This window comes from Oryx dammah, unplaced genomic scaffold (genome assembly GCF_014754425.2).
Source record: "Oryx dammah isolate SB20612 unplaced genomic scaffold, SCBI_Odam_1.1 HiC_scaffold_12, whole genome shotgun sequence".
In the NCBI taxonomy this organism is placed as follows: Eukaryota; Metazoa; Chordata; class Mammalia; order Artiodactyla; family Bovidae; genus Oryx; species Oryx dammah.
In genome coordinates, this window is record NW_024070196.1 from 57,441,261 (window position 1) to 57,729,618 (window position 288,358).

At 46.0% G+C, this 288,358-nt stretch overlaps 4 protein-coding genes across 5 annotated transcripts in view; 2 read left to right on the plus strand and 2 right to left on the minus strand.

Annotated features, from left to right (window-relative positions):
• FBXW8 (F-box and WD repeat domain containing 8) overlaps nt 1–35,888 on the minus strand; it is a 118,373-nt gene extending 82,485 nt beyond the window's left edge. The window contains exons 1-3 of the mRNA XM_040251629.1: nt 35,477–35,888; nt 18,660–18,764; nt 3,883–4,047 (exon numbers count right to left, since the gene is read on the minus strand). Coding sequence (XP_040107563.1) covers nt 3,883–4,047; nt 18,660–18,764; nt 35,477–35,797 — 591 coding nt within the window. The 5' untranslated portion in view covers nt 35,798–35,888. The remainder of the gene's footprint in view (nt 1–3,882; nt 4,048–18,659; nt 18,765–35,476) is intronic.
• Nucleotides 35,889–55,776: 19,888 nt separating this feature from the next.
• Nucleotides 55,777–76,501, plus strand: HRK (harakiri, BCL2 interacting protein). Its single transcript, XM_040251633.1, has 2 exons — nt 55,777–56,108; nt 75,186–76,501. The coding sequence occupies exon 1, from the start codon at nt 55,777–55,779 to the stop codon at nt 56,050–56,052; it is 276 nt and encodes a 91-aa protein (XP_040107567.1). The 3' UTR covers nt 56,053–56,108; nt 75,186–76,501.
• Nucleotides 76,502–81,518: 5,017 nt separating this feature from the next.
• Nucleotides 81,519–148,361, minus strand: RNFT2 (ring finger protein, transmembrane 2). The gene is made up of 11 exons (XM_040251632.1): nt 148,201–148,361; nt 144,926–145,083; nt 144,376–144,434; nt 138,343–138,824; nt 135,419–135,495; nt 131,823–131,923; nt 128,517–128,670; nt 90,763–90,912; nt 89,200–89,265; nt 88,958–89,059; nt 81,519–84,846 (listed from the first exon to the last, which is right to left on the minus strand). The coding sequence occupies exons 2-11, from the start codon at nt 144,947–144,949 to the stop codon at nt 84,712–84,714; spliced, it is 1,350 nt and encodes a 449-aa protein (XP_040107566.1). The 5' UTR covers nt 144,950–145,083; nt 148,201–148,361; the 3' UTR covers nt 81,519–84,711.
• A 139-nt stretch (nt 148,362–148,500) lies between these two features.
• Nucleotides 148,501–164,019, plus strand: SPRING1 (SREBF pathway regulator in golgi 1). 2 transcript variants are annotated; one of them, XM_040251634.1, is made up of 5 exons: nt 148,501–148,756; nt 158,064–158,220; nt 160,821–160,972; nt 161,356–161,469; nt 163,519–164,019. In XM_040251634.1, exons 1-5 carry the CDS (start codon nt 148,646–148,648, stop codon nt 163,600–163,602), a joined length of 618 nt encoding a protein of 205 aa, XP_040107568.1. In that variant the 5' UTR covers nt 148,501–148,645; the 3' UTR covers nt 163,603–164,019. The 2 variants fall into 2 exon arrangements, with proteins under 2 accessions (XP_040107568.1, XP_040107569.1); XM_040251635.1 differs by having other exon boundaries at nt 148,507–148,692.
• Nucleotides 164,020–288,358: the final 124,339 nt, after the last annotated feature.

Here is a 288,358-nt window from a genome sequence, read left to right on the forward strand (position 1 = left end):
GACAACCAATATGTTAAGCTACTAGCACTTCCGAGCTGCACACACTGAATGGAACTAGACTGTGAGACACTGGCCTACCCCCTCAGGGCTTACAGGACATAAACTACTTCACTCTGCAGAGGCTGCCGGTGAAGAAACACATAGAGTGTATTTAAAAAGTCCAGTTTGGCAGAGATAAAGTAGTTAATGATATTTTACCTGCTAACAGCTCTTGTAAGTGCTCTGAGAATAAAATTAAAACACATATACAACAAAATAAAAATCAGGGTGGGGGGGAAAGGAGAGAAGACTTTATTTCTCATTGAGAGGTCAGAGGTTCATGGAAATTGTTTATAAAGGAAACCCTAAAACCCTTAACACAGTAGCTCCTGAGGTAGGTGAAGAGAGGCAAAAGGAAGATATATTTTCCAGTATATGCCCTTTGATGACTTTTGATTTATTTTATCATGATTATTTATTGATTCAAAATATACACAAATAACTATTTTTAAAATAAAGGGAATCTGGAGGTCTAGAAAGTATTTACATGTGGGATGTTGGGAAGGGTGGGACAGTTATGCAAGCATGCATAAAGGTATTCAAGAATATCGAGCCATCAGAAAATATGAAAACATAACTGAGTCACCTTGCTATACACCTGAAACACAACACTGTAGGTCAACAATACTACAATTAGAAAAAGAATACCAAGCCATCTCTAACTTCACCTTTGCTGTACCAGCACAAGGATCAGAAATAGTAGAAGTGCCAAGGACAGTTCTTTGCACACAAGTTTCCAATAAATGGTAGCTACTATTACTATCTACATTATTATTAGGAGAAAGATGACGACATCCATCCCATTAAAACCAATATTTATTAAGCAGCTGAACTCCAGACGCTGTGCCAGATGATCCGCTCGGTGATCACACTGAACTCGAGAAATGAGCCCAAGGCTGAGGGACACAACTGGACACATCCAGGTGGGGCTGTCCTGCTGGTGTGAGACATGGGGGGGACGGTAAAGTCATCCGTGCAAGGACCAAGGCCAAAGTGACAAGAACAGCTCTTTTGAGACCAGGCAGAGAAAACAAAGGAGAGGGTCTATGCGCTCATGGCCTCCACTAAGTTCTGTCACGTGGCTTCCTCTTCGTCCTGGGCTCCAGCCCCACACTGGTATTCTGGATTAAGAGACCTTAGCACTCCACTGTGAAACAAGTGCGTGCAAACACCAGGGAAAGGAACACCGTTTCACCCTTGCTCTAAAGTCCAGGTAAGTTTGTACATTCACAGGTCACCCTCTATGTGAAGTACTGAGAACCCTGGGGTCCCTGCTGAGCTTCCCCAGACACTGACCTAGGAGATTTCAAACCAAATCACCTTCCCAACCCATCCAGAGGATGACCAGGGATAGCACCAAACCACAGCATCTGTGTCCCAAAGTCAAGGCTAACTGAGCTGCATACACAGGCCAAGCCCTGGGGGAGGAGCGTTAGATACCACTAGACAGTCCTCTTGACTGCAGCCTGGAGAGCGCAGCTACTCTCAGCTCCACATTAGAGATGGGAAAGCAGAGGCACCCACAGGGAAGGCATCCTGCTCTCTGCTCCCTTCTGTGTTTTCATAAGGATTCCTTTCATTCCAGAATCACCACTGTTAATGCAAGAGCCATCACTTGACACTTGACCTCTGCAGACCTTATAGGTAACAGTGTGGGATGTGGGCCCAAGATGCTCCAAAGAGAAGCCTCCCTCCAGTCTGACTGCAGTTCATTCAAGCAACAACCTCTTATTGAGCACTTACCAAACACATGGCTTTGTGCTTGTTAGAGAAAAACAATAAACAGATGTTCAGTTAAACTGTATGCAATCTGTACACAGGCATGAAGTTCCAGATGCTATGAGGCAGGCCGTTAAACAGCTTCACTTCTGCCCCCTCAGCCTGGATGAGGAGGGCATACCTGCTTCCCCCTTCATTCTCTCTGGTGTATGTAGGTGTGTGCGCTCAGTTTTGTCCAACTCTTCTGCAACCCCATGGACTGTAGCCCACCAGGCTCCTCTGTCCATGGAATTCTCCTGACAAGAAGACTGGAGGGGGTTGTCATTTCCTTCTCCAGGGGATCTTTCCAACCCAGGAACTGAACCTGTGTCTCCTGCACTGGCAGGTGGAGTCTGCAGGTTACCAACTGCACCACCTGGGAAGTGTCCATTGTCTCTGGAGCAAACAAAGAACTCAGCTGCTGTGTTCTCCCTTAGGATCTGACATTTATGAACTTGAGCCATGGTACATGGAGTACCTCCAGCTCTTGTGCTCACAACTCTCCAAAGCATCCCTCCTTCCGGGACAGAACGCCCTCTTCTCCAGCGTTCCTTAAATTATGGCCCCTCCTGCCAGGGTTGGAGAAGGTAATGGCACCCCACTCCAGTACTCTTGCCTGGAAAATCCCATGGATGGAGGATCCTGGTGGGCTGCAGTCCATGGGGTCACGAAGAGTCGGATACAACTGAGTGACTTCCCTTTCACTTTTCACTTTCACGCATTGGAGAAGGCAATGGCAATGCACTCCAGTGTTCTTGCCTGGAGAATCCCAGGGATGGGGGAGCCTGGTGGGCTGCTGTCTATGGGGTCACACAGAGTCAGACATGACTGAAGCGACTTAGCAGCAGCAGCAGCAGCCAGGGTTAGACCCTTCACTTTCCTATCTCCAGCCTGTCTCAGCAGGTTTGCTCTCACTTATGTCCTTCACACAGACCGAACCAAGCAAAAGGGAAAGAAGGGGCCTCCAGCTGGTCTGGATGCACATGGTGGGGCAGCAGGACTTTTATTTAGTGGAGGTGTCCTTGTGGTCTAAGGACAGCTGTGCCAATTCTCTTTGGAAGGGTGGCTCTCAACCAGGGGTGATGCTGGGGGAAGGAGGGGAATGCTTCCTGGCCTGTACTGGGGAGAGGCTGAAGATGCCGCAGAAGCAGAAGGTCCTGCAACGCTCAGCACAGCCCTCACTAAAAAGGACCTGGCCCCAGATGGCGCCAGCGCCGGGGCTGAGAAGCGCCAAGTTAAAGGAACACTGCTCTCATTGACTTTGCTAGGAACTGTGACAGTACCCAGATCTAGAATACGGTCGCTAATCAGGTTGTGAGGTGACTGAGGACAGACGTGCACATAGGCAGTACGTCCCCATCAGTAATGATCAAAAGCTTGTTCATCTCAAAGTCTACTGGGATTGACTTTTACAGGAGGGGAACAGAGAATCCAGTTCCATCCCTTCCCTCCACCTGAATATCCAGCCACCCAGGTGGGAAGAAACGGCCACCAGGCTGGCGTCTCCTCATGCCTCAGACAGCTCCATGTAACACTGCTCGTGACAGTGATTTCTACAGAAACACTTCACTGGGTAAATGCGTAGCTGTGATCTAATATTTCTGTAGAGATTTTGAAGTGATAAATGTTATGGAAGCGAGCCAATAGGTTATGTGAGGGAAGGGAAGACAGTACTTGGAGACGCTTTCCTTCTTACATTGACCGGAAAGAGCACTTTCAGGCCCTCTTTTGCAATCAGGTGATGCTTTCTTGGTCCATCCAGGGAAGAGGGCACAGTGAAAGCGGGCTGCGTGGAGCACCACTCCAAACACCCCAACCATCAGAGGGAGGTGACTGGCACCTCAAGCTCACCTCCTCTCCTGGAGGACAAAGGACGCTCCCAAATAGGTGGCTGGAAATGAGGGCAGATACTCCAATGGTCAACAAGTCACTGTCAGCTGCAGGGACACTCACCACACCCTTCTCTCTGATTTCAGCAGTGAACCTCAGGCTGAAACTGGAAGGACTCAGGTTTCATCCCAGGCTTGGAATCCTGGGTCCCTGCAGGCAATTCCCCCGCAGGTAATGGTGCTGGCCACTGCCTACCTTCCAGTTGGTTCTCAACATGTGCTCCTTGGCTCGGCACTCTTGGAAGACAAGCTTCCAGCAAGAATAATCGGAGATGCTGCTCCCGGGAAGGTGGCCTTCCTGCTGGCACAGCCTGTACCACAGCACCTCGTCTTCCGCAATCACCTTCCACGTCTTGCTCACCTACAATAGCCCAAGTGACACAAACGTCAAGTTCTGCAATTAGAGACATCCCTTTTCATCCAAAAATCAATCAACACCTTTCTTTATCACTGCCCTGGGTTTATGGCAGTATAAAATGTCTCATTAACAAAATCCTCTGAGGTGAAAAAAATACAAGCAAATGTTTCCAGTTTTATCTTTCAAGATTTCAAAATTGCTGTACTACCAACCTAATGCCACATTTTAGACTACTTGGTTAAATTATTTTATACATACACATGTAAATACAAGATATAAACAAAAATACACAAACATGTAACAGACAAAAAATACACACTAGCATGTTAACAGATACAAAATCACACACAACTTTTCAGAACAGAATCTCTGCTTTTTACTAATAGGCACTTGTATTTCCATCTTATAGAGCTAGACATTGATGACCTCTAAAGTAAAAAGCTGTGATAAAATTAATATCCATAACCCAAACTTCTGGTCATGTGAGAAAGTCAAATTCATTTTATGCATGAAAACTCAGATTTTAAGTGTGTAAATAAAAAATATTCAACAGAAAAGGCAAGCTATTAACTAGGATGATAAGATCTGATAGAGAGAAATGAACATTATATCTGGACTGGATTTCAAATCCCAACCGTATCCAGAGGAAAGGGTCGTTTTAGCCGTTAAGAGCCTTGTCCTCCAAGCCTAACTTTGGGAAATGACGGATTTTCTTCATTATGAGATTTACTGTACAAAGTCGGGCAGGTTGTAAAGGATGGACTCCGCTGGCAAAATGAGACACTGATGCAGCAGAGCCACATGGTCTGAGGCCTGAAACACATTCTGCTTGCTGCCCCCCCAAAGGCTGAGCCTCACTTCTAATAGAGGCATGACCAGTGGTCCTCAGTAACCTGCGCTCCGTAACACTCCCTGGGGCTCCTCCAAGACATCTAATACTCGGATGAGAAGGAAGAGCCCGAGACACCGTGAGGGAGGGCACACAGTGTGTGCCTGGCAGACTCTCATTACACAAGGGTGCCTCAGTTGATGAAGTGCTGCTAGAGTTAACTTCCTAACTAGAGTGAAGATTGCTGAAAATCTGCTCCTCAAAAGAAGCAATAAGGATACTGCCAAACATTGTCAAAAATCAACTTTTCCAGAGCTCCAGAAATTAACTACAAGCTCGTAACATTCTGAGGAGCATTTATTCAAGGAAAACGGCTGACCCTTAGTAAGAACAGCAGCCTCTGTGTTGCTTTCACCTGCATTAATCCCATCCTCGTCCCCCAGCTCCTCCAACTACAGTAGCTGTACTAACCAGAGGTCTAACAACTCCCAAGGAGGCCAAATGGGTTTACAGCTCTCCAAAAGCATCATCCCCAGAAAACGGTCACTCTTTGGCCTGTCTGGCAGCTTGCTAGAAAGCTCTGTTCTCAAGGCTTGTCTTCATCCAATCTGACTTAGATCTAACTCTGTCCTATACCCAGGGCATTTGTCAGAAAAAATAAGGGACTACTGTTTAACACTGCAGCTGCCTGACATGGCGCTACCAACGTGGGCTAAAAGGAAGCTGATCGAAAGACTTAAAAGGAAAACCTGGAGAGTGGAACACCCTATTATAAATATGTTCAAAACACTAAAGGAAAGCATATCTAAAGAAATAAACATATACACACAATGCCTCAGAAAGTACAGAATATTGATAAAGAGATAGAAATTATTTTTTAAGAACCAAATAGAAGTTTTATAGTTGAAAAGTATAATAACTGAAACAAACAAAAAAATCACTAAAGTGGCTTAACAATAGATTTGAGCTAGAAGAAGAATCAGAAAATTTAAGGTCAATTAAGATTTTCCATACTGAGAAAGAAAAAGATCAAAAAACAAAAAATTAACAAAATTAACAGAGCCTCAGAGAACCATGAGACATCATCTGAGTGGACCAATATCGGCATTCTAGGCGTCCCAGATGGGAAAGGAAAGAGAAAAAGTAGAAAGGACACCTGAAGAAATTAAGGCCAAAAACTCTCCCAAATTAGAGGGAAAACATTTATCTGCATAGCAAAGAAGCTCAGCAAACACCATGAAGAATAAACTCAAAGAGACTCACACCTAGACACAGTTAAACTGTAGAAAGCTGGAGAGAGAATCTTGAAAGGATCTAGAGAAAAAAGACTCACGCACAAGGTACTCCGTACTCCTCAGAAATCATGGAACTCAGAAAGCAGTGGCATGCAGCCTATTCAAACCGCTGAAAAGAGACTGCCAATCAACAAGTCTAGAGCCAGCAAAATGATCCTTCAAAAATAAAAGGAGAAATTAAGATATCCCCAGATAAACAGAAAATAAGAAAATTCATCTGGAGCATATCTGCCCTGCAAGAAATACTAAATACAATATTTTGACTGCTAAAGGCAGTCCTTCAGGCTGAATTGAAAGGAAATATACTTTATTTTCCAAGTAAACATCACTATAAAGGTAAATATAAAAGAGTATAAATGTATGTTTACTTGCATCCCTTTTCTTCCATCTGATTTAAAAGACACAGCCTAAAACTGCTGATGGGCTTATAAAGATTGTACTATTATTGTGTACAAATTTTAAGAAAGGAGAGAGAACATAGTTATTCTGGAGCACTTTGGTTGTACAATCTGAATTAAGTTGGTATTAGTCAAAACTAGATTTTATGAGGCTCACTGTAACCCCTAGGGCAACCATTAAGAAAATAACTCCAAAATATGGTACAAGAAACAAGAGAATTAGAATGGTATACTAGAAAAATATCTAACACAAAAGAAGATAATAGTATCAGAAAAGAGGAACAAAAACGATATACTAACAGTTCTTTAAGTGACTGAGGGCAGCCATCACGTTTACCCTTAGTCATTTCTTCACTGGTCTAAACGCTACACATTTCCTTCAACTGTCACAGAACTAGCTCCCATATTCATCACCTCTGAAATGTACCCTCCTGTTTATACGTCTGCACTGTCCCTCTTCAAATGTGGTACTCAGAACTAAACAATACCCCAGATACACAACTTCCAACTGCCATGAACAGAAGGATTTTATCAGATACTAATTTGCTACTTCACTTAAAGACACAATGCAGAACCCATAGTCCAGAGCTTCTGGAGTCCATTTATTTCAACAAATATTTAAGGCAGACAGAGTGATATGTTACAAACACCCATGGACACACCACCCTGCTTAAGAAGTGTTACCAATAAGCTTAAAGCTCCTGTGTATCTCTCCGAGCCCACATCCTTTTCTCCCCAGCAGTAATCTCAATTTGGTATTTATCAATCTTCAGTCTTCTTAAACATTAACTGTAATCAAAGAAAAAAAAGCCCCCATTTCTTACTCTCACACTATCATGTTTTAAATTCTTAGCTTTCTAAACTTTCTATTCATTTTAAATCCCAGCTCATCACACATGCCCACTCCCAGCATTTTACATCATCTTTCATTTCAATTCTGTCATCCGTTATATGCATGCTACTTTTCCTTTACATAAGTCATCCTCAAAATGCAGTCTGTGGGCCTTCATGTCTTAATTATTTTTAAAAAACTAACCAGGGTGGGGCTGAGTACAGAGCCCGTGGCAAAGCACTAGAGCCCTCCTCCCAGGCTGACAGGAATCCATTAAGCAGCCCACCCTGGGCATGGCCACAGCATCAGTTACAAATCCACGTAACCACACTGTCATTCCACACCTCTCCATCTCAGCCATAAGGGCATCGGGGAAACAAACCCTCATCTGATCACAAGTGGTCAGGCAATAAAGAATAGGATAATGATTCAATAACACTGGAGTCCCAGTTCTGACTAGCGAGAGCACCACGGTTTTATTTCTGGCATGTCTGCTCCACAGCTGAGCCTGTCCATGACACTGGGTGGGATCTGTCCATCTGTCTGTGCCAAAGGGAGTCTCAGCACTAGTCAATCAAGCAGAACAGACAGGGACAGACCAACATCCACTGTGATGAAGGTAGGCAACAACTCAAATAGCTCCAGAGCACAGTATTTCTCCCACAGGCTCCTGGAATTCAGGGTTAAAGTATAAGACAAGGGTGAACACACAGACACCCTCATGGTTTCTCAAAGGCACAGGGAGCTAACTAAACTGAACACGCAGCAGTTTACTCTGATCCGTGGGATACGTCAGTCCTTTTTTTTTTTGGTAAAAATTATAAAAGGTAAAACTTTGCAGAAATTATGAAATGTAACTACCAGATGAGAGATTCACAGTAACTAAGTCATTAATTTCACTACACACTACACAGCACTTGCCAAAGCACAGTCAGCAGAACAGCAGCTCCCCAGCTTTAGAAAAGGATTCTCAGGACTCCCCTACGGTCCAGTGGTTAAAAATCTGCCTTGCAATGCAGAGGACATGGGTTCAATCCCTGGTCAGGAAACTAAGATCCCACACGCCAAGGGGCAACTAAGGTTTCACGCTGCAGCTAGAGAAACCCATACTCCACAACCAGAGACAAGTCCATGTGATGCAATGAAGACCCAGCACAGCTAAAGTAACAAATAAGTAAAAATAAAAAGGACTGCATGGTCACACAAGTTTGGAGAAGACTGGTTTAAGAAAAACTAAGCAGGACTCTTCACTGTGGGAACTTCTCAGAGCTTTTAATAGACTGACATGTGCTGCCTATACCTAAGGAGGAGACATAGGAAGCTGTGTTTCTCAAACATATCTGGCTCCTGAACTTTTCTAACAAGGAGTATATCGAAAGTCTAGTGCCCTCCAGAAGGCACCTTAGAGAATGCTGATATGTGTTATTGGTCAATAGATTAAAACACATGTTGGACGCTCATCACACAGTAGGCACTAAGGCCAGCAATTCTCATCCACTTTCCACCTTAACCTGCTTAACTGACACCTTTTGCAGGTAGGCAACACTCCAGAGATGTGCCCAGACTGGGGGCCACCTCCCCATGGCTGGGGAAGCTAGAAAGAAAAGTTCCAGTCTCTGCCCTCAGAGTTAGGCTGGACCACAAGACTAGCCCTGAACGGGGGGTAATCTTTGTAATTCCGGAGTTTAAAAATTAGCCACAAGGCTGCACTTTGTTAGATGGAGCCAGTGAATCATCGGCATCTCCGAAGAATCCAAATTCAGCACTCACTGATTACAAACTAGAATATCCCAATTAAACTCAACATTCTAGATGAGGTTCTACCAGTACTAAACTGTACAAAGATCAGCCACTTTAAAACGGAGAAACTTTTCAGAGACTTTCAAGAGCTCTCGAATATGTCAGACTTTGTAAAAGTTGGGAGCTGAAAACTTTTTTTAATATGTATCAGCTTCAAAGAAAATGCCAAGTAGTCTTAAACAACACAATCTGAAATCTGTACAACAGGGTTATGGGAGGAAAACCCAAGAATAAAAAGTTGATGTTTCGGGGCATCATTCCACCACTAACCCCCAAACCACAGGGCTTCTTTTATAGAAAATAATATTCAGGATAAAGTTTAAACCCTGGATAACAAACAGTAAAGCTCTTTGAGGGATTTATAAAAGATTAGAGGTGAGAATAACTTCCAAAAAGGGATCAGGATTGTACTTACAATTAGGTATTAAACACAGAAACATGCCAACAATTTCTTTAGCAAACTGTAAAGGGGGGGTTGCCTTTTTATTCTTCTTTAAAGGAGAACAAAAATGACAGGCTTTAAGAATTTCTTTTAAGCCTGAAAGGGGAAAAAAATCAACAAGAAAAAGACCTAGCTAAACTTTCACAGTAAATTTTAGAGTATCACCAAAAGGAAATCTAATTGTTTTGATTTCTTAAGTTACATTAAATCTAGAAAGTTTACAAGTCTGCATTTTCCAAAGGCCTAATGGTCTTTCTCTAATACACTGAGATTGGGCTGGCCCTGCCCAGTAAAAGTCCCACTGAGTGAGCCTCAGCTGCAAGAATTTGCTAATAAAAGTGTCTCCAGCATTTTGCTTTATAGCACCACTATGAATTGTAGCATTAAAAAAAAAAAAAGCCCTTGGCTCAAAAACTAGCTTATTAACTCTGCCTGGATTAAGGTTACCAGTGGGGTCCACAACAGGGGAAAGTGTCATTGTTCCAGTCAAGCAATGATGTACGAAGTCCACCTGGGGAGAACACTGCTGATGTCCAGCTACTAAATCCAGGAGTCACTTCAGTCCTCCTCTCGGCTGACTCACAGTACCACTCATTACGTTGGATCACCTTCACCTCCTTGTAAAATTCTCTTCCTTGGTTCAGAACCTATGCATGCTGGGTTTTCTTCCCACCTCACAGGTACTAGCTTCTTTGTCTGCTTATCATCTAATCACTGTGGTGTACCAGGCTCAGTCCCCCAATCTCCTCCTCCATCTACACTTGTGTCCCTGATGAGCTAGTTTCCTGGCTTTAAATATCATCCATGTGCTGACAGCTTCCAGATTTACATCTTCAGTCCTGAGTGCAACCCAGAACTCACCTGCAGCTTTACATCCAAGCACTGATCTTTGCTCATCCCACCACTTTCCCCTCCATCAGTAATGGCAATCTCACCCTTCGTTGCTCAGGCCAAACACCCTGGAGAGCTACGAGTCTTTTTTCTCTCCCTACATCCAACACATAAGCAGCCCTGGTTCTGTCCACTTCCACCAGCCAGTCCTGATCCAAATCATCATGGGCTCTTGTGTGTGTGTGTGTGTACATGTGTGCTCAGTTGTGTCCAACTCTTTGGAACCCCACAGACTAGCTCCTCCATCTGTGAAATTTTCCAGGCAAGAGTATGGAAGCAAGTTGCCATTTCTTACTTCAGGCCATCTTCCCAACCCAAGGATCGAACCAGAGACTCTGGCGTCTCCTGCACCGGCAGGCAGATTCTTTACTACTAGCACCACCTGGGAAGCCCCACTGTGTGCTCCTGGCAGCCTTCAAAATGATTTCCTTGCTGCAGGTCTTGTCCCCCAGTGTATTCTCCACACAGCAATCCAAATGATCCATTTTAACACACAGGTCAGACCTATCACTCCTTGGATTAAAATGCTTCAGTGGCTTCCCATCTCATTCAGAACCCAAGTTCAAATTCCTTTTATTCAAGTTCCACAGATTAAGTGCCTTTCCAGTTGGGACCATCTCAGCTTCTCTTCCCTGGAGAAGGAAATGGCAACCCACTCCAGTACCCTTGCCTGGAAAATCCCATGGACAGAGGAGCCTGGTAGGCTACAGTCCATGGGGTTGCAAAGAGTCGGACATGACTGAGTGAGTTCACTTTCTTTCTTTCTTTCAGCTTCTCTTAGCCCTGTCCACTCACTGTATTAGTCCTGTATTAGTTTCCTACTAAACAACAGAATGGGAAAGACTAGAGATCTCTTCAAGAAAATCAGAGATACCAAGGGAACATTTCATGCAAAGATGGGCTCGATGAAGGACAGAAATGGTATGGACCTAACAGAAGCAGAAGATATTAAGAAGAGGTGGCAAGAATACACAGAAGAACTGTACAAAAAAGATCTTTACGACCAAGATAATCACGATGGTGTGATCACTCACCTAGAGCCAGACATCCTGGAATGTGAAGTCAGGTGGGCCTTAGAAAGCATCACTGTGAACAAAGCTAGTGGAGGTGATGGAATTCCAGTGGAGCTGTTTCAAATCCTGAAAGATGATGCTGTGAAAGTGCTGCACTCAATATGCCAGCAAATTTGGAAAACTCAGCAGTGGCCACAGGACTGGAAAAGGTCAGTTTTCATTCCAATCTCAAAGAAAGGCAATGCCAAAGAATATTCAAACTACCGCACAATTGCACTCATCTCACACGCTAGTAAAGTAACGCTCAAAATTCTCCAAGCCAAGCTTCAGCATTACGTGAACTATGAACTTCCTGATGTTCAAGCTGGTTTTAGAAAAGGCAGAGGAACCGGAGATCAAATTGCCAATATCCACTGGATCATGGAAAAAACAAAAGAGTTCTAGAAAAACATTATTTCTGCTTTATTGACTGTGCCAAAGCCTTTGACTGTGTGGATCACAATAACTGTGGAAAATTCTGGAAGAGATGGGAATACCAGACCACCTGACCTCCCTCTTGAGAAATCTGTATGCAGGTCAGGAAGCAACAGGTAGAACTGGACATGGAACAACAGACTGGTTCCAAATATACGTCAAGGCTGTATATTGTCACCCTGCTTATTTAACTTCTATGCAGAGTACATCATGAGAAACGCTGGGCTGGAAGAAACACAATCTGGAATCAAGATTGCCGGGAGAAATATCAATAACCTCAGATAAGCAGATGACACCACCCTTATGGCAGAAAGTGAAGAGGAACTAAAAAGCCTCTTGATGAAAGTGAAAGAGGAGGGTGAAAAAGTTGGCTTAAAGCTCAACATTCAGAAAACGAAGATCATGGCATCTGGTCCCATCACTTCAAGGGAAATAGATGGGGAAACAGTATCAGTCTTTATTTTGGGGGGCTCCAAAATCACTGCAGATGGTGATTGCAGCCATGAAATGAAAAGACGCTTACTCCTTGGAAGGAAAGTTATGACCAACCTAGAGAGCATATTCAAAAGCAGAGACATTACTTTGCCAACAAAGGTCCATCTAATCAAGGCTATGGTTTTTCCAGTGGTCATGTATGGATATGAGAGTTGGACTGTGAAGAAAGCTGAGCACCAAAGAACTGATGCTTTTGAACTGTGGTGTTGGAGAAGACTCTTGAGAGTCCCTTGGACTGCAAGGAGATCCAACCAGTCCATCCTAAAGGAGATCAGTCCTGGGTGTTGTTTGGAAGGACTGATGCTAAAGCTGAAACTCCAATACTTTGGCCACCTCATGCGAAGAGTTGACTCATTGGAAAAAGACTCTGATGCTAGGAGGGACTGGGGGGAGGAGGAGAAGGGGACGACAGAGGATGAGATGGCTGGATGGCATCACCGACTCGATGGACATGAGTTTGGGTGAACTCCAGGAGTTGGTAATGGACAGGAAGGCCTGGCATGCTGCAATTCATGGGGTCGCAAAGAGTCGGACATGACTGAGCGACTGAACTGATCTTCTAACAACTTATCACACTTATGGCTTAAAATAACACACATTTATTCTGACAGTTCTGGAGGCCAAAAGTCTAAAATCAAGGTGCTGGGGAAATTCCCTGGTTGTCCCTCCATGCCTCCACTGCAGGGGGCAGGGTTTCAATCCCTGGTCAGGGAACTAAGACCCCACAGGATGCATGGCCCAGTCCAAAAATAAACAAGTAAAAAATAAAAGTGTGGGCAGCCAGGTAGCATTCCTTCTGGAGGTTTCAAGCGATAACCTGTTTCTTTACCTCTTCCAGGTTTGAGAGGCCACATACATTCCTTGGCTTGTGGCCCCTTCCTCCGTTTTCAAAGCCAGAAACATGGCATCTCCTCTTCTCACTGACCTCCTGCCTCCCGCTATGGAGCTTTGCAATTACACTGAACTCACCTGGATAATCCAAGACCACTCCATGCCAAGACGCTTAACATACATCTGCCAGGGTCCCTTCCCACAAAAGGTAGCACATTCACATCCCAGGTCTGAGGACAAGCACATGCACATCTCTGGGAGGCCAACACTCAGTTACCACAGTCTAGCCAGCTCTGACCTTCCTGCTGTCCTCAAGCACAACAGCTGCACTCACCTCCAGGCCTGTGCACCTGTGATTCGCCTCCGCCAGAGACCTGTCCAGCTTCCTGCTTCCCTCCTTTCAGTCTCTGCAGAAAGGCCACCTTCTCTGTGACATCTTCGCCAGTCACTTAGAAGTGTAAGCCCAACATCGTCTCTGCTGGTCTCTTTTCTCCACAGCACTTACCACCACCCGATATACTCTATATTCAATCCTGTATTTACTGCACATAATTGTAAAGCTTTCTAAAAGGTGGGGGGAATGGGGTTTCTGTTTTGGTCACTGCTGTACTCACTGTCTAGAACGGTACATACATGCCACACAGCAGGCCCTGCGTAAAAGACTGAATGAGAAGAATAAGTCCAACACTGTTTAACGCTTAAAAAAACTGCATTGTTTTTATTTTCAAAGGTCAGCTCCTGGCATGTGCTGTCCTCGGAAGGCTCTGACTTTCTTATTCTAGCATAATCTCTTGCTTTTTGATTTCTTTTCTCGTTTAAATTTTAATATGGAAAATGTCCACCACACAAAAGTAGAGTGAACAGTATAAACAACTATCAAGCCCCCCCAACTCTGTTCAAATGATTATCAGCACTTCACTGTCCCTGTTTCATCGAGCTCCCCATCTTCTTTCTGGAGCTGCTCTGCTTTTCCTTAACCCCATTTAGAGGGAGCAGCCACCGCAACCTGGCAAATTAAAAGAAAACGCCTGGAGGTGCTTGGGTGTCAGATGTGCACGAGCCTCCCTGAGAGGAGTCTGGGGGCAAAGGTGAAGTTAAGGACTGAGGAAACTCTGCCAGCAACCGCAAGTCCTCAGCATCATTTCTGCTCTGAAAAAATCAACCCAGAGTGCTTGGCTCTGAATCCCCAACTTTTAAACATGTCATTAAGATCTGCAGCTAGAAAAAGTCTGGTTTCAGTTTCTCCTATTTGGATATCTGGGAAGATCATAAGATCACATTTTCCTTGAAACTTGAAATATCATAATCTAATAGACTAGGCTTTAGTTCCAGAAGTACTTCTTTATTTTGGTAACACCTACCTCTTGCTTGCCAATTTTTATCATAAATCTTAAGTTTTTAACCTCTCTATCTTCCCTCTTTTTCTTGATTACATTCTTTAAGGACATTTTTCTATGTTTTACTTGAAAAGCATGACCTTTTTGCCTTTGCAGCTCTACTGCTAAAATTACACATTAGGAAATACACATAACTAAAATATATGTTAAAACTGAAAATGAAAAAATAAAATTACAGGCCTTCCCTGGTGGCTCCATGATAAAGAATCCACCTGCCGATGCAGGAGACATGGGTTTGATCCCTGGTCCAGGAAGACCCCACGTGCCATGAAGCAACTAAGCCCATGTGCCACAACTACTGAGACGGAGCACCCCAGAATTTCTGCTGCACAGCCAGAGACACCACTGCGGCAAGAAGCCTGTGCAACTCGAGAGCAGCCCCCGCCTCATCGCCAAGAGAGAAAAACCCGTGCAGCAACAAAGACCCACTGCAGCTAAAAATAAACAAAAACTTTAAAAATGAAATCTCTAAAAAATTGTTTAAATAAAATAAAATTACAGAGATGGAGAATAACTTCAAGGTTTCCAGGGTTAGTGAAGGGGAAGGCTGTGGCTATAAAAGAGTAGCAGGAATTCTTGTGATGAAAGTTCTGTATCTTGACTGTGTGGTCACTCAAATCTACACACAAGATAAAACCACACAGAACCAAATACACACAAATAAGCGTGTGTTAAACTGGTGAGATCTGACTAAGCTCCGTGAACTTCACAAATGTCAATCCCTGGTTTTGATACCGTGGGACAATTTTCCAAGACAGACAATGGAGGAACTGGGGGAAGGGTACACAGAACTTCTTTGCATTGTATTTTGCAACTTCCTATCAATTTAAAATGACTTTTAAAGTGTTTTAAATGAACACCGGCACATACTTAAAAACCTTTACTTCTTAGAATTATCCAGTAATATAACAGCACACTTAACTTTTTTCTCATAAAAAACGAACAATTCTGAAATCAACAATTTTGTCATTGTTACCCACTGTAAAATACTACATTGGAAACACTGGAAATCCTGTGGACATACACACACACACACCAAAAACATAAAATTATAAGTAGCAAAATGATAAACTGCTCAATGAGCTGTCCCACGCATAACACCTTACTAAAAGCACACTGTTTGAGACATCTCAGCGTGAGACTCTCCCACAGAGATATAAACCCCTTGAGGGCCAGGTACGGACAGCGACAGGCTAGGGAGGCCAGTATCCAAAGTCCACAGGGTCACAGACTAACGTGGGGGGACTTAAGTTCTGAAGCATCAAGCCTCACAAAGCAGAAAGGAGACGAAGTCAGAGCCAAATCAATTCTCCAAGTCTGTGGCATAATGAAATCTCAGAAGTCCTCCCCAACTAGGGTTCCTTACTGTGAGTCAGTTACCAATTTGGCATAAAGATCTAAGCAGACAGGTTTTCTCCAAGGGTACACATATAGTTCATGGTGCCAATTCCCCATAACTGGCCCAACCAATTTCACTCAAATCCCAAGGTGGCTAGATTAAAAGAGAACCAGAGGAAAACAGCAAGACGGAGAGTGCTAGCCCCCTCTGAAATAAAATCATAAAGCAGCAGGATGTTCCACTGAACAGAAGGCCCTTTCCCCTGTTTCAAAAATAAAAACACCGTGAGAAACAAATGAAAATGCTACTTATTTTTATTAGCTTGGTGTTTTATTTTAATGCTTGAAAAAAAAAAAGCCAAGTCTACAAACTACTGGCCATCCATTGTCCTCTTTGTGCAAAAGCTCAGAAAACAAACAAACAAAAAAAAAAAACCCTGGCTTTGCAGATCACAGCCACCTCAGGGATTCTGGTTAGAGATATTTTCTATTCTTACACATGTGCTTTAAAAATTAGGTTCAACAACAACAAAAATCCAAATCCAACTGGCCCAAGAGGGAAGAATTCTGGTGGACAATTGGACTACTGTGTTGCAAATTAAACTGTTCACACCTGCAGAATAATCTCACCAGCATAACCAATCTACCCTGGAATGCAGCCCCACTGTACCAAAAGGGGGATCTCTTCTTCCACCAGATCCTATCTTTCCACTGATAAACTCTCTGGATGAGAAAACCAGCAGCAGATGTGAAAGCCACATGGCCCTCTACAAAGCGGGAGAGCAAAAACCAATGTTAAAAGAAATGATTCCTTAAACAGCAGCTCCTATCAAGAATGAAGATTTTATCACCGAATGCTGACTTTGTGGAAAGCAAGCTATTAGACCCTGTTCTAAGGGTTCGGCTAACGGAATCCAGCTGAAATCCAGGAGCTGGGCTCACTTAGCTACGCCCTTGTTTTCAATTCTTGGGATAGGGCCAATATGTAAAGTTAGAAAATAACAAATCCAATTGCCAAGGGAAAGAAGACAATGTAGGTACTCTTACTGAATGCAATCGATAGGCTCTGAGCACAGTTTATACTGTAAAGATTATTTTGTGAATTTTACCCTTTGAATAATTTCTTTCTAAAGATTTCCACACTTTCCATTAAAAAATATTAGCCAACATCCCCTTTTAACTGATACTGTGGCAATCAAAAATCCTGAAAACTTCCTCAAATTCATATTTAAGTAGAAAAACATTCTGATTAAGCAAACTGCTTCATAACAGGGGAAAATCATAATAGGGAAATAGAGTAAAACCAGAAACTCTCTAAATTGTCTTGCATTCTGTTGTCATTTCACTGCACTGCCATGGGGTCAGCCAGCTCTAGAGTCTAAGTTTGAGCACAGTTTTCACCACTCTCAAACTGCCTTAATATTTTTAATTTCACATTCATGGCAGTGTTTTGGATTTTTAATGTACAGTTTTCCTACCACTTAATGTCTTTTTTTTTTTTTTTTTTGGCCACATTGCCCAACATGTAGAATCTGAGTTCCCTGATCAAGGATTGAATCCCACACCCCTTAGAGTGGAAGTGTGGAGTCTTAACTGCTAGACCTCCAAGGAAGTCCCTCCTACCACCCACTTTCACCAAACTCTTTCTCCTAAAGGTATAGAGACTTGTGTCAAACACATTATAGGATCTAGAGATGGGAAATGGTAACCACTAAACAGATTACTTCTTTGGCTAATATGGGCCATGGATGCTCCAGTGTCTTCTGGGAAACACAGCTGTCCATGAAATCCCAAACGATCAGCAATCACATTCACTCTTCACCAAGAAGAGAATACAAGACTAACTCTAAGTGCATAAAGGCCTGCTTCTTAAAGCACAGCCAGAGCCACACTGGCTTCAGCTGGCAGAAATGCAGACTAGTGGGGGCCACACCCCAGACCTCCTGAATCTGACACTGCGTTTTATCCAGACCCTCTGTGGTTCATGCACACAATACAGTCTGGCCTAAACTATCTGCCACTACCCCACTCCACTAGCATGTGGCCCAGAGCAGGCACAAGATGGGGGACGCTGATCTGCAATTCCCTCAGTGGGTCTCAGTTCTCACATGCCTCTCACCTCACTGCATGGAATTCGGGTGTCTGAAGGGTAATTTGGACTGTACAGTGGAACATGATGTCACTGTTTTGTCCCCAGGCTGACCCTCAGCTCCCAACCTAACAGCTGGCTTGATTGAACCAAGGCCTCACACCTTTGCATCAGAAACAGTGAGGACATTAACAGCTCTGGCGAGCTCAGAAAGGCGAACACAGTGCTGTCAGCCTTGAGCACACTGCCACGGGTCAGCCATAACTCAGACTGCAGGAAGAACACAGCGCTGGGGCAGTCGGTCACGAAAAGATCACCACCACGTGGGGATATGGAACATGATCGTTTAAGCTCAAGGTTGCTTTCCTTCAAGTAAAGCTGCTACCCCATTTGTTACCTCTGTGGAGTCTGTCATTGTGTAAAGTACACTTCTGTTATGGAGGAGCTTCCCACACTTGAATTACACGTGTAAGCAAATCCTGACAGCTTACCTGTGCGCACCTTCCTAGTTCTCTCCTGTTCAGATACTGAAATATATTGATTGCCAACTCATAAGGCAGTTGGATATCAAAGAAGGGAACATCATCCATTTCATTCTGAGGAGGGAAAAAAAGAAAAGAAATATTAAAATTCTGAAACATGAAAATGTAGGCCCTTTAAATGATCAGCAATAGCCCTAGGTGGTGACAAGAGAGAGAACTGTGATACCGAGGAGAAGCAAAACGTTCTCACTATTCCACAGAGCACAGTTATAGAACTCATTCAGAGCCTTATAGTCACTCTCAAATCTCTGACTCCCCACATTCATACGAGGTCTCCTCACATGCACTTAGAAACTCCACAAGACCATCTCACAAAACGATTCAGAAAGGAGAAGCAGGGGTGCCATCTCACAAACTGAGGGGTGCCACGGGAGTCAGTGCAAAGGTCCGTGGAAAGCCCCTCAACGTCTCAGGAAAGATGAGTGGCAGGAAGCCAAGAAAGAGCTTGAAACCAGGGAGGGAGGCCACTGGAACTTCCAGGACAACTGCTCCTATTCCCCAACCTGGACTGGAGTGCGTGTCCATAGCAGAGAAACGCTGACCTAGGTCACTGCAGTGTTTTCTCCAAGAAGAGGGGGACAGGGCTGTGAACGTGAGCAGAAAGTACATAAACGAGGCGCTGCTCCTGAGTAAGGTGAGCACTCCCTCCTCGGCCACAGGAGAAGCACAAGGCTTCCTGATGCACTCGGGGGCTTGCGCTGGTTAACCGAGTGAGCCAGTGCAAACAAAGCAGTTTCTTCTTCGGTGTAATTTATTAATGCGAAGAAATTAGAGCTCGCCTGCCTTTGGATAAGCAATTAGGGATGAGGTAACAGGCTTTATTTGAGAGATAAGGCTGTCATGACGATCCTGGTAGCACAAAGAAATATGAGCATGAAACAGAAAAAAAGGCCAAGTGTGCACATGTATCCCTCTGCCTGTTCCCGAATCCGCCTGCCAAAGCTTGCTTTGGAGTAGGCTCCTGTGAAGCTGGGGAAAGTGGTGCTATTCGTCCCAACAGAGCTTGCTTAATAAAATTCACTTCTAGTAAGCTTTGACTGACATCAGCGACTTACTGGATACAAACAAAAGTATTAATTCACCACTCAAATACAACAGTTGTATACTGCAAGGCTGCATGGAAAGAGTCTCGGCGTGCTAAGGCACCAAGAATCAGGGTGAAGATTTTTCTGGAACTGTGTTTCCATTCATCTAGGACTCTCAGGGCTAAGAGTATCCAGGGCATAAGGAGGTAATGTATTCAACTGCAAAAACAGTGCAAGGCTAATAAGCATGAAGGCCAAGAAGGCTCTCTAGAGGGAAAGGGGGGAAGGGCTTACAGTTCTCGGCGGGTAAAGAAGGAACAGAATGTTAAGTCAGGACAGAAGTGCTGGCTGTACCGAAAACAACAGGAAAAAAAAAATCTGCAAGTGTAACTGAAAGACAAAAAGGATCCCTGCCTAAAAAAATAAAGGAAAGTCATTGGTCAGGCTAGGTCCCCTCCTACAGCTAATCGACTTTACCCATCAAGAAAAAGAGGCCTCACTTTCTCTCTGCCCAGATTCAACTTCAGATGCCTTACTGTAACGGTGGACGGAGTCAATGAAAGCAGCACACATTACAAGACTATCACTCACAGCCCTGGACTTCCTTTTGCTTTCTCTTTTGGATTATTTGACTACAGTGAGGTGGAGAAGTCTACCTTAAACATTCAGTAGAGAAACAAGAGGAAAAAATGTTCCCTGTCCTATACAAACAGAATAAAGGCAAAGTCTGCATTCATGCAAACTGAACTCATAATTAGCTTTTTCTTTTTTTATCTACTGCCAGCAATGTGCCAGGCATTGTTTTCTTCAGTCATCCCTTCGGAACTCCCTATAAACTGGTGTCTGGATCTGACATGATTGGGATGAAGGATGAGAAATCATCTCTATTTTTTAGTTTTGTTGGTCACACTTCTGGTGGCAGGTGCCTTCTCCCTTTTGCCTATTCAGCTGGCCAGTTCTCTCTTCTCCTCCTAGAAAATAAGGCCTCTGCCTTAGCATGCTCCAGACTCTGCCACCATCCATCCTGACACCAGTGACCTCTGGGATGCAGTGCCATGTCGGGGTCAGAGCACAGATTCCAACTGGTCATCCGGCTCTGCCATCTCACTAGCCATGAGACCAGGCTACACGCAACTGATTCTCAGCTTCCTCATCTGTGAAACAGATGTCAGCATACCTACTGTGTTATTCACAGGGCAGTTATAAGGATAAGATGAAATAATTCATGGAAAGGACTTGGCACAAGTGCCCAAGGCTAAGCATGCAATCATCGATTGTTAAAATTACTGTTTTCTTTCCTTGAATGGTACATCCCAGGCCCCTTTTTTTCCTTCAACAAGTATTTGTTGATTAGGTCCACATTCCATTTTGCCCCCACATAGGCTCGTTGTTTACACAGTAAGTTGTCTCCCCTTGTTACATGATAAGCAGATGACGGTCAACAACTGTGGAAAGGGAACGGCAGAGGCTGTCATTCAGGAGTCTGAACGCTGAAAGTATCCACACAACAAGATCTCTTCCAAAATGGCTTTCAAAAAAGAATTGTCAGGGCTTCCCTGGTGGCTCAGGGTAAGGAATCTGCCTGCCAACGCAGGAGACACGAGTTCAACCCTTGGTCCAGGAAGATCCCACCGGTCACGGAGCAACTAGGTCCATGTGCTACAGCTATGGAGTCCAGGCTCCACAATGAGAAAAGACAGCACCACAACCAGAGAGGAGCCCCCACTCGCAGCTACTAGAGAAAAGTCCGTGCAACAACAAAGATCCAGTACGACCAAAAATAAAGAAAAATTTTAAAAACAGAATCATCAATTCTAGACAGTTATACCACAGTAATAACTACAGAAGGATCTGCTCTAGCGCACACTGGATAAAAATGAGGCGGCCAGCAGGGTGTGAACCACCAGTCGGGGGTGTTAGGGCTCCCACAGCAACAAACAATCAGAGACGCCATACTGGTCTCACTCTTGACACACAGTTGTGATGGCTCTTGATCACTTACAAGTTCTAGAGGGTAACAACTGCTTCGAAGCACTGATTATAATTATGTAAACACCAATAGCACAAAGCCATTTTTTTTTTTAAATCACTGTGTTCTGAGAATTATTATCTAAACTTCAAAATGATGGTCAATCCCAAACAGATCAAGTCCCAGACTCTTATGTAAACGAACTTCACTGTTGCTACCACTGGCTGGGAACGGAAGGAAAAAGCATAAAAGAAACCGATATATTAAAGAGAGGTCCACATCCCCACATCTTAAGAAATATGTAGACCCACAAGGTCAGGAGACCAAAGACTGCAGTTTCCTGTTGCACACTTAGAATCTTTGTGGCAAGACATTCTCTCACTGGCTCTTGAAACGGAGGCTGTGAGGGGTCACTCAGTTTCCCTGTCTGGGTCCACCACACTTATCCCCCCAGAGGCCCAGGATGCTGCCTGCCAGTGGCTCATAGCTGCGTTCCTTCCCAGGCGCGCCCTGGGGCAAACAAGCTGCCTCATTCCAGGTCACACTCCCTCTTCAAGGGCAGTGTGCAGCCAATGACCGCTCAACAGCAGAGTAAAAAGGCCTCAATATGGGACCCCCTCAGCAAGGCCAACCCAGGAAACCACCTGCACGCAAACCTCTATCTCAGAGTCTGTTTCACAGTTAATCCTACCTTTACTCCCAAGCGGCCCTGTATTCAACACATTCCCAAGGGTTCTTATGCATAATTCCAGTGTCATTAAACTAGGCAACCTACTTCACTTTCCACTACAGAGGCAACAGAAATGCAAGTTAGAGTGACATTATTATGTCAAAAACCAAAAAACTACAGAGGAGCTTCAAGGTTAAGTAAATCACTCATAAATTTCACTTTGTTATTACTAGTAACATATCACTTGCAAAACACCTTACAAAAGACTGAGAGTTATGAGCATGTTTGATCCCATGGCTGAAAATGCAGTCCTTTTACAGGTACAGCATGACTGGACAAGGAGACAGAGCCACACCCTGTACTGAGGCTGCAATCCAGTAATCACGCATAAATTAACCGAGGCAGCAGGAAGGTCCTAAGCGCTCTCATTTGGTACTTCCCACAGTTCATAATAAGTAAAAACGATAATAATAATACTTGCTACTAGTGTGTACAGAACTACCTTGTAACCTAAAAGGTGCCATCACAGACTTCTACCTAGACTATTTTGAAGCATGTGCCATCGTGCTCAGTTGCTTCAGTCATATTCGACTCTTTGCAGCTCCACTGCACCCCGCCAGGCTCCACTATCCATGGAATTTTCCAGGCAAGAATACTGGAGCAGGTTGCCATTTCCTACTTGACCCAAGGATCAAACCTGCATCTCTATGTCTCCTGCACTGGGAGGCAGGTTCTTTAACACTAGCGCCAACATACCGCTACCCCAAAAGTTATTGGCCACATTAACCAACTATATCTGTACTAACTTAAATATGGCAATGGACAAGTTGTCATTTCAGAAACTAAGATATCCTAAGAAGAAAACAGACAAAGGGTTTCCCTGACGGTCCAGTGGTGAAGAATCCGCCTTGTGATGCAGATGACATGGGTTCGATCCCTGGTCAGGGAAGATTTCACATGCTGTGAAGCAACTAAGTTTGTGCACCACAAGTACTAACCCAGAGCTCTAAAGCCCAAGAGCCACAACTACTGAACCCACACACTGCAACTACTGAAGCCCATGCACTCTGGAGCCCATGCTCTACAATGAGAAGCCTGCACACCGCAATGAGGAGCAGCCCCTGCCTGCTGCAACCAGAGAAAGCCTGCCCAGAGCAACAAAGACCCAGAGCAGCCAAACGTAACATAAATAAAGCTTAAAAAAAAGACACTTGAAATATGACAGGAAACTCTGTCATACTATCCAAGTGTTAGTATGACTACAAAGTTTAGAGAATAATTTGGAATGGCCAAATCTATGGTACAGAAGACCATTCGGAAGACCAATAAATTTAAAGTATTAATATTAATGTATACATGCTTGATCCTGTTTGATTCTTTGCGACCCCATGGATTGTAGTCCGCCAGGCTCCTCTATCCATGGAATTTTTCAGGCAAGAATACTGGAGTGAGTTGCCATCCACCAGGGGATCCTCCCAACCAGGGATTGAACACTTACTTACTGCATCTCCTGCACTGCAGGCAGATTCTTAACCCACTGAGCCAGCAGGGAAGCCCCACAAAGCATTAACATTTCTTCAAATTTAAAGAAAAACATCCTTTTGACAGCATACAATTTGGCTTTTAATTTTTTTTAATGATTCATATATTGACTCCCTATCTACTACTGGTGACCGCTGTCCTGTACCAAACATCAGAATCATCTTTGGGGTTGTCTGGGTGTGTGTGTTTTAAACCTAAATCCCAGGGCCTCACTCAGACCTCCTGTCCCAAATTCTCAGGGGTGGGGCTCAGGCATCTACTCTTTAGGAATTCCCATGCAAACCAAACGTTGAGAAACACAACCCTAACTTATCGACAGATATAAAAATCAATCCTTTACCAATCAAGTAAAAAAAAAAAAAAAAGAAAAGAAAGCCACCACAGAGAGGTTATGTTACTTTGTTAATTCAAAGTCAGTGAATACTTGATTTTCCCAAAGTCTACTGGACTTACTCCAGTAAATGCTAAAAGAAATTGCAAACAGATCCATCCCCAGGGAGGCCGATTTGTACTCTCATGTACTAATGTAAGACTAATTCTGCAAATGGATTGGTTTTGTGCCTTACTGTTAGAAATTTAATCTGTCTTCTCTTGTTTAGTAGAAGAAGGGATAATCACTAAGCGCCAAATCAGTAAAGAGTGAAGAAACGGACCTAAGGTTTGTTCCCAGCATACATCTCTAGGGCAAACAGAACACGAAAGCTCTCTCTCTAGATGGTGTCTTAAGAAACTGAGACAAGAACCTCGAGTTTAGACAATAGATGCGCAACGTTTCTGCGAAATCTGCCCCTGAAAGGAGATTGTTTTCTACAGGAATTTATCTCAACTGTTCACATACTGCTGAAGAGTAGAGCATACCCACACAATCTCCATCAGAAGGAGTGGATGGGTTCCAGTTTCACCTGTATTTTCTTTAAAAAAAAATAAAATTGGTCGATTAGGGGGGAAAAGGTCTGAAATACTGTCAAGATAAACAGGTATTAATTTACGTTCCTAAATGTGTCTCAAAACACATAATTACTATGTGATGTTTTCACAAAGAAACACATTTGTAAAATAAGGTAAAATGTTTTACGTCCAAAACACTATCTGAATTGAAGACCATGCCAAGTGCTGGGGGGAGGGGAGGTACTATGACTGGGTGTATAAGAAATGATGTCAACACTCAGAACTAAAATTTTTTATAGAGATATATCATTGTCACATAAAATGGGATAAAAACTGGAGTCTACAAAAAGCAATAGAGACAGTCCCTCAAGGTATTCCCAAGTTCATTAGGAAGCCAGCTATTTAGAACTTGGAAATCATTTCTCTGAAGCAACAATGCTATAAAGGGTGGTTAAACTCCCAAACAGTCCACAAAAGGCCAGTTTCTCATTTAACACTTAACATAATCCCTTGCGTGTCACTATGAGAAAGAGCAAAGGGAATTCAGTGCATTTAGGCTGATCACGCACGTGGCTGATGTGAACTGCAACACCATGCTATCTACCAGGTACGCACACAGCAGCTGCACACTCAACATCCATGGTACTTGTTTTCTAATGGGCTTGCCAACTTCAAAAGCCACTGTCATTCACCACCTACTGGTATGATTCCCCCAGGCGCTGACAAGGGATGGACACAAAATGGTTTAGCAACTGGGGTAGTGAGAGCTGGGGCAATCCCAGGAGGCTGGGCAGTGGGGGAAGCTAGGAAGGCAGAAGAGGCTGGATCTCTGCTTTCAAAGCCCCCCTTTCATCTACAATGGGATGCAATTTCTCTCTCCAGGAGGAAGAGAAGTCAGGAGGAGAAGAGGGAGCCCCCTGTCAAAAGCTTCAGGTCCCAGAGGAGCCGGTGTGGGTATGGTTGGTTTGTAGAGTTCCCTGTCAAGGGTCCCAAACTCTCCAAACACATTCATACCATCAAGGCTAGCTGTATAATTTGTGCAGCCCAGAGAAAAGCAGAAGTGTAGGGCCCCTTGTTTAATATTAAGATTTCAAGATGGTAACAAGAGGGCATTAAACTAAGCAGTGTATGCTGCTGAGCCTGGGGCCCTAGGTGACCACACAGGTCACACAGACCCACGAGGCCAGCTGGCCCTGGCCACCACAGAACCTTTGCACTTGCCGTCCTCTGCCTAGAATCCCCTCCCATGAATCTCTCCCCGCTTCTGGAAGTGTGACCTTCCCAAGAAGGCTTTCTTGGATACACCAATCCCCAACACATACACACTCTTATCCCTTCTACCCGGTGTATTTTTCTCCAGAGCATCTACTACCCAACCATTATTTGTTCATTGTCCACGTCCCTCTTGCCCAAAATGTGGACTTTATAAGAGCATGGATTTTTCTGTCTTGTTCACTGCTGTAGCCTCAGTGCCAAGAAGACAGCCTGGTAGGTACCAAGGAGCCCTCTCTCTAGTGCACGCGTGTGCATGCCTGCTCAGTTGTGTCCAACTCTTTGCGACCCCATCAACTGTAACCTGCCAGCCTCACCAAGAAGCTGCCTAATGAGTTATCTGAGGAGTTATCTGCTCCATGAAGCAGAACCTTCCAACAAACAGATGCCCTGAGTTACCAATTGTTCTGGTGCACACACAGAGACCGTTTCAAAACATGCCCAAGTAGACACTTGCTCATTCACAACAGGAAAAAATGAATGGCACTGACAGGAGAACATTTTAGTTTGGGTAAGGGAGAAGGCAGCGAACCCTGGGCTGGAGGAATCAGGAGAGAGTAAACAGAGGAACAGAGGGACAAGAATCAAGTGAAGCCTTAAAAGGAAAGCAAAGAACAGAAGGAAGGCAAGTCTCACCAGGTAGGCCAACACATGAGTTTACATTTGACTCAGTTGCGTTCTCATTTTGTATTAGTGTTTCCCCACTTGTTTCTAAGTTTAACAAAAAGAGGAAAGTCATCAAACTGACCTTGCTGACAACATAGATATAGGCTCTGACAAAATAAGTGACAAAGTGAGCAATAAATACTGGCCAACAGTATTAAAATTTTTTAATCAGGCCTGAAAACCCCAATCTTAACGCTCCGAACGGTCACCAGGGTTCTAACCACCACAGGTCCTCCTTATGAGATTGCTGTTGGAAGCAGCAATCCCTGTTATTTCTACTCCACAAATGCAGGCGGGGCCCCTACTACACTCAGCACCATAGGTGGGGGTACAGGAGGACAACAGACCTGCCCTTCAGGGATTCCAATCCAAGGGGGGTGGATGCTGAAGCAAGAGGCTTACCAGGAGTAACGCTTAGCAAAGAGGAAGTGAGATGGCATAATAAACTCTTCTGCAAAACCACTGATAATAATAGTGCTAGCTTTAACTTACTGGCTACTTACTGTAAGCCAGGCTTGGTGCTAAGAATGTCCCATGCCTCCATACAAGATGATACTAGCATCGACCTTTTTTGATAAGGTAGGATAAGTGAAACTGCCCAAGGTCAAACAGCTAGGCAGCAGCAGAGACCAAATGTGAACTCGAGTTTGCCTGATTCCAGAGGATGGACTTGTAACCAGGGCCAACCTGACCCATTAATGTCACCCTTTCAGTTTAAAAAAAAAAGCAAGACTGTAGGCTTCTGAGGGCTGTGACTGTGCCCATTCTGTTTACTGCTGATTCCCCAGAACCTGACTGATCCATAAATACATGTTGGATGAACAGAAAACACCTACATTCCTGCAAACACTTTGAACAATGACTCCCTTAAAGCAGTCATCTGTTGTTTCTGCCCAATATCCATTTGCTCTTTTCTCTTAGGAAATCATACCATTCTTAGGCAACATGGGTTAGGTGAGGCTGACCCCACTCATCTGCAGAAGACAGTGGATATGAGCCTGGCCAATTTGCATCAGTGACTGGTTCGAGGATGGACCAATGAGAATTAAAGTTCATGACTCTGGGAGCAGAAAACATGCTCTTTTTCATCCTCAGTTGCTTAGCCGCTAGCATAGAAAACTGAACTGGCCGGCAGCCACTTTATCCCAAATTGGAGAGCACCTGTCTATGAATAAAGCCAACAAAAGGAAAGCAGGACCAAGAAATGAAGAGATTTCTATTAGGAAAAAAAAAAAAAAAAAAAAACTTTGCTAACTAGGAGGTAAAGGATGTTAACCAAACTTACTACAATCATTCTGTAATATATAGCTATGTCAAGTCATCATGCTGTACCTCTTAAATTTATAGTGTTCTACATCAATTATCCAAGTAATCTAAGTCTATGCCCCAATCTAAGTAATGCTGAAGCTGAAATTGAACAGTTCCATGAAGACCTATAAGACCTTCTAGAACTAACACCAAAAAAACAAAAAAAAAAGTCCTTTTCATTATAGGGGACTGGAATGCAAAAGTAGGAAGTCAAGAGACACCTGGAGTAACAGGCAAATTTGGCCTTGGAGTACAAAATGAAGCAGGGCAAAGGCTAACAGAGTTCTGCCAAGAGAACGCACTGGTCATAGCAAACACCCTCTTCCAACAACACAAGAGAAGACTCTACACATGGACATCACCACATGGTCAAAACTGAAATCTGACTAACTATATTCTTTGCAGCCAAAGATGGAGAAGCTCTACAGTCAGCTAACACAAGACTGGGAGCTGACTGTGGCTCAGATCATGAACTCCTTATTGCCAAATTCAGACTTAAACTGAAGAAAGTAGGGAAGACCACTAGACCATTCAGGTATGACCTAAATCAAACCCTTTATGATTATACAGTGGAAGTGACAAGTAGATTCAAGAGATTAGATCTGATAGACAAGAGTGCCTGAAGAACTATGGATGGAGGTTTGTGACATTATACAGAAGGCAGTGATCAAGACCAGCCCCAAGAAAAAGAAATGCAAAAAGGCAAAATAGTTGTCTGAGGAGCCCTTAAAAATAGCTGAGAAAAGAAGAGAAGTGAAAGGCAAAGGAGAAAAGGAAAGATATACCCATCTGAATGCAGAATTCCAAAGAATAGCAAGGAGAGATAAGAAAGCCCTCCTCAGTGATCACTGCAAAGAAATAGAGAACAACAGAATGGGAAAGACTGGAGACCTCTTCAAGAAAATTAGAGATACCAAGCGAACATTTCATGCAAAGATGGGCACAATAAAGGATAGAAATGGTACGGACCTAACAGAAGCAGAAGATATTAAGAGGAGGTGGCAAGAATACACAGAAGAACTATGCAAAAAAAGATCTTTAAGACCCAGATAACCACGATGGTGTGATCACTCACCTAGAGCCAGACATTCTGGAATGTGAAGTCAAGTGGGCCTTAGGAAGCATCACTACAAACAAAGCTGGTGGAGGTGATGGAATTTCAGTTGAACTGTTTCAAATCATAAAAGATGATCCTGTTATAAAGTGCTTCACTCCATATGCCCGGAAATTTTGAAAACGCAGCAGTGGCCACAGGACTGGAAAAGGTCAGTTTTCATTGCAATCCCAAAGAAAGGCAATGCCAAACAATGCTCAAACTACTGCACAATTGCACTCATCTCACACACCAGCAAAGTAATGCTCAAAATTCTCCAAGCAAGGCTTCAACAACACATGAACCGTGAACTTCCAGATGTTCAAGCTGGATTTAGGAAAGGCAGAGGAACCAGGGATCAAATTGCCAACATCCGGTGGATCATCAAAAAAGCAAGAGAGTTCCAGAAAAACATTTATTTCTGCTTTATTGACTATGCCAAAGCCTTTGACTGTGTGAATCACAACAAACTGTGGAAAATCCTGAAAGAGATGGGAATACCAGACCACCTGATATGCCTCCTGAGAAATCTGCATGCAGGTCAAGAAGCAACAGTTAGAACTAGACATGGAACAACAGACTAGTTTCAAATCGGGAAAGGAATACATCAAGGCTGTATATTGTCACCCTGCTTATTTAACTTATATGCACAGTACATCATGTGAAATGCTGGGCTGGAAGAAACACAAGCTGGAATCAAGATTGCCAGGAGAAACATCAATAACCTCAGATATACAGATGACACCACTCTTATGGAAGAAAGCAAAGAACAACTTAAGAGCCTCTTAATGAAAGTGAAAGAGGACACTGAAAAAGTTGGCTTAGAACTCAACATTCAAAAAATGAAGATCATGGCATCCGGTCCCATCACTTCATGGCAAACAAATGGGGAAACAATGGAAACACTGACAGACTTTATGTTTTGGGGCTCCAAAATCACTGCAGATGGTGACTGCAGCCATGAAATTAAAAGACACTTTCTCCCTGGAAGAAAAGCTATGACCAACCTAGACAGCATATTAAAAAGCAGAGGCATTACTTTGCCAACAAAGGTCCATCTAGTCAAAGCTATGGTTTTTCCAGTAGTCATGTATGGATATGAGAGTTAGACTATAAAGAAAGATGAGTGCCAAAGAATTGATACTTTTGAACCGTGGTGTTGGAGAAGACTGTTGAGAGCCCCTTGGACTGCAAGGAGATCAAACCAGTCAATCCTAAAGGAAATCAGTCCTGCATATTCATTGGAAGGACTGATGCTGAAGCTGAAACTCCAATACTTTGGCCACCTGATACGAAGAGCTAACTAACTGGAAAAGACCCTGATGCTGGAAAAGATTGAAGGCATGAGAAGAGGATGACAGAGAAAGAGATAGCTGGATGGCATCACCAACTCAATGGACATGAGTTTGAGCCAGCTCCGGGAGTTGGTGATGGACAGGGAAGCCTAGCGTGTTGCAGTCCATGGGGCTGCAGAGTCAGACACGACTGACAGACTGAACTGACTGATGTCAATTATAGCTCAGTAAAACTGGAGTGGGGGAGGATAAAAAGAGAGAGATGGAAAGATTTCTAGTTACATTATAAAAGCACCCAGAACAAGAACCAGCACCTCAAATTCTCAATTATGTGAATCAACAGATTCCAGCTTGGTTTTTTAAACCAATTTGAGTTGGGTGCTGATTGCTTAATGCCCAGAGTCCTGATACACCACCTAAAGAGAAATGAGACTGAGCAACTGGATTTCATGACCACCACAGTGAAGAACGCAGCAATATGCTTGCAATTATACTCATGCGGCTCCACTACCTATGGGAAACCCTGAGTTTACTGAAAAGGGGGAAAAGGACAAAAAAGGCAATGCCTCCAAAATTCTATCCAGGGCCCTATCATTTCTTTCACAAATTCAACCGTATACCAAGAAGACAATTTAGGTGTCCCTAACTCACCACCTACAACAGATGGTCTCTAAGCACTGTTATCAAAAGCTTCATAAGAGAAGGCTCATGAGCAATCATTTCCAAGTTTTCATTTCAGCTGGGCTCATCCATCAAAGGTCTGGCCTGTACCTGACTGTGTAACACTATAACACTACCCCTTCAGAGGCAATTTCACTCCTGACTGCTAGCTTACTAGTTGTTCTTGCTTCAGTGTTCATATTGAAGACTGCAGTGAAAGAGACTGCACCAAGAAAGAAGACATGGCAGTGTAACAGAGCACCAAAGATGGGGAGAGGAGGGGAGAGGGGATGTTTGGACGTGGTACTAACTTTTTATTTCCTTTTCAGGTCAAATGGATGAGACTGTCAAGAGGGTTTTTTTTCGCGGGGAGGGGGGGGCATACCAAATAGAACTCAATCTTCCTTTTCAGGAGTCACCCACAGATCCTAAACTCATGGCCCAAGGCAGATCTAGCCCACAGAGAGGTGTTACGGAGAACTAGAGGAGGGAAGAGTTCTTGTGGCAGGTGGCTGTATTAACTAGTCCTGACTTGTATGTGATTCTCTGTACTCAAGCATTTGGGTAGCTCCAATTCTGCATGTGGCCATATGAATCGCTCCGGTCAATGAGACAATAACAAACACACAGACTTCAAAAGCACTCGTGGGTTAGGACTTGCCCTCCTGCCACTCTCGTAACTCTGATAAGGTCCACCCAGGGCTAACCTGCTGGATGATGAGACAGCACACACACACATACACACAGCCACACAGCAAGAGCTGTTTCACTGTTTCCGTGACAGAAGCTAACTTCAGACAGGTACATGAGCCCACCCAGGCCCAGCCCAAACTGCCACCCTGAAAGACACTGAGCTAAATAAATTCTTGTTGTCTTAAGCCAAAATTTTGGGGGTTTTTTTTTGTTGCAAAAAATCCTTGATAAAAGTTGGACTTCCCTGGTGGTCCAAGTGATTAAGAATCCACCTGCGGCTGCCGGAGACACAGGTTAAATTGGGAAGACCCCACATGCTGTGGGGCAACTAAGCCTGTGCACCATAACTAATGAGCCTGTGTGCAGCAACTACTAAAGCTTGTGCGCCTAGAGACTGTGCTCCGCAACAAGAGGATACCACAATGAGGCCCACACACCACAATGCAGAGTGGCCTCCACTCACTGCAATCAGAGGGAGCTCACGCACAACAGCAAAGACCCGGCAGAGTCAAAATAAATAAATAAAATTATTTTAAAAATGAAAAAGAAACTGATGAGAGTCCACATAAAAACACAAATCATAATTTGGGGGGGGGGGGAACCTAAAGTCTCTACAACACCAGGACCACATTCTTACATGGCAACAACCAGCTAATCTGGGTCAAGACTCCCACGTTTAGCCCAGCCATAGCATACATTCCCCAATTTGTCACTATCATCTCATCCATATTAGGGTCAAGTTCATTGCCACGTCATCTCAGTTAGGTGGGAGTATATTTATGGCAAAGAAAAAAGTGAAACACCATATTCCACATATTCCAGTTACTATGAAAGTGAAAAAGTTAGTACAATTACTTTGGAAAACGGTCAGTATCTACCAAGGGTGAACATATGCCTACCCTGTAACCCAGCCATTCTACTCCTAAGCAGATACCCAAGAAACGTGTTCATATGTTCCGGAAGATCTAAAAAATGTTCGTAGCAGCACTTTTCCAGACAGGCCGAAACTGGTGATTAACAAACTAGTTATCAGTAATGCCCATCAACAATAGAATAGTAAGATGTGGCATATTCCTAGGGATAAATCTCATACATAATGTATGCACAAGAACCCAGACACAAAAGTGCATGCTATATGATTCTACTGATACAATTTAAAAAATCAGATAAAATTTAAGGTGTTAGAAGTCAGGTGAGAGATTACCCTTGGGTGGAATGGCACAAGTAAAGGGACTGAAAAGCTAGTAATGCTGTTCTGTAACCTGGACGCTGTTTACATAGCTATATACACTCTTGGAAACACATTAAGATGTACAATTATGCTTTGTACAATTCAATACAGAGGTTTTTTTTTAAAAAAATGGGGAAACAAGACCAAGAGGAGGGCTGTGCATCAAGAAAAATGGTTAAGTATTTTTCTTTAGTGATATCATGAGGACAATTTCTACACCGTTATGATGTTTACTATTTAATGTGACAAAAAGAATGGTAGTTGTTATGAAACAAATTACAAAAGTATGGCTGGAATCTGTGCTCAACATAAACATCTGATGAACTAGGAAAAAAGGATCAAATGAGTAACAGCCTACTTCACTCACCTGCATTCCTGCCTGCCCTCTGTGGGCTCTGGGACTTACAAGCCCTGAAATACAAATCCAGATCTTTTTTATAAAAGCTGCCATCGGTTTTCTGACTGAAGATACTGGGTGGGTCCCTTAAGTCAATTACTTTCCTAAACCTCATTTGCCAAATGGGTCTAATGCTAGCCACTGGAGAGGGTCACTGGGAGAACTGGAAATCACATTTCTAAACCCTGACAACACAAAGGAGACAACAAGTAAGCACACAATGGTTTTATTAGTTTATTTTTTATTTATAGCCATGTTACTGATGATTGCTAAGTACAGAAAACAAAAGAAAACCACTGGCGATGCCCCAAAGGTTGGATGCTGCTGATGGTAGTGTAGAGACTGAGATTCTAAAGTCCCTTGGATCCTCCAGAAGGCAAGCTGCTTCCATTTTTAGGATACTTAAGTGAGGGCTCCTCTCTTTTTGGAAGGGACACCGTGTCTCAGGAGTGTTAGGTCTGGAAAACCCCAAGCGAGCATCAGGACCCCAAACCAAGAGGCGGTACAGCTGAGAACAATATCTCAAACTCACCTGATCATTCCAATCACCAGGTCTCTGGGCCCCTCCTCTGGAAACTAATGCAACAAGTTTAAGGAACTCCTAGCTGGTGAAATTTAAAGTCCAACAGATCTGGACCCAAATTCAATCCAAAGAACTTGTCAGATGGGTAATCCTAAACAAGTTACAGAAAACCTGCATTTCCTCATTTGTAAAAGGAGACCAATAATACCTACCTCCCAGGATTGCTGTGACTCCTAAAGACAATGCCATATTCAGTAGGGAGGATTACTGGTCCTAATAATCCCCATTCCTGTTTCTCTTCACCCCCCATGCACTGATCTTGCCTTTGCCTACATGTCTGTGAGAATAACTTCTGTGTAGATCTGGCCTGGCCTGGGCAACTTATCAGAGGATAAGCCACCTCATCAAGGCATTAAAATTTTTACATCTGTCAGACTTCAGTGGTCAAACACTTCTTACAGAAGCAGGCCTGATGCCAGAATGAATTTTCACACATGTAAGAATTGACACGTTAAATGAGAATGTTTAACAAACACAAAGACCAAAAAAAACAACAACAACAAAAACAGAGATAGGCAGAGCATAGAACCAGAAACTTTGTGAAAACTTACAGCTACTAATGTTATTTGAATATAACTATGTATTATATTAAGTAATCCATTTCTTCTAGAAACAGCTTGGCAATTACATAATTACTTCCAACTGGGAAGCCACAGAAACTGCCTTTGAGCCCAATTTAAATCAAGCCATTGAACCCACTGCCTTACCCCAACTCTTAACCATGACTGTGTTTCTGGTGACCTTGATTGTGCCAATCTCCTGAAAAGGATTAAAAAAAAAAAAAAAAGTCCCCGGCTTTCTCCAGATTCTGGAAGATATTCATGTCCCATAAAATGGTCACTATCAGTAGCATGAAAGTTCTTATCAAAATATTCTTTTTGTGTGTTTTAATTGAAGTAACACATGCGGAGTCAGAAAAAACCTGAATTGTCCAAACACTATATGCTGCTGCTGCTGCTAAGTCGCTTCAGTCGTGTCCGACTCTGTGCTAAGTTAAAATTCCTTCCTATCCGCATGGTGGGTTTGCCTCCCCCAAGTTTAGGGGCCCTTCCAGACCAGGATTTCCTCGATCTGGACCAAGTAATTTCTTGTGGGTGCTGTCCTGTGCACCTCTGGCCTCTACCCACGAGATACTTGCAGCTACCAGCCACCCCACACTGCCCCGCCCCAGTTGTGGCATCCAAAAATGTCTCCAGACACTACCAAAACGGGGGACAAAACCGCCCCCAGTTCGGAACCACACTTCCAAAGATACTCAAAGCACCCACAAACACAGGGTTGTGCTGTTGCTTAGTCGCTAAGTCGTGTCCCACTCCTGGCGACCCCGTAGACTGTAGCCCGCCAAACTCACCTCTATTCATTTCCCTACCCCCACCCCGCCACCGGTGGCCCACAGTCACTTTCCAACTCATCAGGCGGTCTGTATCGGAGCGGGGGCCTGCCCGTGCCTTGGTGGGAGGCGACAGTCACTCACCAGGTCCCGTATGAGCTGGTCCACCAGCTGCTCTCTGCCCCCGGCAGCGTCGCGGGCCGGAGGGGAGCGGGAACGGCTCGCTGCCTCCTGCCTCTCGGCCCGGGTCGCCCGCGCCGCCGGGGGCCGCCCCGCGCCCTCCAGAAGACCCTGGGCCAGCGCCAGGTACCCCGAGGCCTGCTGTTCGCCGCGCCCGGACACCACCTCGGGCCGCCGCGGCCGCCGCTCGGCAGCCTCGGGCCGCCGCCGCTTCCTCAGCGCCTGGGCCTGAGCCAGCTCCTCCTGCCAGCGCCGGCGGAACTCGTCCAGACTGTGGTCGTCCATCGCCGACGCTCCCTGCCTGCCTCGGCCCACCAGGTGCCACGGGACGGTCCCTCCGCGGGAAGTGTCCGCCTCCGCGGGAAGTGTCCGCCGCCGCCGGAAACCGCCGCTTTCCCGGCTCTCCGGTTCCGGGAGGGCGGCCCCGCCCCCGGCGCGCCCCCTCGGGATGTGCAGGGCTGGTGAGGCTTGCGGCGGAGCTCAGGGTCCGGGTCTGTGCCCACGCCCCCAGCTTCTCAGCTTCCCCGCTTGTGGCTTTTACCAAGTGCACACTGCGGCAAGCCGTTTTTTTTGTTTTGTTTTGTTTTGTTTTCAAACGTGCATTGAGCAACTATTGTATGCCAGGCGCTGAGAATTCAACATTTAAATCTGCAGCAACAAAAATAATTCCTTCCCTCTTGGGGTTTGGATTTAAGTAAGGGGGTGGGGGGAGAAAGAGACTTTCGACAAATAAATATGAATGTCTGATCCGTGGGAGGTGTTATGAAGAAGCTGCTGCTGCTAAGTCGCTTCAGTCGTGTCCGACTCTGTACTACAGCAAGGTAATAAAATAAGGCGAATGACGGGGATGGGAGGATTACCTTTAGAAGGATGATCCCGAGAATGGACCGTCTGACATGGCATGTGAACTAAAAGCTAGATGAGAAGACAAACCAACTATGGAATGATCAGATCTCAGAAGAGATCTTTCCAGAAAGAACTACAAGCGAGAGGGCTGTGAGACTAGAAAGAAAAAAGACAATCGCATACCAACTTCCAATGGCTTTGTATCAATTGTTATTACAAGGAATTTTTCTCCCCACCTGGACCTGATTAACTCCTCCACAGCTTTTCATGTCTCAGCTCATCTCCCAAACCCTGCCCACACAAATCAGATCTCCCTGTTATTCATCCTTATAGCATCCCATACTTACAGCACAGAACACAATTTGTAATCTTTTATTTGTGTAATGGCTTACTAACATTTCCCTTCCCTACTGGACTGTCAATTCTTAGCTTGTAGGTCAGTGATAAGTAGGAGCTCAATAAATATTTACTTAGTAACAACCCTTAAAGTAAGAACTAATGTCTCCACTGTATTGACAAACAGCCACAAATCACACAGCCGGTAATTTGCAGACCCAGGATTCTAAGCCTCTTTCTTACTCCATGTGCTTAGTGGCTCAGTCATTTCTGACTCTTTGCGACCCCATGGACTGTAGCCCACCAGGCTCCTCTGTCCATGGCAAGAATATTGGAGTGGGTTGCCATGCCCACCTCCAAGGATCAAACCCAGATCTCCCGCATTGTGGGCAGATTCTTTATCGTCTGAGCCACCAGGGAAGCCCAAGAATACTGGACTAGGTAACCTATCCCTTCTCCAGGGGAACTTAGCAACCTAGGGATTGAACCAGGGTCTCCTGCATTGCAGGTGGATTCTTTACCAGCTGAGCTACCAGGGAAGCCTTCTTACTCCATACCTGACCTGCTAATTGTCAAAATCATAGAGTCCACACATCTGAAACAGCTAGGAACCATTTGACTGCACCTCTGGTTACCATGCATGTGAGCATATATGTTTTCAAATTCAGTGATATCATCAGCACAGTTATTGACAGCCTGGGTGCCAGAGTTAGGAATTCCAGCACCTTCATTTACTCACATCCTCTTTCTTCCAGCAATTCCCCTTCTAGGAATTTATCCAAGAGAAGAAAATTGAGTGAGGAGTCCAAAGAATGCCTTTAAGAATGTTCTCTGAAGCACTGTTTATAGTATTGAAAATCAGAAGCAATCTAAGTAGTTGAGCAAAGGGCATTGGTTAACTAAGTTATACCGAATCAGAACACGGGAAAGATCCTAACTGGATAGTCAGCTTCATGAGAGCAGAGACCTGATCTGTTTGTTCATGGCTATGTCTTCAGTGCTCAGTACAGTGTCTGGCACATAGTATTACACATGACAAGTGAGTAAATGAAAAACTGTGTGGCTATTCAATTACATTGGAGAAGAAAACCATAGGAAAATATTCACAATAGAGCAAGTCAGGATACATAGGCATATGTATGGCAAAATCTCTTCAAGTGTAAGCATTACAAAAAATACATACCCAAATCTTACCAAAAGATCTCTAGAGAGAACAGAATTATAGGGTGATTTACTGTCTTTATCTGTCTTTTCTAATTTTCTACAATAAATGTTGTCCTCGCCTGAGTTCTCCCAGAAAGCTGAGCTTGAGACCCCAGGCTTTCAGGCAGCTGGTTATTTGTAGGAATGATTCTAGAGAATAAGCATGGGAGACCAAGAAGCAGGGAAGAAGGGAAAGCTAATCCAAAGAGCATTCTTGGCTTGGTCCTGCTGGGGACCACTCAGTCTCACTGGGACCTTCTAAGGAGCCTCAAAGATTGTTCTCCCAAGAAATAAGAGCTCGAAGGGAATATTTCTGCATTGACTCATCCTCCATTAGAGAAAGGTTAAACCACGGGTTTTTCATAATCTGTCACTTCCAAGGTGAATATAAGAAAACAGATTCCCATGGATGTCCCACACCAGGGCAGTAAAGATACCCTGGGGCAGAAAGCAAGAGATACTCTGTGCAGTTAACCTGACCGTCAGGTTACCCATGCGTGAAGCCAGCCACAACTAAAGGCAACAACAAATCAAGAGGATTTGGTGTAGGGCATTAGAAGCACTCAATAAAGTATTTTTTGTAATAAAGATAAAATGAGCTATTTCCCCCTAAACATTTAGCTACCATCTTCCTTCATTCTAGATGTTTTCCATATGATTTCCAAAGGTCAAACTTGTTTTTATTTATCTGCCTGTAGGTCAAAAGCCAAATAAGTCTCTTCTGATCTCTCTAGGATACTTGGAGCACCTAATACTTGAAAAGCAGGCTGGAAAAAATTTTAAATACCTAATTTTGATGGTCAAAAAAAATCAGTTTATTTTTGTCCCTTTAAAATAATTTTAAAGGGCAGTGGGGACAGGCTAATGGGGCCATTAGTCACCCAGGGAAAATGAAAAAAGGGGGAGAAATATGCTAAGAGGAAGGAAACTACTGTCCTTTTCTCAATATTACCTACCATTCACTAATAATATTATGTTGATTTTATGTATTTCCAATAAAATAGCAAATTCCTGGACCTCTGTATCATCAAATGAAAAATAAATGGAAAGATATCTTCTCTTTAGAATGACTATAAGGCTGGTAGGATGCCACAAAATTCCTAGCATCCATAAGGCATATAGCAGGCATCCTATGCGTGATCATTAAGATCCACACTGCTATGGTCTTGGCAGTTAGAGATTATGTCTAACTTATCCTCCGTACCTCTGGTGCTCCAGGAGCCCCACCCTTTCCCCTATCGAGAGTGCTCCTTGCAAGTTCAATCCATTAGAGATCTTTGGTTGCAAGCAACAGATACCAGAAATTGATACCTTAAGCATAAAGTAGTTGAACTTGGAGAGATAAAAGAGGAGTAACTAGACCCTGGGAATGCCTAGAACCAGATCAGATTCAGAGATGTCACTTAGGAAGTCATGAACCATCTGTTTCGGTTGCACTCACCACTACTCTTCTGGCATTCAAAATCCCAAAGCAGGAGTTCTTAGAGGGTGGCCCCTGGACCAGCATCACCAGGGAACTCGTCAGGCATGGAAGCTCTCAGGCCAGACTACTGAATCAGAAACCCTGGGTGTGCAACCCCCGCAATCTGTGTTTTAACAATCCCTCCAAGTGACTCTGAGATCCCCTACCCCCAGAGGATCACCTGAGTGGCCTGGCTTGAGTCACATCCCAGACCTTGACTGGGGAGCAGGGACTATAGTGGGTGAATTTCCAGGACCAGATCAAGTAGGGAAGTAGGGCTTCCCAAAACAGAGGAAGGGGGAAGGTATACTGCTCCAGACTAAAACACCTATATGGCTATCTATCATAGGAGGGAGACTCTGAGAAGTCAGTCTTAGTGCTTCCCATGCCTGCACATCCCCTCAGCCCACTGTTGAGGTGCTATGCACTCGCCACTGAACCCCAACTCTGCTGGAGCCCCAGAAAAATAGCTGAAAATGGCCAACACCCTTCCCCAAGTACTTACTGCCTCACTCCCCTCCTCAGTCACACACTGGCCTACTGGGGTTCAAGAACTTCACTGAAGAATTACGTAGGTCTCAAAAAAGTAGTTAAAGCTGGGGACAGGAGCAGAGATCATTAATGTTCTCTCATGTACAAGGTAAGAGGGTGTATCAATTTCCCGTGGCTGCAGGAACAAATTAATAACACAGGAAAAAACCAACTGACTTAAAAATGACACGCTATTGTTCTCTTACTGTTCAAGAGCCCAGAAGTCCAAAATCCATTGCACTGGGCTGAAACCAAGGTGCTGACAGGGCCCTGCTTCCTCCAAGGCTTGAGAGGAGACTGTCTTCTCGCCTTTTCCGGCTTCTAGAATGTGCAGTCCTTGCATTCCTTGTCTGTAGCTTTTTCCCCCATCTTCAAAGCTGGCAGCAGAGTCTTCCTTCTGTCATCACACTGCCTTCTGTCTCTGTGTTCAAGTATCCCTCTCCCTTGCTCTAAGGGTACCTGTGATTACATAAGGCCCACCTGGGTAACCCAGGCTCCTCTCTCCATCTCAAGATCCGTAGTTTACTCTTTTATTTTGGCCACACTGCACAGCATGTAGGATCTTAGTTCCCCAACCAAAGATCAAACCCATCCTCCTCATAGTGGAAGCACAGAGTCTCAGTCACTGTTCTGCCAGGGAAGACCCTCAAGGTCCTTAATTCCATCATATCAGCAAAACCCTTTTTGCCATCCAAGGTAACATTCCCAGGTGCCAGAGACTCGGACTTGGATCTTTTGGGAGGTCATGGTTCAGCCTGGTGAAGAAGGCCTTCAGTGACCACAGAGTCAAATGCCTTCAGGTGGCTCTGCAAAATGCAAATGAGGCAAGTAGACCAGGTGTGGACCCTGGCAAATGAAGCTCCAGTTCAGCTCAGCTCAGTCGCTCAGTCGTCTCCGACTCTGCGACCCCATGAATCGCAGCACGCCAGGCCTCCCTGGCCATCACCAACTCCTGGAGTCCACCCAAGCTCATGTCCATCGAGTCGGTGATGCCATCCAGCCATCTCATCCTCGGTCGTCCCCTTCTCCTCCTGCCCCCAATCCCTCCCAGCATCAGGGTCTTTTCCAATGAGTCAACTCTTCACATCAGGTGGCCAAAGTACTGAAGTTTCAGCTTCACCATCAGTCCTTCCAATGAACACCCAGGACTGGTCTCCTTTAGGATGGGCTGGTTGGATCTCCCTGCAGTCCAAGGGACTCTCAAGAGTCTTCTCCAACACCACAGTTCAAAAGCATCAATTCTTCAGTACTCAGCTTTCTTCACAGTCCAGCTCTCACATCCATACATGACCACTGGAAAAACCATAGCCTTGACTAGATGGACCTTTGTTGGCAAAGTAATGTCTCTGCTTTTGAATATACTATCTAGGTTGGTCAAAACTTTCCTTCCAAGGAGTAAGCGTCTTTTAATTTCATGGCTGCAATCACCATCTGCAGGGATTTTGGAGCCCCCAAAAATAAAGTCTGACACTGTTTCCACTGTTTGCCCATCTATTTCCCATGAAGTGATGGGACCAGATGCCATGGTCTTAGTTTTCTGAATGCATAGATGCCCATCTAGAGAGAAAAAACAAAACTCTGCTCCACTCTGCTTCTACAAACCAGTATCTTGATTTTTAATTACTAGCAACAATTTCTGACTTTTAAAAAATAAATTTTTATTAGAACTGTAAGTTGCATTCAGTAGCCCCAAAACCTAACAGTAGTTCATTCTTGAGCAATCCATGAATTAGGACAAAACTCCCTTCCACTTAGTTGGAAACAACTGAGCTACTGAGAATGCACGCCCTTCCGCTTAACACTGAGACACCGCCTTAGCTCTTGTGAGCAAGATTGAGGAATCACACCTCATTTGGAACCACTAATGAGTGAAAAACACCAGGAGACTAACCTGAAGCTAATAGAAGGAAATGATGTGATTTCACATGTTTAGAAACATTAGCATAAACTTTGGAATTTTACAAGCAGCTATCTCAAATATCAACATGAGTCTGATATATTTTTCACCATAGGTATTATTGCCCTTTGTTGCTATTTTATGCCTTCAAGATTAAAAAAAAAATTAATTCCTTGGCATGCTAACTAAATTGCTTCATTCATGTCCGACTCTTTGCGACCCTATGGAACGTAGCCTGCCAGGCACCTCTGTCCATGGAGATTCTTCAGGCAAGGATACTGGAGTGGGTTGCCATGCTCTCCTCCAGGGGATCTTTCTGACCCAGGGATCAAACCCGCGTCTCCTGTGTCTCCCACATTGGCAGGTGGGCACTTTACCACTTGTGCCTCCTGGGAAGCCCATGAATTCCTTGGGTGTAGGGACAACTTTGGTCTTAAAAACCACCTGTAACAAGAAGAGAAAGATTTGCTTGTACTTGAGAATTCTCCCATCAATAGTTTCATTTTTTTAAAGGCTGCACAGACAGGATTCAGTGTCAGCTGCTAGTTACAAACTTAATCATTCAAAAGGAGGTTGTCCCACAAGGACACCACTCCCCTGATCTTCCCCTTTCCTCAGTCTCCTCTTGCTTCTTCTTCTTCTTCTTTTTTTTTTTTTTTTTTTTTTTTGCTGTCCCGCATCTTCACTGCAGGATGTGGGATTCAGTGCACAGACCAGGGATGGAACTGCATTGGGAGCACAGAGTTCTGCGGAGGTGCTTTGCACATACTTCCATCGTCCTACAATACTCTTTCCATTTCTCTGTGCAGCTAAGACCCATCCACTCTTTGCTATGCTGTGCTTCGTGGCTCAGTCACGTCTGACTCTTTGTGACCTCATGGTCTGTAGTCCCCCGGGCTACTCTGTCCGTGGGGATTCTGCAGGCAAGAATACTGGAGTGAGTTGCCATGCCCTCCTCCAGGGGATCTTCCCAACCCAGAGACTGAACTCAGGTCTCTCGCATTGCAGGCAGATTCTTTACCATCTGAGCCACCAGGGAAACCCAAGAATACTGGAGTGGTTAGCCTACCTTTCTCCAGAGGATCTTCCTGACCCAGGAATCAAACCAGGGTCTCTGGCATTGCAGGCGGATTCTTTACCAGCTGAGCTACCAGGGAAGACCCATCCACCCTTTAGCCCAGCTTATATGTGATCTCCTCAGAAAAACCATCCCTACGTGCCTCATCTGAGGCATCGATACACAACTGTTTGTCACTGAAATCCACTCTTACTGTAATAAGTTGTTTTCTTTGTTATTCACTTGTTTGTCATCTCCTCCATTAGAATGTAGGCTCCATAGGAACCATCTATATCTTGTTCATCCTTGTGCTCTCTTCTCAGTTTTGTTCCTAGGATTTGTTGAAAAATGGTTGGTTGGTTGCTTGGTTGGTTGGCTGGTTGGTTGGTTGGTTGGATGAATGACTGAATGAATCCATGGGTGATGAAGCTAAGAGAAAGCAGAAGGTATTTCGGAGGGTTTTGACCACGCATAGTAGATGCTCAATAAATGTGTTACTGAGAAGTCTACAATAAAGAAATGCACAACTACACACACCCTCACACAAAGCTTAAGAGAAAGATGAATTCACTCCTTTAAGAAAGAAGTGAGGGGCCTCACTATAAGTCTCGTAAATCTCAAAACAAGTGCTCATATAGGAGATGGAAAGGGTTTCTTGGTCTATTCCATTTTACAGACTGCTGAAAACATGTGTCTCTATTTTATAGAAAAATCACCCTGAGCACTTTGGTGTACAGAGCACTTTGGAACTCTAATTACAGGTGACACACAAATGGAAAGAAAAATAGGAAATCAAACAATTGAGCCAGTAAGTTGCAATTTATATGGGCACTTAATAGCAGCAAAGTGCCCTAAGCCACTCAGAATTTCGTCGAAACACTTTGCAGATGGAGCTGTTGTGAGGATGAAGTCAAGAATGTCTATAATAAGGCTGAGTTCCTTGGTGACATCTCAGTGCTGTGAATCTTAATGTCCATTTTCACAGTATTTCTGCAAGGTAAATGCCATGTAAGATCTCCTGAAATCTGACTCTAGCTCACCTCTGTAGTCTGATTTCTCAACACTTTTCTCAGTCACTAAGCTCTAATCATCTCAGTCTCATATAGCTTCTCCTCCATGCTCTCATCCCCTCTCACCTGCATCTGCCTAACTCCTTGTTGCTGTTGTTGTTTAGTCCCTAAGTCATGTCCAACTCTTTGTGACCCCATGGACTGCAGCATACCAGGCTCCTCTGTCCTTCACTGTCTCCTGGAGTTTGCTCAAATTCATTGAGTAGGTGATGCAATCTAACCATCTCATCCTCTGCTGCCCTCTTCTTCATTTGTCTTCAATCTTTCCCAGCATCAGGGTTTTTTCAAACGAGTTGGCTCTTCACAACAGGTGGCCAAAGTATTGGCACTTCAGCTTCAGCATCAGTCCTTCCAATGAATATTCAAGGTTGATTTCCTTTAGAATTGACTGGTTTGGTCTCCTTGCAGTCCAACGGACTCTCAAGAGTCTTCTCCAACACCATGGTTCAAAAGCATCAATTCTTCGGCGCTCAGCCTTTTTTATGGTCCAACTCTTACATCTGTACATAATTACTGGAAAAATAATAGCCTTGACTATACAGACCTTTATCTGCAAAGTGATGTCTCTGCTTTTTAATATGCTGTCGAAGTTTGTCATAGCTTTCCTTCCAAGGAACAAGTGTCTTCTAATTTCATGACTGCAGTCACTGTCTGCAGTGATTTTGGAGCCCAGGAAAATAAAATCTGTCACTGCTTCCACAATTTTTCCTTCTGTTTGCCATGAAGTGATGGGACCAGATGCCATTATCTTAGTTTTCTGAACGTTGAGTTTTGCCAGCTTTTTCACTCTCCTCTTTCATACTCATCAAGAGGCTCTGTAGTTCCTCCTAACTCCTACCAGATTTCATTTTAGAGGTAACCTCCTCCAAGAAGCCTTCTTTCCTTCTTCCTTCTCCGGACTGACTTAGATTCTGTTTTACTTAAGATTCTTAGGTTGACTTTTGATTCTGCATTTAAGGAGCTTGGAAGCCTCCACTCTGTCATAACAAGTAAAAAGCTGAATAGACTGAAAAATCTTCCACTCTTCTTGTATCCATAAGAGAGGATACAAGGAGGAAACCATTTTGCCCTAGACTGCTGAAACGTGGACTTCCCTGGTGGTCCAGTGGTTTAAAATCGGCCTGCCAATGCAGGGGACACAGATTTGATCCCTGGTCTGGGAAGATCCCACATGCTGTGGAGCAGCTAAGCCCGTGGGCCACAACTACTGAGGCTGTGGCCACATGGGCCACGACTGGCAACTACTGAAGCCCGAGAGCCTAGAACCTGTGCTCTGGAACAAGAGACATCCACTGCAACCAGACAAAGCACACTTGCAGCAACAGACACAGTGCAGCCATAAATAAATAAGTAATTTTTTAAAAAGACTGATGAAACTGGTGAATACAGGGAGTCTAGCTTACTGAAGCAGAGGCTCACAAGCAGAACAGTGCCAGGATAGGAAAACCTGAGCTATAATGGATGCACAGCCTGAGGTTTAGTGTGGACACGTCTGAGAGATTAAAGCTCCAGGGGGACCCAGTCACAGGAGCCCCACTCTTTTGTGAGTTTTTCCTCCAGAAGTTTGACCAAGTTCTTACCACAAGTATCAGAGAAAAGTTCTCTCACAGTTCCAGTGGGGACAGGGTAAATGAACCATTTTGAAATATACCAGAGTATTCTGTTTAGCCAGGCTTGCCCTCAGGAGAAACTATTAATAGTTAACCAGAGCACAACTTGATGGGATATTATCAGAGTCTAAGTGACCTGGGGGTAAGGGAAATGTCCTAATTCAATCAGCTCCAGCCTCCAAATGGGAGGAGGGGAAGAAAGAGAAAGGATGTAAATTACTAGTATCGGAAATGAAAGAGGAGATATCACTACAGACTCTATCGACAGTAAAAGGATAATAAAAAGAGTATTATGAATAACTTTATGCCTACCAATTTGATAACCTGGATGAGAACCCAGACAAGAAGAAATAGATGATCTGATTAAGCTTATATTAAAGAAATTGAATCAATAGTAAATAATCTTCTAAAATAACACCATGCCCAGATGTGTTTACTGGTGACTTCTATCAAGCATTTAAAAAATAAGTTATGTAAATTCTCCACAATCTATTTCAGAGGATAGAAGCAGAGGGAATACTTCCCAATTCATTCAATGAGGCCAGAATTCCCCTAATACTCTTATTATCAGAAAAGAAAACAACAGACTAATATCTCTCATGAACACACATGCAAATAGTCTCAATAATATATTAGCAAGTCAAATCCAGCAATGAATAAAAAGAATTATAGGGACTTCCTGGGTGGTCTGGTAGTTAAGACTCTGCTCAGGGAACTAAGATCTCGTACACTGTGAGGTGTGGCCAAAAACAGAACAAGAAAAGGATGATACACCATGACTGTGATATTGTGATTTTTAAAGAAAGATACGGGGATTGATGGGAATGCAAACTAGTTCAGCCACTATGGAGAATGGTATGGTGTGATTCCTTAAGAAACTGGGAATAGAACTGCCATACAACCCAGCAATCCCACTGCTGGGCATACACACCGAGGAAACCAGAATTGAAAGAGACACATGTACCCCAATGTTCACTGAAGCACTATTTACAATAGCTAGGACATGGAAGCAACCAAGATGTCCATCGGCTGACGAATGAATAAGGAAGTTGTGGTACATATACACAATGGAATATTACTCAGCTATAAAAAAGAATGCATTTGAGCCAGTTCTAATGAGATGGATGAAACTGGAGCCTATTATACAGAGTGAAATAAGTCAGAAAGAGAAACACAAATGCTGTATATTAACACATATGTATGAAATTCAGAAAGACAGTAACAATGATCCTATATGCAAGGCAGCAAAAGAGACACAGATGTAAAGAACAGACTTTTGGACTCTGTGGAAGAAGGTGAGGGTGGGATGATTTGAGAGAATAGCATTGAAATGTGTATATTACCATATGTGAAAAAGATGACCAGTGCAAGTTTGATGTGTGAAGCATGGCACCCAAAGCCAGTGCTCTGGGACAACCCAGAGGGATGGGGGGGCGCATTCAGGATGGGGGGACACGTGTACCTGTGGCTTGTTCATGGTGATGTATGGCAAAAAAAATCAAAAATTATAAAGTAAACATCCTATAACTAAAATAAAATAATAATTTTTTAAAAAGTAAAATATGGGACCTTCCCTGGAAGTCTAGTGATAAAGACTCCATGCTTCCACTTCACGGGTGGGGGTATGATCCCAGATCTGGGAACTAGATCTCACAAACCACAGCTGAGCATGCATCCTGCATGCTGCAAAAAAGCCCTCAGCACAGCCAATAAATAAATATAAATATATATATATATTAAACTGTGTGGATAAGGAAAGAAAAAGTTTAAGAAAGATAGATAAAAGGTCTTTAGACTTGGAATCATGATTGGATGAGGGTTTTTGTTGCTGTTGATTTTTTTTAACTTAAACCATTTTTGTTTTTGGCTGTGCCACACCACTTTGATCCCTACCAGGGATCAAACCCAGGCCCCAGCCATAAGACCCCTGAATCCTAACCACTGGACCACTAGGGAATCCCCTCCCATCTTCATCATTTTTAAGTGTACAATTTAGTTGCGTTAAGTACATTTACATTGTAGTAACCATGACCACCATCCCTCTTCAGAACTTTTTCATTAACCCCAAGTGAAACTCTAAACCCACTAAGTGCTAAATATCCACCTCCTGCCCACAGCCCCTCACAACCACCATTCTGTCTGTCTCTATGGGTTTGACTTATCTAGAAACCTCACAGAAGTGGAATCATACAATATTTGTCCTTTTGTGTCTGATTTATTTCACTTAGCATGTTTTCAAAATTCATTCACATTGTAAAGTGTGTCAGAATTTCCTTCTTTTTCAAGGCTGTATACTAGTCCCTTGTACGGCTAGACTTCATTTTGTTTACCCATTCAACCATCTGTAATATGGTTATCTTTTGACCAAAGTATCAGAACTTTCACTTCAACAAAGGTGGAAGGTCTAACATGGTTATTGTAAGGTTTCTCAATAAGTCAATCTGAGATGGAGATTAGCATATAGTGATTTGTTAAGGACACCCTTGGGGTCCAAAATCACTGTGGATGGTAACTGCAGCCATGAAACTAAAAGACGCTTGCTCCTTGGAAGAATAGCTATGACAAACCTAGACAGTGTTTTAAAAAAGCAGAGACATCACTTTGCCGACAAAGGTCCTTATAGTCAAAGCTATGTTTTTTTCCAGGAGTCATGTATGGATGTGAGAGTTGGACCATAAAGAAGGTTGAGGGCCGAAGAATTAACACTTTTGAACTGGGGCACTGGAGAAGACTCTTGAGAGTCCCTTGGACAGCAAAGAGTCAAACCATTCCATCCTAAAGGAAATCATCCCTGAATGTTCATTGGAAGGACTGATGCTGAAGCTGAAGCACCAATACTTTGGCCACCTAATATGAAGAGGTGACTCATGGGAAAAGACCCTGATGCTGGGAAAAATTGAGGGCAAGAGGAGAAGCGGGTGACAGAGGATGAGATGGTTGGATGACATCACTGATTCAATGGACATGAATTTGAGCAAACTTAGGGAGATATAGAGAAGCCTGGAGGGCTGCAGGTCATGGGGTCACAAAAAGTCGAACATGACTTAGCAGCTGAACAACGACAAGGGACCCCCTTGGGATCACTACCTAGGGAAGGGAGGAGAAAGAAGCAGGACTGGGCACAGGGAGATGCTGAGTTTTGATGTGGCCCCCATGAAAGGTAGTTCTGTACCTTAGTCGTTTTCCCTCTGTGTATGTCTAAGTCCAAATTTCCCTCCTCTTATAAGGATATCAGTCATTAGATTAGGACATACCCTAATCCTATATGACCTCATCTTAACTTGCTTATGTATGTAAAGACTCTATCCTCAAGTAAGGCTATATGCACAGCTTCCAGATGGAGACAAACATTGAAGGACACTATTCATTCCAGTACACATGTGATATCTGGAGCTGTGGCAGCCATCCTACAGCCATGAGACAATAAGCCTGAGGACCAAAACCAGAATACCGGGGACTCTGGAGTAGAAGTAAAGGCATAGCCTGATTCTTAAAGAAATAGTTGTACCACAAACCCAATCCTGGGCTTGTCTTCTTCCAGATCAGTGGTTGACACACTTTTTCTCTGAAGGGCAAGATAGTAATATTTTATCCTTTGCAGGGTATGCAGTTTCTGTTGCAATTATTCAACTCTACTGTTGCAGCAGAAAGAATTACAGAAATAATACATAAATGAATGAGCAATGCTGCGTTCCAATAAAATTTTTATAAAAACAGGCAGCAGACCGATTGGCTCACTTACCATAGTTTGCCAATCCCTGCTCTGGACTGGTTGTCAAGAAAATAATAAAAACCCTTATGTTTTAAGTCTCTACCAAATGCATGCTGCTGCTGCTGCTGTTTAGTCACTTCAATCATGTTCGACTCAGTGCAACCCTACAGACTGCAGCCCGCCAGGCTCCTCCATCCATGGGCTTCTCTAGGCAAGAGTACTGGAGTGGGTTGCCATGCCCTCCTCCAGGGGATCTTCCCAACCCAGGGACTGAACCTGGGTCTCCTGCACTGAGCCACCAGGAAAGCCCCTACCAAATGCATATCAACTGTATGTCTAGAACAAGGTTTCTCACACAAGGTTTTGACATTTGGGGTCAGATAATTCTCTGCTGTCTGTGCACTATGGGATGTTTTGCAGCATCCCAAGCTTCTACCCATGAGATGCCAGTAGCACCCTTCAGTTTTGACAACCAGAAACCATCTCCAGACTTTGCCAAATATCTCCTGGAGAGCAAAATTGTCCTTAGTTGGGAACCACTGATCTAAGAGTAAATAGCTAGAAACGGAATCACCAGATCATAGGGTATATGAATTTCCGATTTTTCCAGGTCTGCCAAAGTGTTCTCTAGTATTTATCCTCATTTACCCTCTCATGAGTATAATTTCATGTCTAGCGATTCACATGTTTAAGCTCAGTTGCCTCCAATAAAGTGATTATTGCCTGAGCAAGGGACAATACGTCTGAATTTTCACAGCAGGAGTGCAAGTTTAATCAACCCTATCTCTTGTGACTCCAGTAATCAAGGCATTAGGTTTTATTTAAGTGAGCTTTACCCTTTACACTTAAAGTATTGATGAGACTATAATTATGCGCTGGTTAAGCTTTCCTCTCCTGCTGTGGACATTCGTCTGCTGTTCTCTCTTCATTTGCAACAGAAACATCCTTAAGGGAGAAGTAGCAAATGAATACTTAGGAAGTCTCTGGAGGAGTTACCCCATCGTTCCTGGTATCAGGGGGTTAAACAGGATAAATGTGAGAGATGAGTGCTGTCTTGCTCTGGGTCTACTGAACGCAGGGGACTTTCCTAGGAATAACTGTGATGTCATTGAATACTGGACTCACTGAAATATGAATCCTCTTGTTTTCCCAGTGGGTTTGGGTTGGGGTCCCTGTTCTTGTTTCTTAAGTGGATGCTTAATAATCCTGATACATCAACAAGGATCATAACAATTATTTATTGAGTGCCAAGCACTTAGCTAAACATGTGATAAAGTCTTCCTTTTAATCCTCACAACAACTCAATGAGGTAGGTGCTTTGATTATTATTTCCATTTTACAGATGGGAAAGTGGAGGCTCAGAGAGATGAAAAATATGCCCAAGGAAGGGCCCTAGATTGCATGGTAGGGCTAGGGTTCAAACCTAGGTTTCTCTGGCACAGGGTGTCCAATCACTGTGGGATAACTCTGATTTTGATTCAAGAACTCTGTTGTTCATCAGGCTGACTCCTGGCATCAAATATGCCCCTGGCACTAATATATGGCTTCAGAAAACACAGCTGTTTGGAGGCAGCAACAGCTGTTCATTCATTTACCACTTCACCAAGTCACAAAAATTAAGACACCATAAGGTAAGGCTCAGTTGGTCTCAAACACCAGGATAGGTAATTATATTTTTTAATTAAAGAAGAGAAATACCACCACCACCCTCCTCCTCATACACACACACTCCCTGCTCAAAATACTTGAGTTTTGGTTTCTGTAGGAGGTAAGGGAATGATTTGCAGTAAGAATTTATGTTATTGATGGTAGCAATTCTATGTACATCACTGTGTATATCTGAAAGTGAGAAAGACAAATCAGGATGCTTACCATTCATTCTTTCTTTCTTTCCCTCCCTCTTTGTTTCTTTCTTTCTTCCTCACCACAAATATTTACTGAACACCTGCCAGTTGCAGCATACGGGGTCTTTAATTGCAACATGCAAAGTCTTAGTTGCCTCCCATGGGATCTGATTCCCTGACCAGGGATCAAACCCAGGCCCCCTCCATTGGGAGTGAGGAGTCTTAGCCACTGGACCACCAAGGAAGTCCCACTGAACCCAGTTTGAGTACCTGTGTGCTATAGGAAGTTTTCATGGACTAGAAAAATCTATCATTTCTTTATGAGAGAGAAGCTATGCATTGTGGCAATTGGTAGGGGAAGTTTTCTCTGAATAAATGTATCAACTGGATTTCACAAACTATTTCTCAAAATAATCCACTAAAACAACTTCTCCCTTAAATGTTTCCAACAGGACATGAAGGAGGAAGAAGGAAACACATGAACAGTCCTAGAAAAATGTCCAAGCACGTGGCCAGCAGGAAAAGTGGGCGCAGTCTGGTGAATATCTGCTTCTACCTTTCTTTTTAGGACAGGTCCCCCCACCCCTACACACACACTCCTTTTGTATTAGGGCTGCCCTAACAGGGTGCTACTGCAGAAGGCAGTGGCCCCCCACTCCAGTACTCTTGCCTGGAGAATCCCATGGACGGAGGAGCCTGGTGGGCTGCAGTCCATGGCGTCGCTAAGAGTCGGACACGGCTGAGCGACTTCCCTTTCACTTTTCACTTTCATGCACTGGAGAAGGAAATGGCAACCCACTCCAGTGTTTTTGCCTGGAGAATCCCAGGGACGGGGGAGCCTGGTGGGTTGCCATCAATGGGGTCGCACAGAGTCGGATACAACTGAAGCGACTTAGCAGCAGTAGCAGCAGCAACAGGGTGCTACAGACTTGGGGGCTTAAACATCAAAAAGTTATTTTCTCATAGTTCTGGACCAAGATCAAGGTGTCAGCATGGTGAGTTTCTTCTGAGGCCTCTCTCCTCGACTTTCAGATGACCACCTTCTTGAACCTGTGGTGTCTCTCCCTCCTCTTATACGGAGACTAGTCATATTGGTTGGGACTCTCCTCTAATGACCTCATTTTAACTTAAAGACCTTGTTTCTGGGACTTCTCTGACTTCTCTTCCAATCCAGGGGGTGTGGGTTCGATCCCTAACTGGAGAACTAAGATCCCATGTGCAATGTGGTCAAAATAAATAAATAAAATGACCCAGTTTCCAAATACAGCCATATTCCAAGGTACTGGTGCTTAGGACTTCCACACGGGAAGTTAGGGGGACATAGTTCAGCCCATAACAACCTCTCTTCTTCCCTCCCTCTTCCAAGTCCCCAGTGATGACATAATGCTAAAGAGTATTAACTCTGGGGCCAGACAGCGGTATGACCTTGGACAAATTAAATGCTCCTCCTCAGTGTGCTCATCCATAATAAAGGACTAAGAATCGTACCTGACTCTTTGTGACCCCATGGACTATAGCCCACCAGGCTCCTCTGTCCATGGCATTCCCCAGGCGAACATACTGGACTGGGTGGCCATTCCTTTCACCAGGAGATCTTCCAGACCCAGGGATCAAACCTGGGTCTCCTGCTTTGCAGGCAGATTCTTTACGATCTGAGCCACCAGGGAAGCCCATCCTATTACACAGGGTCATTAAACGAGTTAATACATCTAAGGCACTTAGAAAAGTGTCTGGCACAGGGTTAGCACCATGTAAGTGTTTACTAAATTAAATGTTAACATCAAAAACTCATTTTTACTAAGGTATTAGGAGAGTTTTACATGTCAATCTCCCAAACACTTTGCTCTTTCTAGATAACACTCATCATCAGTGACTGAACGGTCAGTTCACAATAGGGGACCTGTAGATACTGGGTTTACCAAAAAGTTCATTCGGGTTTTTCATCACATCTTATGGAAACCTTTTTGCCAACCCAAAATATTTGAAGGTGTGGGCCCTCCAACCTTCTTCAAAGCACATTTTTTCACAAATACATGATTTACCTTAAAATAGCAACATTAGCCAACATTTATTAAGTGCTCACAGTGTGCTGGGCACCATGCTCAGGGCTTCCCAGTATGATCTTATTGAACTCTGTAACGTAGGTACTATTATTATTCCCAGTTTACAGTTGAGGAAACAGAGGCTCCAAAAAGCCTCATCTCAAGGCCATGTTCCCCAGTAAGTGAATGATAGGCCTACTCAAAAGTGAGACAGTTAGGGACTGACTGTCACCTGCAGAGTGTCGGAGGAGAGAAGGACGTCTTCCCTTTTCCCCCTCTTTTCCATCACCCCTTTTGCTGGACAACACGTCCACCGTCCCCATGGCCAAGACTGCACTCTCTCTACTACAGAAAACATCCAAGCTGCTGGGACTCGACCCAGCGCCACCTCACGAGCCCAGCATTTTGAGGGGCACGCTTCCAAACAGGGTAATAATCGTCCCATTAAAATTAATGTCCATGAAGTGAGCCGTTAAAAGCTTGCAGATTAAAAAGGGGGAGGAGGAGGGAATTGTCCAATTTAAATCCAAAGGGCTTTTTAAATAGACAATGTATCTTCATTCTTGGAATGCTACATTGGGCAAGGATCCGATCCCCTCTGCAAAGTCTAGCGGGGATTAAGGAGGTGAGTCCCGGGAGAATGGGGAAGTGGTTCTGGCCAGAAGCGAAAGGAACCAAGGTTTATCCAGGGCCCGCTGCCTGCCAGGTGCTTGGCACACATTTCTCTCATTTAATCTCTGCCCCACTCCTGGGAGGGAGGTATTATTATTCCTAGATTACAGGGGGCAGTATAAAACCATGGTTAAGAGCTTAGAGCCTGCAGAAGACTGCCTTCATTTAGATCCAGGTTTATTCGTCACCAACTCTGTGATCTCCTGGCAAGAGCCTTTACCTCCCTGTGCCTCAGTTACCTCATCTGTAAAAAAGGATAGTAATACCACATTCTCACCACCCTAGAATTGGGAAACTAACTTTAGGCAGTGTAGACAGGGACCCAGTAACCTACAACAGAAGGCACTCAGTAAGTGTTGACTATTATTAAGGGTAGGAGAATTGGGACCTAGTGGATCCAAAAATGAGCTCATTCATGTCCGACTCTTTGCAACCCCATGGACTGTAGACTGCCAGGCTCCTCTGTCTATGAGATTTTTCAGGCAAGAATACTGTAGCCATTCCCTTTCTCAGCGGATCTTCCTGACCCAGGGATGGAACCCAGGTCTTCTGATTGCAGGCAGATTCTCTACCCTCTGAACCACCAGAGAAGCAGCTAGGACATAAAGAGGCACCAAGATCACACAGCAGAGATGGGGTCTCAGCCCTGACCATGCTACAGACCAAGGGGAAAACTCTCCATGATAAATCCAGACCCAAACTAAGTTCATAGTCTTGAAGAATCTTTTTCAAGTGACCAAAGGACTTGTCAGGCCTTAGCAACACTCTGCTCCTGGGGAAAAGACAATGGAGCTGCCTCATCAGGACCTAGAAGGCTAGCTTGGAGCCCTCTCCAGGCTCCCCCAGTTTTCTGAATCCCCAGTGGATTCAAGGTAGGTCAGAGTCTCATTCTCCCCCAAAGAAACCCCCGAGGGCCCTCTCGCCCATCTGTACCCTCACTAGCATACACAGATCCAGATTTTCCAGTCTGGAGGGGCACAGGGGCAACTCTAGGATTGGAAAAAAAAAAAAAGAACCTGAAGTTTGCGGCGCCACCGCCCCATCCCCAATCCCTTAGAGTCTCTATTGCACATTAAAAGGAGATCACTGCTACAGACTAACCCGGGCAGGAAAGTTATACTGAAAAAAGAAACACGAAAATAAGTTTCCTCCTGGAAAACCCCTACTGAGGGTCTTTCTCGGGTGGAGATGCGGTGCGCTGCAAACTGCCAAGGCTAAAGGCCAATCCCAGCCCTCCCAAGGTTTCCAGCGGCCCTGGGGGCGCTTTAGGGTCCCGCGGCGTATCTCTGATAGGGGTGGGGGTGGGGGTTGTCGGATGTGTTTGTATCCGCAGCCTACAGGTGCGGAGTCAGACCCCAAAGTAGGCAAGCTGGGTTGAATCTGGCCCTCTCAGGAGATTCTGAACCGACCCACCTCTCCCGTTCAAAACAACAGCTTCGGAACATTTTTTTTTTTTTTAACGCAGCCGAATTCGGCATCAGCTTCATCCAAATGGGCAAACAAGCCTGTGCCCATCGCTAAATTGGAATCGGAGCTTAATTCGGGAAAAAGAGAAGGAGAAAACCTCCCCCGGCGCTCCATGCTTCCTTGAGGGTCTCCTGCGACCCATCCAGCCCGAGACCCCAGCGGTGCTTTCAGGCGTCCCAGCGCCCCGCGCTCCTCCTCTCCCAAGCCATGCGTCCCCTCGCGGCCGGCGCAGTTAGGGTTAAAAGTTACCTCTCGGTTTCTTCTGCCTGCAGCCCCCCCCCACCCTCGGGGCCGGATGATGTAACCCCCCTCCCCGCGCCCTCCCCGCCCCCCTCCACCATGTGACACTTTAATTAATAATAGCGCCGTCAGCACAACAAACGCACAGCACAAGGAGAAACTTGGTGTCCAGGGGAGGCCCCCGGCGACTGGAGCGCGGCGGAGGCAGGCGCGGAGGCCGGAGGGAGAGGAGGCGAGGGGCGACCGGACGCGGGGAGGGAGCGAGGCGAGCGGTCATGTGCCCGTGCCCCCTGCACCGCGGCCGTGGGCCCCCGGCCGTGTGCGCCTGCAGCGCCGGCCGTCTGGGTCTGCGCTCGTCCGCCGCGCAGCTCACGGCCGCCCGGCTCAAGGCGCTCGGCGACGAGCTGCACCAGCGCACCATGTGGCGGCGCCGCGCGCGGAGCCGGAGGGCGCCGGCTCCCGGCGCGCTCCCTACCTACTGGCCCTGGCTGTGCGCGGCCGCGCAGGTGGCGGCGCTGGCGGCCTGGCTGCTCGGCAGGCGGAACTTGTAGGAACGCGGGGCTTCTTGGTGGGGCCGGAGCCGAGACCCAGCCGGAGCGAGCAACAGGTACGCGAGCTAGCGCCAGGGCGCGGCGGCTGGGGGCTGGAGACGTGAGGCTGGCTTGGGAGCCGGAGAGCCGCAAGTTTGCGGCTTCCCGTCTTCTCTGCTCCATTCTCTCGCAGGGATCTTCTTCCCCTTCTTAGACAGTCCCCCTCTCTCCTTCCACGTACCAGGTCCACCGTTCTGTCTCCAACTCCTCTTAAGCGCACTCTGCCACTCCCTCCATCGAGGGGCTTTGGGAGGACTTTAGCCTCCGTAAGTCCCACCAACCCTTCAAGCAAACACACAGTGCAAGTAAAAAAGTGTGCTTGCTCAGAGAACAGAGTTACAAGCCACGCCAAAGAATTATCTATCGCGGTTTCAAGACGAGTCCTCAGTCCTCTTCCTGCGGCCTGCCGTTCCTAAGAGCCACCGTCTCCATCACCTCCGCCCCAAACCCTGTTCTCCTTCAGTGTCCCTTCTCCAGTTTCTGTAGCCCATCCTCCGGTGCCCGGACCGCATCTCGCGACTTCCTCCCCCTCCAGGTTTCAGCCCGGCTCCCTCTTTCTCCCTAAAACTTTGCACTTTTCCTCCGCTCTGCCAACTTCTCTCCTTCTCCAGTGAGGTGTACCATCCAAGGAGCTCGGCCTCCTCGTCACCAAACGGAGGGAGTTGAGATGAAGGCGATGTCCCCAAATGAGCGGGAATCTGAGGCTCTTAGGGAAACTCCAGGGGGAAGGCCTTAATGAAAGAGCATTCATTGAGCTCTTTCTGGATGCTAGGCCTTGTAGTTGAAGGGAATGTTTGAGAGCCTGCGGTATGCTAGGCACTGGATGGTGATGGGTAGTAAGTAGTGAGCGCCTAGCATGTTTGGTACCAGTGGAAGAAAGGTACTGGGCATCTACTGTGCGCTAAGTCCTTGGGTTGGGGAATTGCTGGGCACCAGCTGTGTGCCTGGCACTGTGCTAGGCACTTGAAGGGAGAGAGCAGGTCAGGACTGTCTTTTCAGGTTCTGGAATAGAGAGGTGAGCTGCAGAGAATGGGGGTGGAGAGAATCAGGCTGAGCCCACCACAGGTGGGTCTAGGGCCGGAAAGTGAGAAAGCCAACCCCGAAGTCACGGCCCGCAGACGCCCAGCGCTCGGGTCGCGGCCGAGCCCCGCGGTGCGCCAACACCCTGGGAAGCTGGCGCGGCGCCTGCAGGGAGAGGCGGCAGCCGGAGCGTGGGGGGTGGCAACGCTCGGGGAGCTGCGGGGGTGCGCGGGGTGTGAGCCGGGAGCGCGGGTGACAGATGTCGCGTGGGCCGGCGCAGCCCCGGTGCTGGCTAAAAGAAGGGCGCGCTTCGGGGCGCCCTCTGCACGGCTTTCGGAGGTCCCATTCGCTTCTCCCTCTCGCGAGAGACAAGGGGCTACCCTCGGCTGCAAGGGACCGGGCGGAGGCTGCCGGATCCTGGGGGCAGGAAAAAAAATTTTGGATGGGGCACGGGGAGGCCGGGCAGAAAAAGGAGCCAAGAAAGAGACGCGAAGCCCAAAGTGTGTAATTTAGGGAAAGGCGGAAAGAAGGTGGGAGAGGAGGCAGAGACCAAAAAAAAAAAAAAAAAAAAAAACGGCGGCGAGACGAGGAAAGTCGAAGAAGCTGGAGAAAAAAAAGGGGGACTTCCTGGAGAACAAGACAGTGGGAACGTGGATGAGAAAGATGGGAAGCGAGAGGAACCCAGTGGAAATGGGGAGGAAGGTTAGGACATCGTTTCCACCAGTCTTGGGGTCCGGGCGAGGTTCGAGAAGCGCTCCAGTCTCAGGATTGGACGGTGCGGGATGCTGGGCGTCCCATTCCCCGGGACCGAGGGCGCTCAGCCAGAGCCCGACTGTGTGTTCACTTCGGGGCCGGGGGGTGCTCCGGGGTCCTCAGGAGAAGGCTGCCGCCGGGGAGGTGCCCGAGACCTCCGCGAGGGCGCGCGGGGCGGACGGAGCGCGCCGCTCTGGGCTCGGGCGCGCGGGAGGACCCTTGCCGCCCGGAAGGGGGACTGGGAGGAGTTTGGGAGGAGTTTCGCTGGGGTGGTGTCGGCTAAGCGTCGTCTCCGCGGGGTTGATTTCCCCCTCCTCACCCTGTTTCTGCCGCAGAGTCTCTTGCTGCGTCCCGACTCCAGGCCAGCTCCTCAGCACATCCCTGGGTTCTCCTCCCGCCTGTGCGGCCCTGCCGGGCGTCCCCAGCAGTCACACCCTTCTAGGGTCCTTTCTCCTTGGGTACCCTGACCCTAGGATGCCTGGAACCCTCTCAGATCGCCTACAGAATGGTAGAGTGTATACCACTACCATCCCGGGGTTCGCTGCGCTGGGTCTTCTAGGCGTGGCTCCCATACCAAGGACTTGGCTTCTCTCCCTGCTGTCCACCACTCGGGCCTTTCTTGTGCTTTTGGCTTAACTGGGGGAAACCCATCTTTGGTCTGGTAAGTTAGGAAGAAGTGAAAGGAAATCCCCTGGGGAAAGTCAGTTTTTTGAGTTCTGTGTGTGGTCCTCTCTACATTTCCTACCCTGGAGGAGAAATGGAAACGCTCACAGGGTACCTTAGGGGTTTCAGGGAGGCCTGAATCCGCCATCCACGGCAGACCATTCTCTTAGGTATTAAAGGCAAGCTTAGCTATATGTAGGACAGCAGTTTCAACAAAGTGGTCTGGAGCTTCTACTGCGAGCCACCAATACTTTTCTCAGAAGTCATCATTAAACAAAGAGCCAACCTCCCCTCCAAGACTCAGTTTTCCCATATGTAATGTGGGGACAATAACAGTACTTAAATGCATAGGTACTGTCAAGAGGGTAAAATGAGGTCATATACAGAAAGCTCTAAAACAGCGCCTTGTGCATCAAGAAGGGATTGTGCATTTCATACCTGTGTTTGACTATGATTGTGCATTTAATACCTTTTTTCCTGAAAGTAGACAACATTTTGCCATTGTCCTTGCTGGTGGTTCCACACTATTTCTGCTTGGCATTTTGGGGAATCGGGGCCACATAGGCCAGGATAGTATATTGGTGAAGAGCATGGGTTTAGGGATCAGATGAAAACTGGATTTAAGTCCCAGCCCAAGAACTTTCTGGCAGTGTGACCTTGGGTAAGAACCACAACTTCTCTGAGCCTTTATCTGTAAACCTCAGCTGTATCTGTCAGGATTGCTGGGAGGTCAATAAGAGGTCATCCATTTCAAATGCCCAGTGCAGTGCTTGACACTTATTTCAATCCTTAGAGGATGCTATAAAATGGTTAATGTCATTCTTATTGTTTCAAAGGGGAAACTGAGGCAGAGAAAATCCACCTGAGTTGTCTTGAAGGATCAGGGGCAAAGTCAGAACTCACATTGGAGGGTCTGTCTTTGGGGACCTGCACCTAGCTGCCCCTCAGATGATTTGAGGGGTGCAGGGGAGGAGAAGATAGTGAGCAGCAAGCAGAGGGGGTGGTGAGCCTCAAATTCCTGCACTAGAGAGATTCCCTTTTTGAGAGAGCCTCGGGGGAGTGGGCAAGGGAGAGGCTCCCTGGAGGCTGGGGAGGCCCGGAGGAGAATGGGTGTGTTTTAACCAGTCACTGCTCGAAAGATACAGGAGAGGGAACAAAAGATGCTTTATGGTAAGCGCTGGCTGGCGGAGGCGTGCTAGGGAGAAGTGCGTGCCGTGGGAGGGGGAGGGGAGGGGAAGAGAAGGAGGAGGATTCTGGCAGGGGGAGGGGGCTCGGGGAGGACAGAATCTTGCCTTAGGACTAAGGAGAAGTGGAGAAAGGGGGACTCTGCGCGCCCAAGAGGCGACGTGGTCAGCGGCAAGGAAGATAATGGGCCAGCAGGAGCCGGCTTTAATGAATTAATGACAGTCTGGCCTGCCCGCCAGACATGCTAACTGGTTCTTGGCAGGTACTTTGGGGATTAAGTGGTTAAACCTGGAGGCGCATCCCTCAGGCTTCCCTCTCAGCCTGCTGCACCCCTGCCAGAATGACTTTTAGAGCTTGAAAGCCTCGGCAGGGAGAGGAAAAGGAGGGAACAGAAGGGGTGGAGACAGCTGTTGGGGAGGACCACCCCCAACCCCTAGGAAGGGGCCAGATGTGTGGGACTGTGGCAGCCCTCCTGCCACATGGTCCCTGTCTGGAGTCACTCGCTTGCCTGCTGAGAGGCCAGGACACAAGTGACTGAGCTGTGGATGTAAACACAGCCACACCCGGGATAATTAAATACACCCCCAGATGTGGGCTGGGTGGATTTGGCAACCGCACCTCTGTGCTGGGAGTAGGGAGGATGCAGAATAGAGGGCCTCGGTTTCCCTACTGGTCATCACTCTTGTGTGGTAGGATTTCACCGGAGCAAGGAGCTGCCCCACACTGCCCCTAGCTCATGGCAACTTGCTTGTGGCATAGTAGATACAAAATAACTATGACGAACACAGTACATGAGTCATTCAAAAACTGTGTCAGATGAGTATCACTGTTTCCCAAATTAAGCTTTTTCCACTCATTCACCTATTAATTCTTGAGTTCCTGCTGTGTGCAGGGCATGATGGACACAGAAGGACCAAGACATTAGAAGCCCCTGCCTCTCATGGAGCCTACATTTTAGGGGAAGAGTACAGATGATCAATCACTAAAGACTGTTCCGGTTACAACTGCTGTGTAACCAATGACTCCAAAACTTAGTGGCTTCAAATGACTATTTGAGGGCCCTCCCAGGTGGTCCAGTGGTTAAGAATTTGCCTTACAATGCCTGGGATGCAGGTTCAATCCCTGGTCTGGGAAGATCCCACATGCCAGAGAAACTAAACCTGAGCACCACAACTAGAGAGTCCGTGTGCTGCAATGAAAGAGCCTACACAACGCAATTAAGACCCCGTGTTCTGCAACTATGACTCGACACAGCCAAATAAATCTTTAAATAAATACTCTAAACTATTATATATTTAATTGATATTTAAATATTATATATTTAAATTGATAATACTATATATTTAAATAAATGTTTAAATATTAAATATTTAAATAAACATTAAAAAAAAACCCACAACGATTTGATTAGGCTCAAACATTCTAAGGGTCAGAAATCCAAACAAGGCATAGCAAGGGTGACTTGTGTCTGCTCCAGGTTGACTGGGGGACTGGAGTCGTGGGAGGGGGATCTTCATTTATATAAAGGTCTGGCTGTTGAAGCTGGCTGTCGGCTGGGACTGCCAATCAGAGCATTTATACTCAGTCTCCTCTTGTGGCCTGGGCTTCCGCACAGCACGGCAGCCTCATGATAGACAGATTCTGACCTGGTGTCTTAGAACTCCAAAGGCAGACGTCTCAGAGGGCCAAATGGAAGCTGCTTTGTCTTTTTTGACCCAGCTTCAGAAATCATTTTGGTCAAAGGACTTCCCTGGTGGTCCAATGGCTAACACTCCTCACTTCCAGGGCATGGGGCCCGGATTCGATCCCTGGTCAGGCAACTAGATCCTGCATGCCTCAACTAAGACCCTACACAGCCAAATAAATATTTTAAAAAGAAAGAAATCACTTTGGTCAAAAGCAAGTCACAAGTCAGCCTAGACTTAGAGGAGAGTGGAATTAGATCCCACCCCATGGGTGGCAAGGTTGTAGAATAGCAAATAGGAGAGAAGATATTGTGGCCATCTTTGGATTATGCAGTCTAAACACAGAATTTCAGAAAGTGCTGTGGGCTCTGAAGGTAACACACAAAGATAATGTACAGGCAGGCCTCAGAGATACTGTGGTTTGGCTCCAGACCACTGCAATAAGGCAGGTCATGAATTTTTTTGGTTTCCCCATGCATGTAAGAGTTACATTTACATTACACTGTAGTCTATTAAGTGTGCAGTAGGGTGATGTCTTTAAAAACAACGTATACACCTCAATTAAAAAATACTTTATTGCTAAAAAATGCTGCTGACCATCATTTGAGCCTTCTATAAGTCATAATGTTTTTGAAATAATCGCATCAAAGATCACGGATCACAGATCCCCATAACAAATATAATAATGATGAAAGAGTTTGAAATATTGCAAGAATTACCCAAATGTGACACAGAGTCATGAAGTGAGCAAATACTGTTGGAAAAATTGCATCAATAGACTTGCTCAAGGTGGGGATGCCACAGACCTTCCATTTGTAAAAAACAAAAACAACTGTGACTACTCTGAGGTATGCCTGTCGTAGCAGAAGCCTGGTGCATTCCTACCTGCAATGGACGGTGATGGCCGCTCAAGGGGAGACCAGGGGAGTGACTTGAGTGATGAGGAGTCAGCCATGTGGGTGTCTGGAAGAAAGGTGTTCTGGGGAGGTGACATTCTGCACTGTATGTTTGAGGAAGAGAAAAGTGAGCAGTGGGCTAAGACCACGTGAACTAGGGGGAGAGAAAGTCAGATGGAAGACGGGCTAGCTCAGGCCGTGGTAGAGAGGGTGCGTGTTGCTGTAAAGCGAGTGACACGTGCCGACAGCACAGGAAGGGGTGCTTTATAAGTGGAGATTAGACGTGGTGCAAGGGACAGAACTGGGCTTCCTGGCAGCTCAGTGGTAAAGAATCTGCCTTCCAGTGCAGGAGACCTGGGTTTGATCCCTGGGTCGGGAAGATCCCCTGGAGAAGGAAATGGCAACACACTCCAGTATTCTTGCCTGGGAAATTCTATCAGAGGAGCCTGGTGGGCTGCAGTCCGTGGGATTGCAAAGAGCAGCTGAGCCCACACACAGACATCAATAGTGTGTGTATGTCAATCCCAATCGTCCAATTCATCCCAGTCTGCCCTTTCCCCTTGGATATCTATACATTTGTTCTCTACATCTGTGTTTCTATTTCTGCCTTGTAAATGAGATGGTCTATGCTAATTTTCTCAGATTCCTCATTTATGCAGTAATATATGATGTTTGTTTTTCTCTTTCTGACTTCATGCTATATGACAGTCTCTAGGTCCAGCCATGTCTCTTACCAATGACCCAATTTCTTTCCCTTTTATGGTTGAGTAATATTCCCTTGTGTATATGTACATATACATGTATATGTATACACATGTGTATACACACGCGTATATGTACATATACATGTATGCATACATATATATGTATATATCTATATAAACCACATCTTCTTTATCCATTCCTCTGTTGATGAATATTTAGGTTGTTTAAGGTCTGAGAGATTCTGGTCCCTGTACCGGCTCTCTGATGACCAACCCTCAGTGCCCTTAGAGACTGTGGATACAGGCTGGATTTCCATCACCTGAGAACTTTCACCATTCAATTCCGTATTGTCTTCCCTCCCTCCTTCCTGCCCTAAACTAGTACCCCTGCTATTGGGTGGGGATCTCTGTTTTAGGCCAGGTCAGTGAGATGTGACCTTCCAGTAGCACTGTACACCAGGAAAACAGAAGGCTCCTTTACCTGCCCTGTGGAGAGAAAATTGACTACTCCACAGAGTATCGCCATGTCTAAACTTTTGCTCCACAGGCCGCGGGCTTGGGCAAGATGGAATTAAATAGCTTTGGGAAACTTTATATTGGAGAAGGCAATGGCAACCCACTCCAGTGTTCTTGCCTGGAGAATCCCAGGGATGAGGGAGCCTGGTGGGCTGCCGTCTATGGGGTCGTGCAGAGTCAGACACGACTGAAGCGACTTAGCAGCAGCAGCAGCAGCAGCAGGGAAACTTTATATCATAAAGTTTATTACCTTTTTAGAAAAGAAAATAGCTTTTTTCTTGATTATGAAAAGTATTACAAGCTCATTATCAAATACTTGGAAAATACTGAATAAAAGAAGATTTTAGTCGATTGTTTTTTATCTCACTACCCATTGTTAAGATTTTGATAGATTTCTTTCCATTAAAAAAAAAAATGCACTGAGGGGACTTCCCTGGCCATCCAATGATCAAGTTCCCATGCTTCCACTGCAAGGGGCATGCGTTTGACCCCTGGTTTGGGAACTAAGATCCCACATGTTACATGGTGTGGCTGAAAAAAAATGCGCTGAGAAGTAGTTTAACAAATGGAATCCCTGTAAATACATTTTCTGTAATCTGACTTTGTCATTATATCATGGACATTTCTCCATGTGTTATGGTATTTTCCGTGACACACTTCTTGGAGGTTACTTAGGATTTCTCTGTTTGGCTCTTCCATCATCTGCCTTCTCACTCGGCTATCATTGGAGGTTTGGATTGTTTACACTTGTGATACAGAACGCCCTTGGGTGTCATTCTTCGGGTACATCACAGAGATTTTCTAAGGAACTTTGGTATCAAAAATGTATGTAAACATTCTTTTATTATAAACGATGTCTAAAGAGTATAAAATCTTGTGGGTTCTAGATAAACTCTGCCATTTGTTCCCATTTTTCATTTATGTCACCGGCCACTATCCATAATGTGGTTATTGCTTGACTCTGGAGCTGGCTGTTGCCATCCTCAGCTAAATCTGTGTTGTGTTTTTATGGAATATTCTCTGTAGACCACACCTCTAGCCATTGTTGGAGTGCGTAAGTGCGATGACTGCTGGCAAGCCCATCCCAGCTTCAGGAAAAGGCTCCAAGTCATGGCAGCGTCACTAAGTTTGAAGGACTTCTCTGCCTGCCTGGCTGTACTTGTCATTATGGCACCATGTTCTTGGATTTGGAGTCTGTGAATGGCAGCTCCTGAGGTGTGGGACCGGGTCTGTGAGCCAGGCTCACTGCCTGCAGTTCAGTTCAGTTCAGTTCAGTCGCTCAGTCGTGTCCGACTCTTTGCGACCCCATGAATCGCAGCACGCCAGGCCTCGCTGTCCATCACCAACTCCCGGAGTTCACTCAGACTCATGTCCATTGAGTCCATGATGCCATCCAGCCATCTCATCCTCGGTCGTCCCCTTCTCTTCCTGCCCTCAATCTCTCCCAGCATCAGAGTCTTTTCCAATGAGTCAACTCTTCGCGTGAGGTGTCCAAAGTACTGGAGCTTCAGCTTTAGCATCATTCCTTCCAAAGAAATCCCAGGGCTGATCTCCTTCAGAATGGACTGGTTGGATCTCCTTGCAGTCCAAGGGACTCTCAAGAGTCTTCTCCAACACCACAGTTCAAACGCATCAATTCTTCGGCGCTCAGCCTTCTTCACAGTCCAACTCTCACATCCATACATGACCACAGGAAAAACCATAGCCTTGACTAGGCGGACCTTAGTCGGCAAAGTAATGTCTCTGCTTTTGAATATACTATCTAGGTTGGTCATAACTTTTCTTCCAAGGAGTAAGCGTCTTTTAGTTTCATGGCTGCAGTCACCATCTGCAGTGATTTTGGAGCCCCCAAAAATAAAGTCTGACACTGTTTCCACTGTTTCCCCATCTATTTCCCATGAAGTGATGGGACCAGATGCCATGATCTTTGTTTTCTGAATGTTGAGCTTTAAGCCAACTTTTTCACTGTCCTCTTTCACTTTCATCAAGAGGCTCTTTAGCTCCTCTTCACTTTCACTGCCTGCAGTGCATCAGTATACATAGTTTCATCGTTCCCTTCCCAAAAGCGCCACTGCCCTGCCTAGGAATGATCAGCACCTTTGCTTGCCTAATAAAGTTGAATTCCTTACTGTGGCATCTGGATATTCTTGGATTTGGCACATGGTACTTAATAAATACTGCAGGATGCTAACATCCTGATAGCGGGGAATCTTAGACAAAGTGATTTTGGAGGGGTCTTCTGAGGGTGGGAATTTGCCGGGGGCCATGAGATAGATTTAAGAAGAGGTACCATTTTCATAGGTTTCCAAGGTGGTGCTAGTGATAAAGAACCCCCCTGCCAGTGCAGGAGACATAAGAGACATGGGTTCGATCCCTGGGTTGGGAAGATCCCCTGGAAGAAGGCATGGCAACCCACTCCAGTATTCTTGCCTGGAGAATCTCCACGGACAGAGGAGCTTGGCGGGCTACAGTCCATTCGGTCACAGAGTTGGACACAACTAAAGCGATTTAGCAATCAGCACACACCATTTTCAAAGACAGCCCAGATTGAAAATGTTTTAGCCTGTTAGCGCATTGTGGAGCCTCACTCTTGATTCAGAAAATTGAACTGCTGGTAACTGTTTATCTAACTCACCCAGATTTTTTGCCAGTGTAGGACAGCTTGGTGGAAAGTGACATGAACTTTCAAGTCAGGCTGACTCTCAGGTCAGGTCCTAATCTGCCATTTCCCACTTGTGTGATCGTAGGCATGCCTCTCTACCTTCTGAGCAGTATAATGCGTGTCACTGATGTTCAGAAAATGGTAGAAAATGGTAAATGATAGTGCAGGATATATGTTCTTGTTTGGTGTAAATTTCAGTCCATGGAGCTCTTAAGGGACTTCTCTGAGCCTTCTGCACAAAGGAGTTGCCAATTCTGCCTCCTCAACCCTGTGGATCACCAACAGCCTTCTTAAGTCACTGCACCAGGGCAGGGGGAACCTCCAGACCACCACTCCCCAACTGTCCTAGGGGACAGGACTCCCTATGGTTCTGGGGGACACTAGCCCTGGGGTCCCCAGGGGACCCCAATTCATCACTTATCCCAGCGCCTGGCATGGTGACTGGTACAGAGTAAGCATTCACTAACTACTGAATGGATGGATGGATGAGTAAATGAGTGAATGAGTTGGGGAGAGGCCTAGAAAATTTGGGACCCCCCCCAGAAATGAGACATACAATTGGCTGATTCATACTCCTTTATTCCTCTCCCCCACTTCAGAGAGAAATCATAGCTCTGATCTGAGTCTCAAGAAATCTAGGACCCCAAGAGATCACTGTTCTAGAAGCATAGCCAGAGCTAGACAGGGCTTTGGAAACCACCAAACCCACTCCTCACGTTATAGATGATGAAGCCGAGGCTCAGAGAGCTTCTGAGGGTTAAAAGGAGGTGGGCTTACATGCCAGCTGTCCTTGTCTAAGAATACCTTCGTGTCTAGGCAAAGATGGTGGTTTCCTGGCTGAAACTGGCCTTCTGTTGAGTTTTATTTGACTTGCATGCTTTCTCCCCAACACTTACAAACCAGGCACTTTCATATAGAAGCCCACATTTTCAGTTTTTTCTTGAAAAAATGGAAAGATCTGACAACACCAAGTCCCATGTGGCAGTGAGAGGCTGCAGATGAGCATCAGAAACCTCTTTAGATGGGACACAAACTCTCCAATGACTGTGGCCCCTGCTGCACTGGATCTGATGCGTTTAAATTGACAACCTCTGATTTTGGACACCACCCCACCAGAGGTCCCTTGATGCATAGACACACCCACACATGCGTCCTATTTTAAATAAATGAGATCATTCTGGTCCTGCTGTTTGTAATCTGCTTTTTCCCCAATAAAAAATAGGTTGCTGAGATGTTCCCATGTCAACAGAGGTTTTCATCATCTCTTTTTATGGCTGCATGGTGTTCTGTTGCTTGGATGGACCACGATTTCCTTATTTGGTCATTTCCCCAGGGATATTTACACTGTTGCCATTTTCTGATAGTTCATAAGTGAGGTTTGGTAAACATTCTTGTTTGAACAACTTTGCAAAAAAAAGTGAAGTTCCTAGAGGTGAAGTTGTTGGGTGAAAAAACGAGCATGTGAGAACGTGATACGCGTGGTGAGATTGCTGTAAGAAGGATCTGCCCGTTTGATCTGGCGTCAGTTCTGTGCTCTGCTACTCTCCGCCTCCCCAGCTTCTCAGTGCTTACCCTTCTGGACATCGAGTGAACTTGGTATTCAAGGCCCACCTGCCAGAACTTCATAGTGGGTGGGCTCTCTCCACAGACTTTATGTGATCAGTAACTATTCACTGGACTTCCCTGGTGGTCCAGTGCTTAAGAATCCGCGTGCCAGTGCAAGAGACACAGCTTCAAATCCCTGGTCCAGGAAGATTCCATACGCCGAGGGGCAACTAACCCCGAGCACTGCAACTCCTGAGCCTGTGCTCTAGAGCCTGTGCTATGCAATAAGAGAAGCTGCCGCAATGAGAAACCCGTGCACCACAACAAAGAATAGCCCCCACTCGCCACAACTGGAGAAAATCCTGCATGGCAACGAAGACCCAGCACAGGCAAAAAATAAATACAGCAATTAATTAAAAAACACTATTCGCTGATAGAATTGATAACTATTCACAGATAACAGGGGCAGCAGACAGATAGGCAGAGAGAAGCAAACACTTCTTCTAAGAGCTGCCAAATAAATGGCCACTTCCTTTCTCGTACACCCTAAACCTAGCCTTCTGCTCTGTTAGTCCCCTCTCCTCAGAGCCCAGTGTTCCTAACTGGCCAGCATGAGCTACACGGGTGGAGATTTAAATGATAACAAGGACCAGAGCATCTTCCCTCTAGGAGGATTCCACTTGAAGAACTTTGTACCCATGATTCTTAGACATTAGGACCTACCACTGGTACCATTTGAACCCCATGGTCAAAATAAACTTGTTGAAACCAAAGATGAAAGAGTGGGTGCTAAGGACTATTGTAAAGAACAGGGAACTCTACTCAATACTCTGTAATGACTCATATGGGTATAGGGTCTAAAAAAGAGTGGATATAGGTACATGTATAACTGATTAAAAAGCAGAGCATCACAGCAAAACATCACTGTGCTGACAAAGGTCCATAGATGGACAGAGGAGCCTGGCAGGCCACAGTCCATGGATCTCAAGATTTGGACACGACTTAGCAATTAAACCACCACCACCATGGTTTTTCCAGGAGTCATGTATGGATGTGAGAGTTGGATCATAAAGAAGGCTGAGTGCTGAATAATTGATGCTTTTGAACTGTGGTGCTGGAGAAGACTCTTGAGATTCCCTTGGACTACAAGGAGATCCAACCAGTCCATCCTAAAGGAAATCAACCCTGAATATTCATTGGAAGGACTGATGCTGAAGCTGAAGCTCCAATACTTTGGCCACCTGAGGTGAAGAGCCAATTCACTGGAAAAGACCCTGACGCTGGAAAAGATTGAGAACAGGAGGAGAAGGGGGCAACAGAGGATGAGATGGTTGGAGAGCATCACCAACTCAATGGACATGAGACTGAACAAGCTCCAGGAGACAGTGAAAGACAGGGAAGCCTGGTGTGCTGCGGTCCACGGGGATCACAGAGAGTCAGACACGACTTAACGACTGAAAAACAACAATAATAACTGATTCACTTTGCTGTACAGCAGAAACTAACACAACATTGCAAGTCAACTATACTCCAGTAAAAATCAGTTTTAAAGATTAAAAAAAAATCCCCAAAGATGGAAAAGTTGGGAAGTTACTACCATTATTCATGTGCTCAGTTAGCCACTGTCACTCAACAGGTTGAATTGAGCACCTACTGTGTGCCGGGCATGCTGCTGGGCTCTGAGGAAACAGGATGGATCAAGGGAGAGACTCGGTGTGTACATGCACAGAAGGTGTCCTGGGTGGCTCGGGGGTGGAGGTGAAGGCGGCTTTCAGTTTATTTGTATATCCTTCTCTGCTACTTGGAACTTCGGCTGGATGGCATCACTGACTCGATGCATGTGAGTCTGAGTGAACTCTGGGAGTTGGTGATGGACAGGGAGGCCTGGCGTGCTGCGATTCATGGGGTCGCAAAGAGTCGGACACAACTGAGTGACTGAACTGAACTGAACTTACCACATATGCAAACAGAAAGAACAAAAAAGTGTTTTGTTTTTTTTTTAATTTAAAACTGGGACCCCTTAGGAGGGAACCCAAGAGTCCTAACTCTTCTCTGATGTAGGGAAAAGGGCGTGAGACTTCTGTCCGATCTAACGCTGCATGGGGACTCACAGCTCCCTGCCTGCCGTATCTCAGCCCAGGCAGGTGGGGTCTCCAGGCTTCCTGTCCCCACCTCCACCCCAGCCCCGCCCCTCCACTCTGTGCGTGCAAAGTGGAAACAGGGACATTGAAAAACAGAAGTTTCATGAATCTCCCCAGTTGTGAGCTTCGGTTGTGAGTCACATTTGAGAAAATGCTTTATGAGCCAAGTTTGAGGAAGAATATCCCAGGGGCAGGACAACTGGGCTCATAGGGGGAGGTGGATTTTATGTTTTTAAACTAATTTTAAATTGTATAATGACTCCTTGCTCCTTGCAAAAAAAAAAAAAGAAAAAAAGAAAAGTGACATAAACAATATGGAAGTACAGTATATAGAGAACTGTAGTGTTCTTTTACTCAGCCCCTAAAGCTACACCCCTGGTGTAACTTTCAGTCTGGATGTATATTTAACAACAGTAACAATCAGAATAACAAATGCGTCGCTGCTTTCAGTCCTTACATCAACACAATGAGATTCAACATACTGCCCCACTCCTTTTCCATATAAGGAAACTGAGGCCCAGAGAGGTTAATAACTGGCCCAGAGTCACACAGCTTTTAAGTGTCTGAATCAGGATTCCAACTCAGGCGTCAAGCTCCAGAGACTGGGCTCTTAACCATTAGACTCTTTTGCCTTTCTGCAATACTTTTTATATGGATATATACATAGGTATAAATGTCTATGTATACACATATACAAATACACATATTCATTAAAAGAAAGAAAAAGACCTGGGCTATTTGCTCTTTTCAGTTAAAAATCATAGCCAACTTTCTATCTCAATACATTAAAATTTTTTTTAATTTTGTATTGGGGTATGGCCAATTAACAATGCTGTGATAGTTTCAGGTGAACAGTGAAAGGACTCATCCATACATGTATCAGTGAGAAGACTCAGCCATACATATTCATGTACCCATTCTCCCCCAAATCCCCTCTCATCCAGGCTGCCACATAACACTGAGCAGAGTTCCCTGTGCTATACAGTACATGCTTGTTATCCATTGTGATCCCTTTTAAATATAGCAGTGTGTACATATCCATCCCAAACTCAACTGTTCCTTCCCTCCATCCTTCCTTCATCTCCTGGCAACCACAAGTTCGTTCTCTAAGCCTGTGAGTCTGTTTCTGTTTTGTAAGTAAGTTCATTTGTATCATTTCTTTTTACATTCCACAAATGAGGGATGTCATATGATAATTCTCCTCCTCTGTCTATCTAATTTAGATTTACCTCTTTCTAATTTCCATGAGGCTTGTTAATCCAGTCTCCTGTCAGTAAACACAAAGGGGACTTCCCTGATGGTCCCGTCGTTAAATCCGCCCGTCGATGCAGGGGACACCATTTTGATCCCTGGACCAGGAACTAAGATCCTACATGCCTTGGCACAATTAAGCCTGTGCGCTGCAATAAGAGAAGCCACCTCAATGAGAAGCCCACTTGCCACAATGAGAGAAAGCTTGTCTGCAGCAATGAAGACCCAGCACAGCCAAAAAAAATAAACAAAGAAAAATAAACACATGGGTTGTTTCTAAATTCCAGATTTGTAATAAATTGCGAATTTGTTACAAATAAAGCTGGAGGGGACATCCTTATGTACACTTATGTAACTACTTCTGTGGGCTAGTGTAGGGTGTCCAATTTAAAATCCCCTAGAAGTGTACACACAGGCCCACCCACTGATTGTGGGACGTGGTGACGTGGCGATGTGTCCACTGGTTTTTCCATGCAGTGCAGAGAGGTGCTTCTGATGTTCATCCTTCACTGTGGACACCAACCTGTAATCAGGATGCCAACTGGTACAGGAATTTGTCCATTTAGCAGCCCTGGGAGAGCCTTATTGGCTCAATGATTTATAGGTAGGAAAAGTGAAAATCAGTTGCTGGTTCTAGTTTTGCAAGAAAACAATACCGTTTCTTGCCTGCTGCCACCTTTTTTTCCCTTCATCATCTCTACTCAATTCAAGTATCAACACAATCTCAGTTGTCACAACTCTCTGATGCAGTTCCCTGCTCATCAGGGTCTCCTGTTTGAGCCATACCTGTCACTGTCCTTGAGCCTTGCTCAGCCTCTTCCCCACCTAAACCATCTTCCCTTCTTCCAAATATAGGAAAAAAACTTCCCGTGTATTTTCAAGACCCAGATGAAATCCTGCTTCCTCTCTGAAACTTTCCTGGTGATATAACCGCATCCCGATTTCTAGGCTGTAAACACACCTGCAGACAATGGTCTTCTGCAGTCCTGACCTCTGGTATTTCATGTCGTCCCCAGTAAGACTGGAGGCCAGTTGAGGGCAGAAACTGAGCTTTTTCTAGAGCAGGGAACAATGCTTATTAGTAAAAACTCAGCACAATTGATAGCCCACGGTAGGTGCATTCTCTCTTTACTTTCTTTTTAAAAAAAATACTTATTTTTTTATTTGGCTGTGCCAGGTCTTAGCATGTGGGATCTAGTTCCCTGACCGGGGTTTGAACCCAGGCCCTCTGCATTGAGCGTGTGGAGTCCTAGCTGCTGGACCACCAAGGAAGTCCCCCCATCCTTCCTTTTTTGTACTGGTATTTAAGGCAGCATAATTGCCTTAGGCTAATATTGCAGGGTTCCACTGACTTTGGCTCCGCAGATCAGTATGACTAGGCACCAACAAAGTATGATTTTTAGGAGTTACAGAAGCTGGTTTCCATGAACTAAATCAAGCGTGTTTCTCAGTTGAGTTGACAGTGACTCTGAATCTGTATTCCATGAAAACACACAGCGGCTAAATAGAACGCCTTCTGCACTTGTGCCCTGATGAGACAGGAGGGGAACGGGGTTGGGGTGGTGGTTGGCAGGCTGCAGGGATCTTCTTCTACCTGAGCCAGTCAAAAGCAAAAGGTTTGAAGTTGCTGGTTCAGATCCTTGTGACCCTCTGATGCGGATGCATTGGGTTGGCCAAAAAGTTCATGGAAAAACCTGAACCGACTTTTTGGTCATTCGAATAGCTTGTGGGGTCCACATGATTGTGACTCCCCTCTTTCATACAGTTGTATGTCTTGACCAGGGTCCAAGTAAGAGGCAGAGATCACCCCCAAACTGAGTTATCAGAGGAGAGTTTAGTAAAGGTTCGATGGCAACATGTGGGCAGGATTTAGGAAATCTGTGGGGGTGCCTGCAGTCCCATCTCCACCACCACGCCCCCACCCCTCCCTGGCAGACTGGCCTAAAGGTGAGGACAGGAGCCTGGAGCTATGGCAGAGAGCTTCCTGGCAGGCGCTCCGGCCGATCTGTGGCCCTATTTGTGGCCCCATGACTGCCTTCTGAGAACTAGACCCTGCGGGAGGCCATAGGCCCAAGTGAGCCTGTTGGTGCAGTTCGGACAGGTCAAAATCCCAGACTGCTGCCTACCTGAAGGTCATCAAGTGATCATTCTCCTACCCCATGTGGTTTGTAACAGGCACAAGGCAGTTTCCCTACCATCTGCTGTAGAGGAATGTGTGAATTGTTTTTGTCTCCTCTGCTAACTCTCCAGCCTCATCCCTCCCATGGCCCCGTGGCCCAGTCTTCACTTGAGCCTCATCACGCTCCCCGACCTTGTCATGCTATGTCATTCCTCTGGGTCCTGCTTCTTCTCCCTTCCTCCTCCTCCCTCCCTAAAGCCCCCTCCCCCTTCCTCTACTCCCTCTCCCCCTCCTTAGAGCCTTTTAAAGTGCACAAGTTGGGACTTCCCTGGTGGTCCAGTGGCAAAGACTCCGCATTCCCAATGCAGAGGGCCCCGGATTCGATCCCTGGTCAGGGAACTAGATCTTGCATGCTGCAACTAAGATCTGGCACAGCTAAATAAATATATAAATGAGTAAATATTAAAAATAAACTAGCAATCTGGTGGCTCAGACGATAACCTGGTTATCTGGTGGCTCCCTGGGTTGGGAAGATTCCCTGGAGAAGGGAATGGTAACCCACTCCAGTATTCTTGCCTGCAGAATCCCATGGACAGAGGAGTCTGGCAGGCTACAGTCTATGGGGTTGCAAAGAGTCAGACATGACAGCAACCAACACAGACACACAGCAATCTTTTAAAAAATAAAGTGTACCTATCAGTGGTGTTTCGTATATTTCCAGAGTTGTATGGCCATCCCCCCAGTCAAATTTAGAGCATTTTATTTCCCCAGCAGAAGCCCTGGACCCATTAGCATTTACCCCCGCAGCTGTTTACATTTCCTGCCAGCCCTGGGTGACCATGAATCTGCTTTTTGTTTCTATAGATTTTCTTGTTCTAGACATTTCCTATACATGGAATCATACATTTGTCCCTTCCATGTCTGGCTTCTTTCATTAGCATCATGTCTTCAAGGTTGATCTGTACTGTAGTGTGTATCAGTGTTTCTTTCCTCTTTATGGCCAAATAATATTCCACTGTATGGAGATACCCCACTTTATTTATGCATTCATCAGGTGATGGGCATTTGTGTTGTGTCCACTTTGAGCCCATTAATAGATAATGTTGCTCTGGACATTTGTGTACAAGTTTTTCTGTGGATGTATAGCTTCCACCCTGTTGGGTTTGTACTATTTTTTCAGCCCTGCCCAGAATACCTTACCTTAACTTGGCTAATTCACTGGTATCATTCAGTACTCAACAGGGGTCTGTTTGTTTTTTCTCTGAGGACTTTTCTCAGACCCCTCCTCCTCCCTCACAAGCTACCTCTCTTCTGGTCCCTCATAGCCCACGCTTACCCAGATTGCAGGCTCTTCCTATGACACTGTCATAATTGATTTTATCCCATCTTCCCTTTGTTGGCCTCTGAGCCCCTGAAGGGTAAGAACTGTATCACTGGATGTTTAACACCTTAGCCTGTGCTTGGCATGTTCATCAATGAACAAATGGATGGATGGATGGGTGGGTGAGTGGATGGATGGATGGATGGATGAAAGTAGAGACTGTCCTACAAGTCTGCCTTGAAGATGGACCTATGAAATGAATAGATGAAGGTCCTGTTTCCTGACATGGAGGAGCAAAAAAGTAGTGTCTTTACATTGTCTTTTTTAATCACAGAAGATGCCTATGTAAATCCATCTAGGTCTGAAAGCAGAGACAGGTATGTGTGTGTGTACTCACAAATGCATGTTTAGAGAAGGCTGCTACGTGGACAGGGCTTTGTGGGGAGGGGCAGCACCAATACCACCTTTGGGGGCACCTTTCCTCCCAAATCAGAGCTCTGGTATCTAGCAGCTCTCACCCCTCCCCCTCCCTGACACACAGGGCTGGCTGCGCAGCAGTCCAAGGCGCTGACATCATCCCCAGCAGCTGCTGCACGTGGCTACTGACTGAAATACAAATCTTTATTTCTGCAGGTTGGTGAAAACCCTGTGTCCTGGAGAAAGCTGGTTCCTGTTTTCCCAAGGGGGAGCCCAGAGCTTGAAAGGCCACAGTTGGCACTTCGAGAAGGAAGTGGAGAAAAAATACAGCGCCTGGAGCAATAGTAGCAACGAGGAACGGGACTGGGGAAGCCCTCTGGATGTCCAGCTGCAGAAACAAGACAACCCAACACTATTTACATACAGCTCTCTATATATAAAAAAAAAGAAAATATGAATATTACTATTCAGTGCATGCCTTGTCGAGGACGTGGTCCCCTCCCTTTTCTGCACCTTCCGATGTGAACTCTGATGCTCTTTCATGTCTGGGGGCACTGGAAGAGAGATGCTTACTGTGTACCTAGAAAATTTGCAAAGACTGGTGGGAGTTAGCCTCAGAGGCAACCAACTGCCTGGGAAGGGATGCTGGTGGAGGAAGAGGTGAAATGGCAAAAGGCAAAATAGAAAAAAAAAGTGAGGAGGACCTGGGGCCAATGTCGTAGGGGCAGAGCCCGGGGATACCTCCATTTCTGTCTTCACAAATCCTAGCCTCTCTGTCCACCTAGATAGATGGCTAGTCCCGCTGTCACATCAAGACAAAAGGCATTTTTTTTCTCCCGACCAATCTGGTATCTCTGGTGCTTCACTTAAATCTTGCTGGTGCTAAGCGTGTTCTTGCTGGTGCTGCAATGGTGTTCTGTTGCCAGACCTGCAAGGCCAGGGAACGAGAGAGATGTCTATTTTGCTGTTTCGGATTCTCTTTTAAAAGGGATCAGTCACAAAAGTGCCACTTGAGAGTCTTTTCTCTTTCTTTGCGTGGGGATGAATATCCAGAGGTGTTGTGGAGCAAACCTTGGGGTCTAGGAGGGAGGAGGTGGATGCTGATGGCACCGAGTGGCTTGCTGGTCACGAGGTAGAAAGCTGACCTCACATGCGGCTTGTTTGCTGTCTCTTCCACCCCCACAAAAAGTATCCTGGGAGTTCAGTCCACAGCCTCCCCCACACCTCAAGGGGATTTCAGGGCTTAGGTTTTATGGATTAAAGAGCCAAGAAACGGCTAAGTTCTGGTCAAGGGTGATTTATAAGCCAGGGACGTTGGGGGAGGGAGCGGGGTCATTTAAATGAAATGCACCAGCATCTCACTGACTGAAGGTCTGATGTGTTTTGTTTTGTTTTGTTTTTCCTCCAGGATAAGCTACTATTTTCAGAAGTTTCTAGAAGGGCTAAAAAAAAAAATGTGTGCTGGACTGAGACTTGGCTGCAAAGACTCTTCAGGGAGCGATGATTATTTTTTGCTTTCATTAAAAAAAAAATCCAACAACAACAGGTATTATTCCTCTGTGCAGGGTACACCCTACGGGTTTTAAAGCTGAGGTGGTGAGGCACCAGACTGTAGGTCCAGACAGTCATTCTACAAGGCTGGGTTTGCAGGTCACCACTCAGTACCTGTGGACAGCGGGTGTCCTGGACTGTTCTGCAGACACCCTTCCAAGAAGCCAGCAGAGGGATCATCTGTTTTAAGGGCTGAAACAACAGTTCTCTCCCATGGGCTTTGCTGAAAATTACCAGGTCCTTTAGAATGCAGGAGCTTTCAGTGCCTCTGCAAGCTGGGAGCTGTCTCTTTCTTTGAAAAATAAGTAAGTCCATGCCTTATGTTTTCCTAAATAGCCCTTTAAAGAAACGTGCAACCCAGAACTGCTGAAGATGAGGGCAGCTTCCCCTCTCCTCCCGGACAGCTTGGAACTCAGTAGAGCCAAAAGGAAAGCTTGTTTATAGACTATTTGTTTCCCTCGTGGCTGGAGCCCTTCCTGCAGTTCTGTTTACAGGAGATGGGTGTGTAGGCACAGTCGTCAGAGAGCGGCAGGTGACATCCCCACCAAGCCGTGAACTCAGAGAAGGCAAATTCACTAGAATGAAATGAAATACAGCCTCTGCTTTGTCAGTCACTTTCCTAGGCAGACGCTAGACTTTCCAGCTGACCCCATTTTCTGGGGAGGGGGTTTTCATCACCGTAGTTGTACTTGATCACAGCTCTCTGCTGCTTTAAGGCTGCACCTTCAAGACCACAGCGGGGATGTGCTGACCACCTGGACACAGGTTAAAGGTCAGAGAGTCCCCTTTTTCGACCCTGACTAGCTTATGACATTTCCACTGGAAGATACACACTCTAAGCGCTGGGGTTTGGGACAATTTTTATTTCAATGAAGTCACTGCTGAGAGAACTGGGCATCCAGCACCCTCCTGATGGAGCTTTACAGCCAAGTCCCTTGTACATATTCTCTTGTATTGTTAGAAACTGTGTATTTATCTAACCCTGGCTTTTTCTTGCACATCATTAATTTGAGTGCATTTCTCCACTGCCCCGATTTTTGACAAGGGGTTGTTTTTAATGCTTGTTTTTATATGAGATTTGACTTCTTGATGGACATTTGTATTAGGAAATTGAAGCATGATATATATGTATATATTGTCTCCACCGTCTCCCTCGTTGCATTACTTGGATTGCATGAGATAGTGGGGTGGTGGGTTTTTTTTAAAAATATTTCCACAGCATGCAAAGTGCTGGCACCATCCCTCCCTCTCCCCCTTCCCCACCCCCTTGCTTTTCTCTGGCTGCCAAGGAGTCATTGATTTTGATTAGCTTCACTGCAGAGCGTCTGTGAAGAGAGAGGGAGGGAGGGAGGCTTTGAAATAAATTTTAAAAAAGACCTCATATCAGGTTTCAGCAGACAGCAGTGAGAGAGAGTGTGTGTGTGTGTGTGTCTGTGTGTGTGTGTCCGTGCAAAGCAGAGGGAGGCCTCTGAGATCATCGTTTAGGTAGCTTGCTGCATAATGAGGTGAGGAGCAAACAGAAGGGCCTCCTTCTTTCTGGTTGCTCTCAGAAGGCAGGGATCAAGGAGCCACAAGGATTGAATCCTCTTGGGACTTCCACATTCCAGATTAGATCCATTCCCTTCTGGAAGCTTCTCTCCCTTACCCCAACTCCGAGCAGAGAAGATCTCTTCTCCCTTTTTAAAATTTGGGGTTCCCTTTCCTATTCCCTTGGACATAGATACAGCTTGAGTAATAGATTTCTTTGGGGAGCCCTGTGCCTCTCTGGCTGCTGTCCATGGTTCTAGACAGTGCATTTCCTAGAACCCAATTCCCATTTTGTTCCTCTTTCACTGGGATCCTGGAGACTTTTCCCCCACTTCTTCCAGTGGTCTCATTTTAAAGTTCTTTTCTAGTCTGGTGAGGGGAAAAGGGTGATTTGAACAGTACTGTCACAAAACAATGGACCTGTGACAATTCATGTATCTGATTTCATGAACTCCTACCTTTATTTTCATGTTCCTGACAAAATATCACTTCCCCTCTTGCTTGGGAAATTAAGAAAGTCCTCTTTGATGCTATACAGATGTCTTTTGGGGACACTGGTTTGCCACTGTGGAACTGCTGAGTGTCCACCTGGTATTAGAGGCTGCAGTGATCAGAATACAGGTTTTCTTTTTCTATGTTGATACCATTTCCTTTTCTGAATGTCCCATTAAGTCCACCTGGGCCAATCACAGGGTCAGAAGCTGGTTTAGGGGATGAAGAGGGCAGGCTAGACACTTTAGCCTAGTCCCATGGGAACTGATGGAGTAAGCTGATGTCAAAAGTGTCATTTTAAAGTGTAAACCGAAAGTTTATTTTTAAAAGTTTAATTAATTCATTCAACACCTATTTATTGAGCACCTACAACATGCCAGGTTGTGGAATGTTCTCTGGGAAGAGATTTATGTATTGATATTGGAGGGGTAGACCCGCTTAGAACCAGACGATACTCAATGTCTCTTTCCAGTCTGGTTCATGGTCTTTAACAGATTTGTCAGGTCATCGCTGTGACCCCAAGCCTTGCTGGCAGATTGTTCTACAGAATTTATATTTACTAAGAGCTACACTCTCATGAAGGCAATTCAAAAGCCGATGACCTCAACTCATTCCCAGCACGAAGAGGCTGGTTCTTGTTGCTTCACACAGCAAAGAAGCTGTGCTAAGCGCTTTCTGCGTTTACCCCTTAGCTATTCCTTATGCCATCGTTGGAAGACAGTGCTGGTATTATTCCCAGTTGAGGAAGCTGAGGCTCAGAGAGGTTATGCAACTTAGCTAAAGTTGCATGCAAAGAGTGAGGTGACTGAGCCAAGGTCTGGACTCAGGCTTCTGTGACCACGCTCCCCTCTGCTGCCCCGGTTCCCACTTTCCTCCAAGCCCGTGAGCTAACTGTCCTGCTCCACTGAGCTCCTTCCACATCACTAGTTCAAAGGCAAGCACATGCCTGGGGCCCAGCAAGCAGCAGGGGAGCCCCACTTAGGCTGCATTTGGGGGCACTCCAGGACAGGCGGGATGGCTTAGTTGGGGATTCTGTACCTTCCTGGCCCTCTGTGTTTCGGGTTTCTGTAACTTCCCTGGGACAAGTATCTCATTTGCAAACAAGGTCTGTTTGACTTACTTCCTAGGACACGGGAAGTTTCTCTCCCCTCCTTGTGTCCTCCCCAACTCAAACCCCCAATTTCCTCCCCTCAAGGTCTTTTGCACTATAAGCGCCCAGGAACCCCGTGTGTGGTGGGGATAGCTGTGGGGCTGCTTGGATCCTCAGTGAGGCCTCTGACTCAGCTGGAGGGGCAATAAGCTTGGAGACATTCCGTTCCGGGTTCTACCCTTGCTGGTTCATTGTGCTCTTTTGTAAGAGGAATTTCATACCTTGGAGACGCTTTGTACATATTTGTAATGGCTTTATTAAAAAACAAACAAACTAGTTGTGTGGTTCCAGCCAAAGGCCTTTGCGTGTTCATTTCCTCTTGGAAGGTTGGTCCCCAAGGACTATGGAAGGATCTGGCCGCACATGCCACCCTTCCCTGGGACAGAAGGCCACACACTTACCTCCTGTCTGTCAGATTCCTGGGAACACCTCAAGGGGAGGACTGGCCTAAGCAGTACCCTTGGGTTGAGCAACAGATTGGGGGAACGTGTCCAACAGTCCAAGGTCAGTGCACAAAAGCATCATTTATGCATGACATCATGTAGATAAGCAAGTGAGCCTACAGACTCATGTCTTCAGCTAAGGATGAATGAACCGCTCTGGGTAGGGTACTTTGACCTGCATTTATCTGGTCTGAGTCGTACCAAGAGATTAAGTTCTAGTTTCTTCCTAAGAATGGTAGGTTGAGGACAAGTTGTTTTTCTAGCTAATAGGTTCTCTCTTCTTTGGGGACCCACTGCTTCCCCACTCTCAGTCCATAAGATTTGGAGGGATGGACTTCCTTTCCCACCGAACTCTGTTCTGACATCCAGAGCACAACACCCAATACAAGCTTGTTCAGCGCTCTGAGTCCCCAGAGCGAAAATGATTGGTTTGGGAACAAACTAATGAGAATAAGGCTCAAGACTCCTGCTGGAGCTTCGGGAAAGCAGGGGCTCTTCGCTGAGTTGTGAAGCTGGTAGAACGCAAGCACAGAGCTTCAGGGTGCCCTCTTCCCAACACATGGGATCTGACAGCCTGAAAACTGACGCATCTCAAAGGAAAACAGAACTGAGGGATGGAAAGACGTGATTCTAATGTCCCTGGAGCCCCTGAATCCAGCTCTACCTGAAGCCCATGCTGTTACATGAACCAAATAGAGTCTTTTTATTCAAGACATAGCTGACTTGGTTTACCAATAATTGGGACCAAAAGGTTCTGCCTGATGATGCTTGTCTGGCTGGCTTCCTAATGCTGACCTGAAAGGCACCAGTTGTCACTACTGCTATTTATATTTTAAATACCCATCATCATGTGGGGTCTGGGAAAAGCCTTCTTGAATCAGCCCATGCACCTGGTGTCATTCAGCCTATAGTGAAGGCTGCAGGGGGCACTGTAGATGCCGCACCGAGATCCTGCTGACCCCTCTTCCCGGTTCTTGGTGCCATCTTGTACCTTTGTGAGTTCTGTGGCACCTGACACACTCAGAGGCTTGGGGCCTCCTCAGTGGAGTGCCTGAGAGTTCCTCCCACCTCCTGCATGAGCCCACGGCTGGGAGCACAGAAACCTCAGGGTGGGACCAACCCTGAGATGCAGCTGATGCTCCAGAGCTCCCCGTGGGACCAAGCTGAGCTGGGACTCCTCTGAAAGTCGCCCTCTCGTTGGGCTCATTCCCTTACTGGTTTCTCCTGGGAGCACTTCCTTAATAAATCACATGCAACTCGATGGCATCCATGCTGGGGAAAAATTGCCATCAGAGAACCACCCCCTGCACAAAACATCTCTTCAAAATTGTCCAAAAACAGGTCCACCTGGCTTCAAGAGGCAAATGGAGACTCAAAACCCGGATGTAACTTTTATCAACATATCATATTTATTGGCAGACTGCAACTTAAGGGGACGTTAAACACACCAAAGGCGGCTCTGTTTGGCCCAGAGCAAACATACTAAAAGATTCCAGGACTCACTTTACATTTCCTATTTCCAACCCCAAGTCTTGGCAGCTTGGAAGTCTTCCCATACCTCTCACATGCTCCCCTTAGGAAGATAATGAACCTATGACATTCAGGTCCAAAGCTTGTGGGTTTTTTTTTTTTTTCTTTTTCATCTCATATTTATTACACTCAAGATCTTTTACATTAGGAGAGCCATTTCCAAGGACTCTGTGGAACTTCAGCCAGTGAATCATAAAATATTAAGAGCAGGACTCTCCCACCTGACACTCAATTAACCCTGCCTCTAACAAATGAGTTTGCAGAGCCGAGGTGGATAAAAGACAGTGGCATTGTTCTTCCTTTCCAATGGTGACTGTTGGCTGCTTTTACTAAAATCTCCTGTTAGGGGAAAACATGCAGCTTGATGTCTGGAAACCTCTGCCCCTGGCCACTGTTTCTCCACCTTGAGCAGAAGTTAAATCTTCCCACCCCAAAAGGAAACCTCCAGAATGTGACTTTCCACCAGAGGGTGGGATAAATAAAATCTAAACTAAATCATCCCACCTGTCCACCCCCCGCCCGAATGTCCCCCGCATGTGACACTTTTTATAGTGTCTGAGACATGGCTCATTATTTGCAGAATGTTCAATATTTTTTTTTGGTGGCATGAGTGTAATTGACAAAATGGTTGGGGTATTCATCAGTAATCTACATTGCTGGTTTCCCTGGTACCTGTAGATAGTGCACTAGGCTTTGTCACCCTGGAGATGGCTACGGGGAGGTAAAGTGACTTCCCAAAGCCATGTGGAGTCTGAAATCAGAATTCCAGGCCTGACTCCCAGCAGACTGCTCTGTCTGCTCCCTCACACGCTGGCACATTAATAAGTCTTCTTCAGTGGCATTTTCTCATGCTTCTTTGATGGCATCTGCAGGCAGGATGATCCTTCTGATAAAAATCAGATGTAGAAGCTCCTGGTGTGTCCCTTCAGTTCTTCCTCAAAGTGGCAGGGTTGTGGGGGGAGAGGGGGGGAGGGGGCAGAGCAGCCAAATCCCCCTGGCCCCACTTCCCCTTCCAACTTGATTATCCAGGCAAGTGGGATTGTTAACATCATGGCCATTGCCATAGTAACAGAGCTTGAAAGATGCCACGCTGCCCTGGAAGGGATGTCTTGCTGGGTACCAGGAAAGAGCCAGCGATGTCAGGCAAAGGAAAGGTCCTGACTTGATAGCACAAAGTGGGTGAGTGCCCTGAGTCTCCTGGAAATGGGATGGGCATGGGAATCCTGGCTGAGGGTGAGGTGGCAGCAACGCCCCCACCATTTCCCTCAGGGCTTTCTTGCTAATCTGCTCAGTAGCCACCCAGATTGCTCTCTCTCGAATGCTGTTCGCACTGACCTGTGGTGCTGAGGTTGACAGTGAGAGAACAGCGCTGGGAGGGTGGGTAGGCCAGGCAAGATTCCAGTGGCTTCCAAGGGACCACTTGTGCCTTCTCCTTCCAGACTTCAGAGCAGGGAGGGTCTCGTGGGTGGAGAGCTTGTGTTACAGAGATTAGGAAATCTGGTAGAGACATTCCAGGAAACGCTGATCGCTGCTGTGCTCTCTACCAGCATACTGGCTTGTGGAAAAAAAAACCCGTTATCAAGGATCTTGCCTTTTGCTCTGAAGGCTTCCAGAGGAGAAGGCAATGGCCACAGGAGCTGTTGACAAGCCTGAGACTTAAATGAGGGACAGGACAAAAGGAGAAGAGAAGTAAAGACGGGAGGGGACACCCAGTAACACCTGCATCTGGGCCAGAGCTGGCCTTTCTATTTTTTCACTTTCAGGTCACGTTCCACGGCATGTGGGATCTCAGTGCCCTGAGCAGGGAGCAAACCCAGGGCCCCGCACTGGGGGCAGAGTCTTAGCCACTGCCTCCGGGGAGGTCTCGGGAACTGGCCTTTCTTGACGTGCCATGTGCTGTGCTCAATCAATCGCGTCTGACTCTGAGACCCCGTGGACTGTAGCCCTTCAGGCTCCCCTGTCCATGGGGTTTCCCAGGCAAGAATACTGGAGGGGGTTGCCATTTCCTCCTCCAGGGGACCTTCTCAACCCAGGGATCGAACCCATGTCTCCTGCATTGGCAGATGGATTCTCTACCACTGCGCCACTTGGAAGATACCCAATCACAACTGAGCATCCTGGCAGGAATCCAGCTAAATAGCAACTTTAAGGACCAAAATTTTCTGTGAACCCAATCACGACTAGATTTTCAGAGCTGGCATTCATTATTAGCATCCTCAACGCAGTCCAAATGAAACACACTACATACTTGAGTCACGAATGACGTCAGAATCACCTCCTGTGCTTTGAAAAACAAACAAAAAACATGACTGAGGGGCCCCAAGCCTGCAGTGTCTGAGCAGCACATCAGTGTGTGGATAAGAGGCAGGCTCCAAAGCCAGACAGGCCAGGGTTGGAAACTTGGTCCATCACTGCTCACCGGGTGACCTGGGAATGTTTCCACATGGAGCTCTGAGCTCAGTTTCTTCATCTGTGAAACAGAGGAGACAGCAGTACCCTCACCTTGGGGCAGTTGTGAGCATTACAGGAGGTCATCTGGGCCGAAAGTTCGAGACTGTGCCTGGTCACTCTGAGGGTTCTGATACACGAAGTTCCTGCAGGTATGAGGTGGGCCCAGCATTTGCATTTGAAAAGTACTTCACAGTGATTCTCATCTGCAGACCTGGGGCCCTGGCGGGAAGGCAGCATTGAAAGGCCGCTCTCCAGTCTGCAGTATCAGGTGTCAGGTCACCACGGGTTATGATCACCAACAGGTAGAACCTGGTCCACTATCGGTTCTTTGACTTGGAGGGAGGAGGGAGACTGACCTCGGTGGAGACCAAGCGTGAGCGAGAAGGCGTCCCTATGTGGAGGCGAAGAAAGCGCATACCGTCAACAGCACAAGAGAGGAAGGTGAGGGCGGGGGTTGGGTGGGGGACGGAGGCTGGATGGAGGACAGTTGGGGACCGAGGGCTGTTTTCCAGGAAGCTCCCAGAGGTGGTCCCGACACAGCTGACCCTCCATCATCTCCCTGGTGTGCCTGCGAGCCCCGGGGCCACAGTCTTCAGCCCTAGTACACCTGGAAGTGTGCCGAAGTGGCCCCGTCCTTCCAGCAGCGCAGGGTATCCACGGCAACCGAGCGGCAGAGCGGGCAGGTGCGCTCACGGTCCAGCCAGAGGCAGAGGCACTCCTCACAGAACACGTGCTGCGGGGACAGCAATCAGGACCACTGGGCTCGCTTCCCCCAGCATCCACCCCATGCCCACCTTGGTCCTAGGAGCTGAGACCCAGCAGTGAACAAGATGGAAGATTTCTGCCCTGTGTAGTCAGGGCCGCTTCCTGGAGGTGGGGTGATACTTGTGTTGAAGTTGAAGGATGTTTAGGGGTTAACTGGGGGAAGAGAAGGGGTGGGGCTAGAGCATTCCAGGCTGAAGGGAACAGCTGTGCAAACCTCCTGAGATGGGAAGGTGTTTGAGAATCTCGAGATGCTCAAAGTGGCTACAGGGAGTAGGGTAGTGGGGGAGAGCAGGTGAGGAGGCCAGGCAGAATCTTGAAGGCCGTGCCCAGATTCTCACCATGGTCTGAAGTGCAGGATCCAGGGGTCAGCAGGCCCAGCAGCTCCACGAGGACAGTGACTGCTGCTGCTGTAGCCCCACTGCCTAGCCCCGGCCTGCACTCTGACAAATGAATGCCCTCCCATGCAGGTTAGGTGGAAGATTCTAGAGATACCAGGATGATGAAGACCTGGTCCCTGGCCTCCAGGAGCTCACGGTCTCCTCCTCAGAGAATCAGACAGGACAGAATCTAGTGCCAAATTAAGAGATTCAAAGCACATAGGATCCCAGGGGCCAGTCTGGAGGAGTTCATGACCTAGGACTGCCTCCTACATCTAGAGAAACAAAGGTGTGTCTACAGAGGGAGAGGGCAGAGGGGTCCTTCCAGGCTGGGATGTGTAGCATCAGGTCAGTTTGTGGTTGGTGGGGGATCGCAGGCGGGGCTGGATGGTTATGTCTCCTGGAATGTGGACTTGGGAGAGATATCCTGGGGTGGGGGTGCACCACCCTGCCCTCAGGAGGTGCTCTATCCATCTTATCTGTCCCATCCACCCATCCATCCATCCATCTCTCCAACCATCCCATTCCTTCCATCCAGCCAATGTTTACTGAGTCAGTACTGTGGTTACACTACTAAGACGTGGCCACCACTCCCAAGTGGCTTACAATCTGGCAAAGAGGAGACAGACCTTATCTAGCCAGTTGCCCAATTAGCCATCTAGCTGACAACTGGGATAAGAGCTCTTAAGGAAAAGCAGGATCTGGAGCCTGCATAGCTAGGGGTGCTGACTAGTCTGGGGAAACAGAATCAGGGAAGCCTTTAATGAGGATTAACACGTGACTCATTCATCCATTTGCTCATTCATTCGGTGCATTTAGGAATTACTAGGGCCCTTTTCCCAGTGGAAGGCATCTTTGTCCTTGTCCTTCTAAGCCCAGCTCACAGGAGCAGAGCAAGACTGAGGCGTGTACTGGGCCCGGCCAGGTATGTGGGCTTCAACCAGCACTGGGTGTGGCCACTGCTCCTAGCTCTGGGATGGGGGTGTCTTGTCCAACCCCTCCCACCAATTCTAATCCAGTGATGGAGATACATAGTGGTACCGGGAGAAGAATGGGAGACAGACACACAGACTAAGGCTTGGAGAGACTGCCATCAAGGAAGAAGAAAAACTTTCACCTTGACTTCATGCTCAAATAATCACTGCTACCGAGAAGGAAATACAGATGGCTCTGAAGCATATGAGAAGATGCTCATCTGCTCTCATAATTAGGCAAATGCAAATGAAAACTGTACCAAGATAGCGTTTGTCACCTGTCAGACTGGCGAGGCTCAGGAAAGGCTTGATAATGTGGTGTGTTGGTGATGAGGGCGAAGCAAGAGGGCACGTCACACTCCTCATGGGAGTGCAAACAGATATACTCCTTTATGGAAGGCGATTTAGCAGTATCTGTCAGACCGCATACCCTCTGACCCAGTAATTCCACTACTAGGAATGTATCCTACTAAGAGCTTGCACACGTGTGAAATGGAATATGTGCCAATGAGAGCTAATGTTTACGGAACCCTGACCATGTGCCAGGTGTAGTTCAAGATGCATCACCTGAATTAACTCATTTAATCAACACAATGAGTCCAGGTAGGTGCTACAGATCTCCCTATCCCTGATCCCTCCTGACAACCATATTTGTGGTAACAAAAGATTATGAACCACCAAAGGCCCGTCAACGGGAGGATGGTTGAACAAAGATGGTCAATCCATAAAATGGGATGTTCTGCAAATAAGGAGCAATCTCTTCAGGCAGAGTTTCAAATCAAAAAGAAATGATGCAGAATGCAGCTTGGACAGAGTGGGCCACAAGTTAGGTCTTTTTGGAAATGATATGTTCATGGTGTGTGTTGTGTATTTAAACTTTTCAGAGCATCTCTGGAAAGATATGAAGGGAACTGGCAATAGTGGTTGCCTGTGTGGGTATTTAGGGGCCTAGGGAGCTAGGGACAAGTGAAGGAGCCCTGTCATCACTTCCCTTTTTGTATCTTTAGAATATCTTTTTAACGAACTTTTTATTTTGAAATAATCTTGTACTGTGCTGTGCTTAGTCGCTCAGTCGTGTCCAACTCTTTGTGACCCCATGGACTGCAGCACAGCAGGTGCCCCTGTTTGGGGATTCTCTAGGCATGAATAATGGAGTGGGTTGCCATGCCTTCCTCCAGGGGATCTTCCCAACTCAGGGATCAAACCCACGTCTCCTGCATTGCAGGTGGATTCTTCACTGAGCCACCAGGGACGCCCAAGAATACTGGAGTGGGTAGCCTATCCATTCTCCAGGGGGTCTTTCTGACGCAGGAACCAAACCAGGGTCTCCTGCATTGCAGGCGGTAGCTGAGCTACCAGGGAAGTCTGCAAAGGTAGCATGGAAAGTTCCTGGATACCCCTCCCCCAGTTCCAGTCTCCCCCAGTACCATCCTCTTGCATCACCATGGTGGATCTGTCAAAGCCAAGAAAGAAACCCACACAGAGGCATGGCCATGGACTAAACTCTAGCCTTGCTGCGGATTTTAAGGCACTAGTTTTTCTCTCCTGTCCTCTCTCTGTATCAGGTCCCACACTGCATTTAATCATCATGACTTCTTCATCTCCTTTTTGAATGTTTGAGTCACACAAATTTATTCTCGATTTAAAAAATAAATACAATTAAAAATTTAAAATGAACCTCTTAAACATCCCCAAACAGCAAAAACAAAAAAATTTTGTTGGTGCCATAAATGGCCCCCATATCTTGTACTCCTACCCCTGGGTGGTGGGGGCAAGAGGACAGGGGGAGAGCCGTATGCTCTCCCATTCATTCCAGTCTGCAGGCTATGCCTCCCCTAAAGCATTCTCAACCTCCAACTCATCGCGTTCTGGCCCGGTCCCCTGGGACACTGCATGAATCTCTCTTACACAGCACTTATCACTGCCTGCCTTGTTTCATAGTTATTTATGTATGTGTCTGTTTCCCCAGGGTGACTGTGCTTCTAGGGAAGGGGACAGGGCCTGTGTGCCCCTTGCCTCCCCTCCCCGGTATCTGATAGGATGCTTTGACTCATACACATTTGCTGAATTGACATCTTAGTCCACTCCCATGTCAGGAAGGGGAGGAGGAAGGGTTGGGGGAAGAGGAGAAGGGATAAGTTTAGGCAGCTAAAAGTAACAGACCAGTACTATGAGTTGGTGACCCACAACTAATAATGAAAACAAGTGGTAGTAAGAATTATAACGATACTAATAACTGTAATAGTATAAAGTTTTAGGGCTGAATATTTCCAATTTAGCTCTTCCCAGGGATGATTTCATTTGATCATAAGAATAGCTCTTATGATTAAATAAAGTAGGCACTATTATGACACCGGTTTTATAAATGAACACAACCAAGGTTTGGAGAGATGGACTGAGCCACTTGGGGTCCACACACCTGCTGAGATCCACGTGCAGAACATTCTGACACTGTACCATACCCAAATGTGCATTTTCTGCATTTTACTGGTGAAACCGAGGCTCAGAGTGGTGAAGTAGCCTGCCCCAGGGCAGCCAGCTGGGAAAAGGCAGAGCAGAGTTTTATACTTGGGTCTGAGAGACTCCGGGCTTCACCACACTTTTCCCAGAAACCCAGCCCAGAGCCCCGAGGTTTGGCCAGAGGACAGGCACCTGGGACTCCTGCATGGGGCAGGGCCCTGTGGCCCCGGGGCGCCCACCTCCAGTGGTCCCGCCTGGCCCTGCTCACCTGGCACATGAGGACCAGAGGCTCTCGGAACTCAGCCTGGCAGATGGCACAGATGTCACCAGCTTCTGTGCACTGCTGACCCGTGGCCCGGACTCCGTAATTCTGCTTGACAGAAGGGAGGGAGAAAGACACAAACACAGCTGTGGCCCCTTGCTGGGGAGGTACCCTCAGAAGCACAGTGTGGTCTGTTCCCAGCTCCCGGTTCCTATGAGCTCAGTGAGGCCCATCAGAAGCCAACTCACCTGAGAGGTGCAGAGAAGCTTCAGGGCCTTCCTGACTCCGCCCACGCGGCCACAGATGTCGAAGGACTGAAAGGAGAGTGAGTGGATGGCTACAAACTATCCAAGGATGGTTGAGGATCTTTCTCACCATGGGCCTCATCTTTGACTCTGAACATCTGCAGGGTACATCCTCCCATTTGAAACTCCCTATTCCCACCAGTTTTACTTGGCTTTTGTCTTGCTACCCATCAGCAGTCTCCTCTGCCAGTGGGGCCAGAATGGCGAATATATGGCATGCCTACTGCCTCTTCCCCCACCATAAGCCCAGGGCAGGCGTTGCTAATCGATCACTCTTCTTCTGAGCCAGGCTGTGATCATCCTTCTCCATCTCCTGTCAGCCACAGCCAGCAGATCAGAATCAGCAGCCAAGACAAGCCCCAGTGGTTGACTCTACATGGACTGCCTGGCTAGTCCTGCTTTAAGGAAAGGGAACACGTGATTCTTCCAGGATTCTCTAAAGCCAGAAATAAATACGGAAAAAGAAAGAGGAGGATGTGTTTATTGTTGGGGAGTGGGGAATCTGACTTTGCACTAACGATGAAAAGAGGAGTGCTCTATACTGATTTGCAGAGTTGAGGGTGTGCAGTTTAAGAGGAAGAGAAAACAAATTCCATGGCCATGCTGTTGGTGGGTTGAGATCTCCAGACTCTGGAGGCAGCCTGCCTGGGTTTGATGCTCGTTCTGTGATCTCCAGCTGAGTGATGCTGGACAAGGTACTTCTCCCTGGACCTCAGTACACTTCCCATAATATTGACATGATAATGGAATGTATCTGGAAGGGTTGTTGTGAAGAAGACAACGAGAAAGGATGGCATATAGTGAGTTTTATGGGCAAGAAATTAGGATGGCTGTACCCATTAATGCAGGAAAGTACTGACATATGGTATAATGTGGAGGAACCTCAGAAATGACCCTAAGTGAAAGAAACTAGACACTAAAGATCACAGAGTGTATGACTGCATTTACATGAAAATGCCCAGAAAAGGTAAATCCAGAGAGTCTTCAGAAAGAAGACCTGTGGTGGCCAGTGGCTGATACAAGAATGAAGAGTGATGCTTCATAAGTTGCTGCTGTTGTTGTTCAGCTCTTTGCGACTTCATGGACTGTGATCCACCAGGTTCTTCTGTCCAAGGGATTTCCCAGACAAGAAGACCGGAGAAGATTGCCATTTCCTTTTCCAGAGGACCTTCCTGACCCAGGGATCGAACCTGTGTCTCTTGCACGGGCAGGAAGGTTCTTTACTACTGAGCCACCTTTCTCTGTGGACATTTCTTTGTGAAATGTCCTGGAACTAGACAGTGGTGGTAGTGACCCAACATTGAGAATCTTCTAAATGCCACTGAACTGTTCACTATAAAATGGTAAAATAATTTTGTATTGTGTGAATTTTCGTTTTCAGTTAAACAGAAAGAGATGAGGGTGTTTATCCAGGTTCCTCACTTCCCACCCCCCCCCCCACATGCCAGGTTCAGCTGGTGAATGGGTCGTCCTTAGGCCAGCCCTCTAGCCCCCAGGGCACCTCACCTTGCAAAGGCTGTAGAGGACGATCAGGACCCCTCCCAGGAAGTAGCTGTTGGAGGAATCATCACCCATGATGTATTTATACCACAGCTGGATGGGAACGAGGGATCGGAACAACTGGCTCAGCTCCTCGATGACCAGATAGAACTTTCCCTGCAACCACACAGAAAGCATCAATTATTATCAGGAGTAAAGACCCAAAGGACCCAGCTGAGGGGCCCTCCAGCCCAGGGAGTAATGACATTCCAGGTCACAGCCAGCCCATTAATCAGCTCTGGAAAGCACTCAGGCCTGCTCCTAATGGGCCTGAGATGTGACAAGGCCCTTGCCCGCTGCCCACCAGCCCAGGAGATCAACGCTCTGAGGACCGCCTTTGAGGGAGGCAGAAACTGGATACCTTTAGTAGAAGGTTGGAGTGGGGGTCAATCCCTGGTGCCTGCTGTGGCTTTGAGGGCTCCAAGCCAATCATGGGGCAACAGTAACTGGCCCTTCACACAGATCACGCTCATCTCTAGGGGGCTGGCTCCAGCTTCGCGGGCAACTGCCCGCAGTGGCAGGGGCAGGGTGGACCACGGGATGCAGAGAAGGATAGGCAGAGAGGAGGAGGGGAGAAGATGACCCAGCCCCGCTGCCTACTGTCTCCAACGAGGCAGGATCGTATGTGGGGAAAGAACGTGGACTCAGGGGTCTCAGGCTTGGGGGACTCAGAACCTCAACTTGCTACATATCCACGAGCCTCACTGTCGTCATATACAGAATGGGAATTGCAACTGCTACCTTCTGGGTGGCTCTGAAGATTAAAGGAAATAAACGGGAAAAGTATCTAGGATTCTCTTTCTCTTCCTCTCTCGGCTTTTATTCAAGTCCCTCAGCTTTCTGGGGCCTGAGCTATAAAATGGACATGAAAATAACCTGCCGTGTTCAATGAAGTTAAACAGACACCTCTTTAGGACCCAGCATTCCACTCCCGTTGTGCACCCAAGAGAAAGGAAAATATATGTCCATTCACAGGTAAATGTTCATAGCAGCTTTACTCATAATATCCCCAAACTGGAAACAGCCCAAATGTCTATCTATGGAAGAATGGATAAACAAATTGTGGTATATATATACAACAGGGTATCACTCGGCAATAAAAAAGGAACAAATGTTTGTGATACACAACAGCCTGGACGAGTCTCACACATTCTAGCCAACCAAAGGAGACAGACACAAAAGAGTACATATTGTGTCATTGTGATTTACATGAAGCTCTAGAATAGGCCATGGTAACCTGCAATGATGGAAACAAGATCAGTGCTTACCTGGGGCGAGATGGGGGAGGACGGACTGTAAGGGGGCATCAGGGAATTGGGGGGAATGAAAGAAATTTCAGATTGTCTGTATGGAATTTTATATTGTATATAGTGATGGGGTGGTGGTTGTTCGTGTGCATACATTTGCTAAAACTCACTGAAATGTGTGCTTCAAATCTATGTGTTTTGTTGTACAGATATGTTCTACACCTCAATAAAGTCGACTGAAAGAAACAAACAGAAACAAACAGCCCTGCCCCAGGCATGCACAGCCTTAAAAATATGAATAGGGACTTTCCTGGTGGTCCAGTGGTTAAGGTCCTGCATTCCCAATGCAGGGCACCCTGGTCTGATACCTGGTCAGGGAGCTATTAATAGATCCCACATGTCACAACTAAGAGTTCTCAACAAAAGATTCCTCATGCCACAATGAAGACCAAAGATCCCAACGAAGACCCCATGCAGCCAAATAAATAAATACATAAATAAATGGTTTTTAAAAAGTGAACAATTTTTGTTCCAGCAATTCTACTTCTAGGAGTTTATCCTAATACATCAGGGATTTGAGTTAATAGATATGTCAGTTGCTGCTGCTGCTGCTAAGTTGCTTCAGTCATGTCCGACTCTGTGTGACCCCACAGACAGCAGCCCATGAGGCTCCCCCATCCCTGGGATTCTCCAGGCAAGAACACTGGAGTGGGTTGCCATTTCCTTCTCCAGTGCATGAAAGTGAAAAGTGAAAGTGAAGTCGCTCAGTCGTGTCTGACTCTTAGTGACCCCATGGACTACGGCCTACCAGGCTCCTCTGTCCATGGGATTTTCCAGGCAAGAGTGCTGGAGTGGGGTGCCATTGCCTTCTCCAAGATATGTCAGTAGGAATGGCCAGTGCAGCATTCATTGTAACAGAGCAAAAAAAAAAAAAAAAAAACAGGTGACAAAGTAAATGTGTATAAAGAGGGTCTGGTTATGATAGAGATCAATAATGCAAAGCCATACAGCCAGCCAAATACCATCCTGAAAATGAGTGACTTTGCAGTGAAGAAATCCAGCACATACTGCCTTCACCAATGTTAATTAAGCTTAACACCCCTAGTAATAATAAATCACTGAAGCCTAAACCCCTGATAGGATGCACTGAGAAGAACACAGTATCACTCTTGTGTATTCTGGTCAAACTTACAACCTCGACTGAATCATGAGAAAACAAGAGACAAACCCAAACTGAGGAACATTCTACAAAATAACTATCCAGCATTCTTCAAAAGCATGACATTCACGAAAGGCCAAGAAAAGACCAAGGAATTGTTAGATTGGAAAAGAAGGTAAGTGAAAGTTGCTCAGTCATGTACGACTCTTTGTGACCCCATGGACCGTAGCCTGCCAGGCTCCTCTGTCCACGGAATGCTTCAAGAGTGAGTAGCCATTTCCTTTTCCAGGGGATCTTACTAACTCAGGGACTGAATCTGCGTCTCCTGCACTGCAGGCAGATTCTTTACCATCTAAGCCAAGGCTGGGGAGACATGACTAATGCAATGTGGAATCTTAGATTTGGTCCTTAGATCAGGAAAAAGACATCTGTGGGACAATGAGCAAAATGTGACAAGGTCTGCAGTTTAGCTACTAGTAAGGGAACTGATCTTAATTTCTTGGCTTTGCTAACTGAACTATGATTATATTAAATGTAACATTAGGGGAAGCTAGGCGACGGGTACATGGGAACCCTGCACTATTTTTGCAACTTTGCTCTGAGTTGAAAATTATTCCAAAATAAAAAATTTAAAAAGAAATAATCCTGGCAAAAGATATCAATTGATTCAGGGAAATGCTCATATTATAGTTCCAAGTGGAAAAGCCACAGAATGCAGAAACTCCTCATTTTCGTTGTGGTTTTCTGTCTTTTCCAATTTTTTCGGCACTGAACATATGATGAGTTTAAATTAGAGGGAGAAAAAGGTTATGAAAACATGTTGTATATCCACAAATGGATGATGTAAAAGGCTATGGATAGAGACTTTATATCCATGTTGCTATATTCTGTCTTGATGGCCTGGGAATAGGTCACTCGCAAGGGGACCCCTTGAAGAGGATGTACCCACATCTGCTAAGGACCAAGGACGGGCATCCAGTCATCCGTTCACTCCCGTGTCTGACCTTGCAGAATCAGAACCTCACTCCAGACCTGCTGAAGCCCAGAACCATCTGTGATTTAACAAGCTTCCTAGGTGACGGGTGTGCACGTTTAAGTTTGAGAAGCTCTCTTTCAGTGGATAAGTGGAAGAAGGATCATGCAGTAATGTGGGCACTATGAGGGAAGGTGTTGCAGAAGCCCAGAGGTGACAGAAAAGGTGGTCAGTCTTTTCCTGTTCTGTCCACCTGGCCCCATGATGGGTGAGGATATGACCACCTGATGAAAGGTCCTATGTCCCTGTGTCTCTGGGAACCCCTACCTGCTCATCTGGCTGGCTCTGGGGGACAGACCCTCCTGTCCCCTCTCAGGCTGATCCTGTACCACCAGTCCGGCTTGGTGGGTAGGAGTGCAGCCTCAGGAACCACACAGCCTGGACTCAGATCCTATTGTCAGCTACCTTGCTATTTCTGTTCCCTTGTCATTGTCTTTGGATCCCCCCAGTTCTCAGGCCCCACTGGCGGAGAGCTGGTCCCCTGGCCCAGACCCCACACTGGCCTAATGAGTGAATCCAGAACAAAGGTCAGCGACTTTTTTCTTCTGCCACGGGCCAGATAGTGACTACTTTGGCTTTGAGGTCACACAGCCTCTGTCACCACTATACCCCTCAGCTACTGACAACAGACAAACAAATAGGCAAGGCTGTAAAATTTTATCTACCAAAACAGGTGTCGGAGCATATCTGAATGCAGTTTGTGGTTTACTGACCCCTGATCTACACATAAGAAGCTAGATCAATCAAGTCTGGGGGCTCCCAACATATCCCAGAATTTCAGGGCAGATTCAGAGAAGAGCTTTGGGGCCCTTCTTTCAGGTGCTTTGCTATGAAGACCAAGCTCCTTCTCTGCAGATGGATGTTTGGTCCCATACTCTTTGCCGAGCTAACACTTGAATATCTTCTGTGTCTCAGCTAGCTGTCACCTACTATGAGGACTCTTCCCCAACTACTTAATTAGGTGCTCCTGTTACACCCTTTAAATCACTCTTTTAGATCACCCCTCACAATATTTAAAAAGTTATCTCTCTCTTCGTCTGGACTGTAAAGCCCATCAGCATGAAGATAATTGGGCTCCTGATCATATCACCAGCACGCAGCACAAAGTGGGCGCTTACTTAAGAGCCAGACACTTTGGAAGTACAAGATTCCCACCTTTATTACTCAGGTCAACGTCTAGAGTTTGCTGACGGAGAAACAGAACTGGAACATGGAAGAGAGTACTTTTCTTTATAAGCAAGCCCTGATGTCACAGAAAATAAAATAAAGGCAGAGAGAGCGCTAAAGGTAGCAATTAGCTGCTGGCGGGGTGGGGGGAGGCACTTGGAGAAGGAGATAGAACCACCGGGGAGAACTGGGCATATCCTAGTGAAACCATCTCTCTCTAATTAAGCAGTTTTATAATTCCAGGTTGCTTAAACGTGTTATTTCTGATGACCACCAAATGGAATGTGTGGTTTCTCCAGGGTGTCAGAGAACAAGGAAAGCGATCAGATTATGAGCCGTCTGGCCTCCCTGTCACCCAAGAAGGGGGAACAGTAGCAATCGCTGCAGAACTTGGGCATGGAGAGTTTGCTGCTGGGATTCTGATAAAGGGGGGTGGTAACAGTCGAGATGGAGAAGGCGGATTCGACTTTCTTACTGCTTGGAAGGGGGAGGGAAGGACCACAAGTGAACTGGGAAGCTAGGAAACAAGAGAGAGCTGACTCTGAAAGGGAGTGGGAAGTGAAGGCAAGTGGGATGCCAAGAAGCCAAAGAAAGGAACACAGAAAGAGCACTCTGGAGAAACACACCTAGGAAAGGTGATGTGAAGGATTACAGGGATGAAGAGGAAGGGGACGGAGACATAGCAGAGAGTTGTTAGCAGTATAAATGTACAAAGACATAAAGAATAGACAGACATGGAAAGAAGATTTTTTTCTGCATCAAAATTAATGAATTTTGAATTAATTCAAAATTAATTAATTAATATTTATGAGACTTTACCTGTTTACAAATTTCTTTCATACACATTTTTCTCATCTACAGAAGTAGGGCAGCACAGTGGTTAAGGACACGCAATTTGGGGCTCCAAGGTCAAATATGCTGCCTACTAAATTGGTTGACTTAGGGCAATAATTAAACTTCTCTGAGCCTCAGTTTTCTCATCTGTAAGTGGGCTTGAAAACAAACACACATAGTGGAAAACAACCAAAACAAGCAAAAAAAAAAAAGGGCCCCAATATGTACGTTTCCAATTTCTCTGGTGTAAATATTCCCACCAGGCCAATTTCAAGGTACCTAGGGTTTAAGGACTATTTGCAAATTTCCTGAAAATGTAACCATCCGCTCTCACAAGCCTGTGCAAGTTGGCTCCAATACACCAAAGTGATTGAGAGGACTGAGTGAGCATATGAACCTAAAATACAGGTACCCAGAAAGGGCCCAGTGCATGATGAGAGCCGGGAAAGAACCTCATGATGACCTGGGGATGTGGCCACTATTACTGTCACCTTCTTTCAGAGATGGGGTACCCCAGGTTCAAAAGAAATAGGACTGAAGTAGAATGAGGCAGAGGTGCTATCTGGGATGCCCATGCCCCATGAGACCTGGTAGCTGTTAGAGCCTCCCCCTCGCTTGCCTTTCTTCCTCCAGCACCACATTATGAAAAACCCAAAGGGAGACTACATGCAGAGGCCATGTGCAGAGGGAGAGGCTCTGAGCAAGACGACATGGAGGAGAAGCCAGGAACCCAGACAACAGGGAGAACTGAGGCAGCAAATATAGGACCCTGGGCAGTTCATCCCACCCATGTCAGCTAAGCCATTAGACCCATGAGTGAAAAAGCCATCTCAGACGGTCCAGACTCACTGTACATCACAGGAAGACCAGCTGTCCTCAGTGTGTCCTGGCTGAACTCCTGACCCACAGAATCATAGGAAATAATGAAATGGTGGTTGTTTGAGGCCAAAAGAAAAAAAAAAGAACAACAACTAAAGTACTCATCTAAGGATACTCAGCCAGTGCTATGGATTGAATGTGTCCCCACAAAATTCTTACTCTGAAGCCCTTACCCTAAGTATAGTAGTATCTGGAGAAAGGGGCCTTTTGAGAGGTAATTAGATTATGAGGATGGAGCCCTTCAGGAGGATGAAGGGCTTCATGAGGATGGAGCCCTTGCGAATGGGATTAGTGTCCTTATAAGAAGAGATATAAGAGCATCCATCCTCCCTCTCCCCCTTGCTCCTTCCCTCCTTCAGCGCTGACTGTCTCTCTCTCTCCCAAATCCTCGCAATCATCCTTGACTCTCTTTTCTCTCATAACCACCATCCAATCCATCTACAAATCCTCCTGGAAACAGCTCCCTAATGGCAACTGCCCTTGTCCCACGATGCTTAGTCTTTGCACAGTATCCAAAATAAGCTTCTCAGACACAAGGCAGATCAAATCATCTCGGAGCTCAAACCTGCCAATGTCTCCTACCTCTCTTAGGGTGAATCTGATGCTCCCTCCTACCTTCCAGATCCTATAAGACTGGCTCCCAGCTCACATGTCTGATGTGCTTGATTCTCAAAAAAAAAAAAAAAAAAATCAAGCACAGTCCTACCTTCGAGCCTTTGCACTTGCTCTTCCGTCTCCCCAGAGCACCCTTCCTCCTGACGTCTGCCAACTAACTGGCTTCCTCACTTCCCCTGGGTCTTGGCACACATGTCATCTCATCAGTAAGGACCCCTGAACAATGTATATAAAATAGCACCTCTGTACTTCCTACTGCACCACCATACTCCCTATTGTCTATATTCAGCTTTTCATTTTTCTTTTTTGCACTCACCCCCAACACAGACTGTATTTCTTTGTTATGAGAATATGCACTCCTGAAATACAGGGGCTCTGTGTCTCTTTGGTGTTATTGTTTCTGTTTGAAGAATATAGAGGGTGCTCAGTTCACATCTGTTGAATGAATAAGTGCGCCTCTGTGTCTTCACCTATAGATTGCAGATAAGGTCCTTCAAAAGGGTTTTGATGTTAATAACAAATACATACATTGAGGGCTTATTACTTGCCAGGTGCTATACTAAACACTTTGCATTAATTAGTTTAATTCTCACAACAAGCTATGAGATAGGAGACATCATCACCCTCATGTTACAGAAGAGTAAACTAGGGCACAGAGAGGTTAAGTCACTTGCTCAGAGTCACACACCTGATAGGTGGCAGAGACAGAATTTGAATCCAGGCAGGCTGGTTCCAGTTCAGTTCAGTTCAGTTGCTCAGTCATGTCCGACTCTTTGCGACCCCATGAATCGCAGCATGCCAGGCCTCCCTGTCCATCACCATCTCCCGGAGTTCACTCAGACTCATGTCCATCGAGTCAGTGATGCCATCCAGCCATCTCATCCTCGGTCATCCCCTTCTCCTCCTGCCCTCAATCCCTCCCAGCATCAGGGTCTTTTCCAATGAGTCAACTCTTCGCATGAGGTGGCCAAAGTACTGGAGTTTCAGCTTTAGCATCATTCCTTCCAAAGAAATCCCAGGGTTGATCTCCTTCAGAATGGACTGCTTGGATCTCCCTGCAGTCCAAGGGACTCTCAAGAGTCTTCTCCAACACCACAGTTCAAACGCATCAATTCTTCGGCGCTCAGCCTTCTTCACAGTCCAACTCTCACATCCATACATGACCATAGGAAAAACCATAGCCTTGACTAGACGGACCTTAGTCAGCAAAGTAATGTCTCTGCTCTTGAATATACTATCTAGGTTGGTCATAACTTTTCTTCCAAGGAGTAAGCGTCTTTTAATTTCATGGCTGCAGTCTCCATCTGCAGGGATTTTGGAGCCCAAAAAAATAAAGTCTGACACTGTTTCCACTGTTTCCCCATCTATTTCCCATGAAGTGATGGGACTGGATGCCATGATCTTCGTTTTCTGAATGTTGAGCTTTAAGCCAACTTTTTCACTCTCCTCTTTCACTTTCATCAAGAGGCTTTTGAGTTCCTCTTCACTTTCTGCCATAAGGGTGGTGTCATCTGCATATCTGAGGTTATTGATATTTCTCCCGGCAATATTGATTCCAGCTTGTGCTTCTTCCAGCCCAGCGTTTCTCATGATGTACTCTGCATAGAAGTTAAATAAGCAGGGTGACAATATACAGTCTTGAGGTACTCCTTTTCCTATTTGGAACCAGTCTGTTGTTCCATGTCCAGTTCTAACTGTTGCTTCCTGACCTGCATACAGATTTCTCAAGAGGCAGGTTAGGTGGTCTGGTATTCCCATCTCTTCCAGAATTTTCCACAGTTTCTTGTGATCCACACAGTCAAAGGCTTTGGCATAGTCAATAAAAGAGAAATAAATGTTTTTCTGGAACTCTCTTGCTTTTTCCATGATCCAGCAGATGTTGGCAATTTGATCTCTGGTTCCTCTGCCTTTTCTAAAACCAGCTTGAACATCAGGGAGTTCACGGTTCATGTATTGCTTAAGCCTGGCTTGGAGAATTTTGAGCATTACTTTACTAGCATGTGAGATGAGTGCAATTGTGCGGTAGTTTGAGCATTCTTTTGCACTGCCTTTCTTTGGAATTGGAATGAAAACTGACCTTTTCCAGTCCTGTGGCCACTGCTGAGTTTTCCAAATTTGCTGGCATATTGAGTGCAGCACTTTCACAGCATCATCTTTCAGGATTTGAAACAGCTCCACTGGAATTCCATCACCTCCACTAGCTTTGTTCGTAGTGATGCTTTCTAAGGCCCACTTGACTTCACATTCCAAGATGTTTGGCTCTAGATCAGTGATCACATCATCGTGATTATCTGGGTCGTGAAGATCTTTTTTGTACAGTTCTTCCGTGTATTCTTGCCACCTCTTCTTAATATCTTCTGCTTCTGTTAGGTCCATACCATTTCTGTCCTTTATCGAGCCCATCTTTGCATGAAATGTTCCCTTGGTATCTCTGATTTTCTTGAAGAGATCTCTAGTCTTTCCCATTCTGTTCTTTTCCTCTTATTTCTTTGCATTGATCGCTGAAGAAGGCCTTCTTATCTCTTCTTGCTATTCTTTGGAACTCTGCATTCAGATGCTTATATCTTTCCTTTTCTCCTTTGCTTTTCGCCTCTCTCCTTTTCACAGCTATTTGTAAGGCCTCCCCAGACAGCCATTTTGCTTTTTTGCATTTCTTTTCCATGGGGATGGTCTTGATCACTGTCTCCTGTACAATGTCATGAACCTCATGCCATAGTTCATCAGGCACTCTATCTATCAGATCTAGGCCCTTAAATCTATTTCTCACTTCCACTGTGTAATCATAAGGGATTTGATTTAGGTCATACCTGAATGGTCTAGTGGTTTTCCCTACTTTCTTCAATTTGAGTCTGAATTTGGTAATAAAGAATTCATGATCTGAGCCACAGTCAGCTCCTGGTCTTGTTTTTGTTGACTGTATACAGCTTCTCCATCTTTGGCTGCAAAGAATATAATCAATCTGATTTCGGTGTTGACCATCTGGTGATGTCCATGTGTAGAGTCTTCTCTTGTGTTGTTGGAAGAGGGTGTTTGCTATGACCAGTGCATTTTCTTGGCAAAACTCTATTAGTCTTTGCCCTGCTTCATTCCGCATTCCAAGGCCAAATCTGCCTGTTACTCCAGGTGTTTCTTGACTTCCTACTTTTGCATTCCAGTACCCTATCATGAAAAGGACATCTTTTTTGGGTGTTAGTTCTAAAAGGTCTTGTAGGTGTTCATAAAACTGTTCAACTTCAGTTTCTTCAGCATTACTGGTTGGGGCATAGATTTGGATTACTGTGATACTGAATGGTTTGCCTTGGGGAAGAACAGAGATCATTCTGTCATTTTTAAGATTGCATCCAAGTACTGCATTTCGGACTCTCTTGTTGACCATGATGGCTACTCCATTTCTTCTGAGGGATTCCTGCCCACAGTAGTAGATGTAATGGTCATCTCAGTTAAATTCACCCATTCCAGTCCATTTTAGTTCGCTGATTCCTAGAATGTCAATGTTCACCCTTGCCATCTCTTGTTTGACCACTTCCAATTTGCCTTGATTCATGGACCTGACATTCCAGGTTCCTATGCAATATTGCTCTTTACAGCATCGGATCTTGCTTCTATCACCAGTCACATCCACAACTGGGTATTGTTTTTGCTTTGGCTCCATCCCTTCATTCTTTCTGGAGTTATTTCTCCACTGATCTCCAGTAGCCCTAATGACCTGGGGAGTTCATCTTTTGGTATCCTATCATTTTGCCTTTTCATACTGTTCATGGGGTTCTCAAAGCAATAATACTGAAGTGGCTTGCCATTCCCTTCTCCAATGGACCACATTATAAATCCCCTCTCGTCAGAAAAATAAGTAACATGTGAAGATATTAAAACAAGGTGTGACATAGCACAATATTAAAAGTTGGCAGTTATTATTACTACTACTGCTTGCTGACAGCTAAATGGAGTTCATTTTAGACTAAAGGCTAAAGAGAGATAAATCATAACCATCTTGGGTGCTGACTGCCCCTAAGGCCAACTCTCTTGGGTAAGTCTGAGGTGTGGATGGCTGGTGATGTTTGTTCCTTGGTATGTTAACACTCCAAGATCCTGTTTTCAAGTCAGCCACACTCCCACAAGAAGAGCAACACCTGCTCTTCTTTCTAGAATGTTCTTTGAAGAACACAAATCTGATCATTGTGGACTCACTGTGATGTGATTTGCAACAAATATGAGAACATAAGTATCTTCTATTAAGCCAGATAATAATCTATGAAAATACTAAAAAAAAAAAAATGCCCCTTTTCTCAGTAATTAAAAGGATACTTGTCTTTAGAATGTTTTTATGTTAACATGTAATGGGTTGATTATTAAGTTAATTAGTAAGTACTATAAAAAGTTCTTGGTTTTAATTTTCATTGTGGTGAACTGATTTTAATTTCTATTATGGCTACCTGGGTCATAACAATAATCCATACATGGCAATTCTGTAAGGTCTTCAATATTTTTTAAAACTGTAAAGAGGTCCTGAGTCTAAAATGTTTGAGAAAGCCCAAGAAGCACCTCGAATAGAGTAAGTGTTCAATAACTTTGACTACTACTATTATTATCACCGTCTGTTTCTTTGCTAGGCTGTGAGCTTCATGAGTGCTGAGAACTATAACCTGTTCGCCGTCTTTCCCCTATGCTTACTCAGTGTGTGTTCCTAATTGCTGGCTGTCACCTCACATTCATTCTTTCCTTCTTCCTTAGTACTAGAGTCATCAATATTTTAGCTAGATGATATCTCAAGCAAAGACTACACCTCCCAGCTTCTCTCCTGCATCCAACTGGCTTTTCAGTGGCACTGATATACGTGTCATGTGATAACTTCAGAGAAACTGTCACCTTATTCTTCCCCTCTTCCTCCATCTGGCTATCTTGGACTTAGATGTGATGGCTGGTGCTCCAGCTGCCATCCTGGGTCATGAGGAAGTGTCCCACATCCCAGGATTGGTAAAGTAGTAACCTAGAAGGTGTCACACTATGAGGTTTGGATTGCTTACCTTTGGACTTAACGTGGGAAGAAATAAACTCTTCTTAAATTTAAACTTTTTTTTCTTCTTTTTTTGCTATTACTGGCATATCCCAATTCTAACTAATACAAAGAGTCTGGAACTTGGTAGGTGATCAACAAATGTTTGTTGAATGAATGAATGAACAGATGACTAGGTGGGCTAAATAATCCTGTGGTTCAAATAGCTAGGTTTTCCACAGGTGTGGCTCATAGAGAACCCTGAAATCATAGATGCTAGGAACCAAGGGACTGTGTATAAGGAAATGCTCAAAAACTATTGAGGCTAAGAGCAAGGGAAAGGGGCTGTCCAGTGACTACTCAGTTTGGCACAAGAGCACCATGAGGAAAGCATGCAGTGCAAAAGAAAAAACAATGACTGAGCTCTTACTACGTGCCTGGCGCCCACTCCCTGCATGGCGCTTTGAGGTAGGTGCTATCAATGCTCCCATTCTACAGATAAGGGATGGGAGACCCACAGCGTTGGTAACCTGCCCCAGGGGACACAGCTAGAAAGTTCTGGATACCTCTACTTGGTAGGAAAGATGGCCACTGGCAGCCCCAAGCCAACACTCACATAGCCTAACTCCAACAGAAAGAGAGGCCCTGTTACTCTCTGAGCCCAACACCAACCTGAACAGCAAGCCTTGGATAAATTGGTCACATGGGGCAGGCAGTGGGTGGGGTGCCACAGCTGACAGCTGCAACAGGACCACAGGTAGAGGGAGAGGTGCTTCCGCTATAGAGAGGGGAGTGGCAGGAAAAGGAGGCCAGAAAGCTTCTTTGAGTTTAAGTCAGAACAGGGCCAAAGGGAGTCCTCATTGCAGAGCCCTCCTTTAATGTGGGGAAAATAAACAGTAACTGTGTCCAGACTCTTGGTGCTTGCCCTTATTTGCTTCTGTTGCCCTGGACTGCTAGTTAGCTCTGGGTTGCCTCAAGGGACAGGGCCACATTTCCTGCTCCAAAATGGGTGGGCTGGGCCAGTGCAAAGGGCTGAAAACAAAGACTTGTTTTCTTGGGAAGGCATCCTGCAGGTCTGTTATGAAGACCTTGGAGAGGGGAGTAACCAAGACCACTGCCTTGGTTCCTAGCATCTATGATTTCAGGGTTCTCTATGAGCCACACCTGTGGAAAACCTAGCTATTTGAACCACAGGATTATTTAGCCCACCTAGTCATCTGTTCATTCATTCATTCAACAAACATTTGTTGATCACCTACCAAGTTCCAGACTCTTTGTATTAGTTAGAATTGGGATATGCCAGTAATAGCAAAAAAAGGGGGGGGGGGGAACCGCAGCTGAAAGAGCATGTCAGAACAAAACAGCCACAACATTGACCTCTGAAGTGCTGTGCCCATCGGCTAAGGGGCAGGAGGGCCAGCTGAGACTTCAGAAAGCTTAGGGGTGGGGAAAGAGCTTGGTAACTGCCTTCAGAATAGCCTAGCCTGGAGTGCTGGGAGCAAGAGGTGTTGAGGGGACTGGACTAGAAAGAAGGCTAGAGAGAAATGTAGGGGGTGGGGAAAGGGGAGAGACACAGGAGGGGAAATAGGGGATGTACCCAAAAAAAGAGCAGGGAGGAATGAGAGTTAGAGGTCAGGAGAAAAAGGGCACCCGGGAATAAGAGACCAGCACAGAGGAGGCCGAGGAGGAGAAAGTAATCCCATTATTAAGCACATATCATGGGCCAAGAATTTTACATCAAGTGCTCCCCTGGTAGGGTAGCTATGACCCAGTTCCATTTCTCAGATGATAAATCCCAACAAACGCAGGGGAGGCAAGAATAAAGCGCAGGAGACTAAGCTAGTGAGATATGTACAAGAGGGAAGAGACAAGAAAGCAGCAGCAAAAGAGAAGATCGAGGGCCAGCTCAGTCTGGTGATGAAAGTTTCTCTGGAAACACTTAGTACCTGCATGTGGCCCCCAATTCTGACAACCCTAGGAGATGGACACTGTTCTTACCAGTCCCAGTTAGCAGGTGAGGAAACAGAGGCTCTGAGGGGTTCCCACATGCTAGACAGGGGTAGAGCCAGGTTTAAAACCAGTCTGACTTCCCATCTTGGGCTTTGAGCTCTAAGAGGAGACTCTAAGTTAGAAAGTTAAGAGTGAGATGAGAGGGGAGAGAGAAAGGAAAGATACAAGGTGTGTGGGAAGGTAGAAAACCAAAGACTGAGGATGAGATTCAGATAAGAGGTCCTTTATCTGAAAGACCTTCTATTCTTAGCTGTCTGACAGTCTAGGGAACAGTCTCTGAGAGGGGAGTAAGGGACCTGTAGAGGTTCTGACCAGAATAGAGATGAAATAGGTTTTTAGGGCTGGAAGCGTTTTATATCTTTGCCACCCAATACAGTAGCCAGTCGCCATGTGTGGCTATTGAGCACTTTAAATGTGGCTAAATCTATACTGAGATGTACTGAAAGTATGAAATACACAGGAAATTTCAAAGTCTTAGAAAAACAACAAAAAGGCAAAATATCTCATTAAATTTTTTTATATTGATTACATGTTTAAATGATAATACCCTGCACATACTGGGTTAAATATATTATTAGAACTGATGTCACTTATTCCTTTTTGCTTGCTTAATGTGACTACTTGGAAATTGGAAATTGCTTATGTGACTTGTACTATATTTCTGTTGGAGAGCACTGGTGATATCTTGAAACATATGGATATACATATACATATTTTACATATGGATACATACATATGTAAAAACTCATCAAGCGTGTACATTTATAATTAGACTGCTTTACAATATGTAAGTTATGCCTCAATAAATAAAAAAAGAAAGAAGAGTGAGCCAGGTTGAATATAGAGGATGGGAGCGCGACGGGTTGGGGGTTGGGGGCGGGGTCCGAAGGGGCGGGGCCAGAGGCAGGCGGCAGCACGTTACCTGGCAACAAGCGCTGCTGGTGACGTCATCGGTGGCGGCGGAGGCCATCAATCCCCCTCCCGGTGGAGCGGGCGAGTGGGGCCGCCTGTCTCCTCCTCCCCCGGGCCCGGATGAGATCACCGCAACGGGCGGCCGGCTGTCCCCGTGCTCCCAACAAATCGACTCCACGGCAAGCGCCGGCATCTCATGATCTCATGGCCCCGCGGGACGGCGCCGGCCGATGAAGTCACAGGCCCGCGCCCCTGGCTGCCCAGGTCTGTGCGCCGGCTCTTTGCCAGGGTCTCTGGGCACCCTGCCATCAGTACCAAGCAAGCCCCCCAGCTCCTGGCTCTTCAGCCTTCGGGGACAAAGGAGGTGGCTGTTTCAGAAGGGCAAAGCTACCTTTTCCACTCTTGCTGCACCTTTTCCTGCCCACTTATTTGAACCTGCCACCACTGAGGCCACGTGTCTAGCAGGGAGAGACTGCAGCAGCTCCCCAGAACTTGAGGTCAGGAGCAGTGCAAGGCGACTTGCATGCGGGATTTCACAGCCGCTCAGTGGAAGAACTTCTATTCTTAGCTGCCTGACAGTCAAGGGAACTGAGGCTCAGAGGGGCAAGGGACACCTGCCCCAGGTTACCCAGCTAGGAAGGGTTGCAGCAAGGACTTTAACCCTTTGGCCCTCTCTAGCTGCACCCCAAACATCCACTCCTTTATCCCAGTTCCTCCTTGCTCTGGTGGAAACAGTGATCATGGCCACACTTGCTGGGTGCCCACCATGCACTGGGTACTTTATATTAAAAGTCACAGTTCCACATGCCAAACCCATGGAAAACGTATTAGAGTATATGGGCTAGTTTGTGGATAAGAGTTAGAAGGCTCCAAGGTGTGAAATGACTTGTGGCAGAGCCAGGATTTGATTCTTCAGCACAGACTTTGTATTACTCTACACTACCTTCCACAACAAAAGGGGATGCTTTCCTGTTAACCGTGGACAATATACCCTCTCACCTGTCTCCTTCCCCCTTAGGTCAGCCATCAAAGGCAGTCAAAGACAGGCCAGTGAGAGCGCCTCTTGGAGGGTGGCTCAACTCCCTTGCCAGCAGCAGATTTTCTATCACTTACGGCTCACCATTTGCTCTCCAGCAGCATCCACTGCCTAGGATGACAGGGAGGGAGGGAGATGACATTTTCCAAGTGGCTGTGCTAAGCCAGACACTGAGTCACTGCCATTACCAAAGCAGAGCTGTGAGGGGGTCATTACCAGCGCCATTCTGCAGATGAGAAAACTGAATTTATTTTAACTACAATCAGATGGCAAGGCAGTACCACCTTCAGCTCCAATATCATTTCTAAAATGATACTGGACTTTCCACAGAAAGTCCTTCCCATCCTCCTAAATGAATCTTCCATGACTTCTGTGTTTTTTCTTCTTAGTGCTTATTGCAGTTTGAAGCTTTATGTTTGTGTTTGTTTAATGGTGCTCTTCCCAACTCAATGAAAGCACTGACCCTGTTGTTTCATTCACCGATGCATTCCCATACCTATGCAGTGCCTGTCATACAACAGACACACAAGAAATGTTTTTAGGGTGGATGCAAAGAATTGTTGGCTTAGGCTGGTGGGCAGTCCTGATATTCAAACTCAGGCTCATTTGGGCCTAAGCTTGGGCTTATATTTACTTTCTAAGAAGTCCAAGCCTCTTGGTACACATAACTTTATTCACAGCAAAACCTTTCTGGTGCTCACTCAGAGCCTACTAATTCTAAGTTTGCTCACAGTACTGACAAGTTTGATGTTCTGGTTTCCCAATCAGCAGAGCCCTTGCTTGGTAACAGACAGAGGGCAGGAGGAGGAACTTGATAAGAAATTAGGTGTGGAAGGGAGGAAGTTATACATGTATATGCCTGCTCTAGTCTTTTGTTTTTATATGATTTTATGTAGTAATTCTGTACTGGGTCTCTGTTGCTGCACATGCGCTTTCTCTAGTTGTGGAGGTGGGGTTTCTTGTTGCGGAGCTTCTCACGTTGAAGAGCATGGGCTCTAGGGTGCACAGGCTTCAGTACTCAAGGCTCGCGGGCTCTGGCCGCTTGAGCTTCAGTAGTTGCAATGCATGGGCTTAGTTGCCTCACAGCATGTGGGATCTTAGGTCTCTGACTAGGGATAAAACCTGTATCCTTTGCATTGCAAGGAGGATTCTTAACCACTGGACCATGAGGGAAATCCCCTCGTCCTAGCTTTAATAACAGCTAAGCAAGGAAGGAGACGTTAAAACTGCAGAAAAGCAGACTCAAGGAAAATGAGGTAATGGTAACCACAAAACTCTGGTTTCTCATGCACAAAGGGAGGAAGGGAGATGGATAGAATCTAGGAGATGGGCACAGGGAGTTTCTAAGCCATGAGGAATCTTCTACTTTTTAAGCTGGGTACATGAGTCTTTGCTGTTTACAGACATAAGGAACACATAGTTTCCTGTTGCAAGAAGGAAATGCTATGCGCTATGTTCTTTCATTGAACGGAAGCTACATTCTAAGTGCGATGCACAGACCTATTATTATTGAAGAGATCTGTAATGCTGCTCTTCTAAGCTACCTTAAGCTGCACAAATTTCTATATTCTAAAGGCGAGTAAGGGAACTTCCCTAGTGGTCCAGTAGGTAGGACTCTGCATTTTCAATGCAGAGGGCCTGGATTTGATCCCTGGTTGGGGAACTAAGATCCCACAAGCTGTGGGGCACAACCAAAAAATTAAAAATAAATAAATATATAAACATGAATAAGATGAAGGCCATTCACAGAAGTTTGTTTCCCATGGAGAAAATGTATGTTTTTTTATGAGTTAATGTTTCTTACAAGTTAGATGAACAAAGTTTTTGCAGAGATTGTTTTCTCAATGTACAGAGCTTGTTCTCTCAATGCAAGGAAATGGCAACCCACTCCAGTATTCTTGCCTGGGAAATCCTAGGGACAGAGGAGCCTGGCAGGCTATAGGCCATGGGGGTCACAAAAGTCTGACACAGCTTAGTGACTAAACCACCATGGAGCTTGTACCCAGGACCTGGAATCACTAGAGAAATGTTTGGAAAAACCTACAAACCTACGTTTTCCAAAGTTTAACTGAAAGCCGTGTGAAACTGTTCAAAGCTCAAGTAAAAGTGAAAGCTTTCAGCATGCAGGGAAAGGCTTGTTTCCCATTTACTAAATGTATGTCTTTCACAAACTGGATGAAAGGAAAAAAACAAATTGGGAAAGGAGTACATCAGGCTGTATATTGTCACCCTCTTTATTTAATTTATATGAAGAGTACCTCATGCAAAATGCCGGGCTGGATGAAGCACAAGCTGGAATCAAGATTGCTGGGAGAAATATCAATAACCTCAGATATGCAGATGACACGAACCCTTATGGCAGAAACCAAACAACTAAAGAGCCTCTTGATTCAAGTGAAAGAGGAGAGTGAAAAAGCTGGCTTAAAACTTAACATTCAAAAAACTAAGATCATGGCATCTGGTCCCATCACTTCATGGCAAATAGATGGGGAAAGAATGGAAAAAATGACAGACTATTTTTTTGGGCTCCAAAATGACTGCAGATGGTGACTGCAGCCATGAAATTCAAAGATGCTTGCTCCTTGGAAGAAAAGCTATGACAAACCTAGACAGCATATTAAAAAGCAGAGACATTACTTTGCCAACAAAGGTCCATCTAGTCAAAGCTATGGTTTTTCCAGTAGTCATGTATGGATGTGAGAGTTGGACCATAAAGAAAGCTGAGTGCCAAAGAATTGATGCTTTTGAACTGTGGTGTTGGAGAAGACTCTTGAGAGTTCCTTGGACAGCAAGGAGATCCAACCAGTCCATCCTAAAGGAAATCAGTCCTGAATATTCATTGGAAGGACTGATGCTGAAGCTCCAATACTTTGGCCACCTGATGCAAAGAACTGACTCATTTGAAAAGACCCTGATGCTGGGAAAGATTGAAGGCAGGAGGAGAAGGGGATGACAGAGGATAAGATGGTTGGATGGCATCACTGACTTAATGGACATGAGTTTGAGCAAGGTCTGGGAGTTGGTGATGGACAGGGAAGCCTGGCGTGCTGTAGTCCATGGGGTCACAAAGAGTCAGACACGACTGAGCAACTGAACTGATATATATATGTATATGTATATATATACACCTCATGTTTTATCTTAAAAACGCCAGAGCAGAACATTTCTTTGCCTACTTATTGACTGTAACAACACCAAGAGGCAGGGGGCAAATCAGTAACCCCAGTTTCCTAGAAGGTACAAAATAAACCCAAGCTTTATGCTCAATGGAACCTGGGTTTGAATATCAGCACTGCCCACTAGCCTGAACCACTGAATCTTGGGAGAAACTGAGGCTCAGTGTCAGAGAAGTTCATTGTTTTGCCTAAGATCACAGAGCTGATAAGTGGCAGAAGGGGCACTGGTATCCAGGTCTGTCTGAGGTCAACATGGATGTGCTCACCCACCGTGACATCCTGCCTTCTGATAACTAGACACCTGTCATTAAAGAGCAGAGCCAGTGAACACACCTGCCACCCACACCCTCCCACCTCCAATTTCCTACACTGGTCCTCTCTCTACTCTTCAGGTTTCCATGCCAATGGCTGGGATCGGCCTCTGTGACAGAGTTCTTGGGGCTGGACTGAGGCCCCAGAGAGTCTCTCAGCTGTGAGGAGAAACCTGCCCCTCAACAGCAGCAGTCAGGCATCTAGCTTCACTGGCCGTGGTTCCCTTGATTTAAAAACCTCCACCCTTGGGCTTCCCAGGTGGCTCAGTGGTAAAGAATTCACCTGCCAATGCAGGGGACATAGGTTCCACCTCTGCATCCGGAAGATCCCACATGCCACGGAGCAACTCAGCCTGTATACCACAACTACTGACCCTGTGCTCTAGAGCCCAGGAGCCACAACTACTGATCCTACGTGCCACAATCCCAAAGACCGTACGCGTAGAGCCTGTGCTCCGCAACCAGAAGCCACAGTAATGAGAAGTCCGCACACCGCAACCAAGAGTGGCCCCTGCTCTCCACAAGTAGAGAAAAACCTGTGCAGCAACGAAGACCTAGCACAGCCAAAAATAAAATAAATTATAAAAATAAAAAATGAAGGCCTCTGCCCCATGAACAGGAAGGGCCCAGGCGACGTGTCCCGGCAACATGTGTTATCAGGAGCTTCCTCACAATCAGGGCCCTGCTCCTCAGGACCCAGGAGAGGCCCAATTATATGGTGTTGACAATGAAGACCGAAGTGGCCTGGGACCCTGTTAGCTGCAGAAAGGCAGTCTCTTCCCTCCATTCCAGTCCCAGGGGGATGGATGTCCTTACTGTCCCTGTGTCAGCTATACTCTTAGGCACAAATGCTCTGGCTGCAACTTCCCAAGCCTGTCTACCTCCTAAAGTACTGGGGGTGGAGTGAGGTGAGTGGGTGCACGGTTAGGGGTGGCCAAGAAGGGCAGAAGTTGCCTCCTTCCTGGTGGTCTAGTGATCACGAGAGGAACTAGATGGAAACGGACTTCAACGGCAGGTGTGCCCCTTTGCTGGGAAAGGTCTTCCCCACGTTACATCACCTCTCTGAGCCCCAGCTTCTTCTTCTGCAACTTGGGGGAGGTGGTAGGCTAAACAATGGCTCCCCCATATGCGCACACCCTGGTCCCTAGATAATGTTCAGTGTCACCTCATGTGGTAAAAGGAATTCTGTGCATGTGCCAATGTGATTAAATGATAAGGATTCTGAGAAGGGGAGGCTATCCTGGATTACCAGGGGTGGGAGCAATGTCATTACAAAGGTCCTTATCAGGGAGGCTGGAGGGAAGAAGAGAGTGAAAGAAGCGGAGATTGGAGAGATGTGCTCTGAAGAGAGAAGGGGCCACAAGCCATGGCTCACAGGCAGCTTCCAGAAGCTGGAAGACACAAGGGAACATATTCTCCCCGGAGCCTCTTGAAGTGACCAGCTCATACCTAACACTTTGACTTTAGCTCCATGAGACTCAGTTTGGACTTCCAACCTCTAGAACTGTAAGAGAATCAATTTATGTTGTTTTAAGCCACTAAATTTGTGGCAGTTTGTTACAGTAGCAAGAGGAAACCAAAACACTCTGCCTTAGCTCCCCCGTCATGAGGACAGAGTCAGGACCAAGTGGTTGGAGACTCAGTTTAAGGCCCCTCCCTGAAAGGCTGGCTCTAGGGCAGGATGGGAGGAGGCCAGAAGGCATATTCTGGGCTGGGATTGGCCTCTGGTGCTGTGGTCCCTTGCTGCCTCTCTGATCACCAGGACTGGCTATATAATTTGCAACACCTGGTGGAAATGAAAATGCTGGGCCTCTTGTTTAAATAAAATCCTCAACACAAAGATTGAGCAGGCACTGAGAACTCTGTGCTAAGCCTTCTAAATCCATGAGCTCGTTCTCTCCTCACTGGGCTCCTCTTTGACGGGAGCCGCATTGTCTATCAGCCCCATACACAGAGGAGGCAGTGGAAACTCAAACCCCTGAACTTGCTTCTGTGAGGATACATGGCTAGTGGCAAACCAGATTCAAAGCCTGGCTATTCTAAGACCCAGCCAGGGCAGGAAGCGTAACATATCTTTTCTTCTTTGGCCTATTCAAGGTCTGACTCTGGCACTCCTAAGCCCCGAGACAAAGAGGCAGGGGTCTGCCAAGCCTTAGCAGGCTCTCAGCCGCTGAGCAGCTTGTTTACCTCCAAACTCCAAGCTCCAGAGGAATTCTGACCTGTGAGGGTCATGGGGGAGAAAACACAAAAGGAAACACACACACACACATGCTGAGCACCTATCCCGTGTCAGTAACTGCAGAAAGCACCTCTACTTGTGCAGTCTCAATTTATCTTTTTTTTTTTTTTTTATCTCAAATCTCCCCTAAAGCCTTGAGGGAAATGGCATCATCTCCTTTTTTACAGATGGGGAAAGTGAGGCACGGAGCAGGGAGGTGACAGGCCAGAGGGGATGCTGATAGAAATGGCAGAACTAGAGTTCAAATGGGAATCTGCCTCCCTCCAGAGCACAAGCTCTTTCCAAATGACTCTGGAATGTTTCTGAACACACCGTAAATTGAGAAGTGTAAGTGGTGGGCTCCCTTGGACCATCTCAGTTGTAACCCCCTTTCTTGCCCCCAGCGTATCTGGGGTAAATGTGAGAGCAGGGCAGGCCCACCCACAGCAGAGGAAGTCAACCCCAGAAAACCAGCAGCGTGGCAGCTACCCGGCAAAACTCAGGTGCCCACCCAGAGGGAGGAGGTGAAGGGGATGTCTCTGAGGCCACCTCAGGGAGCCTGGCTGCCTCCTAATCATTTAGCTGGAGAAGAGCAAAATAATCACCAATTAGCTGGCTAATTAATCCCCGCAGCACCCCAGAGTAGGGGCTGCCGCTGCACAGCCATAACGTGGTGCAGAAAGGCAGACGGTGGGCCTGAGAGTGAGGGACTAGGGCCTCCCTGCCTTGCCCCGAATGCAAATTCACAGCAGCCATTTATATTACTCATCTGTTCACTTGAGAGTCACTGCACACTTACTCTGTGTCACCATGCCTAGTCACGAGCATGGCGGACGTCACCCCTACCCTCCCGGAGCTGAGAGTCCAGTAGGGGGAAACATTCAACAGTTAGCTGGAAAAATGCACAAGCCAAACTGATTCCCACTGTAGTGCTATGGTCCTGGCTGTCCCCTCTCCCTTCTGGTTTGGCTTTGCCTGGCTAACTACTAACTATCTTTTAAACCTCCAAGGTCTTAAGTTCCAAGGTCACCTCATCTAGGAAGACTTTGCCAGGGGCTGGATTAGGTGCCCACCTCTCTATTTTCCAAGAGGGCTCTGCTTCCTGCCTGTGACTCTATCAGACTGAGTTTTGAGCTTGAAAGTCCTAGGTCTGGGTAGCCCCCCATGCCTAGCAGCGTGCCCGGCACTCTGCTGACATCTAATAAACACTTGTAGAATGAATATATGAGAGGATAAATCATGTGATCTGGGAGCAGTAACTTTGGAGACTTGGTTTCCTTATCTGTAGAAGAAGGTCTTTCTGGGTCTAAATCTGTGAACAAAAGGGAAGGACCTCCCTCCTGGCCCAGTGGCTAAGATGCCACACTCCCAGTACAGGGGGCCGAGTGTGATCCCTGGTTGGGGAACTAGATCCCACATGCCACAACTAAGAGATCCTGCATGCCCAACAAAGACTGAAAATCCCACATGCCACAACTACAACCTGGTGCAGCCAAATAAATAAATATTTTTAAAAAACCCCACCCAACCCCTGCAAAAAAACCCAGGAGTATAGCCCAGCCTCTAAGGTACTGGGGTACCTCTGGAATGTCCGTGTATGACAGTTCTCAGTATGTGAACTGGGAACTTCCAGATGTTCAAACTGGATTTAGAAAAGGAAGATGAATGAGAGATCAAATTGCCAACATCCATTGGATCACAGAAAAAGCAAGAGAATTCCAGAAAAACATCTACTTCTGCATCCCTGACTACATCAAAGCCTTTGACTGTGTGGATCACAACAAACTGTGCAAGGGAATATTAAACCACATTATCTGCCTCCTGAGAAATCTGTATGCAGGTCAAGAAGCAACAGTTAGAACTAGACATGGAATTTTGAACAGACTGGTTCAAAACTGGGAAAAGGGTAGGTCAAGGCTGTATGTTGTCACCCTGCTTATTTAACTTATATGAAGAGTACATCACGTGAAGTGCCAGGCTGGATGAAGTACAAGCTGGAATCAAGACTGCTGAGAGAAGTATCAATAACCTCAGATATGCAGATGACACCATCTTTATGGCAGAAAGTGAAGAGGGACTAAAAGCCTCTTGATGAAAGTGAAAGATGAGAGTGAAAAAGCTGACTAGAAACTCAACATTCAAAAAACTAAGATCATGGCATCTGGTCCTATCACTTCATGGCAAATAGATGGGGAAACAATGGAACAGTGACAGACTTTATTTTCTTGGGCTCCAAAATCACGGCAGATGGTGACTGCAGCCACGAAATTCAAAGATGCTTGCTCCGTGGAAGAAAAGCTATGACAAACCTAGACAGCATATTATAAAGCAGAGATATTACTTTGCCAACAAAGGTCCGTACAGTCAAAGCTATGGTTTTTCCAGTAGTCATGTATCGATGTGAGAAAAAGGGGTGTAAAGAAAGCTGAGTGCCGAAGAATTGATGCTTTCAAATTGTGGTGCTGGAGAAAACTCTTGAGAGTCCTTTGGACTGCAAGGAGATCAAACCAGTCAATCCTAAAAGAAATCAGTCCTGAATATTCATTGGAAGGACTGATGCTAAAGCTGAAGCTCCAATACTTTAGCCACCTGATGGCGAAGAACTGACTCATTGGAAAAGACCCTGATGCTGGGAAAGATTGAAGGCAGGAAGAGAAGGCGACAACAAAGGATGAAATATTTGATGGCATCACTGACTCGATGGACATGAGTTTGAGCAAGCTCTAAGAGTTGGTGATGGACAGGGAAGCCTGGTGTCCATGGGGTTGCAAAGAATGGGACACGAACACGACTGAGTGGCTGTGAACTGAACTGGAACGTCCAAACTGAGCATTAATCATGGTGGTCTGGCCCCTGCCAACGTCACAAGCAGGACAAAGCTTGTGAATCCCTCCAGCCTCTGCCAAGGGAGCTGGTGTATATGTTACAGTTGTCTTTGCCTGCAAGGAACTGAAACTGACTCCCACCAAAGCCAGAAGTGCCTGCTGGACTGACTGTGGGATGGCGAGGTCATCTGAAGGCAGAAGTGGAAGGATCTCTCCTCTTGTCTGGTGTTTTTCCAACTTTCCCTGGGGATCTAGTTAAAATTCAGACGGATGCATGATGCTGCTCCCAGGTGCTGAATGATCAAGTGTACTCAACCTCTGTGTTCCTCTTTCCCTGGGTGAGGGCACCGGATGGGTCTTTCTTGGGCCAGGTGCCTGCCCCAGATTCACAGTGACAGCGAGAGCAGTAGGAGCGCTCACAGCAGCTACGGCCCCAGCACAGCCGTGGCCGCAGCCCTGTTCCCGTGTGTCTAGTTATTCCTAGGGAAGGGTGGGCCTTGGGCTAGGGCAGCCACCCTCAGAGGGGTTGACTACAGCTGGAGGGAGCCATGCCAGCTCCCTGTGTATGCAGTGACACTCTGAGCGGTGAAAAGTATCATCTTTCAACCTGGAAAGTGATTTCCAAAGGCCCAGCACTGGGGGCGGATGGAGGAGAGTTTAAATAGCAGCTGTGTTCCTAATTTCCCCATGAGGAGGCCTGGCTGCCCCTCCTCCGTGTTGAGTGTTTGCCATTAAAAACAAACAGTATCATTTGGTTCAATATAAAATGAATTAAAGGAAATTAAACTGCGGGGGCCATGTGGCAAGCCTTGTCCTCCATTGTCTGAAGCCATTTTTCATCTTCCCCAGTGGGGAACAACAGCTTGGGGGGTGTGGAGCCAAGCAGGGCTAGATAAATAAATAAATAAGGTGAAAGAACCCCTTTCCCCAGGGCCAGAGGCCGGGGTGCAGGAAATCCCAGGTGCCTGCTCTGGCCCGTCTGTACTGCATTCCTTGGAGGCAGAATGTAGACCTCGAGTCTCCCAGGGAACGAAGGGAAGGGGAAAAAACAAAACAACAACAAAAAATGATGTGGGGCCTCTGAGACAGAAAGGGGGTCAGGGCAGCTGAGAGAGAAGATTATGGACCAGAGGGGCTGGGAGAGGAGGGTCTCAGGCACCTGACTGGTGGGGAGTGATCCTGGCTCTTCCCCAGCCACACAAAGCGGGGTTGTTGCCGCTATTTGTGCTGCAGAAACTGAGTCAGGAGGGCAGGGGTGGGGAAAGACGGGCAGAGAAGACAGGACTGGATAGTGGTGAAGACGGGGGAGGTCGGGCACTAGACTGCCCAAGTTCAAATCCCAGCTCTGCCCTCACCAGCTATGTGCCCTGAGCAAGTCACTTACCCACTCTGCGCCTCAGTTTCCTCATCTGCAAATTGGGAGTAGTAAGTATCTCCTGCATACGGTTGTTGTGATGATTAAAGAAGTTCATGTCTATGAAGCATTCAGAACAGTACTAAGGACACTGGCTATTATTGGTGCATCATAATTATCATCTTATTAGGATTATCAATAATCATAAACAGAATATTGATTATGTTCTTATTGTTGGTCTCTAGGGGCATCTTCCTTGGCATCTGAAGACTTAGCCTTAAGTCATAGCTCTGCCATAGGCTTGCTGTGTGACTCTTGGGTAAATGAATATACCTTGCTGAGCCTTGGGTCCTTCATTCTACAAATCAGGGATAAGCAACCTGGGACAGTGTGTGCTGGTGCCTCGCAAGATCCATTCTCCCCTTCCTCCTTCAAAATAAGAACTATGACTTTTGCTTAGATCCACTGGAACCCAGCTGTAGGATGGGCCCCAGCTACTATGCAGCGATTGTGACTGTGCGGTGGTGGATGAAATGTAAGTTAAAGTCACAGGAGCCATTTCCAGGAAGCTACACCTTTTAATAATCTCGCTAAGGAAGCAGAAAGGCAGTGCCAAAGAATGCTCAAAACTACCGCACAATTGCACTCATCTTACACGCTAGTAAAGTAATGCTCAAAATTCTCCAAGCCAGGCTTCGGCAATACGTGAACCGTGAACTTCCAGATGTTCAAGCTGGTTTCAGAAAAGGGAGAGGAACCAGAGATCAAATTGCCAACATCTGCTGGATCATGGAAAAAGCAAGAGAGTTCCAGAAAAACATCTATTTCTGCTTTATTGACTATGCCAAAGCCTTTGACTGTGTGGATCACAATAAATTGTGGAAAATTCTGAAAGAGATGGGAATACCAGACCACCTGAACTACCTCTGGAGAAACCTATATGCAAGTCAGGAAGCAACAGTTAGAACTGGACATGGAACAACAGACTGGTTCCAAGTAGGAAAAGGAGTACATCAAGGCTGTATATTGTCACCTTGCTTATTTAACTTATATGCAGAGGACATCATGAGAAATGCTGGGCTGGAAGAAGCACAAGCTGGAATCAAGATTGCCAGGAGAAATATCAATAACCTCAGATATGCAGATGACACCACCCTTATGGCAGAAAGTGAAGAGGAACTATAAAGCCTCTTGATGAAAGTGAAAGAGGAGAGTGAAAAAGTTGGCTTAAAGCTCAACATTCAGAAAACTAAGATCATGGCATCTGGTCCCATCACTTCATGGGAAATAGATGGGGAAACAGTGGAAACAGTGTCAGACTTTATTTTGGGGGGCTCCAAAATCACTGCAGATGGTGATTGCAGCCATGACATTAAAAGATGCTTACTCCTTAAAAGGAAAGTTATGACCAACCTAGATAGCATACTGAAAAGCAGAGACATTACTTTGCCAACAAAGGTCCATCTAGTCAAGGCTATGGTTTCTCCAGTGGTCATGTATGGATGTGAGAGTTGGACTGTGAAGAAAGCTGAGTGCCGAAGAATTGATGCTTTTGAACTGTGGTGTTGGAGAAGACTCTTGAGAGTCCCTTGGACAGCAAGGAGATCCAACCAGTCCATCCTAAAGGAGACCAGTCCTGGGTGTTCATTGGAAGGACTGATGCTGAGGCTGAAACTCCAATACTTTGGCCACCTCATGCAAAGAGTTGACTCATTGGAAAAGACTCTGATGCTGGGAGGGATTGGGGGCAGGACGAGAAGGGGACGACAGAGGATGAGATGGCTGGATGGCATCACCGACTCGATGGACGTGAGTTTGGATGAATTCCGGGAGTCGGTGATGGACAGGAAGGCCTGGTGTGCTGCGATTCATGGGGTCGGAAAGTCAGATACGACTGAGCGATTGAACTGAACTGAAGGCCCCAGAATAATAGTTTAGTAAATAGTAATTTTTTTCCATGTGATTATGGTTAGATTCTGACTTTCTTGCTTACCTTAAACTGTAAATGCTCTTCATTTTCTTTAGAATAACAATAACTAATAACAACAACAAGGATTTACTGTATTGCCCAAGGAACTATGGGTTTCCTTGGTGTCTCATTGGTAAAGAATCCACCTGCAATGTAGGGCACGCAGGTCTATCCTTGGGTTGAGCAGGTCCCCTGGAGAAGGAAATAGCAACCCACTCCAGTATTCTTGCCTGGAAATCCCATGGCCAGAGGAGCCTGGTGGGCTGCAGTCCATGGTATCATAAAGAGTCGGACACAACTGAAGTAACTTGAGTACATACCCAGGGAATTATATTAAATATCTTATAATAAAGTATAATGGAAAAGAATAAAAAGTGGATATATAGACAGTGTATTAAAAAGTGGAGACATCACTTTCCTGACAAATGTCTGTATAGTCAAAGCTACGGTTTTTCCAGTAGTCATGTACAGATGTGAGAGCTGGACCATAAAGAAGGCTGAGTGCTGAAGAATTGATGCTTTTGAACTGTGGTGTTGGAGAAGACTCTTGAGAGTCCCTTGGACAGCAAGGAGATCAAACCAGTTCATCCTAAAGGAAATCACCCTGAATATTCATTGGAAGGACTGATGCTGAAGCTGAAACTCCAATACTTTGGCCACCTGATACGAAGAGCTGACTCACTGGAAAAGACACTGATGCTGGTAAAGACTAAGGACAGGAGGAGAAGCGGGTGACAGAGGATGAGATGGTGGGATGGCATCATCGACTCAATGGACATGAGTTTGAGCAAGCTCCAGGAGATAGTGAAGGACAGGGAAGCCTGGTGTGCTGCAGTGCATAGGGTCTCAAAGAGTTGGACACGACTGAGCGAATGAACAACAGCAACAACAATGTACATATATGTACAGCCAAATCGCTTTGCTATAAACCTAAAACCTAATACAATATTGTAAATCAACTATACTTAAAGAAGAATAACTAGCCAGCTATCACTTGACCTGTGTTATTTTAATTATCCCTCACAACAGGGCTGTGAGGTAAATCCTGATATTCCCATTTTAAAGAAAGGGATATTGAGGGTCAGTGAAGTTAATCAGGGTCTTAGAGGTCCTGTAGGTCTGCTCCAATCCCATGAGCCCTTTGAAGGCAGAAGGGTAAGTTACAGAGACATGAAGCACGAGAAGGATTCCATTCTGGCTTGAAAATATAGGAGTCCATGGGAACAGACCAGAATGTGGTTTCTGGGAGTTGAGAGTGATCCCCAGCCAACAGCCAGGAAGAAAATGGGGATCTCAGTACTACAATCACACAGAACCTTGTTCTGCCAATAACCGAGTAAGACTGGAAGTCAATTCTGCAGAACCTCCCACAGGAGCACAGCCTGGCCAACACGTTGATTCTGACCTCATGTGACCCTAGAGAGAGCATGGTCAAGCCCACCCGGCTTATGACCTACAGAACTGTGAACTAACAAATGGGTGTTTTCCAGCCACTGAGTTGGTGGTAATTTCTTAGGCAACAGTTGAAAACTAACAAGGGTAGGAACTACGATGATCTCATGTTACGGTTGAGGAAGCAAGTCTGCAGGGTGCCACAGCTGGTAAATGGCAAAGGGCCTCTCAAACAGGTCTGCCAGACCCAGACAGTCTGACTTTTAACCATTGTGCTGTGTTCTCCATTTGTATTTGTCTATAACAATCTCCAACACAGATAGTTTAGTTGTTTTGAAAAGCAAGGTGGGAGCTATGTATAGAATATCACTGTTTGAAGAATGAACTTGTGGTTCATTAGAGAATGAACTTATGGTTGCCAGGGGGAAGGATGATGGGAAGGGATAGTTAGGGAGTTTGGGATGGACATGTACACACTGCTATATTTGAAATGGATAACCAACAAGGACCTACTATACAGCACAGGGAACTCTGCTCAATGTTCTGAGGCAGCCTGGATGGGAGGGGAGTTTGGGGGAGAATGGATCAATGTATATGTATGGCTGACTCCCTTTGCTATTCACCTGAAACTATCACAACATTGTTAACTGGCTGTACCCCAAAGTTTAAAAAAAAAAGAATATTACTGTGTGAATATATAAAGATGAGTAGGAAGAACATACACATTGGTCGGCTTGTATGTGGCAGAGTAGCTATAAAAAGATTCAAGGATGGTATGATTATTTCCCAGGAGGAGAAATGGGTGTCTGGGGGATCGAGAGGGAAGGAGACTTTTTACCATATATTGTTTTGACTTCTGAACTCTGTGATTATACAACTCATTTAAAAAATGGTGTCCTCAATAATGAGAGGAATGGGGAAAAAGTTGAGAGACATTTGAATAGACGGAAAAAAACATTCTCAAAAGGACTCAGAATGACAGATAAACTGGTCTGTAGGTATATTAATTTCCCAGGGATGCCATAACAAAGTACCACAGATGGGGGGACTTATACAACAGAAATTTATTTTCTTACAGTTCTGGAGGCCAGCAGTCTGAGATCAGGGTGTGAGCAGGGTTGGTGCCTTTTGAGGGCTGGAAGGGCAAGGCCTGCTTCCTGCCTCTCCCCTGTGTCTCTATGTTGTCTTCCCTCTGTGGGTGTCTGGGTCCCAATTGCCTTTTTATAAGGACACTGATCTTATTAGATTAGGGCCCACACTAATGGATTCATTTTAACTTTATTACCTGTTTAAAGACTCTATCCAAATACAGCCACATTCTGATGTACTAGGGCTTAGGACTTCAATATATGGATTTGGTGAAGGGACACATTTCAGCCCATAAAATGAACATTTAACCCAGGGGTTCTCAACCCTGGGGACTGGATAATCCTTGGTCTCAGGGCGTTGTCCTGTGCTCTGTAGAATGCTGAGAAGCATCTTTGCTCTCTACCTACTGAATGCCAATACCACCCTCTCCCCAACCAACCCCATTATAACAATCAGAGATGTCTCCCGAGAGACTTCCCTGGTGGTCCCTGGTTAAGAATCTGCCTTGCAATGCAGGGTACGTGCATTTGATCCCTGGTCAGGGGACTAAGATCCCACATGCCATGGAGCAATGAATCCCATGCACCACAGCTACTGAGGCTGAGAGCTCCAGAGCCCATGGGCCACAACTAGAGAATCTGTGCTCCCCAGTGAAAGATCCTGCATGCCGCAACTAAGACCCAATGTAGCCAAATTAATCAGTATTAAAAAAATATATCTCTGGAAATGACCAAATGTCCCCCTGGTTGGGAACCCCTTCTAGCCCAGCTGTGTGGGCAGCTGGGCCAAGTACAGCTGGCTCATCGAGAAGTTCTGCACTTTCATACACAAAAGCATATACTGTGAGAACCACAGCTGAGACCTAGGAAACCCAGCCCTGCCCTGGTGGAGACCTGTGTCTGCTTAGGAGGGGAGTGGAGAGGGGAATGGCTGACCTCCAGGAGGGAAGGTGATTCAATCAATGGGAAACCACTCTGAGAGCAAAAGTGCTGGGTTCAGGGCCCAGAAAATAGAGGGATTTTAATGGCACCAAAAGCCTCATGAATCCTCTCGGCTCTCACATCCAAGAAAACCACCTTTCCTGCTCTTGTCGGCTCTCCCCTGTACTTAGAGACAAACCACTGGGCTGAAAGCTCGTGGAATCTCGCCCTCTGGAAACCTCTCATCCGGCGGGGGGTGGGGTGGGGTGGGGGTGGGGGTTGGTTATCCAGACTGCACTAGGAGTCAGACATGGGAAGAGCTTTCTCTTTCCTGTTCGGATGGGAAAAGACAGGAAGTTGGTCACGTACTGTGTTCTTTGGAGAAACAGCTTGGCTAAACTTTTCATTGTTTCTGACATTGCTAGTCCTATTAACCACCCAGCAACTGGATACCCACTCTTCTACCTTCTAAAAACCTTAATGGGATTAAAAATGACCATTTCAGATGTGAGGAAGCTGAGGGCTCCAAAGAGTGAGGTCACCTGTCCAAGGTTGCATAGGCAATAAGTGTCCGGGAATCAGGATTGGAACCCAGGTTTGCTGACCCTACAACCTCTCATCAGGTCAGCACTGACTCAGCTGTCAGTAGACGTCAGTTCTGCAAGTACTTCCTCTACCCATGCGTGAAGTCGCTTCAGTCATGTCCAGCTCCATGACCCCATGGACTGTAGCCCACCAGGCTCCTCTGTCAATGAAATTCTCCAGGCAAGCACATTAGAGTGGGTTGGCCATGCCCTCCTCCGGGGGATCTTCTCAACCCAGGGATCAAATTTGCGTCTCTTACATCTCTTGTATTGGCAGGTGAGTAATTTACCACTAGTGCCACCTGAGAAGCTGGTAACTAGGTTTGGGTTAGGTTAATACAAAAGCAAGTTTTACTCGCAGAGAATAAGGGAGTGCATGAAGGCAAGGAAGGCGTCTTACTCATTTTTATATTCTCAAGGTCTAGCACTGCCTCTTTAAGCAAATAAGTTCCAAATAATGTCAGTGGGATTGAGGAGAGAAAGGGCAGGTGGCTGAGTCGGGGACAGCAGAAGACCTGGTTTTAACCTCCCAATAGGAATTTAACATGAGGCTCTTCATTCAGCCCATAATACCCACGGTGTGTTTCCTGTGCATCAAGACAGACTCGACAGTCTCCGTCCTCGTGAGTCTATACTGGAGTAGCAGAGGGAGAAAATAAACACAAAGCAATTCAGTCATTGCAGATACTGGTACATGCTAAAGGAAGAAATAAAATGGTGATGGGATAATGCAGGCTGGGGACCACCACTCTGAACAGAGTGGTCGGGGAGATGACAGAGTCTCAGAGGAAATGACACTGGAGTGACGCTTGAATGATGGCAATGGGACAGCCATGGACACATAGGGAAAAGCCTCCTCAGGCAGAGGGAGCAGCAAGTGCAAAGGGCCTGAGAGCGAAGGTGCTGGCTGGTCCAGGGTGAGCAAGGGAGAGGAGAAGGTCATGGGTGATGAGGTCAGAGAAGTGGGTGGCAGTCTGACTGGGCAGGGCCTAGATGTATGGGTTGTATAAGTTATCTAGATTTACGAAGGCAAGTGGCTGCTCTAGTCATCCGGCCAGGGTGATGGTTTGGGGCTGAGGTTATAGATGGGTGGTCACCATTGTTAACCCCACCTCCCTTCTTGGCTGGCCAATGAGCCTGGAGATCCTGGGAGGCCCAGGTGTGAGAAGATCCCGGACAGACCTTCTGGAGGGTCTGGCTCCCCACATGTCTGGAGGCATGTGGGGATCGGTGGCTCATCCGGCCTCACACATCAGGGACTGTGGGGCCATCAGGCAAACCCAAATTCCAGAAGCCCTTCCAATAAAATGATTATAATATTAAAAACCAACCCACCCTCTCAGTGGATGGCGTGGAGGCGCAGGAAAGAGCATCTGTGTTGTGAGCCATTAGGGTCCCTGACAGATGTGTGCCTCCCCCTCCCCCCACCAGCTGCAAATGAAGACCCATCCTTTTCTTCTGCCCAGACAAGGATTGATGAGGATTCGGGAGAGCACTCAGACAAGCAAGGAAAGGCTGCGAACCTTTTCCAAGCCTGCAATTTATCTTGAGGAGACTATTCACATCACTCCTTACAGGCTGGATTCTGCTCTGACCTGGCACATTAATCTCGCCGAATAAAATAATAATAATCAGAAAAAGGGAGTTGGATAGTTGCCAGGGAGGCATTAATAACTGTCGCCCACACCTCGGCAGTGCAGAGAAGGGGTGCCGAATCTCATCCCCGCCCCCTGACCCCCAGCAGTGCCCATCGAAGAAGAAGGAAGTGAGGAAAACTTTGCCTGAACCTTGGGGGGATTTTCTAGAGATGGTGTATGGGGACATCATTCCTCAGTCAACACAGGAATTTCCCCAGGCAAATGCAGAGAGCTTCCCTGGGAGGGAATGTGGTCTAGTGATTCAGAGCGGTCCTGGAATCAGACTGCCTGAGTTCAAATCCCCACTCAGGCATATATAAGCTGCATGACTCTGGGCCTCTTCTTAACTTCTCACTGGGTTTGTTTTTTCCTCTGGAAAACAGGGATAAAACTAGCACCTGCTGGGAATGTAAAATGGTATAGCTGCTATGTACATAGTGTGGTGGTTCTTTAAAAAGTTAAACACAGAATTACCATATGTCCCAGCCATTCCACTCTTAAGTATTAGAAAAACTGTGTTCAGAGAGATCCTTGTGCACAGATGTTCAAAGCACCACTATTCCTGATAGCCAAAAAGTGGAAGTAACCTGAATGTCTATCAAACAGATGAATGGATAAACAAACGCTGGTCTCTCCACACAACGGAATATTATTCAACCATAAAAAGAAATGAAGTGCTGTCATCTGCTACAATGTGGATGAATCTTGAAAATAAGATGCTAAGGGAAATAAGCCAGACGTAAAAGGTCACATAATGTATGATTCCATTTATATGAAATGCCCAGAAAAGGTAAATACATACAGATATAAAGCAGATTGGTGGCTGTCAGAGGGAAGGGGGAGTGACTGAATGCATATGAGGTTTCCTTCTGGGGTGATGAAAATGTCTTAAAATTAGATAGAGGTGATGGTTACCAGTGAATGTACTGAATGTCATTGAATCACACTTTTAAATAATTACTGGTTAATTTTATGTTATGTGAATTTTACCTCAATTTTTAAAAACCCACAAAACAACAGCACTTGCCTTCTAGAACAGATGTCAGAGGAAAATGAATTAGAGCCAGGCCTGGCCCACATGAAGGCCTGACTCCACATCAGCTGCTCCTACTGCCATGGGCATTATTATGCTGGGGTTTGCAACCTCTGGCAAGTTATTTAACTCAGTGTCTGCTCCATGCATGCAAGGAGATACCAACAGTATCTACCTACCAGGATTGTTAAGATTAAACAAGACAATGTCTTCAGCAGACTATCAACTCCATGAGCATGCGGATTTTTGTCTATTTTGTTCACTGATATACCCCTGTGCTTAGAACAGTGCCTGGCACACAGCTGGCATTTAGCAACTGTTCTTGAACGAATGGCAGTGCTTAACTTAAACATGGCCTGGCTCCTGGTGGTTGCTCAGCAATGTTTAGTTGTATGTATTACTATTGGTCTGGCGGCTGTATTTTTTGAAGGCCCCTGTGTGTTCCTTTCTAGCACAGGGAAGTGAGTACTACTTTGCCTTGCAGATTTTGGTGTCTTCACAACAGGGTATCTGGACATGAGAAGACATGAGAAGTCTGAGCTGAGCTGACAATGGAGTCTAAGCTCTCACTGCAGTTATAAGAGGAGGTGATGAGAGTTAGTGTAGCTAGCTAGACTATCAGCTTATCCACTCACCCATCCATCTACCTACCTATCTGTCCATCCTTCTAAATCTCCATCCAAATATCCATCCATCCATCTAAATCTCCATCCATCTATCCATTCAAATCTCCATCCGTCATCTAAATATCCATCCATCCATTCACGTATCCATGCAACATCCAAATATCCATCCATCCATCTATCCACACAATCACTTGATTATCCATCTATCCACATATCCACCAACCTTCCCAGCTATCGATTCAATTCATCCATTTACCTATATAGCCATTCGTCCATCCATCTACTCCCAATATCTACATGCAATGAACATTTCTGAGTGCATATCAGATGCTGGTGATCTATCAACAAAGAAACCAGATGCATTCATTTCCTGCTGTCACAGAGGTTACAGTTGAGCAGAGCAGACAGACAATTAAACAAGCAATTACGGTCAGAGTGGTGAGTGCTGGAACAGGGGAGAACAAGGCGTTAGGAGAGCCCCAGTAGGGGCTCCATCCCTCATCCCAAGGGCAGGAGGATGTCTAAGAGGCTGTGATCTGCAGGAGGAGTGTGAATTGGTTAAGAGACAAGAAAGGAAAAAGGTCTTTGAGGTAGAAGGATCAGTGGGTAGGAGAAAGGGTAGCACAGAGCCGGCTCTGGAAGCTGTATGGGTTTGTCACTCAGCATCTCTGTCTTGAAGGTTTCTCACGGGGAAAATGGGATAAGAGCATCTGCCACATGTCAGATTGGGACTAGCTGGTGTATGGAAAGAAATGAAAGAAGTAGGGTCTGGTCTAGAGGTTCCTCGTCTGTGGATTCAGCCAATCTCATGTAGAAAATCTAAGGATGTGGGACTGTGGATGCAGGAGGACAACTGTAAGTGGCTTGAGCATCCGTGGATTCTGCTATCCGAGGAAAATCCTGGAACCAACCTGTCATGGACACTGAGGGGTGACTATACTCAGCTTTTCATCTGGAAAGAGTTGATCATAATCTCTCTCTCTCTCTCAGAGGAGTGCTGAGAGCCTTACACAAGTCAAGACGTAGAAAAGAATCTAGCAAGAAGCAGAACGTATGAGGTGATGAGTGACCATCCTCCACCCATTTTCTTTATCTTTCTCCCATAGCTACTTTGAGGCAGAGCTTGGGCCCTGAAGCTGAAGTTCTGGGCTGGAGTCCCAACCCTTACCACGTAATAGCTGCCTGTCCTTCCGTCTCATCACCAATGAGAGAAATAGTATCTCTGGGAGGAACTGAAGAGGCTACAAAAGGAATTCATACATAAAGTGCTCATAGACCCCAGTTCAATTCCTGGGTCAGGAAGATTCCCTGAAGAAGGGATAGGTTACCAACTCCAGTATTGTTGGGCTTCCCTGGTGGCTCAGATGGTAAAGAATCTGCCTGCAATGTGGGAGACCTGGGTTCAATCCCTGGGTTGGGAAGATCCCCTGGAGGAGGGCATGGCAACCCACTCCAGTATTCTTGCCTGGAAAAATTCCCTGGATAGAGGAGCCTAGCAGGCTATAGTCCATGGGGTTGCAAAGAGTCGGACACGACTGAGTGACTAAGCACAGCACAGACTAAGGTTCACAGTCGGTGCTCAATAATTGCAAGCCACTGTTATTCCAGGCTGTCAGTGTTGAGCCAGCTTCCTTACATGCCTGGATTCACATCTCTTGCCTTCCACAAAGTGTCACAAATGCTATGAAGGAAAAGGCTCAGGGCATCTAGAAGTGACTGAACCCAAGGAGGGGGTCGTGGGAACTCTGTTTTGTGGCTGGTTGATCAGAAGCACAGGTGACAACCTGGGGCTTGTGACTGGCCATCTGGAGGGACAGGAGAAGTCTGGTGGGACTAAGCCCTTCTCCCGTGGGATCTGATACTATCTTGAGGTGGATGGTGTCAGAACTAGATAAACTGTTGGACACCCAGCTGGTGTCAGAGAATTACATGACGTGTGGAAAACCCACATATCTGGTGTCAGAGGTAGTGAGCATGCGTGTGTACAGAAGAAACACAGGAGTGTGTTTTTCCTACACACCTGGCCAGTGATTTGACCAGCTGTCACTCAAAACGAATGGTTAATTCCAACTTGCTCTTCTGCCAACCAAGGCCCGGGACAAATTTTGAGCTTTCTGACCTAATGATGATGTCTCTTCCTAACACTGCCCAGTTCTCTGAATTACAATGATTATCCCCCAAGACCTCCTCATACCAACACCTGCTGCAGTCCTTTCCCTTAGATGACACTGCAAAGAATCCTTGTCACCATTTCTCTTCCTGCAGCCATGGCAGGCATCACTCATAGATCAGAGTTCTTTCCTCCTGAGCCTCAGTTAGCCCTACAGAACATGCCACAGAAGCCATGAAGAGTGAGACCTGCGAGAGCCACCCTTCCCTGGGAAAAGCAGGACCCAGGGCATGTTGATGTGCTTTTTTCCTTTCTCGGGAGAAATTTAGATGAAAACTGCATCAAGGCCAGCTTTGCACAATAAGACTTAGGAAACGCACTTGGAGAGTAGAGACGTGACGGGAGGGTGATGACAATAAAGAACGATATGCAGCTTCAAGCAACGATGAGAGGTGGGTTACCGCATCTACCAGCTCAGGTTCTGTTCATTTGATGACCTGACATCAGCTCTGCTCAAGTCCAACCTTTCTTTCTGCAGGAAGCGCACTAGAACCCCTGCATGATCGGTGTGATGGGGGCTGCCACCTGTGCCTACCTTGGACTTGACGGCCAGGATGATCTTGGGCAGGGCCACGACGAGGCACTTGAGAGCAATGGTGATGTACTTGAGCACAAAGTCTGCGATGCCCACGATCCACAGCAGGTCGAAGAAGTCCAGCGTCTCCAGGTTGGGCTTCAAGAATATGAGGCTAGGAGAGGAGTCAGAGTGTCAGAGTGCTCACTTAGGATCACTGGCCCTTGGCAGCTCCTTCTACTCACTCTGGGAGCCTTGTAAATATTACCTGTAGAAAGAGCACTAAACTGCGAGTCAGACATCTGTGTTCTGTTCCTGAATATGCTACTAACTTGCTGTGTGACCTCAGGTGGCTATCTTAACCTCTCTGAGCCTCAGTTCCCCTGAGAGTTAAATGATGAGCTTGGCCTAGAACATCATAAGTTAAAGTCCCCTCCAGTTTTATGGGTCCACAACAGGCTTCACAAGAGAAACTGGAAGGAAGGGAGGGAGGGAAAAAAAGCTGACCAACACCATGAAGGAGGGAGCGGGAAGCAGGGAGGAAGGTTTTGATGTGTGACAGCGTGCTAAGTCCTTTACTCACTGTATCTTATTGTTCTGTGCAGTAAGCATTGCTTACCCTCACTTTATAAATGAGGCACTAAAGCTTGGAGAGGTAAGGTAAGTTACCCAAAGTCATACTGCATGCTAAGCATACGGGCATGAGTATCAGACAGACTTGAATTTGAATCCAGGCTTCTCCATTTTTTGAACACTAGGCAAATCATGTTCTTTCTATAAGCCTCAGTGTTCTCATCAATAAAATGGGAATCTTTCTGTCCTCCTAGGGTTATTGGTGGGATTTGATAATAGACATACTACAGACTCTGCCAAGCAGCACTGACAATGATAACCACATCTCTATGAGGCAGGCACTGTTATCTACCCATTTTGCAGATAAGAAAATGGAGACACAGAAAGGTAAAGGAACATGCACATAGTCCTACAAATACGAAAGAACAGTGGTAGATTTGAACCCAGGTGTGCTAGCTACAATTACTGCCCTCAGTCCTTACTCTGCAGTAGTGCTGCTTGGAGTGTGTAATCCCTCTTACCCATCCATGACCAGGTAAGGCAACCTCACACCCAACTACTGTACTTCACTCACGGGAGACAGACAAAACGTCATTCTCAAACTGACCCTGGGCCATGGCCCACATGTGGAGCAGCACTGCTATCTGTCACCTCTGCAGATGACGATATTATTCATGTTAATAATATCTTGGTTCTTTACATCATGCTGGCCCTACTCCACCTGCTGTATGTGTCTCAAGTCATTTCATCTTTCCAAGGGCTCTGATTGGTAGGCACTATGATTATCGCATTTTGAGCTGGGGAGTCTGGAGTTCTATGACATCATGGAGCCCACAGTATCTCGGCTAGAATGTGGAGCTAGGATTGGAACCAGCAGCCAAATTGTGCTGGGCCCCTCGCTTTTCTTTCTGCTGGATTAGAAGCTCCAAGCAAAGGCCACTCCGAGTCTTGCCTGTCCCCCCCAAAAGCAGGGGACAGTGCACACAGCCCAGACTGAGTGCTTTCTAAACTCTTCCCACATACTCTGCTGGGCTGGCAGACAACAGTGCAAACTGAGGTCCCTCGATGAGAGCATTCTAGGAGTCAAATGGTCTGTTTTCTTACTTTTATTTTTAAAAATCAATTTCTATTTATAATAAAGATCTTTGAAGAGCTAGACTATGGGCTAAATCAATGAAAACAATCTATTTTGGCAATCTCTCATGATACCGTTAGTGTCCTTCCACATCTGAGCCCCATCTCCATGGGATGCCTCGTCTCCAAGTCTGAGACGCACCCAGGTTACGATATGGGGAGAGGCGGGCGGCCCTGAACTCCTCTCTTCATCTCTGCTCTTGTCCCTCCCTGGGCATATCCCAGGCTGGCGGGCTGACTTTCACGCCCTGCTTCTCTATTATGCATGCATCTCTGATTGCAAAAAAATGAAGATGTGCCATCCACTTTCCACTTTATCCCAGAGACACCAATCTGTTACATTCACCTACCTGGGTTTTACTTCATCATCTTTGTGTTTTTCTGTTGGCTTTGACGCCGGAGAGATGCCAAAGTGTTTTTCCACAGATTGATCACTACATCCACTTATTTCTAAGATACACTATGAACTTTAATGGACGGATACATTTTATTGTCAGTTTTCCACCCCATTAGCCACCACCACCAAAAGGTATAGTAATTCATCATAAAACAATAACATCATGACATGATTAGGACATATCAAATGTTGCACAGTTTGCCCACTAGTTTCTGCATATTATAATATTTGGCCTCTCTAATCATTAGCCTGTTCAGGTGGGTAAAGCAGCAATTAACTTGCTCCCAGTTTCACAAACGCAGAAACTAGGAGAGGTTCAAAAAGGCTCCACTATCTGCCAAAGGGCATAAGCTGGTATGTGGCAGGACTATATGACCTTCTGACGCTGGTCATCAGACTTCAAATCCTGGGATGATTCAAACTTGCTTTCACCTACCGGGACTAAGGTTCATTAAAAAGGGTTTCATTAAGCCTCAGTTTCCTTACCTGTAAAATGGCAACAGCAATACCCTGCTCACTTGGAAAGCAAAGTAAGATAATGGCTGTTGGTATCACAAACACACTCCAGACCACTGACATCAAAAAGGAAGGAGCTCTATTGCTTTTCCCCAAGACACTCTCTTTCTCTTCATGTGCTGCCAGTTTGACTCAGCCCTGGTCTGATGAGGGCACAGAGGACTGAGCCTGCAAATGTGATCATGCCCAGAAAATGGCACGAGCTGGAAATTCATCCAAGGTTCTGGGAAACTCCATCTCCTTTACCCTCCGCTAGGACCTTGATCTTCTGGGCCAGGCAACTAATGCAATGTGTGAGAGGCATGTTGATGCCTTGGAACGAATTCTCCAAATTGCTTTTATGCAACTTTGGGTGGCCCCAGAAAGTGGTGAAACTGCTTACTCCTCAAAGTCCATTTTGAAAGCAGATGGACATAATCTGAAAGCTTGTCTTGAGTTTCAACCCTGTACTAGAGACCATCACTGGCTAGTCCTTTCCCCTCGTGCACTAGGTGGTCAGTAGAAAATGCAAAATGATACATGCGGCTTGCATCCTATTTCTGCTCAAGAATTCTGCTCTAGGCATGTGTGCACCTAACAACAGGGTGGGATCTGAAGGTTACAGTGTGACTGAGGGCTACTATATCATTCTCCAACGAAGGGGCTGTGGGTCCCAAGTGCAACAAAGCTCCCCACTTTCCCACTGAGGGTCAGACTCCTCTGCTCACCTGTTATACAGCTGCTGGGAACTGAATGTGTAGAGCACATAGAGGGTGTTCCCCGCTAGAAAGGCCAAGATCCACAAGATGACCAGCACCGACCTCTTCTCCTGGAGACAAAGCGAGAGATCTGTGGGGAGGCTGAAATGTCAAAGGTACACCTGGCAGAATATTCCAGAATGCTCCCCAACAAGGGGCAAATGTTCCCTTTCTCAAAGGTTTGGAGGAAACACGGCTAATGGTGAAAGGAAGGGTGCTGGCATCTTTCCATCCCACTGGAACCCAAGCAATGGTTACAGTGAAGGTAACAGAAATGTGTGAACCTGCTTGGAGAACTATCCAGAGTCAGGAGGGCACCATGGTTAGCAAAACTGATTCTGAAGCTGGATGACCTGGCTTCAAACCCTTGATCTGCTACTTGGGAGCTGTTCAACCCTGGGCAGTGACTTAAACTCACTGCATTTCTCTTTCCTCACCCGCAAAAAGGGTGCGTATTATATCAACTTATAAAGTCGTGAGAGCTAATGTACATGAACCATTTAGAACAGTGACTGGCATATAGGAAATGTTAGTTTACGTTTACTGTTAGAGACTGAGGCACTGAGAATTTAAGCAACTCTTGCTCAAGGACACATGTTTTAATAACATTTTTTTTTTTGACCACACTGTGAGGCAGGTGGAGTCTTAGTTCCCTGGCCAGGGTGTGAATTCGTGCCCCCTACAGTGAAAACGTGGGGTCCTAACCACTGCTCTGCCAAGGAAGTCCTTTAGGGGCACCTATTTTAAGGTCCAGTGCCCTTATTCAAAAGTGAGGTTTTGTTAAGGTTTAAGTAAATTTGACAAATGTAAACATTTAGTCGGGCACAGGAGCGTGTTTCAGGGTCACTAAGTGGCAGGACCTGTTATTCCAACTTCACAACCCACCACTTGATTCAGATCGACAAGTCAGAAAGTGCTGTTCTAACTTTTTCTGGTATGCACCTTTCCGGGCTGACATTCAGCGTAGGGGCACGTTTGTAGGACTACAGTCAGCTTTGTACACGTCGACGTCAAAGCCCTCTGCAATCCAGCTCAGTTTCTCTTTCTTCAGACTTGTTTCTGATTCGTCCCCAGGAAGACAAGCTGGGAAACCTTCTCAGTTTGTTTTCTTAGTAGTCTCTCAGCCTGAGAGCAAACCTAGGAAATTTCTAGAGGAAGCGTAGAGCAGGGTGTTCCTGCCTGTGTACCCTGGGACACATAATCTACAGACCCAGTGCTATAGATTCTCAGAAGCCTGTCTCTTCCTGGACCAGGGCGGCTACATTGCTGGAATAAGATGAGGTCATAACTTTCCCAGTGTAACCTTCCCTGTGGTTTTGGTAAATGCTCCAGTCTCCAGACACAGCTCAGTACTTCACACACGGTTACAACACCCATTTCCATAGAGCAGACAAAATAAATGCATCTCCATCCACCCATTATTCCAGGAGTGGTCAAGGTTAACGGCCAGAGAAACCACCTCCAACCAACCAACTGCTCTTATCAATGTGATTAATCCACTCGGCAGCCCTTTTTATGCCAATAAATAATAGATTCCAGCTTAATCCTCTGTAAACCCGAACCAAAAGTAGAAGAGAGAGGGAATGAGCCATGCCCTGAGAAGCCAGACTCTGGAGGACAAGTGGGATAGTTCTCCAGTAGTAAGCTGAGATTCCTGAACCAAGAGTCATGTAGACCTACTGTCACTGGAATATGCACACATAGGCAAAACATCACCTGAGTCTTCAAAGGTGCAAAGACCCCAGAAGCCTATTCATGGATACAGGCATTCCCTTGTCTTTACAGTTCAAGTCAAGGCACCATGAGGATGTTACTGCATCTGAGAAAGAGAGAGCCCCAACAGCCCCACTATGACACTGAACAACCTGCTCTTTTCTAGAGGTCATTTTTAAGAATTTTATTTATTTATTTATTTGGCTGCATGGGGTGTCAGTTGAGGCCTATGGGAACTTGGCTGCATCATGTGGGCTCCTTTGTTGCGGAGCACAGACTCCCTGGCTGTGGCCATGTGCAGGTTCAGCTGTTGTGGCTTGTGGGCCCAGCTGCTCCACGGCATGTGGACCTTAGTTCCCTAAGCAGGGATTGAACCTGTGTCCCCTACATCACAAGGAAGATTCTCAACCATTGGACCACCAGGGAAGTCCCAACTTGTTGTTCTAATAGCAACAGAAAGGGGTTGCCATGAAGAAGACGAGACTGAGGGTCAAGAAGAACCTCTGGCTCCATGCCCTACTCCTGACTTCAACATGCTCATTTGTTTAAAATAAAGACTGAGCTGGCATTTTCACCTCATGGAAGCCTAGGTGCTTCCAAGAAAGCAGATGACCCCAAAGCAGGTCAGAGAGGATCGTGGCTATGATAGGAGCACATGTGCTGCAGAATACACAGGCTTGTTAAAAAAAAAATAGCTCAGTTAAGTTGTTCCTATGAGCCAGGTGCTGCACAAAACACATTCCATGCACCATCTTGCTTAATCCTCTTAAGTGGGTGAATAAAGTGGGTGTGGCAACTCCTTGCCCAGAGGTGTCACCTGAGGATGAGATCAGTAAGGTCACCCCTCCAAGGGCCTGCAGGAGAGTGGAGGCTGGGATTTGAACCTGGGGGAGCACAGGCTCTGGGCACAATGCCTGGATTCATATCCTGACACCATGCTTCACACTGGGTGTATGGCCTTAGGCAGAAAACTTAGATCTTAGCCAAGAAATTCTGGGCCACTGTTTCCTCATCAGAAAAATAAACAAAGTGTGATTCTGCCTGCCTCCCAAGTTGCTGGGATAGATCTCCAAGATGAGCTGTGAAATGGGTCCATCACTGTGCTGGACACATTGAGTACTCAGCAGGTATCAGAAGGCACTGGGGATGATGGTGGTGAGACCCACACAGCCACCCAGAAGTGCCACTGGGGTGGCCTTAACCATGAGGGTGGGTTGGAAAGGAGTTAACTGACTGAATGTCAGGAGGGTAAGGGGACTGGGCAAGGGGCATGAGAGGAGAGGCTGCTCTTAGAAGGGAGAAGGATGGCACATCTGGGACCTGCCAGGGTAGGAGGCAGAAGAATGACTCCCAAAGGTGTTCCTGTTCTAATTCCCGCAGCCTGTGAATCTGTTCGGTTCCATGGTGATAACGGTTGCAGGTGGAATTAAGATTGCTAATTAGCTGACCCTGCGTTGCGGAGAGTTTCCTGCATTATCCAGGGGGTTGGTCCAAATAATCATAAGAGCCCCTGAGAGTGGAAGAGGGAGACAGAAGAGCAGAGTCAGAGGGGGATGTGTCTATGGAAGGATGTTCACAGAGACGCAATGTGGGTGGCTCAGAGGAGGAGAAGGGGCCAGGAGCCAGCAAATGTGAGTGACTGCTGGACCTGGAAAAGGTGAGGAAAGAGACCGTCCTCCGAATCCTCCAGAGGGAAGACAGTCCTGTGGACACCTTGATCTTAGGTTAGAGGGATCCACTTCAGACTTCTGACCTATAGAACCACGAGGAACCCATCTGTGCGGTTTTAAGCCAATGAGTTTGTGGTCATTTGTTACAGCAGCGCTGGAAGGTTGATTTGCCAGGTCACTCACCTTTAGAGAGACCTGTTCCCGGAGCGTGGAGTTGGCATAGGCGAAGGTGCTGGCCATTCCGATGCACACAGCAATGCCTGCGGGGCAGAGGAAGGGCCAAGACCACCCACTTAGATGTGTCAGGCCTGGCCTGGGTTACTCGGGACATGGGACACATACCTGCCCTCCTCAGTCAACACACCAACCACAGAGGAGAGAGAAAATCCCATCTCTGGGGCATTTGGGCTGCCATGTATATTGCTGGGAACCTCGACGCCCCTGACTTAGGGGTGGGATTGGGGCCACTGTGGGGAGGGTATTTTATAGGACCAGTTAGCATGAGCTGTGCAGTCTGGTAAGATCCGGGTTCAAATCTCAGTTCTGCCACCTCCTCTCTGTGTGAGCTTGGACTAGTCACAGCCCTGCTCTGAGCCCAGTTTCCTTCTCTGTAAAAACAGAATAATAACAGGACTGAACTCAAGGAGGGATACTGCTTACAGTGCACAATCTCTAGCAGTTTCTGTTGTTGCCGTTCAGTCACCAAGGCATGTCTCACTCTTCACGACCCCATGGACTGCAGCACGCCAAGCTTCCCCATTCTTCCCTGACTCCGGGAGTTTGCTCGGACTCATGTCCATTGAGTCAGTGATGCAACCTAACCATCTCATTCTCCGCTAGCCTCTTCTTTTGCCTTCAATCTTTCCCCGCACCAGGGTCCTTTCCAATGAGCTGGCTCTTTGCATCAGGTAGCCAAAGTATTTCTATTTTCAAAAAGAATCTGAGGCGTAGCAAAAGGCCACAGCCCCATAAGAAATGGAAGTTTCATGCTAAAAGGGAAAAGAATTCCTAGCTGACAGGAAAACACGACCTTTGGAGAGGGGGGAAAAAGAATGGAGTTTTATGCCACAATTTGCTAAGCTACAGTCAGAATTCTCCCTGAGCAGGGATTTTCAAATCCTACTTTTTGTTCCTTGTGGACAGGATTCTGCTTTTACACAATGTACAGAATTTCCCATGCTTGCAGTTCACTTTTACTTTTTAAATAGTACATGTATTCCATGGATGCTTCCAGATCTACTTTATAAAAGATGAGTTGCTTTACTGAAAACATATAAAATCAAAATCAGTAACCCCACAATCCCTTCTTATACTCTTTGATCAACTGAACAAACCTACAACTGAGAAAGAATATGACCAAACTTGGGAATAAAACTTGGTGGTGAGTTTGATGGAATTCAGGGTAAGAATAAACAGGCCAGCTTCTGTTTCTAGGAATAAAAAGGAAGGTGGAGAAGGGCATGGCAACTCACTCCAGTATTTTCGCCTGGAGAATCCCATGGACAGAGAAGTCGGTAGACTATACAGTCCATGGGGTTGCAAAAAGCCAGACCTGACTGAGTGACTAGCACTTTCACTTTCTTTCATGAATATAGATAGGTATAGGTGTACAGTATAATCTTTATGTACATTAGGAGAAAGGGGGGACGGAGAAAGGAGGGGCCTGCAAAGGTTGAGGCTCAGTAGCTTGCAAAGTTTAGAAGCAAGGGGCAGAACCTCCCGCTTGAAGCTTTGTCCACAGCACCTGGGGAAAGGGCTCAGACACCCAAGAAGGGGACCGGCACCACTGCCACAGGCGCCTGGGTCCGGCTGGCGCTAGACTTGGAAGGAGGTGCTGAAGGGCCCAGAACCCAGTGCATACACAATTATAGAAACCAAAAAAGCCACCATTTTTTAATTGGTCAAAAAGAAAAAAAAAAGGAAGGGACTGATATGGTAGCATCCCAAAAAGTAAGGAGTGACCTGGGTCAGCTGGAACATACCAGAAAGGGGCAAATAAGACACAAATGATGGCCTAACCTCTTCTAGATATTTCTTGTGGGATGTACTAGGCTATGTACTAGGCTATGAGATAATTTGTACTGTAATTTCTACCATAAGATAAAAACAATAGCCTAAAACTCTCCGGGACACAGCAACACCATGATCTAATACCAGTAACAGAAATAAATAGCAGTGGGCCAGAGACCACGTTTATTGAATGTTAAGTATGTGTCAGATACTATGCTAATACTTCATGAATCATTATTTTACTTCCTAGTAATAGGCTGTATTTATTGAGCACTTGCTATGTGCAGGATTCCACGTTAAATATTTTACAGGTACTAACAATGAATATAATAAAGATGATTATCTATACTTGGACAGCACTTATTCTCTGCCAGGCACTGACCTAAGGGCTTAACACGTGTTTACTCATTTAACCTTACTCAATCTTATGAAGGCAGAAGCTGTACATATAATAGTATCTGTAACATACCATTATAGTATATGTGTATCTATGATACCTATATAATAGCATATGAAATAGTACAGCTGTCCCCAACCTTTCTGGTACCAGGGACTGACTTCATGGAAGATAATTTTTCAATAGGTCAGGGATAGGGGGAATGGTTTCTGGGTGATTCAAGCACATTACATTTATTATGCACTTTCCTTCTAATCTAATGCCACCGCTGAGCTGACAGGAGGTACTGTTGCACGGCCTGGAGGTTGGGGACCCCTGAATAGTACAAATACTATTTTAATCCCCATTTTATGGATATTGGGACTAAAGCACAGAGAGGTTAAATAATGTCCCCAGCATCACACAGCTAGGAAGGGGAAGAATTCAGGTTCAGACCGGAGAAGTCTGAACTCCTCCACGCCTTCAAGTCATCCAACCAGCTGAAAGTTTCTATCACAACCCTTGCTGGACAGATGAGGAAATAGGCTCAGAGAAGGCTAGTCGACCAGGATTTGAACCCAGGTCTGAAGCGGAATCCTGGCCTTCTAAGGACTTTGCACCATGAGGACCTCTACTGCCTGCCCTTGGCACTTGGGATGGAGACCCCCAACCCCTTGGGTTAAGTGGCAGGCATTGACCCCCGCATCCCCCCGACACTCACCGAGCTTATGCTGGAAGCATAATTTGGCCAGGAGGATGAGGATGAAGGGCAGCCCTTTCTGGAGCCAGCAGATCACAGCCTTCAGCTCGGACAAGGCTGGGGCGGGTGTCCCGGGCTGCTCATCGCCTGCCTCGTCCGAGTGTGAGCGGTGGTCCCCACCCACGTGCTGCAGCAGGGAGCCCCCGCGGTGGCTGCCGTGGTGGAAGTGGTGGTGGGGTTGCCGATGGTGGTGGTAGGCCCCCACCTCGCCACGGCCCCCGCCTTCCTCCCTGGATGCCGGCATCTGCAGGAACACGTCCCCACAGCCAGCCGCGGCCCCCAGGACCAGGCTGGATGGGAATGGGGTGGTGGGGAGGCCGCCTGCCGGGAGGCCGGATAAGCCCGAGAAGAGCGCTGGTGGGGAGGCCGCTTCCGCCTTCAGACTCTCAAAGACGCCACCTTCGTCCACACTCGCCTCGGAGCTGAGCGCTTGGCTGCGATTTCTGGACCAGTCAGGCAGTGGAGGATGGGGGGCAAATGACAGGATCAATAATGTTATGGGCTGAATTGTGCCCCCTCCCCCAGGAAAATCATACATTGACACCCTAACCCCCAGTACCTCAGCATGCAACTGTTTTTGCAGAAGGGTTTCTGCAGAGGTGATTAAATTAAAAGGGGATGATTAGTGCCAGCCCTTGTCCAGGTTCCCTGGTGGCTCAGATGGGAAAGAATCTGCCTGCAATGCAGGAGACTGGGTTTGATCCCTGGGTGGGGAAGATCCCCTGGAGAAGGGCATGGCAACCCACTCCAGTATTCTTGCCTGGGAAATCCCATAGACAGAGGAGCCTGGTGGTCTACAGTCCATGGGGTCGCAAAGAGTCAGACACGACTGAGCGACTGACACTTTAATCCAATATGACTTTTGTCCTTACAAGAGGAAATCTGGACACAGACACAAGAAAGGGTGGATGATATGACGACACAGGGAGGAGGTGGCCATCTGCAAGCCACCAAGAGAGGCCTCAGAAGAAACCAACCCTACTGACACCCTGACCTTAGACTTCCAGTATCCAGAACTGTGAGAAAATAAATCTCTGTCATTTAAGCCACCTAGTCTACAACACCCTGTCATGGCCAGCCCTTGCAAATTAATACAAGTAATAATAGCAACAGGGTTATAATCTTTACTGAAAATTTCCTATGTGCCAGATACTTTTTCCAAGTGCTTTTCATTAAATTAACTCATTAAGTCTTCCTATCAACCCTGTGAGTGAGGTACTAATAATACCCCCATCTTACAGATCAAGAAACTGAGGCACAGAAAAGAGTAACTTATCTAAAGTCACACAGCTGGTAAGGGGTGGTACAGAGAGATTCAAACCCAGAAGGCTACCTCTGGAGTCTGCTTTCTTAACCACTTTACTTCACTGAAAAGGGAGCGCAGGGTGCTATGATTAGAGAATAACCTCAGGAACTCAGGTTCCCCTGGCTCTGTCATCTCCAAGTTCAATGATTCCCAGTTCCCAAGAGGATCCACCTTGGTTACAGCTGATATTTGGAGGGCGGCAGAGAGTAATGGGAAGAAGACTTAATTGGAGAAGCCCAGGTGTGAACCCTAGCTCCACCCTTCCTAGGGCTCTTAACAAGTCTACACTTGGTTTTCTCACCTGGAAAATGGGTATAAACACCGTTCATGCATAGAATTCCTGGGGATCAAATTTATCTGACACTAAGTAAATGGGAACTCTTATCTCTATCCCTATGCAAAACGTCCAGGGCCAACTGCCATTTCTAGTTCCAAGCACAGCCTCTTGTACTGAAATCAGATAAAGTATGCTGATGCTCTTTCAGAGCCACTGCCAGAGGAGCAGAGAGCCTAGAGTTACTCTTCCAAGAATGCAGAGCCTTGAACTGGGTGCCCTTTCCCATAAACACCAGGCCCCAGAGCCCTGGATGTCATGTCTTCTCTTGGACTTGTCCTTTTCAAATGGAATCAGTCCACAGAATAGGTGGAACTGATTAGTTTAATGTGCTGTGCCAGTGGGAGGGGCAAAGAGCCACCCTCTCCTCCTTCTCTCACCCCAGAAGAGGGCCCCCAAGGCACCTCCACAAACCCCTTCAGTATACCTAAAACACCCAGAGTTTACTCCAAGTGAGAGCTGACTTCCACTCATCCTCTGGACTCCGCAACCCAGGGCATACAGTAGGCGCTTAATAAATGCACGGCAGCTATCACCCAGGCACGAAATGGCCCCTGAGGGAAGCTCCAGGGAAGGTTTTACACTGCCTTCACACTTGACCTTATATAAACTATCTCCCACTCAGAGAACAGGGTAAAAAAAAAAAAAAATCCAACATATATTCAATTATTTCACTATCCCACTAAAAGGGCTTCCCATTCTAAATGCTTTCCTGTAGTCTCAGATAAATCCCATAGATAGGGACTAATATCATTCCCATTTTATAGATAAAGAAACTGAGTCCGTTAGCATAGCACAGCACACAGACTCAGTCTCAGAGAGATGAACTTGCCAGACAGCCTGGATTAGCTCTGGCCCATCCCAAGCTTGGGATGATGATAAAGATAACAATAACACCATGGCTGTGATCCTCAAGGGGCCTTCAGCTTTTTCTGTACTTTAAGAAGCTGAACTGAGAAAGCAGGAGTCCTGGCAGGTGCCCACAGAGGCCACCCTCTCCCCAACTATCTCACCACGTGCCCTTTTCTCACTACCCAAGCGCTTCCTACTGGAGGGCCTTTGCCAAGCCCAGCCCCTTCACTGGTTGGCCCCACCAGGAAACCTACACTGATCTATCAGATTTCAGCTAAAACTCTCTCTTGCTCGGAGGAGCTTTGCCCACCTCCCAGACAATGACAGTCTCTTTGCTCTCTGTCCTCACTGTACCCTAACCTCCTATCATCCAGGCACAAAATGGGACTGATCATAGTTATTTTACTCCTTACCTGTGACTCTCAGCCCTGCATGTGCATTATAATCATTCAGGGGAGTTTTTGAAAAATACAGGCCTTGGACCTAGTGTTGACCAACTGAATCAAAAATCTTTGGGGTTGGACAGTATACCACAAGCTACAATGCAGTACACTGATTTGTTTACATGGCCTGTTCTCTTACTAGACTGTAAGGTCCTTGAGGCCACACACTGTATCTGATTCACTTCTTTGTTCTCAGTGCCCAGCCAGCGGCATAGACCAAAGCAGGTGCCTAGGACATTAGAAGATGAAACAGCTAGATAAAACCCAATCAATGAAAAAGAAACACTTAGATGTATACAAATTCATTGAAGTTATAATATTAATTCTAACTTGAAAAAAAATCTCTGGGGTTGGGTCGAAGCACCTCTATTCCCTCAGAGCCCCCAGGTGATTATAACATGTACTTGGAACTAAGAATGGTACTTCAGACTGGGCCCTGCTCCATAAGGTTAAAGACCGTGACTGTCTGCCCTCCATTGGATTACCATGACCCAGCACAATGCACCTGGTACACAGAACATGCTCAATAAATATTATTTCAAAGAATGAATGAATAAGTTACACTAAAGGCTCTGAAAGGCTCTGAGAAGGCCTGCAATTGAAAACATTAACTTTGTTTAAACCTAGTGTTTCCCAAACTTATTTGATCACGCGATTATTTTTCTCCACAGAAAACCTACTCACATCTTGAAGAACATCTGTTAAACCCAGCAGGGGAGATTCTGATCTGCAGAAATCTTGGGACTGGCTTTACCGGCCTTACAAACTTGACCCGGGGGTAAGTTATTATAAACCACCAATTTTATGCCCGGGCAAGGGAGGGAACTTGAAGATGGCTATCTATTCCCCCAACTCCCATGGCCCATCCCTGCTGGCTCCAAAAGCCCAGGAAATGTGTGGGCCTAGTTTCTTGAGCTTGGGATGATGATAAAGATAACAATAACTAACACCATGGCTATGATCCTCAAGGGGCCTTCAGCTTTTTTTGCACTTTAAGAAGCTGAACTGAGAAAGCAGGAGTCCTGGCAGGTGCCCACAGAGGCCACCCTCTCCCCCACTATCCCAGGGGCCCTGGAAAACCTCCTGCCTGCCTTAAGCTCGCCAGCACTCTGAGCTCACTGGGCTCAGGGGACCTCTAGTACAACCAGGGAAGGCTCAACCCACCAAGGGCCTTTTTATAGCTGGCCTCCCTTCCCTGGGCCTTTCCCCAGCATGCAGTTGAGATTTCAGTCTAAACGGGAAAGAATAATCCTTGGGGCGAGCAGAGGGTGAGCTTCCAACTTAACCACTTAAAGGCTAGAATGTGAAGCAACCTGGAAGGACAGTGAACCCACCAAAATAGGAGACAGCTGAAATGTAGAGTCTCAAAGCACATACTTCGCAGAGGCCAAATTGACTGGGGCCTGAATCTCAGCCCCGCCACTTCTTGTCTGTGTGACTTCAGGTATCTTACTTACCTTCTCTGAGCCCCAGTTTCCTCATTTATAAAATGGTGATAAAAACAGTCCTGATGTCCACTGGCTAATATGAGGGTGACATAGGAAAGTACATGAGTCACAGTGGCCATTATTTTTCCAGTGTCATCTCTGCCTCCAAAGACCTCACCATTCATTTAAAAGCGGAGAGCAGTTCTGTCTTTGGAGGCTGTAAAAGCTCCCACGGTGCAGCTTATCAAACATCCCAGGTGCTGTGTTTCTGTATTTTCACTCATTCACAAGCAACCCTGAGTTTTGTTATCTGCCATTTATGGATGGGGGAACCAAAGGCTAGAGGTGAAGGTGCTCGCCAAAAGCACAGAAGTGGGAAGTGACTGACGCGGGATTTTGTCGAAGGGTTATCTGACTAAAGGAGTTTTTCCCCAGAGAACAGGGAGGATTCATGCAAAACTCAACACTGGCACTGGTAAGTACTTTGTGATTTTGCTGCGAACCTCAGAGCCACAGGGGACTTGAAATAGGAAAAGCTTGGTTGCCAGCTCCTTGGGTGTATATTCCAGCATGGTGAGAGGGCTGGGGCCGGGAGACTGTCACAACCTGAGAGCAGGGCCCCACGGTCTGTACTCTTTTTGGCTTAAGTAGATAGAAATCCTAGTTCATTAGTGTTTTAACTGTTGTTTTCTTAGGTTCTGTATTTGTCTATTTGGCATCTGCTCATTATGGGGCTTCCCTGGTGGCTCAGACAGTAAAGAATCTGCATGCAATGCAGGAGACCTGGGTTCGATCTCTGGGTCAGGAAGATCCCCTGGAGAAGGAAATGGCAACCCACTCCAGTATTCTTGCCTGGAGAACTCTACACATAGAGAAGCCTGGCAGGCTACAGTCACTGGGGTCGCAAAGAGTCAGACACAACTGAGTGACTAACAGTTTCATACACACATTATAGGGTCAAACTAATGGCCAAACTTGTTTACAGCTTCCCTGTGACCCAGAGCCTATATCCCCAACCATCTCCTTTATCTAATTCACATTCTCAGCCAATATTTCCTCTGCCTCAAATCACCCAGGGCCAGGTACCAGACAGCTAGAAACCACTCCTATAGCATAGAGGCCACCAACATTATTCAAACGAGTCAACGCTAAGCTGTTTCCTCTGCCCTGCTTTACTTTGTGTGGAAAACACAATAAAAGCTGTGACCTATGCTTTCCCTTTGCTCCTTTCTGTCTCCTGGCTGACCCTGGTGCTTCCCCATGTGGCCCTGCGTAGGATGGGATGCCCTTTTCTCTTGGGAAGTGCAAGCAATAAAAATCTTCTTTCAAGGTCATCAGCCTCTCCATGTTCCCACCCAGACACCTCTATAAATTAAAATCTCCTGGGTGCAATCATTGACACAGTTAGTCAAGTGGACCACTGGCTGCACAGGCTTTGAGAATTACCATAAGAGCAACAGCAAGCTGTTGTGTGTTGAGGATATGAGGTCATCTTTGTGCAAAGCAGTTTCCGATCAGATCTCCTCCACCCTTTGGACAAGTAGCCCTGAGGAGCAGGTAACATTCAATCCAGTTTTGGGTGGTCCCGACCACCTGAAGCTCAGAGCCTTGGATGGAATGAGTGATGCCTACCTTTCAGGTGGAACGTTTTCTGTGTTGCTGCTGTGGCGTCTCTGCATTTTCCTTAAGACCTAAAAGTCAACACAGGCATGAACCAGAGTCTCCCACCATTCCCAGCACCTAGATTGCCATGGTAACTATAAATAAGTACTACTCATATCTTATATCCCTAGAGCTTTCTGACATTTTGCAAACTGGGTTTCAGTCTGGTATGTCATTCAACCCTCAAATCAACTTTCTGTCCCCTGAGGAAAGTATCATTCATGGATGAGGAGGATGAGACTTGAAGGTGGAGGAAGTCTTCACATGAGAGGAGAAAGAAGTGAACTGTAACGCAAAGAGGTGCTGGAGGAGGTGCAGTAGACAGACATTTGGGAGACACAGATCCTGGACTGGTGCCACCCTTAATTTGCTGTGTGACCCTGGACAAGTCAGTAACCTCTTGGTGGCCTCAGAGTCCCCACAGGTTCAAAGGGAGAGGGGTGGAGTGTCTGAACTCAGAGCTTCCTTCCAGCCCTCACATTTGGTAATGAAGATGAGGATCCCCATGCAGACACATCACCTGGTTCACTGTGAGGAACCACATGGACTTCAGAACTCCATGTTGACGACACCTCAGGGTTCCAGGTGGGGATGTGACCACTGGATTCCAGAGAAAGTAGATCTCTTCCTCTTCCTTCTCTCCAAAGGGACACAGGAGCTTACCAGAGATTCCAAATCCTGGATGGCACAGAATACTTAAGTGACTAGTCCATGGGATGCCTCGAACCTAAGAAGTCTTAGGGCTTCATGGGGGGGCTATAAACAGATGGTTATGTTGCCTCCTTATCCTTTGCTAGCCTCCCATTGATCCCTCATTGGTATTCCTGAGGACAGTTATGATCTGAACATATTTTGCCCTATTGTCAAACTCTGAGTCCTGATTGGGAAATACAGACATGTTTTAGGGCCTCCAAAGGTGACCCACTGTAACCAGAATAAAATCAAAGTTCTGTTCCTGGCCTGCAGGCCTCACCTGTCCCCAACCTCACCTGCCTCCACTCCCCCTTTAACCAAGCCCCTTCAATCATACTGGTCTTTTCGTTTTTCAAAGATGCCAGCTTGTTCCTGTCTCAGGGCCTTTGTGCTTGATGTTCCCTCTCCCCAGAATGCTTTTCCTTCTGGCTAGCTCCCTCAGGTCAAATGTCACCTCCTCCTAGAGGTCTTCTCTTCTCACCCTCCTGACCCACCATATGTTGCCCTGTTCAACTACCTTCATAGCATCGATCAGTTATTTACATGCTTGTTTATTAATTTATGCTCTGTCCCCCATTAGAATATAAATGCTACAAAAGTAAGGATCCGTCTGTCTAGTTTGCCCTTCCACCTCCACATGTAGAACACTGCCTGGCACAGAGCTGCACTCAACAAGTAAAACATCAATGGGTCTCTCACTTTACCTCTTTCTATATATCCCTTGCTCCTTCCCTGACCTCTCACCCTAGAGAAGAAATAAAAGCCAGAGACTTTACATGAATAGGTTTAGCTTCCTTAAATATTTTCTTGTCCCAGAACAAAAGATGATATCTGGCTTAGTTCAGGGCACCATAATTGGCTGTTGAGTGATTTCTTGGTCCTGACCAGCCTTCTTCAGGGGACAGTACTGGTGTTACCAGTGCTGCTGATTAGAAACAATTCACCAGAGAAGCCTTCTTTCTTTTTGGAAAATCACCCCAAAACACAAACCAAAACAAAACTGGTCAGTAGCACCATCTCCATATATGAAGGAAAGTTTATCCCATAATTGCACTCATCTCACATGCTAGGAAAGCAATGCTCAAAATTCTCCAAGCTAGGCTTCAGCAGTATGTGAACCAAGAACTTCCAGATGTTCAAGCTGCATTTGGAAAAGGCAGAGGAACCAGAGATCAAATTGCCAACAGTTGGATCATAGAAAAAGCAAGAGAATTCCAGAAAAACATCTACTTCTGCTTCATTGACTATGCTAAAGCCTTTGACTATGTGGATCACAACAAACTGGAAAATTCTTAAAGAGATGGGAATACCAGAACACCTTACCTGCCTCCTGAGAAATCTGTATACTGGTCAAGAAGCAACAGTTAGAACTGGACATGGAACAAAAGACTGGCTCCAAACTGGGAAAAGAGTATGTCAAGACTGCATACTGTCACTCTGCTTATTTAACTTATATGCAGAGCACATCGTGAGAAATGCTGGGCTAGATGAAGAACAAGCTGCAATCAAGATTGCCGGAAGAAATATCAATAACCTCAGATATGCAGAAGACACCACCCTTAAGGTAGAAAGAGGAACTAAAGAGCCTCTTGATGAAAATGAAAAAGGAGAGTGAAAAAGCTAGCTTAAAACTCAACATTCAGAAAACTAAGATCATGGCATCCGGTCCCATCACTTCATGGCAAATAGATACAGAAACAATGAAAACAGTGAGAGAATTTATTTTCTGGGGCTGCAAAATCACTGCAGATGGTGACTGCAGCCATGAAATTCAAAGATGCTTGCTCCTTGGAAGAAAAGCTATGACAAACCTAGACAGCATATTAAAATGCAGAGACATGATTTTGCTGACAAAGATCCATCTAGTCAAAGCTATGGTTTTTCCATGAGTCATGTATGGATGTGCAAGTTGGACCATAAAGAAAGTTGAGCGCTTTAGAATTGATACTTTTGAACTGTGGTGTGGGAGAAGACTCTTGAGAGTCCCTTGTACTGCAAGGAGATCAAACCAGTCCATCCTAAAGGAAACCAGTCCTGAACATTCACTGGAAGGACTGATGCTGAAGCTGAAGTGCCAATACTTTGGCCACTCGATACGAAGAACTGACTCATTAGAAAAGACCGTGATGCTTGGAAAGATTGGAGGCAGAAGAAGGGGATGACAGAGGAAGAGATGGCTGGATGGCATCACTAACTCAATAGGTATGAGTTTGAGCAAGCTCCAGGAGTTGGTGATGGACAGGTAAGCCTGGCCTGCCGGCAGTCCATGAGGTCACAAAGAGTCAGACACGACTGAGTGACTGAACTGAACTTATCCCATAAATCTATTTCAAGAACCTGCAATCTTGCCTTAATGCCTCCTCCCCCCACAATGATTCCTCATCACCTACAAATCCTTGGGGAAAATATAATACCGAATCCCAAGTTTCGGGACTTTCCTCGTGGTCCAGTGGCTAAGACTCTGTCCTCCCAATGCAGGGGGCCCAGGTTCCATCCTTGGTCAGGGAACTAGATCCCATATACTGCTGCAACTAAGAGCTCGCAAGCCACAAAGAAGATAGAAGATCCTGCATGCCGCAACTAAGACCCGGCGCAGTCAAATTATTGTTAAAAAAAAAAAAATCCCAAGTTTCCATCCACAAATTTGCCACAGTCTCCTAAATCAAATACCCAAGATCCCACTTTCAGATGCTTGCTTTCGAAGGGGCTTCAGATTCTGTGTTGAAAGCAGGCCGTACATAACTATTCCGATACTGAACTCTGGAATAAAACGTTTGTATGTGGGATGCTTCTGAAATGACTGATTGAAATGCCTTTTTTACCCTCTGCTATGACATCGCACTCCATTCCTAAGAAGGATTTTACCAAGAGTTTTCAGTGTATGGGAGATTTTAAGTTGCACCGTTACATGACTGCACGGAAATGCACGCAAGAGAGCATCTCCTGCATCACTTGCATTGGAAGAAGGCAGGTGCGCTTCGAATACAATGCCGTGGGCGTTTTTCGTTCTTGCAACCAACGTTTAGCGCGAAACGCCCTAGGACTGCAAGGGCAGATTACACTTACCATACTGGAGGGGGAAAAATAACGTTCTCTTTTTACCTGCACAAACGATTCAGCAATCACAGCGGCATCATTCACGTCTTTCCAAGCCAATCACTCGCGCGGCCGGGAGAGCACCTGACTTCCGAATGCTTCCGGCCTCTCCTCAGGTTTTTCTCCCAGGTCGCTAGGTCCGGCGCTAAGACCCGGGCATAGCTCCACCGGCCGCACGCACACGATTGCCCACCCCCTTCCCGAGATTTAGCCAATAAGAAGCCCCCGCTCTGTAGGGACCAATGAGGAGGAGGCTGAATGAGGCCCGGCGGGTGACGCAAGAGGTGAGGAGGCGGTGCGTGGGGCGGAGTCACGTGGGAGGTGAGAGGTGGCTGACGGGAGCTGGCTGGGCTGAGGGCCGCGGGGCAGTCGCCCGCCGCGAGCCATGGGGCTGCCGGCCGTGTAGGGGCCATGCCGCCGGGGCCCCGGGCCTGCCCCGCTCCGCGCCGGGATGGTGAACCTGGCGGCTATGGTGTGGCGCCGGCTCCTGCGGAAGAGGTGGGTGCTTGCCCTGGTCTTCGGGCTCTCGCTGGTCTACTTCCTCACCAGCACCTTCAAGCAGGTCAGTGCTGCCCCGGCTGCCCGGGTGAGGGAAGCTGCCTCTGCAGCCGCGCTGCCCGAGTGTCCGGCGCGCCGGGGCTGAGACGGGAGAAGGGACCTGCCCCTTTGCTTGGGACAGAGCTGGGACTCGAGCCCGCTGTGATGGGCCTCTAACGCTGTTCTTTTCACCCTCAGGGCTTCCTACCTGCCGGGCTCAGGGCTTCCCACCTGCCGGTCCCAGGGCTGAGCGGGGCTGGCATTTCTCCTTTCATCCTCAGGGAGGTTTGGGGTGGGGTGGAGGTGTACTGTCCCCGTATTGTAGCGGGGGAACCTGGAGACTGGGAAAGGTGCAGATTCCTGGGCTATAAGTAGCCAAGCTGCGAGGCCAGCGCCGGTGTGCCTGGTTTTTATTTAATTTCGGGGCTCAGTGATCGCCGGACCCCCGCGGTTCCCTTCCTATACAAAACAGGGTTGGGTGGAATTTTGTTTTCACCTCTCCACCCTCTGAGTTTTTCTTTTCTGTGCGAATTTCTGAGAGAAACGGCAAAGAGCTTTGGTGGGAAATGTTACCCAGAGCATGGGCAGGGTGTTTAGAAATCGGTAGGAGCATTTGGGTTTTTACAACGAATGAGCCTACTTCAGAGGGTACCCGGGACAACCCTGCTTTATGCTGTTGCTCTGATGGGAGTTTAAAAAATCTCCCCTTTTCATTTTCAAGAGTCAAGTTCCTAAATAGAATGTATCAGTGAATAGAAAATTACTAAACAAGGGAGGGAATATATGTATACTTACGGCTGTTTCACGTTGTTGGACGGCAGAAACTAGCACAGTATTGTAAAGCAGTTATTTTCTAAGTTAAAAAAAAAAAAACCCAGTAAAGGAGATGGTCACCCTAGTTTTAGCAGGTTGGTGGGGAAGCTGTAAAAAGGGAAGTTAGAGAACTGTATCCCACTTTTCACCTGTGTTACAAGCTTCCTCTGGTGACTAGGACGTGTGGGTGACATTCCTGTGAACTCAGTGCTTCTTGGATGTGTGTTTTCACAACTTCACAGACACCTTCTCGTGGTCACATGCTGTCCCCTGTCTGTCCCTCGGGTGCCACGGTGAGCAGGGACTCAGCCCCCTGCCTCCCTCCCACCTGCCGTTGCTCACCTCTAGCGCCGTTGGTTTCAACACCAACTGTATGCTGTTGGCTATCCTAATTTCTAACTCCAACCTCCACGGATTCAGAAACCCCCAGGTTCTTCTGTCCAGTTGCCTGCTTGAGTCCCTTTTGAATGTATTGTCAGCTCTTCTTATTTGTCCAAAACCGAACTCCTGATTCTCCAGCACCTGTACTTCCTCTCCAGTCTTCCCAGGCTCACTAATTACTGTTCCTCAGGTAGTCTGGCCACAAATAACTTTCTGCTTTACTTTATCTCACTCCTCGCCTGCAAAACATTTCCTCTGCCTCCACAGCAGATCCTGAATCTGTTCTTCTCTCCCAATTGTCACCGCAGCCACCCTAGGGCAGCCTAACTGGACCTCTGCAGGGGCCCACCCACAGGTCTCTGCTTTCTTTCTTGTCCTATAGTCTTTATCAGCAGGAGGGGGTGATCATCTGAATAGAAAAGAAGATACAATTCTTCTTTGGATCCCCCTTGCATTTAGGTAAAACTCCAGGCTCAGTTCCAGGATCTCTGCGTGGTGAGTCTTGTTGTTAATTCAAGTGAGGCTTACTGTTACTGCCCCAGGTCACACCAGGTGACACTGTCTCAGTGACTTGAGTTTCTTGTCCGTAGTCGTACTTTATTATTATTTTTGTGTGTGTGTGGTAGAAATTGCCTACTGAGGATTTCTGGATCATTTATTTGTTTATCTGTTTCCCCTCACTCTCCCTTCTAGAACATCATTTTTTGGAGAACAGGGACTTTGTGTTGTTCATAGAATCCCAGTCTTTAGAATACTGCCAGACACTATCGTGGTTATTCAGATATTGGTTGAACAATCAAATCTTTATAATTGGGTGGCTTCCTTTCTTCCCAGTTTGGCACACTCCTACTGATTTTTCCTTTATCGACTCAGATGCTATCTACTCTGTTACTTTCCCTACAGTCTGCTTTTTTGAGGGGTGGGTGTGGATGGGCATGCCATGAGGCTTGTGGGGTCTTAGTTCCCTGACCAGGGATTGAACCCAGGCCCTTGGGTGAAAATGCGAAGTCCTAACCTCTGGACTACCAGGGAATTCTCACTACAACTACCTTTTACTCTGGTGTACCTAGTATTTGTTTTTCTTTTTTTAACTTTTGATCTATAGCCACAATCATAGGGGTGTGTGTGTTGGGGGGGGTGATTGTGAGTCCCTAAAACTGTTCACAGCTGTTTTCATTTTGTAGATTTTTTTGGATCTAATTACCCCATGGCCTAAAAAACATATTAGCCATGATCTCTCTATTTCTGTCCATTAAGCCCTTGGCAACCGCTAGTCAACTTTCTGTCTCCATGGATTCACTTATGCTGAACATTTCATATAAATGGAATCGTACTGTGTGTCTTCTGTGTCTGGCTTCTTTCAGTTAAAAGCCTGTGTTTTCAAGGCTCATCCATCTTGTAGTATGTATTAGTAGTTTATATCTGAATAATACTCTGTTGTAGACATCTACCACATTTTGTCTGATGGAGACTTGCCTTGTATCTGAAAAAAGTGAAAGTAGTGAAAGTGTTAGTTGCTTAGTTGCAACTCTTCGCGACCCCATGAATTGTAGCACGCCAGGATCCTCTGTCCATGGAATTCTCAGGGCGGGAATACTGACTTGTTTCTACTTTTTGACTATTTGCCATGAACACTGGTGTACAAGGTTTTGTTTGGAAATAGGTTTTCAGTTCTCTTGGTATGGTCCTAGGTGTGGAATTGATGGTCACTTGGTAACTCTGTTTAACTTTTTGAGGAACTGCCAGGCTGTTTTCCAAAGTGACCATACCATTTGCAATGAACTTTTAAGAAACTATACTTGTCAAGTTTTGATGTACTATCAAAGATTATCCATAATTATCTGGAAAAACCACTAAAATATTCTACTTCCAACTACACATCTGTATGAGATAGATTTTCTTCATAAACTTCAACCCGAACAATGTATTGCAATAGATTGGATGCAGAGGGAGTTGTGAGAATCCAGCTGTTTTCTATTGAGCCAGGCATTAAAAACATTTGCAGACACGTAAAAACATTTTCTCATCTCACCAAATACATATTTTTGTTTTGAAAAACATTCTTTTCCCACACGCACATGAAAACCTGTTGATATGTAATGGGCTCATTGTTGTTATTTTTAAACAAATAGCTTATTTAAATATTTTAAAAGTTATGTTTTAATTTCTAATATGATGACTATTAATAGCCATAACCCTCAGTGACCCACATATTGAAGTCCTGAATAATTTTTAAGAGTATAAAGGGTCCGTGGACTTTTGTGAGATGAACATCGTCCCAGTCTGACTGATGCTCTTACATATGTGTGAGTTTGCTTGCTGGCTCTGTTCTCTGCTGCTGTTTTGGTCTTCGGCACTCCTGAGATCAGTGGCTTGAGGCAAGTGGGCTCCGTTTTGCCTAGACTCAGGCTCCATTTGTAACAGAGCTGTGCTATCTATTGGACAGGAAGGCGGGGTGGGAGTGGTTAGAATTAATTGAGAGGAGACTGAGAAACTCCAAAGCTTCATATGATCCTTAGCTCTGCTTCAGTGAGACTGAACTCTTGGAGCAGATGTAGCCACTTTTTGCCTAGAGAATAGTTGATTATTCTCTACAGCTTTGAATTCCTCTTTTCTTTGGTTTTCATGTTAATTAATGCTTTGGGGGATAGTTTAAATTGTAGGTATGGGAACACAAGAGAAATTAGTGACCTTGGTGGGGATGCCATTGGGGGAGAGGGCTGGGTGCCAGGTGACTTGGACACACTGATTTTACAAATGTTTTAGTGAAAACCAACTGCACTAGGCAATGTCTGCTAGATGATGGTGATACAGTGGGGGGGCAAAGCAGATGTAGTCTGACTCTCCAAGAGCCTGTATTCTGTAGGGGGTAAGGGGTAGAAATGGCAAATAAGCAGGATTATTTCACATAACAATTAGTAATATAAAGAAAACAAAACAAGGTACTATGATAGAGCAGCAAGGTGGGCCTAATTCTTTGGGGCGTTTGAGCTGAGATTAAAGAAATCCCAGTCTTGGAGTCAGAAGGGTCCTTAGAGGTCCTCTCATGTAAATAACTGTTCTCATAGTTGTTCAAATAGTGCAGTTCTGAAAGTGTCAGGGCTATTTGCATAACTACTAGAGAATACATGAACATCATCATCTTTTAAGTAATTAAGTATGTAAATTGGTTTCAAGTTAGACACTGTCTAAAGTGTAATAAATCATAAGAGTTGTTAATCTTTGTTTTCTGTTTTTCACTGATCACGAAAGTACATATACCTTTCAGAGTTTGTAAAGTGCTGCACAGGTTAGACAAGGAAAGCAGTTATCTTTAATCTCAGCAACCAGAGGGACTCACTGATATTTGGACATATTTTCTTTCTTTATTTTCATATTTTAAACATATAATTGGGGCATACTCTTTTTTCACTTAACATGTATGCATTTTCCCCATCTTTAAAAGCTTTAAGTATAAATTTTTTATAACTAAAATTTTCCATGATCAGGTTATATTTATTTGTCATTCCCCAAATATTGGACATTCGGGATTCCCTCTGGCCTTTATCTCCCTTTTTTTTTCTTTTACTTTTGAGAATCAGAAGCGAGTCTTTTAATGACAATGCCTTGTGCTCCGGTGCCTTCCTGCTTACATGGGACACGTATCTCATTTGACCCTTCGGCTAGCTCCTGAAAAATAGGACGGTTATTAGTATGTGTGCTCATGTGCTCTGTCACTCAGTTGTGTCTGACTCTTTGCTGCCCCATGGACTGTAGCCCACCAGACTCCTTTGTCCTTGGAATTTTCCGGGCAAGAATATTGGAGCAGGTTGCCATTTCCTACTCCAGGGGACCTTCCCAACCCAGGGATCAAAACTCTTGTCTTTTGTGTCTCCTGCATTGGAAGGTGGATTCTTTACCTCTGCACCACCTGGGAAGCCCCAGTTATCAATATATCCCCTTTTAAATCAGAGGTTAAGTAATATACATTAGTAATAAAACATTTCTATAGTTGCTTGTAGTTGATGAAAATTCTGGAGGCACTTTGAAAATAGAGAACCCAGCTACCTTTGTTTCTATATCCTTAACACATTGTAAGAACTTGGTACCTTTGGATGGATCTGAAATAAGAAAATACAAACACATTGGCAGGAGATGTTTAAAATTGAGACAGCCTGTTAGGGTGGGTGGACCAGCTGGGGAAAGGTTTAAAGCTGCCTGTTCAGTGAAGGGATCCCTTCACTGCCCCTCCCCCACATCGTCGTAAAAGCGGACCTTTGGAAAAACAAATGTGCTGATTCATTACTTTTGTCATTATGTCTTACACACTGTCTTGTACAGTCTTTTCTGGTTGTACAACTCTGACCCACTCCTTTTGGCAAGGTCGTGAATATTCAGGTTTGAAAACAATCTCAGATGCTGGGAGCATTGCCTTCCTGTTTACCAGGATCATAGTAATGTGGAAGAGGTCCTTCTGGAATGCCCTTGTCCATGAACGCTTGTTTTCTTTCAGGAGGAATAACAGGAAAGTTTGAGAGTAATTTGAAGAGCACTTTCAACCTTGCTATACTGTAAATCCAGTTTACTGTACTTTGACCAACCTCTTAAGGCTTTATGGCTATTAATTTATCTAGGGTAGCATTTGAAGTGCAGTTTAGCTTGCACATAGCTTGATTATCTCGTTAACTGATACAGCCCCAACAGAGCAGAGGAGCATGAATTTACAGGTGGTTAAGTAGTGTGCACCTAAGTGATGTGTCCGTATTCCCAAGGCTTCTGCATTTAATTCCCATTCTTCCCCCAACCAAGTAATACTGATGTTGTTTTTGTATAACGCATCTTGTTCATGCTGATGCTAGTTCAAAAGAAACAAAAGAGAGGGGAAAGTGAAAGTAGCTCAGTCATATCCGACTCGTTGTGACTCCGTGGACTGTATAGTCCGTGGAATTCTCCAGGCCGGCATACTGGAGTGGGTAGCTGTTCCCTTCTCAGGGAATCTTCGCAGCCTGGGGATTGAACCTAGTTCTCCCACATTGCAGGTGGATTCTCACCAGGGAAGCCCAAGTATACTAGAGTGGGTAGCCTATCCCTTCTCCAGGGGATCTTCCCAACCCAGGAATTGAACCGGGGTCTCCTGCACTGCAGGTGGAATCTTTACCAGCTCAGCTACCAGGGAATCCCAAAAGAGAGGGGGCAGAATAGAAATTAAAGCCACCTGGTAGGACTGTTTTACCTTTAGTAAATTAAGGAGCAAAATTCAGTACTGGTGTGGCACAGTGTTATTTAAATGCTGGTAGTGTTATAAGTGGCATATATAACTTTTGGAAAATTATCTAGCACTGTGCGAAGAACTGATTCATTGGAAAAGACCCTGACGGTGGGAACAATTGAAGGCAAGAGAAGAAGGGGGTGACAGAGGATGAGATGGTTGGATGGCATCACCAACACAATGGACATGAGTTTGAGTAGGTTCCAGGAGTTGGTGATGAACAGGGAAGCCTGGTATGCTGCAGTCCATGGGGTCACAAAGAGTCAGACACGACTGAGTGACTGAAATGAATTATAGCATTAACTCTACTTCTAATAATAATTCCTACCATAAATGATGCAAGAGAATAAGCAAAAGGTCTCCATTTTTATTGCAATGCTGTTTTTGATAACAAAAACCTGGGGCAGGCAGAAACATTGATCTGTAGAGGATGTGTTTACTAAATTACAGCATATCAACATGATGGATTATTATAAAGCCTTGAAAATGATTATCAAGATAATGTAGGTACTTGAATCGTTTACCATCCAATTAGTGTCAAGAGGAGCTGAATGTGAAGCATCCTAATTTGTAGTATAAATGCTGGGGTCAAGGGCTAGAAGTTAATATCCAGAAATGGCTACAGCTTTATTTAAGTAATGGGATTGTGGGATATTTATGTCTTTCAGATTGGTAATCATGGTTTTTTAAAATAATAAACTTAATTTGGAATAATTATGGGTTTACAGAGAAGTTTCAAGGGTAGAGTTCCTGTAGATTCCTCACTAGTGTCACCTATTGTTAATAATCATGTTTTTAATAACTTTTATCATTTTACTTTAAATTAAAAATGAAACTTTTCCAAAGATGAAAGATGGTAATAATCACCTGTCCTTTCCATGTTAATGGTCTGTAGTGTATCTTTCCATGCCTTTATCTCAGCTCTTACAAACCTGTATGTATACATTAATACAGTTATTATTGTAATACAACATGTGGTAATATGCACATTATTCTGTAACTTGTTTTTTAGCTTAATATACTAAGGACATCAGTGATCTGCAACCCTGTTTATTAATATCATCTGAGTGCTTTGAAAAAAGAATGACTCCCAGGTCCCACCCACAGAGCTTTTTACTCAGTCTGGAGTTGGACTCAGGAATCAGAATTTAAGTGTCCTATGTAATCTAATGTGCAAGTCATGTTTAAGGACTCCTACTGTAGGTAAATACACATCAGTCATGTCTGTTTTTTTTTTTTTTTTGTAATAGCGATAGCTATCCATGTTTATTCAATCATTTCTTTGTGATTGGGGTTCCTGGTTTTTTTTCTATCACATAAACAGTCCTATAGTGGACATCCTAATACACCCTTACACATTGGTACTTTCTAGAGGCTAAGTTTCAAAAATGTGTTTGCGGTGCCAAAGTATATGTGGATATGCATGTTGTAAATATTAAATAACTCTTCACAGAAAAATAACTCTCTTCTGTTGTCTTAAAGTATAACCTTTTGTCATCAACTTTCAAGGTTAGTCCCTTTTGCTCAATGACACATGACAGATCACTGTTAATGGCAAAAGCCACAGAGCTCTATTAAAATGGTAGGATGGTTAAATTATCCTCTGTCCGTGGGACTTCCCTGGCAAGAATACTGGAGTGGGTTGCCATTCCCTTCTCCAGGGAATCTTCTCAACTCAGGAATTGAACCCTGTGTTGCAGGCAGATTCTTCACCACTGAGCCACTAGGGACCCATATATACACACCCACATATACAGCCTCTCTCAGAGGGAGTCTTATCATTGTTTTGTTTTCCAACAATAGATAGGTTGAGTAATTCAGAAGATGGCTGTCTCCTGAATCAGAAGATGGCATGGTCTGTGTTTTGGCTCTTGGGCACCTTACTTAGTTTGTCTTAAGAGTATAACAAGGCAGTTTGGAAAGTCTAACTGCGACATGGGGGCTAGGAGAAAAGGTCTAAACTCTTGCCTCTAGAGAAGCTCCTCACTTTGCCTGTCTAGGTAAAGGATGTCTGACGTGGGTGTCTTTTGTAAAGAAAGATACATGTTCTAAGGGTCACATTGCTTGCTTGCTAAGTCGCTTCAGTCATGTTCGACTGTTTACAACCCAGTGGACTGTAGCCCACCAGGCTCCTCTGTCCATGGGATTCTCCAGGCAAGAATGCTGGAGTGGGTTGCTGTGCCCTCCTCCAGGGGCTCTTCCTGACCCAGGGGTCAAACCTGCGAGTCTAGTGTCTGTTGCATTGGCAGGCGGGTTATTTACCACTGGAGCCACCTGGGGAGCCCCAAGGGTCATGTACTCAGTATTTTTTCATAGAAGAAATTTGCAAGTTTCCATGCTCTTGCACCTAAAAGCAACTCTTAATTCAGAGTTCCCATTTAGTTTACCACTGTTCCTCACTGCAAATTAAAGTAACCTTGTTACCTGTGATATGTTCCAGTATTGTCTGAAATGACAGTTGGAAAGTTTCTTTGAAGTTTCCTCTTTTATTTTAAAAGTATATTCAGAGTTTACATTCTATTCCACAATGTAAATGTTTACTTTTAACATAAAAAATGTTTTAAATGACTTGCTGTCAGAAAGTTCAAAACTCTTCCCCTCCACATTTTTTGAAGAAATTAATGCTTTTGTACACATTTATAATGTGTACTTAATCTAGGGGCATTTATGTAAGTTTTGAAGCATAGCCCTAATTTATTACTTCTTCCTTCAGGTTTATTTTGCATTTTTTTAAAATGACTTTGGCCCAGACTTTTCTTATACCAAGTGAGGTTTCCTGTTGTGCAAGCTTTTTTGTATTGTTTTTGTCCTGTTACTGTAGTTTATATGAAAAATTGGTGAAAATGCAAGAAACAATAGTTCAACTTTCTCATTTATGGTTTCTTTGTAGGAGGAGAGGGCAGTGAGAGATCGGAATCTCCTCCAGGTCCAAGACCACGATCAACCCATCCCATGGAAAGTACAGTTTAATTTGGGCAATAGTAGTCGGCCCAGCAACCAGTGCCGGAACTCCATTCAGGGGAAACACCTCATCACAGATGAACTGGGTAAGGCTGGCTCCCTTCCTCTCCTGTAGTCTGGTGCTACTTTTCCTTAATGTCGACTATCCAAACAGTGGTCAGAATTCCTCAGTTGTTTTGTGGGTTTTTTTCCTTTTTCAGCTGGTGGTTTGCAAATAATCTGGTTTGTTTTGCAAGAGTAAATTTTGCTCTTAGTCTCAGAACAAATGAATTATAAACCTAACAACACTGAAATTGATAACAGTAACCTTGAATTAGAGTCTTCATTGATACATGATGAAGCTCAACAAAATGAAGACAGGTACTGTCTTTAAAATGAGACTACAGTGCATATGTGTGTGTGTTTTGAAGTTTGCAACCCCAGTAAAATAATTAAGAAAAAAAAAACTTTTCCTAAAAGATCTCAAAGGTTTCAGAGCATATGAGGTTATTTGGGATTAAAGGAAAAAATCAGGAAGACTAAACAGTGTTGAGCTCTGTTTTTAAGATTATATTTGAAAAGCAGATTAAATTGCAAATAACGTGTTTTGTTTTAATAGAGTAAAGTTCAGTTAAGGGAAGCTGCTTCCACAGTATGACCCAGCTAGTCAGGCAGGGGTAGACCTAGGACTGAGACCAGGACTGAAGTTGGAATTCAGTGCTGTTTTTCTTACAGACTTTAGTTTGTATGATACCCAGTGAGAAAGCTTGAAATCTTATGCCTTGACTTTATTATTTAATATTAGGTTATAAATGACAGTTTGTCTTTTCCTTTGGTCATAGCTAGCAAAAGAATGATTTCCCTCTGATTAATTCAAATGAGACAAAGACTGTCAGATTTCTTAAGTAAAAAGTTCCAAGAACTAATCAATAAAAATCCAAGGATGATATGTTTTATATTACCTCCGTGAATACACGAGAGGAGATAAACAGTGTAATAAAGAAAACTTGCAGGAAATTTTTACGTTTTAGCGAGCAGATGCCAACAACATGAGTGTTGCCAGAGTTACACCTTATTCAGTAAGACAACCAATAAAGTTAGAAACTTTGCAAAGGTTATAAGTTGGTTTCCCAGTCAAGAGCAGCATACACTGAGATTGTGATGTCACAGGACTCCTTGTTGGAAATAATGTCTGTAAGTGTGCATTTCTCCAGGTGCAAAAGGAGAAATCTTAATGGGCTTTCTTTCACCAGAAGTTAGAAAGATCTGGTTTCAAAGCTAAATATTGACAGATTGTACTGGGGAAAAATAGAAGACCTGAGATGCCAACACTTGCAACCTGGAAAAGAGAAAAGGGCAGAAAGATCATTTCAACAAGGGTAATATTTTACATCTTTCTGACAGATTACATGATAAGATGTTCTATATTTATCATTTGGGGCAGAATTTTAAGGAACATGCTGGCTTATTTGGATTTTTAATTTGTAATTCCTATGAAGATGAGTAAGAATAGTTAGGAAGAATCCCAGAAACATTTAATGTGACATTAGGATCATCCTCTCTTATTTTAGAAGTTAAAACTACCACAGTGGCGACAAGAAGCGCCAGCACCCAGATAAATGGGATCGGCTTCTCATAGGCCTCAGTTTCCCTAGTATGAAGTGAGGGCCCTTCTTGCCTCTTCCATTGTTATTTTACTGGTGCCTCCTGCTTTTGCACAGACTGTGTTTTCCAGAATGGTTTCTGAAAACAACCTTTTGCTTCATGAGGTCTCATTCTCTGAGGATTATGAAGCTGGGCATTTGGAATGGAACGATGTGAGGAACAGCTGCTCTGCACCTGTGTGCACCTGTGGGCCTGGGCCTGCACCTTGGAGTTTGCCCATGGGCCAGGTGGGGTCCCTCAGGGACTTATTCTTAAATTTTCCTGTCCTACTCCCAGAAGGGTGTAGAGAATTGTCTTTTTAGCAGCTATGAAAAATAAGTTTGCTTTTGTGAGGACATTCTTTTCTTAAAGTTGAATATGAATGCATGAACTAAGTTGGAGGGGGTCTATTTAGATGATGAGTGGAGGAAATTAGGATTTTTATTCCTTGGGTCTTATCGAGTACTGGCATTCCCTAATGCTGAGGGCTAATTGAATCCCTGCTCTGTATACTTAAAAACAGCCTAAATCAGTTTCTAAAGGTTAAATGTGAAATGGCAAGTATATGAAAGGCATTTATAAAAAGTGTGTGTGAAGTGGTTTTTTTTGCTTTTGTTTTTTTAATCTAGGAGGATCTCATTTTCAGGAATGAACGCTTTGTTTTTTTCCCTCTCTTCAGATTTTTGTTTGATAAAGCATTACATTTTTCTCCAGGCATAGATGAAAAATTGGCTTGCATAGGTTAGAACAGGGAAACAAAGGCCATGTGATGATTAAATCAAATATGTGACCGTAGACTAAAAGGTCATTTAGGTGGATTAGGATGTATATAGCCTACTTATAAAATAGGAGTCTGTGTTTCCTATAAACTGCTGCATGCAGGTAGCAAGCTCTGACTGGACACCGTCTGATTCCAAATTCTATGGTCTTGAGGATGCTCCTGACTCCAGACTCCGGCTTCGTGTTCTTTGGGAGCAGGACTTTGATTGCCGCCGTGTGATCGCCCCTGGTGCACAGGTAGGGGACTGCTAGGTCTATACTCAGGCTAGTCTCTGACTTTCAGGTTACGTTTGTGAGAGGAAAGACCTGCTGGTGAATGGCTGCTGTAACGTCAACGTCCCTGGCACAAAACAGTACTGCTGCGACGGCTGCTTGTCCAGTGGCTGCTGCGGCGCCTACGAGCACTGTGTCTCCTGCTGCCTGCAGCCCAACAAGGTATGGAGGGTTGCTTCTTGGGCTGCGACTCCTTTAATTTTTCTGCTTGCATTTCACATTGAGCATTAGAATCTTTCTGTGGGATTCTTTAAAAATAGAAGAGAACCTTGTGTAGGTGTCAGAAATGGCTGCTGTGAGGTAGCCTTTGTCTGCAAGGGAAGGAGGTAGTTCTCTTTCCTCCAGCTGTGCTTTGGTAGAGTGGGCTGTTGTATTCCCAGTCAGATGTCTAAAGAATAGGACACCAGCCTCCTGCTCATATAAGCCTCTCTTTCTCTCCCTCCCCTCCCTGCATCAGCAGTCTCTTAGTTTAGGAGAAGTTTCCAAGGTTACCTTGTGCTGCTGAGTTTGGAATTTATTATAGGTACTAACTTTTGTTTCCACAGCAACTCCTCCTGGAGCGCTTCCTCAACCGGGCAGCTGTGGCATTCCAGAACCTCTTCCTGGCAGTCGAAGACCACTTTGAATTGTGTTTGGCTAAATGCAGGACCTCATCCCAGGTCAGTATCCATGATGCCTCTGGTGGCGGGGTGGGCCGGTGGGAATCAACGTCTGGAAGAAAACTTGAAAATCCACACTGGGGGCCCTTTGGTGGGGTGATAATGGAGAAGAGATTTAAATGGAACTTTGGGGGATTAATTGTACAGTCATCCCTTGGTATCTGAGCATATTTGGTTCCAGGACCCCAAATTCCTAAATGCTCATATAAAATGGCATAATGTTTGCATATTACCTCCCTGCATCCTCCTGTATGCTTTAAAGCGTTTCTAGATTACTTATAATAACTAATACAGTGTAAAGGCCATGTTTTGCTTTTTGGAACTTTGTGGAGTTTTTTGAAATACTTTTGATCTGTGGTTGGTTGAACCCATGTATGCGGGCCCTGTGGATACGGAGGGCTGACTGTATTTATGAATGTCAACGTGAGATTTATATGATTTAGGGATGTAAAATATTTATATTTATTTAAATCAAGGTCTAACTAACTTGCATCTTCCCTGTCTGATTAGCTTGTTTGCATTTTAAGTCCTACTAGTCAAATTCCTGAGAGAAGCTCTTTCCTCTGTCTTTGACTTAAGGCTTTCCAGGCACCACTCGTTTAGAGTGGGTACTAAGTTATTCTGGGACAAAAATGTGGTTTATTTTAGGATTCAAGGGCATGGGGCAGGTGGGTATTGAAAATACACAGATAAATCTGTAGGTGGTTAAGCTTTCAGTACTTTCTAGCATGTTGTCATTAAATGCTTTGCTCTTTGGGCATTAAACATGGCACCAGCTGCTGAAAGTGTCTGAACCTTTTTGCTTTTTGACTCCCCATCCTCTGCTCTCAGCCTTTTTGATTGGGTGGTGGTTGGCGTGCTCTCTGTAAAATCACCAGATGTGTTCGTTATACAAGCGCACTTCCTCTGGCTTTCCTTCATGGTGTCTCCAAGATTGACCTGGCTCTGTCTGACATACATGACTCATGTGCCATTCTCTGGAGCTCTTACACCCTTTGCCAGATTTCTGTAGTCCTCCTCTGGGTTTTATGCTACTCTCTCTGTCTCTGGTCTGCTCTTAAGGCATCTAGCATTGTTGGGTAAATGTTTCAAGGATTATAATGAGTATTTGAAACATGAAGAAATTCCTAATGGCCTTGTTTTGCTGAAAGAGCTTTCCATTTGAATAGACTTTAAAGGAAATGTGGAGGAAGTTTGAACCCTTGACTTTGATTCATACTCTCATTCTGAGAAATGGGAAATAGAAAAAAGGCCAGGTGTTTTCTTTCCTTAACTGATAAAACCCAGGAGTTAATTCCAAACTTGAGTGAAGATGCTAAACTTTCTGACTTTGCTTTTTCACTGTAAAGAGAAAATTCCCAGTTGCCAATTTGCCTTTATAACAGTGTCCCAAGAAACAGAGTTGGCTGCATGACTATAAATTGGATTAATACTTAAAATTTAGATGTTTAGCCTTGGTCTTAGACTAATTAATGAATTCTTGGCTAGCCAAAAATTCAAGTTGCTAGTATGAAAACAAATTGCTGAAAAATTAGTCATCGAGGCTGATTATCTGTAGTCACACTTCATTTGCTTAGCCAGATGTGGTCAAGCATTTGTGTGGTCATTTGTGTGGTACCGTGGTGTTTTGTTCATGTGCCAGCCCTTAGGTACACAAACCTTGATGGAAGCAATTGGAAGTGCATCTCCGTCATCTCTGCAGGGTGCAGTGCCGGGGACCAAATTACTTTGAAGCACAGGGTCAAGTGCAAAACACCTGTTGGATCTTAACTGACTTAAAATAATTTGAGGGAAGTTTATTGTCTCAGGTTGTCCCAGTCACAGCTGGGTTTTAAAAAACTGACTAGTGTGTGTAAAAGAAGCAGTCCTGTGACACTCTGTCCTTTCTCGTGCCCTTCGTTGGCATTCCGTGCCGAGCATCCACCTTGGTTGCAGAGGATGCCCTGGTGACATTTTGGAGCTGGGCTCACCTGGGCTCCTACAGGGCGCGTATGCTGGCTGCCGTCCCGCTCTCTCTCACCGCGCTCTTCTCTTCCGTTTTGCCAACAGAGCGTGCAGCACGAGAACACCTATAGGGATCCCATAGCAAAGTACTGCTACGGAGAGAGCCCTCCCGAGCTCTTACCCGCGTGACGCTGCGGGGGACTCGGCCCTCTGGGAGGACGTGCTGCTGAAGAACTTGCAGCCTGAAGCTCTTCTCTGGTCTTCGAGAGAAGACTTTATTATGACCACTTCTTGTGTTGTGCTCTGTGGCCTCACTCGCCCCCGGGCTGACCAGATGGACTTGCTCCGTAAAGCAGTTGGAAACGCCAGTGGGTCACATTCGAGAAAGACAGAACGGCGGGTGACCTGGCGGAGGCGTCGGCGCTTTGGGCGCCTCAGCCCTGGGGCTGCTTGGGAACATGTGGGCCCCCTTGTGTGTTCTGCCCGGGCCCTTCACTGTAAAGTTATTTATTGGACTTCTTTGGAGTGGTGGGAAAATTCTGTTTCCTGTAGAAAAATGTTTTGCCTTGACAGTGGAATATATACAAGGAGATTGTTGTTCTTGTTGTTTTCTTGTGTTCTTGAGTTTCATGAGTGAAATCGTCCCTTCACCCACTAAAACTTTGGCCTCTTAAAACGTGCGTGTTCTCTCAAGCTGGTTTATTTTTGGTTTTGTTTTGACAGCATCTTCAGGAGTGCACCCTGACGTCTAAAATTGTCTAGAAACTCAGATGCTGTTCCCTTCTCATCCTGTGCTGACTTTCTGGCATCTGGCACTGTGTGCTCTCAGGTTTTTTCTAGTCTATTTGGATATGCTTGTTTACTGATGTGCATGCATCGTTCTAACCAGAAATTCTGCCTTGTTGTCCTGGAGGGTTTTGTTAATTGTTTCCTACGCCCTGGTTGAAATGACTGGCCTTCTCAGCCCTGGAACATCAGGAGTCTCAAGAAAGTCACCTGCGGGGCAGCCTCCTCCTCTCCTGACATGGGAACTCTGTGTTAAGGTGATTCTCAAGTGAAGATACATCTTGCAACTGACTGTAAGTGGTCACCTTTTATTGCTTTCAGCTTCAGGAGATGTAACAGGTACAGACATTTGGTTTCTCTATGATTTACAGAGACAAAGAACAAAACTCAAGTTTCTGTCAAGGTGCTATAGGAGACATCTATCCTCGGTGGATGCAGGACGCACAGGCGCTGGTCTGCTTACTCGGGGCCTCCTGTGCTTCTGGTACAACAACCCCCCTCTGGTCAATGCCAGCAGTATTGGGGGCTTAGATCAAGATGTCGTGCCTGTCGCATAATACAGCTCTTTGCTCTCAGAAGTCATGCTATCACACACAGTTCTTTCCCAGAGTCCTTCAGTAACCTCTAAATCTGTCAAGGTCTCCCTCGTTCTTTGTCGGTTGTTCAACTGCTGCCCTTGGAGCAGAGCACAGGTTTTACAGCCCGCTTTCAGTGTTTTTATTTCAGTGGAGCTTTGCCTTCCTCTGTATCTTTGAAGTCTGCATAGTGGGAATTTCCCTTAACTCTTTCGCATTATTTCTCACCCTTATCTTCCCAAGCTCTTTGTCCCCCTAAGTCCACTTTCTTAGAGGGTAAATTATCTGGCAGTTGTTTTTAAATGTTAGATCCCAGGAAATTTATTTAGTGTGCATCAGGCTCTTTGGCTTCCGTGTGTGTTCTGTGAAAGCATGAGTACCTCTACCTGTTTCATCATCTCACCGCTTTTGGTAACTCAGCCTGCCTCCTGGTGGTTGTCACTGACAAGCCTCTTCTTTGAGCTTATTTGAACCCTTGAGCAATAACTCACAGTAGATTTACTGTGGAAACAGTTTATATCAAAGGTCAGCCATGCTTGTTTACTCTGTATTTGAACATTGGTGTGCATGTTTTGCATTTTCACTCCTTTCATGGTCTTTGTAACTTAAGTAGAAAATTAAGTTCTCTTGTTCCCACCTTGTAGATGAGGTAATAGAGTGAAGTGACTTCCCTGGGTCTCCACGACAGAACCAGAACACGACCGTCATCTGCTGCTCGGGGGTCTACTGTCCTTCCTGGTTGCCCCTCGCCCGCTCCAATGCTGACTCATCTGTAAACACTCCCCTGGGAGCATATAGCTTTGGATTCCAGGCCAGAAGAGAGGAGAGGTGGCATAAGTAGTCAAATTGGGTCGATAATCCAAAGGTTATTTTCATTCAGTCCTGGAATATGTTTCTCTGTACTGTAGTCAGTTAAGAGATGTGTTAGCTGTTTTTGGAAACTCACGGTACTGCAGACTGTATAGCGAAGCCTCTCAAGGACCTGGAACATCATGGGCCTCCCCAGGCTTCCAGCCTAGACCCCTCACTACTCCCCTCTCTGGTTTGTTTCTGGTTCCTTCAATTGAAAGTTTCCATAATTAGGGATTTTGTCTTAGTTTTGTATGCCCAGAGCTCAGCAAAGTGTGTGATATACATTGGGTTTTAGGAAAAGATCAAAGATGAAATGAGAATTCCTTTAGAAGAAAATGTATTAAATTCCAAATGTTTGGGGTGATAGGTAATTGGCTAATTTAAAGCACTTCCCCTAATTCTGAATCTTACCTGCCGTGCTTGTTGGTGGAGTTGTAAAGATATGTCCTGATAGGGAAAGAAATATTCCATGAAAAGGGTGCTATACAAAAAGGGCCACCCGCCTCGATGCAGCCTGGGACTCAGGGCGGCCCTGGACCTGGCAGCGCTGGAGCTGGTATCAAAGGGCCAACTCTGCAACTCTTGTAAAAGCAGGGGATAGGATTTTCGAACAGGGTTTGCAGCTTTCAGCCTGCTCCCAGAGCTGACTCGGAGGCTGTCCAGGGAGTGCCTCGGTTGGTGAGGCTGCACAGGTGCTGTGGGAGCTGTGTGCAAGATTTCGAGCAAGCTGTTCCCATCGTTGGGATTTGCAGGTAAATTGTAAATGGGCAGAGATGTTGCTTCTTTAATCTGCTTTTCACCAGCTGGAGAGAGTGTGGCCTTGCAGTCAATAACTCCTGCTTGTTACTAAGGCATGGCCTTGGGTAGTGTTCTTTCCTCTTTAGGTCCCAGGCCCTGCTCTGTGATACAGGATCACATCCGATGGCTCCTCATGGGGTTGTTGTGAGGTGTCTGAGTGAGTGAGGGCTCAGTCCTGGGCACAATGTCCACATCTGCAACCCAGCAGGAGCCCAACATCAAGTGGTCAACAAGGTTGGGAATGGGTAGGCCCCTCAGGTGGAAGGATGGGAACTACAGAGTTCTGGGTATTGTTTTCAGTACTATTTTTAGAAGAACTCATGCTAAAGATAATTTTTTAAATGGAGGTAATTTAGAAATATGTCAAGATGAAAGTAATAATTACTTAAAATCATGCAATCTAGAGATCAGCCTCTATTTTTTCCTCTTCCCTCATGACTTTCTAGGCAGATATGAGAACCCTTTTTCCTCTTGAAAGCAGTCCTCTGATGAACATTCTTCTATGTGACATACAGGCCCATCTGATAATTTTTACTGATCACATGGTGTCGGTTTCATGGATATACAGTAATGTTATTAATCCCCTGCTGAGGGCGTTTAGCTTGTTACTTTTTTTTTTTTTGGCTACTATAAGTAATGCACTGATGATACGTTTTCACGTGCACGATTGTATGTTTATCGGAGAATGATTTTCACCAATTTATACTCCCACCTAATGTATGGGATGAGTGTCTCTTTCTGTATACCCAGGAACCCCATGGCATTGTTTAACTCTTTGCTGACGGATCTCAGTGTTCTAATTGATGTTTATCTGATCTCTTCCCGTATTTTGATTGGTCATCTTATCATTCAGATGTAGTGAACTGCTGTTTGTGACCTTGGCCAGTTTTTCTCTCATTGGTCTTTATCTTACAGAGCGTTTTTCACTGAAGGAAGCCTTAAACCCCTTTTCTTGTATTTCTCAGCCCTGCGTTTCTCAGAGGCAAGTGGCTTGTTTGTTAACAAACTAACCTTTCCAGTTGATCTAGGGCAGCAAACGGGGGCAGTTTTGCCCCCAGGGGACAGTTGGCAACGTCCAGATTGCCAGGTGGTCATTAGGTGTGATGGTTGGAGACCAGGGATACCATAAACACCCCACTGCCCCTGCAACACAGAATGATCCAGCTCCAAGTGTCAGTGGTGCCAACGTGGAGAAGCCCTACTCTTGGTCACATTTCCTCCCTTTCAGTTAAAGAGAAAAAACTACCAGGAGCTGAGAGCTGACTTGATTATTTCCTTGCCCTTGCCTTCTGTTGTGCCCAAGTGCTGCTGATTAAATTACCTCGAAATCCCACAGGACATACAGCTTCCTCGCTGGTCTCTACCAGCCCAGTGTTGCCTCCAGGACCTGGCTTATTACTCTGCATCGGCGTCCCTTGCGTGCTGACACAGTCCAAGCACACACACCCTCCTGTGGGCAGAATAACCTCAGGTTTACTCACAGCCCCCACCCCTCCCTGTTCTCCTGCAGCAGCCCTTTGCAAGGAGGGCTTTGGAAGATGAGGGGGGGAGGGAAATGTCACTACAGATCCCATTCCGAAAACTGGTCCTTCTACTATAAAAAAGTACCACATAAGTGAATAGTAATAATGAAAAGGAAACGCTGGTGGCATTGTGAGAGTTCTTTACTGCACAGCACTTTCCCTGACTCTGTGGCGTCAGTCCATTGCCTTCCGAGCCCCTTGCCTGTGTGGACTCTTCTTGCAGGGTTTGTTGTCACAGTGTGAAGACGGTTTGGGGTACCGGGATCCCTGTTTTTGCTCAGCCACATGGCTGCAATGTTCTTCGTCTGGTTTGCTTTCACAGGTGGGAAGAGGAACAGGTGGCCCCCTCAGGCCTGAGTGGGGACCAGTAGGGGTCATCGTGTTTGTGCAGCTGGCTCCGTGTCCTGGTAGCCCCTCGCCACATACCTTCATGTGTACGACTCGATTCACCCCTGCTGTAGAGCTGCAGTGGTGGACATTTTAAAAATAGAAGTACAGCCTTTAATATTATAAAGAAACAAAACATCTAGCCACTTAAAGCGAGTGGGCCCAACTGTCATTCAAACGTTTAAACAGGGGTCCTATATTGTTTCCCAGGACTGCAAGGTCAGTGTCTTCAAGGGAACCAAAATCAAAACTATATCACTTCTATCAATGCATTTTATTTGTAAGTGGGTGCTTTCCTAGTTTTTGGTAGGGTCAGTAGTTCCTCCAGTCTTTGGACTTTTTAAATTCTTACATATTTTTATGGAGCATAGTGTAGGGAAGCTCTGGTCAGCTTGCATCTGGGTTATCAAAGTCAGAAATGTTTGCTAAATGAGAAAAAGTGGTATTGGCTATCAGTGAAATTCAAAATCTCAGTCTGTGGTGGCCACATGTCCCTATTACTGAGGAGGAGTATGTGTGTTTATAAGTGTAACAACAGTGTGTGAGTAGCATCCTAATTTTATTGACGAGAGCACAAACATTTAGTGGCCTTAAGTAAATTAACCTCTTCTGGCTTTGGTTTTGTCATTTGTCATAGGCAGGTGATTACTAAGATATCTTGCAGATCCAAAATTCTGATTTTTGTGCCAAAGATCCTGCCACATATAAAGCAAGACTAGACCCAGCAACTTGGTCCTTGGCTCTGATTCTCAGAGGGTAAGTGGAGACCAGCCATCTGGAGCCTGTTTTCTTCAGACCAGGGCTTCCCCTTCTCTCTTGAAGATTTCAGCTGGGGCTCACCATTTTCTGCCTCTCTCCTCAAATATTAAATAGACACCATATTCTTCTCTGCTGGGACCAACTTATCATGTATTGCTGCTCTGCACCTGTGAAGACAGCTGCTGTTTTCCATCATAAAAACAGCTGCCTTTTGGCAAGGAAGCCCAGAATGTGCTTTGTAGCTGTACCTTAACACAGTGCTAAATTATTTAGACATGCTTAACCTGAGATGCTCAGAGCATCTTGGAATTCCTATTTAGGGCTTCTGTAGTTACTGCTCAGTAAAATGTTTCCCTTTCATATCTGTTGTGATTACTAGGCAGAAATCTCAAAATGTAGGAAATTATAAAGATATTAAATTATCAGATCCCCAGCACCCCCCAGAGATAACCACTAATTAAAGTTTTGATGTAAAGTTTTGCCTTTTTTTGTACATAAATGTATATTTTGTGTTAGTACGTAAATAAAGGTAGAATCTTGCTGTATAATATTTTAAAATAAACAGTTCCTATCGGGTTGGCTGACTCAATTATAGCTAATTAATTTACAGAGTGGGAAAAGTGTACATTTTAATTGTATCACCTGGGCCTCAACATAAAGTCAGGGTAGGGTTGAAAGCCCTTTTAGAACTGCACACAAATTTGGCATTGCCTATCTACATCCCTTTTCTTTGTTTGATTTTTACACAGTAGGGAGACAAGTCTTTGTGTTCCTCACAAATAAATTACAGGCATCCTACCTCAGCCAGAGTTGACCCGCAGGAAGCATGAGAAGGTTGAAACCTGTCATGGCAGAACCCCACTTTCTTGAGAGAGCTAAGGAAAAAAGATGAGGGGAGCCCTGCTCCAAATATCCCCAACTATGTCATTCATTTCAGTGAATCACTAAGTGCAGCAATTAAGGAAATAAAAAAAATAGGATTATAAAATGTCTGGGAAGGACACAGAGGGGACCATCTTTCTGGATACCTGCTTTGGGAAAAGGATGATGTGAGTTTAAAGCAGCCAAGTTTTGTCAAGTTTGTGGTCCACGGTGATGGTTTTTGAGGGCAAGAGGGATGTCAGTTTCTAAAGATGTTCTGGACGCTCCATGGGTTGCTATTTGGAGCTGGCATCCTCTGTGCTTCCCTCCAGAGCCTCAGGAGGCCTGGAGTCCCTCGCACGTGCTGGACTCAGTTTCTCTGAGGAAGTTTTTGCCTGGGCAGCAATCCAGGGTGTGCTCTGAGAGTGCAAGCCCTGACACCCATGCCCTTCCTAAGCTCTGCCTGCAGCCTGCTGCATGCCAGCTTGGAGGCCTGATGTAAATGGTCTTGCAGCCGCTTAGCAGTCAGCCATGCTCATTTATTTGACACAAATAAGCTCATTGACCTGATTTAACAGAGGGAGGAACTATGGAATCAAGTCCAATATGATCTTAAAGCCCTGTCTTTTCATCACAGCCTTTTCAGACCTTTAAGGATGACTGCCGAGTTAAACGATGCTCATGGGCACTCTCTCAAGGAAAAAAGGGGAAAGAGAAGCTGGAGAGATGGGAGGAAGGGGAGAGGAGAGAGCAGGAAGTGTTGGGGGCACAAACGCCAACAGTTGCTCTCTGTGCCACTTGGGGGCACCAGTTACTTAGGTTTTCTGTCCTCAGCGTAGTCCTTGTTGGGAGACCGTGAGACCTGTGCCCATGTGGGCTCCCTCTCACTGAGACAGTGAGGCTGTTCTGTAGATGAAGGACCATCTGGTGGTGACGACGAACCAGCACTCTTTCCCAGAGCCCCGTCGACTTTGTGCACAGGGACTCAGGCATATCCTTTTGCAGAGAAAAGGAAGTCTGCTGCTGGTGCCATTGAAGGAAGACCTCAGGCTTAACTCCGGGCCTGTACCGTCCTCTTCTTCCTCCCGTCCCATTTGCTGAGGTGAAATGTGGGATAGTCTCTTGACTGGTCCTACCTGGACAAAAAACACCTGGGAACTGCTTACAGCGTACCATCCTGCACTGGCCCCATCGCGTTCACACGGCAGTGTCTCCTGAGGCAGGTGTTCTTTCTCATCTTCATTTTAGGAGCCAGGCTCTGATACTCGGGTTATATTTTTCTCCAGGTTATAGATGCCAGTTTCAGAGCCCCGGAAGGTGCACACGGGCCCAGTCTAGGCACTTTGTGATTGCAGCGACCGTCTTCCAATCATTTCTGGCGCTTTATAAAGGCCTTTTATTTAATCTCAACAACCACGCTTATGAAGTTGTAGGTCTTTTTATCCTCATTCTACAGAACTCAGAGATTAATTTCTTTGTTTGGGAAAACATCGTCTTAGTGGTTTAAACCAGGATAGTGATCGAACCTGATGTTTTTTTGCTCTAGGACCTTGACTTTTAGCCCCTGTGATGTAAGTGCCACTGTGGGCTGAGTGCTGAGAAGGAGGTCGAGATGGAGAAGGGGTTATTTGCTTTAAAGCTTGCTATTTGGCCTAGGATTTGGATCATCCTTGATTTAAGCAAAATGTTTCACCTTCTTGCTGCTGGTCCTGCCAGAAAGAGTGTTGAAGAATGCACTGAAAGAGGATTTTAGCCTTTCAGCACAGCTCTGGTAACTTCCCTTTTCGCCCTGATCAGAGTCCTTATAATGGGCTGAACTGTCTCCCCCTACCCAAATCCATATACTGAATTCCCAGCCCTCAGTGTGTTACAGTGTAACCTATTCAGATAAACTGCCTCTGAAGAGGTGATAAAGTTAAAATGAGGCTGTGAGGGTGGCTTCTAATCTACTAGGACTATGTCCTTATGAGAAGAGGGAGAGAATGCCCTTAAAGAGGGCTTTAAGAAGGCCGCCATCTGCAACCTAAGAACGGCCTCGGGAGAAACAGACCTATTGACGCCTTGATCTCAGACTTCCCAGCCTCCAGGACTGCAGGAGAATAAATTCCTGTCCTTTAAAAGCTCCCCAGTCTACGGCATTTTGTTAGGGCAGCCTGCGGTGACTGATAACAATCCTTGAAGGAAATGATGCTGAGTTACTATGCAAACCCAAAGGATAGCATGGCGGGTAGCAACACTGAGCTGCACCGCTGGAGTCGTCTTGGCGCCAGTGTGTTCTTTTCTATGAAAGTGAACCTGAGAGCCTCCCCAAGGTTCCTTTCAGCCCTGCCCTTCAGGGGTTCTAGTTTTAGGGTCTAGCCTCAAGACCTGAAAAGTGCTGCTTTAAACCTGTGGTGTTTAACCAGAGGGGCATTTTGCCCCCCAGGGGACGTAAGCCAATGTATGAAGACAGTTTTGGTTGTCATGACGTGTGTCTGTCTGTGTGCCTCCAGGTGAGGCACACATTCAAGTACCCTGCACAGCCCCCACCACAGAGGGTTGTCCACTGTCCAGTGTCAGCAGGGTCGAGGTGGAGAAACCCTGGGTTCAGCCTTGTTGCCCTGTGAATGGGGGTGACGTGGGATTGTCAGCTCCGGTCATTCATTCAGCAGGTACTCACTTAGCACTGTCTGCCTAGCTCTGTGCTAGGTAGTGTAGAGACCTGGAAGAGTCTCCTGGGATTTAAAGTTGGGTTGATCTTAGCTTCTGGTTTTGGGAACATGGTATTAATACCTAAACATTCTTAGGTGATGACGTTACCATCCTCCTTATGATAAACTGTCACTTTGGATGTCCAGAGAGCGTTTTTTTGCTCAGACGGCCAAGCACCATTTATTGAATCCTGCCTCATTCACAGACCTACACTAGTATAGCTTTGTTGTTCAGTCGCTAAGTCATGTCCGACTCTCTGCGACCTCATGGACGGCAGCATGTCAGGCTTCCCTGTCAGCTTGGTTCTTTTTATAAAGGATTGGAGGAGGGACTTCCCTGGTGGTCCAGTGGCTAAGACTCTGCTCCTAATGCAGGTGCCTGGGTTCAATCCGTGGTCAGGGAACTAAAACCCACATGCCGCAACCAAGAGTTTGCATGCCACAGCTAAAGATCCCTCGTGCCTCAACGCAGATTGAAGATGTTGTATGTCCCAACTAAGACCTAGCAGGGTGCGGCCAAATAAATAAAAGTAAATATGAAAAAAAAAAACAAAACAGAAAAGATTTGAGGAAGCTATGTGCTGCTGCTGAGTCACTTCAGTCATGTCCGACTCTGTGCGACCCCATAGACAGCAGCCCACCAGGCTCCCCCGTGGGATTCTCCAGGCAAGAACACTGGAGTGGGTTGCCATTTCCTCCTCCAACGCATAAAAGTGATAGTGAAGTCAGTCATGTCTGACTCTGAGTGACCCCATGGACTGCAGCCTACCAGGCTCCTCCATCCATGGGATTTTCCAGGCAAGAGTATTGGAGTGGGGTGTCATTGACTTCTCCAGAGGAAGCTATGTATTTATATATAATACTGATTAGTAGAACCAGTTTAAAAGGAATGGCTACCCACTCCAGTATTCTTGCCTGGAGAATCCCATGGACAGAGGAGCCTGGCAGGCTATATAGTCCATGGGGTCGCAAAGAGTCAGATGTGACTGAGTGACTGACACTCTTAAAGTGGAATGCCAACATGCAGGTGTGAGAAAGCAACACAGTTGATGCGTAAATCCATATATGCATTTTTCCTAATTACAGAGTGACACATTATAGAAAGAGAAGTAAAGAGAATAAAAACTTTCATAATCCTTCCATCTGTAGATAACCACTATGTGATACATCTCTTTTTGTACACATGCACATATATTTAACAAAAGAAAATTGCAACCCTATTTTACCATTTTGTCACCAAGTGAATGACCCTTCAATGGGGCTTTGACATCTAATTTGGTGATCACAAGGCAGAGAAAGATGTCTGCATGCCAGACTGGCTGTGAAGTTAGGTGACCAGGGCCAGACTGGCTGTGAAGTTAGGTGACCAGGGTCACTGCCTACCAAGAATGCATTGATCCAGGGAGATGGGCGAACACCCACATTTCACAACTCCAGAGGGCATCGTTCACGCAGTACCAGAATGGTGTATTCTGTGTCACCCCTCCGCCTCTCCCCCCTTGTGTGACCCAGAAGCCCTGGAACTCTTATTTTTTGTAGCAGCTTTGTTGAGCTGTAGTTCACTTAGCATGCAGTTCACCCATTTAAAGTGTACAGTTCAATGATGTTAGTGTATTATTCAGAGGTGTGCAGCCATCACCACAATCAATTTTCAAACATTTTCAACACCCCGGAAAGAAGTCCCGTACCTGTTAGCTATCACTCTCCCAGTTCCCTGATCTTTCCAGCCCTAGATGACCACTGATCTACGTAGTCTGTAGATCTGCCTATTCTGGACTTTTCATTTAAATGGAACCGTATATGATCTTTTGGGACTGGCTCCTTTCATATATCATCATGTTTCCATGGCTTGTCCAATTATAGCATGTATCAGTACTTTGTTCTTTTTTTAAAATTTATTTTTCTAGTTGAATTGTTCATACACAGTTCATTCACCTTTTTATACAGTTTTTAAAGTATACAGTTCAGTATTTTTTCCTGTTCACAAAGCTGTGCAGCCACTACCACTAATTCCAGAATATTTTCATCCCTCTGAAAGAAACCCCATACCTATTGGCAGTCATTCCTCATTTTCCTCCCTGCCAGCCTGTGGCAACAATTTAACCTTCTGTCTCTACTGATTGAACTATTCTGAATAGTTCACATAAATAGAATTGCACACCATGTAGTCTCTTGTTACTAACCTCTTTCACCTAGCATGTTAGTTCACTCATGTTGTAGCATGTGTCAGTACTTCATTGCTTCTTATGGCTAAATATTCCGCAATATGGATAGACCCCCTTTTCCTTATCCATTCATCAGTTGATGGGCATTTTTGGTTATTGTGAATAACGTTGCTCTGAGCATTTGTGTGCAAGTTTTAGGTGGACATATGATTTCTGTTCCCTTCTGTGCATATACCTGGAAGTGGAATTACTGGGTTATGATATGGGTTTCATCTTTTGAGGAATTGCCAGTCTGTTTTCCAAAGCAGTTGTACCACTTTACATTCCCACCCAGCAGTGTACGAGGATTCCAATTACTTGATACCCTTGCCAACACTTGTCTTTGTTATTGTAGCCATTCTAACAATAAGGAAGTGGTATCTTGTTGGGGGTTTTGAATTAGCGTATCCTTGATGGCTCATGATGCTGAACATCTCATGTACTTAGGTGCCACGTGGACATCTTTAGGGAGGTGTCTAAACTCTTTGCCCATTTTAAAATTGGGTTGTCTTTATAAATTGTTAGACTTCATGTATTTTAGATATGAGCCTCTTGTCAGATATATGATTTGCAAACATTTTCTCCTGTTCCATGGACTGTCATTTCACTTTCTTGATGGTGTTCTTTGAAGCATAAAAGTTTTAGTTTTTATGAAGTTCAATTTAATTTTTCTTTGGTTGCTTGTGGTTTTGGTGTCATATTGTGATGCTAATTGATTTTTAATGAATGATAATATTCCTTGGAATAGATGTAGCATAAAAAGATAATTGTTTGATACTAATTGCATAATGTTCTTTGTTTTAATGTCTTCATGCCCACCCTCACCCCCAATATCTTTATTCTGGTGACATCTGGAGTTAATACCTCAAGCCGTTTGCAAATTGCATTAGATTCCTGTAGCCTTTGTAAACACATCATTGTTCCACGTGTCCTCCTTTCCTCCCCTATGAATGTGCTTAGCGGTGCCCAGACCTCTGCAATGCAACTGACAAGGAGCAGAAGTCTCCATACAGCACAACTTAGCTGCCCTCTAAGTCCCTGTCCTTCGATCGCCAGTGTTGCAGTAATGCAACCTTGTGGGCCCACGTCGCCATCTTCTGGCAAAGTCGGAAAAGTGCAATGCCAGAAACTTGAAGGCTTTACGGAAGGTCTTTTTGTTTTTTCCTTTCTCCATGGCAAATTAATTCTTTTCATTCTGACCTACTCCTGTTGCTTTAAGGTCTTTTCACCTTTGGAGGTAATGTTTAAAAATTCAACCACTTACAAAAAGTGAACCTGTTTTCTATAAGGCAGGGAAGCTTGTGTGTTTCTCATTCTACAGGCAATTCCTAGTGTGTTAAACATTTTTACTATCGAGTAGGAAGCAGTTCTTTACCTTCAGTGTGGAAAGGCAAATGAATACAAGTCATTTCTCACGTCATTTGGGTCAAATTATTATGTTTGTTGAGTCCCTGATAGGCTAGGACTCTCTCAGGTGTACCATTTTGCCTGCTTTGCCCAGCCCTCCCAGGTATACCCAGGTCTATGTATTGTTCCCACTTTGCTGATGAGAGTGAGGCCCTAGGAAGATAAGTGACTGATCTTTGTTTTCTAGGACAGAATGGGCAACAATTTTTTTTTTTAATAAATGATGGAACAATTATGATGTGCAATCCGTCTAGTCAAGGCTATAGTTTTTCCAGTGGTCATGTATGGATATGAGAGTTGGACTGTGAAGAAAGCTGAGCGCCGAAGAATTGATGCTTTTGAACTGTGGTGTTGGAGAAGACTCTTGAGAGTCCCTTGGACTGCAAGGAGATCCAACCAGTCCATTCTGAAGGAGATCAGCCCTGAGATTTCTTTGGAAGGAATGATGCTAAAGCTGAAACTCCAGTACTTTGGCCACCTCATGCGAAGAGTTGACTCATTGGAAAAGACTCTGATGCTGGGAGGGATCAGGGGCAGGAGGAGAAGGGGACGACCGAGGATGAGATGGCTGGATGGCATCACTGACTCGATGGACGTGAGTCTGAGTGAACTCCGGGAGTTGGTGATGGACAGGGAGGCCTGGCATACTGCGATTCATGGGGTCGCAAAGAGTCAGACACGACTGAGTGACTGAACTGAACTGAATCTTTAGTATCCAATATAATGCCTTATACTCTATTTTAATAAATCTTTATTGAATGAAGAAAAAAAAAAAATTCTGTGTCCTGACTCCTGACCTACTTTCCCTTCACTACACCCAACTGCTTCTCCTATCGTAAATGCCTCAGTCATTTCAACGAATATTTGCACTCTTGTTCAGTGAGAGAACAGGTGTTTATAACTTTCAATCTTTAATAAAAGGAGTAAAAATGTGATTATTAAAAGAATGTGCAGAAAAACACCTACACCAGTATTCATACCAGCGTTAGTCACAACCAAAAAGTAGAAACCATCGAAATGCCCATCAACAGATCAACAGATAAAAATGTGCACCATCCATACAATGGAATATGAGTCAGCCACCAAAAGGAGTGAGGTATTGACACAAGCTACAGCATGGTGACTGTTGAAAATGTGATGCTTAGTGAGAGAAGCCAGTCCCCAAAGGCCATGTGTTATATAATTCCACTTATATGGAATGTCTAGAATAAGCGAATTTATAGAGACTGGAAGCAAATTACTCTATGGGGGAAATTAAGGGTGGCTGCTAATGGATGTGGGATTTCTTTCAGGGTGATGAAAATGATCTGAAGTTGATAGTAGAGATGGCTGCACAACTCTGAATATACCAAGAAATACACTAAAAATACATTTGAAATGGGTGTGCATTTTATACTATATCCCAATAAAGCTGCTTTTAAAGTGTATACAGTGAGCTTTGCAAAGAGCTGGTGTGTGTATTGGGAAAGGGTGTTGGGTTGGGACCCCACAGAGGAAGTGGAGCGCTGGGCTCAGCCAGAAGTACCCCAGCTTAAACCCCAGTTCTGCCCTGGACAAGTAGCATCGTTTTACCTTAGTACTTAGCTGCTCTGGAGCTTGTTTTCCTTATTTGTAAGACAGGCATGATAGTAGGACAGTACCCTCCTCACAGGCTCTTTTTGGATTAAATAGATGATGTGTGTAAAGTTTCTTACACATAGCCACACTCAGCAAATACTCATCCCTGTCTTTCGACCCTGAATTGCGATGAATCTGTGACTTCAGGCTAGCGAACAGACTCTGAAGCCCCCTTTGCCTCCCAGAAGCATCTAGTGGGTTAGGGTTAATGCAGTTGAGTGGATCCAAAATGTGAAATGAGGGGTTTGGACTAAGTTAAAAACCTGGCCACTGCAGGAGTCTGTGGCGTCTTTGTTTTGATACCCTAAGTTAGTGGTCTGCTTGAGCCCACTCTGGTCTGTCCTGCAAGACCCCAGTCCTGCGCGTGGCAGCTTGTGAGCCTGTGGGCACACCTGCATTGTCCTCCAATCCTGAAAGGCCTGTGCAGCACCTCTAGGCAGCGCCCTCCTGTCCGCTGGTCACCCCCACCTCTGCCTCCACCAGCTCCTTCCTCAAGGGGCCGACTGGCAGAGGGGCCTTGTTATAAGGGGGATGCTGGGAGTGTGGCCAAGAGCAGCTTTTCCCATACCCTTGTAAAGCAGTTTTGTCTTGGATGAATAAGGACCCTTCAAGCTACTCTACACAAACAATGCTTGGGATAAAGTCAGATAAGCATGTGCCAGTGAGGCTGGGGGAGAAATGGAAGGGGGTGTCTCGAATGTCTCTGCCATCCCCAAGCCAACAAGTCACATCTGTCGTTCCATCAGACACCTCAGGACCAGAGGAAATTAGCTCCATTGGTGACCCCTGACCCCTCCCAACAATCCTAGGCAGCCTGGGGACCTGGCAAGTCCCACCCGGTGCTCTTCTTTGAACCTGAGGCCTCACTTAGTGGGGCGGTGCCCAACAACGGGGGAGTGAGTCCTGAACTGACCCTGAATGAGGCCAGGAAGTGGGGGTCAGACCCAGCCCTGCATCTCAATGTGAGGTGAAGGCGTTAGGCAAGAAGTGGCTGAAAATGAAGGCCATCTGTGCTCATTCCTGAGCCATCTCCGCCCTTCTGCCAGCACATGTCCCAGCTGAGCTCTTTATCCTGTATGAAGAAGCCTTTCTCCCCGCGGACATATGCTGGTTCTTGCTTCTGCCTGAGTGCTGAAGCCCCATTGATGACACACATACCTGGAGATGGGTGCAGGAGATAAACCCAGTCAGGGCTGAGGGCAGTCTGACCCTCCCAGGTAGAAGATCTTGGTCAAGGCATAGGTGAAGGGACAATTGGGGGGGTGGGGGGAGCCGTATTCAGCCTGCAGGCTATAGTGTACTAACCTCTGGTTTAGCAGGCTGATCTTAATTGTTCAAACTCCCTCCCTTCTTAGTGTTGTCCCTTATTTTAGAGACAAAGTATTAGAAAAGCCGGAGTCTGTTCAGTGATCACAAAAAGGTCGCTAACAACCACGAAAGGCCACCTTTAGAGAAAAACCTCCACCAAGTGGAAGCAACAGGAATTTGGAGCTTTTACCCTCCGGCAGATGCTGAGAAATGAAGATTCTACTTTCTTCCCATTGTCCCTCAACGGAAGGCTGGGTGTTTTAATTAGCTAATGTTGGCAAATTGCTTTGAAGAAAATTGTAAAATGTTTCGTGCTCCAAGTGCCAAGAATTCTAATTAGCTTTCCTTAAAGATACCACCTGGAAGTGTGAGCGCTTGTTGCTCGAGGTCCCAGCCAGCAAGAATAACCTGCGGACCCCAAACCGGTTTTTAAGCAAACGCAACTGAATACAAACAGATCTCTACATTGATGTTACACTTTCTTCCTTCTGCTGAATCTGATTCCTAGCAGCTGGGATATTAAGCCCCCAAAATGGAGGTTTGTTGTTGTTGGGTTTTTTTTTTTCGAATGAAAGTCTGGTGGCAAGGGAGACATGAAACACATTAACCCATCCATTTGTCTCTTGCCTGTGTTGCCTTTCGGATTTTTAGCTTGTGCGTCGGAGGCCTTGCCCCGGCGCGTCAAGGTCACAGAGAGGAGGAGGCGGGCAGCCACTCAATCTTGCAGCAGAGCTGGCTCCCAGGTCCCCCGGTCTGGGAGAGATGCGTGTATGCTCTGTCGCTCTTAACAGCTGGGTAATGAATTTGCTCTCCAGCAGTCTCGTTTCATGTGGTGGCGGTGGCAACAGCAGCGGCATCTGATCTGTGTCACCATCAGAAGCAAGTGAGATGTGGTTAATATGGACCTTAGCCACCGACGGGCATTGGTTGGGAATCTCCAGGCTCTGACAAAGTCCCTCTAAGTTGGCAGGGCCGGGCACCATGTGAGAGGAGGCGCCCAGCCCGGGGCCGGGGAGTAATTCCTCAGCCTCACCACCCCTGGCATATGAGGCCAGGCAAGTCTTTGAGGTGGGAGCGGGGAGGCTGCTCTGTGGGCTGTAAGGCGTTGGGCAGCGTCTCTGGCCTCTACCCACTAGGTGCCAGTAGCAGCCCTCCTTCCCAGTGGCGACAGTGCCCCAGTGTGTCCCAGATACAGTCTCATGTTCCTGAGAACCGCCGGGTTACGGGGAGGGGTGGGGCAGGGAGTCATGTTGTTCAGGAATGCACTTGTACCAGCGACCTAGTGGAGAGGGAGCTCCAAGCATCACTCTGGAGTCCTCTGCGCCATATCCTCCTCTAATCCACGAGTGAGTCCCAAAGGTTCTACCTCGTCGGCATGTTCTGCAGCAGACCACTTCCTGCCACCCTGCCTCGCCTGCTCTCATTCAAGCCCCTACATTTCTGGTCTAGAAGAGGCCAGCAGCCTCCCAGCTGGTTCTCCCACTCCCCTTTGCTCCCTACAGAGGGACCCTCAGGAAAGGAAAGCGAGAGCATCTCACCCTCCTGCTGGAAGCCCCAGGCTCCCTGGCACGTACCCTTGAAATCAGCAGGCCCACCAGGCAGTGTGCTCTGTGGGCACCTCCCCTCTGCCCACAGACGTCCTTCCCACCCCTGGATCTCTGATTGAATCTCTCCAGAGGCCTTCCCTCACCCCTTCCCTGAAGACCAGATATCTGTGTTCTCTGAGCCAGGGTCCTCAGCCTCAGCACTAGTGCCGTTTGGGGCCAGACGATTTCTGTAGTGGGAGCTGCCATGGGCATTGTAAGCTGTTGGGCAGCGTCCCTCACCCCTCCCCACCTGATGACAGTGGCACCCCCACACCCCACTGTGACGCCCGACAATATCTCCAGACACGGCCCACTGTCCCCAGAGAGGCAGCGTCGCCCTGGTGGAGAATCACTGCTCTCCGGCAGGTGTTTTATTTTTCTTCGTGGCGCTCTGACAGGCTATCTGATCTGTTTGTCTTCTTCAGTGGAATGCAAGCTTTAGAAAAGCAGGGACTTAGATTTGCCCCCTGCTGTCTTCCAAGGGCATAGGATGGAGCCTGGGACATGGAGCTGCTGCCGCTGCTAAGTCGCTTCAGTCGTGTCAGGTGCTCTGTAATCGTGGGGAGTGTTATGAACTTCATGCTTCTAAGTAACCTGTGAGGGGAAGGGGTCATGGATGGGGGCAGGGCTGGCCTGCAAAGTGTGCCTTAACTGGTCATGGACACTGAAATGCTGTGCCTTGGCCACCTGCAAGCTCTTTAAAGCACAAAGAAATCTCAGGAAACCTAAGCCAGGGGTCTGGTGGAAGGGTGGCTCCAGAGCCCCTCTACCAGAGGAATAAGCACTGCCAGGGATAAGTGGCATTTTTCGCAGGTACCCAGATGAGCCTGCACATCATCCTTGGAGGCCACCAGGCTCTGTTGAGAGTGACTGGTCTCTGGCCGGCATACATTCTCAAACGGAAGGATCAGTGTGGTCTGGAGAGCCAGCGCATATTCTAGCTTCTGTTGGCGGTTGTCTTGAGGCTTTCTTTCCTGGCTGCAGGCGGTACTTGGAACTTGGCTAATTTGGGCAATTCTTTTCTCCATCACCTCTCCCAGCATCACCGAGACTTCCAGGTGACGGCTGTGGTCGGGCGTGTTGAGCCCTACAAATACAGCTGCAAACCAGCGTCATGGAGGCAGGGGGCCCGTGTACAAAGCCACTTCTTCCTCCTTCTGGTACTGCTCTTTTAGCATCTGGTGTTTGCAGGTTATTTCTCCCACCTTATATTCATAGCGATGGGGGCATACTGTAAAGTGTAGCTAATTAGGAGAAATATGACTTCAAATTGGGACTCTTCCACTGACTGCGTGGCTTTGGCAAACATCTTCACTTTTTAGAAACTCAGTTTGCCAATCTTTACAATGGGGGTAATAATACCCAGGTATCCATTTCCTCATGAGGATGCCATGAGAAGAGCAGGGCTCCTCACCTGGCCTGGCCTACTCGAGACCTCACTGAGGAGCTGCTGTTATTATCTCCTGCCTGCTGGGGCCTTCCTTTACCCAGCTCAGCCCATCGACAGGGCTCACCCGCCTCCTCCCTTCGCCTCTCAGTGCGGCCCCTGCTGCCTCTGCAGTGCCATCGTCCCCACCAGCGAGTGACCTCCCCCCTCCCGACTTTCGTCCCCCACTTCCCAGCACGCGCATCTCATCACTGTGATTACGCCGTGTTAGCCACCGTGATTGTCGCATGCCTCGCCACCTCGTTACTGAAATAAAGTTAACATTAATGGGAGTCCTGCAGCTAATCCCTGTGCTTACCTCTCCTGAAAATGCATTCCAGTGATTAGCAGGAGAGACACATGCATATATTCATTTAAAAACTCTTCCCGGCTCCCCCCTCTCTCTCCACATCTCCTCCTCTGTCTCTACAGAGATGGAGGCCGGGGGCCTTTTAGCTGCCAACGGGCAGAGGAGGCAGTGAGATCCTTCCGAACTGGGGCAGACAGGATTTTGGGAGCAGCCGACTTTACCCCCTAGAAAAAGAAGTGCATCCATTTCCTTAGGGCGGAGTGCAATTAAAAACAAAACCAACCCACAGACAAAAGGCCTTGGAGGGAAACTGACCAGGAGCTGTGTGGTATCCCCGGTACTTTCTCCTAGGAGACCTCAGTAAAATAGCTTTAACCTTCCTAATGCACATTTTCCTCCTCTCCTGAAGGGGATGTCAGCACGGGGAGGATTATGTCAGATGAGGAACATGGAAGAGCCTAAGGCCTCAGGGCTTGCTTTCCTCTCCTCCCCACCCCTCCCTTCCCCAAGGATCGCTTCCCCCCAACCCCACCCCTGCTCTGGGTCTGTGAAACCAGAGGTCACATGTGTCCACGGGGCTCCTAAAGGTCCCCAGTGTCAAGAGATGGCGCCGAGCACGATGAAGATGAATTTCTCCATGACATATTATCATTCAGAAGAACTTGGGTGAAACTCACTCCATCTTCCTCCCCTCCCCACCCGGGAGAATCTGTAGATCTCTCACAGGGTTCGGGAGCCAGGCTCCCAGGCCCACCCAGGTAACCAAAGCTCTCCTTTCCTGCACTGCCTCTGTCCTGGTTAAAGCAGGGGGCAGGATGACCCCCCTGTGCAGCTCCCCCCAACTCGGCAGCAGCCAAGAAAAGGGAGCAGGGGGACAGCAGAGGGGAGGCCGGGGGCTGTAATGGGATTCGCAGGCACCCTCACTCACCCTCCGTGTCAAGGAGACATTTTCAAAAAAGATTTGACACAGCATCCTCGCAGAGCCCTTTGCCAAAATGCAAGGTGGAGGCCCCCAGAGTACTTTAAGCTGGCTTCTGTTAACAGAGCGGCCCGTCTGCATATTATAATCACGCTGCTCCAATTCCCCGTTAAGCAGCTGTTCCCACAAAGAGGGACAATAGCCCAGCCCCACCCCTTTGAGAGCTGATTTCAGTCTTGTCTTTGCCGGTGCCAATTCTTTGATCAGTTTTCACTTAGGATCTGGAGGGCATGTTACAAAGTGCTTTGGGCTGGCTGCCAACAGGCGCCTCACTGGAGCATGACAGGGGCCCAGAAGTGTCAGTGTTGGGAGAGAGACAGTGCTCACAGGATGCCTTTTAAAAAATAATTATGTTTGAATTTTAAAAGCAATCTTCATATATGTTAGTAGATTCATTTATATGGAAAGCTATGCTGGTTCCTATACCCTTTAATATTTGATGTTGCATCAGCTTCCTTCACAGTTGGGATAAGTGTTCTGTGGCATCTTGGGGACTTTTGGGATCCCTGGGTTAAAGAAAAAACAATGAGAGGGCTAGATACTGTCATTTCTTTCCCATTCCTCATCTGTTCTCCTTCCTCCCACACCTCAACCAGATGCTTTGTTGCTAAATTGATTGTAGAGGATCTGAGGGAGCAAGGTGGGAAATGGGAGGACGGTGTCCAAAATAAATTTGGTTTGTTGGTGGTGGGAGAGGTAACTATATCTATTGTTTATTTTCTCTTTTATTGTGATAAAATATACCTAATATAGAGTTTACCGTTTTAACCATTTCTCAGTGCACAGTTCAGTGGCGTGAAGTACATTCACATCATTTTGCAGCCATCACCTCCATCCCAAATCCTAAAGTCTTTCATTTTCCCAGACTGACACTGTACCTGTTAAACCCTAATCCCACCCCCACTCCCCAGCCCTTGGCAGCACCATTCTACTTCCTGTCTCTATGGCTTTGACTCCTCTAAGAATCTCGTATGAGTGGAATCATACAATATTTATTTCTTAGTGTCTGATTTCTTTCACTTAGCATAATGTTCTCAAGATTCATGCATGTTGTAGCAGGTGTCAGAACTTTCTTTTAACAACTAATATTGTGTTTTTGTATATACTGTATTTGTTTATCCATTCATTAGTTGATGGCCACTTGGGTTGCCCACCATTTATTGAATTTTATAGTTTCCAGTCATTCATTTGAGGTGTGTGCCTACCTACAGACATCTAATTTAATTCTCACCAATGCTATTTTATAGTTGAGGCAAGGAAGCCTGGAGAAATGAAAGGTCTTGCTTGAGGTGACCCACTATTAATTGGTGGTGCTGAGATTTGGTTTTGGGGCTTAGCACTATAGTTCTTGGCACTGCCTTGGTGGTTGAGTGGCCGCAACTCTGAGCTTCCAATGCAGGGGGCTTGGGTTTGATCCCTGTTCAGGGATCTAGATCCCATTTGCCACAACTAAGAGTTCTCATGCACAACTAAGACCCAGCACAGCCAAGTACATAAATAATAAATAAAAATTTAAAAAGATGAAACTATAGTTCTCAAACATCCCAGGATTGTTTAGGAGGTTACTGGGCCCTGTCTTGACCTACTCAGAAGGTCTGCAGTGGGTCCCAGGAATTTGTGTCTTAATAAGCACACTTCTTCAATACAGGTCATCAGAGAACTAGAGTGTGCTTAATATGGGTGAAGTCTAGGGGTTTTGACTTCTATCCTATATGATCTTGTTCCTAAGAGAGTTGGAGGCAGCTTTCACCCCAGACATTTTAAGATAAACAGAAGTGTTCTGGGTAAATGGAGAGTTGCATCCCATAAGGCATTCACACACAGGGGCATCTGCGAGGGCCTATGGTTTGGGCTGCAGGGTCAGCTCTGAGCTTCCTAGGAGCCCAAGCAAAGAGTGAAATAAGATTAGCCATCAGATGTATCCAGCTCATAACAAAACATGCCACCAGGAGCACAGCTATCGTGTGCATTTTGGCCTGAGGGCTCCTCATTGAGAAGACCCTGGGCTATGATGGAAAATAGTCACAAACAGCCCTGAATCAGTTCAACAGAACCATCATAGGGCTGTGTCTTTAGAGCAAACTAAGGTGCGATGCTAATGAACCCTTCCAGTAGAGACGAACCTGGAGAAAAGCATGCTAAGCTGTTTCAAGCCTGCCTTTCTGCAGGGGTGTGATGGAGCTCTTCATGTTCTGAAACAGATCCCCTGGCTTTTTGTTAGACTGCTGGCCTGCCTCAGCGGCTCCATTCTTTCCAGCTCCTCTCCTGAGCCTGCAGGTCCCCCTGCCCTGGAGAGAAGAGCCCAGCGGGGGGCCTCTGCTTTAATGACTAGGATGCTTGTCTTTAAAGTTTGCCAAGCCCTCAGCCTCCAACCAGTGGCCAGTGTGGCCCTCCTCTCCTTCGGCATGCAAGAAAAGCTGCTGTCTGGTTGAGTGAGCTCTGCTATAAATCAAAGTGTCACCACTTAGCCAGTAGAAGTGATTTAATTAATCTGCTGTGTTGTCCCCTGAGCATCACTCCACCTGACTGCTAATCAACTTCCATCAGCAGGAGGAAAATACAGACCCCCCTTTTACTGAACCACATTGCATGAGATGAAGGAGGAGAGGGAGGGGGAGAAAAAGTTAATTGTGGCAGGGGAGCTCAAACTGTCACAAGAAAAAAGTCTCTTGTCTGGCATCTGCCTCTTTACACACCGTTGTCCCCGTCCTGGGTGAGCTGCAGGAGAGGACCACGTTTTAGTGAGATTAATATAGACGTTATCTATTGTCCATATCTATCAGAAATAATATCTTGCCTAGAAACCCTTGACAGCTGGCATATTGCAAAAAGGAACTGTTCTCTTATCATGCACCCAGTATTTAGACCTTAAAAAAAAAAAAATCCCACACAGAACCTTCATTGATAATCAGATAAGACTGAAAGTTTATATATCTATCTCGTGGGCACAGGAACATTTTTGACAGATAACCACCCCAGTTTCTGTCACATTCAGGCGAAATAAACTCAAGGCATTTCTCTGCAGTGTAATTAGGCAGATCTAGTTAATGCTATATTGCTTTGAAGGTGAAATAAGCTTTTGTAATGAGAATTCCAAGTCCAGGATACTTGAAACCTTCTTTAAGACCCTTCAGTCTCCTTGAAACTCTTCACAAATGACAGCTAGCACGGCTCTATTTTACAGTAGGAGAAACCGAGGCAAGCAAGGGTCAGGGAAGTTTCCAGGAACTTGCAGAGCCAATGTGAGTGTTCTGAAACTGGGATCCATCCCTTGCTGGAGGAGAGGGGCTGCCTGAGAATCTGTTTTAAAGCATGGGCTTATCTGGAATTGGATTCTTTTCTGATTACTAAGCTCTTACTCTATAAAGAGAAATTTCTAGAAAGTCTCTTTAACAGGATAAAGACCAGAAAATCTTTCATCCGATCCAAAAAATGACATCTTGCACCAATTATACATAAACCTTGGTTTTTCCCCATCAGAGGACTCTCCTTCCTCAACCGGGCGCCGCCCCCCACCCCAAGCTAACATGGAATGCCTGCCTTGCTGGGCTTTTGTGGGTGAGTCACCCTGTCTTTAAAGATGGGTTAGGGGCAGTGTTTACCTGCTCGGAACTCTGTGTTTCAGCAAAGATGTGCTTGGAATCACAGCCTCTGCTGTACTCAAGTTGATGGATGTGCCTTTTAAAGGAAAGAGAGCCCTGGAATCTAATTCCACTAACTCGAAATGCCCAGGGCAGTTAAGGACTTCCCTGGGCCCCTCCACACGTGACCTCTTTATGCGCATTATCACTGCTGGGCCAGGGCCATCCTCACAACTCTGGATGAGCGACAGGGTGAATGACAGGAGCACTTCTCCTGTGCTTTGACTTATTACTAAGTCAAAATCTGATTAAAATGGATATCTGGGGCAGTCTTAAAGGGAAAGAACTGCCGTTAAGAGATGCGGAGGTGCGTGTGGTCCGTCCAACACCAGGGGGCAGTATCACCTCTTCCCCTACCCTAGGATGTGGTTTTTCTAGGAACAGCTTTCCTCTTGCGGGTACAGGAGAGATCGGGAGTTGCTGGCTTTCACCAACTAAAGGTCGCAGGCACCCACAGGACAAGTGCTGCCTTGCAGAGCATGAGGGCCTGCCCCAGTCTGTTGCTGGGGTAGGGTAACAAGGGCTACCCATGGTGCTGTACTTTTGACTACACTGCCCTCTCTGGACTCAGTTTCCTTATCTGCAGAATGGGAATGCCCATCTCCCAGACGGGACATGGGGATGAAATGAGATCATATATATGAAAGTCTGCAGCGCGGCACTAGGCAAATGGATAAATGGTGACTTCCTTGTCCTCATCTGCCCTCTCCTTCCTCCACTCCCCCAGTCTCTCTCATTCCTTTCACCAGCCATAGAATCTCTGCTTCAAAGTGCTTAATGATTTGACAGCAGGGACTCAGATCCCAGAGTCATGCGAAGATCCAAATCCTGCCAAGCCTCCCCTGCCTGCCCTGTCGTTCACCCCCCTCAGGCAGGCATCAAGGAGCTCCTGCCCCCCAGCTCAAGGGGTCTGGGACCCTCCTCTCTCCACCCACCGAAGCATTGTTGCCATGAGGAACTCTCCTTTCCTTTCACCTGTTTCCACCACAGCCGCTGAACCACACTCCAGGCCCCGCTGCTGGTCAAGTGGGGGCCAGCCAGGGAGCCTTTCATTGTGGCTTTGTTTATTTTTGTACACAATTTAGAAACATCTGTTCTGACATTTTCTGGGGTCACAGACAGGAAGAGAATGAGGCTGATATTTCTCAGGTGTGGGGCCCTAGTGCATCTGTAATTGGAAAGTGGAATGGTTGGGTTGCTTCTCCATTTGTCAAAAATATTTCATTTGAAAGTGAAGTCAGGGTTATGGTGCCCAGGGGTTACATTGTATGCAAACAGGTAAGCATTAAAGGGAAGTCTTGGGAAGTGAGAAATAGCATAGCATTAAGAAATCCATGGCAAAGTTCTGTGCAACTTTCTTTGAGACAAAAGACCGACCCTGGGAAGTACACTGCAGCCCTTGTCTGCTTCCTTGAATTGGAAGCCTATTTTCCTTTTCTCAGTTACTCCCCCTCTCAAGATGAATGTGGTAAAGGTGGTGCCCGGAGTTCACTGAAGGTAAATGATCAGATGTATTGGTTCAGAAAATATTTACTGAGCACCTACTCTGCCCAAATCTGAACTAAGTGATACATAACCTAATTATAATATGAACCGGCAGGTATCACCATGATACTAAGGGAAGTTGGAGGGGGACTCAGGAAAGGTTTCGTGAGAAGTTCGCCAGGCAGAAGATGAGGGAGGAGATCAGGAGACAGAAGGATGAGCTTAACTATTTTCTTGTTTAATCCTCCAATATCCTGCAAGGAGTAGGTGGTATTATCCTTGTTTTTCAGATGATGCTGGGGGAGACTGCATTACTCAGCCGAGGTCAAGGCTAACCAGGTGAAGAACTAAGATTTCTCCCCAGGCCTGTCTGTCCCTCCCACCCTACCCCACATGCTGTCCCCCAGCGCTGCCCTACTTGGTATGATTTGAATGTAGAAAATGGAGTTGGAGAGGTGTAGGGGGACAGATTGCAAAGGACTTTTCTTGGTGTGTTATGATGGAGTTTGGACTTTTTCCTGTAGGCAGTGGGAAGCCAGCACAGGTTTTTAAGAGGATATTGACTCCATTACCAATGGGAGATGGATGGAGAAATAACCGGGGCCGGACCTTGCCTGGAACTTTGACCACCGTCAGATTCAAGTCCTGCCCATCCAGCTTCTTGCCCATCGTCAGGGATGACTAGCCCCTCACCTGAAAGAACTAGACCACTAGGAAGGACGAATCTCATAAGTGATGTAGGAAGGGAGCCATTTTCTATTCATCTTTTTTGGCTTGGGTATGCCTTTTTTGTTCTTCCGGATAAAGCTCACATAAAGCTCACATGTGAAATTTTAAAAATGCAACAATGTGGTATAAAAGAGAAACAAAAGTAAAAGTTCCCTTCCAGTTCATCTCATTCCCCTGATGTAAACAGTTACCAATTTCTTGTATAGCTTTCCTGAAATTTTCTGTTCATGTATAAGGATCTGTATGTATGAATAACTTTCTTTTTTAAATTTTGTCCATTTCTGCCCAGCTAATACATGGTACATGGTTCAACATTCAAAAGGATTTTACTAGGAAAAGTCCCTCTCCCACTGCTGTCCCCAGCCTCTCTGTTCTTCTCCAGTGTCACCATTATCTTATATTTATGCAAATACAGGCTTATGCTTTGCCCGTGTTATATCTATTTTCCCTGTAAGTACAAAAGCTATAACAAGTGCTATCTACACTGTTCTACCTCATACTCTTTTGTTTCATGGTAATTTTAAAAATTTCAATATTTAGATAGTGCTTACCAAGTGCCCAAAATTCTTCTAAGTGCTTCCTGTATTATCCCACTGAATCCCCTGACAGGGGCAAGTGTTTACAATCCCCATTCACCAGGAGGAAACTGGGGCACAGAGAGATTGAGTGACTCACCCAGGGTCATTCGGTTAGTAAATTAGCCCTGACTGTAGGGCTGGAATTGAAATAAGACTGGACAGGAGATGCCACTGGTAGTCAGGGCCAGCCTGAAGATGTTTGGGTCTTGCTTTTTTGAGGATATCAGCGTACCTTGGAGATATTTCGAGATCAACACATACAGACTTAATTCTTTTACGTGGCTGGATACTTAACTTCAGTTACTTCATCCTTTACCTATCGATAGATGTTTCCGTTGTGTCTAATGTTCACCTCTAACTAGTGCTTCTGCTGAAGCATCCTTGTATGTATACCTTGCAGTGCAGGAGCAAATGTACCCGTAGAATAAATGACCAAAGTGGGCTTGCTAGTCACCAGGTATGCACACTTTACCTTCCAGTAGATGATGCTAAATTATGCTCCAAATATCTGCACCGATTTCCCCTCTCCCAGAGTGTACGAAAGTACCAGCCCCCCATCCTCACCCTCCCTGAGCATTATCAACCTGTTTAATCTTTGACAATCTTCCCACTGAAAAACTGGCTCATTGTAACCTACATGCATTATGAGTACATTTTTTTCATGTGTTTATTTGGCCATTTATAATTCTTTTATGAACTGGTTTTCCATGCCCTTTGCACAGTTTGTGCTTTGACTTTGTCTTTAAAAAAAAAAAAAGAGAGAGATTTAAGAGCTCTTTGAATACTAAAGAAATGTGTTACAAATATTTTTCTAGTTTATTGTTTGCATTTGTAATTTTTTCACCACGGATATTTTAATTTTTAACATAGTTAGATATATTAATCTTTTCTTTATGGCTTTTGGGTTTTGTGTTTGCCTTTTCCTCTCCATGACTATATATATATTTAATGACCAGTTTTTTTCTCCTTAGCCTTTTCATGGCTTTAATTTTTAAATTGAATGCTAGTCCATTTGGAATTTATTTTGATGTAAGGAGTGATATAGGGGTCCGGCTCATGTTTGGCTTTGAGGGGAAGCTGTTTGGACTCCTTGATGCCCAGGCTTCACCAAATTGGGAGAGGGGGACCACCCGCAGGAGGCTAGGGGGAGAATTTGCAGTGGAGGGGCCAGGGCCACAGCAGGCTGGGGTCTCAGTCCCCAGGGGCTGCTGAAACCCAGAGTGGCCAGCCCTCTGGCACCTGGAGAAACAGGGGCTTCTCTGAGGTACATATCTGAGCCGAACACAGAGATTCTATCATCATAGGGAAAGAGGTGCATCTTACCTGTCTCCATATATTCCCAGCACTGCTTGCAAGCCTTGGCACAAGCTTGGGCATTGTCGCATTGTATGGAATCAACTAATTCTGACCCCCGAGCTGCTGCTGATTTGGTGCATGTGATTTTGGGACTCAGTACATCCCTTCACATCTCTGAGTCCCACTATCCCCATCTGTGAAGACAGGATACTCTACCCCAGGAGGTATTGCAAGAGGTCTCTAGAGTAAAGGGAGAAATGGGTATGATTGCACTTGATGAACCCCAGTGAGCTCTGCAGATGAAAAGTTGAAACGCTCAGCCACCTCTTTGCTGCTATTCATGTGCCTCAGCCTGTAATCAAATGAAGTTGTAAAAACTTATAATTCATCTCCATGTGGGATGTGACTTTTTTATTTTTTAACTCTTAATGAGAAAAGGCAGCTTCTGAGTTTTTTTTCTGAATATATTCTTGTACCCCCCAAAATGTTGTCTACTACTATCCCCAAACTGCTGACATTTAGAAAGTAAAGGTGAGCTTGGAATGGGAAGGTATGTGTGAAGCAGAATCAGGTACCTACAAGGAACTCACTTCCAGTCCACATGGAAGAAAGTCCTGGGCTCTCAGGCTTAATTTGATCCTGAGTGAGACTTGGACCACATTGTGTTTCAGTTTCTCTCAGTTGGTTATAAAAGAGACCTTACATCCAAGAAAAGTCACTCTAGAGCAGCCATCTGGACTAGTAGTCAGGAGGGTGGGTTCCAGAATCTGACCACCAAACTTCAAATCCAGCTCCACCATTTACTAGGTAACTTTGGACGACTCACCTGCCTTGTTTGTCATGGGGCAGGTGAAGACCTGAGTGCCTAAGGAGCTTAGAACAGAGCCAGGCATACAGCAAGTGCTTAATGAATGCACTTATCATCTTCAAATATTTTATTGGATTTGATAGCCTGTCATGTTAATATATTGAGGCATCTTTGATTGATAATCCCATAGGAGGTGCTTCAGGGAACCAGGGGTAATGGATACAAAAAGAAATTAGAGGGATGGTCCTCAAAGAACCTAGGAGATACGCTCAGATAGGAGAAATGCCACAAACACACATGAGAAGACTGCAGGCCTAGGGCTGCAGACTCTTAACACCTATGGAGGACAGACAGGCCTCAGACAGGAGTGACGCATGCAGTATGACGCAGCCATATGCAGATGGTTGTGCTCCTTAAATCACAAAGGAGTGATCTTCTTCTCCACAAAGGAATATGCTTTCTCCATTTGTCTTGAAGCTTGCTCACCTGGATTTTCTCACATTTGGCGGGGGCCTGGCTACAGACAGGGGGTTCTCTTGTCATCATAGAAACAACAGTGCGTGTACATGATCAGTGACAGCTGAGCCTGGCCTCAAAACCAGGGAAGAAGGGGAGCTGTGGAGTCTTGGCAACTGCGATAAGCTGACCCCATCCAGAAGGGCAAGTCCTTGTGAGGCTAGAGCTTCTGCACTTTCAAGAGAGAGCAGAAATCAAGATTTTTATCATATTTTTAAAATGTTGGATACAACAGTTTTAATATGCTGGCCCAACACAGCATGTCCATGGGGATGAATTTGGCCTCTGGGCCCCAAGTTGTACCTTTTGCATATAGCCTGTCTCATAAGTGTACCGATGTGCAAATTCATGCACATCACACAGTTGTTACATAAGAAGCATTGCCTGCTGCTGCTGCTGCTGCTGCTAAGTCGCTTCATTCAACTCTGTGTGACCCCATAGATGGCAGCCCACCAGGCTCCCCCATCCCTGGGATTCTCCAGGCAAGAACACTGGAGTGGGTTGCCATTTCCTTCTCCAACGCAGGAAAGTGAAAAGTGAAAGTGAAGGCGTTCAGTCATGTCCAACCCTCAGCAACACCATGGACTACAGCCTACCAGGCTCCTCCGCCCATGGGATTTTCCAGGCAAGAGTACTGGAGTGGGGTGCCATTGCCTTCTCCAAGCATTGCCTAGCTAAGCAGTTTTGCGTTTCCAAATCATTCAGGTGTTGTCTCTTCACAGACTCCACTGTTCTAACCCATAGTCTGCCATGATCCCTTTACACAAAACTGCCTTTTAGGAAAAGATAAGTTGGAAAGCATAGGGTGTTTTCAGACAATGTGTGAGGTTAGAAGAAAGGTACTCAGGGTTTAAAGTTGTGCAATAATCAGTGCAGCTGCCATTTTAGATGTTACCTGGTTGAGGGAGCCAGTGTTCACAGCAGCATTAGCAGTAATAGCCCAAAGGTGGAAAATAGCCCAGAGGGCCATCAGCTGGTGAATCAAGAAGCAAAATGCAACATATCCATACAATGGAATGGATGATGTGACACGGGTGGATGCCCCAACATGGACGAACCTTGAAAATATGCTGCACGGTGGAAGCCAGGCCCCCAAGATAACACTAGGATTCTATTTATATGGAATACATAGAATAAGCTGAACCGCAGAAACAGAAAGGAGATTAGTGGTTTCTAGAGGGTGGCGGGAAGGGGAACTCGGATTCGCCGCTATTGGGATGGAGTTTCTTTTAGGGGAGACAAAAATGTTCTAAAATTAGATTGCAGTAATGGTTGCGCAACCCTGTGAATATATAAGAAAAAAAAATTGAACTGTATGGTATGTGAATAGTATCTCAAAAAGCCATTTGAAGAAAAAGATTACATGATTCCTTCTTTGATGCTCTTTGCCACATACAGGGATGGTATCAGTCATCCCTGAATACAAAGGACAGCGACATAATTAGTGACAATTACAGTCTATTAAATGCATTGGCAATTGGTTGCCACAGGCAAAGGCAACTGCAGTTCAGACCATTGGATCACTGGATCCTTATTATATTGTTTACTAATATTGTGTTCTGAATCCACATCCAGCAGTGTAAACAGTCTTGTTAATTTTAGGTCTGCGAGGACAGGAGAATTTTAAGAATGCCGGTGCCTCTTTCCATAACCCGCCTCGTTCCGGCAAAGGGAAGCCTGGTGGCTGTGCCACCAAGCCAGAGTCAAGTGTGAACCCAGAGGATCTTGGCTCGCGGCCACCAGTCCATCCTGTTTGCTACCAGTTGGGGGTTGTGTGTGGATGGGTGTGTGTGGTTATGTTTTCCTTTTGGCTGCCAGTCAAGCTTCCCCTTTATCCTCTTCACTCTCCAACCCCATCGATGTAACCCCACCAACAAGGGTGAACTGGATGGTCCCGGCCACTGTTGCTGAATGGACATGAATGAAGGGGCAGCCACGTGGCAAGAACCAGGTCCCACATCTGGCAGCAGCCGCATCTGCTTTCTCTTAACAGGCTCCTGTTGTCCTCCAGCCGGCTCCCATCAGCGGAGAGCCCCAGTGGCGGTGAAGACCGTCCCGGGGGGCCAGCACCACTCTCCAGTCCCCTTGCCAAGTCTCACCACTTCCCCCAGAGCACCTTGCTCAGGGCTTCAAGCTGGCTTGGCCGATTCCCTGGGTTCATAGCACATTTGCTTTGTTCCCCCTCCTCTTCTCTGAACTCTGAGGTCAGTGCCCCTTCCTATTGCTTTTTCCTGGCTCCGTTGTTTCACTCTGGACTGTCACTTAGCACGCTTCCTGCCCAAATAGGACAAGACCTGGTAATGAAAGTCCCCCTTCACTCTGGGGGGCCCTTGAGCATTAATGGCCTCTGGAAGCAGATATTGTCTGACTTCCGGGAGTCTAAAGTGCTTGACCTGCACATAATTACAAAATGACCTACCAGACAAGGAAATGTTTGTTTATACTCCATCTCTGTCGTCCCTGCCCCCCTCCCCAAGGGGAAAAGTTTGGCAAGGTCCATTCTCCTAAGTCCATTGTGAGTCTTTCCTCTGGGTTTCCGTCCTGTCCCCTCCCCTGCCTGTGAGGTGGGTGGTTGAAAGCAGATCAAGTGAGTTTCTTGCTTAAAAACTAGGCTGAGTCGTGCAGGTGTGTCGCCTTCCTGCCCTCACACCTGCAGCATATATCTCTTGAGCTTATCTGATAAGCCAGGTGCCGTGTCAGACACGATGCTGTCAGAGTGTGTCTGGTGTGGCCCCTGCCCTCGTCAAGCTTGCAGTTTAGGTGACAGGTACAAGATGACAGTCAAGGTAAGTGCTCTGATAGAGGAGTTCAGGGCACCTTGCAGGCATTTAATGTGGTCACCTGACCCACTAGTGGTACTGGGAGGTTGAGGAGGTCAGAAAAGGCCCGGGTTGCATTAATCAGGCCTTGGGGGACCCCATTCTTTTTAAAAATTACATTTTACAATGGAGTTAGTATAAACCCAGGCTAGATCATCAATATATAGTTGCTATTATAGTCACTTTGTTCTTCTGATTTTAAAAGAAGTTAAACATTTTGCTCCTGGGCCCCTAAGGTATTGTGGGTCCATGGCTATCTCTAATGGAGAAATCAGCCCAGGAAAAGCTGCCCTGAGGAAGAGACAACTAAACTGAGATCCAGAGAATAAACAGGACTTAATTCAGTGAACCAGGTAATGGAGACAGCACATGCAAAGGCCCTGTGGTAGGGGAACTAACCCTTGGAGAGTGTCAGAGATGTGTAGTGCAGAGAACAAGGGGACGCAGAGATAAAGTGAAGCTAGAGACAAGGCAGGACCATATGGGACATGGATGTTATTGTGACCTTTGACCCAGGGCCGTGGGAAATGGATAAGTTTTAAGCAGGGCAGTCTGGGTGACTTCTGAAGATATCAATAGGAAGAGCTGACTAAAAACCAGTGATGCTCCCATGGGTACTTCCCTGGTGGTCCAGGGGCTAAGGCTTCATGCTCCCAGTGCAAGTGACCCAGGTCTGATCTCTGGTCAGGGAACCAGATCCGCCATGCTGCAACTAAAGATCCCACATCTGAAATGAAGACTGAAGACCCTGTGTGCTGCAGCTAAGACCCGGTGTGGCCAAATAAATAAATATTTTTTAAAAAAGAATAGAAAACCGTTATGCTCCCTATCCTCAAATTCCCTCTATTAAATCTAATCGCCAGAATGAGAACTGGTTCGAAATTGATCAGGGATCAAACTATGTGAAAAAGAAACTGAGACGCAGCTGCTGGTCCATGATTAGTGGAGAAGAAAAGACAATATTTTGCCTCAAATTTCATTATGCTCCCCCAACCTGGATCGGGCCTTCAAGAAACAGATTCTGAGACAGAGATTGCGTGTAGATTCCCGGGAGTGTGCTCTGGGGAACAGTATCTGTAAAGGAGTGAGGGCAGGACAGGACCCAGCAGATGCAGCAGAAGTGTTGGGCACTCCCACGGGGCTCCCTGGAGCAGCAGCCCCCATGGAGGCCAGGGAGCAGGGCCTTTGCGCCTGCCGGATGAATGGCTGCCATGGGGGCAGTGGGGAATCTCCGGTGAGCAGCTCTGAGGTCACTTCCCGGCAAGGGTCTCAACGCCCAGCAGCCAATACTGCTGGCCCCCAGGGAATGCACTTTTTCTATTAAGGGCCTGGGAGTGAATATTTTCAGCTCTTTGGGCCATACGGTCTCTGTTGCAACTGCTCTGCTCTGCGGTTAAGGCGCAAAAGCAGCTGTAGACGCTACATCATGAGTTGGCATGGTTGTTGGTCAATAAAACTTCTTATGGATAAAAATTTTTAAGTTTATATAATTTTCACTTTTCACAAAATATTCTTCTTTTGCATTTCCCCCACCCTACCCCCTCAACCCAACCATTAAGAAAGGTAAAAACCATTCTTAACTTGTGGGCCTTGGACCAGGTTTGGCCTGTGGGTTGTAGTTTGACAACCCCCCACCACAGCCCAGAAGGAGATGCAGGAGTTGGAATCTTTGGTGTTTAAGTTGTCAGCTGTAGGCTAGTTGTCAGGGGACATTTCCCTTCTCCCTTCAGCTTGCTTGTCAGTAAAACAGGAATAACTTGAAAACCCAAGATCCTGCAATGGGGGCTAAGTGGCGCTGGGGACCGGGGGCAGGCTCTGTTAAAGCATTCCTGAGTCATATTCAGAATACTGAGTACCGTGGATACATTTCTCCATCCAGTACTGCCCTTCATGCCTGAGCCATGCTGGAGTCTGAAGAAAACGAGTATGTCTGCTAAGGAGCCTGGTGACATCCTAACTGCGCAGGGGGAAACGGAATCAGGGTTGGTTTAGCATTTGGGGGATTTTTCCCCAGCGTGAAAGTCAAACCTGCAACAGACAAGTCCCTTTCCTTTTCTGTTTCTCGTTCTGGAGAGACCAGTAGTCCCCTCTCCCCACCTCCTTCCCTCCCCTGCCTTCACATTCTCACCCTCTCATTCCTGTGTGGTAGCAGCCGCCGTCGTTAGTGTCCTAACCTCAGGACTGGGTTTCCGAAGCTGCCTGCAGGAGGCCTCCGAGTACTTAGAGATGAAAAGATACAGTCTCTCCAGCATCCTCTTCCCCCTAACCCCCACAGGAGCGAGCACATATCACCATTACACAGCCCAGAATGCTCCAAAGGAACACTAAGTCTGGGTTTGTGACCCTAAGACTCACAAATTGCAAGAAGAAACTAATAGAACATCAACTTGGAATTTCACCTCCAACTCTGGCCTCTTTCCTTGCCAGGTACGTGTTCCCCTCAACCTGCATTCGCAGTTCACCTCATTATTGGTTGCCACTTATTTTAGGGGTCAGGAAGTGACTGAGAGGGGGCAGAATGCTGTTTTAGGGAGTCGCGGCTCCCAAAGCATGTTGTAGAAGTCATTGGCCCTTCTGAATGTCTGGAGTCACACCTGGCCTTGGGGCCAGCTCTCAGCTTCCGGCACAGCTCAGCTTGGCGGCTGCCACCGTGCCTTGCTGTTTGTGGTCCCATTTAGCTTGTTCACTTGCAACCCCACCCTTGTTCTCGTTCTGTTCTACTTCCTTCCTCTCTTACTCTGGTGTTATTCTGGTTGTTGTGGGAGAGAAAAGGTACAGCGTTTCCATCTGTCACCTAGTGGTTGTCTGGGTTCCCAAAGGCAGCATGTCTGTGACAACTGGCACCAAAGGAGCTGGTCAGTCTTCCTGTTCCCCTTCTGTGTTCTCTCCGCCTGAGTCTGAGTGCCATTTTCATCTCCGTCCCTTTTGTCCCGGGATGTGTTTGCTTCTGACAAAGTTGATAAGCCTCGTTGAGAAGATAGTTCATGGATAGTTAGTGGATCAACTAGACAGAAACTCCTGCAGGCTCAGAATCATGCCATGTGTTTATTTTCCTGTATCCCCACAGTGCCCAGAATAAAACGGCTTTCAAGAGTCACCTGTTGGTTGACAGGACAAGTCTAATGATTCTTGGATCCCACTCTCCTTCTGCCACCCAGGCCCTCATCATCTGTTTCTTGGGCCTTTATAATAATTTCCTATTTCACCTCCCTGCCTGCCCCCCTTCCTCATTCCCTGTGAGGTTCAAATAGTTGAGCCCATAACTTCTACTATTTGGCCTAAGTTCGCTTGGTGGGGCAGCAGGGAGCCCTGTTATTTGGATTTTCCTAGACTGTGTGAGGATGAGGGGGGCCCATTTCTCATCCATCTCCATATCTTCAGTGTGTGTCAAAAGGCCCAACTCTTCGTGTCTGTTTAACAGTGTGTGCTTAGTGAATGAATGAAAGGACGGGAGGAACCTCTTTAACTCTGCATGCTGCCCCCCGGCTCTCTCTAGTCCCAGGCAGGATGAATTCTTCTGACTCTAAGCAAAATCTCTTGGTTCAGCATCTACTGGCACATATTATAAAAATCCTCCTCAAAGAGGGGGATCCAGAAGGACCCCAATGTCAAATGAGTTTGAGGACTAGCTGCATCCTCTTTACCCATTTCAAGACTGACCGTGCACTTTGGCATTTAAAGACTCTGAGACATCCCACGTTTAGATACGTCTTTAGCTTCATTCTTTCGCTTGTGGATATCCAGTTTTCTCACCACCATTTGCTGAAAAGACCATCCTTTCCCCCATTGTGTCAGTAATTACTGATTTTTAAATCAGAGCTTAAACGCACAACGATAGCAGTGGTAGTGGTAGAGAAGGGGGTCTGTTAGTATTACCTTGGCCCTAGGGACATCTTTCAACTAACTCCTCTCCCCAGTTTGCCTGGGAGTGGGGAGGTGTGCAGACTGGCCAGGTGAATCTTGAAAAAGCTCCAGGTGAGGACATACCTGGTGGTACAGTAGATAAAAACCCACCTCTCAATGCAAGGGACATGGGTTTGACCCCTGGTCCGGGAAGATTCCACATGCTGAGGAGCAACTAAGCCTGTGTGCCACAACTACTGAGCCCACTGGCTGCGACTACTGAAGCCCACGTACCTAGGGTCTGTAAGGCTGCACCCAGCAACAAAGACCCAGCACAACCAAAAATAATAAAAAGAAATAAACGAGAAAGAAAAGACTCCGGGTGATCCAATATATGTGCCCCTCTTCTTCTGGTTATCAACCTAGAGCCAACAGAGGACAGAAATCTTCAAACCGACGAGAAGCGTCACTGTGCAGGGTAGAGACACTTTGCCCATTGGATCTGCTTGACTAGCATGTACTTTGTTCCTACTAGGTTTTCCCAAAGCTCACAGGTGAGCTCACCCACCTGTGAGCTCTCCGGAGGCTCGGGACCTGGCTGCTCAGGTGCCGAGGATGAAGTGCTGGCTGCCCTGTACCTGGACAGTCCAGGAAGCACCCTGAACATCTGCCTGCAGTTTGCACACCCATTTGAAAGGCCCCCTTGGGGGAAAAGGGGGGAAGAGCTGCTGGAGGGAAGAGAGGAAGAAGGACCGACAGTCGGTCTGCATGGAAGGCACCTAGCACAGGTGTGTGTAGCAGCAGGTGTCAGCCTGCAGCAGAACCCCCACGGTTCCCTGGCCCTGCAGACGGAAATGAGAGGGAGAGGGGAGCTGGCCGGGCTCCTGAGGAGCCTCAGCCTGGAACTGCAGCGCCTGCCTCTGTGTATAGAGCATGCACACCTGCTCCTCCCCTCCAAGTATCAATCCAAGGCCTGGAGTACACAGGCATCTCAAAGAGCTGGGTCTTCACTGCAGGCCTACTAGTGCTTCTAAACGATTATTGCCTGGGGGCTGTGTTGCTGTGTCTCTGAACACCCACTCAAGGGTCCCACCAAGCCTCCACACTGGCCACAGTATGGATGAGGGAGCGGCCAGGGCGTCCAGCTTTGTCTGCTGGAGATGACCATACACAGGAAACTGTAGATCAAGTGGAGGAAGAAAGGGTCCCAGAAGCAAAGCCTGAGCATCCTGGGTTCAGCAGAGCTTTTATCCCTTCCTCTCACTGATGGCAGGCAAACCAGTGGTGGTTGGTGGCGGGGTAGAAAGGGCGGGAGGTGAGCGGGGGCAGCAGGAACAGGAAAGAGCAGGCACCACCCCTCCCTTATGTTCACAGCAGAGCATGGGTTCCCTGTCAGCATCCCTACTGTACTTCGGAATCCTCCTCAACTGCTGCCCTTGCAGTCAGCGCAGGCCTTGGAGAGGGAGAGGGGAGCTGTCCTGTAGGATGCTCATCCTGGCTGCCTCCGTGGCCTCTGTGCCTCTGGAGGTATCCCACCCATGAGACTTTCGTTGTCCCAGCTGGAAGAAGCAGGAAAGTTGCACCTCCCCAAGTATTTGTTCTCTCTTTGCACGGAGGCTGGAACAAAAGCCCAGAAATCCCTGCTCCAGAGTGCTGTTGTGGTGCGGAAGCTGGGAGACCTGGGAAATCGTTGAGCCCAAAATTGGAAGGGATGGTGTGGGGCCGGGGGTATGTGTGGCCAGGGAGATCGTGGTGCTGATGATAACTGCCCCCACCCCCTGATCCGAATACTCTGCTTGTGTAAGTCCATTCAACACCCCCAACCACCCTGGAACTAAACCCTGAAACCTTCCTATCCCATGCACAAGGAGATGGACTCAGCCAGGTTGAGTAACCTGTCCACACATCTGCTGCTGCTGCTACTTCTACTACTAGGCTAGGATCAGATCACAGGGAAGCTGGGTCCAAAGTCCATGCTTTTAACTACTCTTATGCTATAAAACAAACAAACAAAAAAATCAAATCCAAAATCAAAAGCCGATTTTTCATCCACCAGACTGATGACAAGTAATAGGTTTGATACAATCAAATCACCATGAGGCAGTGGCGAAGGGCCTGCACCTCATTACGTCCAAAAAGGCCTACAGGGCTAAGACTGGGGCTGGAGGTTGGTTCGCACTTTCATCTTATCTGTGTTTGTTCTGCAATGCAGAATATACTTGTACAGGACTTGGGTTCATAACTCAGAGAGAGAGAAGTGAAGATGGTTGGGGAAAAGAACCAAAGATAAAGACCTGGAGGGTTTTGGGAGTCCAAAACCTTTGATATGAATTCAAACATTGAATGTGACCTCTTGGCTACAGAAATTCTGCCGGCCTTGAGCCTTGGAGGAGCTCATGTTTTCCTCCAGCACACATTTCTTTACTGTGTTTCAGGCTCTGGGTCGGGGTCTCGGCAATTTCCACACGAACCCAGGGGTGTGTCCTGACAGTACCGTCTCACGGCTGTCCCCAGTCTGGGTGCCTCTGTGGCAATGAGGTCATGGCCGCACGCAGAGAGGAGCGGGTTCACCCCTCAGCTCCGATTTGTGCTGGGCTGTTGCCCCAGAGCAGCTGCTGCAGCAACATTTACTTTGTACAGCGGCCAAGAGAGAGAGGGAGAGGGAGAGAGCGAGCCGGCAAGAGTGAGCGCGCATGAGCCTACCCCATTCCAAAATATTTCTGACAAAATCTGGCACTCCTGGTTCTAATCAAAATACTGAACTTTGGAACAAATTAACATTCCACAGCCTTGCAGGGAAGGAGAACTCAGCCGAGACAACTTCAGTTCACAACCACAACAAAAATAGCTTCTCCCGGGGAAGACACAGTCTGCTAACAAGGTCACTTTTGTTTTGCTTCCCCTGCCATCTGGCTGAGTGGCACCAGGGGCTGGATTTGGTACCGACTTCTTCTGCCGAGAGTGGATGGGAGACGGGTGGCACTGCAGAAGGCTTCTCAGCCTCCTGGCAAAGGGTGCCAGCACAAAGTTACCTTCAGACACCCCCCAGCAAGCACGCGGGCAGATGGAGCCCCGGTTTCACCCAGCCCGACTCAGCTCTGAGCTCCGAGTGTGCAGAAGGTGTGACACCAGCAGACAGCAACAAGCAGGTGGGAGTCAGGGGAGAGTGAAAAACACGACAGGATGGGGAAGCTATCTTCGTCTCGGAAAACATTCCAGGACTCAACGCAATGCTCGCTCTGGCAAGTCGGGAGTCTGAGTTCCAGAAGGCGAACAAAGAAGCATGATTTTGGGTTTGGATTTTTTTTTTCTTTTCCTCTTCCCTTCTGCTCACAAGATTCAGCCCCTCTCTATCATTATCAGGGATGTTCAGTAACCTCCCTTGGCCTGTTTCCTCGTCTGTAGGACAGAATCACCTGCACTCGTGGGTGAAGAGAGCAGATGTCACTGCCTAAGGCCATCAAGCTGGAGTTCCCAAAGAACACGAGTGCCCTCTGACCTGGTAGCCCAGGAGGGCTTCCATGTAGAAACACCCCTCAACAGCCCTCTACAGAACTTCCAACATGACATAAATAGTCTGCCCAGAGTTACTTCATTTTGAAGGTGTGGAGCTGGGATTTGAACACAAGCCTTTTGCTTATGAAGATTCTGCTGCTTCTTCTATACCAATGATTTTCAATCTTTTAAAAAAGGATCAAAAGCCATGAATATCCACAAGAGGTTCACGGCCTACTAAAACCACGTCCCTCTCACGAGAAGTCTGTGCGTGCTAAGTCGCTTCAGTCTTGTCCGACTCTTTGTGACTGGACTGTAGCCAGCCAGGCTCCTCTGTTCTTGGGATTTTCCAGGCACGAATACTGGAGTGGGTTGCCATCCCCTTCTCCAGGGCATCTTCCCAACCCAGGGATCGAACCCGCGTCTTCTGTCTCCTGCCTTGAGAAGCAGGTTCTTTACCACTAGTGCCACCTGGGGAGAGGAGTCTACGGAGCTTAATTATCATAGTAGATCTGCTGGGAAAACAAACAAAGCTTTAGTAAAACGGAGAAGGAAAATTTTAAATGACCTAAAATCTCCCTACCCTTAAATGAAGGAAAATAAGTTCATTAGAACATCTCCTTTAGGATTCCCACACCCACTCGCCCCCATCCCCTGCCAAAAGACATATAAAGAAACTTTGATTTCAAGCGAGTTAAATCTGGTCTCCCAGGGGTCGGAGGTGGGGTGAGGCTGGTGAAAACCTTGGGACTCTAAAGTCGTGTCATCGCTGCCTCTGGGGAATGGGGTGAGCAAGGGGAGCCCAAGGTCCCACTGTCGCAGGGGGTTCCTGAGCCAGAACTGAGCTATGGCATCTGAGAGAGGGTTTAAAAGGTCAGGAAGAGTCCTGGGACCATTTGGAAGTGTTCATTGGTATTAAGGACTGAGCTCCTCTCTGCTGCTGGAACCTGTGGGTCTTGCTTCCCCAAATAGCACAGGGAAGGCTTCCCACTGCCCCCCAGCAGGGAATATAGTTGAGGCGGGGGGCGGTTAGGCTACTGAATATTGATTATATACCAGTCAGTGAGCTCAGCTCTGTTGTCTAACAAGGAAGAAGAGAGATAAAGCACTTGTCCTCAGAGGGCTTTCCGTCTTGTAGGGAGATAGACATTGAACTCAAAGAACGGGACAGGGTGGAATGAGGGCAGAGATTGAGTTTCTAGCTGGAGAAACACAGGCCATAAGAACAATGCGAAACAGAAAAGAACACTGGTGGCTCCAGAATATTCTACCTCAGAGACGCACATTGATAACTTGTCCTGAAGCAGTGTTGAAAATAGCACTTTGCAGACTTTTGAGGCAATGAGAATTATCTGTATCAGAGAATACACATGGGAGGTATTGAGTGGAGCGGGACGTGGGGAGGTGGACCGAATCCCTGGGTGGCTGAGGCAGAAGTCCACATTGCCTCCTCGTCCTTTGCTTCCCCGCTAGCAGCACCAGGTGGACTAAATCCTGACCTAATTGACTGGTCCTGTGACACCTGCTGGATTCTCCCTGGTCATCGGGGCCCTCATGCGGTGGCCGCTTGGGCCCCAGGATGATAGGTGGATGGACACTGGCTCTTGGATCGTCCGCATCTGGGCCTCCGGTCGTCCCTCACTCTTTCAACAGCTCACGCAGTTGTTTGCTGTCAACACAGCAATTGGTTACCCAAGACGTAGGACAAGCCATCCTCTCACCTTCAGGATGGTTTAGGCTTACATAGCATCAGGCCTGAGAATGGGGGGAAACTTGTGGGCAATTTTTTTGGTGCTGACAGGCCCTATGAGTCTATGACATGAGCCAAGGTGGGAGAGAATCAGTCAATAAGACTGTCACCTCCCAATAGGTCAGGTTTTTCATGCGGAGTCCAGCAGGCCCCACCAGGGCTCCTGGCTTGCAGATCGGCGAGGAAGAGTGAGTGTCACAACTCTTCCTAGTCAGAGCCTGTGCTCAGCAGCTCTTGACTCCGGCTGGTGCTTACCCAAACTGGCCTCCCTCTTTCAAGTAAAGGACACATTTTTCACTCTCTGTGTTTTCAAAGAGAAGCTGACACTGAGAGAATGTTGTGAATCACAATCAGAGTTCCCTGCTGCAGAGCACACAAGATGAGAATTGATCTCAAACCTCTTACTGTCATCATTTACTGAGCACTGGAAAGACACACACATAAGTCAGCGGAGAAAAACTCAGAGTCCTGGTCTCTAGCTGCATGTCAACAAAACGCCGAAATAATGTCGCCTGCTGTAACACCAAGCAGAATTAAACCACAACCCAGCCAAGTCTCCTTACACTCCCAAAGTATCAAGGTGATCTTTGACTTTACCTTTATTATTCTTTTAGTCAACTTGATTGAGGTGTAATTTTCACACAATAAATAGCACTCATTTCAAGTGTATGGGTTGACGTTTTGACAAATGTCTGCAACCGGATAACCATCACTTCAATCAAAGTATAGAGTATTTCCAACACTCCACCCCTCCAAATCCCTTCCAGCTTTTGGAAGAAGTCAGTCCCCTTTCACCTCTGCCCTCAGCAACCACTGATCTGCTCTCTGTCACTCCACTTTTACAATTTGTATAATTCCATGTAATGAAATCAAACAGTGCATACTCTTGTGTCTGCCTTCTTTTTACTGGTTTATGAGATTCAGCCACATTGTTACATGTATTAGTAGTTTATTTCCTTTTACCGTTGAACAGCATTTCACAATTTGCTTACAGATTCACCTAGTTGATGGGCATTTGGGTTGGTTGCAGATTTGGATGTTATGAATAAAAGTTTTTATGAATATCTGTGTGTGAGATTGTGTGGACGTATGTTTTCATTTCTCTTGGATACATACCTAAGAGTATCTGGGTTGTGCGGTAGGTATATATTTGCTTCTTAAGAAACTGCCAGACCTTTTATCCAAAGTACATGTGCCATTTTCACATTCCCACCAACAGTGTCTGCTTCTGGGTGTTCCGTATCATCAGCACTTGGTTTTATTAATCTTTTTAATGGTAGCCGTTTCTAATGGACACGGAGGTATCTCACTGTAGTTATTATTTGCGTTTCCTTGGTGACCAGTGTTGAGCACATGTGTTTACTGGTCATTGTATACCTTCTTTTCTTTGTTGCTTAGTCACTAAGTCGTGTCTGACTCTTGTGACCCCATGGACGGTAGCCCACCAGGCTCTTCTGTCCATGGGATTTCCCAGATAAGAATCCTAGAATGGGTTGCCATTTCCTATTCCAGGGAATCTTCCCAACCCAGGGATCAGACTCGCATCTCTTATGTCTCCTATTTTGTCTGTCCTAGGTCATTTGCATTTCCACATAAATTTTAGGATCAGCTTGTTTCTATTAAACACTCTGCTGGAATTTTGGTTGGGGTCATGTTAAATCTGTTTGGGGAGAATCAACATCTTAACAATTTGACCCTACCCATCCATGAACATGGTATATCAATCCATTTATTTCAGTCTTTTAAAATTTCTTTGAGCAGTGTTTTGTAGTTTCCATTGTACAGGTTGTGTACATACTTAAAAAAAAACTTATTTTATGCTTTTTGGTATTATAAGTATGGAATTATATTTATTTGTTTCCATTTGTTGGTTACCCTCTCTTCTTCCTCCTTTTTTTCAGTTATCTCTGCCTTTTTTATTCTAATCCTGACATTAAAGCCTTAAATATTTTTTTTTATCCTTGACACTACTGATATCCAGGGTTCAAAAATTTCCCAGTTGATAGTTTAGTCGAGAATTGGCATTGATGCTACTCTACATGTTGCCTCTCATCTTAGCATTTACAGCTTTTCTTAGCATAATTCTCAGCTTATCAAACCATCTCCCTTCTATCACTTTCATCCTTTTTCACAGCTCCCACAGTCACACCTCCTCCATACAGCCTTCAGGAAAGATGCGACAGGTACTGTGGTATCTTCTCAACATTGACTCTTCTCTTACTCACCACCACATTAATTGAAACAATTATCCAGTTGTTTGTTCAAAATGAAGGAATTTTATGTTATTTAACTCTTGTGTGCCTGCGTTAGTTACCTTGGGCTGCTGTAATTAGGTACCACCAACTGGGTGGCTTGAAACAACAGAAGCTTATTTTCTCACAGTTCTGGAGGCTGCAGTCTAAAAATAGAAGAGTTGGCAGGGCCACCTCCCTCTGTCACCTGTAGGGGAGAATCCTTCCTTACCTCTTCCAGCTGCTGGTAGAGGGACTTCTCAGCAGTCCTTGGCATTCCCTGGCTTGCAACCGCATACCTCAATTTCCACTTCCATCTTCACATGGCATTCTCCCTGTGTGTGACTGTATTTCTTCTTTTCTTATAAATACACCAGTCATACTGGATTAAGGGTCGGCACACTCCAGTGTGATCTAATCCTTACATCTGTGATGATCCTATTTCCAAATAAGGTTGTATCCTCAGGTTCTGGAGATTATGACTTTAACATTTCCTTTAGGGGGAACACAATTCAGTACATAGCAGTGTCTTAGCTCTTTCTTTGTCTCAAATGTTCTTCCTCATTTTATTCTCTTGAAAAATTACTAGAGGGCCAAGTTCAAAATCTGCCTTTTTGGGTATTTTTTTCTGAATACCCCAGGAGAAGTGAATCACCTCTTTGCCTATATTTATAAGCATTTTTGCATTACTATTAGAAAATTTCTCACATTGTGTGGCACCTAGGGACAGAAGCCATCTTATTCATCTGGAAATAGAGCTCAAGGTCCCAGAATCCCATTTAGATTTCCTCCATGGCAAAGCTTTTCCTAATGTGAGCATTTTAGGCACATATGTAAACAATCACTAGTCTGTAGCCTTGTAGATTAATGAAGAAAGTGAGGAAGTTTTCAAGGTCCTGTGTTATTTAGTTTTTTATTTTAGGAATGTTATCATTAGGAAATACTCTGGCTAAGCTTTTGAGATCCTATTTATGTATTCATGTGTAAAAATTCCCTTTTCTTATTGACTACTGTATGTTCAAAAAAACAAAATAAAACAGTTTTTTAATGTAGATGTGGTATATCCGAGTTTCTCAGCCTTGGCACTACTGACATTCTGGGTCGGATTATTCTTTGCTGCAGGGACTGTCCTGTGCATTGTAGGATGCTGAGCAGCCTCTGACCTCTGTCTAGCAGGTGCCAGTAACTAAAAATGTCATATAGCCAAGAATCCCTCAGTTGAGAGCTATGGTAGAGTATCACAAGGCAGTTGAATTCTTAATGTAAACATTACAAAAATCATCCAAATTTCTCTTTGTTCTGCTTTCTTGTTAATCCTCTCCTCGACCCTTAAAGCTGCTCTGTACTGAGACCACTGGAGCTGTGAGTAAGTTGCATGGCTCAGCTTTCCCTCGCCACTGCCTCTGTACATCTGGGGCCCGTGGGTGGCCTCATTCACGCAGAGGGAAAAATTAATGCCCCTGCTTCTTGTAAAGACTCGAGGACTCGAGGAACATGAGGAACCAAGCCAGTGCTCTGGTGTGCGGAGCCCCGTTAACTTCACTCTCACCCCCAGAATCTTCTGAAGCCCTTGTTGCTGAGTTCCTCCTCAACTCATTGAACTAGAAGGAATAAGATTGTAGTTTTAGAAGAAAGATCGAAAGCCAGGGGTGGAAATAAATCATTTTCTGGAGGGAATTTTAAAAATAGTACATTGGTGGACAGGAGAGCTGGGAAAAGGAGTCCATGGTGGCCCTGCACTCTCTAGAACTATTTCTAGATAGTTCTAGATTGCAAGTATTTCCTGCAATGGTTTCCAAACACAGACCCAACTGCCCTCATCCCAGGCAGATCAGATCGTGACCCTTTAACTGGAAGATCCCCTGGAGAAGGAAATGGCAACCCACTCCAGTGCTCTTGCCTAGAAAATTCCATGGATGGAGGAGCCTGGTGGCCTACAGTCCATGGAGTCGCAAAGAGTCCGACATGACTGAGCGAATTCACTTTCACTTCTGTTTTGTGGTTCTAAGGGAGCAGGCAGGACTTGCCGTTTGGAAATGACCTAGAATCTGCCTTCTTTTCTCAACTCTCATCTTTGGTTTCAGTTTGGAAGCTGTTGCATTGTAGGCTGAAGTGCCAGGGCTCTCCTCTTTAGACTGGTTGACAGGGGTTCCTGAGGAATTAAGAAAATGTCGTTTCAGAGTGGAGACCCTGCTTTAGGTTTTGGGCTCTGCTCAGTGATGTAAATCCTTCAAATTGTGGGACAGATTTTTACTGGATGAGGAAGCTTTTCCTCTGATATGTTAAAAAAAATTTGAGGTAAAATTCACACCTGAAAAATCCCATGGACAGAGGAGCCTGGTGGGTTATAGTCCAAAGGGTTGCAAACATAAGATTAATCAATTTTTAGAGTATATATAATTCACTTAATGTTCAGTGCATTCACAATGCTGTGCAACCATCATCTCTATCTAGCTCCAAAATACTTCCGCTGCCCCCAGAGGAAACTTCATACCCATTAAGAAGTAACTCTCCGTGCCTCTTCCCCTAGCCTCTTACAGATATTGAATCTGCTTTCTGTCTCTATGGATTTACCTGTTCTGGACATTTCATATAAATGGAATCGTACAGTATGTGACTCTCTTTATCTGACTTCTTACACCTGGCGTATGTTTTGGAGGTTCATCCATTCGTAGCAGATGTCAGCCCTTCATTCCTTTTTAGCCTTGTATAGACATGCCACATTTTGTTTGTCTACCCATCTACTGATGGACATTTGCGTTGCTATTCTGAATAATACTGTATGAACGTTTGTGTTTCTCATACTTAAATTTAAAAAAAAAGACTGTGGTGAAATATACAGCCATAAAATATGCCATTTTGACCATTTTAAGGTTTATACTTCAGTGACACTAATTACATTCATCACGTTGTGCAGCCATCACCATAGTCTGCTTCCCAATCTTTTCCATCACCCCTAAAGGAAACCCCATACCCAGGGAGCAGTAACTTTCTGTCCCTAACCCCAACACTAGCCCCTGGTGTTCTCTGATGTGCTTACAGTCTCTGTGAATTTGCCTAGTCAAGATAATTCATACAAATGAAATGGTACAATATTTGTTCATTATATCTGGCTTCTTCCACTTAGCATAATGACTTCAAAGTTAATCCATGTTGTAGCCTGTGTCACCGCTTTATTCCTTCTTGTGGCTGAATAATACTCCATTGCAAGGACCCACCACATTTTGTTTATCCGTTCATCTGTTGATGGACATTTGAGTTGCTTTTCCTTTATGTCTTTTGTGAACAGTGCTGCTGTGCACAGTCACATGTCTCATAGGTGTTTGAAGAGTGCCCATAACCCTCAGCATAATGCCCACACGCCTCAGCATGGCATCAATTGTGTGGCTTCCTCTATCCCCCTGTCCATGGTGTGCACCCTCCTTATGGCCTGGCCACACAAACTACTTATAATTCCTGAATTTGACTAAATGTGCTTTTAACTCCCATGTCTTTGCGCAGGTGCATCCTTGGCTTGGAATGCTTTCTTCTGTCCTTTCTTCACCTGGCTACCTCTTGAGTGTCCTTCAAGGCTGAGATGAAGTGTCACCTATCCTGGGAAGAGTGCCCTAGCCTCGCCTACCTCACTGGCTTAGGCAGAGTAGCGAGGCAGAGACCAGGAGCAGACCCAGGAACCCCGCCACTGGTGAACTAGTAGAGCAGTGGAGGGTATGGTGCAGTGAGGCAAGGGGACATTGAGAATGGTGTTGGCGGTCAGAGACAGTTTTACTAAGGGTGGATTTCTGGCTTCACTGGGACAGACAGGCTAGATGCAGCTCAGGTCTGCTGGTTCCTATTGTATTCCTGAAACTCTCTGCTTCCCTGTGCCATAACTCTTACCTTGTCACTGCGTCACAGTCCATTAATCTGACCGTCTCCTCCAATGGACACAGAGCCTACTACATATACTGAAAACAGGCACTTTTCCTAAGGGAACAAGACCTACTCTTACTAATTGAGCCGTTAGATTGTCTCTCTCCCTTTTTTTTTTTTTCATATCTCTATTGGGACTTTTCTGGTGGTCCACTGGCTAAGACTCTGCACTTCCAATGCAGGGGGTCTGGGTCTGATCCCTGGTCAGGAAACTAGATGCCACGTACTGCAACTAAAAGATTCCACGTGCCACAATGAAGATCAGAGATCCCACATGCTGCACCTAAGACCTGGCACAGCCAAATCCATCCATCAATATTTTTTTTTTTAAAGCTCTATTTTTAAAAATATTTCGTGGGTGAGATATCATTCTATTTCATGGGTGAGATATCATTCACCCATGAAAAGTGTGCAGATCAGTGGTTTCTTAATATATTCACAGAGTTGTGCGATGCTCATGATAGGAATCACATACCCATGGCAGTGACTTTCCATGCCCCTCATTCCCCACACTACCCTAGGCAGCCGCTTCTGTCCTCTCTCAGGTTGTCTTAAATACCGCGAACATTAGACACCCTCCCTCCCCTTTGTATGTCGGGTTTGAACATCCGAGTTAGTGAGAAGATTTTTCCAGGCAGAGGCAGGGAGAGAGAGGCAGCTTTGTCAGAGAGAGGAAGGAAGGAAGGGACAGACACTGGGGCTCAGAGGCCGCAGATACACGCGAAACTGGGACCGTCTGGCTCAGAAGATTCACAGAAAGAAAGAAAGCAAAAAATGAGAGAAATCAGCAGGGAGAGAGACAAAACGTGTTCCTTTGGGAAAGTTTGCAGAGTTCTTTTCTATGGAAAGAAACAGTGATGTCATGGAAAGTAGATGGCTGGACATATTGTTGGGATGAATGTTCCCATTGATTACACGAGCTGCTGACAAGCTGCTGCACAAATGCTGCTGTGTGTGATTGGTGGCCATGGTTTTAAAAGAAAGTGACGAACATTATCTAGGGTCCTCTTTCCATCCCATTTTTATGTGTATGAGGTAAGTGATCTGCGTGTTTGATTCTAAGTCTCCTGATTTAAATAAGCTCCTGAACATGTAAACTTGTCTGCTGAGTATAAATATTGTATTGAAATGCAGATTTCCATCTTTCCCCACTATGTTCAATTAAAAAGAAAAGGAAAACAGCAGGTCCATTTAGAGGACTTCTTTGCCCTCTAATGGGAGAAGCAAAGCACTGAGGTTTTCTGTGGGAGGAAAAATAATGGCCCCTCAGACTGTCCATCACCTAATTCCCAAAACCTGCAAATCTGCTGCCTTATGTGATGAAAGGGACTTTGCAGATGTGGGTAAGAATCTGGAGATGGGAGGATTAGTGTGACTTATCCAGATGGGCTCAATGTGATCACAAGGGTTCTCATCAGAGGGAGGCAGGAAGGTCAGAGTTCCAGACAATGTGACCACGGAAGAGGAGGTAGCAGTGAGGTGGGGCCAAGAGCCATGGGACACGAGTGACCTCTAGAAGCCAGAAAAGGCAAGAAGAAGATTGTCCCCAGAGCATCCATAAGGGAGGCAGCCCTGAGGACCCGTCTCAGACTCCAGAATGACGGGACGGTAGACTTGTGTTGCTGCGAGCCACTCAGTTTGTGGTAATTTGCTACAGCAGCAACAGGAAACTCACCTAGATTTCTACCTTCAGTTTGAGTTTTACTTTGAGATGATGGCTTTTCCTTACTGAGATAATATCCCATAGCTACTGCATGAGAGTGATGTGCCAGGAACTGTGCCAGACCTGGAACAGACATCATCCCGTTCCATCCTCCCAGCAACACTGCTAGACAGGCACCATCATGCGCTTGTTCATACAGTACATATGTGTGCGTCCAGAATCAGGGTGTTGGCAGGACCACATTCCCTCCAGAGATGCTAAGGGAAATCCATTCCTGGCCCCTTCCAGTGTCTGGTGGCCACCAGCATCCCTTGGTTTGTGTTCCACACCGCTCCAATCTCTGCTTCTGTCTTCACGTCACTTTCTCTCCTCTGTGTGCCAGTGTCAAATCTCCCCCTGCCTCTCTCTTCTAGAAACATGTGATTGTATTTAGGGCCTGCCTGGTTAATCCAGGATGAACTTCCCATCTCAAAATCCTCAGCTTAATCATATCTTTTGCCATATGACATCACAGATTCCAGGATTTAGGAAGTAAATATATACCTTTGGAGGGCCACTTTTCAGCATTCCACAAGGGGATAGGCACTTTATACATCTTTACCTCTCATATCAAGCCTAAAAGGTAGCTATAACTTTTGAAGTTTTACAGAAGAGGAAATTGAAGCTCAGTGAGTTTTGCTATCTTGACAGTATTTCTCATGCAGCTGGTAAGTGGGCCGGCCTCTTTCTGCTACTCCCAAAGAATGTTCTTGGGAGAGACACTGGACCATGCTGTACCATCCTGTGTGACTTCAGAGAGTTCACTTAACTTCTCAGATGCTTCAACATCTGAATTTTCATCTGTAAAATGAGAATCAATTAGATAATTTTTGATGAAAATTCTTTGAAAAGTATTATGTTATAGATGTAAGTGGTTATTATTATCTAGAGTGTATTCCAAAGAAAATATTCATTGAAAAGAGATGACTTAGCTGAATACCATGAATGAAATGCCAGAAAGTTCACAGTTATCATCACCCTGGCTTGGGACACTGAGTCTTCACTTAAGATTGTGAATAAGGTTCTGATGTAGATATGTTTAGAAATCTGCCCTGTTTGAGGAATTGTACCTGGAAGCCACTTCCCAGAGAAGGAAAGGAAGAAATGCTGAATTATTTCAAGCTTGGGGTGGGGAAGGTCAGGGAAGTTTCACTCCTTATGATGCTTACTCATCTCTTCATGCTTCCAGGCACTCGTAACCAGCGTGTTAGAATTTGGTTGCAATGATACCACATGATGCTTTTGTGTGCTCACTCTCTGGTTTCTGTCATCTGGGTAACAGAGAAAGGATGGTGGGAGAGCAGCGTGGGTGGGAGGTTGCATAGGTAAGCAGTAAAACGACACCCGAAAGAAAAAGTCAGGCACGGGGAAGAACGTTTAGTGAGAACCTAGATGTCATTATTGAAATTGCTTTTTGACTGGTCAGGCCTCTACTCTGCGTTCATGATCAGACCTGATCAGACGTGGAAGACATGTCCATTCAGAATAGAGAACGTCCAGCATCATGGCAGACATCAACAAACCCTAGCTATCATCTCTATACTAGATGATAACCCTAGAACATCAATTTTACTGCGTTAACTAACCTAATTCAGAAGACTCTTTTGACCTGTTGTTTGTACTCAAGCTTAAGCTGCCACTTACTATTTTAGTAAAACCTGGTTTCTTTGTGACCCAATAATGCCAGCTACTGATCGCTCACCGTGTACTGAGCATGCTACATTTAATCCTCACAAATGTTTTCTAGGTATCCAAACAAAGCTCATCTGAATATGATATCAACCAAAGGAAGGGCTCTGTTGCTTACACAGTGTTTGAAGCTTACTGCCCTAGAGAATAGTGTTTCTGGAGATGAGTGAGGCACCCCACTGTGTTTGTTCTCCAGTGTTTATTGTTAGATGGCTTGGGGAATCAAAAGGTGTTATTAATATTTACCCTCAAAATACTTATGCTTGTGGTGTGGGCAAGACAAACTCACATGATCCATTAAGGAAAAACAAAAACCATGTATGTGCATGTGTGGAAAGAAAGTGAGAGGCATTAAAGCAAACTGCAAATATGACAAGATGCTGGCAGTTGTTGAATGTGGGTGGAAGATATTCAGGAATTCATTCTTTCAACCTTATATGTTTGGAACTTTTCACAATAAAAAGATGGGGATGGAATAAAATACAGAGAGTTGATGTATTTGGGGAAAAAACCCACTTCATTTATGAGCTTTTTGTCACTTCTGTTTCTTTAAATTTTTATGGAAATATAATTGCATAACATAAAATTCACTATTTTAAAGTACCTTTTTCAGTAGTTTTTTGGTATATCCACTATATTATACAGTCATTGTGCTTTTGTTGTTTAGTCACTAAGTTGTGTCTGACTCTTTTGCGACCCCATGGACGCACCAGGCTCCTCTGTCCATGGGGTTTCCCAGGCAGGAATACTGCAGTGGGTTCCCATTTCCTCCTCCAGGGGATCTTCCTGACCCAGAGATCAAACCCACATCTCCCGCATCCGGGCAGATCCTTTACCACTGACCTACCAGGGAAGCCCCTATATAATCACTCCAGAAAGGAGCCCCATACTTATGATTAGGCTCTCATTTCCCCTTCTCTGTCCCCTGGCAACCACTAATCTACTACTTTCTGTCTCAATGGATTTGCCTGTTCTGGACATTTCATATAAATGGATTGATCTAGTATATGACCTTTTGTCTGGTTTTTTTCACTTAGCATAATGTTGTATGCTATGTACATCCATTGTATGGATATATAATATTTTATTTACCCATTCATCCACTGATGGAAATTGGGGTTGGTTCTACTTTGGGGCCATTAAGAATAACGCTACTATGCACACTCATGTTCAAGCTTTTGTGTGACTGTATGTTTTTAATTCTCTTGGGTATATAGTTAGGAGCAAAATTGTTGGGTCATATGACAACTCTGTATTTTACCTGTTGAGGACCTGTTGGATTGTCTTCCAAAGTGACTGCACCATTTTACATTCCCACCAGCAATGTGTGAGGGTTCCAGTTTCCCCACATCCTTACCAACACTTGTTATTGTCCTTTTTTCTTTTTCTAATAGTCACTCGATTGAGTGTGAAGTGATTTCTCATGGTCTTGATTTGTATTTCCACCACTTGTGTTTTTTTTGTTTTAATTCTGATGGTTGACTGTCAGCTGAGAAACCAGACTAAGAAAAGCAAGCAATAGAGGGTCCTAATAGCAATTGCATTCTGCCCTTGCTTACGAATCATCTCTCTATGCTCTCCAGACTAACCCTGAGTTGACTGAGACTTGTTTTAGTTTTATATTGTTGTTTAACAAGTCACCACAAGCTCAGTGGCTTCAAATAACACCCGCAGTGTTACCATTTCCCAGTTCTGTAGGTTGGAGGTCCAACATGGAGGAGCTGGGTTCTCTGCTCAGAATATCTCCAGGCTCAAATCAAGGTGTCATCTGGGCTGAGTTTTCATCTGGAGGCTCTGGGAAAAATTGTTTCCAAGACTGTTCTTGTTGATGGTGGAATTCAGTTTCTTGTGACTCTAGAACTTGCTGACTGTCAGCTGTGAGCCACTCTCAACTCCTAGAGGTGACCCACATTCTTTGCCACGTGGCCCCCTCCATCATTAAGCCAATGAGGGCATATAGAATCCTTGCTCTTTGAATCTCTGACATTTAGATTCAGCTTTATAGAGCTCGTGTGGGTAGGTGAGACCCACTTGGATAATCTCTGTCTCTAAAGGTCAACTGATTTACGACCTTAATTACTTCTGCAGAATCCCTTCTTAGCAGTACCTAGATTGGTGTTTAAAGAACTGGGGAAAGGTGTATATATAGTAAGAGCTGGGCATCTTGGGGGCCAAACTAGAATTCTGCTTCCCACAAGGCTTTTGACACAAACACTAAAATAGATCTTTTGTTGATTATGGCTTCAAAACGTTTTAATGTACCAGTCGTGCAAGAAGTTCCAACTTTATGGCAGACATTGGCCAACAACCGTTTAAAGTATGACAGTATTCTGCAGCTCATGGGTATTGTCTCTACTGACTCTTGTTGATTATTGAATTGATGGCTCCTGTTTGCTTTAGGGGCTCTTAGCTTGTGGACTGGGACCTTGCTGAACCTTGACAAAGTGATAAATTGCACTTTTATGTCCTTGTTTGATTCTGTGGCTCTTTTGAAATGATCACCCTTCTGATGTGCCCAATAAAATCCTCTTTGATGTGTCAAATACGGGCAGTTGAACTTTTAAGGGATTTTAAGTGCCAAAATTAGTGTCTGCCCACATTGGTGCAAGCACCACTTTCTGTTTGTTCCTCAGGATGGACCGTGGATTTAGGAAATGTGCCATTTCCCTCCCCTGTATGAGAGTCTAGCTCTCATGTTCTGAAATGGGAATAAATTGCTTCTTGTTATATTAAGTAGAATAAACCACAGTGAGCACATGTGAAAGCAGAAATGACTTTGAGAGAGAAAGCCAGGGGGAACAGAGGTCAAGTCAGAAGTGACTAGAAATTTCGCTCTTTTAATACTGTCAAAATGCAGTAGGTTTTCAACTAGTCTAACAACAGCATTTTCCAGCATATTGGGACACTAGTTTCATAAGATGAATAATAGATGTTAAGTGGAAAAGGGTTCTGTGGTCAAATAGGTTTGCCATTAACACGTATTAAAATTTCTGAGGGAGAGATACAGTATGCTGTGATTTCCAAACTTAGAGTCTGAACGCTCATTTTGATTTTCCATTTAGGAAATATTTATAAGATTGGAGCTTTAAGGAGCACGCTTTGGGAAGGACTGTGTTGAACAAAGTCTCTGACTCAGAAAGCAGGGCTATGTGTGTTGGCACCAACTCAGAAATGGACACGTCTCCACATTTGTGTGACAAGTACATGTATGTGGGTCATAGAGGCACACATTTAGATCATAAAGATGGATAGCACTTTTTCTGCCTCAAATAAATTTCCCAGTATGATTATTTCCTAATTCCTTCACAGTCTATTAATATTATTCTCAACCTAGCCTTAGAAGTTGCCTCAGACACTTGTTACAATTTTATAATCTAATGAATGGAGAAAAGAAAGAAATCAATATTTATTGATCATCCCCAATGGGATGGGTCCTTTGTATGCCTGCGTGTGTGCCAAGTTGCTTCAGTCATGTCCGACTCTTTGCGATCCTTTGGATTGTAGCCCGCCAGGCTCCCCTGTCCATGGGCTTCCCCAGACAAGAGTACTGGAGTGGGTTGCCATGCCCTTCTCCAGGGGATCCTCCTGACCCAGAGGTCAAACCTGCATCTCTTACATCTCCTGTGATGGCAAGTGGGTTCTCTACCACAAGCGCCACTTGGGAAGCCTGGGTGTTTGTATGCTGCTGCTGCTAAGTCACTTCAGGCTTCGCCGTTCCTGGGATTCTCCAGGCAAGAACACTGGAGTGGGTTGCCATTTCCTTCTCCAATGCATGAAAGTGAAAAGTGAAAGTGAAGTCTCTCAGTTGTGTCCAAGTCTTCGTGACCCCGTGGACTGCAGCCCACTAGGCTCCTCCATCCATGGGATTTTGTATACTTTGTCCTATTTAAACTTCACCATAACCCTGCTGGAGTGTTATTATCTTCAGTTCATAAATGAGGACACTGAAACTCAGAGAGGTTAAGCAGTTTGCCTAAGGTCTCACAGCTTAGAAGTAGTAGAGGGCACTCAGATTTGGGGTCCAGGATGCTCTGACTCCAAAGCTTCTTCTCTTCTCAATATTACCCCCTGCTTCTCTGCCCTTGTTGCTAATCTATTTTAATATTTGATATAAGTGAGCTTGCTGAAAGCTGGGTATAGAGCAAACATTTCAAATCGAGTTGTATTTTCCCAGTGGTCAGCATTATGATCTCAGTGGTGCTTCATCTGTAACCGCCAATGGTTTGGGGTGTTTGAGTTCTCAGTTTCCCCATCCCTTCCCTATTCTCTATCAGATGATTAATGATCTGAAAAACAACCTTTCATAATGCACTAGGGAAAACAAATTCTGATTTCATTTATTTTCCATACTTCTATGCCACGTAAAGGAAAGCATATGTTTTTGTTGATTTGCATAATAAGAGAGAGCCTGCAGCCAAACAGACTTAGGCTCAAATCATTTGACCTTTGGCAAATGACTTCATTTCTGTGCCTGTTCCCTCAGTCTGTAAAATGGGAATGATAACTCACTCTTGGATGCTAGTCCAGGACTAAGATTGTGAAAAGGAACACTTCCATAGGGGTGCTTAGAAAGAATGTCTCTTCTTCCTCAACACCGGGGCTTAATATTGGTGATAAAGACGAAAAACAGGGAAAAAAAAGAAATGCCTGAACCCCATTTAAGGGCTCTGATATGGTTGTGAAGAAACTAGCACCTGTTCCCGTGTTGCTGTTACTGATTTTGCTACTAGTTCATTTATAGCCAGTTGGTACCAATTCAGGGTATACTTGAAAATTCAAGTAAACATGAATATACATTAATATTAACCAAAGAGCAAATATTTGTGAAACTCCCCTGGCCTTCATGTTTACCTTCACTCTGAGAAGCGTAGTTAGCAGAAGTAACATCAAACAAGAAGGCTGTTTCCATCATCCAGGGAGAGGGCTGTCCCCGGCTCGCCACACTGGGCCTCGAGCTGATCTCTGTCCTAAAATGAGGGAGATTCATTGGTATTTAAACACTAGGTATCTTTGGTTAAACATATGTCATTTTAAAACACTCTTATCTTGATAGCCTCAGAGCTAGGGAGCACAGCGCCTTGCCCATGCTAAGATCACTTTGCTGAATTAATGAATATTTACAGAAACATGCTAAATTCCATTTCCCTCACTATTTAACTCCCAATGAGATGAACAGGTTTTGTTTTGTGCCTGGACACAGTTTGGCTTCTGCAAAATATTTTCCCAAGGAGCACAGTGGAAGATGAAATAACCTGAGGTTGCTCAAAATAAAAGCTACGCCAGTATTTGTCACTCAGACTCTCCAGCTCTGACCTTCATCTGTTTGAGACAGACTTTCGTGGCTTGGCAAGAGAGAGTAGTGGGCTAGCTCCCTTCTACCTGAAATCTTAAGTTGACTATAGACAACCCCTGCTCCCAACACACACCTTATAGTCTTCCCATTGAGAATCATCAGCTGTCCAGTTCACTCATAACTCCTTCTGAAGGGTAATTTAAGAGTGCTAAAGCAGTCTGGAAAACCTGCTGCCTTTCCACCTTGCTAAATGATGCCACACCCACTGTGTACAACACTGAATAACCCACGCCACGCTGCCCTTCACGGCTACTTTAGAGCAGCTCCTAGTCACTGACCTGGGCCAGCTTCACTTCTCAAAGACTGGACTGACAATGCTTTCTAACCTCACCCATTTCCATTTAAGAGTCCTCTGGTAGTCATCTTTGAGACCACATAGATTAACCCCATTCCTGGGAAATTCCACACAGAGCCTGGGTAGAGCCAGTCTGACCACTGAACTGCACAGCCTCGGAGAGAGTTCTTTCCGGAAAGCCCACTGAGAGGAGGACAGCCTCACGGTGGCAGATCAGAACAAATCGTCCTCAGTTTTTCCTATCTGGAGAATCAATGGGTTGGTGTGGGCGAAGCTGGGAGGCTGCCATGGAAAAGGTGCAATCTCCCTTTCTGCCAGTAGGGGATTTTAAAATAGTGTCTCAAGAATCTCAAGGAAATCGTTACAAACAAGAGATCGCAGGGACAGACACAGAGAGACACAAGGAGGCAATTGCTATTTCTGTTTGCTGCTTGGGTTAAGATGATGAGTCATATTTTTAACGTGGGATGGGGGGCAGGGGGAGAGCAGTAGGACGTGAGAAACGGAAAATGCTCTCCAGGACTCTCACTGGTCACTGGGGGCTCTCCAGCCTGGAGGGCAGCACGACCTGTCTCCAAAAGACAAGCACGGCTGTGTCCACAAGCTGTCCTTCCTCTGTGCTGGGCGAGAACAAAAACCATAACAAGAATTCAAATATCCAGCGCCAGTGCTTTTGTCACATCCCTGGGATTTCCCCATTAAACTCAGCTCTGGTTTCTTTTCCATTTAAGTCATTTATTTGACTCTTGTTTTTTTGCTGCGGTAGATACTACATACATAAAATTTACCATCCTAACCACTTTCAAGTGTGCAGTTCAATGACATTAAGTGCCTTCACATTTTTGTGCAACCATCGGCTGCCGACCATTCACAGAAACCTGTTTTCATTTTGCAAAACCGAAAAACCCCATACCTGTTAAACACTAACCCCCCTTTCCTTACACCCTCCAGCCCCAGTAACCACCACTCCACTTTCTGTCTCTGTGAATTTGACACATGTCATTTTCACAACGTGGTTGGGGTGCTGTGGATGTCTGGTAGGTGGTAGAGGCCAGGGATGCTGTTGAACAACCTGCAGGGACAGCACAGCCCCTGAAGACCAAGGATTACCTGACTCCAACTGTCAGTAGTGTTGAGAATGAGAAACTTCAGTTTAAGAGATGCAAGGAAGAAGGAAGAGAAAGGAAAGAAATGGATGTTGACCTGGAGAAGGGAGCCTGGAGAGAGAAAGTCAGCAGTGAACACATTTGCCACGGGAGCAACAGCTAGAACCTCAGCCAGGGAGTCAAGAGATGAGCTGGGCTTTTCCTCCCACCTCTCCAGTGACCCCAGTCCCCTTCCCAAATCACCATGTCCCAAACCACTGTCTCTGCCTCAGTATCTCCCTCTGCTCAATGGGGCAAACACCAGCCCCCTGTGCCTGACATAGTGACTGTGAGCGACAATGCAAGGTGCAACCACGCATGCTGCGATTCATGGGGTCGCAGAGTCAGACACGACTGAGCGACTGAACTGAACTGAACCGAACCAGAGGTTGAACATGCTTGACCTCCAGGGCCTGTGACGGACCCCATGTCACCCACCAGCATATCATAGGTTCAACCTTTCTGAGACTAATAGAGGAGAGGAGCGGAGAGAGTGAGGAGAAAGCGTGACTGTGGGCACAGGGGAGGCCCCAGGTGCATCTTTGCCTAACGCTACCTGCTGACTATCACACTCCAACTGACTCCCAAGAGAGTCCCTGGGCCTCAGATCATCAATTGACATTCCCGGGACACCCAAATGACGCATGGCTTTTTCAAGTCCTGTTTTCTGCATTTTAAGGCGTTCGAGGTCAGTGACAGAATGCAGAGAAGAGCCAGCCTGTCCTGTTTGTATAATTTGGCGTATTTCCATATTCCTACCCATCATTACACCAGGCGAGGTAATCATCTTGGTTGCAAGTGTTCACCTGTCTGGCCCGAGCCAAATTGGCAAATGCTCCCTATTGGCTCCCTATAAATATTCATTAATGTTGAGGTCAGATGAGCTGTGGAATTCAGCAAAGGATCATTGTTAACACAAACCACAGCCTTCTCCCCCGCCTGAAGGACCCCGGGCCTTCCAGCAGGAGTGAGAAGGCACAGGATCACATGTCAAGAGCTAAGGAATCAGACTGAACCTAAGTGAAATCAGGACATGAGAAGACGTGCCAGATGTTAGTCACAGGGGAGGACGTGCGCCGGGTAACGAATGTGCTCCTCCTCTATTGCTGTCCTCATCTCCTCCGTCAGGGCAGTTTCCCTAAGTGCAGTGGGGGCTGCTGAGAAATCTTTATGCCAATGAAATATTCGCAAGCCACTTTTTTTAATTTGGTAAGTCCACCTGGAAGACTGGCATACATACTGATGAGTAGGGAAATCAAAATGACCACAGAATTCACCTTCCAACAGGGAAGGGGTAAATACCAAGGATGATTTTCATTAGTCCTCAGATCACACACAAACAGCCTCCACCGCTGGGGTTTATTGGCCCTCGTGTAGGTCTTTGGGGTTCTGGAGAGCAGGGAGGGGTGGGCTGCCTCAGTTACAGACAAAATAGATGGCTAGCCCAGTGCCAATTAACCTCCCTTTAATTGATAATTAATTTTAAAGCCTATTTACTCTCCCTGGAACAGCTGAGACTTTTAAAAGACCACTGTGAAAACAAATTGAGAATAAAGTCCTCTCTCAGGAAATGAAGGGGGCCTCTCGGGGATGGAGAAAGAGCAGACCTCTTGGACAAGCGGTTTTATTAAAGGATTCTGAGTGTTCGTGGAGGTGACAGAGCAGTCATAAGGTGGCCACAGCTGCCTTGTAAGTGGGCTGTCTCTACAGCACTGCCCTGCTGCCCGTCAGGCTGACTGATTGTCACCGTGTGCTCAGGACCGAGGGTTCCCCAGGACGCGGGATTTTCAGCGCTAAAGATGGGAGAGCCTCGTGTCCTGAGCCCTATACCCTCTACATCTATTCTTTCCACTTCCTGCTTCCTCTGGGCTCCAGGCCTTGGCCCCAGTCTCCCCTTAACTCTTTTTGGCAAAGCTCCCTATCCTCCTACACCCAGTCCTTTAGCCTCGGGAAACCGTAGAGCTTACAGAACATTAAGGTTGTTGTGTTGATCAGTGTCCAGACTGACTCATCAAATGCCTTCCTTTGGTTGTTTGTTTATTATTATTATTTTTCTGACTATAAAAACAACTAAAACATCCTTATTGACAAAGAATACTAGGGGCAGGGGAGGGATAAATTAGGAGTTTGGGCTTAGCAGATACACATCACTATATATAAAAGACATAAACAACAAGGACCTACTATATAGCCCAGGGAACTATATTCAATACCTTGTAATAACCTATACTGGAAAAGAATCTGGAAAAAAAATGTATATGTATAACTGAATCAATCTGCTGTACACTTGAAACTCACACATTGTAAATCATTGTAATTTTAAATCCTTCAATTTAAAATTAATTAATTGGTTGATTAATTTTAAAAAGAATACCAACAAACAGAAAAGGCAGCAAAATATAAAGAGAATGTAAATATACAGAGACTATAAATAGAGCAAAACAGAGATCGCTCAAATCTCAGCTCTCGGAAAAAACAGTCAGTATCTTTGTGCAGACTCCTTTACTAATCTTTAGAGCAAGGAAGTCACAAATCTTCTGGTCATATCCTATTTTATCCATTCACTGTTTAATGACCTGGGGAAAATATGACTGTGGTCTCTACTGTATCTCCATTGTGGTTATTCTAGATACTCCGAAGAAACCCAGATATGGAGATTCTACTGTTCATAACATTGTGTGTAACGGTATATCATAACATCATAACAGAAGAGATAATGGTAAATCACAACATCATAATCATGACAAAATAGTATTTTCTGCCATCACTAATGAAAAATAAACTTTGTTTTGATCTGAATTCACTCCAAAATGTGTTTGAGGTTGAGGGTGAGGGGGCAGCTAAGAGAATCACTACCTAAACGTGTGAACTTGACTGCTCAGCGTGTGACATGAGATATCTTTGGAGGGCTCTCCTTGGCCGACGTCTAGATCTGTTGACCAGCGCAGTTACTCCAGCAGGGTCTAACTTGGGAAGCTTGAATTTTTCTCTCCCTGGGGATCTCTGAGTCTCACAGGAGACTCTGTGAGTCAGCACACAGGAAAAGCTCTGTGACTCTGAGTCTGAAAGCTCAGTTCCCTTGTGAGATGTGGATGTAATAATATTTACCAGCATCTGGCAGTGTAGATACCTACATATTCCATGAGTGCAAACACTCAGCATGTGCAGCAGCCCGTCAGCCTCTACTCCACTAAACAATAGGGTCCTGGGACTTGAAGGGACCCCTAGAGATAGCCCTGCTTCTGGAAATATTGGACTTGTCTACTTTTCATTCATTACTTTTCCTTCCTTCCTTCTTTCTATCCTTTATTCCTTCCTTCCTTCCCTCCAGGCAGCTCTTGCTGAGACTATGGATTCCCAAGCTAGTCTATCTAGGTATAAGCTCCACTCTCCATTGACTAGCTGTGTGTGCCCTTGGGCAAATGACCTAACCTTTCTGTGCTCAATTTTCTCATCTGTAAAATAGGGAGAATAATAAGACCTAATACCTATCACATAGGGTTAGTATGAGGATTCGACAAGTTAATATGCATGTATAGGCACATGTTCTATGACAATTCTTGCACACAGATGCTCAGTAAATGCTAATTTGTTCATTCACCTAAGATCTTCCAAGTTATTACAATAAAACGGAACAAGGAGTATGCTAGGTCTGGGGACCTTGCATTAAGGAGAAAATTTATCTCTGCTCTCATAGAATCTACCATCTAGAGGTGGCCAATAAATAGCAAGCAATACAATGAGCAATAATACAACAATAAGCAAGGAAACAGGTGAAATAATTACAAATTGGGGTAGATTTTCTGAAGGAATCCACAGTGTGGCCAGACAGAGAATAATGAGGGAGACGTGGGCTTCTGCCACAGCACGGTCCAGGCAGCCCTTTTGGAAGAGATGACATTGACCTGCGATCCGAGGGTCAAGCATGGGGAGGGTCGAAGGGCAAACCTGCCTGGCAGAGGGACTCGCTGGCGTGGACTCACTGGCACGCAGAGTCACTGGGAAGGAACTTCTTGTGTCAGAGCCAGCGTGGCTGGAGCAGAGCTGGCAAAAGGATGAGTGTGGGGTGGGATGAGGTTGGAGAACTGAGCGAGATCTTGTCACACAGGGCCTCTCAAGGAGGCAAGTGGTGTGATTGGATTTCAGCTTTTGAAAAACTGATTTTGACTGTCGCCTGAACAGACTGAAGAGGGGTCTGTCAGTTCTTAGGGTAAACAATGGAATCCACTCTGGTTTAAGCAGAAAAGATATATATCAGTTCAGTTCAGTTCAGTCGCTCAGTTGTGTTCGACTCTTTGCGACCCCATGAATCGCAGCACGCCAGGCCTCTCTGTCCATCACCAACTCCCAGAGTTCACTCAGACTCGCGTCCATCTATTTCCCACGGAGTGATGAGACTGGATGCCATGATCTTCGTTTTCTGAATGTTGAGCTTTAAGCCAACTTTTTCACTCTCCTCTTTCACTTTCATCGAGAGGCTTTTTAGTTCCTCTTCACTTTCTGCCATAAGGGTGGTATTATCTGCATATCTGAGGTTATTGATATTTCTCCCGGCAATCTTGATTCCAGCTTGTGTTTCTTCCAGTCCAGCGTTTCTCATGATGTACTCTGCATATAAGTTAAATAAGCAGGGTGACAATATACAGCCTTGATGTATTCCTTTTCCTGTTTGGAACCAGTCTGTTGTTCCATGTCCAGTTCTAACTGTTGCTTTCTGACCTGCATACAGATTTCTCAAGAGGCAGGTTAGGTGGTCTGGTATTCCCATCTCTGAAAAAAAAAAACACAAATATATCTATATCTATATCTATATATATCTTTTCTCTGGAAAAGGCAGAGGAACCAGAGAAAAGATATAGATATCTTTGTTTTTTTTTTAAGGATATGCGGTCACTCTCAAAGTTATGGGAGAGGACCAGATTTGAAACCAAGCTTCCAAGAGCAGCCCCCAAAACAATGTCTGCACAGGGGCCCTATGCTTAAATCCCTGTGCTGCCAATGGTGAGCTCCACGTACCCTCAGCACAGCTTTCCTTTCTGCTTCTGCCCCAGCATCGGGGTCCCAACTGGACTGGTAGCCTCGGCAGCACCTTCTCAGCCGCAGGCCGTCTTGGATCTCTGCCACCTGCCATTTTCCAGTTCCCTGGGTGTCAGAGAAGGAACGATGCCATTCAGTGCTGCAGACACCAAACTGGTGAATATTGCAATGAAGCCGCACAAAAGCACTCCCCCCTAGCAGATCTGGGCAGGCTGGAAGAAAGGTAGCATTTATTGACATCAGAAGCTGGGGAGAGATTTCTGTGACTACAGAGATTGGGTGAGGTCTTATCAAGAACATTTCCTTCCTGAGAATTTTTCTGACACATGCTGCCCGAACCTTACAAACCTGGGATTGTAGGCTGTTTTCCTCCTTGTTTGATTTCCCATTGCTTTTAAAGGTCTTTCTTCACTGGATTGGCAGAGCAATAATAGCAGCTCCTATTTGTACAGAACCCATTCTATGCCAGGCACTTGCCATACATAATCCCTAAAGCTTGCAGTCCACAAGTTCAGATTATTAGCTCCACTTTGCAGATGGGAAAACTGAGGCTTATAAAGCCACATGCTTTGTGACTTCACAGACAAGTATAAATGGCAGAGCTGGAATTTGAACCCAGATCTCTCTGGCTTTAAAGTCCATGCTTTGCCCTCACCTCCTAGTCTAGGGAGACACTCTGCGGCTCTGGCACACAGCACGAGATCTGGCAAGAGTTGCTTCACCTGGAATCTGCTGAATTCTCCTGCCCCATCATCCGCACCTCCTTAACTGGCCCCTTTTCTTACTGGGCACAGGGAGGTGGGGGGAGAAAGGGTTCCCTGGCCTGCCCCCACATGGGACAGATCACTGGGTATTTTTAGCAGCTTGAGAGGACTCTCAGTCAAAGGGACTCCAGTTTTCAATTTGCCTTGTCAGCCCTGCCTCCTGAGTTCCCCGCAAAAGGTTTACGGTCAACTCGGAGCAGCTTTGCTGATGCAGCTGGGAACGTTTATAACCATAGCAAGCTCTCGCAGAGCCCCGACACTGATTTCTTGCCCATCTCCATCCCTGAACAGAAGATTTTTCAATCGAGTAGGTTCGTCTCACGCACAACATTAGTTTTAAAATAGCTCCAGCCCAGCTCTGAGGATGGTACAAGGCCCCACAAGGGGATCTGTACTCGAAGTCATGCAGATACATTTATTTTGCTTTCCTCTTTCTCCCTCTTTGAGGAATTTTAATCCATCATGCAGGAGTATTTCTCCCATGTCAGGAAAAAGCCTCGCTCCACAATGAAGACAAAGAGCTGTGTATTGTGTTTGTAGAGAGAGGAGAGCTCCGTTTGGGCTCACCTGAGGACTTCTCAGGATTAGATAATGAGGGACTTTTCCTTAACACTTGACCCTGGGAGTAGGGGCTAGAAACTTGCTGCGGCAAGGGCAATCTTCCTGCAATGTCAACATAGGACCCGGGACTGGCAGATAGGCATCGTCTTGCCAATGTCAGTGTAGCGAGAAGGATGAAGCGTGCCTGGGTGTGACCGAGCCCAGCAGACAGCATGAAAGCACAGTCAGAGCCTGTTCGTGGACAAGAGAGCTGACCTGTGGAGATCAACGTGCAACCCCGTCTGTCATTATTTTGTGCCTACTCAGGTGTGTCTGCAGGATGAAGCCCTAGAAATGGGGTCGCTGAGTGGCAGAACGTATGTTAGTTTCCCATGGCTGCCTAGCCACAAACGAGTGGCTCAGGACAACACTAAACCATCTTCTCTCGCAGCTCTGGGGGTCAGAAGTCCAAAATAAATTTCATCGGGCTAAAATCCAGGTGTTGGCAGGTCAGCTTCCTTCTGCAGACTCCAGGAAAAGCGTGTCCTGGCCTTCTTCTGCTTCTGGTGGCCAGCTGTCTTCCGTGGCTTGTGGCCCCTTCCTCTGTTCTCAAGGGCCACTAATCTCTTCTCCGTCAGCACATTGCCTCCTCCTCCCTCAACTCCTGCCTCCCTTTTATAAGGACCCTTGGATAATAGCAGACCTACCTGGATAACCTAGAATAACTTCCCAGTCTCAGGATTCCTAACTTAATCTTAAATCCTTTCTGCCACACAAGGTAACACATATTCCAGGGATTAGGATGTGGACCCTAGCATTCAGCCTCAAAGGATCTGTACTTTTATATGCTCTTGACAATTATAAATTGCCCTCCATACAGGTGGGCTTCCCTGTTAGCTCAAACAGGAAAGGATCTGCCAGTCCCTGCGTTGAGAAGATCCCCTGGAGAAGGAAATGGCAACACAACACAGTATTCTTACCTGGAGAATCTCCATGGATAGAGGAGCCCGGCGGGCTACAGTCCATGGGGTTGCAGAGTCAGACACAACTGAGCGACTAACTTTCATTTTCTTTCACTTTTTTTCCAGAGGTGGTAACAGTTCACCTCCTCACCATTGTTATGAAGGCAAAACTTTTTCTTATACCATTAACACAGCTTTACCAAACTGATTATTTGGTGATAAAAAGCCATACCACTAAAAATGAGAAAAAAGTCATACCATTGTGGTTTTAATTAGTGTGTATCTTATGAGTGAGTTAAAGAATATGTTTGCATGTTGAAGAGACATTGTATATTTCACCTCTGGTCCTGTCCTGTCACATTTTACCCACCTTCCTTTGAGTTGTTGGCCTTTACAAACTTTGAGCTGAATTGCAAATGGTATTGTTTTTCTTAACCCCTCCCCCCCTCCTTTTTTTTTTTTTTACTGGAGAGAAGGTTGAAGTATAGAAACCTTGAACTGCTTTCTCAAAGCTGCAGGATGGTAAATGGCAGGGTGGGGATTGAAACCCTCCTTGACTTTGAACTTACTCTATGTTTCAGTCTTATCAACTGGCAGCTAAGCATAGATTACTTCTCTGCCAAAGCACACATTAGGGATAACAAGTAATAAACCTCTTATGCTGGATGGTGCTTGTGCAGTTTTCCAAGAGTTTTCTTTTTTTAACCTCATTTTTACCTTAGATATTATCATCCCATTTTACATATGAGGGAACTGAGGCTCAGAGATTTAGGAGCTGGCCTTGGCCATGTGACTGATGAGTGTAAACCTAAGGTCAGAACCTGCTCCTAGCATGGTGCCTTTGTGCTATTCCATCAACCATTTGTGGTTTAAGGCTTTCATACACCACCTTCAGGTTTTGTTACCCCAAGTCCAACTGTATAATCACTTATCTATTATCATTTTAAAAATGACTGATTTTCTAAAAACTTAGCCCCCTTCTAAGTGGTAACAGTCATGAAATAACAAGTCTGATGTGCCTTATTTGTTCCTAATCCCACATATCTAAGAATTTCAGTGGCCCACCTGAAACGCTCTCTTTGTTTCCTGTAAGTGGCAACAATGCTGCACATTTTGGAAACACTGCATTACATTCATAAGACCTCATGAAAAATGACAGGCTCTTATAAGCATTGTCCTTTATTAAGCATCTACTAAATGTCAGATGCTTCATTTAATCCCTACAGCAATCTTCAGAAAGTGAAGTCGCTCAGTCGTGTCCAACTCTTTGCGACCCCATGGACTGTAGCCTACTGGGCTTCCCCATCCATGGGATTTTCCAGGCAAGAGTACTGGAGTGGGTTGCCATTTCATCCTCAGAGACTGGGCTTTCTCAGTTCATGGAACAGTTCATGCAAATGGAGGCTCAGAGAGGTTAGTTGACTTACCCAACGTCACACAGCCAGCAAGTAGCAGAGCTGGGATTTGAGACCAGTTCTTTCTGATTCAGAAAACCATCCATTTGCCCCAGACCTGCATTCTTCCAGGTCCTCCCAATTCTGGGCACTAGTTGTCTGATTGCAGAGTCCACCCCCAGTTGGTGATTGCTGGTCAGGACTGTGAACATCTCTGCAAGCTCTTTCACTACATGCAGTTAGGATTTCTGATGCAGCCCATCAAATGATTCAGGGGCCTTACTGGTCTGCCTTCAATTTGTTTTACCAGCGCAACACCTTCATGAGGTGGACAAAAACAATGAACCCATTTATAAGTGAGGAAAGTGGAGAGTTTATACGAACTTCTAAATTCACCCAGTAAGAGAGCTACAGAGCCAAGAATAATACATAATATTGTTTCAGGAGACTCAAACACGGTGAACCTAAGAGCTTCCCAGGGCCCCGTGGTACTCAGGTCATCAGAAGCTGTTTCCCAGCCCTGACCCTTCAGAAGCAACATTTCCTCACTGCTGCAGAGGTCGGGGTCGGGTGGGGGGTGTGCAGTGCTTACATTTGGGAGTTACTCGGACTGTCCGCAAGAGCTCAGACCACCCAGAGCATTTTCTCCCAGTTATTCCTTTAAAAAACATAGCCTGAGTAAGTTTCCATCAAGAGAACAGCACTCTGTATTTTGTAGTGGTAAAAATAATATAGATTTTACCTAACAGAACACTCCCAGGGTTACTGTGAAATGAATGGAGTAGTATGCCAAAAGCAGTTTTGAATTCTAGATGGGGCTGAAGTGGAGGGCAATTCTATTGTTGTTCATCCTGAATAATAGTACAGGAAGACCTGGGAGATATCACAGGTTCGGTTCCAGACCACTGAAATAAAATGAATCCATCACATGTATCTTTTTTGGTTTCCCAGTGCATATAAAAGTTATGTTTACACTCTACTGCAGTCTGTTAAGTCTATACTATCATTATGTCTTAAAACAAAGTACAGACCTTAAGTTAAAAATCCTTCTTTGCTCAAATATGTTAAGCCTCATCTGAGCCTTCATCAAGGATCATTGATCACAGATCACCATAACAAACAGAATAATAGTGAAAAAGTTTGAAATATTTCGAGAATTAACCAAAATATGACACAGACACAGGAAGTGGGCAAATGCTATTGGAAAAATGGTGCCGCTAGACTTGCTTGACCCAGGGTTGCCACAAACCTTCCATTTGTTAAAAAAAAGAAAAGAAAAAGCAGTATCTGTGAAGCGTAATAAAATGAGGTATGCCTGTCATTGATTGTTGAGGTTGAGGGGGATGAGGTTCCTTGATAACCTTTTGATTTTGCTATGAAAAACTGATTGAACAAAGAGTTGTTATTCCTGTGGGTATAAAGATAATTCTTACATTCTGATCTCCACTTCAGCCATTTCCCTGGTATTCTCAGCTACATTTTTTTCAGATTCTAGTGGCCAGTGTGACTGACACAGCAGAGTAAATTCCTCTGGGCTTGCTTCTAGACTGCAAGCTATGAAAAGGATGCTGAACATCTGAGACACAGCTGGTTTGGTTTTCAGACTTGGGGAGTTAAGAACTTAGGTCCACATGAAACCCTGCATGCAGATGTTCATAACAGCTTCATTCATAATTGCCAAAACTTGGAAGCAACCAAGATGCCCTTCAGTAGGTGAATGGATAAATAAACTGCGGTCCATCCAGACAGCAGACTATTATTAGCACTAAAAAGAAATGAGCTATTAAGCCATGAAAAGGCATGGAGGAAAATTAAATGTGTATTAGTAAGTGAAAGAAACCAATCTTGAAAAGGCTAGATACTATATGATTTCAACTATATGACATTCTGGAAGAGGCAGACCTGTGAAGACAGTAAAAAGAGAAGTTGCCAGCAGCTGGGTGGGAGGAGGGAAGAATAGGCAGAGTGCAGAACGTTTTTTGGTGGCTCAGGTGGCATAGTGGTAAAGAATCCGCCTGTCACGTAGGAGACATAGGAGATGCAGGTTTGATACCTGGGTGGGGAAGATCCCCTGGAGAAGGAAATGGCAACCCATTCCAGTATTCTTGCCTGGGAAATCCCATGGACAGAGGAGCCTGGCGGGCTACAGTCCAAGGGGTCGTGAAAGAGTTGGACATGACTTAAGCAGCTAAAAAACAAGAAGAGGACTTTTAGGGCAGTCACACTGTATGATACATGGATGGCAGATGCATGCCGTTACACTCTTGTCAGAACCTACAGAACGTACAACACGAAGACTGAACCCGAATGTAAGCTATGACTTTAAGCAATGACGGTGTGTCCGTGTAGATTCATCGACTGTAGCAAATGTCCCGTTCTGCTGGGGGACTTTGAGAGTGAGGGAGCTGCACATGTGTTTCTGCTCAACACTACTATGAACCTAACACCACTCTAAAAATTAAAATTTACTAAAACACACCCACACACAAAACCTAGAGTATGTCTCCGGGAGATGCCCAATTTATAGACAGGAAAACTAAGGATAGATTTGGACATCCTGCAGGCATATGACTTCAGATCTGCCAACCTTGAGGTCGTTGTCCTTTCCACTGCACCCTACCTGCCAAGGAAAATGTCAGCACTAACCCATCCGTGACCCGGTCGCCCACACCCAGAACGGAAGACGCGAACACTGACGTCTTTGGCCCCTACGAGGCATCCTCCCCAGAACTTCTTCCTCAGGCATTCTTGCTGTTGAAGCCGGACGATGGCAATTACCTCTTAACGACAGTGGTGCCTGTTGGCCTGGATTGTAGTTGTGTGCCCACTGACTGGGCATTAGGACATGTTTATGTTGTGCCTTGAGCAAAGGAAGGCATTACTCACACCAGCATCTGCTCCCAAGAAGTCTGAAAAGCTCACTTATTCCGCAGAGCACGATGGAAAATATAGCCCCAAGCCGAAGGTCATCCTCTGGCTCCTTTGAATGCGGGAAGCCAGCAGTCTTGACCCTTTCCTTTCATTCACCCCCAACTGTTGCTTGAGACTCTTCGATCTTAACTTGAATTCTGTAAATAAAAATACATCCAGTATTTTTAATTTTAAAAATGTATATATAACTCTTTTTTAGTAAAAAGCTTTCTACCGGGAAACCAGTTGGCCTCCAATATCTTTGAATGGATTAAGTTTCAATTCATAAAGTCGGATTAAGATGGGGGAGCCAGCTTCCCACTTGCATAGGGTGTTTATTCTGTTCCCGGAAGCCCCGGGAGGAGGTCTGGCCCCTTAGCCGTTTCCTCTGACCAGCAGCTGATTCCTTTGATATCCCATCTTGTGTCCTGTCCAAAATAAATGATGGGAGTGATGCAGGCTCCCGTAGCATGGAGAGACCGTCTGCTGGTGCCATCTGATTCCTCAGCAGGCAGAGCAGCACCGCCCTGAGATGCAGGGCCACCAAGGCGGATTTGTAGGCTGTGGGGGAGCAGGGTGGGGGCGGGGGAGACCACCTTGCCCTTCACACAGGACAACAGCATACGAAGGGAGAGTGCGCTGCATAGTCTCAGGTCCCAGGCACTGGAACCCGTGCCAAGAACTCGCCCGGACCTCTGATCCTACAGGAAGCTGCCTCCTGTATGATGGATTGCCACCAAGTTGCTGTGTGACCTTGGGCAAGGCACTTCCCCTCTCTGAGACCGATTTTCCTCATATGTAAATGAAAAGAGCATCATCATAATAACAGGTAATGAGTATATCCCAGGCATTCTCTCAGTTACCCCCTGCAAAGGACCTCTGCCACTGGCATGAACATCCTCATTTTGCAGACGAGGGACTGTGACTGAGAGAGGTTTGCCCACATTCACAGAGCTGGTAACCGACACAGCCAGAACCTGGGCTCTGTGCGTCCGACTCCGGAGCCCACGCCATTAAACTCCCGCGATGTGCTATCAAATGCCTTCTGCACAGTCTCTGCGAATCCTCAGGGCAACCATAGAAGGCCGATGATAGCATCGTTTTATAGCATTACCCACATTTTATAGATGAGCAAAGGTCTCGTAACATCTTTTCCACCTGTGAAAAGTCTATTATTTTAAGTTCAGGAGGACAGCGACAGAAACATGAGATTAGGAAGGTCAGTGCTCAGACTTCCTGTTGGCAGAAGAGAAGGGACAGAGGGCACAGAGCGAAGGGAAAACAAGAGGAGAGAAAGGGGCTCCGCAGTCAGGTCTGCAAAGCCCTTCCTAGGAGACCTCTCAGCTCTCCCGAATCATTTCTTTGCAACAACCGTGGGAGGTGGGCACTATCGCCGCCCCCTTTTTACAAAGGAGGTTGAGGAGAGAGAAAGATGCCCAGGCATAGAGTGTACGACTGAAGTGACTTAGCAGCAGCAGCAGCAGCAGGTTATAGAGCTCTTAAGAGGAGCCGTGGGGCTTGAGCCCACGCCCCTCTGATTCCAAAGACCTAGCTCTAGAGCTCTTTGCCATCCATCTTGCCTCCTGACCCTGACTCCTGACCCTCTACTCTGGCCACCTGTGCTCTCCTGGTTCTATAAACGCCCCGTGTACTTGCAGACACCCGTGCCTTACACTGTGCAGTTCCCTCTGTCCAGAAAATCCCTTCTTCTCCCCTTTGTCTGTGGGCCAGATTTCTTCACAGCCATCTGACCAGGGCCAGCTCAGGGCTCTCCTCTTCTGAAGTCTCTCCTGAGATCCCCGGCAAACGTCACACCTCTTCATTGGTGTCCCCTGAGCTGTGTGATGGAAATGAGAGCATCAGGTGATGATGGTGGCTGTAACAATAATCACTGCTATCATAAAAACTGCAGCCTTTCTCGAGTCCTTACTGGGGGCCAGGCCTGGTGCTCAGCATTCACACATACCTCATTTCACCCGTTCCCACCACTGATGCCTTTCTGAGGAGGAGACTGGGACTCAGAGAAGTCAGGTACATTTCCGATGGCCCCTCGGCTATCACACGCTGCACCTGTGCTGGCGTCAGCAGTCGGAGCCGTGACGATGGATCCTGGAGATGGGTAGGATGCCAGGAAGGTGCCACACCCTGCAGAATGTGGGCGGTAGCCTCCACAAGTGGAGAAAGGCAAGGAAACCCACACTCCCCTGAAGCCTCCAGAAGGAGCCAGCCCTGCTGACGCCTTGATTTTAGACCAGACATGCAGAACGTGAACCAGTGTTGCTATAAGCTGCTAGGTCTGTGGCCATATGTTACAGCAGCAAGAGCAGACTCATACAGGCAGAAATGCTTTTCGGGAGAGGAGTTGACAGTCTGTGGTCAGTACCTCAGCCAGGGCCTGGCTTGCAGAAAAACATGCTTGTTCAGTGAAGACGTGCAGGCTGGGTGTTATCTGTGAGCAGGATTGACTGTCCAGTATGTTGGCTTTTAAACCCGGATCACTGAAGCTCTCAGCCTGGCCTTTCTGTCCACCGATCCAGAACAAGCACATCACCCCCACCTCCTCTCCATGTCCTGTCTGAATGAATGGCTCTTTTCTGTCCGTATAAGGGATTATTGTTCCAATTATTTGTGCATCTCTATGGAAACATTCCTTAAAACTACTATACGTCAACTTGAATTTTCCACCAGCAAAGTCTTTGGAACATCTGTCTGTGACTATGGTCTTGGTTTACATTGAGGGAGGAGGTATTTCCCTTTCGTCCATGCATGGTGATAGATAAAGCCATGGAAAAGCCTCTGGGCGTCAGGAAGCCTGAGCTCCGTCTGGCCCAGACCTGCCCTTAACTTTCTCTGTGACCTTGGACAAGTCACATCACCCAACATCCGTGTACTTCAGCTCTATTTCCTTGCTTGCAAAGTGTGTTGAACTGAATGATCTTGAATACTCCTTTCTGCTCTAAGATTGTATGATTTTCTATCCTCTCCTAGTCAGAAATAATGCAGTTCTATCTACCAACCAGCCTTGTTGTCCACCACTGTCCCTTTGCACTCTGCCTTCAGGGATTACAAAGCTATTTACATTTTTCTGAATGATAATAGTAATAATAATACCATCTGCTTCCTCTTTGATGCTACTCTGATAAGTGCTTTATAGACACTATCTCATTTAAACATCACTGCCCCAGGGGTAGGTATTTTTATCCCAGTTTTACAGATTACAGCAACATTAGGCTCAGAGAAGTTAAGTAACTTTCCCAGCATGACACAGTAAGTGGCAGAGATGGCATTTAAGTGAGCTATCTGTTTACAGAGCCAATGGCATTCTTAACCACTAGTTCATAGACTACCAGGAACGTGGTTAGGGCCCAGTCAGCACTTGCAGAACATTTGAATGAATGAACCTGAAACTCATTCCAAGAAGCAAAACAGTTATCATATTTCCCTGCTGGGGGCTGAAGGCACTTCTTAGAGCAGCCATCCCCTAGCTGAGCTTCTAGGGGGCACAAGTGGGAGCTTCCTGGTTGGTTTACGGTGTGCCCTGCCTTGGAGGTCACAGCCATGGGAAACGACAAGGTCTGAAGCACCATTTGGATTATCCCTTCGAAGCCAGAACCCCAGGCAGAGGGTGTCCCTAATGAATGTGGCGTATTGCTTTTGCCTCAGCTATCACCATTTACAGCATGCATTTCTCAGGCTTGTTCAGAGCTTGCGTTCCTAACCTTGGTATTAGGTGAGTTATACATACAGACAACTTTCTTCTGGAGTAGACCTGGGAAGGGTTCTAAGCCAGCCCTTCACTCCCTGCCTTTCAGTCCAGCCGTACCTGTCAGCAGCCTCTACCTGGTTTCTGAGTGAGAAGTCCAGGCAGGAATTCTAAGATGCTGTCATAAAGAACGAGCATCCTTTCCCTCCTTTCCCCTTCCGTGGAAGCGAAGAGAAACCCTGAGCGGTTTCCCCCTGTACATCCCAGAAAGTCTGTTTCACAGAAGACCTTTGCTTAGAAGGTCTAATTCTGTTTAACAGAAGACCAGTCCTAGGCTGCTTTGAGCGCTGCCGAGGTTAGTGCTCTAAGTCGTTTCCAGAAGGACACAGAGAAATGCCTCTTTAGAGGAGCTACGCCAGCCTCTTAGAATAGGTTCATCCTTTTGACCTTTTTTAAGAGATGGCTATCTCCTGGGTCCTGGTGCACACAAGGTTTTGTTTGGAAAAAAAAAAAAAAAAAGAGATGGCTGTGTACGTGCTGATCACTTAGTGCAGGAGTTCTCTGTGAGGGTGGCTTTGCTGCGAGGGGACCGTCAGCAATGTCTGGACATTTTTGGTGTCACAACTGTGTGTGCATGGCGGGGGGGCAGGGGGCGGGGGTGCTGCTGAGCATCCTGCAATGCACAGGATAGTCCCACCACAGAGCATTGTCTGGGCCCAGACGGACACGAGTTTGAACAAGCTCCAGGACTTGGTGATGGACAGGGAAGCTTGGCGTGCTGCCGTCCATGGGAGTCGCAAAGAGTCGGACTTGACTGAGTGACTGAACTAAACTGAAATGTGACTAGTGTTGAGGCTGAGGACCCCGGCTCAGAGAAGACAGTGAGTGGTCTTCAGGGTAGGGGTGACGGAAGTCCTCTGGAGAGGGGCATTCGAGCTTAGGTCCAGGGGAGGGCAGGATGTCTGTGGGCAGGGGGGAGGCGCAAACACAACACACTGCCTGGTGGGACTGGGTGTTTCAGCGTGAGCGCCGGGGAGCCTGGGGCTTCCCAGCAGGGTGGTGAGATGCTTTCGCTTACCCTGTGTTGATGGGAGCTGGAGATACTTAGTAGGATACACATGGTTTAGGTCCTTAGGAATTTGTAGTATCATCAGAATACGAATCCAAGGACACACTGTATTTAAGCGTGGAGACTGGTATTGGCAGTAAATACTACAGGGGCCTGTGTTTGTGTGTGCTAAGCTGTTTCAGTCGCGTCTGACTCTTTTCGACCCAATGGACCAAAGGCTTGCAGGCTCCTCTGTCCCTGGGATTCTCCAGACAAGAACACTGGTGTGGGTTGCCATGCCCTCCTCCAGGGGATCTTCCCGACCCAGGGATCGAACCCACGTCTCTTACATCTCCTGAGTTAGCAGGCAGATTCTTCACCGCTAGCACCACCTGGGAAGCCCCTCAGATGCATATAGCCATTTCCATATAGTTTGGGGGATTCCTTTCAGTCTTTGGGTACCTCCTAGCCATTTATTCAATGAATACTACTTAACACCTATCTAGTACCAAGACCAGGGTAGGCACTGAGGCTTTGAAAATGCACCACAGGCAAGAAGGAGGAGAAAACCCAAGTTATGGAGTCCAGTAGGTGGCCTCCCACCACTCGCCAGCCACGTGACCTTGGACAGAGCATTTCTTCCCATCTCTGAGCTACAGCTGCATCACCTGAACACTGGGAGGAGATGACGATGGCATCATCTCTCTGGTGGTATTGGGAGTGGGTAGGTCCCTTAGCACCACGCCTTGTACACAGGGAAGCCCCAATTTATGCACCGGTGATAAGATGCTATCCCTGTGGCCCAGAGCTCACAGCTGGAGCAGAGAGCACCAGGAGAGCAGTTTAAATTTACTGTTTTGTTGTGAAATCACATTTAAGCTCATTGCTACTGGAATGGATGTCCAAGATACACTGTCCGGTGGGAAAAAAGTACATTTCAAGAACTCAGGCAAAGCACAGTCCCATTTATGTAAAAGAAGTTTTAGGCGTTACAGGGGAATGTGTAGGAGAGTAGGTTATGAGTAACGTACATAAATATGCATATATTAGAGGACAATCTGGAAAGTTATGAACCCAGCAGTTACCAGGAGCTAGTCACCTGAGCTAGTCACCTCTGTGGAGTGGGATCAGGGTTTGGAGATAACTTTCATTTTGGGGCAGAGACAGTCCTGCTTGTTGTGTAGACCTTGTGTTCACATTCATTTTTGTCTCTGTGTGGTTTGATAGAGGCTGAGTGGCGAGTCTGGCCATTAGTGTGAGCGTGTCTGCGTGTCCCTTCTGGGTGGAGGTGTTTAACAGCAGATGGGAGTTTTCGGCTCTCGCTCCCCGCTTTGCTGCAGCAACTCCGGCGCCACGTGCTGAGGTGGGGGGGAGTCCCCGTTTTCCTGCATCAGACTTTGTATGGTTGAGAAAGGGACTTGTTGGGGGGGGACTGAGGTTTCAGGGCCAAGTTGTTACCACAGGGCAGCATAGCTGGTTCATACAGACTAGTTCACACTGGCAGTGGCATCCACTTCTGTGCAGCTGGGGTTTTCCATATTAAGTGTGTATTTTAAAAGTTAATATTAAGCTTACCTGTTAAAAGACCTATATACCATATGATTCCAACTATGTGACATTCTGGAAAAGGCAAAACTATGGAGAAAGTAAACAGATGAGAAGTTGCCAGCAGCTGGGTTGGGGGAGTGGTGAGGTTGGGGATGATGGTTGAAGGAGGCGGAGCACAGAGGACTTTCCAGGGCAATGAAACTACTCTATACGATCTTATAATTGTGGTAACATGTCGTTGTACATTTGTTCAAACCCAGAGTGTCGGTTCTTGGCTTGGGTGATGATGGTGAGTCCGTTCATTGGTTGTAACAAACGCCCCACTTTTGTTGGGATAAGGATAGTGGGGGGAGGCAGTATGTGTTGATGGGCAGGGGTAAATGGAAACTCTCTTTACTTTCCACTCAGTTTTGCTGGGCCTTCCCCCGTGGCTCAGCTGGTAAAGAACCCGCCTGCAATGTGGGCAAGCCTGGGTTCGATCCCTGGACTGTATACAGGCCATGGGGTCGCAAAGAGTCAGACACGACTGAGCAACTTTCACTTTCAGTTTTGCTGTGAACCTAAAACTGCTCTAAAAACGAAGTCTATTTTTTAAAAAGTTAAACTTTCACTGTGGTATGGACCATTCCTGTGACTTTTAGAAACATACAGCTTGCTGAAAACTCTGATTATTGTTATACTCAGGAATTAGCTGGGGCTTCCCAGGTGGCGCTAGTAGTAAAGAAACTGCCTGCCAGGCCAGGAGACCTAAGAGATGCAGGTTCGATCCCTGGGTGGGGAAGATCCCCTGGGGAGGGCATGGCAGCACACTCCAGTATTCTTGCCTGGAGAATCCCATGGACAGAGGAGCCTGGCCAGCTACAGTCCATAGGGTCACAAGGAGTCAGACACAACTGAAGCAACTTAGCATGCACGCAGGCAGGAATTAACCAGTCATGGCAAGTCCAAGTGTTCAGTGCCAACGTCGGTGATCTGCACACTTGCCTGGAAGGCCAGTTGTTTGCCGGGGCTTCCAATCGTTTGGGGACTCTCTGGCTTAGGAAGGAAAAAGGGGAATGGGGCCATTCAGGGATGACACTGAAAGCAGGCAGCTTGGCGCAGAAGGCAAGTTTCTCTCCATGAGGCCGAATCTAGGCGCTACGAGCTGCCTCTTTTCCTTTTAGTATCTTTATTCGGAATGAGACCCATAGCCCAGCCAAAGTCTATAAATAAACAGTCCATGACGCTCTGTCCCTCCTGGTTGCAACTGTCCAAACAAAGGAAAGTAGCCCGTTCCGGGATCCGAGCGCCCCCCCAGCCCCGGCCACGCTGAAGCCTTGGCAGCACTGAAGTCCCCAGAAAGAGTCTCGTGGTCACTGTACAAGAATCCTCAAAGGCATTTCAGCTCCAGTCCCCGGCCACAGCTTGAGGATGGAGTCAGCCAAACATTTGTGAGGCTAAGTGGGAGGAGAAGGAGCCGAAGGAGAAAGGCATTTCTCAGTGCCCAGGGGACCCAAATGAGAAGCAGTCTTTCAGTGGTTTGATTTTTTTTTTTTAATCACTTTTGTGGTGCCACAAACTTGCCCTCAGATCTTGGCAAGGGAAAGACTTCTCAAGATACAAATGCCAGGGCTGCCCTGCGGCTCCCGCACTTCCATTCAGCCCACTGACTAATGCAGTCAGCTTCTGCCTCCTCCGCTCCTGAAAACTGGGCTTCCAAGGCCAACAGCAATGTCCCAGTTGGCAAACAGAGGGGCGCCTCCATCCTCGGTGGCTCTGAGTGCATCTTCCTCTTCCTCCTTCTACTTTCTGGCTACTCCTTGTGCGTTTCTCTTGCTGGTTGCTGTGAGTGTGGCCCTCCGTGCCCTTCCTTAGCTCTCATCTTGTCTCAAAGCCTTTCCTTGTGCCTGCCCTCATGTAGATCTCCTGCAGCAGCGCCTGAGACCTGTGGGGTCGCACCAGGCCCCGCTCTCAGTAGGACCCTGCGTTTGGTTTAATGTTCTGCTCTCACCATCCTGAAATACTTGATGCATTTTTAACAAGGTGTTCTCATCTATATTTTGCAGTGAGCCCTGCAAGCTATGTAGCCTGTCCTGCCTGCAGGTTACTTTGTTTTAATACTTCCCAAAAATTATGTGGGCAAGTGACTTAATTTCTCTGTGTCACAATTTTCTTTGGTTGTTTTAGAAAATTCAATGATGCTGTCTGGGAAAGCGCTAGGCGTGGCACCTGGGAGGCATACATCAGGCACTCAACAAGTGCTGGTTAGGGTTATTATTGTGTCTGGCCTCTCTCCTCCCTTGAGCTGCTTCCTTTTGCTCATCTCAGTGAAAGGGATTAGCAGTCATTCAGAAGTATAATCTGCTAATCGTTGGCTCCTCCCATTTCCCTTCTCCACATCCAAACGGTCATCAGCTCCTCTTTATTCTGCATTTGAAATGTTTATTAAACCTCTTCTCTCCTTACCTCTCCACTGCCACTGTGCAGGCTTAGGGCTATTGCAATGGCTTCCTAATTTATTTCCTCGTCTCGTCTTTTTTTTTTTAGTCCAAAAAAAAAAAAAAAGAAAGAAAAAACAGAACCAGCAGCTGAGATTAAGTCAAGCTGGTCCAACAGGAATTTATGCAAATGTCCATTTGTCCTTGAGGATGAATTGTACTCCTTTGAAAGAGGGTGGAGAAAAGAAAAATGAACATCAGTGCCTACTTTTGTGCCAAGTTCAGGACACAGTTTTGCGTGCAGTCCTCACCAGGATCCTATCAGGCGAAGATGGCTCTCTCCCATTTGATGGTGAAGAAACCAGGACTCTGAGCATCGGCAGAGTTTTGGGCATTTTCCCAGTGACAAAGCTAGGGTTCATACCCAACCCTCTCTGACTTGAAAGTACCTGTTTGGCAGGAATAAAAGGACATGAGGAGAGAAAAAATAGTGAAATGGAGAATAGGACCTGCAGGTTAGTTAACAGTGATGTGCCAATGCTGGTTTCCTGGTTTGGCTCGTTGGGCAAGAGTTGTGTAAGATGCTAACATTAGAGAAAGCTGGACGAAGCATGTACAGGAAGTCTCTACTATCTCCGAGCCTTTTCTTCAACAATTTATTTCAAAGTAAAAAGTTAAAAAAAAAAAAAAAGAAATACCTTTTTACTATGGACTCCATGCCCTTCACTGAAATTATTGATGTCATTGTCTAGAACAATCTTCACATCTCGATGCAGTACCCCCAACACACATGCACACACACACACACACGCTCATGCACACACAGGTGCACACCCTCACGCTCACACGTGCTCCACACAGTGTCTTGCACAGGAACATCAGCCCCAACTCACTGCACCCATCTGCAGCTGATGCAGCTTTGGCTGTGACCTACCCCGAGGCATCAGCAGGAATTATGAAAGGAGACAGAAACGGGGTGCATTTGGCCCTCACTATAACTGTGTTCCCCCCCACACACTCTTTGGCTATAAAAATGCGGCAGTGTTGCAATTTATACATTGCAAAACGCCTCTCCTGCCCCCCACCCACCCCTCACATCATCTCCTCCCCTCCTCTGAGTTGGCATGTAACCTTGATGATCCAGCCAAATGAGTTATCTGAGATGGAAACGTTAATTTATCCGAGCAGATGGGTGTCACCGCTGCTCTGTAAAAAGGTGGCGTTTTGCCGTATTGGCCCAGAGTGCGCGGATGAAGTCCGGGCTGCGTCGCTGAATCACCGAGTGTGAACGGAATCATATGTTAGCAGCACTAAGGGAAATGCCTGTTTAAGCTGAGCCCTTCCAGAAAACAAATCCTCGCTCCCCCCTCCCCGCCTCCACCACCCCAATTTTTGTTTTAAATCTGGATTTTCACATCTCTGATTTGCGGAGGGTCTGAAAAACCTGAAACTCATTATTTCTCAAAGTGTGGTCCAATGTCCGCCAGCATCAGAGTCACCCAAGGGTTTTATTAAAAACGCAGATCTGTGGGACCCACCCCCGACCTACAACCTCCCCCACTCTTGGGAGTACAGGCTTGGGGATTCTGCAGTTTTAACAAGCTCCCTGGGTGCCTGTCACACACACTGAGGGTGGGACTACTGTGGCTGAAATGATGCTATCAAACTGCCCAGGAAAATCTTCAAAACAAAACAGAACAAAGCAAAAAATCTTGGGGTCCGAGGTGGGGGTTTTTGGATTGTTTTTTTTTTTTTTTGCAGGAGGTGGGGGTGGGGGTCCTGTTTTGTTTCTACTTGCCTCTCCTCTTTCAGATTTTGTGCAAAAAAAAAAAGTATTACTTTTGTGGTTGGAAATAAATATGTAAAAGGAATAAAAAGATAGTACAAAGAGATTATTTGTGCACTAGTAGCCAAAGACGGTTTGGAAATGTCAGGAATTTCCAAGACAAGGGGTGTCGCTGTCCTTGGCACTGAACTTTGGGTCCACGTTCTCTCCTCAGACGCCCTTCCCCTTCCTCCCCCGACCGACCGCTGCCTACTCTAAGTGTTACATCCAATTTTCTCTTGAATGCACGTAGTGAGGAAACTCAATGACCTCCCAGGGGACCTTACTTATAGGGAAGAAGCACAGCGAGAGGATTTATGGAACGTCTGTAAAATATGTGTGTAGAAACTCACGACATTTTGATCGCTACCAAAGAGAAAAATGGACAGTTTCTTAGCATCTTACCAGTCAGTTTCGTGAGCCCCCCCCCCACCGCTTTTTTAAAAATGGGTTACAATTAATTAATCTCCACCCCCCTCCGCCTTTGTTAGGAATTCTTGGCACAGACACAAGCCCCGGAGAAGGGAAACATTGCCCACGGGCTATATGTCCAAACTGTCAGGATTTCAATCCCAAATCTCTGGGGGCAAAGCCAGGTTTCACGTGCTCCTCATGAAGTGGGGAGAGCCTTGTCAATATTGGTGGGAAGGAGGGTATTATCGCTATTGCTGCTCCCCCTTCTCTAACAGTCTCTGAGCCGCTGGCAAGCTTTGCAGGCTCCCAGACACCCTCTCCCCCCTGGGGGGAGCTGCCTCCACAACCCAGGGCCATTTTCAGGGGAGGTAAGCCTGAGATGGTTGCCAAGCCAGGCCCTGTCCTCCTCCAGCGCCCTCGTCAAACGTGGGGGAGCATCGATTAGGCATCTGGTTTTTCTCAGCCTCGCAGGTTCCACTCCTTCCCCTGGGAATCTGCAGCCAAAGACAATGAACCCGAACGGAATTTCCCGAATGGCTGGAGGAGGAAGAGTCCTCGGAGGGGAATTTGGGCCCTGCATCCTGCTTTTGTCACCAACTTGTCTTGAGCCCTTTCTTGGCCTTGGTTTCTTCATCCATATAATACAAATTCAGGGGAGTATTATGAAGATTAGAGAAACTCTATAAACAGTTATCAACCAGGAGGGACATGCGCCCCCCCCCCCCACACACACCCAGGGGACATTTGACAATGCCTGGGGATAGTTTAGGTTGTCATGACTTGGGTGGGAGTTGGGGGGTGGGAGGGAAGTGCTGCTGATACCTGGTGGGTAGAGGCCAGGGATGCATGGGGCAGCCCACTGCCCCCCACCCAACACTGAATTATCCAGCCCACTTGTCAATGGTGCTGTGATTGAGAAACGCTGATATAAAGGGCTTGGCAGACAATTAGTGACTCAAGTGGTAACAGTGAGGAAGGGTGTGGAAAAAGGAACGCAGTAAGTGTATTCAATAAACCTTAGCTATTATTAGTAGGTCCGAGATAATTGGTAGTTGCTTCCTGGAATGCCTCGGAGGAGTCTAAGGCGACAAACAGGCTCAGCTAGACGGTGTCATGATGGATTAGTGATGTCTGCCCTGGGCCTGGCAGGGGGACGTGGCAGCCTGAGTGCGCTGTGTTTTCTGACCCTGGACTCTATGATGTCTAGCATCTGTTTCTCCTCTGACATTCTGTGATTCTATGGCTGTGATTCTGTGAGTCTATCTATAAAGTTCCGCAGTCAGCATTATTTACAGAATATTTAAGCAGCCTGGGCTCCTGCCGGCTCCCTTGCCAGGGCAGGAGGGTGAGTGGAAAGCCAGGAAGACACAGCTGGCTCCGTGCAAGGTGAAATAGATCGCCACCGACAGGATGCCAGGCAGGGGATGAGACGTGGGCAACTCCCCGCTTAGCACCTCCGGGTCTCCCCCACCTCTCCTGGGCTAAACATGTTTATGGTTAGAGTCACTCCATTGGATTAAACACTGTCTCCAAGAAGCCTTTGTTTAAATGCGTAAAGCTTACCTAGAAAGGATAAGCATGCAATCCATCCCTGTGTATTAATCCAATAAGCTAGCTCTTGTTCAGCAGAATAGAACTGAGAGGGAGTGGGACCAGAGACAGGTTATCTGTGAGAGCAGGTGAGGAGGTGAGGGGAAAGCCTGCCTTAGAGGGCAGGAGTCAGAATCGGGACTGTACAACTCCAGGAGGCGCTGTTTACACTGAATTAGCATGTCTGGCTCGTCCTAGGACTCTCCTCGGGTTTTCCTGAAGACCCCATGCCCTGGGAACTCCCTCTGTCCTGGGTGAGCTGTGTAGTCCTTGCTGTCATTTATCCCTCATGCGGCTGCCTAAATTCTCTTTCTGGACATGTCCCTCCCTTGCTATGAATACTCTGTGGCTCCCTGGGACCCTCCAGACTAGGCTGGGACTCTGTCACGGTGCTTATGGTAGCCTCCAGCCTTGCTTCCTGATGTTACCCAACCCACCCGTCTCCTGCCTCGAATCTCTTCCCCAACTAGTTGCCATATTGGAGACGCATTATCGGGCATGATTCTCTCTCTGGGTTAAAGGAGGAGCTTTCCTAGAAGGGAACTCACTTCTTGGAGTGTGTTCAAATTGGGTCAGTAGCAAAAGAGCTGATTAGCCCAGGCTCTGTAGTATAAATTTGATCTGACCCCCTTCCCCCACTCCACCCAGTGATTTGGGGCTCGGGGACATGGCTACCACTTTGCATCAAGAGAAACCTCACATACCCCCAGAGAGCCCCAGAAACCCTTGGAGGGTGAGGGTGAAGCCACCAGGCACATGGAACCACCCTAAATGAAAATAAAGCCTTTCTTCCTTCCTACACTCCATTAAAACTTTTCAAAGCTGTTTCACACATACGCCTGGACAGATCGCCTCTCAGAAATAGGGAGGATGGGTGTCATGCCCATCCAACAAGTGGAAAAAGTGAGGTCCTGGGTGGAGGATCGTATGCTCAATAAAGGAAGGCTTCTGGATGGGAATGGTCAAGTGCAGACATTTAGTATCTCGTGGCACATCAGTGCCTGAACTGGGACTAACTTCTGCCTCATGTCCTCTGATGACTGTCATTCATTCATTTACCAAATGCTTCTTACCACGTGTGAGGCACCATGTTCGTCTCACGATAATGACGACAGCTAGGGTCGTGGGCGACTTTGCTACTCTCCAAGTCCTCCCTGCTAAATTCTGGACATGCCTTCACTTCAGTGCTCAGCAAGCTTTGTGCTGTGGGCATGACTGCCACCCCAGACACAGGGGAGGAACCCAAGACTGAAGAGGGGGAAGCAGCCCACCCAGGGTCGTCAGCTCACCCGCGGGGGCTCTGCTGAGGCTCATTGTGTGCCCGGGGCGGGCTGTGCCCGTGTGGAGCTCTCCTGTCAGGAGAGAAACACGAGGTGCAGGCTTTGCCCCTAAGACTCTCCGGCTCTTCCCTCCCAATGAGCAGCACTCCAAACAGAGAGAAAGGAGACCAACGTCCGTGCGGCATCTTCTGTGGCACGTGCACCTCACGTTTTCCAGACCACCGGGTGAAGTAGCTGCAGTTGGGCCCGGAAGAAGTCGAGGCTCCTTGGGTTGACATGATTGACAAAAGCTGGCCCAGCTGGTGTGCGTGGAGTGGAGACCTGGCCTTGGCCGGTCATACTACATGACTTGCTTTTTCCACCAGCCCTCCCAGAGGACGGGCGGTGGGGAGACAGCTTACCACGAGTCTTCAGGTCACATAAGAACCACAGGAGCAGTTCTCCTGCGGCTTGGTACGTGACCTTAAGCACAAACCCTTGGGACAGGAGCCAGAAAGCCGCTCACTCACCCATGGTAGGGCAGGGGGGCTGGGGGCAGGACCCAGGGCCTGTCCGAGTGGAGGCCCTCTGCCCGCGATGGGCAGCAGGTGGCGCTGTGGCCCCGGTTTAACAAGGACAGCGGGAAGGTGGAAAGGAGGGGGGAATCCAGAAAGAACTAGTGGAAAACAAGGATTTAAAAAGAAGAACAATTTGTTCCAAAACATTTGCCTTGTAACGGGGTCATCTATAAATTCTGGGATTTCCTGTTTGCCGCTGGGCAGGCTGGCGGGCGGGCAGGCCACTCACTTCTCTGCAGTCTGGAAGAATCATTTCAGCCCAGCTCACGAGCTCTGGCCTCCCCTGGCCCAGATTGGCTCTGAAATTTCCCGGCTTTTGTGCCCGTAAGCCGGATCCTGTGACAGCAGGTCTCCTTGAGCCGTGCTCCAGTTTCCACGGGGGTGGGAGGAGGAGTGAGATCATGGTCATTTTTAAAGGAGAGACTGTCTCCATGAGCTCCCTGTGTTCTCCTGCTGCCAGACTTGTTTTAAGGCACGAAGTAAGAGAGCAGAATAAAAGGAAAGAGACAGAGGTGGATTCTTTTATCTTTATTTTCCATACTTACAATTTTGTGTGTGTTGGGGGGACAATACTTGAAATCTACACTCTTATCAAATTTCAAGAGTGGAGTTCAGTACTATTAACCAGCAGTGTTAAGTAGATCCCCAGAACTTATTCATCTTCACAGTGAAAGTTTTGTGCCCTTGACCACACCATCTCCCCATCTCCTGTACTCTCCCAGCCCCTGGCAAGCACTATTCTACTGTCTGCTTCTGCAAGGTCAACTTTTTCAGATTCCACACATAAGTGATATCGTGCAGTATCGTGTTTCTGGGTCTGGCTAATTTCACTGAGCCTAATGTCTTCCAGGTTCTCCTTGTTGCATATGGCAGGATCTCCTTTTTTTTTTTTTTTTAATGGCCTAATAATATTCCATTGTGTAAATATGCCACATTTTCTTTAGACATTCACCTGTCAGTGGACACTTAGGTTGCTTCCACGTCATGGCTATTGTGAATAATGCTTCCTTGACCTGGAAGTTCAGATATCTCTCCAAGATTCTGATTTCGTTTCCTTTGGAGTTATACGCAGCAGTGGGACTGCTGGATCATGTAGTAGTAGTTCTGTTTTTGCTTTTTTAAAATATTTATTTGTATTTTTGGCCGTGCTGGGTCTTCACAGCTGCGTGGACTCTTCTCTAGTTGCGGAGAGCGGGGGCTGCCCTTGTGGTAGTGTGCCGGCGTGTCTCATTGCAGCGGCTCCTCTTGTTGGGGAACACAGGTCCTAGAGCACAGGCTCGATACTTGCGGTGCAAGGACTTAGTCGCTCCATGGCATGTGAGATCTTCCTGGACCAGAGATCGAACCTGTCTCCTGCATTGGCAGGTGAGTTCTTTCACTGAGCCACCAGGGAAACCCTGTTGGTTTTTTTTTTTTTTTTGACGAAGGAGGTGAAAGTGAAAGTGAAGTTGCTCAGTCATGTCCGACTCTGTGCGACCCCAAAGAGAGAGCTGTTCTAGTCAATATGGGGATGAAAACATTTCACTGGAAAAGAGAGAGAAAATTCTTTTTACCTGCTTGGTAGAAATTGAACCAAGCCTAAAGCCCAAAGCCATCAGTTGATGAATGGCTAAAGAAAATGCAGCCATCCATGCATCCAACCATCTACCCACCCAGGTATCCATCCACCCATCACTTATCCACCCATCCATCCATCCACCGATCCAATGGCTCGCTCATTCACTGAGCAAACAATTACGGAGTACCTACCATATGCTGGTAGCTCAACCTGCTCTACTCTAAGGGTAAGCCTGGACCAGCTCTGTGGTCTCCTTCTGGGGTCAGTGGCACGTGGAGGACATGTGACCAGCATCCGGAGTTGGTGTCCAGAAGGTGGGCTTGGGACTCCTGGGCAACAACTGTTGGGACCTTTAGCAAGGATTACAACATATTTGGCCAGGGTGAGGGGTACAGTTTGTGGCTGAAAACAGAGTTTTTCTCTGAATAAGTCAAACGAGCCTGTCTGGGATCACATCCACGAGGGCTGGATAATCTGGTCCCAGCAAATTAAAACAACATGGGCACCAGCCAGCTACATTTTTGAAAACAGTATTTGTGTTGTTTTAATCAAGGACACCACCTCCTCTGTCCTTTGCTCTTGACAACAAGCTCTGAATTGAAATGGGGCAGAATTTATAAGAAAATAAAACAATTCTTGGGCATCGCAGCACAAACTCATTTTCCTTCTCATCAGCTTCACAGTTTAAGGGCCTTTGTCTATCTCATTGTACCCTCTGTCTGCAGGCTTATGAGGATGAATGGGCCATGCCAAGACAGTGTCCTAAGTGACACCAGAGCAACTCTTCTCTTTCCTTATGTAGTGGAACCAGACCTGTTGTATCCTTCCCACAGGTGGAGAGTCCCACTTAGCCAGGGTCTCGGTCCCTGCAGTGACTGTGGGCAGCTGGGGGGATAGTCTGAGCCCCCAGGCTGAATCTGCATATTAGCTGTGTCTTATTTCCTATATTCTGATGCTTTGAACATCTTGGGACCTGCTCCTCCAATTCCTAGAGATAGGGAACAAGTCGCCAGGAAGCATGCCTTTCAGATGCAGACCAACCAATCCAGAGGTCACATCTCCGACCCTCTTCTTGACAGGACTCTCACCCTCTGAGCCACTGTCCACCTGCCCTGCTCACCCAGGACACACAACGTGGGCACAGCCCTCATGCCCTAGATCTCACTGAGGTTATTCCAACTAGCCCATCTGGAGCCTGCTCCCCTGCCGCACCCGTTCCTCCCAGGAGAAACCATAGTAAAAGTTCTCGCCTGTACTTTTCCCTTGCTGCCTCCACCTCCTGACAGTCCCTGGTGCTTCCCCATGGGACCCGGCATGTCGGCCATGCCTCCTGTTTCTCGGGATCTGGGAGTATGATAAATTTCTTTTTTTCATGACAGTCATTTCTGTGTCTGAGCGTCTTATCAAAGCTGCTGAAAACAAACCCCAGGCACCCTGAACACTGCCTGCTCTGTCTGGCTGTGTGGCTGAGGCAGGTCACTTACCTGTGCTCTCTTACCTGCAGCCTCCTTTCCCAGTGAGGTGACTTCCAGTGGCTGTGGGGATTGAGGAGGTGAGAGAGTGATTTCCCAACCTTAAGTAACACCTCTCCAGAGTCCTGTTTATCACCACGCTCACTCTTCTCTCTCTTTCTCTTTTTTTGGTTGTGCCACTTAACTTGTGGGATCTTAATTCCCCAACCAGGGATCAACGTCCCCCCACCCTGCTGCCATGGAAACGCAGAGTCCTAACCACTGGACCACCAGGGAAGTCCCTGTTCTCTTTTCTTTATAATGTTTATTTGTATTTGAAACGACTCCGTCCTTTCTCTGCCTGCCCCCATTCCATTAGAATGACAACTTTCATTCCCTGCTGAACACCAGACTAGCTGCTAGACCAGTGCCTGGCACACAGTAGGTACTTATTTGTCAATACAGAATGTGTGTAAACATGCCCAGCACTTAGGATGCCTACTTGTTGCCTTTGGGTCTTTCAGGATCCTCTGGCATGGATTCGGGCCACTTTGCAAGGTGGAAGCTGTTGAAGGAGATTCTAGTCCTTTCTGCTGGCTTGTGAAGCTTTGCGCTTGTGTGGAGGCTCTTGTCCAAGACACTCAGAGCACTTTATAAACATGAACGACGTAAATGGTGTGCTTTGTTTGCGGGAGGTGGGGCATGATTCGCCGAAGCAGAATGGTTCCCAGTGAAGCCAAACCTGTTCTGGAAGTGAGTGGAAAGTTTAGGTGCAGTCAGAGGCCTCAGAAGCCATTTGCCTAGTGAAGTCCAGTGGGTGGCTCTGGACAGCAGAGATTCCTGGAAGACAGCACCTCAACCCCTAGAAACCCCTTCCTCCCTGCCCAGCCTCGTGCCCTGGAGCTGGTATTGTTCTGCTCCTTTGGCAGAGCTTCCAGAATTGAGTTAAGAGGCTTCTCCTGCTGCCAGAAGGCTCCTCACATGGATTTATTGAGCCCCTACTTAGCAGAAGCGTTGAGGCTGCGAGTCATATGGTATTCACATCCATTCATTCAACAGAGGCTTCTGAGCATCCAGTCTGGGCTGGGGCTCTGCATGGAGGGGTGTGGAGACCTATCTATGGGGGCGCCTGTCACAGAGGAAGTAACTGAGTACACACAGCATGGGGTCCATAGCAGCCCAGGAAAGCGGGTTTGGATCAGGACAGGCCTCTTAGAGGACTAACGTTTCTGTTGATATCCAGGAATCTTTTAGTTAAAGGTTACAAAATCCTAACTCAGACAGGCTTAAGCCATAGAGACAATACATTGACTCACAGAGTGGACAAATCCAGGAGGTGGTGGCTTCAGGAACGACTGTATCAAGGAGCTTAGATGAGGACTCCATTCCTTGGTGCTGTTTCTTACTCCGCCTTGGCTTCATTTCCAACTCTAGGCAGAATTTCCCCCACTTAGTAGAAAAGATGGGAATTGGAAGCTCCGGGTTCCTGTTCTCCTTCTATTCATATGTGTATGTATAGTCACTAAGCTGTGTCCGACTCTACGACCCCGTGGACTGTAGCCCCCTAGGCTCCTCTGTCCATGAGATTTCCCAGGCAAGAATACTGGAGTAGGTTGCCATTTCCTCCTCCAGGGGATCTTCCCAACCCAGGGATCACACCCGCGTCATCTCCTGCTTGGCAGGCAGATGCTTTACCACTGAGCCACCTGGGAAGCCCATTCGTCTGTTTACTTAACCAATATTGACTAAGTGGTGAACAAGACAATGTCCTACAGATTTAGCCAACAGATAAACTTATGTTTTTGCGCCAAAGACACCTGTGCAAGAATATTCATTATAACATTGTTTACACCAACCAAAGACTGGAAACAATGTAAGTGGCTGCCAGTAAGGGACTGTCAATAAATTATGCAACGGAAGGCTGGATGGCCCTTCGGAAGAACGAGGCAGATTTATATCAGCAGTTCTCACTCCGGCCAGCTTTACCCCTCAGAGGACATTTGGCGAAGTCTGGAGACACTTTTGGTTGTGATAAGTTGTGATAACTGCAGGGGGAAGGGCAGCACTAATGACATCTAGTGGGTGGAGGCCACGGATGCCGCTAAATATTCTGCAATGCCTGGCATTGCCCCCACAATAAAGAATTATACGGCCCACGATACCAGTGGTGCCAAGACTGAGAAACTTTGATCTGTAGCTACTGATACAGAATCTTAAAGATATGTTAAGTTTAAAAAAGACACTACAGAAAACAATAAGTATATTGATAGTAGGCTCCCATATCTATATATGTGCTTATATATGCATAGAATTATCCCCAGATGAATAAATAAGAGAGTGTCTTGTGAAGGCCTGAGGGAGAGGTGTGGAAGAGAGATTTATCTTCCATGTACAGAGGTGTACGGCTTTTTAAAAACTGTTTGAATATTTTTAAACCACATACACAGATTCTTTTTTTAAAAAATTAAAATATAAAAAGGATGAAAGTTTGACTAGACCTACCCACGTTCCCCGCCTGGCTTCTTTTCTAGCCATGTCTTCTCCCTTTGAGATGATGAACTTAAGAGCAATCCCGCAAATTCACTCTTGGAACAGATCTTAGAGATCATCAAATCTTAGCAGCTATCAAAGAGCTTGTGGAAACCCTAGATTAGATGTGTTTAAGTGGGTCTCTTCTGGAGGAATTGTTAGACCTTTTAAGGCAAGAGTGTGACTGGTGGTCTCCAAGGGGTCACGCCATACGGAATCAGCAGACGTCCAGACTGCCTCAGCAGTGCCCTGGGGCAGCTATAACAAAGCACCGTGAACTGGGGGGCTTAAGACAGCAGAAATTGGTTGTCTTCCAGTTTTGGAGACTAGGAGCTGGAAATCAAGACATCAGCAGGGCCACGCTCCCTCTGAAGGCTGTCGGGACTCATCCTTCCTTGCTTCTTTGCAGCTTCTGAAAGTGTGTGGCAGTTGTTGGCATCCCTTGGCTTGCAGCTGAATCCCTGTGATCTCTACCTTCATCCTTATCTGGCCTTCTTCCTGTGTGTCTGTCCTCACCTGGCAGTTGTCTTATAAGAGCACCAGTCATGTGGACTAGGGGCCCACCCTACTCCACTACGATCTGATTTAACTGATTAGAATTGATTGCAATTGCTCTACTTCCAAATAAGGAAACGCCCTGAAAGTCTGCAAGTCTTCAACATATCTTTGAGGGGAGGGGAGAAGGGACACAGTTTAACACATCACAGTTCCTAAGCATATGCATGTGTAAACAGTTTTTCCATTTCATTTCAAAAGACTGCTGTTCTCCTGATTATGCTTCAAGAAATGTGGATCTCATTGCAGTTCCTTCACTTTGCAGTTGAGGTGTCTGAGGCCCAGAGAGAGACAGTCACCAGCTCAAGATCACACAGCAGATTAGAGGCAGGGCTAAAATGAAAATCTAGGTCACCTCTCCCCCTGAGGAGAGTCGGTGAACCCTACACGTCCTTGACAGAAGCTGCTCTTGGTATAAGAGTTTCCGACTGACCGGTGAACAAGACGGCATTCCTCACTCCATCATCTCGTCCACCTGCCCATCCGCCCGCCCACCCACCATTCCACTACTTTATCTCCCAATATGCAGACAAAGCTGCCTGATGGAGTGGTTACGGCCATGGGTCTTATTTCTGAATGTTGCCAGGTGTGTTCTCTGGAACTCTAGGTTGTGACAGAAACCACCGTAGGCTGTTTGAAGCCATAAGAGGGATTTATTGGCTCACGTATCAGAGGAAGCAGGGCTGGATCCAGGAGCCCAAACAACGCCCCCTCCCTCTCTCCTCCTCTGGGTCTTGCTTCCCTGGTGTTGGCATCATCCTCAGACATACTTGCTCTGTGGTGGGAAGCATGGGTTCTGGCCGCTCCAGGCCCATTAGAATTAGAAAGAGTCTTCCCTTTCCCCAGGTTCCTACCAAGGTTTCAAGGAGGGTTTGCTACCCACACCGCAGATCTCATTCCTCCAGCCAGCAGTATTTGGTTCTCTGCTTGGCCAGACCTGGAGCAGATGAGTGAGGTCAGCTCTGCCTGAACTGGTAGCTGAGAACAGAAGAGCACTTATTATTCTCCCCAAAGGTGCTGGTCCGGTGAAACAGTGGTGAGTTATCTCTGCTGCCCACCCCCACCACTAGCTCTTCAGCAGATGCACAATTACTTTCAGTGGTGTTTGGGCAGAGACTGCGAGGCTCTGGGCAGCCCCATTGTCACTGCTGTGGGCCAGTTTGAAGCACAGATGGATTGGTCTCCTCTGTGTTTCTCTAGACTCCTTTCACTCCAACAGGTGTTTACTTTTCTATCCCCCACCTATAACCAGACTGTAAACTCCTTGGAGGGCTCTGGCATATTCCCTTTCACAAACCAGCAGGTAGCACAGCAGGCATAGAGTAGGCTCTCAGTTAAGTGTGCATTGAACTGGGAATCCCATAGGGCCACGGATGTCCTCCTGCTGCTAAGTCACTTCAGTCGTGTCCGACTCTGTGCGACCCCACAGACGGCAGCCCACCAGGCTCCGCTGTCCCTGGGACTCTCCAGGCAAGAACACTGGAGTGGGTTGCCATTTCCTTCTCCAAGGCATGAAAGTGAAACGTGAAAGTGAAGTCCTAGGTACTCCATGAAATCTTGCCAAGTGAATGAGTGAATGATTGAATGAATGATGGATGGATGGATGGATACGTGGGTGGATGGATACATGGATACATGGATGGATAGACACATGGATAGGTAGGTGGATAAAAGAATAGATGGGTGGATGGATGAATAGATGGATCAGTTGATTGGTGCATTGATGAATGGGTGGATGCATGCATGGATGAATGGATAGGTGAATAAGCTGATGTATGGATGCAGGGATGTGGGGGAGAGTCAACAGATACTACCAGGATCATCACTCCATCACAGCCTCCACTGCAAAGACCATCTCCTATCAAGGGCAAAAAACTCCCTAATTCTCTCATTGGCTGCCTGATTTCTGTAACACAACCTGCCCACTTTCACTTATAAGACAGGGTGTCAGTACTCATTTCTCTAGTGAATTTTGTTTGGATTCTCCTGTTGATCTTTCATGGACAGTGATGAACCGTGCTGCATAGGACAAGGACCCAGCTGTCTGTTCAAAAAGGGAAGGAAATGGTTGAGAAGTAGGAACTGTGTGCCCTGCTCTCTCTTCCTGCAGACAGACTTTATCCACACAGTGGCAGAGACAGCTGGGGTAACTCTCAAGTCACATCTTTCCGACTCTGTGGAGCGGTAGCTCTCTTACCCTGGTGTGTACAAACCAGGAGGAGGACAGAAGCTTCTGGGTGCTTGGGGCATCCCATGGGTGGTATGCCCTGGAGACAGCCCCCCTGCCCCCTACATGACTTTCCTAAATGTGCTGCCCTTAAAGACCCAGCCTTCCTCCGCTTCAGATGGGAGTCAATCCCAACAGGGAGAGCATTGCACTCCACCCTGTGGAGCTCTGGCTTCCCTTCTCCCCTTGCGGTTGCCTTCATGCCTCCTGGGAAAGGGGCCAACTCAGCAGTCCATCTCAGAGGGAAACCCCCTTGGGAAACAGCCCAGAGGGACCACCTGCACGGCGGGCAGCAGAGCTGCTGGTAGCCGGGAAGCCCCCTGGAGTCCAGCTTGCCAGTCAGAGAGCACTGACCATCAGACACAGCAAACCCACCCTCTCCCTTAGGTGTCAGCTCTTGTGAGGCTCAGTGAGATAGTTTGCTGGATGCTGAGCAGAAAGGCTATTTCCTGCTGCCTCTGCCACGCTCTCTGCAGGGTGCTGTACAAGAGCAGTGTGCATTCAGCTCTTCCTACATGCCAGGCTCCCTCCTACCTTTGTGAGACAGCTATTAATATCCCCACTTTACGAAAGAGAAAATGGGCTTGGAGAGATGCTTGGACTCACTCGTGTTCATGCATGAGCCAAGACTCAGTCTGGGGCTCCCTGCAAGTTCACAGCCACCTCTGTGGACCGATAAGGCCAGGGCTTCACTGCTGGTCCATTTTGGAGTTGAATCAATATAAACCTCACTTAGCTATTTATCTTTTGTATCAGCAATTCATGAACTCATAGTCTGTGAGGGAGAAAAGTTGCCCACGGAAACAAAGACTGATGCTAAAAACTGGAAGTGAGTCAGTGTTAGCACTTGTGTGCCCTTTCTGTTTTGGCTGCTGAAACTGAGTAAAAAGCATGGGCCCTGGGAGAAGTGATGTAAGGATCTCTAAGTGCTCCCAGTACCTAACAGCTCCTCAGTTTCCTGAGATTTCACCTGGAGACCTTTGTTTCTTAGTATCTGAAATCCTTTTAGATTTTTTGAAAGACTTTAATTACAATGACAATACCCCTGAGAATGGTCAGTCAGGCTCTGAGCCTGTGCCTCAGGTCAGAGCTTAAGCAAAGGAGCAGAGAGTGTGGCCTTGGTAAAGGGAATGGGAAAGGGGAATGGAAGCAGGTGTGGACTCTGAAGAGAGGACCAACTTTGCCTTCATCGTGATCTCACCCAAGGCTAGCTGAATGGGGCGGAGAAGGCAATGGCACCTTACTCCAGTACTCCTGCCTGGAAAATCCCATGGACGGAGGAGCCTGGTAGGCTGAAGTCCATGGGGTCGCTGAGGGTCGGACACGACTGAGCGACTTCACTTTCACTTTTTACTTTCATGCATTGGAGAAGGAAATGGCAACCCACTCCACTGTTCTTGCCTGGAGAATCCTAGGGACAGGGGAGCCTGGTGGGCTGCCATCTATGGGGTCACAGAGTCAGACATGACTGAAGTGACTTAGCAGCAGCAGCAGCAGCTGAATGGGGAGACTGTTGTGTCTGCTATTTATTGGGGCATTACAGATTATTCTGACACTTACACGCTTAAAGCAATGATAAACATTTATCATCTTGCACAGTTTCTGTGGGTCAGAAACCTGAGGATGGTTAGCAAAGTGGTTCTGACTCCTGATCTCAACAGAGTGAGATGGCAGCTGGGGCTGCTGTCTCATCTGATGGCTTGGCTGGGGCTGAAGGATCTGCTCCAAGTGACTCACTCACATGGCTGTTGGCAAGATGACGCAGGGGGTTTCAGTCCCTCCCCCAGATAGGCTACCCCTCGGGCTGCTTGAGCATCCTCACAACCTGGTGGCTGGCTTCCCTCAGAGCAAATGAGCTGAGAGAGGGAGAGAGAGAGAGAAGAAAGAGGAGGCTGATATATCCTTTATGATCTTGGCTTAGCAATCACCTCCTCCATTTCTGCATATCCTACTGGCTCCACTCTTCAGTGAGGGAGAGTTCCACACAAAGGTAAGAAAACGAGGTGGTGAGGTTATTGGGGACCATCTTGGACAGCGACCTGTGGCTCCTGCAGTCATCATCTTTCAGTTCAGTTTAGTTCAGTCATTCAGTCATGTCCAACTCTTTGCAACCCCATGGACCACAGCACAGCAGGCCTCCCTGTCCATCACCAACTCCCAGAGTTCACCCAAACTCATGTCCACTGATGCCATCCAACCATCTCATTCTCTGTCGTCCCCTTCTCCTCCTGCCCTCAATCTTTCCCAGCATCGGGGTCTTTTCAGATGAGTCAGTTCTTCGCAGCAGGTGGCCAAAGTATTGGAGTTTCAGCTTCAACATCAATCCTTCCAATGAACACTCAGAACTGATCTCCTTTAAGATGGACTGGTTGGATATCCTTGCAGTCCAAGGGACTCTCAAGAGTCTTCTCCAACACCACAGTTCAAAAGCATCAGTTCTTTGGTGCTCAGCTTTCTTCACAGTCCAACTCTCACATCCATATAGGACCACTGGAAAAATCATAGCTTTGATTAGACAGACCTTTGTTGGCAAAGTAATGTCTCTGCTTTTTAATATGCTGTCTAGTTTGGTCATAACATTCCTTCCAGGAAGTAAGCGTCTTTTAATATCATCGTCTTTAACAAGTGACAATACAGAAGCATGAAGAGCGTAACTGAACACTGCCTGGATGTTTTTGCGAGGCAGGGATCACGTCTGATTGCTCACTTTGACATTCCTGGAAGCATCCACAACGGTGTCCAGAGTTTAGTGGCTGTTCAGTTCACACTCACTGAATGAGACGTGTGAATAAATTCATGCTCAAGAAAGTAAAGTGGCTCTTGAAACTCAGTCCATTTTATTTGCTCTCCTGTTAGATATCTTTAGGGAGCAGGGATCGAGGAAGAGGCTTTTATGTTGCGAGATGTCTCATTATCATCGACTTTTTATGCACTCTCCTGTCATGGCCTATCGTTTAGTGAGTCCTCTGTTTCTTTAAGACTGTAGTCTCCTGGTGTGTTGTTGAAGGGTAGGGGTTTGAAGAAACCCCACAGGAAGAAGCCCTCCCCTTCTCTGGATAATAAAAGGGTCACTTTAATTGAAATAGAGTTATAACTGGTTGCCAGATTTAAGCATAGGGCCTCTCAATATGTCAGAACCTTAGAGCAGAGAGATTATATATATGGGCAGCATATATATAAGTGTATGTATAATTTATGCAATATTTCTCCAATTCACGCTCTTTACTTAAGCTATCCATTAAAGCCCATCACATTAATTTAATTGAAAAATTCTAGGGGAATTGTATTAGCTTTTTTCCCATTAAATTAACATTACAGCCTTTAAATAGATGTCCTGGATGCCTATTGTTGCTAACAAAATTATTATGCAAATTGAAATCTGGTCTTTCTGGATTCGGCCACCAGCTTCTCACCCTCCTCCTCTTTCCGTGACCCCATTAATTTAATTGCCCTTTCCCCGCAAGTTCCCAGGCCACAGAAGTGGGACAGGAACCCTGGCCTAAGGAGAGGCTTCTGGGTGGGGCTGCAAAGCCGGGTCTAGGCTCAGCAAAGCAGTGTAGAGTTTTCAACTCTGGTCTTCAAGGCCCTTATGAAAACCCTCTTATCTCAGGAAAGACAAAAAGGGTGGGTGGTCTCCCCCAACCCCTCTGTGGCCAATTTTGTGCTTAGTATTAAAGAGAAGTTTATGTGAGTCAGACAGGCTGGGCTTGAAATTGTGTTCTGCCCCTTAGAGAGTCTGAGATTTGGGGCAAATTTTCTAATCTCTGTAAAACCAAGACAGAGGTTTCCCCTCAAGGGAAGCTGAAGGAGGACGTGAAATAATGGACAGTGCCTGCCTGGAGTAGGTGCCCCTAAAAGGTTGCTGTTATCATTTATCACTCACTCACTCATTCATTCATTCATTCAGGGAGTTGTTCTGGAGCCCCCTGGGCTGGGTGCAGGGGAAGCAGCAAGAAGTGGACAACTCAGGTCTCTGACCTTCTGTAGCTCGTGTGGTGGTGTGGAGGTGGCGAATAAACAGGTAAATAATATGGTTGTGCATAGAGGTAGGTGTTATTGCCATTATTAGCAAGTCAATCATTAATTAATTAATTAATTTTAATGGGAGGATAATTTCTTTATAATAAGGTAGTGGTTTTTGCCATCAATTCAGTTCAGTCGCTCAGTCGTGTCCGTCTCTTTGCGACCCCATGAATCGCAGCACGCCAGGCCTCCCTGTTCATCATAATCTCCCAGAGTTCACTCAGACTCACGGCCATCGAGTCAGTGATGCCATCCAGCCATCTCATCCTCGGTCGTCCCCTTCTCCTCCTGCCCCCAATCCCTCCCAGCATCAGCGTCTTTTCCAATGAGTCAACTCTTCGCATGAGGTGGCCAAAGTACTGGAGTTTCAGCTTTAGCATCATTCCTTCCAAAGAAATCCCAGGGTTGATCTCCTTCAGAATGGACTGGTTGCATCTCCTTGCAGTCCAAGGGACTCTTAAGAGTCTTCTCCAACACCACAGTTCAAACGCATCAATTCTTCGGCGCTCAGCCTTCTTCACAGTCCAACTCTCACATCCATACATGACCACAGGAAAAACCATAGCCTTGACTAGACGGACCTTAGTCGGCAAAGTAATGTCTCTGCTTTTCAATATGCTATCTAGGTTGGTCATAACTTTCCTTCCAAGGAGTAAGAGTCTTAATTTCATGGCTGCAATCACCATCTGCAGTGATTTTGGAGCCCCCAAAAATACTGTTTCCCCATCTATTTCCCATGAAGTGATGGGACCGGATGCCATGATCTTCGTTTTCTGAATGTTGAGCTTTAAGCCAACTTTTTCACTCTCCTCTTTCACTTGCATCAAGAGGCTTTTTAGTTCCTCTTCACTTTCTGCCATAAGGGTGGTGTCATTTGCATATCTGAGGTTATTGATATTTCTCCAAGGTTTTTGCCATACATTGGCACAAATCACCTACGTGTGCACGTGTCTCCCCATCCAAGCATCACTTTAAACAAAAGTGAAAAATGCAGTTCTGCTGATAATTCGAACACAATGATTTGCATGTTCCACTTAAGCCTCCAGGAAGTAGAACCATCCTTTTTCCCTGGGTTGAATCCCCAAGGCCTTGTTAGTCCCTGAGTACTAATTGGAAGGAGTTTTTTCTTTAACCTGAACTGCTAGATGGCTGGAGACAGAAGCTGAGTGACAGGGACTCTGGAGCAGGGAAATCTCTTTGTGAAATCAATCTTATTCCACTTTTGGATGGGGTAAAATTTCCCCCAGCCCTGCTTTGGGTCTTATCTTTCTGACCAAAGTTAGTGAAGTGATCCCCAGCTAATCTCTCTGGATGAACACCAAGACTTCACTAAACTTTAAGAGTATCCAAGGGGACCATCTTATCTCATCTTTCCCATCTGTTTAATCTCCAGGAGTCTTTCTCCGTTCATAAAAGGGCTCTTCCATTTGCATAGCCACTAAATAGATTAAAATGAGGCTTGACAAAGGAAAGTCAAAGCTTCCTTTGTCTTTGGAGTTTGAAAACTCACCCGTGAAATAAACAGCAGGAGTAGAAAGCAGCCTACCCCAGTCATAGGTTAGTTTTCCCAGTAAAACTAGTGCTAAGCTAGAGCCTGGAATCTTTATGACTGAGCCACCAAAAAGTCCAGAGCCTGGAAAGATGGGTCATTTTGTTGGGCAGTTCTAGCTCAGGGTATCTCATGTGGCAAAAGTAGGGTCACCTAGAAGTCTAGGTCACCTAGATGCTCATGTCTGGCATCTGGGCTGGACAGACTTATACCCCTGGTTGGGGGCTGGAACAGCGGGGTTCCTTGAGTGTATGTCACATCTCAGTGTGGTCTCTCCAGCACAGTCGCTTCAGGGAAGTTGGATCTCTCTCTTACATGGTGGCCAAGGCACCCAAAGCAGATGTCCTGAGACAGAGCGAGCCAGGTGGAAACCACATCACTTTCTGTGACCTATTCTTGGAAAAAGTCACGCTGTCACTTCTGTGGCATTCTGTTGGTTGAGAATTCTGTTGGCCAGCCCAGGTTGAAAAGTAGGGAAGATAAACTCTACCTCTTGATGGCAAATGTCAAGGTTCTAGAAGAACACAGGGACTGAAACTATTGCAGTGGGTAATGCTCACTTCTAAACGTTTCTGATTGAGGTTGTTCGGATGGTTGTAGACTCAAATGTACAAGGTAGAACAGGAACATTTCTACATTTCTAAGAGACAACATAGGAGAATGTCTTCATGACTTTTAGGATAGGCAGATGTGACATAATAAGACATATGTATTGGACTCTGTGTCTATTTCCTGACACACAGCTTCTGAAGCAACTCTTGGTGGTCTCCTGAATAACTTCAGGATGGGGTGTGCATGTGTCCTTGCTCAGCTGGGTGGCCATTTCCTACTCCAGGGCTTGTCACCAAAAAGATCAAGTCATGATTAGAGGCTTTGAACTTTCAGCCCCACTGTCCATCCTCTAGGGAGAGGAGAGGGGCTGGAGATTGAGTTAAAGGCCAGTCATGCCTATATAATGAAGTCCCTATAAAAATCCCTAAACTATGAGATTTGGAGAGCTTCTGGGTGGGAGGACATATCATTTTTGAAGAGTGGCACATCTCTACTCCACGAAGACAGACGCTTCTGTGATTGTGACCCTTCTAGACCTCACCCTATGTACCTCTTCATCTGTACCCTTTATAAGTAAATATTTTCCTGAATTTTGTGAGATGTTCCAGCAAATTATCAAATGTGGGGAGTTGTGGGAACTCCTGACTTTGTAGCCAAGTCAGATGGAGGTATGGGTGCCTGGGGCACTTGTTACTTGTAACAGGCATCTGACTGAGGACAGTCTTGTGGGAACTGAACTCTTAACTTGTGGAGTTTAGTGTCAGAATCGAGTCAAATTATAGGACACCTGGTTTGGTGTTCCAAGATTGGGAAATTGGTTGGTTTGAGGGAAAAAAATTCAACACATTTCATTCAGAAGTATTGTGAGTATAGAAACAGTTTTCCTTTAGCAAATATTTCTGAAACAGGGCACAGGCACACACACAAATAACCAGGAAAAAATAATTCATCAATTGTTCAATAAAATTAAGAACTTCTCTTCATCAAAAGACTCCATTAAGATGATGAAAATGCAAGCCACATAGTGGGAGAAGATAGTTGGAATAAAGATGTCAATGGAGAGCTTGTATTCAGAATATTTCAAGCACTCTTGTAAATCAATAAGGAAAAGAAAATCCTTTTTTTTTTTTTAATGAGCAAAACACATGAATACTCTTTTCACAAAAGAGAAATCCAAAGGGCAGATAAACCTGTCAAAAGAGAGCCAACATCATTAGTAATTAAGGGAAGGTGATTCGAACCACAAATAGTTTTTATATGAGTAAAAGCTTTTAGATGAACACCTAAGATTTTTGAACTTTGCTGCATAAAAATTTTGCACATATACAAGAATGGCTAAAATTACAAAGAAATCTGTCAATACCAAGTGTTGGCAATGCTGGGAACTGCTGGAACTCTCACATGCTTAGGATAGGAGGGCAGATTAGGATACCCACTTTGGAAAGTTACTTGGTATTTACAAAAGCTGGATGTAGCACATGTACTCTAGGAATATGCTCAATAGCAATAAGTAAATGTGTGCACCAAAAGACATGGCCAAGAATATTCATAGAGGCATTATCTGTAACAGCCCTGTCTTGGTCCACTCAGGTGGCTATCACAGAATACCATAGACTGAGTGGCTTGTAAACAACAGATGTCTGTTTCTCACAGTTCTGGAGGCTGGGAAGTCCAAGATCAAAGTTTCGGTAGAGTTGGTGTACTGGGAGGGCCCACTTTCTGATTCATAGACGCCATCTTCTCACTGTGTCCTCAGAGGGTGGAAGGGACAAGGATCTCCCTAGGGTCTCTTTTATAAGGGCACTGACTCCACTCATGAGGTCTCCACCCATGTGACCTCATTACCTTCCCTGAACCCCACCTCTTAATACCATCACAACAGGGATTAGGTTTCAACATATGAATTTTAGAGGGACAAAAATGTTCACTCTGTAGCCAGCCCCAAACTGGAAACAACCCAAATATCATCAGTATCAGAACAGATATATAAAGTGTGACGTATTCTTACAATTTGATAATTGCAACACTATATATAGAACACTATATAGTGATGAAATTGGACAAAAGTACACGAAAGCATGGAGGGATCTCACATATCACTGAGTGAAAGAAAGTGTTGTATGATTCCATTTATATAAAGTTTACAACCATGCAAAACAAATTGTGAGGACAGAAGTCAAATTAGTGGCTATCTCTGGGGGCTGGGGTATACCTGGGAGAAGCCCAAGGAACACATTTGGTGTGCTGGTGATGTTCTGCAACTTAATCTGGGCGGTAGTTATAAAGATATGTTCCCTTGGAAAAATTCATCAGATTGGCATACTTTTATCATACATATATTAGATATACTTCAATGAAATGGTTTGCCTTTAAAAAATAATTAAGCCCATGTTCTGTAGCAGAGGTCAGCCCTAGGGTCAAATCCACCCATTACCTGTTTTTTCAAAGTTTTATTGAGACATAGCTATGCCCATTTTATTTACATACTGCTACAATGACTTGAACAGTTGTGACAGACACCAAACAGTCCACAAACTCTAATAGAGGTACTATTAGGTCTTTTACAGAAAAATTTGCTGACTCCTTTTCTTTGTTCTGTTTTTTTTTTTGTTTCTATTTTTGGCCAGGTAGCAGCTTGCAGGATCTTATTTCCTCAACCAGGGATTGAACCTGGGCCTTCAGTAGTGAAAGCATAATGTCTAAACCACTGAGCCACCAGGGAAATCCCTCTGACTCCTTTGCTATAGCCTGTCACTTTGGGGTCTCATTCAATCCTTCCGCTTATATTAGAGAAGAGTCATGACTGTTTTTCAAGGAAAATGTCAGCCCTATTAAAAGGCTCTCCTTCGACCCACCCCCTTGCATAGCTGGGGTGCCTTCTATTAGCTGTGCATCCCCTTGGGCTCAATGCTTCAAGACCCCATACCAGGAGACCAGCTCCATTCTGCCTTCCAGTGATTGTCAAAGTAATTTGATTTGCCTTGAATTTCCTGTCCTAATTCTGTTTTTAAAAATTCTGATCATTTGAATTACAAAAGTAATACATATCTTTGGTAATATTTGAAATAATAAAGAAGTGTCTGAAATGAAATTAATAGTCTTACTATTCCTCTCCAATCCAGCTCCCTGATGCAATCAGTGTTAACAGTTAGGTATAAATGTTTCCCTACTGTTTTCTTTATTTATAAAAACATATAGAAACCCATTTACTGGTTGTGACTTTTTTTTTTGGTCTTTTTGTTATGTTTTTAAAATAAAAATAGGATCGTACTTGCTTTTATTCTGTTTAACAAGGTGTTGTAGGCATATCTCCCAGTCAATGTGTACAATTTTATTTTATAATTTTTAATATCTGTACTGTATTCCTTAATATAAATACATCATGATTTGTTCAACCATTTTCTTATTAATGTACATTCAGAGTGTTTCCAGGTTTGTTTTTTTTTTAAACTATTACAAATGATGCTGCAATATACTTCTTCATATATTTATATCTTTATACACTGGCATTTTCATTTCTGGTGGATATATTCCCAGAAGTGGGAGTGCCGGGCTACAGTTTAAATTTTCAAAAATACCAACAGTTGATTTTCCACCACTTTATAATAATTTACAGTCCTCCCCCGACGGCGTTCGAGAGAGCTAGATTCCTCACACTCTTGCCAGCTCTGGATGTTACACATATTTTCCATTTTTGCCAATCTGATGGGTAAAAAATAGTATCTCATTGTTCTCATTTGCATTTCCCTGACAAGTGAGCCTGAGCATCTTTTCATATGTTTATTGAATATTTGCATTTCTGCTTCTGTGAATTCTGTATCCTTGGCCCACGTTTCTACTGGGTTATTGGTCTTTTCCTCATTAATTTGTAGGATCATTTTATAACCTAAGCATATTAACTCTTTATTAATTATATGGCTTCAAGTATTTTCATCATTTATCACATGTTTTGCCATGATTCTGCTCTGCTTTTGATTAAAAAAAAAATTAAATTTCTGCCCCCTGGGTTCTTGCTAAGAATATAACGTTAACTGTTAGCTTTTCAATTCTTATCAGAATCTCAGCTATGAGAAATAATATATGTGAAGCGCCATATAAGCAGTAGTTCTCAACATTTTCTAATTTAAGTACCCAAATCCCTGCCCCTTCTCTTCCCCAAATATGTCCTTGTGTTGGAAAAAGAGAAACTGACCTGGTTGATTGCATCTGGGAACTCAGATCTCTGCTTGACAGGGGCCTCTTTCCTTCCTTCCCTTAGCCCCTGAAACACTGGGGAACCACTGGTGCTCCATGGAACCTAGTTTGAGAATCTACCTTAAAGTTTCTGCAATACTTCCACTCATTCCATCAGTTTTCTGCTATGTGTTCTGTAGGATATTAACAAGTGCTTTGTGAAGAAAGGACTCTGGGATTGTTCCATGGCCTGCCAAAATCAGACATGAAGCTTTCCCTTTTCGAACTAGCTCACACATGGATTCTTTTGAGATGGAAACGCTCATATACCAAGAGACAGGAACTGGACAAAAGGTAACACACACCCTTAATTTCTCTTCACAGGCTAAGCCAACAGACTGTCCCTGTTGCTCCCTGCCATCTGCCGAAGGTGCAACTCTATGGTTTTCTGACTGGTCTGAGTAAGTACTGCTGGTTTAGCGCTCAGTTATAGGTAATGGAGGACATGGCTATGGTTATGGGGGGTTTTGTTGCTGTTGTTGTTGATGCTTTTATTTATTTGGCTGCGTCGGATCTTAGTTTTGGCATGTGAGATATTTTACTGTGCCACACATACTCTCTAGTAGTGGTGTGGGGGCTCAACTGCTCCACGGCCTGTGGGATCTTAGTTCCCTTACCAGGGATCAACCCTGTGTCTCATCTATTGCAAGGCAGATTCTTAACCACTGGACCACCAGGGAAATCCCTTGGCTATGGTTACAGATACCGCAGGGGTCTTATCTGATATCTACAGAGGTGGCCAGCAAGAAAAAGAGGTGTGCTGACCCCTTATTAGTTTCTCATGGGGAGAAACTGTGGGCTCTGAGTGGTGGTCCCTCACACCTTTCTTCTGCCTTATTTGGAATTTGAATGACCAGTTTCTTTCCTAAAAATTATTTATTTGGAGTCATACCTAGAAAAAAAGAGCAAATAGGATTTTAAATAAAGGTGATTTTAAGGAGGAGATTTGCAGGCATTACTTTGTTTCCTTTTTACGCTATGTCCTTTTTAAAAAGTATTGATTTATTTATTTGGCTGTACCAGGCTTTAGTTGCAACATGCAAACTCTTAGTTGTGGCAGGTGGGATCTAATTCCCTGACCAGGCATCAAACACAGGCTACCTTCATTGAGAGCACAGAGTCTTAGCCACTGGACCTCCAGGGAAGGTCCCCCCTGCCCATGTCCTTTTAAGAAGGAACAAAAGAAAGAGATATTGGCATATGCTGCTTAAGAATGGCAGTCTGTTCATCTAACCTGTTCTTAGCAGAAAGAAAAGCTATTTATAGTAGGATCAAGGGACCTAGGTCCTATCTGGAGACTGTCCTTAGGTTCCTGCACAATAGTGGGCAAAGGAGCTTGAGAAATGCTGGGTTTCTTTACTGCAGGACTTCTCAGAGCCTTTAAAATGCTAGTGTTCACTGTGAGATCCCAAGAGGAAGTCAATGGGGTTCGGGGCGATTTCCTGCCTCCTTGACTGCAGAACCCTCTGTGGACAGAGATTTTCCAGGACTGTATCCATCACATGCCCTTTAGGAAAAACTGGACTATACAGCCTTACATTTTTCTGTGGATGAAACAAGACTCTCAGAGAACTGCAACCTTTTATCCATTTGTTTTAAGGCCACTTATAGATTGGCTTGTATTGAACTTTCCCTAACCTGCATGGAGTATAAACTTGCTATCATTTTTAATGCTGGAAGGTTGCAAATTTACCAGTAGGAGCTGTGCTTTCCTATGCAGTCAGTTTGCTTATACCCAACACCATCAGTTTTGCAACTGATTATATTTTCCTCTTTGCTCTTACTGGCAGGATGCTGAAACCAGATTTCTAGGTCACTGCCACTAATGGTGTAGTAGTCCATGGTGTATATTTTGGGTACCGATCTTATTCTTCATTTCAGCATATTTTCCTACCTTTTCACTGAGTCCCCATCTCCTCGTTTAAAATTTTTTGTTTTGTGGTATTGATGTATGTAATAGGCTAACTTCTAATCCTATTTCTTAAATGTAATGGGGCATAATAATAAGCACATACTTACTTTGGTATTTCAATTAGCATATATAGCCCTATTTACCCAGGTCCCTAACAGGTACCATGTGCAAGGTACTCATTAGGGCCACAGGGAAATAGATATGAACATGTTGTGGTTGTCATCCCCGGTGGAATGTGCAGTGTTGTTGTTGGTGACTAAGTCAGTTACCACCATCAACAGGCATAAATAATCACTAAAGTGTTGTGTGTTAAATTATGAGAGAAGTATGCGTAAAGTGCTCTGGACATTTCAGAGAGCCTGAGGGGAGGGGCCTGGGGAGAGGAGAGAAAGAGACAGGGTAGGGCAGAGCTCCCTTCCAGGACAAAGCAGAGTAAGGCTGGGATTGCTCAGGTGAGACAGCAGATGAGGTTCAGGGCACATGCTCACAACTGGACAGGATCCACAAAACCACGTCTAGGTCTTTCCAACATCAACCTCCAGGCAGGTGAGTGAGCAAGTTTTGGATGATACCAGTCGAAGTCTCAAGCCACCCCAGCTAACAGAGCAGAGGGCACATCCGAGCCCTGCCCAAACGACACATGTGTGAGCAAAATATTGTTGTTTTGAACTAAAAAGAAAGTGCTATGGGAACCCAGTGAAGGAGCAAGCAACTCTGTGGGGACAAAGGAGAGTAAGGCTGGGATTGCTCGGCTGAGACAGCGGATGAGGTTCAGGGCACGTGCTCACAACTGGACAAGGTCCGCAAAATCATGTGTCTGAGTCTATGCATTTTTTGAGAAGAGGCTCCGATGCTCTCATCAGATTCTCAGAGGAGTTCATGACCCATAAAAGGTTAAGATCTGTTGCCTTAAAAGGGGTGAGGAGACAATCGCCAGGACAACAAAGAATGAAAAAAATGTGCAAAGCCCTGAAAGCATTGGGGTCTGTTTTGGCAAATATGTAGTCCAGGCATGACTGGAAGTTCACATTCATGCCATCATTCTTTCATTCAACAAATAATTTCCTGAACACCCACCATGGATCAGGCATTGTGCTTGGCATCAGAAACATAGCAGTGAATCGTTTGTCCCTCTACAATCCTCGCAAGCTCTGGACACCTCCCCAGAAGGCTAACCTAATCCCCATATCCTTTTCCCACTGGCAGAGGAGGTGAGCTCAGTCAGCACGAACGTACCACAGTCTCTTTCTTAGGAAAGGAAAAGCCCCAACAAGGAATGGAAAGACTTCTTTCTAAGTTGAACCAGACAATGGACATAGCTAATAAACAAAGTTTGAGGGGAAAAAAAACAGCCATGAGATTCGATGTGCTTTTACTTGACTATGATTTCAATTTAAATCTTGATTGTATATAAACATCATCTCTCAGCACTCTGAAAACCTAGCACCTGTGAAGACTTGTTTTCCTTTCTCTCTCTCCCCTCTCTCTCTCTTTCCTCCCTGATCCCCCCGCCCATGCTTTCAAAATTTGTTTTCAAGGCTCCAGGAGAACTTTACCCTGCAGTCATGAACTCGATTCTAGGTTGTGTCACTGACTCACCATTCCACGTACTGTACCTCTGATTTTCCATCTCCGAGATGGGTATGATTATACAAGAAAGTAATGTTTGTGGAAATTTTAGAACCTCAGGTGATGAGTTCTGTAGAACTTTCACACAGACACAGACACACACAGACACACAAACACAGTATCTGATTAGCCTGTATGCAGAGTGGGGGCGGCAGAATTTCCTCAGAACAATCTAAGCAGAGAACATTTGGTTCCTTTACCTGTTGATGCATCTGATTGTATGTTTGGTTGAATTAAGCTGCTGGATGAACTAGCCTGCAGCCACCTCATCCTCACTCTTGAAACGCAAAACATTCTATTTCAGGCAGGGAGCTTCCAGCTCTGAGGGGTTATGAATAAAGGAAGGAGAATGGACATGTCTTGTTCCTTGCTCTGTTCCCAGGACACAGGTTCAAGCTTGCCTCCCCCACCCCTGCCCCATGTGTTTTATTTTCTGGAAGTCTTCCTTGAACATTGGCAGATTCAGAGAATCTGTTACCAATGAGCCCTACACTGATGTTTCTCACCTGATGTGAAGTTTGTATTGTCTGCGTGTGTGTGTGTGTGCACTTAGTCATGTTTGACTCTCTGCAAACCCCTGGACTGTAGCCCTCCAAGCTGCTTTGTGCATGGAATTTTCCAGGCAAGAATATTGGAGTAGGGGTGCCATTTCTTTCTCTAGGGGATCTTCCTGACTTAGGGATTGAACCGAGTCTCTTGTGTCTCCTGCATTGCGAGGCAGGTTCTTTACCAACTGTGCCACCTGGGAAGCCCCTTTATCTTGTCTGTATGTTGCCCATACAGGGCAGTTGTTGCTGGGAAAGTCTTTCTCTGTTGCCGGGGAAGGCAGGGATCTCAGGGGAAGGACAGCTATGCAGTCTAGTGTGGAAACAGCAAAAATAAACACCGAGGCTCAGCATTTAAAAGCCAACTCCTCTTAAAAATGCTGTTCTCTAATCAGTTCAGTTCAGTCGCTCAGTCATGTCCAACTCTTTGTGACCCCAAGAATCGCAGCACGCCAGGCCTCCCTGTCCATCACCAGCTCCCAGGGTTCGCTCAAACTCACATCCATCGAGTCGGTGATGCCATCCAGCCATCTCATCCTCTGTTGTCCCCTTCTCCTCCTGCCCTCAATCCCTCCCAGCATCAGAGTCTTTTCCAATGAGTCAACTCTTCGCATGAGGTGGCCAAAGTACTGGAGTTTCAGCTTTAGCATCGTTTCTTCCAGAGAACACCCAGGACTGATCTTTAGAGTGGACTGGTTGGATATTGTGTCTGTTGTTCATCCTTGGCTATTAGCCATTTTTCTTTTTTCTGGATAGAGAAACCCAGTTTTGTTTTGGTGATCTATCCTCTTCCATTGGATGTTGTCTTGGTAGTAATCATTAATCAGAGTGACTTGCTCTCCTCTGGCCAAGACATAAGCCCCTGACTGTGGCTAGTCCAGACACAGTCTCCCAGAAATTTGACTCTTGAAGGACTCCACAGGGTGGGAGCTCATCCATCCAGTTTTCTGTGCCCAGAAGAGACACTCTCTTAGTTCCCCTCACTCTCCAGAGCTGCTGTGGCCAATGTCCCTTCTGAGGACTGTTCTTTGGCTAGTACATCTGTTCTGTGAGTCCCCCTAGGCCCTTCCAATGCATACTTTTTTTTCTCTCTCTCAAGTTAGTTAGAGTCGCCTTCTGCCTCTGGCCGTAATAAAGTAACTGGCACCAGACTTGTTTTCTAGCTGTACACAAGTAGGAAAATGGACAAAATATATGAAACAACTGTTTTCAGGCCCTGGGCAACAGGCTGTGCAGAATTGTGAGCCTGAAAGAAGGGAAGCAGATGACCGAGCCCATGACCACTTTGCTGCATGGGAGTACTTTTTAGATTGCAGCACAGGAAGGGTGTGTGTTCTTGCTCAGTCGCGTCCCCATGGACTGTAGCCCGCCAGGCCCCTCTGTCCATGGAATTTACCAGGCAAGAATATTGGAGTGGGTTGCCATTTCCTACTCCAGGGGATCTTCCAGACCCAGGGGTTGAACCTGTGTCTCTTGCTTTCTCTGAATTGGCAGGCAGGTTCCCTACCACTGAGCCACAGGAAGGATTCTAAGCAAAGCATAGTGGCCTCTTAGAGTTGAGGAGACATGGATTATCATATGCAGAGGCTAAAGAGGCTGGAATCTGTGAAGTACAGTTCCAGAGAAGAAGGTACCACATAGATAAACAGTGCCAGAAATCTGTGTGAGGAGCTCTTGGAGTCACTGACTGAATACTAAGTTGCTCAGGCTTTGGATAAAACACTACAAAGATGGCAAAATATAACTAACTGGAGGTATAGGCTGAATAATTCCCAGAGTGCTCATGGGGTTAGGTGCATTTATTGCAGCAAGCCAGGATGGGAATAACATCCTATTGAACATCCAAGGTATGCATTAGAGACCACGGTGAGGTCAGACCTTAGTAACAGGGCTAAAACAGCCTTAGAAGAAGGACTCCTCTAGATCCACTCGAACAAAGCTTTTAAAAAAGCCTCAAAAAAATCAAACTGACCAGTAAATCACTGCCCTCCAAAACCAACAAAATCTAAATTAAAAAACACTAGACATCTAAGAAAGAAGCACTGAAATGTGAACCATTACCAAGGGAAACATCAGTCACGATAAACAGACTCAAAATAATAAAGATGGTGTAATTAACAGACTAGGACTTTAAAACAGCTATTACAAATACGTTCAAAGATTTAAAGAAAAACATGAATGAAAAGTAGGAGAAAAAAATTTAAAGAACCAAAGGAAACCTCTAGAAAGAAAAAATATCTTAAATGTAAAATCCACTGGACAGGTTTACATATTAAGTAACATATTAAATATCTTCTTAGCATATTAAACAACAGCACAATAAAAAGTTGCATAAGGAAAAGATTAGTACACACGTTAACACAATAATAGAAGTTACTCAAACTGTAGCACTGTACGGAGAAAAAAGACTTGGAAAAAAAATTACCACAGCATGGGAGACTCTGCAACAGTATTAGATGACTGACCCTAGATGTAATTAGAGTCTCAGTTGCTTTTGAACTCTGGTGTTGGAGAAGACTCTCGAGAGTCTTGGACTGCAAGGAGATCCAACCAGTCCATCCTAAAGAAGATCAGTCCTGAGTCTTCATTGGAAGGACTGATGCTGAAGCTGAAACTCCAATACTTTGGCCACCTGATGCAAAGAACGAAGGAAGTGGCCCTATGCCGGGAAAGATTGAAGGCAGGAGGAGAAGGGGACGACAGAGGATGAGATGGTTGGATGGTATCACCGACTCAGTGGACGTGAGTTTGGGTAAACTCCAGAAGTTGGTGATGGACAGAGAGGCCTGGCGTGCTATGGTCCATGGAGTCACAGAGAGTCAGACACGACTGAGTGACTGAACTGACTGACTGACTGAGGGAAGGAGCCCAGAAGTTTGGAGGTGCTGATAGTCTCAGGCTCTGCTGGATCCAGGGACTCAGACAGTATCACTGGGAACTTCTCTCCCTCTCATCTTTCCTTTCTTTGGTTTTGGCACCATCCTCTGGCAGGTTCTTCCCAGATAGTGGCAGAGACGTCCTCCAGCAGCCCCCGGCTTAGACACCACTCACATGCAGATCCAAGAGAGAGTGAATTTTTCTCTTTCCCAATATTTTCAGATATCATTCACTCTGATTAGCCCATTTTGGATTGCACATCCCTCTGTGAATAATCCCTGACTCTGATAGGCCAGGCCTGAGTTGTATATCCTCCTTCCAAGGTGGTGGAAGAGAGATGATCTCCCAAAGATACACTGAGATGCTGTCACCAAAATACAGTGTCATAGTTACTGAACTGCCAAAAACAACAGGCATTAAAAGAGCTGTCAAGTACAGCCTCATCCAAATACAACTTTGCAGGTACAAACTCACATAATCCTTACAACTGTGTCAGAGTGGAAGCTCATGAAAGACCAGTCTTATGACAGTTTTCTAGTTCCAGCTCCCAGCCTTGTTGTGACCCAAGGTCGTGCCTCCTGTCCCCAGGCACTGTAGGTATTGTGCTATCAGCTTTGGGCTTTCTTTCCTTCTTTATTTTGGAATTAAATGGCAACCCACTCCAGTATTCTTGCCTGGAGAATCCCATGGACGCAGGAGCCTGGTGGGCTACAGTCCACGGGGTCGCAAAGAGTCAGACACGACTGAGCGACTTCACATTCACATTCACATACCCAGGAATTACCCTGATTTCCTTAGAAACTTTGTTCTGCACTAACAGTGACTGTTCTTTTCAACACCTCTCTGTATGTTTAATAGCAGGATCATTTTCACGTCATCTCTCCACGGTACAGATAGATCCCCAGTGTATAACGGGACAGCTCCCCCATTGAATCAGTGAGGAGACGGAGGCCCAGAAAAGTTAAGTAGCTTACCCCAGGCCACACAGCTAGTAAGTGGCAGAGCCAGCAATCAAACGTAGAACCCATTTTCTACCATACCATGCTCAGCTCCGTCAGTGAATGGTGGCTGCTTAATGAGGTCACACACCTGTGTCTCTGTCTGTGGCAGAGTCTTATCTAGAACTGGGGACCCCAGCTGCTCCCTAGATCCTGGAGTCCTTGGGGCACCATCCTACTTCCTGATAATTACTAAGCCTAGAAAAAAAGGGAACATCAATATCTGTGTAAGACGCCTTGCAACCAAGATGCTATGAGTGTTTTAAGTTCAGACAAAGGGAAAATGGTGGCGAGCAGAACACCTGGCAGGTGGAAGCCTTGGTGACTTTGTTAGTTTCCCATGGCTTCTGTGCCAAATCCTTGGTGTTCCTTGGCTTGCAGCTGCATCAGGACTCGTCTTCCCCATCTTCCCCTGGCCTTCCCATCTGTGTCTGTAGTGTGTTCTCCCCTGAGTGTCTAATCTCCTCGCCCTCAACCTTGTAAGGACCCCCGTCACTGGATGTAGAGCCCACCGAGGTAATCCAAGATGACCTCATCTTGAGATCTTTAAATTTGTTACACCTGAAAAGATCCTTCTTCCAAGTAAGATCACGTTCACAGGTTGCGGTGGTTAAGATATAGACATCTCACCTTTGCAGGGGAGGGAAGGGGGCTTCCCTACTTAACCTACTACAATGGAAAAGCCACCACGCTCGGCTCTCCGTCTCCGGTCTCTGAGCTGTGACCGACAAGGAGAGCACCACAGGCCTGGCCAGGTGAGCGAGCTGCGGTGGGTTTTTGACGGGTGCCTTTTTCTTTGTTGTTGTTGTTTTGTATTTTTCTCTTCTGTTTTGAGGTTTTCTGCCCTCTTTTCTGGAAGGCGCACGGTGCTCCATGCCGGGCCCTGTGGTTATTTTCGCCTCACAGCTGTGTTTCCGGTGAGCAGCTGGGGGGGTGTACATCTGACTCAGCAGAACCGTAGCAGTAACCGTCAAGAAGCCGTTCAGGCAAGGCTAGAAATAAAGAAGCAGTTTCTTCCCCCGGCGTCCCCTCCTCCTTTCACTTCCCCACCCGCAGGGACCTTCTGAAAGACTCAACAAAGCACTTCTTAAAAAAAACACACACACACACACACAACAAAAAACCAATCCACTTCGACCAGTATGCTCAAGGCCCCGGCTGAAGGTGGCCCTCAGCTAGGCTTTGCAAAGGCAGATGGATTCCAGAAAGGACTCTGCCAAGCCCGCCTGGGCTGTGTCAGTGGAAGGGCCCCTCCCGCGGCGCCCCCGCCCGCTCCCCACACGGCTGTGTCTTACAAGTTTCCCACAGGTCTGAGCAGTGAAAGCAGAGGCGGTCAGGACTTGTGTGGTTTTCCAGGGTGTGGCCGCAAGGGCCAGGGTATCTCTGTTCAGCAGCCCGTCTGTTTTTAAAAAGGTAAATGATTCCACCCAGGGCCTGGGAGGCAGCTCCCGAGTTCTCCCCACTGGAGAGAGGCCCTGGAAATCCTGCCTGCAGCAGGAAGGGAACCAACCAGGGGGGGTGGGGAATTGCGTCCTGGAGGGCCAACCTCTGTGCATGCTGGTGCCTGCAGAAGGCTCACGGGAGAGCGAGACAGCTGCATTCTGAGCCTGGCTGCTGCTGTTCCGAGAAAGAAAGGAACAAATAAATTTAGCTCCATCCTACGCATCCTTCACAGCTGCTTATTGACCAAACAGAAAGAGGCCTCTATTTCAACCCTGGCTTCTTAGCATTTTTCAGCCTGATGAGGTCCGCCACCGCCCTTTACAAGGGGCCTTTCTAGGAGATGACTGACCCCGGCCGCCGGCTGCCTTTAACGCTGGGCAAGAGGTTGTATAAGGTGCTCACGTTTGCCATCCTGAAGCAAAATGGCGGCCACCAAACGTTTCCACATGGGCCTTGGCTCCTGGACTTTCTAATGAATTCTTTGCAAGGCAGAATGTGGGGAAGGCTTGACTGCTCAGAGGCCAGCCTCTAGGTCCCAGAGCCATTAGTTTAACAGCACCATTTGTGGAAATAAAGAACTTGCTGACTGGGTCTGTGAGTTAAGAGAACGGAACAAAGCGCTGAAGAGGTTTCATGGGGCTCACCAGCATGGACGGGTTCCTCTGGGACAGCAGCAAGCTGTGGTCCTGGAGTTAGACAGATCTGACTTCAAGTCCTGGCTGTGATACCCAAAGGCAGGATGCCTCTGGGCAAGGAAGGCTGTTTTCTCACCTGGAAATAAAGTGTTGGCTACAACGTTGAGCCTCTGAGCCTCATGAAGCAGGAAGGATACGCTTGTTGTGTGCACTATCATGCATTGAGCATGCCCAGCCCAGTTCTTGGTGTTACAGGGTGGCTTTTAGTTCATCCGTTTCACCTGCCTCAGCCTGCCCCCCTACCTTCTGGCCACAGCATCCCTCTCTCTCTTCTCTGTAAAAGTTCAGGGCTCACCGTCATTCTCACACTTTGGAGGTGAGCTTGTGACCTGGGACTGATCCTGGAGACTCTCACACACTCCTGACTGTAGGGACTACTTCCTGGATATGCACAGGACTCAAGCTTTAGATCATCAGAGCTAACTTCAGGGATGCTGGTGGAATTATTGGGATGGAGGGAAATCTTTCTGCTGGGTTTCTCAGTGGTCAAATTTTAAACATGGTGCTGCTGGAGGATCTCTTTATATAAAGGGAGGGGGAATCTGCCTAAGAATAAAGCCAACACAGAAGAAAACAAACATGCAGTGACTGTGTTCTGACCATTTGAGCCTCTTGATCCAGCCATGCCTGAAGCCATTGCCCCCATGAACTTTCTAGTTATATGAGCTAATACATTCACTTTTGGGTTTAAGCCAGTCTGAGTTAGGTTCTATGTCTTGCAATCCTAAGTATTACACAGCTCAATACATATCTTTTTGAATTTGAACTTACTTGTGCCTCATGCAGAACCAGGAGGTTCTGCTCACTGCCACCTCCAGGAGTGAGAGTCTGTGAAGAGTCTCTGTGTTCTGGCATGCTGATTTCCTTTGGGCCCCTCTTGAAGACAGGAATGCCATATGGTGGAGAAAAAAGAAAAAAGGAGTGAATTTTAGGGTAGAACAAATTGAGCTCAAATCTTCATCATTTATTAGCTCAGAGACCTTGGGCAAGTTACTTATTCCCTGTGATTCTCTGTTTTCTCAGCTGTGTAATGGGATGATAATACTACCTATGAATTGCAGTATATGTGGGTACTAGACTCTAAAGCCAGGGTGAAGGCAAAAGCGTCCATGAAAATCTTTCAGACCTCCACCCTTCCCCCAGAGGGTTGAGAAACCTTGCTGTAGAATCACACTTAATGGTGACATGACAGATGCTCACAAGAGGAAAAGCTCCTGGGTTTGGAGGCTGAAGGTGCGCAGGTCCACACATTTCCTTTGCGTGCTTCCTGGGTGGCAAGTCTTCATAGGGACGGGACACGGGGTGCTGTCCACACCCTTTTAATGAGCATCCCCCTCTCTTCTTTTTGGCCAGTGGTGTGTGGTTGAGCTGGTATCTGTCAGTGCTTGCAGGGTGTGCCAGCCCTGCTGTTGCTTCATAGAGTTGCTGTGGGTATCAGAGAGGCCCCTGCGTAGAATGGGCTTTGCACAGAGCAAACCCTTAGGTGTCCCACTTGCTAACTTTTATTATTTTCACATGTAGCTCAAATCATATACATAGTAGGTGTTCAGCATGGGTTTGCTGAATTGCCTAAATTCATCAGGAATGCTCCTGGCCTTGTGGAGGAAAAGGTGACAGTTCCAGGGAATCTCAACACATGGTTCTTGTCTGAACTTGCAGCTCAGACCACACAGCTCAGACCACACCTCTCACCACTCTCTGCTCCAATAGTTGTCCCTCTTGTCTTTTCCCAGACCTCAGCCCCAAATTCAGGGAACATGGGGTCATTTTGCTTAGAGACCACACTCTGGCCCCCTGCCCCAGCTCCTACACTCAACCCTCACCCACTCCCTTTACCTCCGAGGTCCTCCATTTCCTTCCCAATAAAATAGGGATCCTAACCCCCAACTCTGCACAAAACTTGTCTCTGGGGGCTTACTTAAGCGCACCAGACTTACACATGGGCATCCCAGGCCTGAGATTCAGTCTGCAGGCTTGTTTCATTGGGCCTATATATATATTTTTTCTATTGAATATTTGATTTACATATTTTCTAGTATTTTTAATTGAGGGGTAATTTACATAATATGAGGGGAATCGTTTTAAAGTGAACAACTCCACGGCATCCAGTACAGTCACAATCTTGTGCAACTGCCACCTTGATTTAGTTCCAAAAAATGTTCATCACCCAAAAGGAAGCCCCATACCCATTATTCACTCATCCCCATCTGCCTCTCCCCCCAGCTCCTGGCAACCACTGATCTTTCTGTCTCTAGAGATGTACCTGTGTTGGACACTACGTATAAATGAAACTACACACTGTGCGACCATTTGTGTCTGGCTTCTTCCGTTTAGCATCGTGTTATCGAGCTTCATCCCTGTTGTAGTCTGTGTCAGTACCTCATTTCCTTTTTTTTGTGGCCAAATACTATTCCACTGTATGGATAGACCACTTTTTGTTTATGCCTTTAGCCATTCACAGACTTTTGACTGTTTCCGCCGTTTGGCTATTTATGAACAATGCTGCTATGAATGTGTCTGTGGGCACACTGGTTTAAGCACCTGCTTCGAGCTCTTCTGGGTGTGTAACGAGGAGTGGAGTTGCCGGGTCATATGGTAATTCTGTGTGACGTTTTGAGAAAACACCACACTGTTTTCCATGGTGTCTGGGCCACTTTGCATTCCCACCAGCCACAGGTGAGGGTTCCAAATTTCTCCACATCCTCCTCAACACTTGTTACTTACCATTTTATTTTTTTATGATAGCATCCTAGCTAGTGTGAAGTGGTACCTCGTTATGGTTAGGTTAGATCGTAATAGGTGAAAGGAAAAGATTTCCCATAAATATCCAGAGCAACTTCAGGTTTCTCTTGAAAAAAAGGGAAGAGCTGTCAACACGGGACTGCATTCAGGAGGAGGCGGGCATTGTCCGTAGCTCAGCAGCAGCTGCGACTTCATTTCCTGGTGCTCCACAGGCCCCACCCGACCCTAGAGTTCCCCCAGCTCAGCTCCGAATCTGAATCTTCGGCTTCTCATCACACTCCACTGCTGTTTTTCTTAAAGAAACAAGCACCCATGTCTCCATCAAACAGGAGGCAAAGAAGACTTGGAGAGAGCCCTGTGTTTTTGAAGTATAGGAAGACCCATGATTCTCTGTGTTTCTGTGTCTGTATCCTTTACTCTTTTCTGCCACCTGGTCCCTGTGTGCATCTGAGTGGGTGACACACACTCACAGTCAGCCCTGTGCCCCCTCCTCCCTTAGAGGTTGGGGGGAGGGCAGAACAATGACGCGGGGCCTGTGCCCTTCTCCCAGGCTGACACACCAGGCCAGCCTGGTCTCTCCTGGGTTCTTACTCACGCCATCCTTCTTCCTGAAACCCTCTGTCCTACCCTTCCCCACCCAGCCCAACTCCAGTTCTTCTCCAGGTCTTAGCATAAGCACTGTTTTCTCCACAAAGTCTTACCTGCTGTTCCAGAGCACATCAAGTTTCCTTGCTGTGTGTCCTTGGAAGACCGTGGGCGCCCCCCGCACCGCCCCAAGTCCCCAGCACAGTTGTCACTAATTAATCCGTTACATAATTTCTTCCCTTTTTGTAAAGTTTGGACCCCGGATGCATGCATTTGTAGAATCACACATCCCAATTTATGCTACAGATTCAGCACTTGTCTGCCTCAGAACCTCTCGTATTATTTTCTCGTGGTTTCTCGTATTATTTTTTGCCTTCATCTAGTATTACCACTCTCACAGGCAGTGAATCCAGTGTGTGCAAAATAAATCCTTCCAACCCACTTTCCAATGCTTATGAAACATACATAATGTTGTTCTTTGGGTGTGTGTGTTTTAAATTTATGTCAATGGTTTTGTATCATAAATCTCAGTCTAGTTCCTACTTTTTTTCATCTCATGCCATGTTTTTAAGATCTATCCATGGTGATATATGCAAACCCAGTGTATTATTTCTGCCTGCTGCGTGTTATTCCATGATCTGCATTCATCATGTTTATCTGTTTCCCTTGTCATGGACAGGTAGGTCACTTCAAGCCATCAGCATGCTCACATGTGTCTCCTTGTCACCCTAGGCAGGGGTGTCTCCAGGATACATACCTGGGAGAAGCATTGCTGTTTCCCAGATTGTTATGGGTTGAATTGAGTTCCCCAACCAAAGACACATTTGAAGTCCTAACTAAGGTTATTTCAGGTGTAATTAGTTAAGATGAGGTCACACTGGAGTAGCCTGGAACTTTAACCCTGTATGACTGATGTCCTTACCTGTTCAGTCTCTAAGTCATCTCCGACTCTTTGTGACCTCATGGACTTCAGCATGCCAGTCTTCCCTGCCTTTCACTATCTCCCAGAGTTTGTTCAAATTCATGTCCATTGAATCAGTGATGCTGTCTAACCATCTCATCCTCTGCTGCCCCCTTCTCCTTTTGCCTTCAGTCTTTCCCAGCATCAGGGTCTTTTCCAGTGAGTTGGCTCTTTGCATCAGGTGGTCAAAGTATTGGAGCTTCAGCTTCAGCATCAGTCCTTCCAATGAATATTTAGGGTTGATTTCCTTTAGGATTGACTGGTTTGATTTCCTTGCAGTCCAAGGGACTCTCAAGAGTTTCCTCCAGCACCAGAATTCAAAAGGATCAGTTCTTCGGCGCTCAGCCTTTTTTATGGTCCAACTCTCACATCTGTACATGACAACTGGAAAAGCCATGGCTTTCCTTTGTGGGAAAAGTGATATTTCTGCTTTTTAATACAGTGTCTAGGTCTGTCATAGCTTTCCTTCCAAGGAGCTAGCATCTTTTAATTTCAAGGTTGAAGTCACTGTCCACAGTGATTTTGGAGTCCAAGAAAATAAAATCTGTTTCTGTTTCCACATTCCCCCTTCTATTTGCCATGAAGTGATGGGACTGGATGCCATGATCTTAGTTTTTTGAATGTTGAGTTTTAAGACAGTTTTTTCACTCTCCTCTTTCACACTCATCAAAAGGCTCTTTAGTTCCTCCTCACTTTCTTCCATTAAAGTGGTATCATTTGCATATCTGAGGTTGTTGATTTTTCTCCCAGCAATCTGGATTCCAGCTTGTGCTTCATCCAGTCCAACATTTCACACGATGTACTCTGTATATAAGTTAAATAAGCAGGGTGACAATATAAAACCTTGATGTACTCCTTTCTCGATTTGGATCCAGTCTGTTGTTCCATGTGCAGTTCTAACTGTTGCTTCTTGACCTGTATACAGGAGACAGGTGAAGTGGTCTGGTATTCCCATCTCTTTAAGAATTTTCCACAGTTTGTTGTGATTCACAGAGTCAAAGGCTTTGGCATAGTCAATGAAGCAGAAGTAGCTTTTTTTCCTGGAATTCCTTGCTTTCTCTGTGATCCAATGAATGTTGGCAATTTGATCTGGTTCCTCTGCCTGGGGAGAGAATACCATGTGACCATGGAGGCAGAAATTGGAGTAATGCAGCGGAGAAGGCGATGGCACCCCACTCCAGTACTCTTGCCTGGAAAATCCCATGGACGGAGGAGCCTGGTGGGCCGCAGTCCAGGGAGTCGCTAAGAGTCGGACACAACTGAGTGACTTCCCTTTCACGTTTCACTTTCATGCATTGGAGAAGGAAATGCCAACTCACTCCAGTGTTCCTGCCTGGAGAATCCCAGGGAAGGGGGAGCCCGGTGGGCTGCCGTCTATGGGGTCACACAGAGTCGGACACGACTGAAGAGACTTAACAGCAGCAGCAACAGCAGCTGCAAGCCAAGGAATGTCAAGGATTAGCAGGCATCATCAGAAACTAGGTTGAGGCAAAGAAGGATTCTACCCAGAGTCTCTGTGGCCCTGTTGACATGTACCCTAGGTCTGTATCCTTAGGCTTCTGTGAATATTTGAAACTTAAACTTTCTTTTGATGATGAATACTGATGATTTGGATCACTCTCATATACAAACACTCTACATCCATCTATCCATCATCCATCCATCTAGCCATTTATTCATCCATCTATACATACATTCATTTATTTCTCCATCTATCCATCTATCCACCTAGTTATATATTATTCATCCATCCCTCCATCCTTTCATCCATCCATCTATCCATTATCCATCCATCCTCTCTCTCCACAGATTTTTACTGAGTTCTTTCTCAGTTCTGGTGCCACAGTAATGAATAAGACAAGTAGATCTTTGCCCTCATGGAACTCATCTTTAGTGGGGAAGACAGACATTAAACTAACAGTTATTTAGACACAAGTGTGATAAGCTCTGTAAAGGACAGATATAGTGCCTGTGAGAGCAGAGAATGGAGGGTCATGGAAAACTTCATTGCAAAGTTGACATCGAAGCTGAGGCCAGAAGGGTGGGTCGGGATTGGCCAGAGGAAACATGGGCAGGAAGGGCCGCTCACCACAAAGAAAAGGTGTGCATAGCTTGAGATTGGAAAGCATTTGGTGCTTGTAAAGAAGTAAAAGAAATTCAGCATAGCTGGTGGGGGGAGGTTGGGGATATGGCTGAATAATTGGCTGAGCCAGTATCCATGAGTGTGTGCTAGGGACCTATCGGTCAGCAGGGAAGCCCCACACTACATTAGGAGTAGGAATTACTTCCAGCCCATCCATGTGGCTCATTTCAAAGCCAGCTCCATTCGTTTGCTAAGGAATGGGCACAACAACATCCACTCCATAAAAGAGGTGAGCAATAACACAATACTCTGGAAATGCCTCAAGGCACCTAGGACAAAACAAAACAATTACATAAATCCATTCACTTTTGCCGTTATTAAAATCCCACAAGTTAGTAACACACATGGTAAAAACAAACGAAGTGAATATCCTTAGCATTTACCTGGCTCCAGTATTTCTTGGAGACTAAAATATGGCTTTTAGACGCTTGTCTCGTTTATCCTAGAACCAGGACTATGAAAGTGATAAAAGGTGGAATATTACACATGAGGCAGCGAAGAAGTTGAGAGGTTAAGTCACTTGCCAAGGTCACATCGCAAGATGGAGAAAGAGGCTGAGGAAGAAGACAGGCTTCCTGCATCTTGGTCCACTGCCAGACCCGTGACAGCCATAGCAGGGAGGAATCGCTTCTCTCTATAATTGGGAATACTACTGAGAGCTAATTTCTCCCCACTAGATCAGCAGAGTGAAGAGCACTTGACCTGGAGTCTTGTTAGGGGGGCGGTCTGTCATGCAGACTGTGAAAACAATCAGCTAGCCTCATACTTCCATTTCTCTTTGGCTGCTCCTGTCTAGAGAAAGAGAGAGAGAGAGAGCAAGAGAGAGAGCACCCCAATCAAGGCTGGATGAGCTGGCCTGCAACACATCCACGGAAGGCTGTCAATACTTGGGTTTTACCAACACGCAGATTCTGAGGCAATAGCTTAGTGCCTCTTCATTGATTTAACTATCATTTCAGGTCCACAGCTCATAGCTATAAACCAGGCTACATGAAACCTTACATTATGGTGCTTCTCTTCTTCTTGAGGACACTACATTTCATTAGGAAAACCAAACAATTAGAGATGGGCTTGACAGATGAGCCTGGTGTTATTACCTCACTGAACAACAGGGCCATCCTCTTAGAGGGGGACACCCCAGTACACATGTAGGATTTGGTCTACGAAATGTGCAGAATGTGGGGGAAGGTTAGGAGTTTGGAACTGGCATATACATACTTCTATATATAAAGGCAATTGCACCCCACTCCAGTACTCTTGCCTGGAAAATCCCATGGACGGAGGAGCCTGGTGGGCTGCAGTCCATGGGGTCACAAAGAGTTGGACATGACTGAGCGACTTCACATTCACTTTTCACTTTCATGCATTGGAGAAGGAAATGGCAACCCACTCCAGTGTTCTTGCCTGGAGAATCCCAGGGACGGGGGAGCCTGGTGGGCTGCCGTCTATGGGGTTGCACAGAGTCGGACACGACTGAAGAGACTTAGCAGTAGCAGCAGCATATATAAAGTATATAATCACCAAAGACCTACTGGATAGCACAGGGAGCTACTCAGTGCTCTGTGACAACCTCTATGGGAAAAGAATCTGAAAAAGATTAGATATATGTACAAATGTAGCTGAGTCACTTTGTTGTACACCTGAAACTAACACAACATTGTAGATCAGCCAACAACAACAACAACAACAAAAGAATATGCCTAGGCACCCAACCCTCTAGTGGTCATCCAAGTTTACTCTCAGTCCTCAGGGAATTGCACTTCAGAGAGAGACCTTTCTTCTGACCTAATTTCAGTCCAAACAATGAAAATTAATTACTGCACAAGTATTGATTAAGTGCCTACTACATCTAGACCCTGGGTTGGACAGCAGGGACATATAAAGGCTTTATGCTGTAGGTGTGGTCTGAATGCTCTCAGCATCCCACTCAACATACTGCTCTGGGTGTTCCCTGCCCATTTCTTCCGGGCTGGTCCTGGAGATGAAGCCTGTTTGTTATCTGTGGTCTAGGAGTTCAGAGAGTGGCCAAGCAAGGCTCTTTGATAAGGCAGCATGGGCTGGGCTTTGAAGGATGGGCAGAGTAGAGTTGGGAGAGGTTGGGGTGTCTGGTAAGGCAGTATTTTGAGACAGGCCAGTTCCCATCCATTTCCATCTTCCATCCATGGACATCTTAGCTGATCCAGGACACTGGTGAGGTCACATAAGGGCAGGCTTGTAGACATCTGCTTTGCAGACACACAACAGAGCACACTCATGGAGTGCGCACACACACACACACACAGAATCTGTCTATTCTAGGCATGCTCATTATCAGCTAACTTTAATCATCTTTAACGCTTGCATCTCAAATACCAAATACTTTAGTGTGTGCTGTCTATGAACACACACCAAAAATAGTTCTGGGTAGATAAACACATTGCGCCAAGAAGCTGGCTGATTGCAGGGTGAGTCGTGTGAAGCCACTGCTTCTTGGATCCCTTCAGTGCAGCCGAGGCAGAACCTTAACACAGGATATCAATAAATAACTAATGTGAATTGTCCCCTGGCCCCAGCCAGCAATGCAGGCAGCTCACGACCCCCAGTGGGAAAGCTGAGATGCTCTGTCCCGAGGCCTTTGACAGGATCTGTCTGCCTGAGGGTCGGACCTTGTGGCTGAAGCTCTCTGCTTCCTGCACCCACTTCAGCCCCCAGGACGCAGCAGCTGTTGCAGTCAGGTGTGTGCAATCGTTGCAGTCCTGCATCATTTAAGGAGTTGATGAACATCAGTGTAAAGGAAAAGTTGACAGTGCCTTCCTATCATCTGCCTCTTTCCTGCGTCATTCCCAAGTACCTGATGCTGGCTACTGACTTATTTATCATAATGAGAATAAAAAGATTTTAAAAAAGAAGAATTACAGGAGTGTGCAGCCTTGTCTCCCCCCACCCACAACCCACAAGAGGAAGGACCCGGTATCATCTTGTAGTGGGTTGAGTGATGGCCCCCTGCAAAAGGCATGTCCGTATTCTGACCCCACAGAACCTGTGAATGTGACCTTATTTAGAAAAAGCATCTTTGCAGATGTAATTAAATTAAGGAATTTGAAATGAGACCATCCGGGATTCATCTGGGTGGGCCCTAAATCCAATGACAAGCGTTCCCATGAGACACACAGAGGAGAGATTACAGGGGTAGGCCATGTGAAGACAGGGGCAGGAAGTGAAGCTCTGACAACACAAGCCCAGAAATGCTAACAGCCACCAGGAGCTGGAAGAGACAAGGAACAAAACTCTCCTCTGGAGCCTCTGGAGGGAGCACAGCCTTACTGCCACCTTGATTTTGGATTTCTGGCCTACAGAACTGTGAGAGAGTCAATTCTTGTTATTTTAAGCCATGAAGTTTATGGCAATTTGTTTTGGCAGCCCTAGAAAACTCATATACATTTCTTGTTGCATTAATGGAAAAGCGGGCCAAGTTGAAAAAAAAAGAATAGGGATGCCAATAGGATTTAAATAACAGGTTGCATTTATGGGGCACTTACATGCCAGGTTCCCGCTCAAATCAGAGTGACAGAACTGTGTTTGTAATCAGCAAGGTGAGCCCCAGCACTCATTCTTTTAACCAGCTACCCTGTACTTCTAGAAAAGAGCGGATGCTATATTTGGAAAGGGAGATGGGAGGGGAAATGAAAAGTTAGAGGTGAAGGAGAGTTGGGGAGAATTCAAGAGTGACTTGGGGGCCAGATATCATTAAGGAGAAATACCAAAGTTCCAAAGTTTTGCTTTACATTATAAGTCAGATTTTTTTTGGATGTTTCCTGAAAATTTTGGTAAAGATTTAAAGTGCTCTCTAGTTATCTTAAAAAAAAATTTTTTTTTAATATGACAGTGCTGAGATTTGCACTTTACCTGTGTTTTACACAGGTTACCTTTTTTCAAAACATTTATTTATTTCGTCTGCTTTGGGTCTTCATTGCTGCATGCGGGCTTTCTCTATTGTGGCGAGCAAGGGCTACTCTCTAGTTGCAGTACACAGGCTTCTCATTGCAGTAGCTTCTCTTGTTGCAGAGCACAGATCTAGAGCACGGGCTCAGCAGTTGTGGCACATGGGCTTAGTTGCCCCATGGCATGTGGGATCTTCTTGGATCAGGGATCGAACTTGTGCTTCATGCATTGGCAGGTGGATTCTTAACCACTGGACCACCAGGGCAGCCTCTAAACAGGTTACCTTTTTTTAAAAACTTATTTGATATGTATTCCTTGTGCTCTGGCTTATCTGCCAAACTCTGCACATTCGGTGCTAGGCAGACCTGGAGATAAGTGAGAACCAGACCCTGCCCTAGGAGCTTAGTTTAGGAGGTGGGTAGGGCCCAGCAGATGAAGGTCCTTGAGTTTGGATGTCATTCTGTGGGCAGTGGGAGTTTCTGTGCAGGGACAAGGTTGAGAGAGAATGAGAACTGGCTCTGTGCTCCCCAGGCTGCTGGGAATCTCTGCACCCTCTGACTTTTAACGGCTGATGACTAAGTAGGTAAACTGATAAACGTACTAGACTACTGAGGATGAGAGTTTCCCCATTAAAGTAACACCATCAGATTGTAAAAGTTTTTTTTTTTTTTTTTTGCTGTTTTCCCCTCTAGGCTTTTTTAGTATGGGGTGGGGAGAGAATGGGAAATGGGGCATGGAGTGATGCTAATTGACTTTCTTCAAATCTTATCACTTTGATGGCCCCTACTGAACCCTGTTGTAGGTTTGGTCCTGGCTTTCAGAAAATAGTTGCCTTGACAATACAGCCGAAACCAGTTTCTGTTCATCTTTGAGAATATGGCAGAGTCACATCTGAGGTGATGGTACAGCTCTCCAGCTAATCGAATTCAGATCATGATCAGAAATTAACCTTGAAAGCCCTTGGAGAGACGTTCCAGTGGGGGCGGTCGTGATTTCTCGCTGTCAGCCCAACACAGCTGGGTTTCTCCAGCTTTGGAGAAGGTTGTTGATTGCTCAGCTGAGCACCAGATGAAGCTGGCCAAATTTTAGAGGCTGTCTTACATGAAAACAGCAGATATTTATGTGCTGGACTCATGCTGAGGGCTGATACTGCATGCACCCCAGAGAGGAAAGGCAGGTGAACCCTTGCCTTAGCACTTATATGTATTTTAGTCTATCTTTTCTCTCGTTATCATGCTGTTGTTATTATTACTATTCCGCAGTCCCATAGTTGAATGAATGCATACATTGTAGGACCAGACTGTAGCATAAATTTTTCTTAAAAGTTCTTGTCTTTCACTATGAGAGTTATCTTTTCTCAGAATAAAATTTGGCCAGCTCAGCTGTCCGTGTGGCTCTGCTGACGGATCACAGTCTTCCAGCCAAGTTGGGTCTTGTCCACAGTGATCTGGAAGCCAATTTTCTGAATAAATCACAAAATCACTCCAGAGTTGGTATATTTACCCCAAAACTTATCTTCTATTGCTGTGCACACAGAAGAGCTGTGAATGTACTTTGCATTTTACAATATTTTATACAGTGTGGCATTTCCCAAAGCAGTGGAAGAGGGGAGATTGCAGAGCAAAGGGGCAGTTTTAGGGCCTCTAAGGGATGATGAGGTACAGGGAGGGCAGGTGAATCCCATTAGCTATGAAAGACAAGTTAACTAGAAAAGATGTGAGGAGCCTCTTGGCAGACCCAAGAAAGAGTGACTCGATAAAAATGCACAGCTGCGAGGCACCTCCAGGCAGGATCTGCAGCAAGTTGCCAGGCCAGGGGCCTCAAGGGCCCAGGTAGCCCTTTTGCAATTAATTATCTGTGCCCAGGGACAGCCTGACATTCCAGTGGACTTGGGATTACTTCTCATATTGTCATTTAACCTTCCCAGAGCTCAGGTCTCTGCTTCAGCTCCTGGGTTCACCTCTCTCAGTCTGTTTTCTGACCTACAATATGGGGGTAATAATAATTTGTGGGGATTACATGAATTAACGCAAACGCGAAGCATTTCCCAAGTTCCTGGCACGTGGCTCATAACTTGCTTTGCTAGCTACCAGTCCTGTTAGTGCGCCTGTTTAGAATCTGTGATCCTACCTGCAAGCTTTCATATACTGAGTGCTGACTACGTGCCTGACAGCACTGAGCACCTTACATGATTTTAATTCTCACAACAGCTTCAGGAGGAAGCAATTACAAGTCCCATTGACCCTTGAACAACACGGATCCACTTACATGCAGATGTTTTTCAATAAATACTGTGGTCCTACATGACCTGTGGCCAGTTGAATCCTCCATGTGGAACCGCGGATATGAGGGCCACCTAGAGAGTTATACTGGGATGGTTTTGACTGTGCAGGAGTCCATGCCACTAACCCATGTGCTATTCAGGGGGCGGGAGGAAGACAGGACATTGGCCAGGGTCCCCACAGTGGGTGAA

Bases quoted from the DNA above. Each gene is read 5' to 3' on its own strand.
- RNFT2 (XM_040251632.1), bottom strand. From the start codon at position 144,949: ATGTGGTTCCTCACAGTGAACCAG. The intron at 131,924-135,418 runs GTGAGTGACCTG...CTTTGTCTCCAG, and splicing joins GGGAACAGGTCTCTCTAAAG to GAGAAGAGGTCGGTGCTGGT. The intron at 90,913-128,516 runs GTAGGCACAGGT...GTGTGGTTGCAG, and splicing joins TCCTGGCCGTCAAGTCCAAG to GGAAAGTTCTATCTGGTCAT.
- HRK (XM_040251633.1), top strand. From the start codon at position 55,777: ATGTGCCCGTGCCCCCTGCACCGCGGCCGTGGGCCCCCGGCCGTGTGC.
- SPRING1 (XM_040251634.1), top strand. From the start codon at position 148,646: ATGGTGAACCTGGCGGCTATGGTGTGGCGCCGGCTCCTGCGGAAGAGG. The intron at 158,221-160,820 runs GTAAGGCTGGCT...TCTGACTTTCAG, and splicing joins CCTCATCACAGATGAACTGG to GTTACGTTTGTGAGAGGAAA. The intron at 160,973-161,355 runs GTATGGAGGGTT...TTGTTTCCACAG, and splicing joins GCTGCCTGCAGCCCAACAAG to CAACTCCTCCTGGAGCGCTT.